We start from the raw sequence: 211,249 nt of genomic DNA on the forward strand, positions 1-211,249 counted from the left end.
TACATTCATACTATACTCAAGTTTCAAATGAATCTGAAAATGATCTACTTAGAATTTTATTATAAAAAGAGAGTAAATAGATGTGTCTTCCTGTTACACAAGGAAAATATATGCATGCGTTCAGGTTTTAGAGAAAGTTAGTTGTTTCTAAGAGAAAGAGAGATTAGCTTTAAATGTTTGTGAATGTATGTGTTTGAGAAATTAATAAACAAGTAGATTGGTTGACAGACATAAAATGTGATATAAAAAACAGACCAAGAAAGGGAAATAATTTTATGGAAAGAGAGAGAAAGGTACAAAGACAGACTAATAGGTTAGGAAATGGTGATATGAGATTGAACTTGCCTTCATGTTGAAGACAGGACCCAATATGGTGCTAGTATGTTTTTATGGAGAGGAGAAATAAGTAAATTAAATGCAGAGGAGAGCTAGAAGTGCAACTTTCATTTGCTCTTAACAGGAAGCTGATTCAATAAGGTGGGTGTTGTTAGGCATGGAAGTTTACCTGCAATCCATTTTATAATCCATGTGGTTTTGAGTAAAGTTGCGACTTTGCAATTGGCTGTGGCAGGTTTTTTTTGTATCAGCACTACATTTCTTGTTTACATTCTTGTCTTTGACAGCACTCAGAATTATAATAAAGTGTCTAGAAACACAGAATGCAATCATTATTCTTTACCACAAAATATCTGCTTTAAGATTAGTTGATTTTAAAATGTTCAAAGATATAAGCAAGATGTTAGGCTTAAGAACCATACCTTTTTGAATGATTTTTTTTTTCAGTCAATCAGCAATAGACTGAAATGATTGAGATTAAAAAAAAAAACACATCAACTACTCATTTCAAACAGACACCATAATGCAAATGCTTTTGCAAAAACTATTATGCATTTTATTACATTTAATGTCTCCTTCATTAGTCAATCCACATTTCTGCTCTTTCATGCTTTAATTATGAGATACTAAATTAACCGATGAGGACTGGCAGCTATAGAGTGTGTGTCTCTTTACATCATCTGCAGTAGAAACAAACCTGTGGGGAAAAACATGCAATACAATTTAGAACATAACTTAGAGGTGTAAAGAAAAAAAAGAAAGAAATTAACAAAATACTCAGATATGCACGCAACACCAGTTTCATGTTTTCCTGAAAATGTTCCATCAGAAGCTTGATGTCTTTGCGACCAGCCGTCCATCATGGTTTTTTTGTTTTCATTTGATCTGCTTCTTAAGTACTAAGTGAACATGAAACATTAAGTTAAATGAGGTGAAATGCCTAAAATCAGGTTTGCACTATTCAACAAATGAGTTGTATAACCTGTATACTCTGATAAATGTGTATTGTCTTTAGTCCAATTTAATATTTGTAATTGGATTTGCAACAGCTGTGGAAATGTACTGCCATGAGGAGATATGGATAACTTTGTGTTATAGACCCTTACAAAAATGTACCATAGTTTAACTATATTAATTTTGTAGTAACCATTTTTGGCGTAAACCATGGTTGATCGACCATGGTTTTACTTCAGCAATACTGTAGTATACATATAATATACTAAAGTCCAGCCCTGATTGAGGCCGATTTTATTCACTTAAGTACTTTGGAGCTTGACCATTCAAAGTTTTGTATGTAGTTAACAAATTTGTTTAATTAATATGAAATTTAACAGGTAGCCAATGTAACTGATAAAATGGGGCTAATATGATCATATTTCCGTTTTGCCGGACTTAAGTAGAAGGATATTTCTGGCCATCCAGTCTTTGATTTAATTAATACATTTTGCTAATTTGGAGAATTGTGAAATTTAGCTGGGTTTCGAAGAAATATCAAGTTTGGTATCGTTGGCATAACAGTGGAAACTTATTCCACGATTCCCGACAATGTCTCCCAGGGAAAGCATATATAAGGAGAAAAGCAGAGGCCCTAAAACTGATCCCTGTGGCACTCCATACTTAACTTTTATTTGATTTGACAATTCCTCATTGATTTATAAATTGCTCATTATAAAGTGGTAGCTTTTTAAGTCTGTGAAATAGGACCTAAATCATGTTAATGCAAGTCCACAAATGCCAAAATAATTCTCAAGCCTATTCAAGAGTATGTCTTGATCTGTGGTGACGATCAGATGACAAGAGCAAGTCATTTGTAACTCTGATAAGTGCAGTACTGTGATGGGACCTAAATCCTGACTGAAAATGTTCATATATACCATTTCTCTGTAGAAATTAAGATATTTTGGAGGACACTACCTTTTCTAGTATTTTCAACATAAATGGGAGATTTGAAATATGTCTATAATTAGCCAATGCTCCAGGATCAAGATGTGGCTTCTTAATAAGTGGTTTGATAACTGCTATTTTAAAGTTTCTTGGGACATGTCCTAAGGATATCGAGGAGTAAATAATATTATGAAGAGGTTCTGAGATTACAGGGACTACCTCTTTTAAAAGCTTAGTTGGTATTGGATCTAACATGTTGTATCTTTTGGTGTTTCAATAAGTTTTGTTAGCTCTTCATGTAATATGACTGTGAAGGATTGATGTTGCTGATGAGGAAATTTATGAGACACTGTTTTCTGAGGTACTGTGATTCATTAAGTCATTATTGTTGTGCTGCGACAGAATATCTGGTTCAGTCGAGGCTTTATTCTAACTAATTTAGCCATAATAATGAATAAACACCTAGGATTGATGAGGTTATTTTCTATGAGTTTGCTAAAATATGCTGACCTGGCAATAGTAGTGCCTGTCTGTAGCTACAGACACTATCCATCCATGCACCTCTAATTTTGAATGTATTTATATTTTCTGTTATTACTTTTTAAGTTCTTCTAGACTTTTTGGCTGAGTATGTGAATGTTATTAGTGAAGCTATCTTTAGTTGTCGAAAGAATAGTTCAACCTGAACAATAGTGTGGTGTAGACTGATTAACATTAGCTGATTGCAGCACACAAGAGACAAAGTAATGATCGGAGATGTCATCATTCTGCGGCAGAATTTCTATAGTATCAACATCAATTCCATATGACGGTATTAAATCTAGCGTATGATTATGGTGATGAGTTGGTCCTGTCACATTTGTCTTACTCCAAGAGAGTTGAGAATATCAATAAATGCTAATCCCAGTGTATCATTTTCATTATTTCTGTGAATGTTGAAATCACCAACAAATAAAGCTCTATCCACAGTAACTACTAGATCTGATAGAACATTTGCAAATTCACCAAGGACATTAGAATACGGCTTGGGTGATCAATATACTGTAGCAAGGGCAAAATGATTTTCTATTTGTATCTAGCTGTGTCACATTAAGCATTATTAGTTCAAAAGTCTTAAACATATGTCCTGTCCTCTGAGTAACACCAAAAACGTCACTGTAAATTGCAGCAACACCTCCTCAACCCTTCAGACGAGGCTCATGTTTAATAACCTTGGGGAGTAGATTCATTTAAACTAATATATTCATCTGGTTTAAGCCAGGTTTCAGTCAAACAGGGTGCATCCAAACTATGATCTGTAATAATTTAATTAAAAATGTGTGCTTTGGTTGAAAGAGATCTAATGTTTAGTAGCCCTACCTTTTATATGATGGTTTTTCAAGTTTTACCTTAATCAAATTTTTTCACAATTATTCAGCTTAAATATGGGACAAATCGCATACCGTTTTGATTTGATATGGGACACATAATTTTACTTTAAATACGGGATGGGTGGAAACCCTACTGTATGTCCTTACATAGTCCTCCCCCAGCATTTGACCTGTTTCTGCTGAACTGGAAAACTGTGGCATGAGGTTTCAGAGTTTGTCAAAGTATTTCTCTGTCGAATTTACTCACAGTGAAGGAGAAAGTGAGTCTCTGTCTCGACCTCACCAGTGTCACAGTGAGCACAGACTCGTTCTTCCTTTGGAAGTCATGTTTGCCTGAGTCTGCCATTTTCTATATATATCCTCTATATATAGCCTAGTCTATATTTCTATATATAGGCCCTACTCAATATATCCAAGAACAAAGTTATGCTGGGACGCTACAATACTCTTATTGTGGGTTCACTTTGGACACTACTGATGGTTCACTGGTTGTCACCGCACAGTTTACAGGAAGCCGTTGGGAAATTAAGGTAACTGCAATTATAACATGAAAGACCTCTGTCAGTGTTTCCAAAACGATTGCATGCAAACTACTGTGTGATCAATGGACGTCATGGGACGGTCATGACAGTGATAGCCAAATAACCACATAAGAATAAGATGAGTTCTAAAAAAAACTAATAAAAATAAGATGATTTCTGAATAACCACCAAACAAAAAATAACTAAAATTGACAACAAATACAAGAATAGCAGCATATATAAAATTGGCAAACAGTAATGCTATGTACATTTGATTTATTCATTATATTTAATGGATCAAAATAATACATTAATATAGTCGACCTACCATGCATGTATTATTATGAACATAAAACGCAACATTCAGTTTTATACAATATGTACCAGGGGGTCCCTGCTACGTCTCTCTACCAACCAAGGGGTCCTTGGCCTGAAAAAAAAGTTGAAAAACCCTGATCTGTGGTGTTTGTTTTAGTGTCCACTAGATGGTATTCACTAGCCAGAAACTCTAAAGGCGAATAACAGACGAATAGCGCCACCTCTGGGAATTTATCCAACATCCACAGTTGAAGTTGCATAATACGACATAAAGTTAATTTGTAAGCTTTGCTTTGTTTTCTGCTTCCTAAACCAGATGATCTGTCATTGCGTTTCTGAAAGCAGTACGTGCGAGAGCGTGAACAACTAAGAGCGTATTTGACTTAGCAATTTAGCTTGCATCAGGCTACAGCTGTTCTTAGAGGTACCGTAGCATTAAGGTAACGTTGGTGAGTAAAGCTGTTATTCTATGAAGTATGGATTATTTTCAGCTTGGCATTACATGCGAATGATTTCCTTTTAAATTCAATAAAAACCTCAAACTAAAGAATGCCTTCTAATCTTGTCAGTTCTCAAAGTATGGTCCGTTTCTCCATATGGTATTTTGTGGACGCATAAAAAAAATGTCCTCCCCATATCAGTGTAGCTTAAACATATGGAATCTCCTGGGGAATAATCGGTGAATAAAACACCGAATATTGTTAAATTCTGCACTGAAGATTATTTAAGTGGAATAAGCTATACTTTTAAAAAGTTGTATTCACAGTGGCCCTCTCTTCAGACATGAAAGTGTGCATCATTGGAGCGGGGGTCATCGGGCTGTCCACTGCTCAGAGCATCTACCAACACTTCCATGACAGGGTCTCCCATCTTACCATAGAGGTGTATGCTGATGTCTTCACTCCACTTACCACCAGTGATGGGGCAGCTGGACTCTGGCAACCCTATCTCTACGACAAAGGGAACATCCAAGAAACGTGTGGCTTGAATTTGTTTAAAGTATATGAATCTGAATTTGTATGTGGCAGTGCAGTGTCGTAAAGTCAATATTTACTCACCATTATGTTGTTCCAAACCCATATACTGTTATTTTTTTCCCAAGGAGCACAACATTTACTGAATAAATGCTGTACTTTTATGGTGCTTTTATAATGTTTTGTGTACTTTTTGTAGCTTGACAGCCCGTGGTCACAAAAAAAGTTGTATTGAAAATTGAAATTGTCCTTTTGTGTTCCATGGAAAGACAGTTACAGCAGGCTTGTGACAACATGAGAGTAAGTAAATAATGGCTGAAGTATTTTTAAGAGCCACAAAGCCCTAATGTTTACACTGACACATGGCTTTCTTATAGTTTTATGTAGCAGAGAGTAGTCTCTGCATCATCCATTAAGTTGGGATAGAAGTTATTTAAATGTTGAAAAAAATGCAAGTTTCCTCTTGTGTTTCAGTGACAGTATACACAAACTAAGACGCCATGTGCAATTGTGTGACAAAGCAACAGAAAACATATTTGTTTAAAATGGATGCTTCTTTCATTTCTCAGTAAATGGAACAAAGAGACGTTTGATTATCTACTAAGTTGCCTCAGCACTCCAGAGTCAGTAAAAATGGGAATCTTCCTCCAGTCCGGCTACAACCTGTGCCTGAAACCTGCACCGGTGAGAGCATTGTCCTGTCCCTCCTTAAGAATGCTTGTGTTATATAGTGTGATATCCAATACACTGCAAGGTTCACATTTCATAAGGCTTATGGATAAAACATTAGGGTACTATATTGTCACCTAATTGATTTCACTGATTGCCCACTATATTGTTCTCTGTTATTGGCACATTAAGCATGAAAATATTACATAAAATGTTATTCTTGCACTGTACCAGTCGAGTGCAATACATGTTTGAATTTGCAGAATGGAGCAGGTTAGAAACAAAAGAACTGACCTGAACACTTTAAACTGATGAGCCCCTTCTCTCTATGGTACGGGTTAAAAGTAGTTTAAAATTAAACAGGAAAAAATGGACCTATCTTATTGACCCATGAGAGATAATTATGAAAATGAGTTGAATCACTCTACTCTCCTCAAGCAGGACCCCTCATTTAAAGATTCTGTGTTGGGCTTTCGCCAGCTGACTAAGCGTGAACTAGAGATGTTCCCTGGATACAGGTACTAATCATCAGTATCTCAGTTTATTACTTTGATTTGCTATTGATCAAACAGGTTGAAAAATCAGAGTCCTGAAAAATGCATACATTATTTAAGGATCTGACTCCTGTGCAAAACATAACTTGTTTTTGTAAATGTTGGTTCAGCACAATACATATTAGGGATTGTTTTCTTTAGATCAGTTAAGTGCCTAAATTGGAAGAATTGAAGTGGAAATGATTAAGGGTGGGGAATATATATACATATATTATGTGTGTATCTTTAATTTTTTCACCCTTTTCCTTTAGCTTTGGGTGGTTTAATACTGCCCTCATGATTGAAGGAAAATCTTACCTACCCTGGCTTATGGACTGGTAATAAATGACTGTTATCTTATCAGTAAACAGTTATCAGGATGTACTGTACATATGTGTGTTTATGTGTTATAAACTGTGTGTGTGTTTGTGTATATATATGTGTGTGTGTGTGTGTGTGTGTGTGTGTGTGTGTGTGTGGAGATTCTCTGAAAAAAATAAATGCTAGGAATATGTTAATGTGTGTGTGTGATTGTCCCATATTGATATAGAAATAATTTTAGCCTTGATGCCTTTATTATATAAGTTACTTATTTCTAGTGTGATTTTGTCAGGTCTAACAATGATTAACACAATGGTACTTTAATACAATTTTTTTTTTTTTTCAGGTTAAGACAAAGAAACATCAAGTTTTATCAGAGGAAAATTGGCTCATTTAAAGAGGTTCAAAGGCTTCCCTTTTTGAAGTGAAAGCGATTTAAACCTTTTAATTTAAATGTCAATTTCAGGAAATTATAAAACAGTGATGAGCCTTACTTTGAGGCCTCATTAAAGAAAGAAAACCATATTTCTTAATTATTAAATGTAATTCATTTATTCTAAAATATCAAGCCATAATGTTTATCCACAAACAAGGAATAGTTCACCCAAAAATAAAAGTTCTCTAATCATTTACTCACCCTCGTGCCATCCCTGATGTGTATGACGTTCTTTCTTCTGCTGAACACAAACGAAGATTTTTATAAGAATATCTCCCCTCTGTGGGTCCTTACAATGCAAGTGAATTGGTACCAAAATGTTGAAGCTCCTAAAAGCACATAAAAGCATCAAAAAAGTAATCCATACAACTCCAGTGGATAAATCCATTTGTTTAGAATCCATTTGTTTTTTTACTGTCAATCTCCACTTTCTCATTCTTCTTTTGCTTTTAGTGATTCACATTCTTCGTGCATATCACCACCTACTGGGCAGGAAGGAGAATTTATAGGGAAAAAGCGCTTAAATATTGATCTGTTTCTCACCCGTATGTTATATCGATTTAGAAGATATGAAGCAACTGACCATTGGAGTCATATGGATTACTTTTAATGCTGCCTTTATGTGCTGTTTGGAGCTTTAAAATGTTGGTAACCATTCACTTCCATTGTGAGGACCTACAGAGCCACGATACAGTATTCTTCTAAAAAATCTTTGTTTGGGTTTCTGCAGAAGAATGATAGTCATACACATCTGGGATGGAATGAGGGTGAGTAATTGATGAGAGAAATTACATTTTTGGTGAACTATCCATTTAAGCATTATGGTAGTTTTTGCGGTGTGATGATCCATTATGGTGTGATGATCTATTCTTGCTCATATGCCAAAATGCTTCACTGTTTAGATTAGTGCAAACTATATTTGTTTTTACCAAATGTATGTTGAGTTACTAAATACCTCATCTTTGCTGTTGTAAAGTTATTGTGGAGTTAGAATGTGTGTATTTGTAATTACCTCAAAAATGGGCTCCAGTTGGCAGATAGTGGTGCTGATGTTGTCATCAACTGCTCCGGTGTCCGATCCGGAGATCTGCAGCCTGACCCTGATCTTAAGCCAGCCAGAGGGCAGATCATTAAGGTGAGGTTTAAAAAAATAAAAGGAAAATCAGGTTCAGAGTTTTTAGACAGAACTGTTTGATCTCATGCTTTGTGGGGTTTATCTTTACAGGTAGATGCTCCCTGGTTAAAGCACTGGATCCTCACACACGATTCCTCATTAGGTGTCTATAATTCACCGTACATCATACCAGGGTAAACTTCTTAATGCTCACGTTATATATATAGGCCAGCATCCTATATATGACCTACGGTCCTCTGTTTCATGCAGGAGTCGTGTAGTCACTGTGGGTGGAGTGTTTCAAGTAGGAAACTGGAATCTGCACAACACTTCAGCTGACCATAAAGGAATCTGGGAAGCAGCCTGCAAGCTTGAGCCCAGTCTGCAGGTAGTAGGAGCTAAATCTGTTGTTTCATTAAATGTGCCATGAATAAAAAAATGTATTAAAGCAGTTTTCACTAAATTGTTGTATTATGTTTGCCGCTAAACAAATGGATCCCCTTTCTCTCTAGCATGCACGGATAGTTGAGGACTGGACTGGTCTCCGGCCTGCACGCAGCAAAGTTAGACTGGAGAGAGAGACCATACAATCTGGTTCAAATTTGTTTGAGGTGAGCTCAACTATTTGCACTGACTATTCTGATCTGATGCCATCCTCCAATGAAGAAGGACATCCAAAATGATGTTGGACTCAGGAGTCGTTGTTTGCAGTTTTCCTGAAGTTGTCCTCTTGTCACTTATCGTAAGGTTTTTTATTTGTGTCAGGTGATTCATAACTACGGACATGGAGGTTTTGGACTGACCATCCATCGTGGGTGTGCAGAGGAAGCTGCTCGGCTCTTTGGGGAGATCTTAGAGCAGAAAGGCTGGCAAGCACACTCCAAATCACGCCTGTAGAGTTTATGAATGGCAGTACAGGCTTATCCATGATCGAAATAGATGTTAGCAGTATTATCACTAATCAGATAACAATTCTCATAATGATTCTAAGAGATATTGGATTCCATAAATCAAAGAATGTATCCTATACGACCGTGATGTAAATTTTCATGTATTAACCCTTAAATGCATGGGTGTTTCGCCAAATAGTATTACATACTCTGGTCTTTAGTGACCCGGCACATATATCTATCACAAATGGATCTACAAAATACTTAGATAGTGTCACATTTTCAAAACAATTTCAAGGCAATTAGAAAATATTAGAATAGAATATATTCTGATATATTATGGAGTTTTATTTTTCATACATCAAAGAGATGATGCATCCAATATATAAAAGGATTCATTAATTCCACACTGAAATTTCATGAGACGCAACTGGCTGTCAAACACATATTGAGCTACACATTACCCATAATCTACACAAAAGCTACACTTATGTATTTTGTCAGGCATTTTTTGAGTCTTAAGAAACACTCAACTAACAAAAACCAACTCATACTGTTCATGTGTTACACTTGCTATAGTTTACTTGCACATTGCTTCTTTGTCAATTAGCAACGTCAAATCTAAAGTAAGTCAATCAATCAAACAACAGCGCCATCTTGAGTAAGAAATGGCATTTATAAAATGTAGGAGTACGTGCATATGGAATACCGATTATTCATCGTTGTCACACAGAAAATCAACGTTATATAGTAGTCATTTGTATGAATATAGCTCTCATTTGCATTGTAATAAACAAATAAATATATATCCTGTAATAATAAACTTATATTAAATCATCTTAAAAATATGATTTATGGAAGTGCAAAAGAAAAAGTGACACTATTACATGTCACGGGTCTTTAATGACCCTATACACTTTTGGTAATTAAGTAGTTATAAAAAATTTTTTTTTATTGATTTAATTTTGTTGTTGTTAAACTATTCAGAAGTGAAAGGTTGAGTAAAACTAAAGAGGTGTGGGCATAACTCCAAAAAAGATTTGAGGTATGCGTTAGGAGTTAAATTTGTATGGTGCTGTAGAATTACAATGATTGTCGGAACTGAATTGCTTACATTTATATGCACTAATCTACAATAAAGAGTCATACGCTTTCTTTTTTTGTTTGACGCATCATTTATTGTTATCATACACATGTACATCCAGTGCAGTGGCAAGAGATCAGTGCACACAGACACAAAACGCAGCACTAAATCGCAAAGGGCATAGGAGAAACAGCTCTCTGAACACACAGGAACAACTGCACACTTTACAATCTGACCTCCCTATCATCCTGCCACCTCAACCCACTGGACGGAAAAAGATTCTTACTAAACGTTTATGTTGAGCATTTAAATGCGAGTCATGGGTTGACAAATCTGCTTGGATGCTGAGATAATGGAATAGACTGTAACAAAAATATACCTGGTTTGCCACAGACCTGTTCTTATGAAAGCCACTCGCTACTGTTTTATTGTGTTGACTTATTGATTTATTGTCATGTGACATCTTGTTAAATGAAACAGGATATTAAATGAGAAATTGAATCATTGGATGGATCATTGCAAATTGTCTCGGGTTCCTTGAAGGAAGGAGTTAAATGTTTTCACAACATCAGTTGAAAGAAAAATCCTTGCACAGGTGGAGAAATGCATTTATTCTTTGGAATTAAGTGCATCAGCAAATTGCACACAATAAGATCAGGAACGTCTATTACGAAAGTAAATTCAAATTTTATGTTGACTTTAAGATTTACAGTATTTCAACAGCTTTTGATGTGCCTTATTATAATGGAAAAGTTAGAGTTTATACACCTTACACAATCGATTCGCAATTGACAGCCAGTTGAGGTCAGTGAGAGGTGCACTCCATTGCCGTGTAGTAAAGAAGCAATTGGTGTCCACTAGATACGTAACTGTGTGCCTCATGGTGTCAACGACAGCAGGATGAAACGGTAAATGGCTAACTGTTAACCAGCATAAATAATGCTCTGGTAAATGTTTCTTTAAAAGAAGCAAGATAACAAAGACTAAAAACCAGTGCAATGTGGGATAATTTCAATTTTTCTTCAATGAGTTAAAAGTTGGCAAGCTCCCCCAAAAGGAATGTTGGGAGTGGAGTGTAAGGCCCCCTTAAAAAGATAAATAATAAAAAAAACTTTCTACTCCCTGTTATACTAAACTAGTCACACACACTCACACACACACTCTTGTGCTATCTTTCAACTTCAAGGCTGCAGGACGTTGAAGGCTTTTGTTCTCTTCTTAAACACCCCAAAATACTCTTAGAATTCTTTGACTGTAAATGACTGCTTTGAATGTTAAACTGCATAATGCAATTCTCATGTTTTAGTTACAATACTCAACCCATTTCCTGTTGAATTCGCTCGGAGAGTTGCATTTGGCAGAGGGAGGTATTACGTCATGGGAATATATGCCCTTCCATTTCTCTGGTCCAGAGGATGGAGGTGATTAACCACTCAACCTTTGGTGAGGGAACTTGTTTATAATAGGCTGATAAAAAATCAAGACCAAGCAACTCTTAAAACCATTGAATCGGGTGTTCCATTGTGGACACATTGTTTTTTGTTGTTGTTGTTTTTTAGTTTTTTTTACAGAGAACTTTGCCCATGTCTATCTATGTCCAACATTGCCCACTTCCATCTATGTCCTAAAAATCCTTGTGTCCTTCAGTCTTGTGATCCAGAGATGGAATGTGCAATCCCCTCAGGGCTGTGGTCTGAGGCCCGCCCCATCATCTCCTGACCCCACTCTCTGTGACTGGACTCCTGCAGGCCTCGTCCTGTGGTCTCTATGGGCAGGGCACAGGAAGCAATAGCAGCCAGCAAACAGCAGCAACAGTACACTGACAGAGTCAAGTACACAGATGATTCAAGCATCACCTGGGGGAAGGAGCAGAGAAGGATGGAATGTGTTGAATTTATCTTGGTTCCATTGTCTTCTTTTTCTTTTTCATACTTTCATTATTGCTTGATATTTACTTTTTTTTGTTCAATGTTTTAAACCTTTGTTATTTTTACTTAATCAATATGACACAAGCAAGAATGCTGTTGAACTGAATATCAGCATGGTTACATTCTCAGTTCGAGTACAGGCCCAGTACAACAGCAAGACTGACATTACTTTAATACAACAGTTCTAGAAACAAGAAGTTAATATAGATTAACTGACATTTCAGACACAATTTGGCTGCCATCAACCAACAAATTGAATTGACAGTAAGACACAATGCTGCATGAGGGATACAGCTCAACATGTGTAATATGCACAATAATCACTAGGCTGTAGCTCCAACACTTTTGTTTGATTTTTTACTATAAAAGTAAAAAAGTAAACTTTTTTTTTTAATTTCCCAAGAAATTAAATGGTCTGCACTTATATAGCGCCTTTTTTAACCTTAGAGGTTACCAAAGCGGTTTACACTATTTCCCAATCACCCATTCACACTCACATTCACACACCAGTGGTGGCAGAGCTGCCATGCAAGGCGCTAGCCTGCCATTGGGAGCAACTTGGGGTTCAGTGTCTTGCGCAACGACACTTCAGCATGTGCAGTCATGTGGGCCGGGAATCGAACTGCTAACCCTGCCAGTAGTGGCCGACCCGCTCTACCACCTGAGTCACAGCCGCCCCAAAGTAAAGTGATAGTTAACCCAAAATTAAAATTCTTTCATCATTTATCCACCCTTATGTCATTCCAAACCCATATGAATGTCCTTCTTCAGTGGAACATACAATATTTTTACAGAAGATTTTCCTGATGATTATCGATATATATATATATACAGTTATCAGTCTATAATTTAAATGGTAGGTTGAGACAGAATAACAACAAAACAATCCAGAAAAAAGCATGTCAAAAATGTTATAAATTTAATTGCATTTTAATGAGGGAAATAAGTATTCGACCCCCTTTCAATCAGAGATTTCTGGCTCCCAGGTGTCTTTTATACAGGTAACGAGCTGAGATTAGGTGCACACTCTTAAAGGGAGTGCTCCTAATCTCAGTTTATTACCTGTATAAAAGACACTTGTTCACAGAAGCAATCAATCAATCAGATTCCAAACTCTCCACCATGGCCAAGAACAAAGAGATGTCCAAGGATGTCAGGGACAAGATTGTAGATCTACACATGGCTGGAATGGTCTACAAGACCATCGCCAAGCAGCTTGGTGAGAAGGTGACAACAGTTGGTGCGATTATCCGCAAATGGAAGAAACACAACAGAACAGTCAATCTCCCTCAGTCTGGGGCTCCATGCAAGATCTCTCCACGTGGAGTTGCAATGATCAACGAGAAGGAATCGGTGAATGAGAACAGTGAGGAATCAGCCCAGAACTACACAGGAGGATCTTGTCAATGATCTCAAGGCAGTTGGGACCATAGTCACCAAGAAAACAATTGGTAACGCACTACGCCGTGAAGGACTGAAATCCTGCAGTGCACGCAAGGTCCCCCTGCTCAAGAAATCACATGTACAAGCCCATCAGAAGTTTGCCAATGAACATCTGAATGATTCAGAGGAGAACTGGGTGAAAGTGTTGTGGTCAGATGAGACCAAATTCAAGCTCTTTGGCATCAACTCAACTCGCCGTGTTTGGAGGAGGAGGAGGAGGAATGCTGCCTATGACCCCAAGAACACCAAACATGGAGGTGACAGGACAATTCACCGCATCAAAGGGATGATGGATGGAGCCATGTACCGTCAAATCTTGGGTGAGAACCTCCTTTCCTCCTCCAGGGCATTGAAAATGGGTCGTGGATGGGTATTCCAGCATGACAATGACCCAAAACACATGGCCAAGTCAACAAAGGGGTGGCTCAAGAAGAAGCACATTAAGGTCCTGGAGTGGCCAAGCCAGTCTCCAGACCTTAATCCCATAGAAAATCTGTGGAGGGAGCTGAAGGTTCGAGTTGCTAAACGTCAGCCTCGAAACCTTAATAACTTAGAGAAGATCTGCAAAGAGGAGTGGGACAAAATCCCTCCTGAGATGTGAGCAAACCTGGTGCCCAACTACAAGAAACATCTGACTTCTGTGATTGCCAACAAGGGTTTTGCCACCAAGTACTAAGTCATGTTTTGCAGAGGGGTCAAATACTTATTTACCTCATTAAAATGCAATTCAGTTTATAAAATTCTTTACATGCGTTTTTCTGGATTATTTTGTTGTTATTCTGTCTCTCACTGTTCAAATTAACCTACCATTAAAATTATAGACTGATCATTTGTTTGTCAATGGGCAAACATACAATATCAGCAGGGGATCAAATACTTTTTTCCTCACTGTATTCAAGGCTACATACAGAGAAATTGCATAATAAATGTCTCTATTTCTAATTGTTCAGTTTCCTATGAACTCATCAACTTCACTTTGTTCATTCATGAAGAAGTAAAAACCTTTGTAATTTTGAACTGCGCCACTTCAGTGTGTTTCCAGTGCCTTTCCTTCCCGCAACAGTAACGTCGGACTGTTAAACGGAATGCCAGATGAGTGAATTGGAAAGCATGCAAATTAGGCTAATTTTAATATATCTATAAAATAATGCGCTGATCAATATCTCGACATTTTATGACATCCCTAGAGAATAAGGCTCCTAACGTTGTGTTAATCTTCTTTTTGTGTTTCACAGGAGAAAGAAAGTCATACAGGTTTGAAAAAATATGAGGGTGAGTAAATGATTACAGAATTTTTTATTTTTGAGTGAACTATCCCGTTAAGGCAAATTAAGTATTAGAAGTATTAGATTTAAATCTCTGTCTCAAAAATATCTATAATATTTATTGTTATTTGCTCATTATGTCATTGATGTTGTGTTTCCACACCTGTGCAACAAACGGTGTAATGAATGCTCCAACCCGAGCCATCCCACTACTGGTGCCCAAACCCAGAGCCCTCGTCGCTGTGGGATACACCTGCAGAAAGACACAGACACTACGTGACTTGTAACAGTTTAATTTTTATTATACTGTGGAATTGCACTTTGAACTTTTGGTTTAACCACTGAGCAGTTAGTGAAGGAACTTCCACGACCTACTTGTGTGAATTACTTTATTATTTAACAAAAGTTTCCCAATCACACTTTTGTATCGTAAGCATCACAATTCCATTGATCAGTTTCCTTAAACTTTAAAAGTCACTTAAATAATGCAGAAAAAGATTATTTTAGTATTGTTAGGAAACTAAAACTTTTGTTAGGAAAATGACCTTTCTCCTATAGAAAATGTGTGGTGATTTTTTACACAAAGGATTCCTAAAGGGGTAGTTCACCCAAAAATGAAGAATTCTGTTTATTTACGTATTCATATTGTTCCAAAACAGAATGCTTTTCTTTCTTCCTTGAAACTTAACATGTGATGTTAGGGAGAATGTTAGCCTCAGCGACCATTCACTTTGATTGCATCTGTTTTCATTACAGTGAAAGTGAATGGTGAGTGATGGGAACATTCTGCCTAACATTTATTTTTGTTTTCGACGACATGAGGGCGAGTAAATTAAGACAGAATTGTTCTTTTTGGATGAACTATCCATTTTAGTTGTTGTGCAATAAAATACCTCAAAAACATTTACATCAGAGGTAACTTGCAGAAAGCATATGTAATATTCAACTTTCTTGTACTTAAGCTGCGGACAAACTCCAGTCATATATCATGAGGAAAAAAGTAGGATGGCAAAGTGGCCTGTTTTATTTCAGGTGAATTACTGAAATGACTGCCAAGTGTGGGGAGTGAGCCAAGAACTGGAAAGTTCCCAAGGTCAAAATCCTCCTGTAGCACAGTTGTTGCCTTGAGCTGAACATTTCACAGTACACTGACAATGTACAAGTTGACTCTCCTTTCAATTTATTTGCCAAGAGTTTAAAAATAATTTTTGGAAAATTGCTTCCAATGCATCTGTCCATTACCTCTGTTGCATTCTGCTGGCTTACAGGTTATTCAGACCTAATGTCATGCAGAGCTGTGACAAATACAACTGTGAAAAGTTTTATTTATATAATTGAAATAATTTTTTAATAATTCTCACCTCAGGAGTGTACACATATGCAGCCTGGAAACCTCCAGCAATGAAGGCTCTCGCAATGAATATGAATACTGTCAAAAAGGTCCTGCAGCAATACAGACAATATATGGAAGAACATATTTTCAAAAATGACATTAAATTAGTAAAACACAGTTTCCCTGGTGAGCACTGTTTATACGGTAATCTGTTATACAATGGTATATTTATTTCTGCCACCTAAAATGTAACAGCTTGTTGTTTTTATTTAGTTATATAGGGCTATATTAAATTCAGTTATAGATTAACACAAGCTTCTGACCTTCCCATACAGCCGTAGAGTGGCACGAGGCAAACAGAGAAGACGAAGAAACACAATGCCATAGTCTTTCTCCTCCCCAACCGATCAATTGCCCACAGGGTTACCAGCAGGCCTGTGATGCATCAATCAATATGTAAAACCTATCACACTTCAAAACACTGTGGCATTACATGTTTTCTATTTTACAGTGCAATACTTTACTGTGTCTAGAAATTAGTTTATATATGAGTGTATAAATGAGTATTTATAGTGGTATAAAGTGCATACCTGGAAACTCAGAGAGTGTGGTCCATAAAAGGTCTTTGTAATCATCTGAGTTTAAATATTTGCACTCCAAACTACAGCCTGGCTCCATTTTACTGCCATTCACCTCTAGGGGGAGACACAGGATCAATTTATTTAAAATCTATAAAAAATACTCATTAGATTTCTGCAAAATACAATATGTTTCCTTTACTTAGCTGGCAAATTATATGTATTTGTGGAATACCTGGATGACCCTATATCGTTTTCCAAAATGTTCACTACACAAACCGAGCACACTGTGTGAAATACTATATAACACAATGCAAAGTATTTGACCTTGATGTTAACTGGATGTCACTATCTGAATTGTGATAATTGTATACATGCTGAAACATGCTGATTACACTGTTTGAAAAATTGTGCAGTTTGCCTTTTGTTTTAAAGGGGTCATGTCATGAGAAGTAAAATATTCCTTACTCAAGGTGTTAAGTTACACCCCGTTATCTTGCATTTGCACTCTGTATGGACAAAGGTGTCCAGAATGTCTAATTTTGACATTTATTTAAATGTTGCCTCAAGCATATTGCTGAACCCTAAATTATGTATTAATAAGTCCCTTTTCTGCTGGACAGAGTGGATTGTGAGGGATTTTAATTCGCTCGGTGACCTATATGGGAGTGGAGTGTTGAGATCTTTTGAAAATTTGGTTCAGCATTTTGGGATTCCTAGATCTCAGTTCTATAGGTGTTTACAGCTGCGCCACCTGCACTGTATTGTTATTGGGAGTAGCATACTCCCCCCTAAAGCGGCAGATACTCTGGGAGAGGTGATTACTGCTTTTGGAAAAGGCCATGAGGCATCAGTGTATTACTCCCTGCAAATTCATAGTCTGGGGGATGGAGCTTTAACTTCTATCAAGAGATTATGGGAGCAAGATTTAAACTTGGTTTTGGAGGAAGGAGTGTGGGCTAGGATTAAAACAAATGTGAAGTCTGGAGGGGTGGTAGTGGGGGTTAAATGTTAAATGCTGATTCAATGTATATACAGTATATGTTGTGTTTTTTAATTTGTTATAATATATGAATCAATAAAATGTTAGTTGAAAAAAAAAGGAGGCACTTAGACCAAAACCAAGCATTTCAGACTGAAGGCAGGGTGGAAAATGATCATATATTGATAAATTATGACTGTTTTGTTGCAAAACAATCAAATAAAAAAAACTTACATTATCAGTGGACTTCAGGGAAGATAATGAAATTATAAAAATAAAAAAATAAAAAAGAGTATGTCATGACTGCTTTAATTGTAGGCAGTGTACGGTTTATGCTGTGCAGTATGCAGTAAACCGTAAGCTAGTAAGCAGTGTGTTCTAGTTGTGCTTTGGTTGCTAGTATTACAAACATGGTCACTCCATTATAACTAGGCTCCAGTCTTATTTTTACCATCTTTATTATTTGTTAAACATACAGTAGCTTTCACTCACCAACACAGGCCCCACCCTCCTGGAAAAGCTCAGTGGTCAGCAAAACCACACCATAATAAGAGAATGCATTAGAGAACCTACAACAGACAACATATTAGAATGGATAATATAGAAAATGAATGAGTGCACCTACAACAGAATATTGTGAAACATGGAAAACATTGAACTACAGCATATGCTGTAAGACTCTGGGAACAAAATATATTTTTAAGCATTTTGATGTGATGTAAAGGTTTGTTAAAACTGTACAGATTTACAAACATCTGATTGAATGAGTGTTTACACAGTTATTTCAAGGTATTTCGCATTGTTTGTTTCTTTTACCATATGAACCAAAGCAGAAGTGTTGTCCAGCGGAAGTGTGGTGAGAAAAGATCCTGAATTTTCCCCCTGTCCTCCTGAAAACAGAAAACAACAATTACACCCATAAATATGAGATAGTTTAGAGAAAATTAACATTTCTTGATAAGATTCCATACAGGAAAAAGTATGTTTTTTTTTCTATGCCAGGTTTTATGGACTGATCCATAAAACTGAATGAATCTATCTATCTATCTATCTATCTATCTGTCTATCTGTCTATCTGTCTGTCTGTCTGTCTGTCTGTCTGTCTGTCTGTAATATATTTAAAATATTTTATTTAATAATATTTAATAAATATTTAGTTCTAAATGTGGTTAATGTTAAGATCTAATATATCTTTTAAATCTAGCATTTTTATTTAATTTTATTGGGGGTTTCTTGATTGCCTGACACTCTGTGTGGGGGATTCCTGGATTTCAATCCCTGATATAAAGTAATATACACAAGGATACTGTATGCAAGTACCTGTCTGGCCACTATGAGTTTTCCCAATGGCATGGGGACCTTGTTCTCTGTAGCAATTCGTTTGAGTGTGCGCAAAGCCTTCTCCTGATTTCCTGTCAGGACGTCGTAACGAGCACTCTCTGGCAGCCACTGTCAATGTAACATTTTGCTTACAAACTTGTTCAGACAATATGGTAAATGGTCTGCACTTATATAGCACCTTTTTTAAACTTAGCGGTTCCAAAGCGCTTTACACTGTGACTCAGTTACCCATTCTCACACACACACACACACACACACACACCAATGACAGCAGAGCTGCCATGCAAGGCACAACTTAGTGTTCAGTCTCTTGCCCAAGGACACTTCGGCATGTGGAATCATGTGGGCCATGAATCGAACCACTAATCCTGCGATTAGTGGCCAACCCGCTCTACCACCTGAGCCACAGCCACCCCTATATATTATAATATAATGTACACACTGCACAAAAAAAATCCTGCTTTGCACTATTCAGATCTAGCAGAAAGAGCAAACTGATATGTGATCATTCATACTTACAAAGCAAAGAATAACAAAAATAAAGAGTGGAATGGTGGAGAGGGCCAGCAGCCAGCGCCAGCCCAAAGTTGGCATCACCAAGATAGCTAGCAGAACTTCAAACACTGTACCCAAAGCCCAGAAGATCTACAACAAAAAATGAAACAGATTTTGAAGAGAATTAGACAAAATTCACAAGCTGATTAAAAACATAATGACTATGACGTCTTTGTGTCAAGGTCAACTCATAATTGATACAGTTTTATCAAGGCTATGATATTTGAAGCACAACAGAACAGAATACCTCTATCAACAGAATGCAAGTGGCTCGGGACCGCATGGGGAGAAACTCAGCATACAGTGTTACTCTGTGGGAAGACACCAAATGTTTCTGTAACCATTCAATCATGTTGTAGTATGAGAGTGCCAAATGATAACTAATGTAAAACCTATAGGTTAAAAGAAGTTAAGATGCTAGGTTAACATCTTCCAAATCTCCTTATCATAACTCACTAAATGATTATGTGTCTAGATCACTGTGCCACTCACGATTGTGGAGCCCCTCCAATACCGAAGCCCACCAGAGCTCGGAGAAAAAGGATCCATCCATATAAGGGTGCAAATGCACTGAGGAGGCCATAGAACAGTGTCCACAATACACTCATCTTCAAACCCTATAATAAATACACACAAATAGCTCTAATCATTCCTCAGTGTTATTGTAAAAGAAAATTTGTGCTGCTATAATATCTGTCATGTTATAATTCAGCTTTCTTAAATTATATACAACTCTACTTTTAATCTTTAACTATACTTACTGTTTTTCTCCCATATTTGTCAGAAATGTTTCCCCATAATGAAGAACTGACCATCATTCCAATAAATACCACCTGTTTTAGAAAGATATGTGGTAATAACACTTCAATTATTAGTGCAGGTAAACAAAATGAAAGCTAGGCTTAAAGGGATAGTTCAACCAGAAATGAAAATTGTCTAATCATTTACTCATCCTCATGCCATCCCAGATGTGTATGACTTTCTATCTTCTACAGAACACAAACAAAGATTTTTAGAAGAATATCTCTGATGTGTGAATGGTGAGCTCTGCGCACTTTGCTAGTTTTTATACTTTTTATGTCATAATCCAGTGAGATTCAATACAACCTGATCCTTGACAGTTCTAGGAAGACAATATGTCATAGAATTCAAAATCCTCAGGCTCTGGAGACACTTACATGCTCAAGCTGATGCCGCCGAGCAGGCCACAACCCAGGGAGCCAATTTGGTTGGGGAAGATTTTTAATTGTTGAACTTGTAGGCAATGATGACGAAGGTCGTTGCTGATTTGTATGATCTTGCTGTTATACGTCGATCAATCACTGCCAAAATTCACTAAGGTGGTTACAAGAGTTGGGGATGTTGAGAAACGAATCGATTATCTTGAGTTGTCGGAGAGGGAATTAGCTGCTAATCCGCTAGCATCCAAGATGGATTTGGAGCATGTCTGGGAGAAGTTGGTGGATTTGGAGAACCGTAACCAGCAGAATAACATCTGAATTAATGGAATTCCTGTGGACGAAGTAGGTTCGAGATATGGTGAAATTCCTGGATGGGCTCTTTCAGAGTCTGCTCAAAATAATAGGCCATAAACTGGAAATCAAACAAGCTCACAGGTTTCTCTGCCATCTCACTTGGTAGAATGGGATTATCTTTTTTAAGATTATGGAAATATATGAGTTTGGGAATACTTTTATTCCCAACACCGGTAGCGGTGGTACAAACAAATTGATTCATTTCAGACTATTTTACTCTGGATAGGGGCACCCGGAAGGGTTGCCCTCTTTCCCCATTATCGTTCTGTCTTGCCCTGGAACCATTAGCAGCCGTGATAAGAAAGAAAGCTGATTTTCTAGGGGTGGTGGCAACCCCTAGAAAATAATTCCTGCCACCACCCCTAGAAAATCATATTTTTTTCTTATCACTGCTGTTAATGGTTCCAGGGCAAGAAAAGATATGCTTTTGCTTTACGCAGATGATATTTTATTATTCGTCTCCAACCCACACTAGATCTATGCCTTGCCTCCACAGAATTATTAATTCCTTTACTAAATTCTCAGGATACAGAGTCAATTGGTCTAAATCCGAAGCTTTGGCTCTGACAGCGTACTGCCCAGTAACAGCTTTTCAGCCAGGTGCCTTCCATTTTATTCCCAGTTAATTTGTGTGATTTAAGAGTTAATTTTGACCCCTTAATAAAAAGTTTTGAGCGATGTGGGCAGGTGGGCTTCATTACATTTATCTATGATTGGGAAGGTTAATGATATTAAAATGAATTGTATACCAAAATTCAACCACCTGCTACAATCTCTCCCTGAAGATGTCCCCCTCTCTGATTTCAAGCAATTTGATAGCATAGCGAGATCCTTCATTTGGAATAATAAGCGTCCCAGATTACATTTCAATAAATTACATAGGCTGATTGACAAAGGTGGGCTAGGCCTATCCAAGATTTTGTTTTATTATTATGTTATTATTATTATTCGGTCTCAGACATTTGGCTCATTGGTCACTACCACCTGAGAGAGCCCCTCCCTGGTTTTGTATTGAACAGGAAGCTCTTGCCCATATTTTGCCAAAGATTTAAACTTGGTATTGGAGGAGGGAGTGTGGGCTAGGATTCTAAAAAACATCAAGTCTACATCTAGAGATGCAAGGGTGTGATTCTATTGGACCCCCTCTAGATTGTTAAGAGGTAAGGTGAATGCAGCAAGCTCTAGGAAGTGTAATCAAGCTGGAAATCACGATTGCCAAGGAGACTGCAGTTAAGATATACAGTGAAAAGGGTTACATTTAAGTATTTTCTCACCCAAACCAACTGGATCACTTCAGAAGACATTGATTAAACCACTGGAGTCCTATGGATAGCTTTTATGCTGACTTTATGTCCTTTTTGGAGCTTCAATGGCCTGATCACCATTCACTTGCATTGAAAGGACCTACAGAGCTACAGAATATTCTTCAAAAATCTTTGCTTGTGTTCTGCACAAGAATGAACGTCATACACATCTGGGATGAAAGCGAGTAAATTATGAGAGAATTAATATTTTTGGGTGAGCAATTCCTTTAACTACAAAACTACAAAAACATGCCAACTGCCAAGCCAAACTCAAGATACAAAAGGGGAGTCATTATGACTTTGAGGGTATCATACAGTACCGAGGTTAGCAGTGCCACCTCCCAGCTGGACAGTGCCCACTCACAGTGCAGTTGAGGGGCCAAAATACTGAGAATCATCATCTCCATGGCATCAGCCATCTGCACACAAATACACTCATCAGGACAATATGAAAAACAAATATATACATTAACAATACTAAAACAACTTCCCAATACCTTATTTATCAGATTACAGAGGGCAAGCATTTGACCAAAAGATGAGCTGAAGTTTTATAGCTTATTAAAAATATATAGTTTTCGCATTATTCAAGGTTATGAAGTGACAAAAATTATCCCTTCTCTACATTCTGTTTCATTAAGACTTTTTACCCAAGAAAGTCCAGTCAGAATGGATAGCTTCCACTGGAATGTCCCAAAGCCAATGGCTTCCACTGCATCTTCGACCATAAAGGTATCTGTTGAGAGAGAGAGTAAGATGTACGTGGAGAGTAGTTTAGTCTTCAAGGGTTACTTCACCCACAAATAAAATGTTTTAAAAAGGAAGAATGTTGGGGACTGACGGCCTTCACTGTACGGAAAACAAGAGCAGCAACTACCTTCTTCAAAATTTCTCCTCTTGTGTTCCACAGAAGAAGGAATATAAAAATATTTGTGTGTGTTCAGCAGAACTAAGAAAATCATACACATTTGGGATGGTATGAGGGAACTATGCCTTTAATGTCTTGAATTTGCACACTGTTGTCAGAACATAAAAAATCATACTATATTTCTGAAAAACATAAGAAAAAAACCCCTACTTTATCAATCATGTCTGCAACAAAAATGTATCCAAAGAATTAATGAGTGCAAATAAACAGCAATGATCAATATTCCTTGAATAATCCTACCATCAGTGGGGTTAGCAAACTCCCGAGGCACTGGAGCACCATCGGCCAGGGAAACATTCTCCATATCCGTCCACCCTCCCTCTGCCTCCATAGTTTCGTCCTTCCCTCCAAACTCATCCTCTGAGCGAGTGCTTTCACCTGTACGCCGAAATTTCACAACTCTGTCAAGAAGATAAACAGACAGTAAATAATCAATAATCACATAGTTCCAAGAACACATTTCTAAAACATTTCAGAATTGTATTCAAAAATATGACATCAGCATACTCATAAATATCATTCATTAAAGTATCACTGATGTCAGTACCCTCCTATACCCAATTAAACACACAGCCAACATTTCACAGAACACAAACATGTATGTGGAATATAACTGCATTATGCTGGACAGAATGATACACATTATAGGCTGTTGCCAAGGTGATGCTAGAGCTTCCTGTCTATGTTGTCCCTGTTCTGGTGTTCTGGAAAGAAATCAAGAGACAAAGAGGGAGAGACTTGTCTGTGGACACAATGTGTAAAGAGACAGTGGAGTAATATATGAAACTATGACTCACAACAAATGTATGATCTCAATTAATAAACACCACAGTCTATAGACAACAATAACAGATTATCTAGCAGTGGTTAGGGTCTGTTACTGTTACAGCATAATTTCTACAAATACACTACGTGTCCAAAAGTATGTAGACACCCAAACATCATGTGCTTGTTAAAAATTTCATTTCAAAACCATGGGCAGGCTAGTAAAGTTATTCAACACCAGACTCAGTAAACCTTTTATTGCTCACTTTGTGCACAGGGTCCACCGCATCTCCAAAAATGGCTAGAAATGGAGATTGCAAGGCTCTAAGCATGATTTATGCACCTGTTAGTAATGGGTGAAGCTGCAATAATCAATTATAAGGGGTTTCCACAAACTTTTGGATATGCAGTGAATCTTTCCATTTCTGGGGACAGATTGGATCAGGCAGCAGTAAATGAGAGGAGCACACAGATATCCAATGGTTTAATTACTGTAATCACAGTGCTCACAGCGTCAGTCCTGGCAATAAAGCCTTTATGTGCAGACAGGCAGTGTAATTAAACAGAAGCCTTCAATTGACCTCTCCCAGCTCAGCAGAGACAAACCGACAAACAGAACAATCCTGAGATCCTCAGTTAGACATTACCGGTGGCAAATGTAGATGGAAAAAATGAAGGGTGTTTGTGACATTGATATACACTGTATTCTTTCTATCAAGTAAGGAAAAGACCTTAGCCTAACTAAGACATGCTCTATATCAACAATATAAGAGCGCTGCCATCATTACTTCTCCACACCATCTGAAATCATGGCAACCAGGTCTAGAGACAAGTATTGGCAGCAGAGGAATAACATTAGCATAAGCAGGCTTTTTATGCAACATTATTACATGCATCAGTGGGAAGACCTTTACTGCAACACTGCAACACAAGAGTTGAACACAAAGAGTTGGACATTTATTTATAACTTGCACTGATTTTTTAAATGTTACTAATAAACTTATGAGTGTCCAATCATCAAGACGGATATGATTTTTTAACCCTGACCACTTTTAACCCTAACAGGTTTCACACTTGTAATTATGAAAGAAAATGTTCTCGGGGTTATGAAGCCCTTTTCCAGAGCAGGGTTAGCGTTAGAATTGTGCCGTTAAAGCTACACTCTAAAATGGATGCTTAAAAAAAGTAACCCAGATGCAACCCTGCATTGGGCCAATATTGGACAGAACACATATTACTAACCCAATAAAATCTGATGGATGATGGATGGATAGATCTTGAAATGTAATATGAATTTGAACTTAAATAAAGAACAATAAACTGTTGAAAAAGAACAATGAATCAATGAAGGTGAATTATTATTTATTACTGTTTTTGTATATGCTTAGTTTTATGCATCTAGAAACAAATGCAGTCAAATGTGGCCTATCAGTGTGAAGGATGAGCTTGCATTGTTCTGCAAAGCAGCTCAATCTGTGGTTCAATATTGGTCAGGGACAGCCTGAGATCATCTTTGACTTGTACAGGAATGCTGTATTTATTCTTCTGTACCATCAACATTGAAAACCATGCTTCACAAATACGTGGAGGCGAAAGGCAGAAGCAATTTTATAGCTGCATCAGACAGCTGAGGATACGCGCCCATTATGATGCAAGGAAGCAAGTGGCAAACAGATGTTTTAACCTGCTGTCACTCACTGATTCTACAAGTTGTTCTTACAGTTTCCGATTAACATATTTTCTTTATTCATACAGATAACAAAGAAAAACAAAACATATATATACACTGAATCAACATTTAACCCCCATTATATATATATATGGTGGTGGCTGTAGGGATCAAACCAGCAACCTTCTGATTACCAGTTATGTGCTTTATCCCACTATGCCACCACCACTCCATATATATATATATATTAAATAATCATACACATTTAAAACTATGCTTCTCTCTCCACAGTCCCTCCCAGAGAGTCCCCCAAAAACGCAAAATACACTAATACACTAATTCTGAACCTTCAAAAAAAATTACACAGAGTATCTGCCGCTTTAGGGGGGTGTATGCTACTCCTAAATATGGTAAACAGCAGATGGCACAGCTGTAAATACCTAAAGAACTTAGATCTGGAAATCCCAAAATGTTAAAACAAATTTTCAAAGGATCTCAACACTCCACTCTCATATATGTCACAGAGTGTATTAACCTCCCTCACAATCCACTCTGACCAGCAGAAAGGGAACTTATTAACACATAATTTCAGCCATATGCTTGAGGCAACATTTAAATAAATGTAGGAATTAAACACTCTGGACACCTTTGTCCATACCGAGTTAAATGCGATATAACGGGATGTAACTTTACGTCTCCGATTAGTTTGATAGAAAGGCTTTGCAATGGCAAAATATGGGCAAGAATTTCCTGTTAAATGCAAAACCAGGGAGGGGCCAAATGTCTGAGACTGAATGCATAATAATAAAACAAAATCTTCTGTAGGCCTAGCCCACCTTTGTCAATCGGCCAATGCAACTAACTGAAATGTAATCTGGGATGTTTACCATTCCAAATGAAGGACTTTGCTATACTATCAAATTGCTTGAAATAAGAAAGGGGGACATCTGTTGATGTCAGGAAATATCACCAGGAGTGTAGAATGCAAGTGCAGTAGGGCAGTTTTAATGAAGCTTAGGCAACAATACAATTCAGACATCAGGCAAAATCCAATAGAGGGTACAGGCAGAAGGTCAGGTGATCGGTGAACAGAGGTAAACAGACTTGAGACAATCTCATGGTCAATAAACAGGCAAAGGATATATATCAGAGAATCATTCAGGCAGAAAGTAAAAGGCTTGGTAACATCAAACATTAGGGAAATGAGCGTTTACTTCGCAATGATTGAATGTGACAGAGTCTCTTATAAAGGGTGCATGATAGCAATAGTGATGATGTGCCGGTGAGGCTGATCAGAACTCAGGTGATTGGAATCGAGGTGGTGTATGGGAATTTGAGTCTGGGGTGGCCATATTTAGATGCTGCTTTGACTGCTGGGAATCTGAGTTCATGACAATAGGAAGAGACTAGCGGGTTGTTGAATTTTGGAATACAATTCATTTAAATAACCTTACCCTTCCCAATCATAGCTAATCATTCCCAACCTGCCCACATCGCTCGAAAACCTTTTTATTAAAGTGTCAGAATAAACTAACTAAATCACCCAAATTTGCTGGGAATAAAATGGCCAAAAATTCCCTGTTTGGGCCACTGGAAGGCACCCGACTGAAATGCCGTTAACGGGCAGTATGCTGTTAGAGCCAAAGCTTCGGATTTACACCAATTAACTCTGTATTCTAAGTACTTAGAAAAGGAATTAATCATTCTGTGGAGGCACGGCATAGATCTAGTAGGGTCGGAGATGAACAATAAAATATAATCTGCGTAAAGCAAAAGCTTATGCGCCACACCTCCTGCCACTACCCATGGAAAATCATACTCCTTTCTTATCTCGGCTGCTCTAATTATTGTTCCAGGGCAAGACAGAACAATAATTTGGAAAGAGGGCAGCCCTGCCGAGTGCCCCAATCAAGAGTAAAATTATCTGAAATGAATCCATTCGTTTATACTGCCTCTGCCGGGTGTCTATAAAGTAACTTAATCCAACCAATAAAAGTATTCCCAAACCCGTACATTTCCAAATCTTAAAAAGATAATCCCATTCTACCGTATCAAATGCCTTTTCAGCATCAAGTAAGATGGTAGCAACTGGAGTCTGATCATTCGCCACTGACCACATGAAATTTTTTATTTTTTTATCACCTTTTCTCACAATTTGTTATACCCAATTCCCACTACTTAGTAGGTCCTTGTGGTGGCGTGGTTACTCGCCTAAATCCGGGTGGCTGGGGACAAGTCTCCATTTCCTCCGCTTCTGAGACTGTCAATCTGCGGATCTTATCATGTGGCTCGTTGTGCATGACACTGCATAGACTCTGCATGTGGAGGCTCATGCTATTCTCCGCAATCCACGCACAACTAGGCACATGCACCATCAAGAGCGAGAACCACTAATCGCGATCACGAGGAGGTTACCCTGTGTGACTCTACCCTCCCAAGCAACCAGGCCAATTTGGTTGCTTAGGTGACCTGGCTGGTGTCACTCAGCACAATCTGGATTTGAACGCTCGACTCCAGTGGTGGTAGTCAGCGTCAATACTCGCTGAGCTACCCAAGCATCTACCACATGATATTGATGAAATGGCTAATGTTATCAGTAGAGGTACGGCCCTGAATAAACCCCTCCTGATCAATATGTATAAGAGATGTCATAACTTTACTTAATCGGCTAGTACATTTTTTTTATATATATTTTAAAGTCAAGTCAAGTAAAGTGGTTTTTATTGTCGTTCAACCATATAAAGTTAGTACAGTACACAATGAAATGAGACAATGTTCCTCCAGGACCATGGTGCTACATAAAACAACATAGGACAAACACAGAATCACATGAGACTACACAGACTAAATAACATACCTATATAAAGTGCACGTGCAAATGTGTGCAAAATGTATGGGACAGTACAATAAATTGCTAAAAATTAACAGGTCAATGGGCACAGTGAGAGACAGTGCAGTGCCGACCAGTACACAGCAGTGCAAAAAGATGACAGTTTCGAAAAATGCCAAATGTAAACATACTATGAGATAGTGTTCTATGCACATAGCAGTTATTGAGGAAGCAGCCAGGTATAAAGTGACAATAATTAAAGTGCAACTCAGGACACGTGTGTGTCAGTCCAGTCTCTGAGTATTGAGGAGTCTGATGGCTTGGGGGAAGAAGCTGTTACACAGGCCGTGAGGGGGGGTCGTGAGGGCCCGAATGCTTCGGTACCTTTTGCCAGATGGTAGGAGGGTGAAGAGTTTGTGTGAGGGTGTGTGGGGTCATCCACAATGCTGGTTTCTTTGAGGATGCAGTGTTTTTTGTAAATGTCTTTGATGGAGGGAACAGAGACCCTGATGATCTTCTCAGTTGTCCTCACTATCCTCTGCAGGGCTTTGCGGTCCGAAACGTTGCAAGTCCCAAACCAGGCAGTGATGCAGCTGCTCAGGATGCTCTCAATAGTCCCTCTATAGAATGTAGTGAGGATGGGGGGTGGGAGATGTGCTTTCCTCAGCCTTCGAAGAAAGTAGAGATGCTGCTGGGCTTTCTTGGTTATAGAGCTGGTGTTGAGGGACCAGTTGAGGTTCTCCACCAGGTTAACACCAAGGAATTTGGTGCTCCTGACGATCTCCACAGAGGAGCTGTCGATGTTCAGTGGAGAGCGGTCACTCTGTGCTCTCCTAAAGTCAACAACCATCTCTTTTGTTTTGTCCACATTCAGAGACAGGTTGTTGGCTCTACACCAGTCAGTTAGCCGCTGCACCTCCTCTCTGTATCTCTGTATGTCTAGCTTGATCGAGTAAATTGAACAATAAGTCTTATACGCGCTTTTTAAAAATCGTGACAAAATAGTATTATATCTGTATTTCAATCGGGTCAATTCTCTGAGGCCATCAGACGACATTCGGCACTTCAGCTCTGCCTCAGCACTTTTAATATTCCTTTCCAACTCCACAAGTTCTTGTGCTTTTTATTTTTTGGTGAATGAGGCATACTGTATGATCCAGCCCTTAAGAATCCCCTTTTAACATTTATTGGAATTCAGGATTTTGTAAAAGGGATATATTAAAGTGCAAACTATATTTTTTTCATTTTCTCCATATGTGGTAACCCCTCTAAATTAACAAGGGGTGTGATCTGTGACTAAAATGTTTCCAATTGAGCAATCAACAACAGATGAAATGAGGTACTTAGATATACAAAAAATCTGTTCTAGAATAAATCTTATGGGTACACCAACTATCTGCATGTGTTGCCTTCCTAACAGAAGACTAGATCGGCAATATAGACCCAGCGATATAGACCTCACTTGTTATGGAGATGCAACCTTTTGGCATTGTCAATTGTCTTATTCAACCCGCGCTGGACCCCATAGTGAGAGTTCCTGTAATCACCTCTCCATCATCGGTCAGTGATACAAGTACTACAGTGGCTTTCTCTGTTAACTCCTCTCCTGACCCTCTGGTTCAACTCCTTCACAATCCACTCTGACTTACTTTTCCGGTTCCGCCATGGATTCCTCCTTTAATATTTACTCCTGTTCCAGAGTTCTCCACACAGTTTTCCCACCGAGTGAGCGATGATCACCTATATCATATCATGTTTGACCAACAAAGCTGTAAGGGGATTCAGATGGGCAAGGATTAGGCGAGAACCGGCTTGTCAATATAAATAATGCTTAATTCAACTCAAAACAAAAAGCACAACCATAAACACACACACACATGACAGACATGCCCGTAAATCTCTCTCTCTCCAACCGTCGTCACCGGCCACCTTTATCCCTTGCGCGTCCCATCAGGCCGATTGGGGACCGGGCGTGCGACATTCCAGCCCGGCCCCGCCCCCCTCCGCTCCACAGAAGCCTTAAAGTGGGGGTCCGCAATCTGGTGGCAAGGAGATAAAGTAACTCAATCTTTTGATGCCTTCATCATCCACTTCATCACTGGAGGTCTTTGAGCTACCAATGTGGTCCTATTTTGCTGCAGTTCCCTTGGAGGAGTTCTATGAGCCAATGCCCACACCTGCCACAGTCAACGAGACAATGCCCACACCTACCATGGTCAATGAGCCAACGGCTACATCTACCACCACAGTCCACGAGCCAACAGCCACGCCTGCCACGGTCAACAAGCCACGCCCACGCCTGCCAAGGTCAATGAGCTAGTTCTTGAAGCCTTGTCCGTCCCAGAGCTAGTGTTGCAAGACTTGTCCTTCCCAGAACCAGCATTCATGCATGCTCCAGCCCTAGAGGAATTTAAGGGGGGTCCTGGAGATCTCCTTCATCAACCTCCCACGGCTCCGCCTTCTCCGCACTGTCTGTGCTTATGACCACGGACGTCGTTCCCCTGTCACTGCCAGTGCTGAAGGCCACAGAGGCCATTCCCATCATTGCCCGTGTTTACGACCAGAGAGATCGTTTCCCTCTCACTGCCAGTACCCACAGCCACGAAGGCCATTTCCCAGTCACTGACCATGTTTACAACCACAGAGGTCATTTCCCTGCCACTGACAGTGCGACTCCACCCTCTGAGTCTTCCACGACTTCCAGACAATTTTCCTCCAGCGGTCCCACCTGCTCTCCCAGAGACTCCTTCTCCAGTGGCTCTGCCTGCTTCGTTTGATACTCCTCCTCCAGTGTCTCCTGAGCAACTTACTGCTCCAAGCCCTGCAGCTCAGCCTCCAGAGGTTCACTTCCCTGAGCCTTCTGCGGCTCCACCCACACCCTCCCCCAGAGACTTGATTCCCTAAACCTCCTTCGGCTCCACCCGCTCTGGCTTCTCTTCCTGGAACTCAAATCCTCGCTCCTCCTGCGGCTCTGCCCACTCCACCTCAGGCTCCACCTCCTGAGTCACAAGTCCCTGCCCTTACTACAGCTCCACCCGCTCCACCTCCTGAGACTCAACTCAAGTGCGTTTGCAAGCTGTGAAATGACATTAATTAAAAACTATTTCACTTCTTCATGAAGTCCATAAAGATTGGTCCATGTAACACTTTACTGTTCAGTTTTCAGACCATACAATCCAAATACAAATACAAAAATATGGTTTACCACCTATACCCCATGTTATTTGTATAGTCCAGGCTTTCTCAAACTTTTTTCAGTCAGGGCACCTTTCAAAAGTGCATAAAATCTCAAGGCACCCCAGTGTAAAATATAATTTAAAAACACTGCATAATCCAAATGTAAATGCAAATGTCCTGTTTATTTAGACAGAACAGTAATGAACAGAGCATAATACGAACTGTAAATAACAATAACAATAATAATAACAACTTTATAGCACCTTTAAAAACACAGGTTTGCAAAGTAATTCACAAAATAATTAATCAGAGACACAAATGCCATAAAACCGTAAGAGGTGGACCGCCCAATACAAGAACCCAACAACAAATCCAGACCAGGAGAACTAAAATGAAGTGCAGGATGCAGTTAAAATAAAATAAAAAGGGGCAGACATGAAAAAAATATATATACAATACGATAAGAAAAAGATGCATGTTAAAAAATGCACCAGTGATACTAAAAGTGGCCTAAATTCACGTTTATTTTTACGTTTCTGTCAGTCTGAGGTGTTGTTGCTATAACGCGTTGCTATGGGTTGCGTCACTTGCGTCAAGTTGTGTGTGTGTCTTGCTTCGGTCTTGTGAGACGGATTTTTATGGTTAATTTTATATATATATATCTAAAATGAATTTACAATTTTATTAATACGTTCATATATTTAAAAAGAAGAAGAATGTATTTATGTAAATTCAAATATATTTATATATGAAATGTCAGATTTGTTTTTTATTTTTTTTTTTAGCCTACGTAATTTTTTGGCGGCACCCCTGACACAGTCAGGGGGCACCCCAGTGTGCCGCGGCACCCAATTTGAGAAAGGCTGGTATAGTCCACAGCGCTAATTGCAAACAAAAATGGAAAAATAAAAAATTGGTGATAAGTAATTTACTCAAAAAATAATTTCTGAAGTCACAATTTAGAAAAACAAAAACTGAATAAAAGGAGAGAAAGACAATTATCCATTCATGAAGTAACTGGAAAAAAATGATAATAAAATTTTCAAACCATTAGATACTGTAAAGTTTGGAATAATGAACAGATTTCGCTCTTATGGAGAGGAATTGGTACTTTTACTCACCAAAGTGGCATTCAACTGATCACAATGTATAGTCAGGACATTAATAACATGAAAAATTACTATTACAGTTTGAAAAAAAAAAAAAAAAAAAATCCTCCACATGCAGCAATGACAGCTTTGCAGATCCTTGGCATTCTAGCAGTCAGTTTGTCCAGATACTCAGGTGACATTTCACTCCACACTTCCTTTAGCACTTGCCATTGATGTGGTTGTCTTGTCGGGCACTTCTCACACACCTTACAGTCTAGCTGATCCCACAAAAGCTCAATGGTGTTAAGATCCATAACACTTGTTTCCAATTATCTGTTGTCCAATGTCTGTGTTTCTTTGCCCACTCTAACCTCTCTTTCTGTCCTTGTTAGAGCCAGATGTCCTTTGTCTTTGGCTAATTTCAGACTGCAGGCAAATCAGATTTTTTCTCAAATCAGAGCTTTTCAGGCAGACTGCACGTTCAGTCATAACCAACCTATCTTCATGATTTGATTTGGTAATGACTTATGCGTACCCACGTGACGATACTTTCAAAACAGATGTAAGCACCCTGTCAAGTCGCAGTGCAGAACTCCTCCGTCGATCAAGAAAAAATCAGCGATGGAGGAGACTGGTAAATATTGTGATGTTCTGTGCTGCAGTCACCGATTTTTGACATCATCATTGCGTGTCGCGTTAAGAGTGACGTTTGAAATCTGAATTGAGCAGCCAGAGCATCCGGACTGAGCAAACCTCCCAATGTGGTTTGAATGTGTTTTTTGCTGTCCAGACTGTCAAAAACTCATATGGATACAATCTGGATATGTATGAAATCTTCATTTTTTTGGCAATCAATGATTGACTGGCGTGTTTCTAGAGCAAGCTGTTTCTTTTTTGCCATTTTTTACCTAATATTAACCTTAATACATGCCAATTTGATACACTATTGCAACTACATGCCAGTCATACAATAATGCAAACTGTGGTAACTCCAAAATAAACACAAATGCAATGTTAAGCTTCATTTAACAAACCAAATAGCTTTCAGCTACGTCTGATATAATGGCAAGTGATTTTCTATTACCAAATTAGCAATTTAGCATGATTACTCAAGGATAAGGTGTTGGAGTGATTGCTGCTGGAAATGGGGCCTGTCTAGATTTGATTAAAAATGACTTTTTCAAACAGTGATGGTGCTGTTTTTTTACATCAATAATATCCTGACTATACTTTGTGATTAGTTGATGCCACTTTGGTGAATTAAAGTACCAATTTCCTTCCAAAACAACAAAATCTGTACATTATTCCAAACATTTGGCCTGCCAGCGTTACAGAAACCAGGACGCTGCAGCATTTTCCCTCTTGAGAGCTTACAGTTCTCCGTGTGCATGAGAAGCTGCTCATGTTCAGACCCCATTTTCTGGCACATTAAAGAAAACAAGTGTGAGTTCAGTGGTCATGCCCTGATAATATTAATTACATGTACGCCTTGCTGCAGAACAGACTCCAGTGGTTTGGGCATTTTTTTGGCCACCAGTGATTCGCTGTGAATCATGCAATGGGTCCATTTTGCCAAATTAGCTACCTGCTGAGCATACATTACAAACCCACTCAAACTTCCTGTCATTGAACAGGCCCCAACAGTGCATAGCCCGACACATTTCTCCAGGACACTTTTGCATCTTGAATGAAATTATCTACCTGCAATACCTGCAGATTTTTTCTTTGTATAATTAGAATAATTAATAACACACTTAAATATAATAAAAATTATGATTTTTTATTACTTGCTAAAACATACATAGAACATAGACAACGACATATCAGAACTTACAGCAGACTATCCTGATTCCAACGAGCCCAAACACAATGTAATATGATAAGTAGATCTTGAAATATTCCACAAAGAGTGTACATGGAAAGACAATGCACAAAAGGGCATGCAACATGCGTGTGTTTGCACATGTCCGAGGACATATGTGGTCATCTAAAGGATTGGGATGCTTCTGAACACTTAATATTTCTGTGTTTTGTATTAATTCATTAATTTCCTATAACCAGTCATTTTTGACTGGGAACACATAAGGTGTGTGTTGCCTATTTAGAAGAAGAAGAAAAAAAATCAGTTAAAAAATCAAAATCATTTCAGAGAGAAAAAAAAATCAGAGAAAAAAACTCCAGAGAAAAAACATTTAATTCATAAATTTTATAATTTAATACAAATCAGATAATTTTATTTTTTTTTTAGAGAGAGAGAGAGAGAAAATCTTAGGTTTTTTTTTTTTTTTTGGCCAAGAAAATAAATTTAAGGACATAAAAGACCTAAAAAAAATACATTAAAAAAATTTCAGTTATCTTTTTTTTTTTTTTTCCACCTTGTGATTAAGGGCATCCTTAGGATCCCTATAATAATTTTGTAAATATATATTTAGGATTCCAGAACACATTTTATGATATGTTGCTTAAATATTTATGGTCGCTTTTTCAACGATTTAAAACAATCCATTATAAATAAACAATTCTATATACTATAGCCTACTACAGCTCCCCCCAGTTTGAGAACCACTGTGATAGGCCAATCCAATTGGTTTTACGTAACAATATGAATTGCGAAGATTCAAAGTGATCTTGGCAGGGATTGTGATCTGTGAGCAAAATTTATATCTATAACGTAAACACAACGTCAACATACACATATAAAACCACGACCGCAGTGTTTTCGAATGGAATGCCAATGAGATGAACAAGAAAAACAATAATTATGAATGGCTGTGCAGTTCTGCTCAACATTACGTTTCTGTTATCAACTGAAAGCTGTTAGTTTAATCTACCTGAGCTGTTTACCAAACAGAGCACCTCTCCCAATCCATATACAACACAAGTGTTTATCTCCTCAAACAAAGCCGTTTTTTTAAATCATTATGCGATCAATCTTTCTTAAATAAACTGTTTAAATATCAATGTCATATTTTCTAAGAGACGTTCTGAGTCGCTGCTACGGTTCTGCAAATCACTATAAAGGGCAAAACGACGATATATCAGGCTGAACAAAAAAGGATGAAATTCACACTCACGGGAGCTGTCTTAACTGAAACAAATCATCGTCCATTCTCGGTCTGTTGGTCGGGCTCCCGTGTCTTTATCTCATTGCCGTTACAGCGCTGATTTCAGCACCACGGGTGTGAGGACAGCTAAGAGCTCTGATAGGGGCGGTGTTGTGCTGGCATGATTTCTGCTTCTTCTGTCGTGTCGCTGGTGGCGTTGCTCGGTCGTTCTGCTGGATCTATGCAAAAACTGGAACGCCTATGTAATACCAAAGTAAGGCTAATGAGGGAACTGTGATTGGAACAGGTGAAGTGGAATCAAGGAAACAAATGACATTCAGTAATCTTTTTCCTATTTGTGAATTTCTTTATTCATTCATTTTTATTGTATTTAGTTTCATGGCCTAAAAGGAATGGAAATCATCAAATGTGCAGAAGAATCGAAGGCATGTTATTTCAAAGTGCAACAAAGTTATACTAAACTTATTTGGTGTAGCCTATTGGAAGCTGAGTTATCGATAATTGTATCTTTATAAACAATTTAAAACAATGTGCTTTAAGTGAAAATCGAAACTTATAAAGTGTGAAAATAAGCTTTAAAATGGGTATGATAAAACATGACAGGTTGTAGTATTAGCCTTCCTGGGAGGCTGTCGAATCTTAGTCTCTGTGTTGACATACTCTTATATATATATATATATATAATTTTATTATCTTCCCTGAGGTCCACTGATAATGTTAGTAACTTGTTTTGCCTTTTTTATTTTTTGCACCAAAAAGGTCATAATTTAGTAATATATGATAATTTTCCACCCTGTCTCATGCCCTCTTTCTGATATGCTCTGTTTTTGCCTAAGCATTTATTTTACACTTCAAGGTAAATGGCCACTGTTATGACTGGCTAACATCATGCAGCCCCTCAAATACAGCCATATTTGAAACTCAATCGGAAGAGAATTAACAAGCTCCACAACATTATAAAACTAAATTTCAGGGTTTACACAATGCACATCCAACTAATTACATCTGAATAATTAAACTGTTCACTTACTGTAAGCACAGCAGCACCATTAACTATCAAACAGTCATAACATTTGAAATATTCATGAATTTACTCATGGTTTTGTGATCGGGTCCAAGTGTTTTCAACTGCCCCATCCTTTAATAACAGTTCCTTTGCAAAGCTCGTATATTGACTGGTTCACAAGCAATCAATGCTGATATGAGCTGAACAAAACGGATATAGTTCAAAGCAGGGTGAACAAGATGCGCACACATACAGGCGAACATCGCTGGAAATGCATCAAAATGGTCAAAGATGTCCATCTAGTGCATGTTTACCTATACCAACATAAGAAAATGGCACAGATGGACACATTTGTACTCACAACAACGAGATGCAGAGGCTGATTGAAACAGGGTCTCTTTTTCAGAGTTGTAACTTGACAATGCATCTTTTAAAAGCAGTGCAATATTCATGACAACGATCAAAGATGTCTGTCTAGTGCATGTTTATATACAAATATTATAAAAAAAATAGTCCAGATAGGTCCTCTTTGGTGTTCAGGAATAGTTAGTAGGCCACACCAGGCCTGTCTGTCCTACACTCTCTCTGTTTACAAACAGAGTGCCAGTGGGCACTTGATGTTTTTGCTGTAGAGGCAGTTTTTGAAGCATTTTGGTTTCAATAAAGGCATTTATTGCATTGGGAATTAAGTTTTGAGTTCTTAAATTTACAGTATGTTTTTATATTAGAAAGACCTCTTATATGTCAAACTATAAGGAAAAATATGACCACTTTAAGTAATTTTTTATGTCTTCATTTAACTTTTAAATAAAATACTAGTGACAACCTAATTTAAAAATATTTTGACCTGAAGTGGGAGACTCACATAGACTCAATTTTGAAAAAGACCCAGAGGAGGTTATACTGCCAGTTGAGAAAATTCAACCAGCCACAGGCATTGCTAATACAGTTCTACTCAGTCTGTCCTCTGCACTTCTATAACTGTCTGTTTTGCTTCAGCTATATATATATATATATATATATATATATGATAGTTCAGTCAGCTGAGAGGATTATCGGCGCTCCTCTACCCACCCTGCTAGAACTGTACACATCCAGATTGACAAAAAGAGCTGGTAAAATCACTCTTGGCCCCATTCACCCACCACACTTCCTCTTCAAACTGTTGCCCTCTGGCCGGCGCAACAGAGCACTAAGCATCAGAACACCCAGGCATAGGAACAGTTTTATCCCTCAGGCCATCCACCAGATGAACAGTTAAAACAGGCCCCAAATACTTTCCTTTGGTCAATACAACCATGTGCAATATTCAATACATCCATTCCTACTTATATCCATATTTCATTTATATTCTTTAACATATTCTACCTCTTCTACAATACATTAAATCACCTGCACATAACTGTATATAAAATATTCGTACACTATTGTATATTTGCGCTATTGTATATTTCTCTTCTTTTTTATGTTATATATTATTTTATTTGTATATGTCACTATATGTATATATGTTTAAATGTATATGTTTGTATTTATGTATATACGTTGCATACTCTTGCACTTGAAACTTCTGTCACCATGACAAATTCCTTGTGTGTGTAAGCATACTTGGCAATAAAGCTCATTCTGATATTGCCGGAGCACATTCTCTAACTGAAAGAGAATTATGTCAATCAATCGGTCCATCCATCCATCCACTGTTAAATTTCACTTAAGCTTGAAAGTTTATGGGTCATTCTGAGTACACAGTATTTCACACCCTGAATACACATCTTTGTTCTGTCCCTCTTGTCATGTTAACCCCTTGCACAATGCTGAGAAAACTTCCTTCAAATACTAATATTAAATATAAGGAAAATATCAAATATAAAGTAAACTGGGGTGACAGTTGGGTAAGGCCTCATTTTCCTCATTACTTTATAAATTGATGTGACCTTATAATATGACACTGTATAACTTGGTATTATTATAAATGATAAACTTATCATTCTATTATTAATATTGTTACTATTATTAATAATCCTTATAAACTATATACTAATGCCAATACTAATGATAGAACAGCTATGTTTTGTTAGAGGGCATAATCAAAAGTCCTGCTAACACTTATCAAATGTAAATGTAACGGTATCTTCGTTGCACATATCGTGGCTTGTACAATAAAGCCAAAGATTTCCTTTATTTATTAACATATGAGAGAGCGTAACGGTCAACTAGCATGTTACGACGGTAAGTCACCGTTAGCGGATACCATACAAATGAATGGGGAGAGCCGTAAACTGAAACCTACCTGTCGCAAATTTCTCAGCGCCTTCTCTCATAAAAACAGATATTTTATCGTAATTAACTCCACACAGAGTAAATTACAAAAACATTTGTGTAAAAGATGTTGACGATTAGCGAACAAGCGCTCAATTGAACAGGTGATGAGCTGTTTCCTCAAAAGTTGTTTATTCAGCACACTGAAGCATCTCCATAGACATCCATTCAACAACAAAAAACGGCATCTTGTCACCTCACCAGAGGACCGTCCCCCGCCGCTTTATGCTATTTACACAAAACTTTAGAATATTGGTAGAAGGGCTCTGGTAAAGCCTTCTGCCTTTCATCATTTCCGCTTACGTAATTTCACACGTCCGCCTCCGAGCAAAGTCCGTTGGACAACAATGCGCAATGTTTAGTTCCGCACATTCAGGAGCTGTGAACTATGCCTTGGGGCAAACAAGGAACTACAGACAAGCTTGTCCGAGAGTTTCTACGCACTGGATCCGCTGCAAGGTTTTACTTTCTGTGGACACTTGTATCATGACAGCGGTATACTGCATCTGTGTAGCTCAGCTGGATGTTGGAAAGGACTGTCAAACATTGTGCAATCTGTTGCACTGAAGGCCAGGACACATTCCCTTTGATAATAGACCAGTATTGGGTCAGTCTGTAGTTCGTAATTCGTTGAGCATCATAGATGAAAGAACTAGCGATTCAGTTTAGGTCTTTAGTCGGCGTTTAGCTGTTTTTTTTCCTTCTTTTCTGTTCAAAGCGTGATAGCTGTTAACAGTATGGTATTAAAAAAAAACTAGTACAGCAACAACATACTTGAATGTTACTTACATGAATTTTCAACGGCTTTTTAAACGAAATAAAAAGGGTGGTGTTCATATCTGTCACAACAAAATATCTTATTTAGCCCTCACTAATATGTATCTAACGATTCAGGAAGGTTCAACCCAACATACAGCATGAATTGGATGAGAACCTGTCCTGATGTGTTTTGTACTTGTTGACAAAAGTCCGTTTTAAGTGCAATAATGGCTTGTGGGTTTGTCAGAGAGCAAAGCTTAATGTAAACACAGCTGTCGAGGTCTGCTGTCTGCCACAGGTGTCCCTTTGACATAAGAACAAATGCATGCTTGTGATCATTATACATGTGCTGTGATGTTTAAAAAAAAAAATACTTTTAAACTTTGTCATCATTACATTTCTCTTCTCTCATCTGTCCAACCCATTAAAGGAATTTTCCAGGTTCAATAAAAGCTGAGCTGAATAGACAGCATTTGTGGTATAATGTTGTATCCCCTTTTCTCCCAATTTGGAATGCCCAATTCCCACTGTGGTGGCATGGTTACTCACCTGAATCCGGGTGGCGGAGGACAAGTCTCAGTTGCCTCTGCTTCTGAGACAGTCTGTCTGCACATCTTGTCACGTGGCTCGCTGTGAATGACACTGCAAAGACTCACAGCATGTGGATGCTCATGCTACTCACCGTGATCCATGCACAACTTACCACATGCTCCATTGAGAGCGATTAACCAGGGACAAGTCAGAATACATTTTTGTGGTAATCAATATATGCCACAAATGCTTTCGGTTAAGCTTCATTTGTAATGAACTCAGAATATTCCTTTATATATATATATATATATATATATATATATATATATATATATATATATATATATATATATATATATATATTTTTTTTTTTTTTTTTTTTGCAGGTTTAAAACAAAGAACAGTTGCATGATCAACCCAAACTTTTCTTTCTGTTTCAGGAACAAGATGATTAAAAACTGGGGTGTTATTGGTGGAATAACTGCTGCTATGGTGGCTGGAGTTTATGTTTTATGGGGGCCAATTTCAGAGAGGAAGAAGAAGAGAAAAGGTGAATACTGTAGTTTAATTTTGCTGATTATTTCTGTAGATCTAAACCCCATACAATCTGTGCAAGGAGTTTCTTTTTCACCTATCATTTCTCTCACAGGCATGGTTCCTGGTCTACTTAATCTGGGGAACACATGTTTTATGAACTCACTACTCCAGGGCCTGGCAGCATGCCCTTCCTTCATCAGATGGCTTGAAGACTTAACAAGTGAAAGCAGCATCCATCCAGAGAGAGCAGAGAGAGACACTCAACTGGCCAGATCTTTGATGCAGTTACTTAAAGGTTATCTCCCTTCCAATAATAACAAACACAATCACATACAATATGAATGAACACTAACAGGTCTATATTACCTTTATTCTACAGCCCTATCGTGTCATGGTCATGGAGAAGAGGAGGTTTTAGATGCAGGATGCCTGTTAGAAGCTCTCAGACTTTACAGATGGCACATCCGCTCATTTGAGGAACAGGTAGGGTATTTCATTGTGTTTTTTTTTTTAAAGATTTCAAATCATCTGTAATGTTTGTACACCCTTAGCTCTAATTGTGGATCTTGATATAGAAACATACCAATATTTATCGTGCTATCTATCATGTTTTATCCTCAGGATGCTCATGAGCTCTTCCATGTTCTCACATCCTCGCTGGAGGAAGAAAGGGAACTCAAACCCAGAGTCACTCACTTATTTGACATGCAAACACTGGAGGTAAACAAGTGCTGTTACCTTTAATGCAATATTAGGGGACACAAAAAGTTAATGGAGTTACATAGACATACTTATATTCCTCCTGTTAATGATTTCAGAAGTCTGTGGAGTCCAAGGGAAAAAACATAAGCTGTAGAAGTGGAGGTAAATAAGGATTATATTCTTCTTCTTTAAAAAAAGGCATTAAGATTGTATGCATATTCGCTGAATTTAGTTAATTTGACTCTTTTATCTCCAGGTCCGTCGCATCCTATTCCGAGTTTATGGAGGACTCGGCACCCTTTCCATGGGCGGTTAACAAGCTATATGGCTTGCAAGCGCTGTGAACAGCAGGTGATCTAATTCAGGCTTTCCATGGATTTTAAACCTTTATGCTCGGATGGGATTTAATATTTTTTTGGTCCAAAATATGAATAACTACTGTCTTGACCAACACAAAATAGGTATCGTTTGAAAGCTCAAATGCTTTACTTTACAATGCATGTAGGCATTATGACCAAAACTGAAAAAGTGCCTTGAAATTTGCAGACAAATCGGAAGTGTTCCGTTTTTATATTTTATGAAAAATTTGCACGTTACATATTTTTGCAATCAGTAAAAATATCAAACTCATCAAATAGCCACGTGTCATATGTTGTTGGAAAGCTCAAAGAACAGAAAACAACCAGCCTTGTTTTACTCAGATAAAAATATAGCAAGTAATAGCTAAGTATATATCTTTGACATTTATGTTGCTTATATGCCGCGTTATCGCTGATAACTTTACGAAAAATAAACAGAACAAAATATCACATATTATTACTTAGGAGGCAATTATCTTTCATACAAGCCCACACATCCCTGCGATGGACTGGCGACCTGTCCAGGGTGTCCCCCGCCTTTCGCCCAATGTTAGCTGGGATAGGCTCCAGCCCCCCGCGACCCTGTACACAGGATAAGCGGTTGACGATGGATGGATGGATGGATGGACAAGCCCACACATATTGTAGTTGGATCCAAAGGTCATTAGATAGCCCACATGAAGCACAATGTTACATATGGTCACCAGGAGATGGTGCCAGGTAAATGACACAGACTCATTGAGCCAAATGGCATGCATTCTGTGAAACCTCATTACTAAAATCATGTTTGCATGCTATGCAAACCTTTAGTCATTGTTGTGTTTGCATGTGTAATTAGTTCTTATGTTAAATCATTATGTTTTTTATTTTATTTGTTTGGAGAGGCTTTTGTAGACTAAGATAAATTATTTTTGTAATGCTATAACCTTTGATTGCTTTGTCGTATCTACACAAACATTTTCTACATTACAGTTTACATGATTTAGAAGGCTTTTTTAAAAGCCACCTTATTTACACCCAGAGATATATAATGTAAAATCAGAAAAATTATTTAAAAAGTAAATCGTTGGCTTAAGTTTTTTTTTGTAATTTTTCAGAAGTTTATTAGGCTGAGTCTCAGAATTTATCAATTAATCTATATCATTAAAAAACTGAAATGTTTTCTTTAAAATGACACCAAACACTTGATCCTCCTTGTTTTTTTGTTGTTGTTTTTTTTCGAGTTATAAGCCTTTCATATTGGGTATGCCACTGAAAAAGGAAATCTTTTAAAACAGCCTCCGAGTCGTGCTGAGTGTCTCCAGTCAGGCTTCCTAAGTAACCAATTGGCCCGGTTGCAAGGATGGGTAGTGTCACGTTGGTTTAATCACCTCATGGTTGCTATAATGTAGTTCTCGCTCTTGGTGGGGGGCGTGGTGAGTTGTGCGTGGATGCCACGGAGAATAGCGTGAAGCCTCCACATGCACTAGGTCTCCACGGTAATGTGCTCAACAAGCCATGTGATAAGATGTGTGGATTGCGGTCTCAGATGCGGAGGCAACTGAGATTCGTCCTCCACCACCCGGATTGAGGTGAGTCACTACGGCATCTTGAGGAATTAGAGTGCATTGGGAATTGGGCATTCAAATTGGGGAGAAAGGGGGAGAAGAAATAACACCCACACTGCTTAAAGGGTCAAATAATCATCTATAAGTTTTAATAAGCATTTCATTTGTTAGTTGAATAGAATCTCTGACCTATTTTTGAAACAGTACATTTGTTGGGAATGTTCTGATAGCCTTCTCCTCATTATATGTCATTCTTGATTTCAGAATCCGGTGCACTATGATTCTTTTGACAGCCTTTCTCTTTCTATTCCTTCAGTTCAGTGGGTGAGTAAATTTGTTCTAATGATACACCGTTGCAAACCTCAAATAATTTGTGATAGAAAAATATGAACCTTTGTCAAGCACATTTAGAGACTTTATGAGTGTTTGTCATCAATGTCATTCTATTGTTCCTTTAGGGCCGACCTGTTACTCTGGACCAATGTCTTCAGCATTTCATCTCCTCTGAAACCATCAAAGAGGTGGTATGTGGAAACTGTACCAAGGTATGATATTGTGTATGGTTTGGAAGGCAATGAATAATAACTGAATGTTTAAAAAAATATATATAATCTGTGATGTTAATTGAGTATTACTCCTTTACCGCATCAGTTCCAGTAAATCTGACAGTACTTTGTTAAAATTCTTAAACTTTTCATTATTCTTTACCTTAAAAGCAACAGGCTGGAGAGCTTGTGAACGAACAAGACCTTGAGAGTCAGAGGACAACATTTGTTAAGCAGCTGAAACTTGGAAAGGTAGATGGAACTGTAATTCTTTTTGAGATCAACAACCTTTCCCAAACTCTGACCACTACCCTGTAGCAGAGTAGGCACTCTTAAATAACCTCCTGTTTGTTTTTGTGTTTCTTTTTGCATTTAGTTGCCTCGGTGCCTCTGCATACATTTGCAGAGGCTGACGTGGTCTAAAGAGGGTACTCCTATAAAGAGACAAGAGCATGTTCAATTTACAGAGTATTTGTCTATGGATCGATACAAACACTGTACTGCTGGCCGGAACCTGCAGAGGACCTGTAGAACAAATAAGACGGTGTCTGTGAAAGCTGTCGGGGAACAAAAAGACAAACCCGTTGCCAATGGTGCTGGTAAGAGAAGCTGTGAACTCTTTTGCATTGTTGTACATTTTTATCAGTATCACAAAGTGGTGCTGTTATCTATGAAAATGTATTTATTCACAGATCTATAAACCTTAAAATATCCTTGTGACTGTTGTTTTGTTATCTTTGAGTGTCTCATTACGTCTTCATTTGCAGATCCAGAACACTGTAACAACAACAAGACACAGTCTAATGGAACCTTTCCCTCTGTCTTTCTACATTCACCAGGACTGAGCTCAAAGTTTAACCTCACTTACAGGTACATGTATATTAATGCAAGGAATATAGAGAATTTTTGAAAAAACAAAAAATACATTTGCGAACAGCGACAACATTAAAACCACCTGCCTAATATTGTTACCACAAATGTACAAAGCGGTTATCTGAGTCACCATAGACTTTGTCAGTTCGTACCAGTCTGGCCATTCTCTGTTGACCTCTCATCAACAAGTCATTTCTGTCCACTGAACTGCCACTCACTGGATGTTTTCTGTTTGAATTTCCCATTCATAGTAAATTCTAGAAATTCTGAAAATCCCAGGAGATCAGCAGTTACAGAAATAATCAAACCAGCCCATCTGGCACCAAAATCATGTTCTGCTGGCTGATATATATAAATATAACAGTGACAGGAAGGCACTTACAATGTAAGTGAATGGGGCCAGTCCATAAATGCAAGATTTTTACACAAGTCAAGATTTAAGTGTTAAAATTGCTTACTAACCTTATCTGTGTAAAGTTATATCCCATACTGGATTACAGGATTTCATTGTCATGATTTAAAATGTGTTAAATGGGAAAAATGACTTTGCCTTTAGAGTGTGCCTTTAAAGGAATATTCTTGGTTCAATACAAATTCAATCGAAAGCATTTGTGGCACAATGTTGATTAGCAAAAAAATGAATTTTGACTTGACCCTCATTTTCTTTTAAAAGAACAAAAAGACAAAATCTGGATTACAGTGAGGCATTTACAATGGAAGTGAATGGGGCCAATCCATAAACGTTAAAATAATTACTGTTTCAAAAGTATTGCCACAAAATATAAGCGATTATGCGTTTTATCGTTTGCTTGACTTTTCTGTATAAAGTTATATCCAATTTTACTACTACGTTGCCATGACAATATAACGGCATAAACAACAAACCCTTTAACGACCATAAAAACAATGAATTAAACAACTTTACAACTTAAATAATACACAAGTTTTAACAGAAAAATGAATGTAAGTGCTTTTATAAAATTAAAAGCTTCACATTTCTGTTTAAACTCTCCACAAATTGGCCTCATTCACTTCAAATGTAAATGCCTCACTGTAACCTTGATTTTCTTTTAAAAAATGTATAAAGAAAATGAGAACAGAGTCGAAATAAATGTTTGTGGTAATCAGCATTATGCCACAAATTCTGTCAATTGCGATGAACCCGGAATATCCTTTTAAGGATTTTTATGCCTCAAGGAATAGTTCTATCCTGAAGGATGTAAGGGAAATGTGACCAATTTGAAATTGGTTTCTATATTAACATAATAACTTTCTCTCCTGACTCCAGCCCTTCAGAGTATCTCTTCCGGTTAACAGCTGTGCTGGTTCACCATGGTGATATGCACTCGGGACATTTCATCACTTACCGCCGCTGCCCTGCTGCCCCCCATGGAACCTCTCCTTTCAGCTCCCAGTGGCTCTGGGTGTCAGATGATTCTGTGAGGAAAGCAAGCCTGCAGGAGGCGCTCTCCTCCAGTGCATATTTGCTCTTTTATGAGCGAGTGCAAAGGCCTGGTCTGAGGGTAGAAGAGTCGGGCTAGGACGGGTTAGTTATTCTTCCTTTACGTTCTGTAATAGCCTCATGTGTCATTCTAAGCTAGAGCGTTAATCCTCGCTCCTCCCCGTGCCAGGCCAAACTGCTATTGCCAAGGGCAATCGTGCATCCCTGTGCATTCAGTTTGGCGTGTTTCAGTGCATGTTGTTGGAGAGAATGAGAGAGGAAATAGGAGGCTGCTGCTCATCCTAGTTTCCTCCTTAATCTTGATTAACATCAGTGACTATGGCTTTTGTTTTTTGTTCTTTTAAACTTCTCTTGCTATTTGTAGCAGCCAGGTGCATAGGAATGATGCCAGTCAGAATTTCTCTCTAACAATGATGTGGCGTGAGCACAGATGTATAATCCTGGTTTTTAGCCAGCAAAAACTCTACATTATATAATGTTATTTAGAGGCAAATTGGCCCTGGTTTGTTGCCTTGAGCATGATGTCATAATTTGCTGAGAAGAAAGACTTTGATTCTCATGCAGTTTACAAACATGCACATCTAATTATCAGTCCTTAATTATGTATTACCCAACATAATTAATTAGTTTACATATGTCCTTTAATAATTAGCACATGTAACGGTCCTTTGGATAATTTAAAATCCACTAAGTTTTTTTTGTCACACATGTGTAAATTAATCAAGAGAAAACAAACTCACAAGATGTATCTATATGTGTAAATCCTGTGTCCTTATGAACATTTTTGCAGTTTTTTGTATGCTTGACATACGCCGTGTCATTTTAACTTAATGCAAACCTTGCCGGAAAATGGGAATTCAACTTTGTCCAGATGTTGCCAGCTTGCATTAATCTAAAGATCCGGAGGATTTACCAATTAGATTTTGTGCAGACAAAACATTTTCTTGTATGTAATTTCAAGTGTTATTCTGTAAATGGATTGTTATAAGTTAATTGTACATGATGCTATTTGCACTACAGTATATTTTTATGATATTGGTGTGCATGGATGAATGTTTTTAATGTGTAAATTAAATAAAATCTGCAACTGTAATATTTATTTTCTCTTTCTCATCTCGAATGGTTTTCCAAATCACAGGCTACAACCTTTTGTTGTTTTTTATGTCTATTCGTATTGACGTGCAATTTTTTAACTTAAGCCTATGAGAGCTATGGTGTGTTTCAGCAAATGCCAGTTAAAATATTTGCCTATTCCACATACAGCCGTGGCCAAAAGTATTGGCAGTGACATACATTTTGTGTTTTGCAAAGTTTGCTGCTTCAGTATTTGTAGATTATTTTTCACATGTTTCTATGGTATACTGGAATACAATGATAAGCGTTTCTTAAGTTTGAAAGGATTTTATTGGCAAAAACACACAGAGTCAATATTTACAGTGTTGATCCTTGTTCATTATAACCTCTGCAATACGCTCTGGCATGCTGGATATTAACTTCTGGGCCAAATCCTGACTGATGGTGATCCATTCTTGACTTATTAGTGCTCTGATTTGATAACAATTTGTTGGCTTCTGTTTGTCCACTCACCTTTTGAGGATTGACCACAGGTTTTCTATGGGATTAAGATCCAGGGAGTTGCCTGGCCACGGATCCAAAATGTAAATATTATGATCCCCGAGCCACTTCATTATCGCTCTTGGCTTGTGACATGGTGCTCCGACATGCTGGAAAATGAACAGATCATCACCAAATTGCTCCTGGATCGTTGGGAGAAGTTGCTCTTGCTGGACGTTTTTATACCATTCTTTATTCATGGCAGTGTTTTTGGGCAGAATTGTGAGAGAGCCCACTCCCTTGGATGAAAAGCAACCCCACACATGGATGGTCTCAGGATGCTTCACTGTTGGCATGACACTGGACTCATGGTAGTGTTCACCTTTTCTTCTCCAGACTTTGATTTTCTATATGTCCCAAACAGTCGGAAGGGGGCTTCATCAGAGAAAATATCTTTGCACCAGTCATCTGGACAGACAGAATTTCAGTCTGCTCTTGATGTTTTTCTTGGAGAGAAGTGGCTTCTTTGTTGCCCTTCTTGACACCAGGCCATTGTCCAAAAGTCTTCGCCTCACTGTGCGTGCAGATGCACTCACACCAAGCTCTGCACTGGTGACACGATTCCTTAGCTGACTCCTCAGGAGGAGATGGTGCTGGCGCTTGCTGGACACTCTGGGACATCCTGAAGCCTTCTTCTCTGCAGTTGTACCTCTCTCCTTGAAGCTCTTGATGATCCGGTAAATGGTTATTTCAGGTGCAGTATTCTTTGCAGCAATTTCCTTGCATGTGAGGCCATTTTGATGCAAAGCAATGATGTCTGCACGTCTTTCTTTAGAGAACACAACAAGAACACAAGAACACAATGATTGGAAGCACTTTTCCCTCCTTTCATAACAAACTCGTTCACACTTTCCCAGGTGCTGCTGATATGATTAGTGAAATTATGTTGGCTTGTCATTTTGTGCCAGGACCAAAAAACTGTGAAATTTTGGTTTTGTGCTAAAGTTTTTTTTGACAATTAAGCTTTTTGCAATTATTTAGAATGCATCTGATCACTCTGCACAATAATCTAGAAACAATGTGAATCAACACCGCAACAACTGAAGCAGAAAAATTTGAGAAACACAAAATGTATGTCACTGCCAATACTTTTGGCCACGGCTGTACAAAGCTATCAAATAATATTTAGAAAACTTGGAATATAGCATACAAATTGTATGGACTACATTTATGATGCTTTTTTGTCTTTTTGGAACTTGACCGCCTCTGTTGGCCTGTCCTCATTTACTTTCATTTTATGGATAAGAGCAACCAGAACATTCTGCAAAAATATTGACTTTTGAAAAAAAAAAAAAAAAGTCATATGGTTTGGAGAGTTTACCAGAACACCAAAAACTCCACAAAACACGAGTTGTAAAAATTAGATGTGATCTAGAACATTATACAGAGTATGCCAAGCACTTCTTGGCCAGTATAATAGTACGTTCTAGGCATATGCAGGTGAGTAGTATCAATAGATGTGGGCACTGTCCTGTGACCTGAATATGATGTAATAACAACCTTAAAATAATTTACTCTGATTTTGTTAAACAAGTACCATTAAAGCACAATAAACAATATCCTTAGTATATATTAGCTCTATTTAGCTATCAACTCACAGTTCCACCATTTCTTTAAATGCAGTTTTTTGAACTTGACGTTACTTCTACTCCAGTGGGATTAAGGGACAGTAAAGTATCCAGTCGATCGGCACTTCAGAATCTTGCCAGAAATAGTATGTAATCCGGGTAAACTGAGGATTTGAACATACTATATTGGTATACTGTTTTTGCCATAATAGGGAAGCATGATATTTGTATGCAGCATAAATCAATCTCTCACAGCCTCGTTTTCATTCCCGTCAAAAATCAAATATGGCATTTCTCTGAATAAGAGGTGTCCCAAATCGCACACTTCTGCACTATTCTATACCATTTTGTAGTGCAAGTAGTGCAAGTTCATTTACACTGAAAACACAGCGAAAAGAAGTGTACTTTAAGTACCAGGATAATGCACTTTTTCAACCATCAAAACAGAGTGTAGAATGTGGATACTTCATGCACTTCGTGCACGCGGCTTGCCGTAGCTAGTGGAGCAGGTGGAGTTATCAGGCTAAACTAAGTTTTTGGAAAGATAATTGCATTAAACTAAGTTAGGCTTATATTATAACGGTTCATCTTTTCACAACAATTTATTGATTGTGTTGTGTGTTTTGTTCAGAATGATTACAGCAGTGGCAATTTCTCAGGGCCAGTAAAGCCTTCTCTGCTGGCCTAACATGCCAATTAAATAAATAAATAATTTTGATCCTTTCATTCTCAATCACCTTTTTATGTATTTTTAATCGCTTTTGACTCTTAATTAATCTACAAACAAATAGAGAAAAACAAAAAGTTTATCCAGTCAGAATTTATTCTTTGATGTTTACAAGCAAATTGTGAAAACTGTTTGTTATTAAGTAATATCGATAAAGGAGTTTGTTTCCACATTACATGATATTGAAGCTTGTTTAACAAATTCCTGCAGAAACAGGTGTCTAAAACATTATAATCGTTTTTGATAATCGTACACCTGAAGCACAAATTCTAGCACTGCAGCCTCTTTAAACAGTTGGGTTGCTAGGAGACATCTCTAATGAGAATCAAATCCCTGCTAAGCTAACGGGAGCGTTGCAGTTCCGAATATCAGGGAATGGAATGCATTTATGGTCAGAGATATCAAGTAGGAATATCCCACATCCAACTTGAATGGAACACAGCATAACCGTGTACCCTGACGAAACAAAATGTATTAAAAGCAGCATTTAAATCGCAAATATTATAGAATTTCCAGGTATTATAGACCTCCTTGGTAGTTCATATGAAATATTCTTATTTTTGAATGCTGCAATTAAAATTAGGCTTGCTTGAGCATTGGTGTCGTTTCAGGTTCTGGCTTTCGTGTGTGGACATGTTTTTAAAATGTCAGTTGTTATAATGACATGAATCACACTGAAGGCTTAGACTTTAAATGCATGGCCCACCACTGATTTGCCTCTGGTATGGAAAGGATACCATTCTAAGTAAATAAATGGACCAACAGCCATTATGTATTTTTGCTATATTCTTCTGTTTTCCATTGTAAAGCTTTAAAACTGTGTCGTTGGATAATTGTTTGATAATTTGTCACAAATGTATTTGAGGTGGCATAATATAGTTTAGATCAGGGCTTCACAACGGGGGCATTCAATGGACGCCAGGGGGCACTGAGAGCAAATTAGTAGAGAGGGGAGCATTAATCAGTCATAATAATCAAATATATCCTCAAGTTCCTCTTTGCATTAAAACGTTTATCTAGATTTGGAGTATATCAGTTGGTTCTCAAAAATCGCATTTGTACCGCGGTTCATCTGATTTTGAAGTCTAGAGACACATCTGAAGTATCTGGTTTAGCAGCGCCAAATACACAGGCAGAGGCACAAGCTCGGCTAATGCACCTGCATGGCTCTGTAGATGGATACATCAGTGGACAGAGCAGTGCGAGCGCAAATCTCTTAAAGCTCGAGCTCTTAAACTCGCAGCTTTGCAAGAATCAGTGAGAGGCAAGGCAAGAGAAGCGGAAACCATTTGAATTCGCCGCAGAATTCTAAATCACCACTCTTGAATTTACCAGAGACGTCGCTTGGCCTATTTTAAGGGGGCTTTAGCATAATTTTAATAGTTACTAGTATAGTATATTTTTCAATATTATAGTATGTTTTTATCAAAGTACTTATGAGTTTCCTGGCCTTTGTGTGACCCAGGAGAGAGATATGAGGTTACTAAAAGTGTTGATACTGCAAAAACCACAAAGAGCACCCAGCTGTAACAAAATAATGAGGCTATGGGCCTTGAAACACAGCTGAAGATAAAGAGTAAAAACAACCAGTGGTCAAAGTAATTAAAAAGATAGACTAAAGCCAAGTTTCTACCAATAAAAAGATATCAAAAGGCTCTGTGAGATAATGGTGGCGAATAGTATCCATTGGTTACAAAAATAACGAAGGGGAGTAGAAATGAGGTAATGCCAGAAAACAAACTGTATAGAAGATGAGGTTTTGGACTAAGACAGTCAGAATGGACAGCTGGCCTTTCTCAAGTTTGTTGGTGATTCAATAAACTTTAACTTTGACTCCGAGTGTTTCCTTGCATCCTAGAGAGATTCTTCAAAGATTTTCCACGACACTATTTTCCACGACACTCCTGGCAGGTAGACCCATCTTTCGCCTCACGCTTGCAAAACTCTTCTCAGTGAGAAATTCAAGCCAAAGGTTTGAGAGCAACAAATGGAAGATTGAACAATCGGCACTTTTCCACTGCACATTACTGTTTGACTCGACTCTACTTGCTTCACTTTTCTGAGCTTGCTTTCCACTGCTGCTTAGTGCCACCTCAACGTGGGTGGGATTATAGGCTGATCGTCATAGTTGCCCCGCCTCTACTGCTGTGACATCATCTTAAAAGCAACACAAAACAATAACACGACCACTAGCTGTTAGCTACTAGCTTGTTGTGCTGCATAAAGCAGTTGTTGTATGGTGATTTTACACAAGTGTAATAGTTAAATTGGCCTGGTTGTTTTAGAATCAAGCTTTCCAGTAGCCAGTCAACTAAATAAACTGAAGCTTTCAAGCGGAGTATAGAGTTAACGTACCATCCTCCATCGTGGACTCCAGCCGTGGTTGAGTCCAGTGCACTCTCCCTCCCATTTCTCGTCAGTCTAGATAGCATCCATTTGGTCGAACCACTTCCACTTTTCCTTGATGGTTCTGTAGTCACTTTTAAGTTTTTGTTTTTTACTTTTCCCTACACTGTTGGTAGGTCCGGTGGTAACCATGTCTCAGCTGTGCGGCCAACAGCTGAGAGACTTCCTGAAATACTTTTTTGTTTCGTTCGTCGCTAACGAGAGGAACATCTGCACCTCATTTATTGACCACAGTGTGGTTTTGCGCACAACCATTTCTTTTTACAATTTGAAAGTTGCCTGAACAAATGAAACTGCTATCGCTGTAGCCAACTTGAAAACTAGCAAGTTGATGTCCCATGTTGCAAATCCAGTGACAATGACTCTGGTAGTGACGATTCTCTCTGACAAATCAGTTTTACATCACATTTAGTATCGGCTCAGCTTGCTTGGAATCTCGACCGAGGTGGTACTAAAAAGGTATCAGGTGCACAGGTACTATCTACAGTGGAAAACACCCAAAAAGCGAGCAGAGTCGAGTCGAGTCGAGTGCAGTGGAAAAGCCCCAAATTTAGCCTATATTGGATTATTACTGGAAAATATTTATGCTACAAACACAAGTCATTTACACGTTTGCAGTAGTTTATTTACACATACAGACTGATTCTATGCAGTAAATCCGTTTTGCTGTTCATGACACCCTTTCTTTGCTTCCATATCTCTGATTGCAGGTTTGCAATGTTTTTTGCCATGTTTATGCACAAAAAACATTGTCAAAAATGTAAGCTGAAAAAAGGAAGTCAGGAAAAATACACACCAAAGTTACTTTGGGTCATGCTGAAAGAGAGGTTGTATTTGTTTAGGAACTTATTTTTTTATCAGATTTTATTTCTAATTATTTTCTTTCTTTTTTTCTTTTTATTTAGCTTTGAATTTAGTTTTACTTCGTTTTTTCTAATGATATAATATTACCTGCTTCTGTCTGGCTACATAGTATAGCCATTTGGTGCCTTTTGTTGGTGTTGGATGGATAGGGACAGAGTGGACTTTAATTTCTTTATTTGGATAGAATTTAAGTAAGTGACATTAGATCAGTGTCTAACACAAACTATGACACAGGTATACATTTAGCCAATCTTGACCAATAATAAGCTTATTTAGATTGATTTTTACACTCATTGTTATGCTAAAAATACATGATGAAAGACGTAATATTTACACTTATGTATAAAAAATTTGGCAAGAAAAATAAACAGATTAATCAGAAAATACTCACTTTTTAAGTTACCAAAACTGTGGAAACCAAATAAAACGTCTTTATAAAGCAAAGAAAACTAGTTAATATATAGAGGTATGTATAAACAAACAAAATGTTCTCCAAAATACTACAGCATGGACACATTCCCAAAAAAGGTAAGGGGCAGATTAAGCATTACAGAAGGAGTAAAGTGGATCCATTTCAGGGAGCATGTTTCTTAAATAAAGATTGACTTGTGTAAAAACGGTGTAACAGTTTAAAGTACACCTCCTTAACCTTGTTGGTAATTCAATATTTGTGAGGTAAAGACCATACGTTCTTCCAGGGAATATCTTCATAATACCTACTCCAATAAAAATGAACGAGGGGACAGTAGGCCTACATCTGTCTTTCTGAAAAAGTTCTTTAATCTTTCTATTTTTTAGAGCTGGAATCTCGCTTTAATACGAAACAGGAAACTCATGAATATTCATGTACCCTCTGCCCAGTGCAACCGAAAATGTCAGAAACCAACATTTTCATTGAGATAACAACCTCCGCCCCACAACAGCACAGAGGGGGCGAAACGTTCAACTAGCGGGTTACGACAGTAAGACACCGTTTGCGGATACCATGCAAATTAACGGAGAAAGCCGTAAACAGACACAAACCTGTCGCACAATCGTCCGTGACTTCTATTATAAACCAGACATTTTATCGTAGTAAACTCCACACATAGTTTATTCCAAAACGATTGTTTAGTGTAAAACATGTTGAAGATTAGCGGAAAGGTGGTAAATTAATTAAGTGATGAGCGGTTTCCTCACAAAAGCATCACCACAATATACATCCATTAAAAAACGCTATTTCGTCTTCTCGACAGTGTACTACCGCCATAGAATTTTCGCCATGTTATGCTATTTTATGCTAAGCTTGTAGCTCCCGAAAGCAGAAACAGGGTGCTGTTTATAAGCATTCAGGCCACGCGCATAGTGCGTCAGGTCGACCCTCCCCATGTCAGTTTGTGTACTCTGTTAAAACTCTGTAGGCTACTACTCTCATATGTTACAAGATCACACACAGTAACCTAAACTGACGATGCCAACGCAAAGTGTACTTATCCGAGATCCCGGTTTTCCGGCGAGGGCATTGCAGCAATATTTGATTTTGTTAAAGAAATATCCAATCATCACCAAATCAGTTACGAGGTTAGTTTACATCTTTGTTTGCACCTTAACTTTTGCTTATTTAAACCATTAACTAAGTAATGACGAAAACAATCCAACATTGCACAATTATATGTAACATAACAATACTCGATTATACACTCCCGAAATATTCTTACAGTGATTTTAACCGTGTATAAATGAATCCCTTATCCATAACGGTTTTTGTAAACATGTCATAAAATGGGGACATTGCAAAGTCACTTGTTTCTTTGGTCGGTTGTTTTTAGAGGAATCAGGGGGCAATCAAGCACTGTCAAGATTAGCTAACATTCATTCTTGCACCAAACACAAAAGACAAGTGTTCGCTTCTTCAGAAACATTATATCCAAGGCCATGTGGGTACAATAATACAATGACAGTTTTGTTTCTCTCTCTCTCTCTCTCTCTCTCTCTCTCTCTCTCTCTCTCTCTCTCTCTCTCTCTCCCTCCAGTGGTATACTCTCTGCTTTGGGAAATCTTCTGTCTCAAGCTTTGGAGTCCAGTAAAAACAACAAAGAGAATAGCCCAAGAAAGAAAGTCAATGTTTTGGGACCTGTACACTTTGCAATTTATGGGTAGAGTGATCAGTTCAGTCAATACATTTTGATTACTTAGACATTTTGTATTCAAATAAAGTAATTCTACTGTTTTCAAGTGTCTCTTTGTTTGTTTCAGACTTGTTATAACTGGTCCAGTCAGTCATTACTTTTACCAGCTCCTGGAGGTTCTGATGCCGTCCACTGTCCCATACTCCCTGATCAAGCGCCTTCTCTTAGAACGTCTGATATTCGCCCCTGCTTTCCTCTTGCTGTTTTATGTGGTTATGAATGCTTTGGAGGTAATGTTCCACAACTGGGCTCGTTTGGGGCACTAATTATCAGAGAACTGTTTAATTTGTTTAACATCAATAATTTGTTGTGAAAGCTTAACACTAGGTTTAAACAATGCAACAAAGTTTTTGAATTACATTATTCCTGCATTTGTTGACTCTTACACTGTTTTGGGCATTCCTCTGAGAGTATACACTTTACATAAAATTTTAAAACTCTTATGTTGACATTACATTTATTTCCTTGGCAGTGACTGGACTTGTTATCATACAGCCTGCAATTTTATACATCTGGTCACTCTCTAATGCAGGAAGTAATCTTTTGCTGTGAAACAGAAGTTATGTTTGAAATAGCATAGTACTCTTTCTATTTCTGCAGTATAAAGATATTGCAGAAATGGTTAGAGTAATATGGTTGTATGCTATTACATAGAGAGAGTTTGTGAAAGACTGGAAGTGGGTTGTGATGATGCTCAACTTTGACCAGAATCCTTCTGGTCAATGAACTTCTCCTGTTTATCTACAGCTGTCAGTGTCCCAGCTCATGTGGTTATTCTGATAATTGTGTTGTTGACTGAGGCCTGCATTTCTCTATAAATCAAAATGTTTCTCTTTAAAAAAAAAATGGAATCAGATGTTCCGTGCTGTGCTATTTGAGTTTAAAAGCTGAAGTGTTATTTATGTGCAACTAGCATAACCAAACAGATTTTTCAAAAATAATCACTGTTTTAAAACAAGGTCTGTTTTGTCCAGCCCCAAACTATTGCTACTGTTTTATACTTTTAGGTGAAATCAACCTAGAAATGGCTTACTTAATTGTGGTATCTTCATGTTAATATAGAAATACATTTATAAAAGCAAAAGTTACAGTTTCAGCTTTAAAGTAGTTTAAGTTTTGAAAGTGCCTGGCCCTACTGTTAATGTCACACTACCCAGATGTATCTGTGCTAATTACAATTGAGCCTTTTCTAGCTACATGTGGTTTAAGTGGCTGCTTAGGGCCCTGGGCCACCAGGGGGCCCTGCAAAGCAATGTCAGTTAAAAAAAACATGTATTTAAATTTTTTGTATATATTTATTTATCGTTATATAGAGTAATTTACTTAAAATTTATATAGTTATTTATTGGTAATTTATTGTTATGTTTTGGTTAATTTATTGTTATTATTTTGTGTTTTATGTTATAAATACAGTCACTGACCACTTTATTAGGGACAGCTGCTTATTCAAACAATTATCTAATCAGTTATTTGTGTGGCAGCAGTGCAGTGAATAAAATTATGCAGATATGGGTCAAGAGCTTTAGTTAATGTTCACATCAACCATCAGAATAGGGAAAAATGTGATCTCCGTTATTTCGACCTTGGCATGATTTTTGGTGCCAGACGGGCTGGTTTGAGTATTTCTGTAACTGCTGATCTCCTGGGAGTTTTGCGCACAGCAGTCTCTAGAATTTAATTAGAATAGTACCAAAAACCAAAAACATCCATTGAGCGGCAGTTCTGCAGACGGAAATGCCTTGTTGATGAGAGAGGTCAACGGAGAATGGCCAGACTGGTTCGAGCTAAAAGAAAGGGACACAAAGAGAAATTATAATAATATATTATAAAGCATACACAGTTGAACTTAAAGAAATTAATATGGAGATAAACTCCAATTAACATATACAGGGTTATACTCCGCTTCCTGTGATTTGCTTTATATTGATGTTTACAACTTTTTATGGTATTTCAGATTTAAAATTTATGATGCATGCTGCCAATATACAGTAAGGCTGCACTGATATCATGTAAATTTGGTCTTTGCAGGGCAAGAAACTGGCAGAACTTCAAAAGAAGCTTAAAACAAGTTACTGGCCTGCAATGAAGATGAACTGGAAGGTTTGGACGCCATTTCAATTTATCAACATCAACTACATACCTGTACAGGTAAATATAAGGCACATACTTGACATACACTAATTCCATCCTTTGGATTGCATAACATGCACACTCTGATCCAGTATTATCCAGTAAAATACTTTCTCTTCTGACTCATTACGTAGTTTCGAGTGCTGTTTGCCAACCTGTTTGCCTTATTCTGGTATGCCTACCTAGCCTCTGTCAGGAAATGAAACCAAATCTGATCAACACTGACATGAAACCAACTACAATGGGTGTAAGATGAATCCAGTTTGTGCCTTTAAAGAACTGTTGTGGATCACAAATGCACAAATATATTTTTCTGTTTTAAATGTCTTCCGGAACCACTTGTAGGAAATATTTTTCAGTTGCTTGTGGAGGTACTGAAAATTATGTCAGTATATTGATTGTGTTTTATTCAGTTAAAGAACATTGATTACAGAGACACATGTAGACATACTGTATTCATTCTACCAATAAATATTTTTGCCTGTGAACTACATATTCTAAGATCTACAAGCTTGACCTTGCTAATATACTGTTTATACATGAGTCGCCTGATGCTACGGACAGTATTATTTAGTATATTTAATTTGATTTAAAAATGATTTGCAGCACACAATAATAAATCATGTTTTGAATTCATTAACATACAGTTAACTAACAAATCTGGGGTGCATCCAGCGGAAAGTTTTTGGGAAGGTCCATTTTATGTGCAAATTACTCCCAGTTTACTCATATATTGTACTTTAAAAGAGCAGCGAGGAAACAAAATTATCTTTAAAATTGTTACAGATTGAAAATGTGTCACTGTGCAACACTACACTGAGTTCATTGAGGTGAAGGATTGTATGCAACAAATGAGGCAGAAAAAGGAAAACGGACCATAAACAGTATACACAAGTAAAATGGAATGGATGAATTCTCAACTGTCTGTGATTGTATTGAATGAATGTTACACTTTTCTGACACTACACTCAAAGCATTTTACTTTACACAGTGAACAGCTGACCACCACCAGTGTGCAGCATCCACCCGGACAATAGCCATAGTGTGCCAGCACACTCACCACACACACCAGCTATTGGTGGAGTGGAGAGAAATAGCCAATTAATGGCTGGGGATTAGTAGGAAGCCATGATTGATAAGGGTTAATGGGGGGGGGGAATTTGGCCAGGACACCAGGGTTACAACCCCCTACTGTTTTTCTAGAGGTGTTCAAGGATTCAGAATGATAATAGAGAGTCAGGACCATAGTTTAACATCTCATCTGAAGGGCAGTGTCTCTTTACAGGGAAGTTTACCCATCACTATACTGGGGCATTAGGACATTCACAGTGCATAGGGTGAACACCTCATGCTTGGCTCCCTAATACAGCTTCCAGCAGCAATTTTAGTTTTCCCAAGAGGTCTCCCATCCAGGTACTGACCAGGCTCAGCACTGCTTAGCTTCAGTAGTCAACCAGTCTTGAGATACAGGGTGATATGGCTGCTGGCTGCAGTTCAGAATATAACAGGTGTGTTTGCACTTCACTGTACCTGTGTTTCCCTAATCACATGATCATGGGAAATACCCTCTCACTGACTTGCGTCAAGTGCAGAATGGAAAACTGTCTATTTTTAAAGTCGATTATTTAAATCTCTTTGTTCCTGCATGACTGTTCAGTTAAAGGACATAGTCTAAACCATATAGAAGCTTATGTAGAATACACATTTTAATCCATTATAGGATATTATATACATACTGCAATAAACATCATGTAATTGTATACTAAAATGCACTTAGGCTTCATCACTTTAACGTATTCAACAACACAAATTTGAAATATCAATATTGAGTATTGGGTAGCTTTAATATTTTCTATGAATGAACAGAATACAGTATTATATTTTGTACATTCTGTCTTTGTAGCATGAATGAATCCTGGTTGCACTGCCTTGCTCCTATAACTTTTTTCTGGACTAATTGTCAGGATAAGAAAATGTATATCCTAAAAACAATGTTTTGTTGACAGCTACTTACACAATAATTTTCATTTTGCATCTCTTGCGACTTGCTCTACTCAAATGAAGAAGAACAAGGAAAAATAAATAAGAAGGAAGAAAAAGAAGAACGGAAACCTAAAGTCGATGAATAATGCAAAGGAATGCTGATTTTGTGGTGATTCAAAACAATGAATCAAAATATTTAGAACTTATTTTGAGAGGAAGGTGATGAAAATAGTATGTAGCCCTAAATATTGTTTAGGTCATCGAACAGTTATTGTTGTAGATTCTGTCAACAAACAGAATATAACACAAATAATAATGTTATAAACATATATTTTAAATCATCACATACAAAGGTTTACGCTGATAAATAAGGCGGAAACGAGTCATCACAGTCTGTGGAAAAAGGTAGGCCTATTGTTTTTCCAGAATGGAAAATGAAAGCTATTGTGTGAGGAATTGTAAACAAAACACTTTTTTGAGGCGGGGCACAAGATAATGCCATTTATTTAATTGTCTTTGTGCAGAGTAAGAGGCTATTGGGTTTCAGATTGTGAATACATACCAGACTTAAGAAAAGTCGGCTAGTGACCTATATTCAGCGGAAGATTTGTACAGCTTGGTACGCTTAGGCAGGACCCCTTGGCGTCACTTATTGACGCGCTGGGTGTACCTTTGGCGTCATTTTACGACGTGTCCGGTTTTTAAACATAAAAAAACAGTTGGAGGGCCATTGTAGCCTATTCCTTTTTATTTTTATTTATTGCAGTCTCGACTCTCGACCCATTCGCAGCGTGAGCTACCCAAGACGTGAAATTTCAACGCTATGCTCCGGTTCAGAGATAGGCCTATATAGAATGGCGACATTTTACAACGTGTCCGGGTTTTTAAACATAAAAAAACAGTTGGAGGGCCATTGTAGCCTATTCCTTTTTATTTATTGCAGTCTCGACTCTCGACCCATTCGCAGCGTGAGCTTACCCAAGACGTGAAGTCTATCGGACTACCCTGCGCGTTGAAAAATTACGCCAAAGGTATACCCAGCGCGTCAATAAGTGACGCAACTGCCCAAGTGTCCATATGTGACGAGTTGGGGTGAGAATGTGTTGCAACTAACAGTTGCGGGCCAAAGTGCATGGTACGAATGGGCTTTGGTTTTCATCCATGCTTGTCTACTTCGCTTTATATCATTGGTGGGGTATCGGATCGTGTTACTGTGACTGTTATCCTGTTCACGGGAGCTGAGGGATACGGGATTGTACAAGTTCGCCGCTGGATTGGACCGGCAGATCAGAACTATTAATTCGCCTGTGGCAAAGGGTGGCAGCTCATGTGTCGTTGTACGGTGCTTGTTCGTTCTCTGTAACTGTTTATTTTCGTAGCGGTTGACACTCGCAGGATCAGCTGGACTGCTGGTTTGGGCCTGTGTTGTGATGCCTTCACTTTGATTGCAAATGTGCCATTAACAAGCCTCAAGGGGCATGCAGTAGATGGTCAGCCACCTACAGCTGTCACCAGTCGTTTTTGTTCTTTGCTTATTTGGTTTTCAAGTGAATTGATTTTGTTTTATATATTCCTTTCTTATGTTGGTTTGTGTGTGTGTGTGTGTGTGTGTTTTCTAATTTGTGATTTTGATGAGTTTTTTTTGTCTGTGAAATATAGATTTGCTCTCTGTTTCAGGCCTACTCTTTCATTTTGGGCCTCCATTGTCACTAGTCTTTACTGACACAGCACTTGTTTTTGTGTTCCTTCTGCTCTCCTTATCTGAAGCTCAAGGATTTCTTAAGCTCGTCCTTTAGTATAAACTGTTATTCGGAATGCACTGGTATTCTGAGAGCGCTGTAGGACTGGCACACATATAGAGATGTCTGTTATCCTTGACGCATGGTATAAATATGTTTGACTGTCAAACCTTTGAAGACGCTCTGATATAAGTTTTGTGTCAGAATCTCTTCCCTTGCAAGCATATTCCTGAGCGAGAGGACAACGGAGAGTGCTGGGGTGAAAACTACATAAATGTTGGTGTGAGTGCATCTGCACACACAGTGAGGCGAAGACTTTTGGACAATGGTCTGGTGTCAAAAAGGGCAACAAAGAAGCCACTTCTCTCCAAGAAAAACATCAAGGACAGACTGAAATTCAGCAGGAAGTACAATTATTGGACAGCACAAAACTGGTGCAAAGTTATTTTCTCTGATGAAGCCCCCTTCCGACTGTTTGGGACATCTGAATTTGATAGTCCGGACAGGAAAAGGTGAAATCTACCATGAGTCCTGTGTCGTGTCAACAGTGAAGCATCCTGAGACCATCCATGTGTGGGGTTGCTTTTAATCCAAGGGAGTGGGCTCTCTCACAATTCTGCCCCAAAACACTGCCATGAATTAAGAATGGTATCAACATGTCCTGCATGAGCAACTTCTCCCAACGATCCAGGAGCAATTTGGTGATGATTTGTGCATTTTCCGGCATGATGGAGCACCATGTCACAAGGCAAGAGTAATAATGAAGTGGCTCTGGGATCATTATATTAACATTTTGGATCCAGGGCTATAGGCAACTCCCTGGATCTTAATCCCATAGAAAACCTGTGGTCAATCCTCAAAAGGCGAGTGGACAGGCAGAAGCCCACAAATTGTGATCAACTGCGAGCACTAATAAGTCAAGAATGGATCGCCATCAGTCAGGATTTGGCCCAGAAATTGATATCCAGCATGCCAGAGCAAATTGCAGAGGATCTGAAGAACAAGGGCCAACACTGTAAATATCGACTCTTTGCATATATTTAATGGTTTTTGCCAATAAAAGCCTTTAAAACGTATCATTGTTTTCCAGTATTCCATAGAAACATGTGAAAACATTATCTACAAATACTGAAGCAGCAAACATTGCAAAACAAAAAATGTGTGTCACTGCCAATACTTTTGGCCATATGCAGTCAGATAATTCTACTTTATGACAAGTGTTTGTGTATGTGTGTGTGTGTGTGTGTTATCATTCAATGCATTATTTCGGCCAATGCTGGTGGCTTTGCTGCGGATTCATTATCAAGTGTCAACATTATTGCTATATGACAAAGTTAATAAATGTCATTTATTCTTATACATATAGATCTGGTGGGGTTTATTTGGGGCCGCAGCTCTTCTGATAACATAGTCTCTTCAAAATCATGTGGTCAGTGGCGAAGGATCAGACTCTCAGTTGACTCCGAAACGGCATTTGATATGTTAGAATGGGATTATCTTTTTAAGATTCTGGAAATGTACAGGTTCGGGTATACTTTTATTGGTTGGATATATAAAGTTACTTTATAGACCGCATGTAGCGGCGGTACAAACAAATGGAATTATTTCAGATTATTTTACTCTGGATAGGGGCAACCGGCAGGGTTGCCCTCTCTCCCCATTTTTGTTCTGTCTTGCCCTGGAACCATTAGTGTCGCGATAAGCAAGGAGGAAGATTTTCCACACGGTTTCTCCTACAAAGCTTCTTATCTTATTGGAACTTAAACATTGAATTGTACATTAAATTATTTAAATAAATAAATAATAATAATTGTACTTTCTCTCAGGAGAGCTGAAGTTGTATTCTTGTTAACTTTGCAGAAACGTTCATAATTAATTGTTGTGGGGTCATGAAGACTAAGCGGCTTACATGACCTAGGACTCTTTTTCTGAAGCTTGTATGAGCATGTTACATCCCAATCCCAGTCTAAGGTTGATGAGGTGTAACAAAATTAAAAACATATAGCCCAATTCTATAAATTATTGTTTAGCTTACTTTTGAAAAAATGCCGGAAAAATTCCATGTATTTATTTAAATAAATTACCAAACGAAAAAATAATATTGGTAGGGTTATATAATTTCCTTTTCTTCACACAAACTTAAAGTACCCTTACCATGTTCTGTAGCCGGACAAAATTCGACTGAATGACATTCTCAGAATGTTCTACACTTTTTTCAAGACTAGCCTATAAACTCAGAATAATTCGTCTTCACTTTCAGAAAACGAGCTTTTGAACATTTTAAAACTTTTAAATATTTTCAATCTAACCCTCTATTCCCCGGATCGCATCTGCTGAGCTTCTTTCGAAAATGTCAATGTTTTACGACGCTAAAATTAATTTTAGATGAGTTAGCAATATTTGAAAAAAGCACAGTGTAAAATGTGTCAGCATATTTCACTTAAGACATAATGCCTTATTTAGGACATTAAAAACGAGTGTTACAACAGTAGCTAAGCACCACGTGAGGGGAAAGTTGTAATAAATGCGCTTTGTCTTCACACACTAATTGTGAAAAAATAGGAACAACGCATACAGGCTTTTGACATTTATTTTGTCAGTACACCGATAAAGGTATCTCATGTGAAAAAAGGCAATTTTTATTCTGATAAAAATTGATTTGTGCTGTAACAAAAAGCAAAAAGTGTTTCAACTGTTTTCGGTCTACTGTGTATTCTGAGTTGTATCTACAGACACAAAATACAAAATGTATTGTAAAAAATGGAGCACAATACATTGTAATGGTTCAAATATATGATTTTATTTACAATACAAAATATAGAACATTTGTAAAATACATGTAAAGTGCATACAATGGAATTACATAAAGGCTTAAGGCATAATGTGATGTTCTACATCAAGGCCACAGCTACATTAACAGAAAATATATATTTAAAATCAATATTCTGATTGTGATATTATAACATTCATGACATCTTACAGACGTTTTTATCTAGAACGGCTTACAAGTACATTTTAATTTTTTTGATTTGTTTTTAAATTAAGAATAATCAGGTCTATTTCAGAATAGTTATGTTTTTAACGTTTAATTCTTGTAGCCAAGTAATTCCTGGTCACATTTCTCCATTAACCTCCTCGGAGCCGCAGAGTCATGTGGATAGTGCTCTCAGATGTGATGTCGTACTCTTGCAACATCTTTCCAGACTCCAGTTGTCTACCGTTATAAATCAGTCTCTGTTGATCCACAGGGACTCTTTCTTTGTTGAAGACCTTACATTTGAGCTGCTCGACGGTCTCATCAATGGCAACCTCGTAAGTTCCCGTGGAGCCTTTCTCGTTCTTGACGAACACCTGGAAAGGTCTAGGGTTCGTGATGATCAGCATCACTGTGGATCCCGGGTGCAAACCGTAACTACTGAGGGTTTTGGAATCGTCTTCAAGGTCGATTCGGTGACCGTTATTCGCAGAAAGTTTCTGCTGAGGAGGTGACACGCTGAAGTCCCGCGAAATGAGCTGCTTCAGTTCACCAACTGTGGCGTTGTAGCCCACAGTCAGAGATTTCGAAGCTCCATTAAGTCCCTTTATTATTAGATCCATCACGAGCCTGTCAAATTGAGATAAAAGCAAAAGACATTAAAAAAACAAACAAACATTAGTGTTCAACAGTATGTATAATGATTAATGTGCAATATTTCCCCTATGTATTATGCGACCTACCGAACTGTTCAGATCTTTCGCAGATTGCCGCGTTCAACACCGCTTTTCTGTCTTGATTTGAATACGTCTGGCACGTTGCACCAACTATTGTGGTAAGTGGTGGAGGCATTATTATAAGGCATGAACATGCCCCTCCTGTTTCGTTTCCGAAGCTCGTTTACTTTCGGTTTCCATACTGCACTTAATCTCTGATGAATGTCCAGGGTATCGATCAACAGGATGCTATAGCAAGTATTTCAACCCACAATAGCCAACATATTTCGACAAAACATTCAGTTCATAACAGTAAATGTTTGTTTATCAAATGATTTTATATGGGCTATGTAGGCTGTTTGTTTTCGGTAATCAGCATTAAATATTCATTTATATTTTATCCATATTGACCTCATAAAGCTTAAAGGTCCTATCACATCTAATTCTCGCAACTCAGGTTTTTTCTACTGACATTTTTTGGAAAGGTGTTTCTCAATGTTTCGTCAGCTGAACAATCAACAACGATTTCATCAAGTGACGAGACTGCATGTTATATTCCTTCACACTGCCTCGTTTTCATTCCCATCAAAATTCAAACTTGTTTCATACGAAATCTGAAATGTTTTCATTAGTTGTAAACAATTATCTTTATCACAGTTTCATGCAGGCACGTAATAAAAGAAAGAGCAGTATATCAAAGATAATTTGGAATGCGAAGGGACTTCATCACGTGACTGATTGGGAAAACCCAGGTAAAGCGCTGAACGTCACAGAGAGGGGTAACCACACCGGCTCCATTCTGACTTTTCGACTTTCTAAACGGGACAGTGCGTGATAATATGGACCTTAATTGGAGTGGCGGAGCCAGGAAGTTTATACTGGGGTGTCAGGGCAGGAACCAGAAACAAAAAATACTGGGCTATTTTAAGTGCCCATGACTAAACAATATTATATAATACATTTTATTTGTTTATACTTATATAATTAAAATGTTAAGCAGAATGTTAGCCTCTTTCACCAGTCATTTTCATTGTATAGAAGAAAAAAAAAAGATGCAGTTAGGCCATTTGGTTGAATTATTTCCCCTCATTGAGCAATCATTAGGAATACCTGTACACCTAATGTGATTAGATAATCAGCCAATCGTGTGGCAAGAGTGAAATGCAAAAACATCATGCAGATACAGGCCAAGAGCTTCAGTTATTGTTCACATCAACCATCAGAATGCAGAAAAATTTGATCTCAGTGATTTTCGACTGTGGCATGATTGTTGGTGCCAGTATGAGTGTTTCTGTAACTGCTGATCTCCTGAGATTTTCACACACAACACTCTCTATAGAGTTTACTCAGAATGGTGCCAAAAACAAAATCAACCAGTGAGTGGCAGTTCTGTGGACGGAAACGACTTGTTGATGATATAGGTCAACGGAGAATGGACAGACTGGTTCGAGCTGACAGAATGGCTACGGTAACTTAGATAACTACTCTGTACAATTGTAGTGAGCAGAATAGTATCTAAAAACACACAACACGCCGAACTTTGTGGTGGATGGGCTACAACAGTAGAAGATCACTTTGGGCACTTTATTAGGGCCATAGTGTTCCTTATAAAGTGCTCAGTGAGTTTAAATGTTTTAATCAGATTTAATAAAAATACCTAATTCATTTTCTTTGATTAAAGTTTTTTAATGAGGTGCCCTACATCAGATAAACATCTCCAATTCATCACAGTGGGCAAAAGGATGTATTACACTTACAGGTATAATGAAGATCTTTGAAAGGTTATTTACCCTCATGTAGCCCAGGCTTAATAATGGAAAAAAACTATTTAGCTGTCTGACAAAGTCACTAAGGGTTAATTACATTTTTCTCATCTTTGATGGATTTGTTAGTGAGCAAATGGGTGAACTCTATGAGGCTGCGAGCTGACCAATCAGCTGTCAGCTAAGCTCCGTTACAGTTACGCCTCTAGGTTTGCGTCTCTGCATGTTCTTTTTGGCGCTGCATCTGAGCATAGGAGGCTGCGTTATTTATTTGGTAAGACAGAAAAAAAACGACAGAGTGAATGAAATATATTCTAAAAATTAGTATTACATATACTGACTATACCTTGTTGTACAGTAGAGATTAAAAGAGAGCTGTGCCTGAATCCACAGTTGTCAAGGAGTTAAAAGCAGTGAATTCCACTAAAATGGTGAGTTGGTTACCTGGTTACCCAACTGTGAGTTCGCTAGCATTTATGCTAATCGGCGCTAATGGGTAAAGCAATGCAAAGGTGCTAACTGTGTAAAGCTAATGTGAGCCTACTGTAGTCATATGCTAATAGGGTAATTAGGCACAATAGGCTAGCGGAATACTAGTTACAACCTGTGAAAGGGACTAATGTTTTTGGTTGTGTGTTATAAAAAGAAATGGTACCTTTCCATACTGTGCTTAGTGTTAAATAATAATGTTAAAAACATAATTGTGGTTATTGGAGTTACAGAGGTAAATTTTTAGTGCATTCTTTCCACTGTTACCTGTGCAGAGGGGGATAAATAAGCATGCTAATGTCTTAATGCCTCTAATTTTCAATATTGTAGTTTAAGTGTAAGGGTATTAATACCAGTTGATGAATGTTTACATGCAATTGCAGTTTTATTCCTTATACTGCTAAAGTTACTAAGGTTCCATATAACTTTTATTAGAAATGTGTGTTTTTAGGAAGGATGTCATTTTTGATGTAAATGTACTTTTGATATTTGAGAGAAATGTATATATACTTTGATACCTGAGAAGAAACAAAAGAGCTGTTGTACAATGAGGGAGATATTTTGATATTGCATTATAGGTGTACTGAAATATGATTTCATTTCATTTTATAGTAGCCTGTAGTAGTCCATTTAAACACTGAATGGTAATTGAGAGAAATGATCTGGCCTTATTTTTAGGTCAGGTTTTGGTAAAGAGTTGGAAACATCCTGTATCTGAGATCCTTTCCACGGAGTGATACAGATCCAGACGATCTCCCAGAGATTCCTAGATTCCCAGTCCAGGTGGCTGGGTGGCGAGCCAACTGTGTTTGATTCTGACTTTAGACGGATTGTCAGGATCTCCTTCTTCATCCTTATGGTGGTAGGACAAACACTGACATAAACTCAAAAGGCCCCCAACGTTGATTACTGAACTCTTGTCAACAAAGGCAAGTGGAACTGAGCTCAAAGAAATTTAAAGACAAGGGATTTATTTATGTGCGCACTTTATTATTTTAGTTTGTTATTTTTCATAATTGTTTTCTTATATGTATGTACCAGCCATATGTAATTAATACACTTGTTACAAACTGTCATTCTGGTGTGGTATTCTTTTTTATTGACATTCAATTCTCAGGCTCTCAACAATTTGGCATCTTCTGATTCTGGTCCAAGTTCACATTAATGATAACCTCTAAGACTACTTTAGACTACTACACCTATGTACATTATTACTACCTCGTAATAAGGGTTACATAAAGTGGCGAGCCAGCCAGGAGCCAGAGACATTGAGTATCAATATTGAAAGAATATGGAACATGGACTTTATACAGAAGTCAGGTGTTAAAATTCCCAATTCAGTGATCGTTAGTGGGGTAACCCAGGTAGCAGATCAGGATGAGCAAGTTCTTGACTTCCTTAAGAAGTATGGTTCCATCGAAAGAGCCCTTTTTGTTGATGATTCTAAATCAGAATTTTACCAAAACCTGATCATTGAGTTTTCGAGCGGTTCAGATTTAGAGAACTTAGAGCCACTTTTGCCATACACATACACCGTGCAGGGTGATCCATGTGCTATTTATGGTGTAAAAGCATTAAGCAGTGTGTACACTACTCAGATTGGCAGTAATGTTACAAAAACATGCCTAGCTGAGTTAAAGGGCTTAGCCAAGCTAAGTGGCAAAGATTATGGGGAGCTGTTGAAAGAGATGATGTCTCAGATTGGTGAAGATATTGAAGCTATGAGACCCGTAATTACAGAAATCTCCCCTTCACAAGTTGAGACCCCAGTTGTAACACTTCAACCTCCTACCCCTGAAGGTCAACAGCCCCTTTTATCACTCTTGGATGTCCCTCTAGAAGGCAATTGCGTAGGTGCCACTGATTCAGTCCTGTTCACTAAAGGAGGGAAAGCTCCATCCCTTTCAGTAAGTGACATAAACCCATCAGAAGTACAGAAGGTGGTGGTTGAACATATTGTAAGAAGGGAAAATGTAAGCTCACACTTGCAATCTCCGGTAAGGCTTCGTTCCTTCTCTGGAAAGATTCCCAGACCCTATAATGAAGCTGATTACGACACTTGGCACTCACACATCGAACTGCTTTTAAATGATCACAGCATGTCCCATCTCCAGATCTCAAGAAGAATTCTTGAAAGTCTACTTTCGCCTGCGGCCAATGTGGTCAAAGGGCTAAGGCCAGGATCACCCCCCACCGCTTACCTGCAGCTCTTGGACTCAGCCTTTGGTACTGTTGAGGATGGGGAGGAACTGTTTGCCCAGTTTATGAACACACTTCAAGATCCGGGTTAGAAGCCCTCCACTTATCTTCATAGATTGCAATTAGCATTAAACTTAGCCGTAAAAAGGGGTGGGGTGTCACCTGAAGAAGTAGATAAACACCTACTCAAACAGTTCTATAGGGGGTGCTGGGACAATTCTTTGCTCTCTGGCCTGCAACTTGAGCAGAAGAAAAGTAACCCCCCGTCATTTGCCGACCTCTTGCTGTTACTCAGAACAGAAGAAGACAGACAGTTAGCAAAAGCTAGTCACATGAAAAAACACATTGGCACCACCAGGCAACGTGGCCAACTTCAACTTCAAAGCATTTGGACCTGTGCAGAGTCGAAAGAGAAGTCAGAGGTCAATATCAGTGTTATTGAGGATCTTGGGAGGCAAGTAGCCAGTCTCCAAAGCCAATTAACCTCTTTTATGGCACAGAAAAAGACAAAGGGGCTGATAACAAGGGAGCAGCAGGGAAAAGTCCGGGAAAAGTACCGAAACTAGACAGTGCTAACATAGACATGCTAAAACAGACAAAGAAAAAACATACTAACAGACCCAGGCCTTGGTACTGCTTTAACTGTGGGGAGGATGGGCATATTGCTTCATTTTGCACAGACAGGGCAAACCCTGCTTTAGTAGCTGAAAAGAGAAAACAGTTAGAGGAGAAGCAGCACATGTGGGAAACACAAAACAGTCTCAACTCACCTTTAAACGACTAGCAGTTCCTGTTGTGGGACAAACAGGGGCTGAAGAGAGTCGACAACGTCCCCCAGACGTAAACAGTAAAGGCGATGCTCAAGTATGTGCCAGTCTAGATCATTCAAGTAAGAATCACCCTTTTAAACTTCCTAAAGGGTTGGTTGGCACCAAGAGTACAGCTAGAGTCAATATAAAAGGTGAAGAATTCAACTGCCTACTTGATACAGGTTCACAAGTAACAACAATTCCCCGGTCATTTTATGAACAGAACTTTTCAGAGCAGGAGATTAAGCCACTGCATGATCTCTTGGAGGTGGAGGGAGCGAAAGGACAGTCCGTACCCTACTTAGGTTACATAGAAATGACTGTAACCTTTCCAAAAGAGTTATTGGAGCATCAATGGATGTAAATACACTCGCTTTGGTTGTTCCTGACATTCGAGCCACCTCACAGTCTCTCGTGCTTATAGGCACCAATACCCTTGATGTGTTGTATGACATGTACTCCGAAGCCAGATTGACACACCATCAACCCATCCCAAATGGCTATAGAGCAGTTCTTAAATGGCTTGAGCTCAGACAAAAGCAGACCAACAACAGTCACCACGGTGTAGTGATATTGCAAGGCAAAAACTCTAAAGTCATTCCAGCTGGTGAAACCGTAGTAGTTGAGGGGGTTGCTGTAGCTAATTGCTTTCAGAGTGTGAAGTCTGTAGTTATTGAGCAGCCATCTTCACCCACCTTGCCGGGTGGCTTGCTGGTAACAGCTAGCCTAGTCAGTATTCCCCAGCAGCGGTCCTGTAAGCTACCAGTTGTCATCAGTAATGAGTCTGACCATGATATAGTCATTCCCGCAAAATGTGAAATTGCAGAAATAAGTGCTTACCAGACCATCTTGTTACAGGAGCACAGTGTAGTGAAACCATCAGAACCCCTCCAAAAGTCGCCAGAGGCTCAGTTTAACAAAAAGCACAACCTAAATTTAAATTTCGGTGAGTCCCCAATTTCATCTGAATGGAAGGAATGCATCACTCAGCAGCTCAACAACATGCCCGACGTGTTTGCGCAACATGACCTGGATTTTGGCCGAACAGATAAGGTAGCACACAACATAAAACTCTCAGATGAAACTCCTTTTAAACAGCGTGCTCGACCAATACACCCACAAGACATTGAAGCTGTTCGAAAACACATTCAGGAGCTTCTTGATGCAGGAGTCATCAGAGAGTCAGAGTCACCGTACTCGTCACCGATGGTGGTGGTCAGAAAAAAGAATGGCCAGGTTCGGTTGTGTATAGACTACAGACGTCTGAACCTTCAGACCATAAAGGATGCATATTCTCTTCCAAAGCTGGAAGACACATTCTCAGCGCTCAGCGGTTCCCAGTGGTTCTCTGTCCTTGATTTAAAGTCTGGTTATTACCAAATCAAAGTGGAGGAAGCAGACAAACCAAAGACCGCTTTCGTGTGTCCTCTTGGGTTCTGGGAATTTAACCGAATGCCTCAGGGAGTGACGAATGCGCCGAGTACATTTCAAAGATTAATGGAAAAGTGCATGGGGATATGCATTTAAAGGATGTGCTAGTCTTTATTGATGATTTGATTGTGTTCTCAAAGACTCTAGAGGAGCATGAAGCAAGGCTGATGATGGTGCTCACACGCCTTAGAGAGTTCGGGTTGAAATTATCTCCTGAAAAATGTGTCTTCTTCCAGACGTCAGTCCGCTATCTTGGGCATGTGGTTTCCAGGAATGGAGTCGAGACTGATCCGGAGAAGATCACTGCTCTTAAGACTTGGCCAGTCCCTCACAACTTACGAGAGTTGAGATCTTTTCTTGGGTTCGCTGGGTACTACAGGAGGTTTGTTAAGGGCTACTCTAACATTGTGAAGCCCCTCCACAATCTAACCTCTGGTTACCCACCTTCTCACAAGAAATTAAAGTCAAGAGAGAAAGCAGGTCAGTACCACAACCCAAAGGAGCTCTTTGGGAGTCGCTGGACACATGCTTGCCAGCAAGCATTTGACATGGTTGTTGAGAACCTTACCACCGCCCCTGTGTTGGGGTTTGCTGATCCCCAGAAGCCCTATGTACTCCACACTGATGCAAGCACCACTGGGCTCGGTGCTGTTTTGTATCAGGAACAGGAGGGCCAGCTTCGAGTCATAGGCTATGCAAGTAGAGGGTTGTCAAGGAGTGAAAGTCGCTATCCAGCACACATGTTGGAATTTTTGGCACTCAAGTGGTCAGTGACAGAAAACTTCAGTGATTATCTTTACGGCAACCACTTCACTGTTGTTACTGATAGCAATCCGCTGACATACATACTGACCTCGGCAAAACTTGACGCGACAAGCTATAGGTGGCTGGCAGCACTTTCCATGTTCTCATTCAAACTCCTCTATCGTCCAGGGAAGCAAAACGGAGATGCGGATGGATTGTCCCGCAGGCCTCATGGAAAGCTGGCTGATGATCTTAAATCTCAAAAAGAAAGAGAGCGCATAAGACAGTTCACTCAAAGTCACCTCTCTGATCCAGAAAACATAGATGCAGTAGATCAGGCTGTTGTGCAAGCAATCTGTGAGAGACAGCTCATCTACAGTGTCAGTCAAGATGACCAAGATTTTACAGATGGTGTTGCCTTAGTTGAAACACTTGCCATCTCACCTACTGCTGTGCCTGACAGTTATGGGCAAGAAGGTCACCTTGGTGGATTGCCAGTAGTCCCCCACTTAACTGAGGCAGAACTTGTGAGTAAACAAAGAGCTGATCAGAGTATACAGCATGTCATTTCCCAGATCAAGCAGGGAGATAAACCACCCCCAACTTTGCGACATGAACTCCCTGAGCTTCCACTCTTGTTGAGGGAGCTAAATCGCCTTGAACTCCTCAATAACATCTTGTACCGGAGACGTCAATAGGCTCTCAGACCTTTTATCAGCTGGTGCTCCCAGCTGAACTTCGTGACACAGTTTTGACCAGCCTACACAATCACATGGGTCATATGGGGGTTGACCGCACACTGGATCTTGTAAGGACCACATTCTTTTGGCCAAAGATGGCTTTGGATGTTGAGAGAAAGGTCAAAACATGTGGCAGGTGCGTACGGAGGAAGGCGCTACCTGAGAGAGCTGCGCCTTTGGTCAACATTAACACCACTAGGCCCCTTGAGCTCCTCTGTATGGACTTCCTCTCTCTTGAACCTGACAAAAGTGGGACCAAAGACATACTAGTGATTACAGATCACTTTACCAAGTTTGCTATTGCCATGCCAACACCTAACCAAAAGGCCCGCACAGTGGCAAAGTGTCTGTGGGAGAACTTTATGGTGCACTACGGAATCCCAGAAAAGCTACACAGTGATCAAGGACCCGATTTCGAGTCCCTGACGATAAAGGAACTCTGTCGAGTGGCCGGCATACATAAAGTAAGAACAACCCCATACCACCCTAGGGGCAACCCTGTTGAGCGATTTAATCGCACCTTACTAGACATGTTAGGTACTCTTCAAGGCCCAGAGAAGTCTCGTTGGCGTGATTTTGTAAAACCCCTGGTCCACGCCTATAATTGCACCAGGAATGATGTGACAGGATTCACACCATATGAACTGATGTTTGGACGTCAGCCTCGTCTGCCGGTTGATCTGGCGTTTGGATTGCCAGTGCAAGGGGGTCAGCATATATCACACTCAGAGTATGTGCAAAACCTCAAGTCACGACTTGAAGACAGCTACAAGATAGCAACTGATAATGCTGCAAAAATAGCACACAAGAACAAAACGAGGTATGACAGGCATGTGACTGCTTCAGACTTGGAAACTGGAGACAGAGTACTGGTCAGAAATGTTCGTATTCGGGGGAAACATAAGATTTCAGACAAGTGGGAGTCAACTGTCCATGTAGTGGTGAGGAGAGCAGGTACTCTACCTGTCTACACAGTCAAACCTGAAAACCAGGACGGTCCTTTAAGAACACTGCATAGGGACTTACTACTTCCATGTGGATACTTGTCTACAGAGGTCAACCAGGAGCCTGACCAGCAGCCCAAAAGGCAAAGGCCAGCAACTCGTGCAAATCCCACTGTAGAGGAAAATCACTTCTCAGAAGAGGAGGATGAAATCATTCCTGTTTACTGGTTAAGAGAACCTCCAAATGCTGAGTTTCCTACAGGCCGTGACAACCTGGTGCAGTTTGATTCAACTATGTCTTCTTTGCAGGATACACAGCATACTGAACCTCCAGGCGGTTGTCCCATTGGGGGTCCTTTAAATGCTCAAAATGTTGATTGCACTCCTGAAATTGACAAACCACCTGATATGTCTGAAGGTACCTCAGACAGTCCCCTCACTTTGAGTGAGCCTAACTGCCATCACTATGACACTGAGTACCTACCTAATGAAAAAGTAATGCCTGCTGAACGAGTGGATGAAATAGTTATGACTGAAAGTAGCTTACTTGATAATGACCAACCTGTGGGAGAACAAAACTTACCTGAAGAAGACATCCGGAATGAGCAGCTTCCAGTGTTCCCGGACATGTCAGAGAGTGAAGAAGAGAAGAGCTGCGCTGGAAGTGGAGAACTAGAAGAGGAAAGAAATGATGAGACAGTCGAAATGGAGACAGCAAGTCAAGAGGAGACACAGGAGCAAACAGGCACAGAAATCCCTGTCAGAAGATCAGAGAGAAATCGACAGCCGTCAAAAAGACTTGACTATACTGAACTTGGAAACCCCTTTGTCACAGTTGTTAAATCATTCTTTCATGGGTTAACCACAGTTGTTGCTGACATTTTAAGTGAGGGTGAAAACTCCTTATATCCCCCTGTCCTGTCCCCTCAGATAATAGCAGTTCAGCCATTGCCATGTACAGGGACGTACATGAGTTCAAGGGGGGAGAGTGTAGCCCAGGCTTAATAATGGAAAAAACTATTTAGCTGTCTGACAAAGTCACTAAGGGTTAATTACATTTTTCTCATCTTTGATGGATTTGTTAGTGAGCAAATGGGTGAACTCTATGAGGCTGTGAGCTGACCAATCAGCTGTCAGCTAAGCTCCGTTACAGTTACGCCTCTAGGTTTGCGTCTCTGCACGTTCTTTTTGGCGCTGCATCTGAGCATAGGAGGCTGCGTTATTTATTTGGTAAGACAGAAAAAAAACGACAGAGTGAATGAAATATATTCTAAAAATTAGTATTAAATATACTGACTATACCTTGTTGTACAGTAGAGATTAAAAGAGAGCTGTGCCTGAATCCACAGTTGTCAAGGAGTTAAAAGCAGTGAATTCCACTAAAATGGTGAGTTGGTTACCTGGTTACCCAACTGTGAGTTCGCTAGCATTTATGCTAATCGGCGCTAATGGGTAAAGCAATGCAAAGGTGCTAACTGTGTAAAGCTAATGTGAGCCTACTGTAGTCATATGCTAATAGGGTAATTAGGCACAATAGGCTAGCGGAATACTAGTTACTACCTGTGAAAGGGACTAATGTTTTTGGTTGTGTGTTATAAAAAGAAATGGTACCTTTCCATACTGTGCTTAGTGTTAAATAATAATGTTAAAAACTTAATTGTGGTTATTGGAGTTACAGAGGTAAATTTTTAGTGCATTCTTTCCACTGTTACCGGTGCAGAGGGGGATAAATAAGCACGCTAATGTCTTAATGCCTCTAATTTTCAATATTGTAGTTTAAGTGTAAGGGTATTAATACCAGTTGATGAATGTTTACATGCAATTGCAGTTTTATTCCTTATACTGCTAAAGTTACTAAGGTTCCATAAAACTTTTATTAGAAATGTGTGTTTTTAGGAAGGATGTCATTTTTGATGTAAATGTACTTTTGATATTTGAGAGAAATGTATATATACTTTGATACCTGAGAAGAAACAAAAGAGCTGTTGTACAATGAGGGAGATATTTTGATATTGCATTATAGGTGTACTGAAATATGATTTCATTTCATTTTATAGTAGCCTGTAGTAGTCCATTTAAACACTGAATGGTAATTGAGAGAAATGATCTGGCCTTATTTTTAGGTCAGGTTTTGGTAAAGAGTTGGAAACATCCTGTATCTGAGATCCTTTCCACGGAGTGATACAGATCCAGACGATCTCCCAGAGATTCCTAGATTCCCAGTCCACGTGGCTGGGTGGCGAGCCAACTGTGTTTGATTCTGACTTTAGACGGATTGTCAGGATCTCCTTCTTCATCCTTATGGTGGTAGGACAAACACTGACATAAACTCAAAAGGGCCCCAACGTTGATTACTGAACTCTTGTCAACAAAGGCAAGTGGAACTGAGCTCAAAGAAATTTAAAGACAAGGGATTTATTTATGTGCGCACTTTATTATTTTAGTTTGTTATTTTTCATAATTGTTTTCTTATATGTATGTACCAGCCATATGTAATTAATACACTTGTTACAAACTGTCATTCTGGTGTGGTATTCTTTTTTATTGACATTCAATTCTCAGGCTCTCAACAATTTAGCATCTTCTGATTCTGGTCCATGTTCACATTAATGATAACCTCTAAGACTACTTTAGACTACTACACCTATGTACATTATTACTACCTCGTAATAAGGGTTACACTCAGATCATACTGCCTGTAATTCTCACATCAGATTCTTCTTGCTACTCTTAATGAAAAGAATACTACATCTATCTGCTATCTTTTCTTTATTTTGGTGTCTCTTAATGACATACATACACCTACTATCTGCTGTTTCTCTTTATTTTGATGTATCTTAATTAAATACACCAAAGCAAAAACAAAACATATTAGCCTTACTTCAATAACCAGTTTTAAAGGGATAGTTCACCCAAAAATGAAAATTCTCTCATCATCTACCAACCCTCATGACTTTCTTCTGCAGAACTCAAACAAAAGATTTTTAGAAGAATATCTCTGCTCTGTAGCTCCATAAAATGCAAGTGAATGGTGGCCAGAAATCTGAAGTTTCAAAAAGCTGATAAAAGCAGCATAAAAGACTCATAAATATGAAAGTCATGCACTTAAAAAAAGGTTTAAGGACTTAAATATGTATCGGTTTCATACCTACACTTTTCATATCGCTTTTGAAGATATGGATTTAACCACTGGAGTCTTATGTTTTACTTTTATGCTGCTTTTTGGATCTTCAGATTTCTGATCACCATGCCAATCTCATTGAAAGGACCAACAGAGCGGAGATATTCTTCTAAAAAAATGTGTTTGTGTTCTGCAGAAGAAAGAAAGTCATGCAGAACTGGGTTGGCATGAGGGTGAGTAAATGAGGGAATTTTCATTTTGGGGCAAACTATCCCTTGTTTATATGTTTATATGAATAAATGTAGGCCTACACTTCAGCATGTTACAACTTGTTTGCTATGTCCAGGTTTATCTCAAATTAACCAAAAGAGAAAATCATATTAATTTAAGTTGGCATGTAACATTTTAAAACCCTGTATCATATATATTTCATAATTACAAAAATATAGTTAAATACTTAATTTTCGCCACACTCAAAATAAACGGCTTTAAGTTTCCAAGCTACTGTCTGTGTGCAGTTATAGGGAACTCCATTTTGGAAGCATAAAAGTTATTAAAACAATATGTTGTTTGAGTTGATACAGTCCAGAACAGAGGAGGCATATGAATCAATGCCCGTGTGGGAGTTGCGAACACTCTCCAGTCAGTGTTTCCAAAATGCTGCTGAAGTGCCGAGTCAGCTCCCTCTGGCCACACTTTGACTGTCCTTACTGTTGGTTTCACACGTTTGATGAGTGCTAAATACTTGGGCAGTAGAAACAAAGAGAGGTGATCTGAGTGTCCTAGATGGGGGAGGGAGCAGCTTTGTATGCATCAGCTATATTTGTGTAGACTTGGTCTAAAATCTTTCCTTCTCTTGTGGGGCATGATACATTTTGATGGAATTTAGGCAGTCTTTAAATTCGAGTGGTTGAAGTCACCCGCGACAACGTAGAAAAAAGTTGGCTTAACGGCGGAATACCCAATAGCGCTATCGGGCTAGCTGGACGCTGCCTCCTCCGTGCAGACAGAATAGCTGATGACAGCAGTAAGAACCGAGGTCGGGGTTTGTGCATTTATGTTAACAAAACGTGGTGCACGGATACCAGCATCACCGAGAGTCACTGCTCAGCTAACCTTGAGTATCTCATGGTTAAGTGTACTCCGTTTGTTGTTTACTGATAGCAGAATGCAGTTCTTTCATGGCAATCTTAGCATTAGCATCCGGTGGTATGTATGTAGGCTGCCGTTACAGTTGATGTAAACTGTCTGGGCAAATAGAAAGGTCTACACTTAACCATGAGATATGCAGCTGTATGTACAGCTCTTTAGTCTCTCTTAGTTTGATTTCCAAGTAGCCTACTCTGGCTCAAATAAGACTGGGCATAGAAATTGACCTCTTTTCGACTACTCTTCAGATATGTTTTGTAAGTTTGATTCTCTGGTTTGAGTTCACTGTTTTAGATCAAGAAAATGAGGTTTCGCTTGAACGCCCCATCTTGCGAAGGGGATTGCGTTACTGGTGCACTCTCATAAACACGCACAGGACAGCAACAGTTGTTCAAGATTTTCTCTAAATAATATGTCAGATGTCAGTTTGTTTCTCACCAAACCCTTTTCTTATATTTCAGAACAAGGCACAATTCCCATTGGATAATTTATTAGACTCCCGAATTATACTTTTGCGTCCCTTTTGATTGTTTATTGATGGATGCTGATACATTGTTGGGGAGACTATAACAGTTTCTACACTGGGTTGTCTCTATATATCAATAGCTAACACCTACTGTATTAATGAATGAATGAATGAATGTCACACTTACTGTATATAGTTATTTTCTGACACGTACACTCAAAGCGCTATACAAAGTGAACAGGGGGTTCTCCTCAACCACCACCAGTGTGTCCACTTAACATGATGCCAGCCATATAGTGTGCTCCAGTATGCTCATCTCACACCAGTGTAGATGGAATAGTAGATTGATAGAACCAGTTCACAGTATAATGTTATAAGTCAATAGTCCAGCATAACTTGCATCAATACATTCTGATACATTGCATCCAAATGTAGGGTATATAAAAATATTTGTTGGGAAATGTTGCCGGGTTTCATTTGGCATAGTGTTGTTCTTTGTTTACCAGGCATTAGACATCAAGTGACAAAGCGTATGGTATAGTTCATGTAATTTATCATTTTATTTACAAGTCAAAATATGATAAAACATAATTCATAAAAAGTACAAATATATAGAATCCATGAAGGCATAATAGTTTTTATTCTATGTATTAATGCTGTACGTTGTTGCATCACCACAATTCACAAAACAGATTTTAACTCAACACTATACTACTACTTATAAATGATAAGTATATAAATTAAAATTAATTACACTCCATTTACATTTACAGCAAATACTCTTACCCAGACCGACTAACAAAGTGCTTTAGTTTTTTCATCTATAATTGAACAGACACATTTCATAGGACTATTTTAATTACATTGACAAGTTTAATCATTGTAACAGTAGCCTACCAATCAAAATAACAACAACAAAAAATCCTCTCGCGTTGATTTTCTCCATTAACCTCCTCGGAGCCGCAGAGCCATGTGGATAGTGCTCTCAGATGTGATGTCGTACTCTTGCAACTTCTTTCCAGACTCCAGTTGTCTACCGTTATAAATCAGTCTCTGTTGATCCACAGGGACTCTTTCTTTGTTGAAGACCTTACATTTGAGCTGATCGACGGTCTCATCAATGGCAACCTCGTAAGTTCCCGTGGAGCCTTTCTCGTTCTTGACGAACACCTGGAAAGGTCTAGGGTTCGTGATGATCAGCATCACTGTGGATCCCGGATGCAAACCGTAACTACTGAGGGTTTTGGAATCGTCTTCAAGGTCGATTCGGTGACCGTTATTCGCAGAAAGTTTCTGCTGAGGAGGTGACACCCTGAAGTCCCGCGAAATGAGCTGCTTCAGTTCACCAACTGTGGCGTTGTAGCCCACAGTCAGAGATTTCGAAGCTCCATTAAGTCCCTTTATTATTAGATCCATCACGAGCCTGTCAAATTGAGATAAAAAAAAAAAAAACATTAGTGTACAATTTCAGCTACTGCAGCATCCTTTCATTAATTAAAAGTTTGATTTTACTTTCATAATGTGCAATATTGTCCTCTGCGTCTTACCGAGATGTTCAAATTTTCAGTTGATTTCTGCTTTTCGGTCTTGAATAGTCTGGTACATCAACATTCAATGATGTGGTTCGTGGCGGAGGCATTATTATAAGGCATGAACATGCCCCTCCTGTTTCGTTTCCGAAAACTTGCTCTGTTACTTTCGGTTTCCATACTGCACTTAATCGCTGACGTATTTGTTGAGAAATCATCGATCAACAGGGTGCACGTAGCATATACATTGTCATCCAAAAATATGCTTCATATTTTTGAGAACCTGATTCAGTTGTTCATCATCATCAACATAAAAAAAGTTTATGTTTATAAATTGTGTCCTGTAGCCTATGCATTCATATTGGATATGCATATGTTTGTTTTCGGTAATAAACATTAAAAGCAACTTTATTATTGGTATTTTATCCATATAGACCTGTTTTTTTTTTGCACTGTATAAACTTATAATATGAACGAAACCAAGTCATCCTGTCAAATTTATTTACCTATTTTCATAAATGACATGCTGTTCAAAAGTTTTGAAACACTTACTCATTCTTTATAATCTTCAAAGTAGTCACCATTTGCAGACATTTGCATGTATGTGTGTGTGTTTGTGTGTGTGTAATCAACTAGCTGCTACTCAGAAAAACATCCATAGTAGTTTCAAATCAATTAAATATAAAATGGTTTTATTAGTTGTAAACAATTATCTATATCAGTTTCATGCAGGCACAAATATAATTTGGAATGTGAAGGTATTCCCCATGATCACGTGACTGATTGGGGAAACCCAGGTGAAGCTGTCACAGAGAGAGGCAACCACACCTTCTCCATTGAAGATCAGAGCAGGGGACGGTTGTGAGACTGGGCTTTTCAAACCTGCAGTAAAACACATTTAGTTCATCAGCCATTTGTTGATTCTTTACAGAGTGAGGGGGAGTTGTCTTATACTTGTTAATGATTTTCTGGCCTTTCCACACAGGTGCAGGATCGTTGGATGAAAACTGTTTTTTCAACTTTTCAGGGTAGCTTCTTTTAGTCTCTGATTTCCTTTGGCAGTGTGTTGCTGGCCTGGTTGTGCAATATTTTATCCCTACTTCTGTAAGCATGACAAAGCTGTCTGTGTTTTCCTGTAAACAATGCTTTATCATTATTGAAATAGAAATAGAAATGTCCTAGTAGGGATGCACATATTCTCACAGAAACTGATATATGATGTCAAAGTATCTGTAAGCTCGTTCAGGTCTGCATGCCTGCAGCTTCAAAAACACTCCAATCAGTGCATTCAAAGCAGGCTTGTAGTTCCAGCTCAGTCTTAGTCCAACTCTTTACAGTCCTTACTACAGGCTTAGCTGATTTTAGTTTCTGCTTATAGGTCAGGAGAAGATGAACCAGACAGTGATTAGAGAGTGTTAAACTGCATGTGGAAAAGAGCTATGCATCCTTACAGTGGTGTAGAAGTGGTCCAGTATATTTCTATCTCTGTTGGGGCATCTGATGTGTTGCTTGAATTTTGGCAGTTAACGGGTGAGGTTAGCTTTATTAAAATCTCCCAGAATAATGATTAGATTGTCCGGCTGTTGTTGCTCCATAACTGTATCATCTTCAATGCTGTTATATCTGTACACCAACATTTGTTGGTGTAAAAGTATGTTCCACCGCCTCTCGTTTCCCCCCAAAGATTCCGCAATGCAATCTGCTCTGAACAGCTGGAAGCCTGGCGGATGTAACGCGGTGTCTGGATTGGCATCATTCATCCAGGTTTCCGTGAAACACAGAGCAGCAGAGTTAGATAAGTCCTTATTTGTTTGAGTGACTAGAAGCAGTTCATCCATTTTGTCGGCGAGGGAGTGAACATTCACCTGTCCTAAAGCCACGTTGACGAAGCTTCACAAGCGTGCATACTCTGGAAACCCTGGTAAAGCGCTGCACGTCACAGAGAGGGGCAACCACACCTGCTCCATTCTGGACTTTTCGACATTCTACACTGGACAATACGTTATATATATTGACCTTAAAGGAATATACCGGGTTTAAAACTTGTTCAGCTCAATTGACACCAACTGTGGCATAAAATGTATTACAACAAAAATGTATCTTTACTCATCCCTTCTTTTCTTTGAAAAAGCAAAAATCTTGGTTACAGTGAGGCACTTTCGATGGAAGTGAATGGGGCCAATTTTTGGAGGGTTTAAAGACAGAAATGTGAAACTTGTAATTTTATAAACATTCTTATATTAATTCTTCTGTTAAAATTTGAGTATTATTTGAGCTGTAAAGTTGTTCAAATCCCCGTTTGTTGGACGTTTACGGTGTCACATCGCCAGACGTAAAGGGAAAGATGTGGCACGACATGTGGTAAGTCGTCTTGCCCCAGATAGGAGGTTATTGTATCAAATTTTCACAGGCATCTAGAAAATTCTGACACTAAAGTGGCAATTATCAAACTCAGACAGGCTTTGTAATGACTCTAACAGTAAACTCAACAGACATAACATATTGTATTAAGATAGAGAAATATGGCTTGTTTATTGATAGATTTTGACTAGGACAGTTGCTACAGTGGGCGGTCTTTGGATCTCTATATCAATGGCCAGCATCTACAGTATAAAGCTATGAGTCAATAGTCCAGCATAACCCTGATAGCACATGTTCATCAACAGACATCTATTTGATGTGTTTTCTCATCTGCAATACGTCTAAAAGACGTTTCCTCTCAGAAGGCAATAAGACATTCAGCAGATTGAAACGTTGTTTTAGAATGTTTGTAAATCTGATCTTTTTAAGATGCTTAAGTTGTTAATTAGATTGTGTTGCATTCCAGATGAAAAGATCTAAAACATTAATCTCGCATATATATATATATATATGTGTGCTATCTGGGAATGCTTGTATTGATGCATTCTGATACATAACATCCAAATGTAGTCTACACAAAAATATTTGTTTAAAACTGTCAGTCAGTATGATATGTGGCATTTTGTTGCATTCCTGATAGTACACGTACGTCACCTATACAGTAGACGTCTATTTGATGTGTGTTTACATCTGGAAGATGTATTTTTTAAGGTTGTTTACTCATCTGCAATACGTCTAAAAGACGTTTCCTCTCGTATGTCAATAAGACATTGAATAGATGTCTTTGAGATGTTTATGATTAAGAATGTTTGTAAATCTGATCTTTTTAAAGGTGCACTCAGTAATTGTAATCCAGTACACTTTTTGTCAAATTCTGCCAAATATCTCCTCACAGTCTGCTAGCTGCAACAGGGTGTGGTTATTGAGCGTGCACAGGACAGGGGGTGGGGGCAGAGCAAGAGGGAAATAATTAGAAGGCCTAAACATACTTCAGCCAAGTACACAAACGCAGATGCACCTTGCTACGCAAGCTTGATTGAACACGTCATTGCGTAGTGAAATGTTTCAGTGCTCAATTCATAACTCATCGTAAGCATGCGCTGCATTCTCTGTGTTGCTGCAAGTGGCGCTAGAGCAGATTTTCTGTTTTCAGTCAACAACTGTCATGGTGGAGCAGCAATTTGAGGAGTCTTGCCAAACAATTTATACAAAAATATTTAGGACCCCTCATCCCCTCTCCATTCAAATAAAAACAGCAATTGAAAATGCTTGGCAAGAAATTGCAGCTTCCCTAAATTCTGATAACGACACTGTAAAGAGAAAATGGAAACAACTTTGAGACTGACTTGTCCGAGAAATGGAAAGGCATCCACAGCGGAGATGCCGCAACTAGCTGTGGATATTCATTGAAGTTCACTGCCTTTTAACAGTTCTGTGTATAAATATGAAGGTTGTTTAATTGGATAAATACAGGTAAAGGTCATAATATGTGACTACGCATTAATTTACGAAGAGCTTACGACCTAGTTAAGTCTTGCCTTAAGAACGGGTGGTGTAACTAAATTAATCACTGGCTTATTTACAAACTAACTAGTAGTTACTAGGCCCTTAGTGTGAACTTTACGTCCTCTAACGTGAGAACGTATGCACAGCTGATGCAACCCTACCCAGGAAAGCAACACAGCCCCCTCTTCCGAGATGGGGCATTCAAGTGAAAACCTATTTTGTTGATCTAAAAAGAGGCCCACCACAGCGGCGGTAACAACAGTTGCACACAAACCCCAGAACAAAATTACAAAACATGTCTGAAGAGTTTGAGGTCGAAGAATTCTATGACCAGACATTGTTTGAACCAGAGTAGGGCCTACTCGGAAATCAAACTGAGAGAGATGGCAGAACCTAAAGGCAACCTCAGTCACACCATGTCCTAACCAGATGCCAAATGTAATACAATTAAATGTATCGTTTCCATGTTAATCAGACGTTTTGTACTAACCAGCCGGAAAGAGCGACGGGTTGAGTGACGCGTTGATAGCTTGGTTTCTATTAACAGCGTTTCGCCATACAGCCCCACCCATTATGAACTGACACCGGTCCAAAATCTTTGTTATAACAGTATAGTGAAGTTAGCATCTCACTACTCGGCTAAAATCAACTTGATTATTGTTGAGAATGTCACAACGACTGTTCCTGATGTCTCACTATTTTTCGTCAGACTTTTGTCACACATTCCGGTTCAGAATGGAAAAGACGGGACACACACCACCTTCAACCTTTCTCTCAGATTCTTTCAGTTTACTTTCAGTTAAACAATTCAGAAACATTAAAAACCTAAAAAATTATTATACTTTTGCGTCCCTTTTGATTGTTTATTGATAGATGCTGATACATTGTTGGGGAGACTATAACAGTTTCTACACTGGGTTGTCTATATCAATAGCTAACACCTACTGTATTAATGAATCAATGAATGAATGACACACTTACTGTATATAGTTCTTTTCTGACACTACACTCAAAGCGCTATACAAAGTGAACAGGGGGTTCTCTTCAACCACCACCAGTGTGCAGCATCCACTTAACGTGATGCCAGCCATATAGTGCTCCAGTATGCTCATCTCACACCAGTGTAGATGGAAGAGTAGATTGATAGAACCAGTTCACAGTATAATGTTATGAGTCAATAGTCCAGCATAACTTGCATCGATACATTCTGATACATCGCATCCAAATGTAGGGTATATAAAAATATTTGTTGGGAAATGTTGCCGGGTTTCATTTGGCATAGTGTTGTTCTTTGTTTACCAGGCGTTAGACATCAAGTTGACAAAGCGTATTGGTATAGTTCATGTAATTTATCATTTTATTTACAAGTCAAAATATGATAAAACATAATTCATAAAAAGTACAAATATATAGAATCCATGAAGACATAATAGTTTTTATTCTATGCATTAATGCTGTACGTTGTTGCATCACCACAATTCACAAAACAGATTTTAACTCAACACTCTGCTACTACTTATAAATGATATAAATTAAAATGAATTACACTACATTTACATTTACAGCAAATACTCTTACCCAGACCGACTAACAAAGTGCTTGAGTTTTTTCATCTATAATTGAACAGACACATTTCATAGGACTATTTTAATTACATTGACAAGTTTAATCATTGTAACAGTAGCCTACCAATCAAAATAACAACAACAAAAAATCCTCTCGCGTTGATTTTCTCCATTAACCTCCTCGGAGCCGCAGAGTCATGTGGATAGTGCTCTCAGATGTGATGTCATACTCTTGCAACATCTTTCCAGACTCCAGTTGTCTACCGTTATAAATCAGTCTCTGTTGATCCACAGGGACTCTTTCTTTGTTGAAGACCTTACATTTGAGCTGATCGACGGTCTCATCAATGGCAACCTCGTAAGTTCCCGTGGAGCCTTTCTCGTTCTTGACGAACACCTGGAAAGGTCTAGGGTTCGTGATGATCAGCATCACTGTGGATCCCGGGTGCAAACCGTAACTACTGAGGGTTTTGGAATCGTCTTCAAGGTCGATTCGGTGACCGTTATTCGCAGAAAGTTTCTGCTGAGGAGGTGACACGCTGAAGTCCCGCGAAATGAGCTGCTTCAGTTCACCAACTGTGGCGTTGTAGCCCACAGTCAGAGATTTCGAAGCTCCATTAAGTCCCTTTATTATTAGATCCATCACGAGCCTGTCAAATTGAGATAAAAAAAAACCCATTAGTGTTAAATTTCAGCTACTGCAAAAAAAGTTCGATTTTACTTTCATAATGTGCAATATTGTCCTCTTCGTCTTACCGAGATGTTCAAATTTTCAGTTGATTTCTGCTTTTCGGTCTTGAATAGTCTGGTACACCAACATTCAATGATGTGGTTCGTGGCGGAGGCATTATTATAAGGCATGAACATGCCCCTCCTGTTTCGTTTCCGAAAACTTGCTGTGTTACTTTCGGTTTCCATACTGCACTAAATCGCTGACGTATTTGTTGAGAAATCATCGATCAACAGGGTGCACGTAGCATATACATTGTCATCCAAAAATATGCTTCATATTTTTGAGAACGTGATTCAGTTGTTCATCATCATCTACATAAAAAAAGTTTATGTTTATAAATTGTGTCCTGTAGCCTAAGCTATCCCATATATTGGATATGCATATGTTTGTTTTCGGTAATAAACATTAAAAGCAACTTTATTATTGGTATTTTATCCATATAGACCTGTTTTTTTTTGCACTGTATAAACTTATAATATGAACGAAACCAAGTCATCCTGTCAAATTTATTTACCTATTTTCATAAATGACATGCTGTTCAAAAGTTTTGAAACACTTACTCATTCTTTATAATCTTCAAAATAGTCACCATTTGCAGACATTTGCATGTATGTGTGTGTGTGTGTGTGTGTGTAATCAACTAGCTGCTACTCAGAAAAACATCCATAGTAGTTTCAAATCAATTAAATATAAAATGGTTTTATTAGTTGTAAACAATTATCTATATCAGTTTCATGCAGGCTCAAATATAATTTGGAATGTGAAGGTATTCCCCATGATCACGTGACTGATTGGGGAAACCCAGGTGAAGCTGTCACAGAGAGAGGCAACCACACCTTCTCCATTGAAGATCAGAGCAGGGGAGGGTTGTGAGACTGGGCTTTTCAAACCTGCAGTAAAACACATTTAGTTCATCAGCCATTTGTTGATTCTTTACAGAGTGAGGGGGAGTTGTCTTATACTTGTTAATGATTTTCTGGCCTTTCCACACAGGTGCAGGATCGTTGGATGAAAACTGTTTTTTCAACTTTTCAGAGTAGCTTCTTTTAGTCTCTGATTTCCTTTGGCAGTGTGTTGCTGGCCTGGTTGTGCAATATTTTATCCCTACTTCTGTAAGCATGACAAAGCTGTCTGTGTTTTCCTGTAAACAATGCTTTATCATTATTGAAGTATAAATAGAAATGTCCTAGTAGGGATGCACATATTCTCACAGAAACTGATATATGATGTCAAAGTATCTGTAAGCTCGTTCAGGTCTGCATGCCTGCAGCTTCAAAAACACTCCAATCAGTGCATTCAAAGCAGGCTTGTAGTTCCAGCTCAGTCTTAGTCCAACTCTTTACAGTCCTTACTACAGGCTTAGCTGATTTTAGTTTCTGCTTATAGGTCAGGAGAAGATGAACCAGACAGTGATTAGAGAGTGTTAAACTGCATGTGGAAAAGAGCTATGCATCCTTACAGTGGTGTAGAAGTGGTCCAGTATATTTCTATCTCTGTTGGGGCATCTGATGTGTTGCTTGAATTTTGGCAGTTAACGGGTGAGGTTAGCTTTATTAAAATCTCCCAGAATAATGATAAGATTGTCCGGCTGTTGTTGCTCCGTAACTGTATCATCTTCAATGCTGTTATATCTGTACACCAACATTTGTTGATGTAAAAGTATGTTCCACCGCCTCTCGTTTCCCCCCAAAGATTCCGCAATGCAATCTGCTCTGAACAGCTGGAAGCCTGGCGGATGTAACGCGGTGTCTGGATTGGCATCATTCATCCAGGTTTCCGTGAAACACAGAGCAGCAGAGTTAGATAAGTCCTTATTTGTTTGAGTGACTAGAAGCAGTTCATCCATTTTGTCGGCGAGGGAGTGAACATTCACCTGTCCTAAAGCCACGTTGACGAAGCTTCACAAGCGTGCATACTCTGGAAACCCAGGTAAAGCGCTGCACGTCACAGAGAGGGGCAACCACACCTGCTCCATTCTGGACTTTTCGACATTCTACACTGGACAATACGTTATATATATTGACCTTAAAGGAATATACCGGGTTTAAAACTTGTTCAGCTCAATTGACACCAACTGTGGCATAAAATGTATTACAACAAAAATGTATCTTTACTCATCCCTTCTTTTCTTTGAAAAAGCAAAAATCTTGGTTACAGTGAGGCACTTTCGATGGAAGTGAATGGGGCCAATTTTTGGAGGGTTTAAAGACAGAAATGTGAAACTTGTAATTTTATAAACATTCTTATATTAATTCTTCTGTTAAAATTTGAGTATTATTTGAGCTGTAAAGTTGTTCAAATCCCCGCTTGTTGGACGCTTACGGTGTCACATCGCCAGACGTAAAGGGAAAGATGTGGCACGACATGTGGTAAGTCGTCTTGCCCCAGATAGGAGGTTATTGTATCAAATTTTCACAGGCATCTAGAAAATTCTGACACTAATGTGGCAATTATCAAACTCAGACAGGCTTTGTAATGACTCTAACAGTAAACTCAACAGACATAACATATTGTATTAAGATAGAGAAATATGGCTTGTTTATTGATAGATTTTGACTAGGACAGTTGCTACAGTGGGCGGTCTTTGGATCTCTATATCAATGGCCAGCATCTACAGTATGAAGTTATGAGTCAATAGTCCAGCATAACCCTGATAGCACATGTTCATCAACAGACGTCTATTTGATGTGTTTTCTCATCTGCAATACGTCTAAAAGACGTTTCCTCTCAGAAGGCAATAAGACATTCAGCAGATTGAAACGTTGTTTTAGAATGTTTGTAAATCTGATCTTTTTAAGATGCTTAAGATGTTAATTAGATTGTGTTGCATTCCAGATGAAAAGATCTAAAACATTAATCTCGCATATATATATATATATACGTGTGCTATCTGGGAATGCTTGTATTGATGCATTCTGATACATAACATCCAAATGTAGACTACACAAAAATATTTGTTTAAAACTGTCAGTCAGTATGATATGTGGCATTTTGTTGCATTCCTGATAGTACACGTACGTCACCTATACAGTAGACGTCTATTTGATGTGTGTTTACATCTGGAAGATGTATTTTTTAAGGTTGTTTACTCATCTGCAATACGCCTAAAAGACGCTTCCTCTCAGATGTCAGTAAGACATTGAATAGATGTCTTTGAGATGTTTATGATTAAGAATGTTTGTAAATCTGATCTTTTTAAAGGTGCACTCAGTAATTGTAATCCAGAACACTTTTTGTCAAATTCTGCCAAATATCTCCTCACAGTCTGCTAGCTGCAACAGGGTGTGGTTATTGAGCGTGCACAGGACAGGGGGTGGGGGCAGAGCAAGAGGGAAATAATTAGAAGGCCTAAACATACTTCAGCCAAGTACACAAACGCAGATGCACCTTGCTACGCAAGCTTGATTGAACACGTCATTGCGTAGTGAAATGTTTCAGTGCTCAATTCATAACTCATCGTAAGCATGCACTGCATTCTCTGTGTTGCTGCAAGTGGCGCTAGAGCAGATTTTCTGTTTTCAGTCAACAACTGTCATGGTGGAGCAGCAGTTTGAGGAGTCTTGCCAAACAATTTATACAAAAATATTTAGGACCCCTCGTCCCCTCTCCATTCAAATAAAAACAGCAATTGAAAATGCTTGGCAAGAAATTGCAGCTTCCCTAAATTCTGATAACGACACTGTAAAGAGAAAATGGAAACAACTTTGAGACTGATTTGTCCGAGAAATGGAAAGGCATCCACAGCGGAGATGCCGCAACTAGCTGTGGATATTCATTGAAGTTCACTGCCTTTTAACAGTTCTGTGTATAAATATGAAGGTTGTTTAATTGGATAAATACAGGTAAAGGTCATAATATGTGACTACGCATTAATTTACGTAAGAGCTTACTGACCTAGTTAAGTCTTGCCTTAAGAACGGGTGGTGTAACTAAATTAATCACTGGCTTATTTACAAACTAACTAGTATTTACTAGGCCCTTAGTGTGAACTTTACGTCCTCTAACGTGAGAACGTATGCACAGCTGATGCAACCCTACCCAGGAAAGCAACACAGCCCCCTCTTCCGAGATGGGGCATTCAAGTGAAAACCTATTTTGTTGATCTAAAAAGAGGCCCACCACAGCGGCGGTAACAACAGTTGCACACAAACCCCAGAACAAAATTACAAAACATGTCTGAAGAGTTTGAGGTCGAAGAATTCTATGACCAGACATTGTTTGAACCAGAGTAGGGCCTACTCGGAAATCAAACTGAGAGAGATGGCAGAACCTAAAGGCAACCTCAGTCACACCATGTCCTAACCAGATGCCAAATGTAATACAATTAAATGTATCGTTTCCATGTTAATCAGACGTTTTGTACTAACCAGCCGGAAAGAGCGACGCGTTGATAGCTTGGTTTCTATTAACAGCGTTTCGCCATACAGCCCCACCCATTATGAACTGACACCGGTCCAAAATCTTTGTTATAACAGTATAGTGAAGTTAGCATCTCACTACTCGGCTAAAATCAACTTGATTATTGTTGAGAATGTCACAACGACTGTTCCTGATGTCTCACTATTTTTCGTCAGACTTTTGTCACACATTCCGGTTCAGAATGGAAAAGACGGGACACACACCACCTTCAACCTTTCTCTCAGATTCTTTCAGTTTACTTTCAGTTAAACAATTCAGAAACATTAAAAACCTAAAAAATTATTATACTTTTGCGTCCCTTTTGATTGTTTATTGATAGATGCTGATACATTGTTGTGGAGACCTGTTTCTACACTGGGTTGACTATATCAATAGCTAACACCTACTGTATTAATGAATCAATGAATGAATGACACACTTACTGTATATAGTTCTTTTCTGACACTACACTCAAAGCGCTATACAAAGTGAACAGGGGGTTCTCTTCAACCACCACCAGTGTGCAGCATCCACTTAACGTGATGCCAGCCATATAGTGCTCCAGTATGCTCATCTCACACCAGTGTAGATGGAAGAGTAGATTGATAGAACCAGTTCACAGGATAATGTTATGAGTCAATAGTCCAGCATAACTTGCATCGATACATTCTGATACATCGCATCCAAATGTAGGGTATATAAAAATATTTGTTGGGAAATGTTGCCGGGTTTCATTTGGCATAGTGTTGTTCTTTGTTTACCAGGCATTAGACATCAAGTTGACAAAGCGTATTGGTATAGTTCATGTAATTTATCATTTTATTTACAAGTCAATATATGATAAAACATAATTCATAAAAAGTACAAATATATAGAATCCATGAAGATATAATAGTTTTTATTCTATGTATTAATGCTGTACGTTGTTGCATCACCACAATTCACAAAACAGATTTTAACTCAACACTCTGCTACTACTTATAAATGATATAAATTAAAATTAATTACACTCCATTTACATTTACAGCAAATACTCTTACCCAGACCGACTAACAAAGTGCTTTAGTTTTTTCATCTATAATTGAACAGACACATTTCATAGGACTATTTTAATTACATTGACAAGTTTAATCATTGTAACAGTAGCCTACCAATCAAAATAACAACAACAAAAAATCCTCTCGCGTTGATTTTCTCCATTAACCTCCTCGGAGCCACAGAGTCATGTGGATAGTGCTCTCAGATGTGATGTCGTACTCTTGCAACATCTTTCCAGACTCCAGTTGTCTACCGTTATAAATCAGTCTCTGTTGATCCACAGGGACTCTTTCTTTGTTGAAGACCTTACATTTGAGCTGATCGACGGTCTCATCAATGGCAACCTCGTAAGTTCCCGTGGAGCCTTTCTCGTTCTTGACGAACACCTGGAAAGGTCTAGGGTTCGTGATGATCAGCATCACTGTGGATCCCGGGTGCAAACCGTAACTACTGAGGGTTTTGCAATCGTCTTCAAGGTCGATTCGGTGACCGTTATTCGCAGAAAGTTTCTGCTGAGGAGGTGACACGCTGAAGTCCCGCGAAATGAGCTGCTTCAGTTCACCAACTGTGGCGTTGTAGCCCACAGTCAGAGATTTCGACGTTCCATTAAGTCCCTTTATTATTAGATCCATCACGAGCCTGTCAAATTGAGATAAAAAAAAAACATTAGTGTACAATTTCAGCTACTGCAGCATCCTTTCATTAATTAAAAGTTTGATTTTACTTTCATAATGTGCAATATTGTCCTCTGCGTCTTACCGAGATGTTCAAATTTTCAGTTGATTTCTGCTTTTCGGTCTTGAATAGTCTGGTACATCAACATTCAATGATGTGGTTCGTGGCGGAGGCATTATTATAAGGCATGAACATGCCCCTCCTGTTTCGTTTCCGAAAACTTGCTGTGTTACTTTCGGTTTCCATACTGCACAAAATCGCTGACGTATTTGTTGAGAAATCATCGATCAACAGGGTGCACGTAGCATATACATTGTCATCCAAAAATATGCTTCATATTTTTGAGAACGTGATTCAGTTGTTCATCATCATCAACATAAAAAAAATTTATGTTTATAAATTGTGTCCTGTAGCCTATGCATTTATATTGGATATGCATATGTTTGTTTTCGGTAATAAACATTAAAAGCAACTTTATTATTGGTATTTTATCCATATAGACCTGTTTTTTTTTGCACTGTATAAACTTATAATATGAACGAAACCAAGTCATCCTGTCAAATTTATTGACCTATTTTCATAAATGACATGCTGTTCAAAAGTTTTGAAACACTTACTCATTCTTTATAATCTTCAAAGTAGTCACCATTTGCAGACATTTGCATGTATGTGTGTGTGTGTGTGTGTGTGTGTGTGTGTGTGTAATCAACTAGCTGCTACTCAGAAAAACATCCATAGTAGTTTCAAATCAATTAAATATAAAATGGTTTTATTAGTTGTAAACAATTATCTATATCAGTTTCATGCAGGCACAAATATAATTTGGAATGTGAAGGTATTCCCCATGATCACGTGACTGATTGGGGAAACCCAGGTGAAGCTGTCACAGAGAGAGGCAACCACACCTTCTCCATTGAAGATCAGAGCAGGGGAGGGTTGTGAGACTGGGCTTTTCAAACCTGCAGTAAAACACATTTAGTTCATCAGCCATTTGTTGATTCTTTACAGAGTGAGGGGGAGTTGTCTTATACTTGTTAATGATTTTCTGGCCTTTCCACACAGGTGCAGGATCGTTGGATGAAAACTGTTTTTTCAACTTTTCAGAGTAGCTTCTTTTAGTCTCTGATTTCCTTTGGCAGTGTGTTGCTGGCCTGGTTGTGCAATATTTTATCTCTACTTCTGTAAGCATGAAAAAGCTGTCTGTGTTTTCCTGTAAACAATGCTTTATCATTATTGAAGTATAAATAGAAATGTCCTAGTAGGGATGCACATATTCTCACAGAAACTGATATATGATGTCAAAGTATCTGTAAGCTCGTTCAGGTCTGCATGCCTGCAGCTTCAAAAACACTCCAATCAGTGCATTCAAAGCAGGCTTGTAGTTCCAGCTCAGTCTTAGTCCAACTCTTTACAGTCCTTACTACAGGCTTAGCTGATTTTAGTTTCTGCTTATAGGTCAGGAGAAGATGAACCAGACAGTGATTAGAGAGTCTTAAACTGCATGTGGAAAAGAGCTATGCATCCTTACAGTGGTGTAGAAGTGGTCCAGTATATTTCTATCTCTGTTGGGGCATCTGATGTGTTGCTTGAATTTTGGCAGTTAACGGGTGAGGTTAGCTTTATTAAAATCTCCCAGAATAATGATAAGATTGTCCGGCTGTTGTTGCTCTGTAACTGTATCATCTTCAATGCTGTTATATCTGTACACCAACATTTGTTGATGTAAAAGTATGTTCCACCGCCTCTCGTTTCCCCTGAAGATTCCGCAATGCAATCTGCTCTGAACAGCTGGAAGCCTGGCGGATGTAACGCGGTGTCTGGGATGGCATCATTCATCCAGGTTTCCGTGAAACACAGAGCAGCAGAGTTAGATAAGTCCTTATTTGTTTGAGTGACTAGAAGCAGTTCATCCATTTTGTTGGCGAGGGAGTGAACATTCACCTGTAGTAAAGCCACGCTGACGAAGCTTCACAAGAGTGCATACTCTGGAAACCCAGGTAAAGCGCTGCACGTCACAGAGAGGGGCAACCACACCTGCTCCATTCTGGACTTTTCGACATTTTACACTGGACAATACGTTATATATATTGACCTTAAAGGAATATTCCGGGTTTAAAACTTGTTCAGCTTAATTGACACCATCTGTGGCATAAAATGTATTACAACAAAAATGTATCTTTACTCATCCCTCCTTTTCTTTGAAAAAGCAAAAATCTTGGTTACAGTGAGGCACTTTCAATGGAAGTGAATGGGGCCAATATTTGGAGGGTTTAAAGACAGAAATGTGAAGCTTGTAATTTTATAAACATTCTTATATTAATTCTTCTGTTAAAATATGTGTATTATTTGAGCTGTAAAGTTGTTTTAATCCCCGTTTGTTGGACGTTTACGGTGTCACATCGCCAGACGTAAAGCGAAAGATGTGGCACGACGTCTTGCCCCAGATAGGCATCTAGAAAATTCTGACTCTAAAGTGGCAATTATCAAACTCAGACAGGCTTTGAAATTACTCTAACAGTAAACTCAACAGACACTACATCACATATTGTATTAAGATAGAGAAATATGGCTTGTTTATTGATAGATTTTGACTTGGACAGTTGCTACAGTGGACGGTCTTTGGATCTCTATATCAATGGCCAGCATCTACAGTATGAAGTTATGAGTCAATAGTCCAGCATAACCCTGATAGCACATGTCCATCAACAGACATCTATTTGATGTGTGTTTTCACCTGGAAGACGTATTTTTATTTTTTTTTACATTGTTTGCTCATCTGCAATACGTCTAAAAGACGTTTCCTCTCAGAAGGCAATAAGACATTCAGCAGATTGAAACGTTGTTTTAGAATGTTTGTAAATCTGATCTTTTTAAGATGCTTAAGATGTTAATTAGATTGTGTTGCTTTCCAGATGAAAAGATCTAAAACATTAATCTCGCATATATATATATATATATATATATATGTGCTATCTGGGAATGCTTGTATTGATGCATTCTGATACATAACATCCAAATGTAGACTACACAAAAATATTTGTTTAAAACTGTCAGTCAGTATGATATGTGGCATAGTGTTATTGTTCTTTGTTTATCAGGCATAAGACAATAAAGTTGACAAAGCACAATGCATGGTTTAGTTCAGACATTTTTATTTTTCAAGACAAAATATAATTCAACATCACTCATAAAAAGTGAACAAATATATTACATAAAGGCATAATTTAGCTTATTCCATGTATTAATACAATTGTTGCATTCCTGATAGTACACGTACGTCACAGTAGACGTCTATTTGATGTGTGTTTACATCTGGAAGATATATTTTTTACGGTTGTTTACTCATCTGCAATACGTCTAAAAGACGTTTCCTCTCGTATGTCAATAAGACATTCACTAGATGTCTTTGAGATGTTTATGATTAAGAATGTTTGTAAATCTGATCTTTTTAAAGGTGCACACACTAATTGTAATCCAGTACACTTTTTGTCAAATTCTGCCAAATATCTCCTCACAATCTGCTAGCTGTCCATTCTGTGGGTGGGCTGTAAGAAAAATATAGTATTTGTATACAGCCCTGGCTCTGTAAATGGAACAAAAACAAAGTGGATCGGACTCGATCCACACAACACTACTACAGCCATTCAGCAACAGGGGGTGGGGGGGGCAGAGCAAGAGGGAAATAATTAGAAGAGCGACGGCAAATCTGGCTGATGCGAACTTTTTAAACTCCAAGGAGGACAAATTAAAAACAGATCAAGATAAAAATGGTCAGATGAATGCAAGTTAAAAAAGAAGGATTATGATAAGTCGAGGGCTAGGAGCCGCGTCAACATCGGCGAGGCTTTTCACAGTGGAGGTAAATAAGTAAGAGGTAAAAGGCTTGAAGACGGATGCAGAAGTTGCTCTTTTTCTTCTCGATAGGTGGGTAACATAAATTTAGCAATGTTTCACAGAACCCATTTATGCTGTTGTTGTGATGTTATATTTAGTAGCAGGAGAGTTGTGAGTGGCTGGAGCTGGTGTGTAAAATTTTGGGGGTGAAGCTTCCAAAGGAGCACTGAAGGGAGGGGTGTGTTTGTTTTGGCAGATGTTATTTAGAATGTGATGATTTTCAGATGAAAATATCTAAAACAAACATATCAGAGGCATACGTGTATTATCTGGGTTAATCAAAATTCACAAAACAGATTTTAACTCAACATTCTGCTACTACTGAGTGAAATAGGCCTATAACTTACACTACATTTACATTTAAAGCAGACACTCTTATTAGAATCCTTCTAAAAACGGGACATTACAAGCTAAAGGCGCGGTCACTCATACCCTTTGCACAGCTAAATTCCACAGGCGAAGATGGCATGGCCGGATGTTGAGCGCGCTTGAATTCAGCCAAATGTAACTGCCAAACAGCTTCTTATTAATTCCGCATAACACACTCGTTTATCTGTGTCGAAGCACTGCCCACTCAGAGGTCACTACCAAACCAATCAACTTATTATTGGTCAACGCAGCGAAAGTTCGCTGCAAAGTTCACCTTCATGCGAACTCCGCAAAGGGAGATTTTTCGCCACCGGACATCCATCGAGCGAAATTCGCGATCACGCGGATTCCCATTAAGATGATTGTAATTTCGCCCGCGGAATTTTGATGATGCCGTGCTAAGGTATGTGTGACTGCGCCCTAGCTTATAATAGCATAAGTCGGTGATCTCATATACATTCTAGGGCGGTACACTGACCGGCCTTTTTTTTTTTTTTTTAATTTACTTTTATCTATGCATGTCTGGATACTTCATTACGCTGAATAAACTGCTTTTGTGTGGAAACAGCTAATCATTTAATGAAATGACCACCTGTCCGGTAATCTTCAACATGTTATACACTAAACAATATTTTTTGGAAATAATGTGTGGAGTTTACTAAGATAAATGCTGTATTATAAGAGGAAACAATTTTGCGACAGGTACGACTCTCCCCATTCATTTGTATGGTATCCGCAAACGGTGACTAATTGTCGTAACATGCTAGTTGACCGTTACACTCTCTCCTGTGGTAAAATCGCGGAGGTTGTTTTCTATATAGAGGATCCCCGCTATTATCTAGAGCAGAGTGATTATCTAGAGTGATGATCTACTTTTAAATGACCAACTCAGTAAGATCTACCAACTAAAAAAACACAGTTTCATTTCAAATAAGAAAATGCTTGTTGGGAATACTGCATGTATCCCTAAATGGAATTCATCTTCTAATTAATAAAAACATATATAATAATGTTAAATGTTGATATCATTCAGTTTTAAAACTAAACAAGTCCAAGGACTTCTGAGACCAGAGCGCGAAATTGCGATGCTACTGCCCGGATTAGGCAAAACTGTCTGATTCATTCAGTTTTGCCTAATCCGGGCAGTTGTAGGCTATCGCAATTTCGCGCTCTGTTCTCAGAAGTCATTTGAAGGCGAGTATGCGCAAACCTAGTTGTCATGGCAACTGAATAAACAAAACATAGCCTGGTCAATATTTACTCGTCAAGTGCAAGTCAGACAGAAACTAAAAGAAGGAAAGACATAAAATTTATTTGTATTAAAATTGTGTGCGATCTACCAGCATTGCCTTTGCGATCGACTGGTAGATTGCGATCGACGTATTGGGCACCCCTGATCTAGAGCGACAAACAAAAAGTGCTTTAGTCTTTACTTCTTAACCTTCTATGATTGAACAGATACATTTTAGGACTATTTTGCCTACTGTGGCACGTTTAATCAATACAACAACAACAAAAAAATGTGAGTTATTTTTCTTCATGAACCACCTCGGAGTCGCAGAGTCATTTGAATGGTGCTGCGAGGTTTGATGTCATAATCTTGCAACTTTTTTCCAGCCTCCAGGGGACAACTGTTGCAAGTCAGCATCTGCTGATCCACAGGGACTCTTTCTTTGTTGAAGATCTTTGCCTGAAGTTGATCTACGGTCTCATTGATGGAAACATCGTACGTTCCTATGAAGCCTTTCACGTTCTTCACGAACACCTGAAATGGTTTAGGGTCCGTGATGAACAGAGCTACAGTGGATCCTGAGGGTATCCCGTAACTACTGAGGGTTTTGGAATCGTCTTCAAGGTCGATTCGGTGACCGTTATTAGCAGAAAGTTTCTGCTCAGAAGGGTGATCTTTGAAGACCTCCGATATGCGCTGCTTGAGCTCACCAACTGTGGCGTTGCTGTCCACAGTCAGACAGCTCGTTTCTCCAGACATCCGTATTACTTCCAGCTCCATCATGATACTGACACAATTAGGTAAACAGAAGAAAAATCCCAACAACTTTAATGCAGGCAATACTCTACTCATTCAACTTCTCTGATGCATTATACAAGTCTGATCTTTCTTTTGCATACTTTTAATTATGATTCATGTAATATTAGTCAATAAATCATGTTTCAATGGAGTAAACGACTTACTGAGCTGTTGACGTCTTCCGCTGAATAGTAGCCTATTAGTTTGTTTATGGGAATCACACTGATTGAACTCGCATCTAAATAATTTGGCACCTGGCAGAGTTTATAAGGCATCAACTCGTGCCCCGCCTCTAAACTATGTTTCGTTTACGAAGACTTGCTCAGTAACTTTCGGTTTCCATTCTCCATCTAATCGCTGATGTAAGTTCTTAGAAATCATCGAACAACAAGTTGCACACAGAAAATTGGCATATCTGGTTAACCAAGAAAGTATTTTGCTTGAATATATTTATTAAAAAAAACACACACAAAAAAACACAAACTTGAATAAATAATAATTGTCATTAGTTACGTTAAATATAGTATTATAAGATACACTATATATAAAACAACTGGACCAATGGAACCAGGGACTTTCCCATGATCAAGTGATATAATAAACGCAGATGAAGTGACCCCAATTCATAAAGAATAACCAACATTTAAACAGTTTAAATTTACTCTCAACCTGAATCATTGGACCAACTACTAAGATGTGTTAGTAAAAAAAGAAAGTATGCATTTAAAGTTGCACTCATTAATATTTTTCATTATTAAAGAAGTTTAACTCCTAAAGACATGAAGTGAAATTTTGCAATATATGTAGGAAATCATGACTACTCACAATGAAATGAAGACTCCAGTCATATCAGTAACTTTATAAAAGCTGTTTTATTCTACATGGAGATAGCACACGGGGGCTGCCATGTTAGAATGACATGACCTGCTGAATACTACTCGCTTAACCTCAATAACCGTCCTGTTATTTGACACTTTCACTCATTGATTTAATTAATCATCATGGCTGACCATGAATAGTGAATTCCTACAATGGCATCTGACACTGAAAACTATTGATTTTAAATGATGCTGCATCCCAGCCGCTATATATCAGTGTAAGTCCAAGAACACACATAGACAAAAGTTACTGAGTGCACGTTTAATAATACATTTCCTTGTGCACATTTATCTTCGATATGCCTGTTTAAGACTGTTTCATCTGGAAAGCATCACATTGTAATTAACATCTTAAAAAGAACAGATTAACATACATTGTAAATAACATCTTAAAGGCAGCTGCTGAATGTCCTTTTGTCATCTGAGAAGAAACGTCTTATAGATGTATTGCAGATGAGCAAACCATCTTAATAATACGTCTTCCAGATGTAAACACACACATCAAATAGTCGTCTGGGTGATGTACTCTTATAACTTGATTTCACTGCAATCTATACATTTAAATTTGTAAATTGGAAGTTTACATAATCCATCTGAGTTGGGACTACATGAACACTTTTTGTGGAGTTAATGTAGCATTGATGAAACTAGGCAGGTGATTTCCATTTTCCAGCATACTTTGCATGGGACTCGGAAGGAAGAGCAAATGTGTTTCTTTGCAAGATGTAAATAAGAGGGATACTTGTTAGTGTTTATTGTTTTGTTAAATTGAGATTAACCATTACGGCAAAGAGTGAGATTACATATTATGTTGAGATTACATATTAATTTTAAATTAAGAAAACTCATTTCAAACATGTGGAACCACTGTCTATGATGGAATCAAGTTCAGCGTGTATGCGTGCTATCAGGATTAATACTTTTTTAAACGTATTAAATAAAATAATTAAAATAAATTAAACAGTCTAGCAGATCCAGATGCTGCAAGCAAAATAGCTCGCCTAATATGTTTGGAACAGTAGTAACACTCCAGGCATATCACAAAAGATGAAATGAATATTTATTATAACTTAAGTAACAGCCAGTATGATGTTTCAGTCAAAATTTAGAGTGCTTAAGCATTGCAGATCTCTCTTCTCTTTTGGCAGTGGTATGTTTCCTGTGTTAAAAAGAAAGAGGAATGGGTTATTCCTTAATGCAGAGATTGAGACAAATATTTTTAGTAATATTTAAAATGATTCAAATTGGATAGGCCTAATGCAGATGAATCTGGTTTAAAGAACATTACATCAATAAATCAAAATTGAAGCCTAATACAATTTCAGAAAGCCTATCTTCTATCTATGATTAAATCATACAAACCTCAATAATCAATGTTGTAAGTAAAGTATTTTTAGAAGAATATCTCAGCTCTGTAGGTCCATACAATGCAAGTGAATGGTGACCAGAACTTTCAAGCTCCAAAAATCACATAAAGACCAGAAAAAGTAAACCATATGACTCCAGTGGTTTAATATATGTCTTCTGAAGCGATGCAGTCACTTTGGTGATTCAAGTTCGTTTTTCCCCATAAATCTCCACTTTCACTTTTAAAATGTGAAAGAATGTCATAGTGGAAATTTATAGTAAAAAGGGACTTAAATATTCATCTGTTTTTCACCCACACTTAACACATTGCTTCTAAAGAGATGAATTTAACCACTGGAGTCTTATGGATTACTTATATGTTGCCTTTGTGATTTTTGGAGCTTCAAAGTTCTGGTCACCATTGCCTTGGATTGTAAGGACCAACAGGGCTGAGATATTCTTCTAAAAATTGTCACTAGTGTTCTGCAGAAGAATGAAAGAATGAGAGAATTTTCTTTTTTGGGTGAACTATTCCTTTAATACAATCGCTATTTGACCCCACTATTGATTGCAAGTCATAATTAGACCACCTAGCACACCACTACAAGGCGTACTTGGGTTTATCTGAGCAGAACTATTGAATTAAGGTTAAAAATACAGCAGTGGAAAGGTTCTGTCTCACCTGTCCTCTAGAACAGAGTCCATTGGCTCTACACCATTCGTATTAATGACATGAAGTTGATCAGCAAATCTAATGGCTTTCTCCAGACAGTCCACCCCTTCTTTACAGCCAAAGTCAACAAGGGCTAATCTCTCCAATTTGTCCACTAAATCAGGCGACACTTTTGTTGGCTACAAATAATAGATACAAAAAATTTCATTGTTACTCTGTTCAGAAAATCATGAACTCTTAACGGTGCAATACAGGACAATATTTAACTAAAAACATTGTCAGGACAATAATTAATAAAGCATTAATAATAATTCCTTCAAACAGTAAATAATAATAATAAAAACAAAATGACACTGTATTATAAGCAATACATGTTGTCAAGACTATGGCGATGCTTTGTTTACTTTACTGCATCTGAACGATGTGATTCTACTGACCCCTACTGCAAGGTTCAAGAAATGCTGTACAAAATACACTAATAAATAAAGCTTAACACATGTGGTGTAAATGCTATCATGCACTACAACTGAAACTCAGACACATAGGTGACGCTAGCTGTTACACTTTTTTACCTTTTATATTCTTAGGGTATGCTATATATATATATATATATATATATATATATATATATATATATATATATATATATATATATATATATATATATTTACCTATATTTAAATAGTGAACAATTATTACATTAGAAAATATATAAAAGTTAGCATAAAAAAAATCTAAATATGGGTTTGGCCAACAGAAATTCTAAATAATAAATTGTATAACATGAAAATACACAGCACAAGCGACTGCCCCGACCTGATATATGAAAAATACCCTTTTCCTGGTAACATCTACATTCATTATATAGTTGCCTTAACATGTAGCTAGTGTTTATTGTGTTTACTTGTTTACTCAACAGCTTTTACCGGTGGAAGTTGGCTTTCACCTATGGGCTCCCATGCAGGCACCTGAGAAACCTGAAATGTAACACAACGTGCTTTGTTCATATTAAGTGCATCCACACATTACTGAGACATTTCAATCTAACATCTGTACTTATTACACTAAAACGTCTGCGAATGAATCACAATTACTTTGGGGTCCCAAGCCGGGCAACTTGATTCCCTTTTAGATGTCCAGGGGCACCAAGATGTTCTGCTGGCCGATATGTGCGCGCCTAGTACGGGCAGCTCCAGTACTGTGCGCCGAGGATGCAGAAGCCGCAGCCCCCTTGAAGATAGTGCTGAACATTTACATAACGTCCACAGCATTTTACAGTGGCCTTCTAAAACCTGTCAAATTGTTGCACGCGCGGAGTGTTATGAACACGTTATTCAAAGAAAACTATTATGAGGTCATCTTTCTTGCCAAGGGCTCTACAGACTTCTGCACGGGAGAGATAGAAAGAAAAAAAAAATACATAAATAACAAACTTAGTCGTAAGAGCCCGGATAGCTCAGTCGGTAGAGCATCAGACTTTTAATCTGAGGGTCCAGGGTTCAAGTCCCTGTTCGGGCGAATTCTTTTCCCCCATTTCTTTCTTCTCACATGCAAATTTGGCCTTTCTGGCAAACTTGGTCCACCTTGAGAAACAGGTAGGCATGGAAAATTTATTGATGTATTGACCCATGTTTTCCATGAATGTGATGTTAGGATGAATACATGCAAGCAAGCAATTTCGCAGTCAATGGTCAACAGTACAATAAATTAAATAATATCGCAAAATATTATGCAATATATTTCAACAATAATAATAATAATAACAACAGTAAAACAATTAAACAATACTGTAATATTGTTTATGGTATGGCCAAAATTCCAAAATGTACAATTATTTTTAATCATTGAAGAATCACTACAGATGCAAGAAAATGATAGTTGTTGGATAATTAAGAATTCCATTTTATTAATTTTTTTAACAAGCACATTTACCATTTAATTTAGATTTTAATGTAACACTTTTTGTAGTAATTGACAACAGTGTAGCAAGAACTTTCACATAAAAAGCAAAGACAAAATGCATACATTCAGATTGAAATAAATATGTTTAAACAACACATACAAATTATAAATTATTTTTTTCTCTTTTTAAATCAAATTTCGCTCTCATGAATAAATCAACAAGATGCATTACAGGACAATGATTATTAAGCATTGCTAATATCTGGTCACATTAATTACTTAGAATCCTTAAATTAGCATTTAATCTGAGTTTTTATAGTTTCAAATGTATCTATCTAATGCCTCTCAGAGTCCAGAATACACTTCTGTACATTGTTTATTTAATTGCCTTTACAGTTCTTGCCTACATGGTCATTTTAGTCTTACGATGCTGATTAGACATGTGAAAATGATGCTTAAGATCTGATACACATTGTGATTGCACCTCATTGTGGTGATACCTGATCAGCTACAGGTTTCAATTCTGTAGTTTTACTAGTTTGATCATATGGTCAATTTATCATTGTGAGATAAAAGCTTACTAATGCAATAAATGTGGACAGAGCTATAGAAGAGGATAGTGTGGTTGGCGGATGAAGAAACACAATATGCGTGTTATTCAACTATTCATTCTATAATGTAAAAGTAACAAGAGCACTGATGATTTTAATTTGAGTGTAAATTTCCATTCTGAAAACCATGTAACTATTGACACCATAATAATATGGTGTCAATAATAATATGACATTAATAATATAGATTCTCTCTATATAATAAATATAGATTGTATTTTTTATACAGTTCACAAACAGCAGGAATACATAAAACAGACAAGGATTTGCAGTTGTGAACACTGGCAAAATAGACAATCAACTGAGTGTTCTTATTTTCATATTTCTATAGCGGTCCCGGTCCACACGTGCACACTTAGATGTAAACATCAAATCTGAAAAATAAATCTCAATGCTGGACTTTCATCAAGGTGATTGAAAGCAAGACACAATTTTACTGAAACAGTACTAAGTCAGAAACATTACAAAGCAGATGAAAAACCCAAATACATATGAATTACTTACTGACATTTTTTGTTCTTATTCTGATACATACAGGCATTTCTTGGTATTCTCCAATTACATACTGTGAGATACAATAACCTGATCAGATTTAGTGAAACAACTCACAGTAAAGACAGACTATGAAATAAGCAGGTTATAGAAACACATGTTGAAAGGCCTGAAGACTGAAAGCACAGTGAACCCTACAGCAATAGTTGTACACAGAAAAGTCTGGATAACTAATAAGCGGCACATCAGAATACAGAATACTACTTCAGTGTACAGGTCATACGTGGCCTAAAGGTATTATGCAGCCGCAATGAAATTCTGTGTCATCAATGCTCCGTAGCAGCATCTACTTATGCATAACATTTTATGTACCATGACTTACGTACAGTAAAACCTGATAAGAGAGCCAAATGACTTTATATATAAATAACTGCACACTGATTCCAGGTAGATTAGGATGTTAGCTTTGAAAATATTATGCTACCTCCCCATATACCTTTAGCTTATTATACTTGGCCAAATGTTCCCCATTGTTTTGTAGCAAGGGTTAATGGGATATGTTGTTGAACATGAGTAACAACAGAGATGAGTGGTTTTGGAGTTACTTGTTCTCTATAAGTGTCTGCACTTTGCACACCAGGTCTCGAGCCAGAGTCATAATCTGCTTGATATTGTGATGCTCAGCCATTTCTGGAAGACAGTGAAATAATAAAGGTCATTAGGATGCATTAAATTAACATTTGTACTCTACAGTAAGTCAGTGATTCGCAACTGGTAGTTCACAGTGCTGGGTAGATTCCTTCTGAAATGTAATCTGGTTACATCAGGTAACAAAATACAACATGTTTTAGATAACACTTTTCAGGTAATCTAATCTGGTTACTTTTTGATCACTTGTTGCTAGTCTAATTATGTTGGCCTGACAACTTTTCCAACTGATCAGACTTTATGTTTTCTTATATCTGATCTTTAAAGTGGCCAAAACTCCCACTGATGTACATGGATGTATCTATCCAACCTTTTCTGTTGTATCTATCCAACCTTCAAAATATGTATTTTTTAACTTTCAGACAAGGCCTTTTTCAAGCCAGCATCATAGTTTGTCTTGACAAACTTTATTTTTCTAGTTTTTATTATAATATATATTTTCATATTTCAGGTTCAACACAAGTTATGCTCAGTCGACAGCATTTGTGGCTAATGTTGATTACCACCAAATTTAAATTCGGGGCCAATTTTTGGAGGGTTTAAAGGCAGAAATGTGAAGCTTATAATTTTATAAAAGAACTTAAATTAATGTTGGTAATTCTGTTGTTAAAACCCATGTATTATTTGAGCTGTAAAGTTGTTTAACTCATAGTTTTTATGGTTGTTTTAGGGTTTACGGCAATACATCATCATGGCAACGAAGTTGCAAAATTTTTACAAGTTTACTCGGAAAATGTTGAGTGATTTTATCACACTAAAATCATGTCAACATGCATATTGTTTACGTTTTGTGGCTATACTTTTGAAACAGTGAGTATTTTAAAGTTTATGGATGGGCCCTGTTGACTTTCATTGTACAAGCGCCTCACTGTAACCCAGATTTTTGCTTTTTTTTTTTTAAAGGAAAAGAAGGATGAGTCGAAATACATTTTTGTGGTAATCAACAGTCACAAATGCTGTTTATTTTGCTTAACTTGAATTGAACCCAGAATATTCCTTTAAGTACCAATTTATACTCCTTTCATTAAACATTAGAACAAATTATTTGTCAGTCCATGAGTCCCCCTCAATTGATTTTTGTAACCTTATTAAGTAATCTGTATTACATGTAGTATATTACTACCCAAAACGGATGTGTCGCAACCTAAAAATGGGTTGCGGGTTTGTTCTTACTTGATTATGGACAGCTGTGATTAAACCATGATAAATGTTCAAATTAAAAAGAATTAGCCATATAATTTTGCATAGTTACAATTGTAACATGATTAGCCTTTTCAACTTTTAAAAGGAAGGATAAAATCCTTCCCTATAATTTGATGTTTGAGTCAAAGGCTGTTTGTCCAATTAAACTCTACAGTATTTTTGAGCAAATTCATTTGTCACTTGGGTAGAAGCTAGCCAAATTAGGAAGATGTCAAAATGGACTGGTTGTGTGGCATGCCCTAATCCTCAAAAACCTTAAAACTATGCAATGTAAAATAAATAAAATATGTGCTGCATCCATTATGTAGACTTTCTTTGGCTTTAGTTAGCTTCACAGATGAGAAGGAAAATAATTGGCTCTCAAGTTATTGGTCTATCTTAAGGGGTGAACCTGTGTAAATAATAGATAAATAGTTACCATTGAAAAACTTGATGATATCAGTGAAGTCCATGTTGTTCTCCAGAATGATGTCTCTGTATATCTCCACCAAAGCGAGAGCAATGAAGAGCACAAAATGGCTGGAGGAGACACACTTTGCAGCCCAGATGGCTTCCCAAACAGCAAACACATCATCATACACCAACTCTGAGGATTACAGCCATAGGTATGTTAGGGAAGAGGACAATACAATAAAATGGTATGCTTTTCTTTCCTATTGTTCAATTGTATTGATAAAGAGACCCAAAGCACGATTGGAGGGAATCATGTTTCAGAATACATAATAAAATTGGCTGCTGCAGCATCTCCGTGGAAAGCAGGTGGAGCTGTCATCACTGAATTGGTTTATTTCTGAGTACTGGTAATTTGGCCTTGGGCAGAATTGCATATTCAAGTTTTTAATATTATTGGGCTTAAATTTAATTGATTCTTACTCAGACAAAACATATAGCCATTAGAGTAGATACAGCCTTGTGTTTATAGCTTAATATGCATGTAATATATTTTAAATGAATGAGTCACAATCAGCATGAGGACATTGTATTTGCTAATTAGGAGACTGGATGTTTCTTTTATAAATGTTGAGCAAAACAAAGCTTAATCATTGAGAATTAATGGAAGACATTTCTTCAGAACGGTCACATCCATAATTTCATTATTTATCAAAGACAAAAAGAATATAGTTTTGTTTTATTTGGTCTGCCCATGTTTCTGTCAGAGCAACATTACCTCTTTTAAAGTCAAGGAGAAACCAGCGATAGCAGAAGTAGAAATGAGTGTAGTCTCCATTCTGATGCATCAACTCAAACAGCTCTGCGTCTAGAATCTAGATACACACAGAGAGGAAAAGAGGGAGAGATCTGTCACACATACATCAAGAGTTTTACATTAAAAGGCATGCTATGTACTGATATTTTGTAGTAGACTTTTACCTGGATGAGAGATCTCATGTTGGCAAAGTGGGTGTCCATGGCACCCCCATGAGGAAAATTTTGATTCATCCTTTTCATTAGTTCAGAGAAACAACTGAAAGCCATGGCCTCTGAAAGATTTATGGAAAAAAGAAATGAGAAAAACGTTTCAAAAATTGCATACTGGTGCTTGTCTGGTCAGTATAAAGAAGTGGAATACATTTTAAGATAAAGAGCTATCTTACACAAACCAACTTACCATCATCTAAAATAACAAGCAAGGGAGCAAGCAAGTCACACATGCCCTGGACATATCCAATTTCGAGGTGTTGCCAGATGTAACTACAAAAAGAGACAGGGATTTATATAAGATGCCCGCAGCAGCTACATTGGCAAGTCCTGGCAAATGTGAGTTACATCCACAGACTTTCCCTTTCTCATGACTTGGGTCTGGCTTATTTAGGAGAGGATAGAATGACATGTTTTCATTTTCATGAACCATTCAAACAATACAGAACTTTAGTATGAATTAATGAATATATCTTCAAAACCAATGTAATTTACCACTACATTCTACAGTAGGAAGTACCATGAAAGCACAGTGAGGGAAGGTTTTTGTTACCTGCACATGATATTGCGAAGTTTCTCTAGGTTAGGAGGTGTGAAGTACCAAAAATTTCTGTCGCAACGCTGAACATCTTTATCTATGCGATGCAGATTTAGAGTGTACATGTCCAAAAGCTCTTGCTGCAATTACATAGGTGAACAGGTATGGACCATGAGTGTCCCGTTCAACATATTACACCATAACATTTAAATAGAAACAAAAAAGTGACTTGCTCCATCATTTTGAGACATTTTGACTAGAAACACACTTTGAGTTTTATGCAGTAAAAACAAAACGGCACTGAAATGATTATGGGTCGTTGTCGCATAACATGAAGTTTTTTTTTATCGATATCAGGATTTTAAGTTACATTTATATGGATATATAAAGGAAAGTGTATATTTCAGGTGCAGAATTATTATTCTTTTTTTTAATAACCTTTAAGCCTTCACTTGTTCATTATAAAAGGGCCTGTGGTGTGACCAATTAATTTACCAATATTCCATGTACATTAGGGCTGGGCGATATGCAAGAATATTCACAATATTTCGATATCCGATTACATCATCAACAAAGGGATTGGTGAATATTCTTGCTTTCTTGATTTTGCTTTTAAAAAAATAATAATTTATTGAAACACTAAAAACTTAAACCAGAAATATTTTTAAATTCAAAATGCACTTCAAACGAAATGAAAAAGCAATTAAAATAACAAATTGGTAAAAAAAAATCATAACCACCACTCCATTTGCCATCACTCAAGTATCCATCTACAACTGGTGGAAAATTACTAATACAAATTAAGATCTAAAAACAATTATAAATGTAATCATAATAATAATAATAATTTAAATATAAATACATTTTAGGTTCAAGGTGAGCTTGTTTAGGTTGTATAAACATGTATAGGCTATAAAGTGAACCTACAGAGGTGTGTTCACAATGCATGTTAAGTGTGAACTGCTCTGTTGAAATAAAGTGAACTAAACTTCGAGCACCTCCCGAGATGGTCTGAGGTCATTTGCAGCATTCTTATAGATGACACTATTCTTGCAAACAGTTTTCAGACACCTGAAACAGAAAAGAAAGAGCGAGAACTCTTTACATGCACGTGTTCCACGAGACACGCTCCCACTGCACTCCTCTGAACAAACAGCTAATCAGCATTGATGGATTCTTTTTTTGTGTGTTTAAAAACATGTATTGTCATATGTCAAGAGACATCTTACAGTTAGCCCGCCACAGTTACTATTAAATATACTTGCCGACTTCCCAGCTCCATGGTTTTGATATTTACCTATTTTTTTCCCGATCATCATCAGTCAATGAGTGTCGCAACCGTCATCAGGGTATTTGTCAGATGTACATTGTAAAAAGTTTTTTGCCAAATAACTTAAAATTGTGCTCCATAAGGTAACAAGTAAATTAACTTGTTTTATTTAAAAAACATTTTTTACTAAATCTACCTAATTACTTCAGGTTACACAATCAAAAGTCCTTTTTTTAGGTTTACATTAAGAAGAATTAGATCCTTAAAGGAATAGTACACCCAGAAATGCTAATTCATAATTTACTAACGCTTATGTGTCTCAAACTCTCACTGTACGCATGTTGTGCACATGCATTATTGGCGAGGAAGTACAATCGAGCTTTGCTCATGATTGTAGCTAGAAGATTTATTAAGAGTTGCATTTCTCATCCAAAACTGATCAAATCACTTCAGAAGACATAGATTAAACCATTCGGGTCGTATGGATTACATTTATGCTGCCTTTATGTCCTTTTTGAAGTTTGAAAGATTTAGACCCACTTGCCTTACATTTTATGAAGAAAAACACCTTGTAATGTACATCCTTCAAAAAATCTTTGTTTGTGTTCCTCAGAAGAAAGAAAGTCAAGTTCAAACAAGTTTGAGACTCAAAATTATGGAGCAAATAATATACTGAATAATATACTGAATATTAATATAACAATATCAGTAACATGTGCTTCATCAGCTTACAGAATAAGTGGTCCCAATTGATGAAGCTGGAGAGGTAGCTTCATTCTTCTCTCTGTTCACAGCCAGGGAATCAAACTGTGGGCAGAGACTCTCCATCTCTGGCATTTCAGACATGACCGAGTCAGTTCCTTTAGGGCTGGGCTTACATTGAGCTTCGTCCAGTCTGAGCTCCAGTGCAGGCACAGTAGCCTGCTCACTGATCATGCTCTTAGATGGAGTCTTCCTGTCCCAGGCCATTGAAACCTTGGCTGTAGGAATCTCCTCCATTTCAATGGCAGATGGAGACTCATCTGACTCGGTTCCAGCTCGTGCCTCACTCATCTCTCTTGTGCTGAATGCTTCATGCACCAGTGGGACCACCATCTCCTCAACCACAGGGGCAGTTCTCTGCATTTCCTTCTGTCTGGCCCTCTTTTTAACAACCTTCTCTTCTGTTTGCTCTGCAGCCAAGATTTTTGGACTTTCTGATACTTCTTTCCTCTTTCCTGTTGTTCCTGCCGATTTCAGTGTCTCATCCTTCAATCTCTCTGATGCCTCCTTGGTGCCCATAGTCTTTTCCTCTTTCTCATCACCTTGTTTTAATGCGCAATCTATTTTTGTTTCAGTAACATTGGCTATGTCATCAAACCATGTCTCTGAGTCCTTATCTTTGCTTGTTTCTTTGGTTTTCATTACAACACCCAGACTGATTTTCTCTATCTCATGTTCCTTTGAAACTGACACCAGTATTTCAGTTTCAACCTTCTCCTCAAGTGCATTTGGTTCAGTTTGTTGTGAATTTTCAGATGTCAAAGTTCTCTCTTGAAATTCACCCACTTTTATTTTGGCCATGCCACTGTGAGCTGTTTTCAACTCCTCTGTCTGAACTTCTGCTCTTTTAAAGGTATTCTGTGTGGCATTGTTCCTTTCCTCTGATATATCAGCTGTGCTTGTCACCACTGCATAGAAATGAGACCCTTATTTAAGCTCATTTTTATAATTATCTTTTAAAAATGTAAAGAAAATTAGTGCCCAACTAAAGGCCTATGCAGATCAGGTACACAAAATCTGTGCTGAATGCAATTTGCATGGCACAATTCTTTTATTGCAGGTGACTGAGGGGCGAATTCCCAAAAATGTGAGGCACTTTGCTCATTTGAATTGGTATTTCAATGCAAAAACCTTTACATTGTGCTATTAACGACAGTTGAATATCTAGCACACTGCAGTGGTCTGCTGCATCCTCCACTTTATAGCACTCAGCGAACAAGGTAGAGCAAGAGAGCAAATTGGGTTCAGCAGCGATTTTGTGGCCACATTTGTGCCGTTTCTTGATCTGCCATTCATTCTTAGTGAATTACCCCTGAATGCTTTATAGTGGAGAATGCCTGGACTCTGAACCATCACTCCACTACTGTGATCCAGACACCTGAATCATCTTTTTAACATGCCAAAAGTGTGCTGGACTACACATTGCATAGGGATATCTGCCAAATTATAACACTTCTCCATCATTTGATAATTATTTGATTAATTATTACTGCCATGATAGTTAGAAAATTACATTTACTGCCTGATTTCCTTGGGCAAATAGTTTTGTGAATTAAGCACAATGTACAGTACAATGAGCCTAATTTACAAAGAAAGGAGCATGTTTGCGTGGGAAGGAATGATAATGACTTTATTTAAATACTCATGACACAGCCCTTTTTTAGCTCTTATTACGCCTGCTTAAACTAGATTGTGATTGATTATTAAGATAGATACAGGCTTTTGTGCTGAAATACCACACTTGCAAAGGGCACAACTTTTTAGTGAATTCACTCTCTCAAAGTTTAATTTGATGCATACGCAATGGTACACGGGTACAAAGGTTGTGAAATGTTTTGTCTATCATGAGTTTGCATGTATATATATTAGAAAATTATAAAAAAAATTATATGATGAATAAGAGTTTAGATTAGAAGAAAAGAATATGCCTTAAAATAATGTACAGTGTTAATCTTAATCTCCAGTGTAGCAGCAGTATGCATATAATAGCGCAAGTTAGTATGCATATAAAACAGAAAGTGATACTGTATGTAATTGACCAAAGGCACATTGAATGTGCCAGAATTACTGCGTAAAATCAGCATTTTCACACCCTTTTTCTCCATTGGTTTGTTCTTACCTTTCTCAGATATTTTTCCTTCCTCTCCAACTGAAGTGTCTCTATTTGATTTATATGTATGAGTGGGTTTGGTTGGGCTCTGCGCTGTAGAGGGCTGCTGTGGTTGGGCTTTGAGGGTTGGCTCATGTATCCCACTATCCTCTGTGCTTAAGGAGTCTGACTGACCAGACGTAACTGAGAAGTTTCTGGAAGAAGGATGACCAGAATCTGGAGAACTGATGCCATTCTGCAGTGCTCCATTTGCGATTTTGGGAACCTGTTTAATATCGTCACACTTGGGCTCTGTTTCGATTTGGTCGACCTCTTCAACTGACCCAAAAACCTGAAAGAACAAGCCAAAGGGAAGCAGACTACTCCAGGGGAAGGGGTTTTGGGAAGTGACGAACTACCAGGAAAGAGTGTGAGGGTACGGACTATTAGTCAAGAGGCGGCACTATTTGTATCATATGTAATTTTACAATATTTGGAGGAAAACAAATAAATATATATATTTATTTGTTCACTGCCACAAAATTTGTCTGTGGTTTACCTGAGTGCTGCTACTGGAGTCACTCAGCAACCTGGAGTCTCTTTGTCTCCCTGAACTACAGCTCTGTGAGGACTGAAAGAAAAACACAACACACCTTTTGTTGTTAGTTCACCCAAAAATGAATATTCGGTAGTCATTTACTCACCCTCGAAAGAAGATGTTAGGCTGACTGACAGTCTCCATTACCATTTACTTTCTTTGGATAAAAGATGTAATGAAAGTGAATGGTGACTAAAGCTAACATTATGCCTAGCATCTCCTTTTGTGTTCCATGGAAAAAAGAAACTCCAGATTTGGAACAACGTGATATGGTGAGTAAATAATGAAATCATTTTCCTTTTTAGATGAACAATTCATTTAGTATTACATCAATTCAACAACAAAACTTGGGTCTGGTTACTTTCATGACATACTAGCTCTTTCAATGCCTGCCTAGCATAAAGCGTCCCTGGTTCTGGACTCACCTCATTACTAATGGTGGAGTCCCGGTGTATTATTCTCTGCATGGTGCTGTCCATACTAGCCCCAGATGAACACTTGGCTAAAGCCACAGCATGCTGTTCTTTCTCTCTCTGCCTGACAATGGCCTCACACCCCAGCCATTCGCTCATGGTCTGCTCATAGCACGCTCGCATCTGCTCATCCACCTGTAAAGTTCAGAGTTTCAGGGAAGCAAATACATAAAGATTAGGTTATTTTAAAATGAAAGCTATTCCATAATGGAAGAACAGCTTTGCATCACAAACCATCTGAAATCCAATTACCCTTGAATAATTGATTTGGAAGTTGTCACACATACTGTAAGACAAACCAACTGATTAGATGTTGTGTTTTCTATATTCCTTTGAGCCTTGTCAATCATTGAAAACCTAACAGAACAAATATCAAAATGAGGACTAACCTCTTTTCTCTCTGCCTCAGACATCTCAAATTGGTAATGGCCCAGTAGAAACGGCCAGACCTCCTTGCGCAATGAAGGCTCAACGCCACCAAAATAAACAAGCCGCAGCAACTCCTTCTCCTTATAGGTCTGCAAGAATCACAGTAGCTACACATTGACCTTAAAACCAACTACATTACATGTAAATTACACAAAGGTGCAAAAAAGTTGTTTTTGTGAATATGGTATCTTAAGGTATTAGCAGTCATTATCTACATTTTCAGTCATTTCACTACATTCATCAGCAAAACAAACCAAATAGTTGTATACAGACTATTTTGATTTGCCCGTGTGGATGTGTCAGTACATGCAAAAAGGCTTTACATGGCAAATAATAATTTTCTTACAGATATTTGATCTAGTCTTCAAGTAAAATATCTGAACGTCCTTATAACAAGATACATTTACTTGAGAAGCAAAATTACACAAGATATGAAATTGTATACAAATTTAGTGAGGCGTATGCTTAAAACTATTTTTCAATAGGGTACAACAAATAAACTTGCTTATTTCTTTTTTCTTTGCAGTGTAGAGCACACTGAAAGATTTTACAGACCCATTTAGTCAAATCAAGTGTTTTTGTATTGATTTTACATAGATTTTCACCCTTTAGAATGCTCTGTAAAATATGTTTCACATCAAGACATCACTCTGGGACTGAAGCTCTGAGCATTATAGTCATCCAAACATATTGTTTATGTAATGAGATTGAGAGAACTGTAATTAGGGAAAAATGTATATGAATGAGTGTCTGGCAGAGACACTTATTTAAATGTGGCTGTGCTGGGAGTCATGGCTGAGAACAAACTTGTGTGTGTGTGTGTGTGTGTGTGTGTGCTTACACTACAATCTTGAAGGAACTTGTGCCACACTTCTGCGGTGAGACCTCTGTAGGCATCACTGGGCACATCTGGTACCACAATAGTGTGATTGACAAGGCCAGACAGGTGAGTGCGTACCGTAGACAAGTGACGGCAATATGCCAGCCCTAAGAAAGCAATAGATGTGAGTGTGTTTGTTAGAGTAAGAGACACATTTGACTACATAAAGGTCACTATTTTATTGAAAAAGATTGTGCTGAAATTCTGATAATATTTTATGTATAAAAGTGTAAATACATACATCCATAGAAAGCCCGGGAGATGATCTGGTTCTTCATATTGTCACATAACAACTTCAGAGGGGCCCTGCAGATAATATAATATTTTATCCTTCAATATACTGTAAAATATGAAAGAATCTAGTAAAATTGTCTAGTAAAAATATTTGTAGTTTTTATTTAAATTCCATTGAACTCTGCAGTCGGTAACACTTTAGAATAAGGTTCACATTATTGTAAAGTGTTACCGGACAATCCACAAATAGTTTTTCTCTTGCCCAATAACTTTAATAACTACACCTGTAATAGCTACTTTATTGGTTGGGCAAGGTTATATTTTGTCAATGATTATACCTCTCATGGTTGCAGCCATTGGGTGGTCCTCCATCAGAGAAACTACTTTGTGAGCAGGAAGAGCAAGACGATTTCTTTGGTGTTGGGTGCCACATGTTTGCTCCCTGATCTATCAATTCTGGTGCCACTACAACACAAACATACAGAGAGAACATCATTATGCACTGAACATTCTGCTACAAGAGCAGCATATGTTACCACAAGCATGACAAAATACCCCATGATTAGACCCAACCTATAAAGATATATTTAATAATGATTGCATTTATACTCTAATTTAAATGTATCAGATTCTAGATCAGATTAAATAGCCACTATTACAGTTGTGAACAGCTGATCACCATATAGTAAACATACATTTCAAGGTCATAGGCTTCCTGATGACACTTAACCATTAGCCCACAATTAACCCAGGATCACTTAATTTCACTGGAGGATGAATCGTGAACAAAGCAGCAAACCTCACTAAGCAAGCATAAACCAGCATGAGGATGGCATGACAGACAGATATTTGACCACATGAATGAGAGGTGACAAGGAAAATTACAGCTGGGCTGTGTGGAGGATGGTGAATCTCCCGGGCAGCTGCAGTAGCGCTTTGGCATCACCAGGGTCTGGCATTTAGGAGGCCGCAGCCCCATCAATTTCAGAGAAAGTGAGCGTGCTAGGAGGGCAGTACCCAGGGTAAGGTGGGAGGAGTGGGAGACAGTCAATGTAACAAATAAGTCAGAATAGCAGGTAAAACCAAATCTGGACAACAATGGGTTGTTTTTGCTGGTACATATAAATTAATGTATAAAAATGATGGACACTTTTAAAAGTTCTCAATAATAATCATATTATGATGGGGAAACCATTTATTGGCTCAAGAGCCTGCCTGGTACTATGATTCAGTGTCTTACCAAATTCGGATTGGCTGTTTGGGAAAACAATGCGGAAGACATAATCTGTTGCCTCTTCCTCTTCTTTGTCAGACACAGATTCGGAGGATCCTTGTGTACTTCTCTTCTTCAGTTTAGGAAATACTTTACCCTGGAGAAAGACAAGCAGAACATTAGACCAGGGATGTGTCGCCCAAATTACACTATTAAATATTTAAATATAATTGTTAATATAACAACTTTTTTTGTTCCAGTTCGCCATCTTTCATCTCAGTTGTGCATCACAGACAGTTATTCAATTATTCGCTTTGGCACCATCCTTAGGTGTAAGCACTTTATTTTATGCTTTCTCTGATTCCATTGTTTACCACCCTTTCATTCAACACTGTACGTCCATTCAAATTTAATCACGCTCACTACTACAAATGGCCAAGTTAAGCATGCTTACTAAAATGAGTAAACCAATCAGAAGCATCTTCCTTCAATCACGCTGTCTGATAGGCTAGATTTTAGTTCCCTTGTGACTCAGTACACTTGACATTGCGTTTATTAATGCATATGGAGAGTGCCTTCTTACATGACCTAGTTGAAACCTCTCTACAATAACGGCAATATTCTAATATTGGCTATGGTGTTTGAGCCCCACCTGTTTTGGTGCAAAACTGTCTGCTATAAAAACAGTTGCACAAACACCATTTCCTCAGGATTACTTTCTTCAATACAGCGATCATCTCTTGTCTAGAAGCCCTCTACCTTCGCCGTCAATATACATGAGTCAGAGGGAGTAATCTTCACGGGTGCAGTGCTCTGGCGAACATCACACCACCTCGCCGATTGATGCTTCACTGGTGAACGGGCCTCAGCATCCTGATTCCCCACAGCGCTTCGGCAGGGTTTGTGTATCCTTACAAAGCAATTGTATATTGTGTATTGTACATTGTGTGATATAAATATATGTTAATTTATATATCTAAAAGAGGCACTTACGTGTTCGTGTCTTTTTAAAGATGTCGTTCCGAAAGTGTTCCTTGTGTGAGAGGCACATTCCGTCGTGAGATCAGCATGGGATCTGCGTTTACTGTCTGGGCTGCACCCACGCAGAGACAGTTCTCATAGAGACAGATTATCCTCACTGTAAGGGCATGAATCTCAAGAGGCTTCGCTCGTGAATCACCCTCGTTCTGAGGGACTATTCAGCCTTGCACCCTCCCTCCCACCTCTTCTTTGATACACGAGGATTCAAATGAGGAGGCACGGCGGGGCCAGGTATTTCAGAATGGGTGCAAAAAAACGATCAAACTTGGTTATACGATCCTGTTTGCGTGCCGGCCACCCCGCTTCAACGGCGTTCTGTCTTCCATGGATTCACCCGAAGACGCGTCATTACTACGAGCTGAAACACACAATCTCATCATGAAAATGCAATAGGGATTGTACCAAATTGTCTAGCACAAAAAGTGTTTTACAGCCATTATTTTCTTGTTCCAAAGAAAGACGGTGGACTTTGGCTGATCCTGGATCTGCAACATTTAAATCACGTACTCACAAAGCACCCATTCAAAATGATTACTCAGAAATGGATCTTATCGCATGTATTCCCACACGATTGGTTTGCATCGATAGATCTGAAGGATACATACTTTCATATCCATAATGTACGACATCACAGGATGTTTTTGAGATTGTGTATCAATTCAAAGTACTGCCCTTCGGACTGTCTCTAGCTCCTCGCACATTCACAAAGTGCATCGATGCGGTTCTCACCCCTTTGAAACTGAGCAGCGTGCGCATCTTGAACTACCTCAATGATTGGCTGTTCCTGGCGGAATCAGAGGCTCTGTTATGCCAGCTGAGAGACTTACTGCTTCAGCATCTAAACAGCTTGGGCCTCAATATGAACTGGGTGAAGAACATGCTCTCCCCCAGCCAAAAAAATAAATAAATCTTTTTGGGTGTCTGTCTTGACTCCACGAGTGGGCGCATGCACCCAACGACGCATCACTATATCCCACAGCTGTATAGCTGCTTTAGCACCATGGACAACTCCTGCGTTTTACCAGCGTGGTGTCACGCTGGGGCAAGTTGTCAAGCGGCGCCTAGAGCTATCGGCTGTATTTCTAGCCTTAAAGGCTTTTCAGTCAGAAATAGCAATATATCAACAGCCAAGAATTCAGGAGACTTCATCCTTACTGTATTAAGGATTTGGAAAATATTCTGTAAAAATCGATCAGTGAGAATTCCCACTGTCCCCTCTGGTACTCGAAGTCCCAAGCCCCACTGGGAGCAGGCGCAATGGCACACAAATGGCCAGCGAAATGCAAATATGGCATTCCGGCATCCCCAGCCTCAGATGTGGAACCTGGGACCTAAATTTAGTCCTAAAAGCTATCGCAGGGCCCACCTTCGAACCTTTGGACTTGATTTGCACATGCTCTCCATTAACCTGTTGATACTCACCCCCTTTTTGAGCACAAGCCATGAAAATGACATACCTGAACTTAAATGGTTGTATTTACTGGACCCTTTGGAGTATGGACACAGTTGTAGTATCTTTTGAAAGAAGACACTTTGGGCTTTATTTCAAAACTTTCAGAAATAATATATGTTGTTATTTTTAAAGTTAGAGAAGCTGAAGTTTATAGTAATGGAAATATTTTGTGCTGAACATGTTTTTATAATCTAAAAAATCAATAATAAAAGTGCCAAAACAACCCAGTTATACAATGTTCTCAAAGCCACAAGTCTAAAGAAGCTACATACCGAGGTTATATACGCAACGAGACGTTTTTTGTCAACACTTTCAAGTTCACGTAACTAATTAATTATTAAGCACTAAAATGGATATCTGCAGTGTAACCATCAAAGACCTATGTAGATTTGGCAAAGTTAATTTCAATAAAAAATCAAGAAAGAGAGGCTATCGAAACTTCAAAAACCAGGCAACTTTTACAACAAAGTGATGAGATGTTCATTTTCATGGAGAGATGGAATTTGTGTTCAAATTAAGGTAAGTTCATGTATTTTTTAAAAATCTGTGTTATTGATACTAGGTCATAGATACTAGGTCATTGTTTCTGGCTAGTCTGAGGCTATGAAGTGTTGATCTGGCAATTATGTCCTTCTTGTGTTATGTCTGTTTTATAGTTCTAACATTAGGGCGCAGTGATTTAAAAAAAAAAAATGTTTCTATTAAGGAATGTAGACTGCCGTGTTTATGTTACATTTGCCAGGTTAGGATTGTTGTCTAAAGTGGCCAGATTAGTTAATTGCTGCTGTCCATTCCAGTGGTTTGGAACAGTGGAAAGAGTAAAGTGTGAGGCCTATGATGTTGAAACTAGTAACTGGCATTCTTTCTTTTTCTTTTATCTGTCAAAACAAGCTTTTCTGGCACTATGGTTCATTGTATGATTTAATGGACATAAACATATAATATATGACAATCTTTAATTTGTGTGATATGAGCAATATTACTGTCCTGAATTTAAAACAATTTGGTCATGAAGTTCACAACTGTGACATAATTGTTTCCATTGACTCTAAGGCAACAATTTATGTCTATAACATTTACGTGACAATACGCTCACCCGTATAGCATGCTTTGAGCACAACATTTAATAATTTGTATAAAAAATCTTTGATGCGTGCCCAGTCTAAAAGCCCATGGCATGTGCCTGATAAGATCGTAATACCATGACTGCGCTAATGAGTCTACTGCAGCAGTCTACAGCATAATTAGGTGCTATTAATTGCCAATTATTTACTTTGCTCAGAATTTTTCTAGTAACACAAAACTAATTGAAAGATTGACCAATCATGAAATACAAATTACAGGGCAGTGAGAGATTGTAATTGAACTAAATTATATGGCAAGAATTTCCACAACATCTTATATGAAGTTTAATTGGATGAGCAAATTAAAAAAACAGGAACATCAAAGTAATCAAGTTAATCAAAATAATCGATCAACTAATTGTAGTAAATCAAAGTAATTGGATTCAATGAACTGTTTTCTTTGTTTTAGAGACATATCAGGCAAAGTTGTCTTAGTACGAAATAGCAAAATACTCAATGTTCTGTGTGTAATAACATAGAGCTCCAAAAAAAAAAAATTATATATAATATACTATATAATACTATATAATAAAATGTTCAATAACTTCCAGATCAGATCTTCTTATTATAAGTGAATATTGGATCTAGTATATTAGAATAATATTCCAGGATTGAAACATTTGTGGCATAATGTTGATTACCAAAAAATTTTATTTAGACTCGTCCCTCCTTTTTCTTTAAACAAAGCAAAACTCAAAGTTAAATTGAGGCACTTACAATGGACGTGAATGGGGCCAGTGTTTGGAGGCTTTTTGTTCTCTCTCATTTACTAATCCAATTTTCTTCACTTTAGCAAATTTCTTGTTTGTCTTTCTGTATGTATATACGCAATAAAATAAAAGAGGCAGAAATGTGAAGCTAATAAAAATTTAAAAAAAGCACTTCTTTAAAAACTTGTGTATTTTTTGAGCTGTAAAGTTGTTTAAATCTCTGTTTTTATGGTCGTTTTAGGGTTTACAGTGTTTTGTTGTCAAGGCAAGTTGTAAAATTTGATATGACTTCACAGAGCATAGCTTAGTAAGCCATTTTAACACACTAAAATCATGTTAACATACATAATGTTTACATATTGTGACTACTTTGGAAACAGTGAGTATTTAACATTTTGGTCCAATTGAATTCCATTGTAATCATCTTTCAGTAACCCAGATTTTGCTTAATGAAAAGGAGCTACAATCAACATTGTGCCACAAATGCTGTCGACTTATATTGAAGCCGGAATATTCCTTTAAGTGTTGTACTGTTCAATACCTTTCCTCTCTGTGACCAAAGAGGTGGGTCTAACTGGCCGTGAGGCAGCAGACCGTTTTCCAAACAGGAGAGAAACTGAAGGAGGTGACCACCACGAGGGAAACGAAGTGGTGGCCTTTGGATCCCATCCTGACTAACCAGAATCACTGTTCCACCACAGTCCACTTCAGAGGAAAACATACACAGTGGAATTATTTGATATTACGATATACATCTTCATTGAAAATAAAGGTCACTTTCTATTTTTCCTAGTAGGGTAAATACTTAATGTTTTGTACATAGTGAACTCTGCTTTTTATTCTGAACCAATCAAAAGCTTCATTACAAAAATTGTTCTTAGCTCAGCTCCACCTAAAACATGAATCATCCAGATATTCTTAATATTGAAAGCCATGACACAGCGTGTACAATAAGGATTTGATGATTTCCATTATTAGCTGAATTGCTTTGTCTCATAATCTCGGTACAGCTCTACTTTAAATTTCCATCTTGCTCCAAAATAAATTATGTTCTGATTAATTTTGTACACTCTCTATGGTCTGCTGATCTTGTGTTTGGATGACTATGAAAAAGGCAAGTAGAGTTGAGTATACTGGCTAAAAATATAAGTGCATCCAAGCGTATTTACATCACACAATTCTGATTCATTTTTTTATTAGATTTTACCTTCAGCAACTCAGTATATTATTTGAATGTTGTATAATCTCTTATATGGTTATGACTTTAGTTATTCAAACTGAATTTTAAGAATTATGTACCACTAATAAATTAAAGCCTCACAGGATCTGTGCCATGTCTCATACTGGCACAATAAAGGTTTAGTCCTGAATGTGACCTACCCTGCTGATGACAGTGAAGGTATACGATCTCCTCCAGGTGGATTGTCATGGCATAGTCCCAATAAACACTGCAGGTAACCAGATTAGACATTTAGTGGCACATGACCAGCAAAACTAGATGAATATTACAAACCTTTACATGTCAATGATTTTATTTTAACCTTTTATTTATAAAATAACCCCACATTCATTTTCTTTTCAGTTTCCACAGTGTAACCTGATAGGGGAATTATAAAGTTACACCCTACCAAGTCCTGTCATTCTGCATAAAAATATAAAATTTGTGAACATTGAGTCCCACCTCTTTTCATAATCGAGATCTCCCTCAGAGCCATTCATTAGCTGATTTGGCGTCCATTTCAGAGTCATGAAGTTAGCTGTCTGGTGCAGGGAGAGGTATCCTGGAATTGCTTCCATATCATCCCTCTGACATTACCACAACAGTAGCCAATGTTATGAAACAACAACATTTAATCAATTTTAAATTGTCTATATATTTTCAGCTACAAAGTTTACACTTTACTTTCAGCACTTTAATTATATTTCCAAGAAAGTCATACATATACAGTATAATGTTCCAAAGATTAGTTGTCATAAACTCTTTTATTTACCGGCTGCACCAGTACGTTATTCTTGCCGAACAGGAGTGTCGCTCTGGAATTCTGATGAAGAGACTCAACATAGTCCCTGGCAGAGAGGGAAGGAGAGGGTCTTTCATCCATACTACTACTGGAGAGTATTTTCTGTATCTGAAAATACACAGGAACACACACACACACATACCCTGTTTAGAACTATATGCCAGTAATAACTCAGTTTGTTCACTTTAGTGACTAATGTCATCATCCAGTACAAAACTGTAAAAGTGATGCAAATGCAAAACAAAATGATATGGTAGGTATTCATATTGGCTTCAGAATACTAATGTGTATAAATTAGCTTAATACCAGCTATCTCTCTAATGTGCAAAAATGTGTCGCCACAGGGTGAGTCATTAGATGTGTACTGTGCATAGTACGTCTCAACCTTCATCTATCAAAAAGGCATTGAGCACCACAAACCCGGCACCACAAACACCGGCTCAGTAGCAGAGATTTGTAATAACGATACATCAGAAAACAAGCCTGGAGTGCAGTCAGATCTGTTTGAGATGAAAACAAGCACTATGTGGCCTGCTGTTGTGTGGGTGTTGGAGATGGCCAGAGAGGGTGAACAGTCAGGAATCTGATGGCTGTGTTTGGAAATGGAGCTGGGTAATAATGTGAAACGTGTTTCAAATTGAAGGTTAATTCCCTCCACAGAAACAGCAGCCAAACTTTAATTCACGAGAGCATGACTCTCATGGACCATAACCCTCTTCAAAGAGTAATAGAGGGGGTTAAGTATTGATTCTGTTAGTATATGTTCTTGCTTTTATGTGTTGATATAGGAATCAATACATTAAAAAAAAAAAAAGTAATCTGAAATCTATAAATATGGAGTCTTGCCTTATCTACAAATAAAGTCTGGTTTTGAAAAAAAAAAGAGTCTTGAAATCTGAATGACTTTGTTACATTTAAAAAGGAACAAACAATTCTAAATAGTGAAAAAACATTTAATAAATTTTTAATTGACCTTATTTGTCTATTTACTTCATGTCCTACAGCCTAAACAAGCTCAATTGTCATGTCTTCTAAACCACTAACCAATTAATTAACTGTTTTTAAAGTAGGAGAGCATAATACATGAAAACAGTCCTTACTGGTTATGTATGTCACTACATATTGTGATCTCAATGTGACATGTAACTGACTGAGTACAAACTGCTCCTGAACCCTGACATTTTCTTGAGGCATGGTTTAAAAACATCATGGGCATTTTAAATGGCTTGAACTTCCCATTTGAAATGGCACTTCCATCTCGCTGAAAGTGAAAAAGAGTTTTCATTTTTTTTTATTTTGTAACATGCAAATGGATAGCAAAAATCAATGTTTTATAAGATGTGCATTTATTCTGGTCCTTTTTAAAAAACTGAACTTATACTATTTTCTGAATTTTTGGTGCAAAGTGCCATAGTTTGCAACCTAGATCTTTAAAGGTGAAGCATAATTTCTCCAGCATCGGCACTGAATTGCAAAACATTTAGTATTTTAACATTAGAAAAATGAATTACACACTTTGTCTTCAATGTTGTCATACATGTTTAGTTCAGAGTATTTGTATAGGTCATAGGTCACTCACACAGAGGGCAGGTCTTTTAGTAGGTGAGTCTTGTCTGCAATGGCCACTGTGAATACGATGCCTCTGCACCAGCTCATCGGCTGAAGGATTAGTCCAGAAATGATCTGCTGTCTTCATTTTAGTGTACTCCAATGCACACGGCCCCACTAAAGAAGCAAGTAAGAGAGACTTGAGAATGTATTACAACAGCAAAAAAATTTGTTAAAAATTTGTCTTAAAATCTGGTTTAATCGTCATCTAATTTACAATAATGAACAAACACAATCTGTTTCAACTAATAACACATAATTTATTGTATTGTTCTTGTACATATTGAATACATTATTCAAACATTCACAGAGTAGGTTGGAAAAAGTATGTGAACCCTCGACTAATGACATCAACAAAAGCTAATTACAGTCAGGAGATGGCAAACCTGGCCAATTAATGAAACAAGTTTGGACGTGTGGGTTAGACCTACTTTAACTTGAAAAAGCACTCAAACATTTTGAGTTTACTATTCACAAGAAGCATCTGCGGACGTGGACCATGCCTCGCAAAAAAAGAGATCTCAGAAGATCAGCCACCTCAGAACAATCAAAAATTGTTGCTTTGCAACCCTTTACAGCTTTATGCAAAGTTATCTCTAAGAGCTTAGATATTCATCTGTCAATAGTTAGACACATTTTCTATAAATGGAGACAATTTAGTACTGTGTTTACACTCCCTAGAATTTGAGTCTCCTAAGATGATTCAAAAGGCACACCGCAGAATGCTCAGTGAGGTAAAAAGGAACACTAGAGTGACAGCTAAAGACTTGAAGGAATCATTGGAACTTGTTAACATCTCTGTTCATGAGTCTACTATAAGGAATACTTTAGGTATATTGTCCATGGCAAGACACCACAAAGGAAGCCACTGCTTTACAAAAAAAACATTGCTGGTACCTGAAGTTTGCCAAAAACCACCTTGACAGTCCACAATGCTACTGGAAAAATATTTTGTAGACTGATGAAATTAAGGTTGAAATGTTTGGGAAGAACACACAGCACTATGTATGGCGTAAAAAGGGCACCACATACCAACATGAAAACATCACCCCAACGGTCAAGTACAGTGGAGGGAGCATCGTGATTTAGGGATTCTTTGCTGCTTCGGGGCCTGGACCGCTTGCCATCATCAAGGGAAACATTAATTCCCAAGTTTATCAAGACATCCAACAGGATAATGTCAGGGTGGCTGTGCAGCAGCTGAAGCTCAGTAGAAGTTGGGTGATGCAGCAGGACATTGACCCTTAACACTGAAGTAAATCCACTACAGAATGGCTTAAAAAAAGAAGATCCACCTTTTGAAATGGCCCAGTCAACGCCCAGACTTTAACCCAAGTGGAATGACCTCATGAGAGCCATTCACACCAGACACCCTAAGAGTATGGCTGAGCTGAAGAAGTTTTGTAAGGAAGAATGATCCATAGTTCTTTCTGAGAATATGTTGGTTGACTAAAAACCATGTACAGTGTACTTTTATACACTATTTTTACATCTTATTTTGTGTATATTGTATATTATTAGGTGTATATTGTATACTGTGTTGTGTAACAAGATGTGTAAACTGTGTTATATGTAAATCAGATGTTTATTGTAATTGTCATACTGCTATGTTGCTTGGATCTGCACCCAAGACTTGGTTGAGAGACAATAAAGGGATTTGATTGGATTTTTATTTTATTTGAATGTTGTGCAGGTCTAATCTGCAGCTACTGGAAATGCTTGGATCAGGTTATTGCTACAAAAGGAGAATCGACCAGTTATTAAATTCAAGAGTTCACTTACTTTTTCAACAGCACTGTGAATGTTAATGGGATGTGTTCAATAAAGACATTAAATATTATAATTGTTTGTGTGTTGTTAGCTTAAGCACATTATGTTTGTCTATACTTGTGTCTTTGATGAAGATGAGTTAACATTTTATGACCAATTAAAGCAGAAAACCAGCTAATTCCAAATGGTCCAATGATTCTGCACGGGGCCATTACTTATAAGAGACCATGAGAGTATGACACCAAATGACCTGAACCATTCAGAATTAGACTGGTTTTTAAAAAGCGGGTTTACCTAACAAAGAGGCGAGGATAGGGCCATCCACTGGATCCATTAGGAAAGCTTCTTTCTCATAAAACTTACTGAAACAACAGCATTGCAAGTAGCTTCAACTTAACATAATGCAAGTGGGTACATTTAGTTGTAGGGTATGTGAAAGAAACTGAACAAGCTTGCTTTCTCTGTATTGCTCTCTCCCACCTCTCACCTGCTGTTTTCCACCAGGTACAGGACGATCCTGTCCAACACTTTCTCAATAAGAGCAGTGTGGATCCACAAGTGTCTAGTGGCATGAGGGGAGACGTTTGGGACCTTGGGCATCTTACGAGTGCTCTCGCTGTATGATAAAGACTGGCTTCGTCTGAGGCAAAGGTCAAGGCAAAGTTTAAATGGAGTACCCATGTGCATACTGAACTATTGCCCATTCATTTATGCAATTGGGAGTCTCTATTATCCAAAAACCAACTCAAGGTACACATTTTATCAGTATTATGTGTTTCTTGGAACACACTAGATGGTATGCATAAAGCATAACATGCATTGTCATTTTAAAAACAGTATGTGCTGGCACTTTGCCTGTAGTATACATATGTGGGCATATTTGATATTTAGAAATCTAATAATATGCTGTAGATAGAAAATTCATCGCATTTCAGGTTGTGTACACATTATTACTCCAGATCTATTGAATATTCTAGATGCAAGGCCAGATGCTTTAATTTGTTCTAGAACTATAATGTACAGTATGTTTGCATGTGTCTTAGTTGTGTGTTGTATTGGAGATATGGTCTCACTTGCTCTCAATGATCAGCTCCAGCTCCTGGGCTTTTCTGCACAGCTCCAAAGCTGGAGGGAAACTCTTGCCCACTTTGGTGAAGAGTGCCACTATCTTGTTGCTTCGTAGGAAACCAGCAGCTCTCCGCTTTAACCCATGAAGCACACAGGCTTCTACAGCAGCTATACAAACACATTAACACACAATAGTCCATTAATGAATAATTTTCTGTGAAAAGTTATGTAAAGCGAGTCCATTAAAAGCTTTTGGAGAATCTAAGCAACAAGGAATAGGGACACGATCACAAAAACGTTAAATGTGTCTGTGCTGTGAAAATGTAAGAATCACACTTTATGAATTTTTAAACGAGTTGAGGTTTTTTAACATTCAATAAATTTTTAATTAATATTTCAAATTACATACTGTATACTATGAAAGTGTAACCTGCAATAGTTACTTTAATTATCTATTTCTACTTGATCTAATCCATAAAATTAGTTTTGTTGGTGTAACCTTAAGTACTCTGGTTGTTTCAGACATGTTAAATAATATTTTTGACTTGAACCAATCATCTAGATCAGGGGCTTTCAAATTGGGTTAAAGTGAGCCTCCCCCTAGAGAACTAATGTTATCTCAACTGAATGAGCTATTTTTGAGATTTTAGGCTACTTAAGCCAATTCAACTTTGAAAACATCAGATTGCTGTTTTGTCAGAGAATCAAATGCGTAAAAATCACTTCCATATAGGCCTACGTTAAGAAAAAGAAAAAAATCTGATTGCCGATTTTGCCTCTTCATTTTCATCGTCCCTACATCAGTGGGAACAATGAGTTTGGCTTTTTGATGCGCACAGGTGATCGATGCCGGGCTGCACGGTAGAAAGGAATAAACGTAAATCGTCCTCCACCTGCAGCCTTGATTGGTAATTTTTTTTAAGCAGGGTCAAAGCGGAAAACCCGCACTCACATAAGTAAGTGGAGGTGAAGGGGGATGAGAACTTTCAGAACACACACTTTAACACGCTAGCTAGAAGAACAGATGTGTACAGACGGGAACCATTATCAGGGTTCATACACATTTTTACCAATCATTTTCCATGACTTTGAGGCGAATTTTCATGACCATACATTTCCTAAAACATCTATGTACACATGCCAAATAAGAAAAATACATGCCAACATGTACCACAGCATATCTTAACTAAAATGAATGACAAATGACAAGCTATGTGTTTACAAGCTACTAGAAAATAAACATGTATTTAAACAACACCATTATGACACCAGTATAAGTTAAATAATATGATGCGTCAAACCCTGAGAAATCCATTGTGTAGCCTTCATAAACATAAATGACTCAGAGGGACAAGAATGTTTGAAAAAAAAAGAGAAAAAAGAAATAATAGTGTCCAGTAACACTGACATTAACTTAATTAAGGTTAAAACAGCAGACTTTAACACTGTGGAGGCGCGTTAGGTCCCAATGCAAGATAACTCTAATAAAAAAAAAATGCTTTTAGGATAAATGAGAAACGCGTGTTTGTTTTTGTGCAACTGATGATGTCATCATGCTTAAATAGGCAAAAACGCATGCGTACGTCATTTTCGTGTTCTGTACTGCGGTCTGCAAAACAGTTTTCACATTAACATGAGAACCGTGCTCTGTTTCGGACTAAACTGTCAGCGTGAAACCCCCTGCTTTTGCTCCGGTACACTGATGCGATTCTTGACAAAAAGATCAAGGGACATCAGTGACAAGTCAGCGCAGGTCTTCCACTAAAAACAGGAGAATGTAGGTGATACTGAGACTTTTAATGATTGCTCCTCAAGAAGTGAATAATAACACTGCTCAGACTCACAAGCATCCCCATAAGCTTAATTAACATGGTAGCTAATTATTACATACAAACATTTAAAGCAAAAAAAAAAAGCATTAAAAAATATATTCAAACAGTAATGTAAATATGAAATGTACTAATTCCTTGTGTCCATATGAACTTGAGCAATCGTGAGCCAACTTTTCTGCCATTAATGAGGTGCCAAATGCGACACCGCATGGCGCTACGCATATTCACAATCTACTAAATTTACGCAGCAATGCATTTTGCATACTGCTGCTTCGCGCGGGATCTGAGTAGGGCTTATTCACGTATCTCCGAGACCGCGCCAAACTTTAAGAATTATTAGCGCACACTTGTACTGCTGAAAATATTTTTTTGAAAATTACATGACTTTTCCAAAACATTCAGAGTTAACTTGTTTTTCCATGACTTTTCCTTGCCTGGAAAACATAATTTTCATGACGGTACGAACCTGCGCTGCATTTAAAGCCCCCTGGGGCTCTCTGGCGCCCCCCAGGGGAGGCGCGCCTCACCAATTGAAAACCTCTGATCTAGATGTTACCACATAAAGCACAGTTTTTAGATTAACGTTTGTATTCAGTGTATGCTGGTATATTGAAGTGTTTTCGCAAAATCTGTATGAGATAATGTTCAGTCACCTGGTCATTATAGCAAAAAAATTGTATCAAAGTTTTTAGGTTAACATTTGTTTTCAGTGTATGCAGGTATATTGAAGTTTTTTCACAAAATCTGTCAGAGATAATGTTCAGTCACCTTGTAATTATCGCAAAATAGCCTCCGAAAGTATGATCACTGACACTGATTATCACGGGTTATTTTGTGATAATGACTGACTGACTGTGTGGATGACTGTACATTATCCCACTTACTACAAAGCTACCACTACCAAATAAATAAATAAATGGACATTAGTGATAGCAGAGACATGAAACTAATACAGACCTTTAGAAATAGGTTGCCTGGGACAACAGTTTGGTGGTCATAATACAAACATATTTGTGTATGTTTGACTGCAGAATGCTGCGTTTGACCAATTCGAATGAAGTATTCCAGAGAGATAAGTCATTTTAAAAGTAAACACAGATACGTGGCAAGAGAAAGATGCACACACACACACACACACACACTGAGTCACACTGATATACGTGGCAGTGCCTGCAGAGTCAACACCGAGAGGCTCTCTCAGGACTAATCTTGTGAATCTGCTCAGATGGGGTCGGGGGAAAGCCTGTGTCGCCATGGAAACCCTCACCGATGGATCACTTGTGCTCATTGAGTGCTGGGCTGGGCTCTGAAACAACATCAGCTGTCTCTTCTCTCTACCTCTTTCTGCATGGTGTCCTTTTACTTCTGTACATCTTATACATGTGCCAATTTCACTTTCCATCTTTATCACTTTTATTTCCTCTTTTATTGCTGTTCTCTTTGACCATCTAAATTTTTTGTCTTTCTCACCAGTCACCATATCCCAGTCTCCACCACTTTATGACTCTCACTACCTCTCTTCTCCTCTGCGGTTTTATAATTGCTTCTTCAATATCTGTACCAGCACTACAGAGTCACTTATTTACCTATTCCTCTTGCACATTATTTGTCTCTATTACAGTCTCTCAAGTAGCAGACTTAAACGTGTGTGTATGTTTGTGTACTTAGCTTTAGTTAAGTAAACAAAAATGTCCCCTAAAAGTAACAAAAGCCAATTTTGGATTAATTTGCAGACATCCTCAATTGGTAAATCAATTCTTAAACCTGTCTTTAAACATTCTAAAAGTGAGTAAACAACACAGAGAAAAAATAAATGGCCAATGACATGCTCTCCGTTTAAAGCTCAAGTTAAAATCTCTTTGCAGAGAGAAGCACATCCATACAAACACACGAGCTGCTTTCATCTGATGTTGTATTCACCAATTCTCTTTGACCAAATGACCCGAAATAGATTCATGCAGAAGAGAGAACACAGATAAAATGAGAGAGATCAGTGAAATTAATGAAAGCAGAGGATGCACACACCATCAAACAGGCTTAAATGTTTCACACATTATATGCAACAAAAGACAGAACAACTAATTGGAAAGAGGTCTTTACTTTAAAGGAAATGGTTCAACCAGTACTGTAGTTCATTCTCTCACCCATGTTGTTTCAAACCCATATTACTTTTTTCTTCAGTGGTACACAGAAGGATAAGTTTTGCAGAATGTTCATGCTGCTCATTTCCATACAGTTACAGTAAATGAGGATTGGAAGATCCAAAAAGGACCAAAAAAGCACTATAGTCCATGCGGCATGTGTGCTTGATTCCAAGTCCTTCGATAGCTTAATATGAGGAACAGGCCAAAATGTTTCCTCTCTGGTTTAGCTCTCAAATCTATTTTCTCTCAAAAATGTTTCTGCACATTACAACATGGTGCCACATGACCTGGCATACAAGGTTTGACATCATGTGTCTATCCAATTTGCAAATGTATTTTATGTGAAAATCGGAATTAAAAACAATTAGCGAATAAAGCAGCATTTCCATCCTATGTGTTTAAGAGATCAAAATTGTAACTTCTGGGGAAATTGGGGCAAATGTGAAATGAAAATGGAAGTTGATGCCACTGTGGCTCTTTTATAAATGAAATAAATTATTTGCATTTTAGAGCATGCAGCCAAAACGTTCAGCAAATAATTTCCTCATACTAATTCAATGTATTGCTTCAGAAGTCTTTCAAAATAGAGTCACCTGGGCTACTTTTATTCAATTCAATTCAATTTTATTTGTATAGCGCCTTTCACAACACACATCGTTTCAAAGCAGCTTCACAGAACATCAGCATTAACAGACGACAAAAACTGCAACGTCCATAAAGTCGATTAATCATCATTGTGTAATTTAGACAAAATTTGATTTTAATGGTTTAAAAATAATTAAATGATAATTATATTAACTCTTTCCCTTCCAAACACGGAATTTTCCGGGTTTTATGAAAAAAAGCTTCCCGCCAAACACGGAATTTTCCTGGTATCCGTGTTTTAGGTGGAATACGGTAAGAAAGACCCGCACGCATGTTTTGAAAGAGTACGCAACTCTTTGATCAAAGAAACAGACTGCGATCGTCTTAAACGTAAAGTGGAGTTTTGACAATGTAGCTCAAAATGTAGATAGAAATGCCTTTTTCTCAGCTTTTTGTCCGAAATGTTGTTTTTGACAAAGCCTACCTTTAATGCCTTAATGGCATTAAAAATAACAAATGAAGATAAAATAAAATCGTTTTTTATTTGCCTAAAAGCAGAGGCTCAGATCTTTATTTTGATATATAGCATCTTCATATATTCATGGAATTAAATATTCTGCGGGCCATTAAAGTTTTGCGAAAATCGTCAAAAACCCTATCGGTGGCTGGCAAATTTTTTTATTTTTTATTTTTTTTTAACATTTTTTATGGTGGTTTATATCTTTTGTGTAGCTTGAAAGTCCCAGTAACATTCACTTTCATTATTTTTTCAGTTCCACAGAAGAATGTCATATGGGTGAGTAAATGATGACTGATTTTTATATTCCTCAAAGTTAGTTTGTATTGTCTTTCTGTTTTTTTTTTACCTTCTACATATGACTAAAGCCAAGTTGCATGAAGGTCTGGGTGCTGTGTAGGCCTAAATATAATTATAATTATTTATTCTCAGTTTAATAATTCATGTTTAATCCTAAACATTTTTCAGAAGTTATTAAACTACTTCAAAGAGTTCTCATCAAAAAATATTCCACATGCACCAATGACAGCTTTGCAGATCCTTGGCATTCTAGCTGTCAGTTTGTCCAGAAACTCAGGTGACATTTCACCCCATGCTTCCAGTAGCATGTGGCTGTCTTGTCGGGCACTTCTCATGCACCTTACAGTCTAGCTGATCCCACAAAAGCTCAATGGGGTTATGATCCAGAACACTCTTTTCCAATTATCTGTTGTCCAATGTCTGTGTTTCTTTGCCCACTATAACCCTTTCTTTTTGTTTTTCTGTTTCTTTGCAATTCTTCCCACAAGGTCTGCACCCCTGAGACTTCTCTATATGTTGTACATGAAACTGGTGTTGAGCGGGTAGAATTCAATGAACCTGTCAGGTGAGGACATGTGAGGAGTCTATTTCTCAAACTAAAGACTCTGATGTACTTGATGTACAATCCTCGTTTAGTTTACATCTGGCCTTATACATCTCTTTCTGTCCTTGTTAGAGCCAGTTGTCCTTTGTCTTTAAAGACTGTAGTGAACACCTTTGTATGAAATCTTAAATTTTTTTGGCAATTTCAAGCATTGTATAGCCTTCATTCCTCAAAACAATGATTGACTGACGAGTTTCTAGAGAAAGCGGTTTCTTTTTTTTTGCCATTATTGAACTTAAGACATGCCAGTCTATTGCATACTGTGTCAACTCAGAAACAAACACAAAGACAATGTAAAGCTTCATTTAATGAACCAAATAGTTTTCAGCTGTGTTTGATATAATGGGAAGGGATTTTGTAGTACCAAATTATCAATTTAGCATGATTAGTCAAGGATAAGGTGTTGGAGTGATTGCTGCTGGAAATAGGGCCTGTCTAGATTTGATCAAAAATTACTTTTTTCAAATAGTGATGGTAATGTTTTTTTTACATCAGTAATGTCCTGATTATACTTTGTGATCAGATGAATGCCACTTTGGTGAATTAAAGTACCAATTTTCTTGTGAAACAGCAAAATCTGTACATTATTCCAAACTTTATGTGTATAAAATTTTGAAATGACAAATCATTACACAAAGGAAATAAAATCAATTTGATCTAATTCTCAAAAAAACTAAATTGAGACTATGAAAGGGAAGAAAGGAAGTGAAGGAGTGAGAAAGATAAAATTACATTTCAGCCAACAAAGTTTCCAAGGCAATATCCACAGCAACACATGCCACATGATTCAAGCTGTCACAGGAAATGGCAAAGGGAACAGGTGGCCACCCTGGACCCTGATCTCTATCGCTCATTAAAAATGTAATCATACTGCCTGCACTAATGGCACCTAATCATACAGTCAATGTGAGAACAGAGCAAAACCTGGAGAGCTGCTCTACACTTCCACTGACCAGCAATTTACCATGCATTTACCATCCAGTGTTTTGGGGTGGGTTCTGGTAGCGTGCGTAGCCAGAACTTGCTTTGTGACCGGTTGTACCATGTTCCAAAATAGAGAGAGAGATGAGTGCAATTGTGTGCTAAAATGTCTTTTTTATGTTGTGTTTGTTTGTATTATGATTTTGTGGGTAAGAAATTATTTTGTGAACATGTATTTATTGTATTCAGGTGACAATGGTTTGCTGTTGATTTTCATTTTCAAACTTTATATTCTATAAAGCCCGTCTGCTCATTGCCAAGGGCATCCCCCTGAGGAGACGACACCGACTGTCAGGCCCAGACGTAGAGTGCCCTGCAGGAAGCTGACCCCAGTACAAGGTCCTCCCCTTTGGTCTGTCACCAATCTTTCGCATCTTTACGAAAGTCGCATAGGCAGCCCTTGCCCCGCTAAGAGAAGTGTGCATTTGTGTCCTCAATTATCTCGATGACTGGCTGATTCTAGCTCACTCTCGAGACCTCTTGTGTGCACAAGCACCTCAGCCGGTTGGGGATTCAGGTCAACTGGGAAAAAAGTAAGCTCTCCCCAGTTCAGAGCATCTCTTTTCTCGGGATGGAGTTAGACTCAGTCTCTATAATAGCGCACCTCATGAAGGAGTGCACGCAGTCAGTGCTGAACTGCCTGAAGTAGTTCAGGCAGAGAACGGCGGTCCCACTGAAACAGTTTCAGAGGCTCCTGGGGCATATGATATCCTCGGCCGCAGTCATGCCGGTTGGGTTGATGCATATGAGACCGTTCCAGCACTGGATTCAGACTCAAGTCCCACTGGAGGGGAAGATGTGCACTTCTTCCATCATGCAAGTTCATGAGATGGTGAACACTGGTTATCTTTCCTCCTCCACCTGTGGCAGGTGAATTCGGCTGAGAAATTTTAAATTCGCCCTGCACTGGGGTATGTGTTCCACATGTGCTGGTTGCCTGTGGATAACCTGTGTGATTGTATTTTCCGCAGTACGGTTTCCCTGTTGATAAATCTGCATCTTCCTTGGGCAGAATTCCCTCTGCCAGCGGTCGCCGTGTTTGTAGAGCTCCTCCCCTACGGGTAGGACCTACCTCGGGACTTCTTCCACATGCAATACCACTGGTCGGTGAGTCCATGTGACATATTCTCCACATGTTACCTCCCCTTTGGGCAGGGTGTGGTCTCCGTGGTGCCTTTCCCCTTGGGCAGGGACACAACACCCCAACGTGGATGCATATGGCCCCAGCTGAATGATTTTCCATTTTTGTGGGAGAAAAACTAGAGAAGAGGCTGGAGCATCCTGTCCCCACTATGAGTTTGTCTTGTCCCCAGGGTGCGAGGGGCCGTACGACACTCGTTGGGCATTTGCTACGAGGCACACAGTGATCTGCCTGCACCGCCAGTCCATGTAACACAGCTCAGCTGGTTGTGGCGTTTTGTAAAGGGACCCCTAGTTTCACTACATCAACACAACATTGAGTTATTGACAGAGAGTGTACATCTTGGTTACTGTCGTAACCTCCATTCCCTGATGGAGGGAACGACACGTTGTGTCCCTCTCGCCAGAATGCTGAGCTACCTGCTGAATGCCAGCTCCTTTTATACCTGTATGTCCGGGGGAGTGGCAGGCAAATTCCACTCACCAATTCCCATTGGCCTTTTCTCAAAGATCAGAGGTATTTGGGGCTCCCAAGAGCAACCCCTTGTGTCACTACATCAACACAACGTATTGTTCCCTCCATCAGGGAACGGAGGTTACGACAGTAACCAAGACGATTACATTAACGTATAAACTACTGAATTGCCCATAGTTGTCATTTTATGTAAATGTTATTTTTATTCCAGCAAATGCCACCAGAGACCCCAATTCTTTACATATGTTGATGTTTTGAAAATCTTTCAATTTTCTGAGATGAAGAATTTTAATAACGTGAAGATAAAGAGATTATTTATAAACACGAAAGGAGAAATTTTTATATTTATAGGTATATCGATCACGGCAGTAGGATTTCATCAAATTATGATGATCAAATGATGGAGTATAACCTGGCATATATCCAGACATACAGTGTAGTCAAGTGTACCTTAGGCATGTGCTCCTATAAGTAGTGGAGTGATTCTGTACAGTCCAAGAAGAGTGTCAAATTATGGTGGTATGCAGCATCCTCTGCAATAAATTATTCAGACTCGGCCCAGAAAATCAGCGATTGCTCATGCAAATTTCGTTTAGCACCGATTTTGAGGCCGCATTTGCGACGTTGCCTGATCTGCATAATTTCATTAGTGAATCGGGTGCATCGCAAACAGTATGTGCAATTAACTGGGGAAAAGTTTTTCAGTTCTTATTGAATTGACCCCTCAGGGTTTTGTTTGAAGCAAAATATTCACATGAAGCTTTGTTTATTGTGCTTTGTTTCTGAGTTATGTCTATGAAATAATCAGTACTTATTCAGTAGATATGCTGATTACAAAGTCTACACACACTTCCGGTAATGTTTTCAGTGTTTCTGTACAGCCAGTCACAGGCAGACACTGTTCTGCAATTATTTGAATTGATGCTTTCCACACCGGTCTATCATTGTGGTATCAACTACTTAATATAAACTAGCCCCTAAACAACACATACTGTTAAAACCCAGTAGTAACAACCCAATACCAAATTTGTATGCTGATACTGATATCCAATTATGTAGAACCACATCTGCCAATAATGATAGTTTGGTTGTTCTGCTTTTTCATGCTACCTTGTTTCAAATCACCAACAATTAATTACATGATGAAAGAAACTTTCGGGGGGAAAATTACTTCATTCTTTATGTCTCTACATGTCTTCCATGTTTTCAGAAAAACTGGTCTAATTTATTAACAAAACACTGTAACAAATTCACATTATTAACTCACATTACCATACAAAATTTACTAAATTCTGAATATCCTCTTGTTAGGCTCACATTAAAATGGTGCGATTTCTTAATTTTTTGTTCTAAACTCACATTAACTGAATTCTGACAGATGAAGCTTGCAGACTCAATTGCAGCTTTAACAAAATCATCATATTCCTTGCTGTGTCGATCTTTAAGGTGAGTAATCAGATTAGTTGTGTTAAAAATGTTTTTGGTAGTTCCACCTTATGAAATTCTAGCAGTGCAAAGCTTACAAATTTCAACTCTGCTGTCATTGTCACCCAAATGAAAGTTATTTATTCACACAGAATTTCACACAAGGCTACATGAGACTACGCTTTTAATATGTACTGTTTTGTTCTGATTCTCCAAAAAAGTGCCTCTTCTATGGCCTATTTGTGTTATATAATAATTGTCAGTGACCTGGCAGGAGTCATGCAACAGTTGAATGGACATGAGATGGAGATAAGAGCAGGACAGTGGAAAAACCTTGATAAATCAGAACTCGATTTCTGGCTGGCTTAAGACAGCAATCTACACTGCATGTATGACTTATAATCTTTCCATTAATCCTGTGCTGTTATAGGCATGACTAAAATGTGTTGACTAAACAATTTCAAGATATTTTTCATAGAAGGTATATGAATGTTGTTATTAATAAACACCTCAGTGGGGCTAAAGGAAGTGAGTACATTAGCTGTTTCTGTGAGCATGAAATGCAAGGTTTTTGTGCTTTTTGCTACCCCCGATGAGACATTTTTTGAGAACAATAATAGCTGGGATGTAGGGAAGGAAAACACTTAAATTTACCGTGACATCAACCCTGCCAGCAGCACTTAAATTTCAGGGGAGGTGAAAAGATTGCCAGCATCCTGGAGTTATAAAAGCTGTTAAATACGGATAAAGCGGGACATGACTAACACTTAACCTAACAGGGCAAATATAACCTGGCAGCAGTTGCATTATAGTTAGATTTTCAGCACAATGGCTGATAGTAATTACTACAGCATCGATTACAACATTTGCAAACACATCTAAATTATCACTTGATTTTTTTTTTATCATGGAACTCCTCATTCTTCCCTTCACTGACATTTGTACACTTTCATGCTCTCAAGGCTTGCCAAATGTTTGCTCCGATGCTTCCCCGAGCATTAGCATTTTAATGTTCCACAGACATTTACATTTTTTATTTTTAGGGCACTTAAATATATTTTACCCCCAGTTCTCTTTATTGTAATGTGTCCAGACTTTTTACTTGTCCTATTCCCATTGTTTTTAATAATGATCCTCATTATCGTAACACAGTCCATTTTGTTTTACTGTATTACACTAAAAGAGATGCAGTTCTAAAATTATTTTTACATTAAAATGAATGAAAATGAAAGGAACTACTTAGGGAGGAGTACTATTATGATGGATAAACAAAAATTTTTATAAAATAAAAATTCCTGGTCCCTGCCTTTCGCCCAAAGTTAGCTGGGATAGGCTCCAGCCCCCCGCGACCCTGTACACAGGATAAGCGGTTGACGATGGATGGATGGATGGATGGATGAAAAATTCCTGGTGCAGTAAAGAAAACATCAAAATGATCATCCTTTTTCACACTGTGGTAATTAGAATTGAGGAGTGAAATGTGCACAACTGTCCTGAAAATAATGTCGTTGACATTGTCTTGAGAGGTTTCATGAGAATCATCCCAATATAACTTTTAAAAGATTTTCTGTACAAATGCTCTATACAACAGTAATATCTAGCCAGTGAAATATACAGAGTAGAGCATAACTAAAAAAAGTATTCACTATAGAAATGTCCTTGGTTTTTAAGATATTATTAATTTCCATGACTTTCCAGGCCTTGCAAAACACTATTTTAAAACAGGGATGCAAACTCATGAGAGGTGAAAAAGGTGAGAAGGTCATAGCAGGTGTTCCAGATACTGTATATTTTCAGTTGATTCGTATGTTGGATTTAAAACTTTTTGTTTTATTGAAAGTTTTTTGTAATCTTAAAGTAACCCTTTCAAGTGATTTTAATAAGAAAAATTAGCTTCAGAGAAAGTAACTTTAGCTGAAAGGTGAGTAGTTTGCATCCCTGTTAAAATTTCCTGATATTTCCAGGCTTTCCATGACTGTGGAAACCCTGGGTTCTATGCTGTTTTGACTTACCACAGAATGAGACAATATGGCTGCTGTCTTCATGGACAAACTTCCTTGTGACTGCTTCCTCCATGATCTGCTTGACCTGGGGTGGACAGGGAGATTAACAAAGAAGCAAATTAAGGTATAGGAGTGGAAAAAGGGAGACAATTGAGTTGGCTGAATGGCTAGAGGATGAAAAAACTTTAGCAAACATCCATAGCTTATTTTGTGCTTTGTGGATAATCAGATGGGCATCTGTCAAACACTGCAATTCTTATGAATGCAAATGCAATTCCACTCACAAGCACTCTCATTAGTAGCATCAAACACTCAAAGTTGTAATAGAAACAGAAAAAAATCAAGTAAACGGCAAAAAAATCAAAAACAAAAAAACAGGAAGGAGAGTCAATACAGGGTGAGTACTGTAGGAAGTAGGCATATGCGAACCATTCTAGATGGATGACTCACCTCCCTAGACTATGAATAGGAAAAGAAGAAATTGAGAGTTCATATGCATGATTTCTATAAAGCGTTTCCTCATCTTGACTGTGGATGGCAGTTCTACAGTAGCCCTGCTCTGAAATTATTCATGTTCAAATGCCACTATCTTTATAATGTCTTTCCAAGTCTGAACACATACATAATACACACACACACACACAGCAATTTGCATACAAAGAAATACATATTCTAAAAAATTATTGGTTCAGGTTTTTTGTCAGTGTTTGAGCAAGTTTAAAAGGTGAAGGTAAACTAAAATCATGTTGAGAATGTAGAATTTGCCTGAACTGCAATATACAGTAGCACACACATAAAGACATTCCTGAACACTGCTAGGCTCTCTGTATTCACCTATAGGAATAGGTGTTTATTCTTCAAGATAGCAATGAGATTAAATGGAGATCAAATGCAGACTTTTGCTTAGATCTCTTGCTTCTCAGATGTTTCTCCCGATAAACAGACCCTAATAATCTTACATGTGTCTCTAGTTTCAGAAGAGATCTCAACAATTTCTCAAAACTGACCAAAGACTGCATTCAAAAGTCAGACGATTTCAATTTTATCTTTGTTATTTCCAAGACCATATTATCTGCTCAGTGCTATCCACATCAATTGTATGTCAACAATTGTCTTGTTTATGTATATATACACCAACCAGCCACAACATTAAAACCACCTGCCTAATATTGTGTAGGTCCTCCTCGTGCCGCCAAAACAGTGCCAACCACAATTGTACAGAGCGGTTATCTGAGTTACAGTAGACTTTGTCAGTTCAAACCAGTCTGGCCATTCTCTGTTGACCTCTCTCTTCAACAAGGCATTTCCGTCCACAGAACTGCCCCTTATTGGATGTTTTTTTTTTTTTTTTGGGCACTTTTATGAGTAAATTCCAGAGGTGCTATTCTGAGATACGGGTTAGCACTGTTTTGGCAGCGCGAAGGGGACCTACACAATATTAGGCAGGTAGTTTTAATGTTGTGGCTGATCGGTGTATATACACTTTTCCCAATTCATTTTAGGAGAAATATATGAGACAGACTATACACTTAAATTAAACATAATTGAGAACTCAATTAAATAATTTCCTGAGCAGTGAAAGAGCAACCTCTGAGCAATATATTTTTTTTTCCTCTGGGTAGTAGATGAGTCTGGCTGAGAGTGATAGCCTGCAGTAATTTTATTTTGAGCATGTTTAATCAGTGGCTACCTTATACACACAATACACAAAGTGACTGTATGGCCTGAAAAGGGTTCACACCAGATTGTATATGGATTTACTCTTAATACAGGTCTTATATTCATGAGTGTACCCAGTCTTACCCAGTCTTTGACCTTGAGTTGTCCATTATTCTTAATTGTTCTACTGGATAATGTCTGCTCACTTGATTCTGAACCAATAACACTTTCATATACAGTACTTCCTAGAAAATTCCCAACATCCTCGACATCAATTACTGTAAGCATCCTGCCTTAGCGATCAGACTGTGGGTGTACTCTGATTTTGATATTTATTCTCCATTTCCCAAAAACGTTCTAATGGTCTTATATTCATGAGTGTACCCAGTCTTACCCAGTCTTTGACCTTGAGTTGTCCATTATTCTTAATTGTTCTACTGGATAATGTCTGCTCACTTGATTCTGAACCAATAACACTTTCATATACAGTACTTCCTAGAAAATTCCCAACATCCTCGACATCAATTACTGTAAGCATCCTGCCTTAGCGATCAGACTGTGGGTGTACTCTGATTTTGATATTTACTCTCCATTTCCCAAAAACGTTCTAATGCAGCAGGAACATAAGCTCTTCAGAGCATATTATGTTGACATGATATGTCCTAAAAGATTTTCAAGGCTACACAAACTCATTCTTTCTCAGAATCCCAAGATTGTGAACACACTACTTTTTAAATGTAGTCAAAATTAACATGAACAGCAATCCATTTAGTTTCCATAATGAAATGGGATATTCAGTGAAAATAAAGGGCAATGGTATTGTTATTTGCTATTATTTCCGTAACCTTTTTTTACATTAAAGTTAGTAGGGATTAACCGTTTAAGCTCAGAGGGGCCTGCTATTTTATTTTTTTTTTTGTCAAAATATTAATAACTACAGTCTTGATCAACACAAGGATCAACACATAGGTAACTGAGGTATTTGAAAGCTTAAGCTTTTTTATAATTTTAGAAAATATTTGCACTGTACATATTATTGTAATCAGTAAAAAGATCAAACTCATCAAAAAGCCATGTGCCATATGTTGTTGGAAAGCTCAGAGTAGAATACAACAATATTTGTATTTTACTAAAAAAAAAAATATAGCCAATAATAGTTAAGTATACATTGTCTTTGACATTTATGTTTCATGTGAACATGTGTTGCTTATATGCAGCATTTTTGCTTGTAACTTCATAAAAAATTAACAGAGCATGACATATAATATACCATTACTTAGAGGGGGTGATTATCTTTCAAACGAGCCCACACACAATGTAATCAGATGCACAGATCATTAGATAATTGACACAAAGCACAATGTGCACACAGCATCTGGCATTTTGCAGTCTGGCCGAAAACAGGTTAGCTTTTCTGGATCGGATGACGTCATAGGAAATTATGTAGATTCATGTAACGCTAAACGCTAGAGACATGTTATTGGTGAAACTCTTACATATGGCCACCAGGAGATGGCACCAAGTACATGACACAGACTTAATGTTGGCTCAGATGATACAGAATTAAACTCATCTTGTTACTAAAATCATGTCTGCATGCTATGCAAACATTTACTCATTGTAGTGTTTGCATGTGTAATTAGTTCTTATGTACAATTATTATGTTTTATTTGTTTGTAGACATTATTGTACACTAGGATAAATAATTTTTGTAATGCTATAACTTGATTGCTTTGTTGAGTCAACATAAAATTGTACATGATTGGGAATAAAACAAAAGCAGTTTTTAGGAGCCACCTTATTTACACCCAGAGATATATAATGTCAAAGAAGAAAAAAAGAAAATGTTTTCTTTGAGTGTTTTGGTGATGTTTCAGCAGTTTCTTAGGCTGACAGTCTCAGAATTGATCATAATCTGTATCATTAAAAAATGTGCATGCGTCAAGTGTCAGGAAGTGTAACCATATGGTCTTAAATCGCATAGATTACCTATTTGCTACCTTCATTTCATTTTTGACGCTTAAAAAATTAACTTGCATTGTACGGATGTTACACCGGCAGCCCCTGCTATCTCCCCTGTACACCGCCAGAGGTCGCCGATCTACATTTCCCATAATCCTCTAATCAGACTGATTATTCTCACACCTGTTCCACATTTACTCTGGCTATTTAAGATCCCTGGTTTCTCGCATTCATTGCGAAGTCTTGCTTGCCTAGTCAACATTTCTGAGTGACCATTACCATTACCATTACCATTACCATTACCATTACCATTACCATTACCATTACCATTACCATTACCATTACCATTACCATTACCATTACCATTACTGTTTACCGTTTACCCTGTGTTTTGATTCCTGCCTGTTTTCTCATATTTCCCAGCCTGCTTGTGAGTTTTTGGATTTTAGGCCTGTTTAACGGATTACCCCTCTGCCTCTCGGATTTACTTGGTTTGCCATTCTGGACTGTCTGCCTGTGTAACGAAACTTCGCTTTCCTTTTTTTTTTTTTTTATTTGCTACATTGTTTTACTATGTATACTATTATTATCGATGTGCATGGCTCTTAACACAGCTGCCCTGGCGCCTTTACCACAGAAGACTTCGCCCAACTTAGATCCCACAGCATTCCAACAGTTACACAAGCTTGTTTCAGCACAAGTAGCCACTCTTACTAGTCACCATCAACAGCTGTGCAAGCTCACCTCAATCACGGAAGAGCTCTTCAAATCCGTGCAGCCAAACCCAAATGTATCTTAGGAGGGGGTTTCAACAACTCATCCTGCAGCACAACGCCCTCTACTGCTGTTGTTAATCCTCTACTCTTGCTTCCAGAGAAATTTGACGTATCACCCAGTAAGTGTCAAGGATTTATTTTTCCTGTCTCAACTACCTCACATGTATCCCAATGATGAAGCTTGTGTTCCCTTCATTGTATCACTGCTGTCATGAAAAGAACTAGACTGTGCTACGGCAGTTTGGAGTCATGAGAACATCTTAAAGTGTTACTTGTCTTACTTCCTAGCTCATTTACGGGACGTCTTTGTGCACTTTGAGGGTGGTAAGGACCCGGGAGAACTTCTTTTGAGTTTAAAACATGGTAATAAGTCTGCTGCTGTATTCGCCTTATCCTTCCACATGCTAGCAGTACAAACTGGGTGGGTGGAGGACCCTTTGAAGCTATTGTTCTGTCAGGGGTTAAATCCTGATCTTCAAATGGAACTAGCATGTCGTGATGAGGGGAGATCTCTGGATGAATTCATCAAACTTGCCATTCGCCTGGATAACCTGAAAGCCTGTCGTCCAGTCAGCTCTCTACAGTCAATTCCCCTCAATTAAACCTAAGCGCTTAAATCCTCATCAGGCTCGATGGTTCCTCTTCTCCAGGTTCGATTTCACCATCACCTTTCGACCTGGTTCCAAGAACACCAAAGCTGATGCCCTGTCCCGCAATTATGACCCCTCTACTGGCAACAACATGACTTGCATCATCCCAGACATCACCCAAGCTCCGAACCAAGAACCCACTCCCGCTGACTGCCCTCCAGATAAAGTCTTTGTTCCCAGCTCCTTATGCAACAGAGTTCTTCAGTAGGTTAATGACTCTGCCTGCTCGGGACATCCAGGCGCACAAGCTACTTGCAGGTTAGTGCAAAACCGATTTTGGTGGGAGAACCTAGCAACTGAGGTCGCTGACTATGTAAAAAAGATTATCTACAATGTGTGTGTGCCACCTCTAAATCTATTCAGCTATATCTATAACAGCTCCCGTCTGGTCTCCTTCAGCCTCTATCTGCCCCTCGATGTCCTTTGTCCCATTTCGCATGGATCTACCCAACCCTCAGGGTTTCACTACCATTTTAACCGTGGTGGACCGATTCTCTAAGTCTTGTAGATTCATCCCTCTTCCCAAGCTCCCCTCGTCTATGGAATGTGCTGAGAACCTGTTCCAATATGTCTTCTGTTTTTATGGCCTACCTGAAGACATTGTCTCTGACCATGGGCCCCAATTCACCTTCCCAGTCTGGTCAGCATTCTTCAGATTGCTCAACGTCAATGTAAGCCTAACCTCTGGTTATCACCCCCAATCCGAAAAGTCAAGCGGAATGTCTAAATCAGGAGCTTGGTAAATTCCTCCGGGCGTACTGTCAAGTCAATCAGCAAGACTAGAGCCGTTTCCTTCCCTGTGCAGAGTATGCGCAAAATTCACTGTGCAAACCAGCCTTCGGAACCACTCCCTTCAAGTGCATCCTAGGTTTTCAACCTCCACTTTTCCCTGGTCTGGGGAGAAGTTTGATGGACATGTAGTCGATGACTGGATGCAGCAAGGCTATCTGGGATCAAGCTCATGTCCACTTACAGCATGCCATTCACTGACAGAGTGGCCAATTGGCCAACAGGCCAATCTCCATCTTTACTTTGTTTTACTATTTATACTGTTATTAAAGCTGCACATGGATCTTAACACAACTGCCCCAGCTTCTTCGCTACAATGGACAAACAGACATTATATCTCCATTAAAATATGTTTGTTTGTGTTCTGCAGAAGAGAGAAAGAGTTTGAGACAACATAAGAGTGAGTAAATGATGAGAGAATTCATTTATGGGTGAACCACTCCTTTAATATATAGTTAATGTATATTACTGGATTGCATCTATGTAAATACATATTTAAAGAGAATTGTATTATCAAATCAAATCACTTTATTGTCACACTACCATGTACACAAGTGCAACAGTAGGTGAAATTCTTGTGTGCAGTTCCGAGCAACATAGCAGTTATGACAGTGACGAGACATATACCAATTACAGTAAACAACATGCTTACACAACACAATTTACATATCAAATGTACACATACTTACACAACACAATAATTATATACAATGTACAGTAGACAATACACACAATATAGAATACACAATATACAATAAGTAAGAGTATATGAAATATATATAGTAGTTGTATTGAGGAGAATATGTTGATAGTCCAGTGTGAGATTATAGATGAATAAAATGCAGTGCTAAGTATTGATCCTGATAGATCAAGTGTTCAACAGTCGGATTGCTTGGGGGAAGAAGCTGTCATGTAGTCGGCTGGTGCAGGTCCTGATGCTGCGATACCGCCTGTCTGATGGTAGCAGTGAGAATAGACCATGACTCGGGTGGCTGGAGTCTCTGATGATCCTCACACAGCTTTTTTCACACACCGCCTTGTATATATGTCCTGGAGGGAGGGAAGCTCACCTCCGATGATGTTTCTGGCAGTTTGCACCACCCTTTGCAGGGCTTTGCAGTTGTGGGCAGTGCTATTGCCGTACCAGGCGGTGATGCAGCCAGTCAGGATGCTCTCTACGGTACTAGTGTAGAACCGTGTGAGGATGTGTTGGTTCATTCCAAACTTCCTCAGCCGTCTCAGGAAAAAGAGGCGCTGGTGAGCCTTCTTCACAACGGCCTCAGTGTGGACGGACCATGTGAGTTCCTCAGTAATGTGGACACCGAGGAACTTGAAACTGCTGACTCTCTCTACCGATGCTCCGTTAATGGAAATGGTAAACGAATACCTTATATGTATTCGTTTAAAAAATGATTATATCTGCTCTGTCAAAATCTGAAATGATCTCATCATTTGGCAGCAGAATGCTGGAGGCATTAAATGCAATAAGAATTACATTTCTTATTTCAAAATATTTATTCTTTAAAAATACAAGAAGAATCATTAAAGAAATCGGAATTGGAATCATTAAATTCTTCACGATTCCCATCCATAGTCATTGTAAATTTGGAGCAAGTAATCACATCTTGATGAAAGATAACAAAGACAATTATTATAAAATAACATGCTGATGAATCGTGCACAAAAAGGCATGGCACATGTAAGAAAGTAAATAGGGTCAATTTTGATTTCATGTTTGATCATATGATTTTTTAATATCTTGAATCACACCTTTACATACCTCCAGGGAGTAAGATTTTCTGGCTTTGCTGAGAAACCGAATGATTGCAAATCAATGAAATATTAAACTTTTTAATAATTTATACTCTAATACAAATTTTCTTCTCTAAACAAATAGTTGTTGGCAAGACTGGTTTGTCACTTTGACATCACTGTAGGGTCCTTGAATCATACATTTATCATAGTTTAATTTCAGATTAAAATTAATAATATAATATATTTTAAATTTGTAATACGATTATTTTGTTTTTATCATCTTTGAAAAGCACGAGGTATTCAAAGCCAACATAATTTTATCATCCTGATACCAGAGTGTGAATGCTGTGAGGTTTTTCCAGTTCACTTTTTGATTTGTAACAACAGCACCAAATAAATGTGCAAATAAATAAATTCTAGAGCAAATATTTTCTTAAAAGTTTATGGCAACATGTGGACAGCAGGACTAAGTTCTGAAATTTTAAATATTACCAAGCTTTTTTAATCAAATTGTTTATTATTTCTCCAGGACTGTTATTAATTCTGATTCAAAGTAATGGTCAGCACCATCCAATCACTGCGAACAATTTATTTTATTTATACATTTTTTTGGGGGTTCTCCCCTTTTTCTCCCGGCATCCACATACAACTCACCGTGCACCCCATCAAGAGCGAAAACCACACATTATAGCAACCACAAGGAGGTTAACCCAACTTGACTCTACCCACCCTAGCAACTGGGCCAATTGGTTGCTTAAGAAGCCTGACTGGATCACTCAACACGCCCTTGATTCCAACTTGCGACTCAAGGTGACACTGCCAACTGTTAAAATAAAATGATACATTATGAATTCTGAATTTAACTTCAATATGAATTTAAGAATATTCATTCTGATTACCACTGCATTGTGTATAGCGAAGCCGAAATACAATGTCCACACATGTGTATGCTGAGTCACACGAGGTTAAGCTGGATCCATTATATGATATTTGTGATGAGGATGAGGCCGGGCAGTGAAGACACAGGGCCATCCCTGAATCAGGCTAATCAGCCAGGAGGGGGACAAAGACGAGATGGAGGCAAAAGTTAGAGAGAGAGTGACGCACACGGCCGCACAGCACGTTTGTTTATGTTGGTTTTATGTTTACCATTAAAATGCTTACTTATTAGTATGCTTACTGTTACCACCTCCTCCTTGCCCATCTTTTAATTACAGTGGTCACTCAGACCTGAATCAGGTCAGCAGATGTAAACTAGCTATTAGCTAATTCTGGTGCAATTACTTTTAATTGTGCATTGTCCCTGTAAAAATAAACAATAAAAAAGGTGATGGAGGAGTGTGATGTGGAGGAGGGCGGGGCCAGGCCGTGAAGACAGGTGAAGAATCGGGCTTATCAGCCGGAAGGGGGATAAAGACGAGACTCAGTTAGAGAGAGAGAGACGCACGCGGCCACGCTACACATTTGTTTATGTTGGTTTTAAGTTTACCATTAAACTTTATGTTTACTGTTCAGCTGGTTCCAGCCTGCTCCTTGCCCATCTTTTAACTGTTAAAATATTATTTGTATTTTTCCAATTAATTGTCTATGCTTTGTTATTTTCTTTTTAGAAACATAAAGTCCCACTTCATGCATATTAGCAAAATACATCAACCAAAGCAGCCAATCAGCTTCTGCATGTAAACCATATTAAATTAGATTCATTGAGGAAGAAATAATTCCCAGGACTCAGCTACAGTACGGCATGCCATCCCAGGACTCAGCTACAGTACGGCATACTCATGAATCTTTCATGAGGTTATAAGTTCATGAAAGCTTTTCCTCTGGTCCTGACTCAACACACAGATAAACTAATGAGATGTTTTGCTCTCTCATTCACATTTGTCCATTTCTTCAGCAGAGATAATTTCAAGAAGAGTTGCGAGCCAAAAGCCAGATAGACTGCTTGAAAACAAACAAAATATCTTGTCTAATTGCAAAACATCAGTGTGAACATCAGCGTATTGCCACGCCTGAATTAAACAGCACTGATGCAGTATGTGCAAAGACATCTATCAATAAATAGTTATTAATGGTGTCCAAAGCTGTAATTATTATTGATGAGGCTTTGGACTGTAGTGTACATTGATAGGTAGAGACTCTGTCACACATGTGAAAGTGTATGCATGAGAGAGAGAGAGAGAGAGAGAGAGAGAGAGACTGTGGGGGTCTATTTGGAGAATGGCTATCCCTGATGTCTCAGCAGCATGACAATGGTTTCCATGGAGATAGCATGGAAAGTCTCACAGCTTGGGTTGCCAAGTTACTCCCCAAATGTGTTGGCACCACATTGAAGTATCGCTTAAACTCTGAACAAAAACTCAATGAAGAGTACAGGCTGTGAAATGAAATTACATTGGTCACGAATTCTACCACCAGTGCAAAAATGATTTGTTGCACATAACTACGCTTTATCACACTGAGTGGGCATGTGTGTGAATTGAAAGGGTAAAAGGTTGAGTGGTTTATTAGATTACTCAGTAAGAACAAGCAAATTCACACAATGAAAGCAATTACAGCCACAATCCCTCTTCAGGGAGGTTAGAAGTTTACAATGGACATCAAAACCACAGGACTGTCATTCTGTGTTATATAATATTAGAAACAGCTGCCATTTAGTGCTGACACACTTTATAATATACAACAAAATAACACCTCATAGACCGGAGCCTCAAAGGGTAGTGTTGTGGCCAGTAACGTGTTAAGTCATATGAATGTCAATACTGCTATACATCCATTACCACTACTTCAACCTCAGCCGGAGTCTAGAAAGAGTGCCAGCACTCTGGAAGACATTCTGGTACCATTACCAAGAAATGTGCACCCAAAGACCCTGCATCCCTCCAGCTCCGTTAGATTGCACACCAGCTGTCTTCAAGATGGACTTCAGTTGTTTTAAAGGTATATTTCACTGAAAATTCTCTCATTATTCACTTACCCTGATGCCATCCAAGATTTGTCTTCTGAATGAATGTCTTCTGAAGCAAATCAATAGATAATTAAAATGTTATTAACTTTTAAAAAGCGCTTCCTGCCAGCAGCTGACGTGAAGCGTGACATAAGCGCATCGGTGGATTCACACGAGAATTCGGAAGCGCCGCTTATTTTCAACAGACAAACGAATATCATGTGAGAGTTTGAACATGTCAAACAGCATCGTGAATGTTTTAATTATCATCTTGTTTCTTACATAAACCTATTGATTCGCTTCAGAAGACATTTATTGGTTCATTGATCGACTGGAGTATTGTGGATTACTTTAGTGCTGCCTAAATGTGACTTTTGGACTGCCAAAGAACTGGCACCCATGTAATTCCATTATAAAGATCTGAAAAAGCTCTATCTTCTTAAAATCTTCATTTGTATTCTGCTGAAGAAAGACAGTCATACACATCTGGTATGCCATCATGTTAAGTGAATAATGAGAGAATTTAAATTTTTGGGTGAACTATTCCTTTAAGGTGGACTCATTTGGATTACAATTGAATCATTATCTTACACTATATTACATAATTATTTAACATTTTAATAATTTTGATATTGTATTAAATAAACATATGACTAGTAGTACTGGATAGGGTCCTCGAGCCCCCAAAGTCTGAAAACTCTAGAAGTTATCTTCCCTCATCTTCTCAAGCATCTTGGGGAGTTCATTCCTTGTTACTGTCACCCTGAGCTTGCTCATTAGGGGGATTTGTAAGGCACTATTTTCTGTTCAGCTGCTTTGAAACAATATGTATTGTCAAAAGCACGATTCAATTAAAACTGACGTGCATTTACTGATTCTCATTATCTGTGCTATCAAGCTAGAGCTGCTTCAGTTTCCCTCCTGGGATCAATAAAGTCTTAACTTATTGTAAAGAAAAGATCCTGTCACACGCTGCTCTATTAAATCATTTTTAGGCATACAAATTATTTTGTATACAAAAGACATTATATGAAAAGGTTTGTATTTGCATGGAATATATAAAATATGAAATATCACACCATTATAGAAACTCTGTGGGTGGAGCTGATCTAAATCTGTCCACAGTCCATATGGCTCTACAGGAAGGGATTTCATGTTCCTTGGGCAACACATTTCCCATGACATCACAAACATGCATGGTGCTAACATGAAGCTGAACATATTTTGGTATGTTAACAGATAAATGTCTACAAAATGGCCCAAAGAATAAACACTTTCTGATACTCGAAGCTGGATTAACCCTTAAATGTATGAGAATTCCACCAAACACTCATACATATTCAGGTCTTTATTTTATTATATATTCGAAAATGAGGTCCCGGGTCAATTAAGACCCAAGGTATGCGTATAAGGGTTAAAGGGACTGCCTTTTACTACTGTCTATCTTCTAGATCACGCCACACATTAAGTAAGTTCACGTTGATCTATTCTGTTATCTGTTAAAACAAAAATTAACAACATTATCATAACTAAAATCACTACCAATCCTAACCCTAATTTGTCCCTTTCTCTCTTCCACATCCATTTATTTATTTTATACAGTATTTCTCTCTTCTTTTCCTAACACCTTACTTTCCTTTTCCTTTAAAGAATCCTACACTACCCTGTTTTTGCTAATTATGATATAATGTATTATTTGATGTTCGCTTTTGAACACTTACCTCATTGAACAGTTCTATGTTAACACATTACTGTTTAAAAAAATCTAATAATGCAACTGATCATTTCTGAATAATATGAATGTATTATTGTATTAATTTAATTTATAATAAAAATATATTAAGAGGACGTTTCTGTCAGCAGAAGTATGACTCATCTCATATCACCTCATCAGTCAGCCTGATAAGGGTGAAACATTTCATCACCTTCAGTTTGTGTGTTGCTACCAGACAACTTGACCTAAATTCTAAACCCCCAACATTACATTTATGCCCTTTTCAGCTGTCCATTATTAATACTACAGTTAAAATAAAAGAGTCAGTCTAAACAAATAAAACATTCCATAACTTAAATCAATAAATTAAATCTTTAAAAATGGTATTCGCTTGTGTTTGATTAAATTAATGCATATCATTTTGGTATAGTGTAGGATGCTGTTTTCTTCATTGTATATGGATATATCTATTATCTAAAATAACATTTGGCTTAGTTTGGATGGTTTTCAGATATGCTGGACCTGGCAGAATTTATACCAATTGTTCAAATACATCACATTTATAAATAGTTCACAACCACATCAGCATAATGTGTCATCTGTTTAGTCAGATACAAATTCATTAGGAGTAAATTATTCTCAGTGGCTGGAAGTTTATCATGTTCTGCTGCCAGTGTCTTAAGTGTACTGCTTTTTGGCATGAGGATTCTTACACACAAATTTTTATAACACATTCAAATAAATTTCTTTATTCCTGGCCAAAAGCATAAATTACATTGTATTAATCGTACATCACTGAAAAAATTATGTGAAAATAAATGCTGCCATGAAATTGTTTTTTTAAAAAAGACAGTATTACCAGGTTAAAAGCAGGATGGTTTGACCTTCTCTACTATCTATATTTGAGATGTTTGAGAAGATGCTGTCTTTTTGCCTTACTGGAAAAAAATGATTTGATTATGTCACAGTTTGTCTCCACGGTGTTCAAGGACTCTTATTTTGAAGCTTTCTCCTGCACTACATTTCCCATTATCCACTGCCCTAATCACTTGTTATCCCCACCTGTATGCCATTCCCTCATTAAGTTTCGAAGTGTATATATACCCGCTAGTTTTGTTTAGTTGTTGTCAGTCCTTGAACGGTAATGTTTGATGTTAGGATTTAGTGTTTGTTTCCACTCCAGTGTATATGATTAACGGATTTAAAGTTCCTACTCCTGCGACTCCTTGGGCACCAAGCGTTACAGATTAAGGCTGAAATGGAGCATAAACTTTAATGATCCCTTAGTAATAGCACTGTGACTACTAGGGATGTCATAAATCAATATAGTGATTATTGATCAGCACTATATTTGATCAATATACTGTATTTTTGAGGCATTGACATATTAAAATTAGCCGACATTTAAATTACAAACCTAATTTGCGTGCTTTCCAATTCACTCAAATGGCCTTCCATTTAAATGTGTGATGTAATAGGAGACCACAAGGGTGTGATTTAACATTTACTGAAGCTGGGTCGCGGGTAGTAAAAGCACAGGTATCACAAACAGAAAACGAGCTGATGCAGCGAAGTAGAAGGCAGTCCAAAGTTATGAAGGCTTTTGTACTTCAAGAATGACCAAAGTGACTATTCAATTTCTTTGTATATTGCCTTAAATATGTCTCATTCAAGCTGTCAAACAACAAAACCACATACATTGTAACTAAAAATACATTGTGTTGGCTTAATGAAACAAGAATGAGACAAGTTCACAAAAGATTATCCAGTGATGGCTAGAGTAAATAATCTTTGTCCTTTGATAAAGATTTGGGTCAAATTTAATAGAAAACTATGTGAGTTGCACTCCGTGGCACTGCAAAATATTAACGCTGAGCCAGGGGCATAGATTCCAGGAGTGATGGGGAGGATGTTGAAGCCAAATCTACACCCTTGCGCTGAGCGGTGGTGGTGTCAGGGTTTAAGATGAACTTTTTGGCTCACCAGCCACTGTGGCATTCCAAAGTCAATAGGCACAAAGCATTTCACTAGCCAAAATCCCCTGCCCCAAAAAAGGGATAAAACCAACTGAAGACTGTAACTGCATACATTTATTTTGGACATTATTTGAACAAGAATGATGAGTTCAGCAGGAAACAAGCCTAATGATTTAAGTAATCTCTTAGAACACAGGTGTCAAACTCAAGGCCCGTGGGCCAAAACCGGCCCACCACCTTATTTCACGTGGCCCACTAGCTGATTTCTAAAATGTATGATGGACGGTAAATGGAACGTCTCACTGACCAATCAGTTAGCCCTTTCCACATGAATATTAATGAGCCTTCCCCTGGAGCGCATTTTACGCTCTCCAAACGTGAAACAAAACGTCTAGGTTACGTATGTAACCTCAGTTCCCCGATGGAGGGAACGAGACGTTGTGTCAGAGAACGACACTAGGGGTCTCTCTTGAGCGCCGATATTCACCTCTGTACTATGAAAAAAGGCCAATGAGAGTTGGCAGCCAGTATTTGCATGTCCCGCCCCTGGACATACGGGTATTTAAGCGGCGCAAATACGGGAGTTCATTCAGGATTTTTCTGAGGATCCGGAAATGGTCCGGCCACAACAGGGGCTCGGCTCAGCGACGTGGCAAGGGGGACACAACGTCTCGTTCCCTCCATCGGGGAACTGAGGTTACATACGTAACCTAGACGTTCCCCTTCTGTCGCTCTCTTACGTTGTGTCAGAGAACGACACTAGGGGTCCACTTAAAAAGCGCCATGCGCTGAGCCGTGTACGTGATCCGCTGATACAGGAGCGAGCAGGTATTCCTACGTGCAGAACGACCAACTGTATCAGCCGCACGTACCCTTCCCCAATGCCCCATTTAAGCCATCAGGACTCCTTATCGTTTCCCGGAGGGGGAACAAGGTGACGGCCGCCAACATGGGAACGGGCCAGCCTGGCTGGGCCTCTTTTCTCTCTATGTTTCTCGCATAGAGCAACTACGGCCGGGGCCCTTACACGCATTGAGGGAAGGGGGTCTTAGCCCTTGGTAGGGCGGGGAAGACCCTGCGGAGGCCACACCTACCCGGAGGGGAGGCAAATTTGAGTGGCACATACATCGCATGGCCTATACCTAGGCCTTATGCGGAACAGTAGTGCGGTGGTAGCACCAGCCTCAAAGAGGGGGGAGCATACAGCACAGCACCTGGGGCAGCTGTGACTGCCTAAGGGAAACACGGCGTCAACTCACGTGAGGGGACAGAACCGTGGTTTTACACACAGGGGGAGTCCGAGCAGGAGGCCTTACCTGTGGGGCCCCTATACCAGTACAGGGTAGCTAGCGGTACCCGCAGTGGTTTGGGTCGGCGAGTCCCTCCGCAGAACTGCGACCCGCAAGGGCTAGGGGAGGAGCCAACCAGTGTCCCAAGCCTGGGATCTCCTGGGAAGAAGGCGCACTGTTTCCCCTGGTTAGGGGGAAGGGCGCTGGGTGCAAGCGATCCACCCGGTCAGATCGTCGGCGTGTCACCGAGTTCTACGGGCTCGGTACCTGAGAGAACACGGGACGAAACTGACTCAACTCGGAGATTGTAGAATCTCGCAAAAGTGTTAGGTGTTGCCCAGCCCGCAGCTCTACAAATGTCTGCTAGGGCAGTGCCCCTAGCCAGTGCCCATGAGGACGCCACACTCCTGGTGGAGTGGGCTCGGACCCGCAAAGGGGGGCACAGCCTGGGTGTGATAAGCCAGGGAAATGGCATCGACAACCCAGTGGGCGAGTCTCTGCTTGGAGACAGCGTTCCCTTTCTGCTGTCCCCCAAAGCAGACGAAGAGCTGCTCAGAGCGTCTGGTGCTCTGTGTGCGGTCCAGGTAAATACGTAAGGCACGTACCGGACACAGCAGTGAGAGGGCTGGGTCTGCCTCCTCCCGGGGCAGCGCTTGCAGGTTCACCACTTGATCCCTGAAGGGTGTGGTAGGAACCTTGGGCACGTAGCCCGGTCGCGGTATTAGGATCACGAAAGTGTCTGCCGGACCGAACTCCAGGCAGGCGTCGCTAACAGAGAACGCATGCAGGTCCCCGACCCTCTTGATGGAGGCGAGCGCGATCAGCAGGGCCGTCTTGAGAGAGAGGGCCCTGAGTCCAACTGAGTCAAGCGGCTCGAAGGGGGGTCTCCGGAGTCCCATCAGGACGACCGAGAGATCCCAGGAGGGAAATAGGTTAGGCCGGGAGGGAATCATCCTCCGGGCACCTTTTAGGAACCTGACGATTAAGTCGTGCTTGCCAAGAGACTTGCCGTCTACCGTGTCATGGTGGGCCGCGATAGCAGCAACATACACCTTGAGGGTGGAGGGGGACAGCCTCCTCTCCAGCCTCTCCTGAAGAAACACGAGCACTGACCTAACTGCGCACTTCTGCGGGTCTTCGGCTCGGGAAGAACACCAGTTCGCGAACAGACGCCACTTCAGGGCGTAAAGATGCCTGGTCGAAGGGGCTCTGGCTTGGTTAATAGTGTCTATGACGGCTAAAGGTAGGCCGGCTAGACCCTCCGCGTCCCGTACAGGGACCAAACGTGGAGTTTCCAGAGGTCTGGGCGCGGGTGCCAGAGCGTGCCCCGTCCCTGAGAAAGAAGGTCCTTCCTCAGGGGAATTCGCCAGGGAGGGGCTGTCATAAGGAGCGTGAGGTCCGAAAACCACGTCCGGTTGGGCCAGTAGGGGGCCACCAGAGTGACTTGCTCCTTGTCCTCCCTGACCTTGCATAGCACCTGTGCAAGAAGGCTCACTGGGGGAAAAGCGTACTTGCGCAGCCCCACGGGCCAGCTGTGTGCCAGAGCATCTGTCCCCAGGGGAGCCTCTGTGAGGGCATACCAGAGCGGACAGTGGGAGGTTTCCTGGGAGGCAAACAGGTCTACCTGGGCCTTGCCGAACCTGTCCCAAATCAGCTGGACCGATTGGGGGTGGAGCCTCCACTCTCCGCCAGGCAAGGTTTGTCTTGACAGCGCGTCCGCTATCACATTGAGTTTGCCGGGGATGTGAGTGGCGCGCAGCGACTCCAGTCGCTGCTGACTCCAAAGGAGGAGACGACGGGCGAGCTGTGACATGTGGGGAGCGTACTCCGCCTTGGCGGTTTATGTAAGCCACCACCGTGGTGCTGTCTGTCCTGACCAGGACATGTTTGCCACGAATCATCGGAAGAAATTTCTTCAGGGCAAGACGAACGGCCAGCAGCTCTAGGCAGTTGATGTGCCAGCGCAGCGGGCCTTGGTTCCACCGGCCTGCGGCTGCGCGCCCGTTGCACACGGCGCCCCAACCCAATTTGGAGGCGTCGGTTGTAACCAGAACGCGACGGGACACCTGCTGCAAGGGTACCCCTGCCCGAAGAAAGCAGAGGTCTATCCAGGGTTTGAAGGTTTGGAGGCAGGCAGTGGTAATTTCCACGCCGTGCGTGCCGTGGCGCCATGCTCGTCTCGGGACTCGAGTCTGGAGCCAATGCTGAAGTGGTCTCATATGCATCAACCCTAGTGGCGCGACCGCCGCGGAGGATGCCATATGCCCCAGGAGCTGTTGGAAACGCTTCAACGGGACCACGGTGCCTGGCTTGAAGGAAGCGAGGCATTCCAGCACTGACTGAGCACGTTCGTTGGAGAGACGTGCTGTCATTGAGACTGAGTCTAACTCCAAACCGAGAAAAGAGATGCTCTGGACTGGGGTGAGCTTGCTCTTCTCCCAGTTGACCTGAAGCCCCAAGCGGCGGAGGTGCTCGAGCACCTGGTCTCTGTGTGCGCATAGTAATTCCTGCGAGGGGGCCAGAATAAGCCAATCGTCGAGGTAATTGAGTATGCGTATGCCCGCTCCTCGTAGCGGGGCAAGAGCCGCCTCTGCGACCTTCGTGAAGACGCGAGGGGACAGAGACAGGCCGAAGGGGAGGACCTTGTACTGATACGCCTGGCCGTCGAATGCGAACCGTAGAAAGGGTCGGTGTCGAGGGCGAATTGAGACGTGAAAGTACGCGTCCTTCAGGTCTACCGCTGCGAACCAATCTAGATGCCGAACGCCAGATAGAATTTGTTTCTGGGTGAGCATTTTGAACGGGAGTTTGGACAGGGTCCGATTGAAAACTCGCAGGTCCAAGATCGGTCGTATGCCACCGCCTTTCTTGGGTACAACGAAGTAAGGGCTGTAGAAACCCTTCTTCGTTTCGGTTGGAGGGACAGGCTCTATCGCGTCCTTGATTAGAAGGGAGGCGATTTCCTCGCGCAGGGAGAGGGCATGTTCGCCGTGCACTGCGGAGGAACGAACGCCCAGGAAGGGGGGCGGAGACCTGGCAAACTGAATTGCGTAACCGAGTCGAATGGTCCGGTGCAGCCAGCGTGACGAGCTGGGCAGAGAAAGCCATGCCTCTGCGCTCTGTGCTAGGGGCACCAAGGGGACAAGTATTTTGGATGTACCCGGCGGGGCTTCGCAGCGGTGCGGAACAGGTAACGCAGCGTCGGGAGGCTCTGTGGCGTCCCGAGGCTCTGGTGCTGAGAATAAGCTCAAAGCACTTACCTTGTTCCGCGCGCCCGGCAGGGGCGGGTTCGTGACAGAGGAGGAGGTCTGATGTCGGCGTCCTCTGGGCTCGTCTGAACCGGCCGGCCGGGGAACAGTCGTGGAGCTGAGGGCGGGAGCACCGCATCCTGGGCGCCGGGACTGTTGAGGCCTGAAACAAAAGTGCCGTGAGAACGGCATTTGCGGGCCATGTGACCCAGAGGTAAAGGAAATAGCTCTTTTATTGAGAATTTGGGTACCGCAGCCCCCGTCAGAGGTGCGGCAAATGAAAAAACACAGGATTCTCCTCCCGGCCCTCCACCGGGGGACGGAGCGGTCTCACCATCTCCGGAGCTAACTTCTCGTCCTCTGGGTCCGCTGTCTCAGGGACGTTTGGGAGCCTTCCGGGTCCTCGACGGGGTCCGTGAGGCAGGGGGCGTACGCTTCCTGCGGTTTGCTCGACGCTGGGGCTGAGAGCTGGGCCCAGGTTGGGGCGGAGCAGAAGATCTTCTGGCTGCAGGAGGACGCCCTCGGCGAGCAGATGGGGCCTGGGCCGTGGCGGCAGGCTTGCGGCGCGGCATGATGTGAGAAATGGCCTCCGTCTGCTTCTTCACCAGGGAGAACTGCTGGGCAAAGTCCTCCACGGTGTCGCCGAAGAGGCCGAACTGGGAGACAGGGGCGTTGAGGAAGCGAGTCTTGTCGGCTTCACGCATCTCGACCAAGTCCAGCCACTGCTGACGTTCCTGGACCACCAGAGTGGCCATCGCCTGCCCGAGTGCCCGCGCTGTGACCTTCGTCGCTCTCAGGGCGAGGTCGGTCGCTGAGCGCAGTTCCTGCAGCGTGTCGGGATCAGGGCCACCCCGTGCATGTTGCGGAGTGCCTTGGCTTGGTGGACCTGCAGGAGAGCCATGGCATGCAGGGCGGAAGCGGCGCGTCCGGTAGCGCTGTAGGCCTTCGCGGTGAGCGAGGATGTTGCTCTACAGGACCGGGAAGGGAGTACAGGGCGGCCCCGCCAGGTGGTAGTGCTTCCGGGGCATAGATGGATCGCAACAGCTCTATCCACCTGGGGGATCTCCGTGTACCCATGGCGCGCTCCGCCGTCGAGGGTGGCGAGGGCGGATGAGCAGGTGGCACGACGAGTGGAGAGGGTGCTCTCCACGAAGACGTCAGCTCATCATGCACCTCCGGGAAGAAAGGTACTGGGGGGGGCGAGGCTGTGAGCGGCGCCCCACGCCCAAAAACCAATCATCTAGCCGTGATGGCTGCGGGGAGGATGGAGGGTTCCAATCCAGGCCCACGCTATTGGCTGCCCGGGAAAGCATATCGGACATCTGCGCGTCGGCCTCCTGCTGGGCGTGCAAGCCCGAAGGCGGCAGCCCAGAGGAGCCCTCAGCGTCAGAGCCCACGCCCTCCGATGTCGCGGCGAACTCATCTGCTTCCATCGCCTGAGGGTAGGCAGACTGGCTGTGAGGCGAGTCGCCGCCACCTCGAGCGAAGACGGGAGTCAACGAGCGTGCCGGGGCGCGGGTGGTCCGAGGGGCGTACCGGCGGAGCTGCACCCGCTGCCATCCCCAAATCGCCTCCATCGCCAGCCGCATCGTCCTCAATCCCGTGGGAAGAAGGAGCGACACGGGGCGGCTGGAGTGGCTTGCTTACGATTGTAAGCAAGCCGCGACCGCAACGTTGTCATGGTCATGTTCTCGCAGTGAGAGCATGAACCATCCACAAACGCAGCCTCGGTGTGATCACTGCCCAGACACACGAGACAACGCCTGTGGCCGTCGGAAGCGGAGAGTACTCTACCGCATCCAGGAACAACACAGGGGCGGAAGGGCATCTTTAAAAAGACGCGTCCTTAAAAGGACGTTCACGCCGCTGTGTTTTGCTCTTTTAGAGGAAATTACTCTTTTAAATAAAATCACTCTTTTATGAATGAAAGACTCGTGAGAGATCTTTCTATCTGCAACTGTCGATGCGCTCAGGGGCAGGAAGTGCACAGCCGTGCAACCAGGAGAAAGCCGCTGTTGTGCGCCGTAGAATCCAACAGCATGCAGCAGAGGATAGCAGGAACTCGGTGTGTAGTCACGCAGCAAACTGCAAACACGACCATCGGCTCCGAAGAAATTTTCTGAATGAACTCCCGTATTTGCGCCGCTTAAATACCCGTATGTCCGGGGGCGTGACATGCAAATACTGGCTGCCAACTCTCATTGGCCTTTTTTCATAGTACAGAGGTGAATATCGGCGCTCAAGAGAGACCCCTAGTGTCGTTCTCTGACACAACGTAAGAGAGCGACAGAAGGGGAACAGTGCTACCCAGAACAACTATCAGCTCCGGTCAAGACCATTATAAACTGAGCTTGTGTCAAGCGTGTTAAGGATCACAAACCACATTTGAATTCTAATGCAAAACTTCAAATGTATCATTGATTAAACAACTTTAAATCCATGTTAAACAGCCCAGCCATTATAAACAGCAAAGACAGAGATATAATAATAAAAGAAAAAAACAGAGCACACGTGAATCAGAAGAATTTTCACTCCACATACACATCATATACCTTACAAACATTTACCATGGATTTACTGTAAAAACACTAACTGTATTAATTATGGTATTTTTCCAGTAATAGTTTCTAAATGTATTTAAATTGCTGTTCTTCTTTACTGTTCTCGCATAATTTTAATAATTATTATGAACCAAGATATCAGTTTTCCTTCTGTGTAAAATCTGGTCTCTATAATAATGCTGTATGATTTTAGGAAAATGTAACTGGGTTTGTTTGCTTTCATAAATTCTAAGAGATGACTTTCAAGGTGGAGGGGGACAGCCGCCCCTCCAGCCTCTCCTGCAGTAAGGAAAGCACTGATCCGACTGCACATCTCTGGGGGTCTTCATCTTGAGAAGAACACCAACTTGTGAACAAACTCGACTTCAAGGCATATGGCTGCCTCCTAGAGGGAGCACTGGACTGAGTGACTATGTCTACCACCACAAGTGGTAGGCCACTTAGATCTTCCGCATCCTATCCCGTCCAAGACATGGAGATACCAGAGGTCTGGTCATGGGTGCCAGATGTTGCCCCGTCCCTGAGAAAGGAGGTCCTGCCTCAGGGAAACTTGCCAGGGAAGGGCTGTCATGAGGAGCATGAGATCCGAGAACCAATTCTGAGTGTGACAGTATGGCACCACAAGGGTGACCTGTTCCTTGTCTTCATTGACCTTGCACAAATTGTGCAAGACGGCTAATTGTGAGGAACGCACATTTGCGCAGCCCCTGGGGTCAGCTCTGTGCCAACGCATCTGTGCCGAGGGGAGCCCCCATCAAAGAATTCCAGACCGGGCAGGGGAGGATTCCAGGGAAGCAAACTGGTCTACCTGTGCTTCGCAGACTCAGCTTCAAATCAGCTGGACCACCTAGGGGTCCGCTGTAAGGCTGGGATGTTGCCTGAGTCACCACAGACTCCAGAGGAGGTGATGTGCATGTGACACGGATTTAAGCTGCCTTGGTGGTTTATGGTGGCTGCCTTGGTGGTTTAAGGACTTGGCTCGTGCTGCGGCGGAAGTATGGGATCTTGAGTCAGGCCGGGGCAAGATGTGCTGCATGGCTTCGGTCTGCTACTTCACCGCCGAGAACTGCTGGGCAAAGTCCCCGACAGGGTCACTGAAAAGGCCGATTTGGAAGATGGCCACATTCAGCAAACGAAATTTATCGGAGTCCTTCATCTCGACCAGATTCAGCCATATGTGGCGCTGCTGGACCACCAAGGTGGACATCGCCTGCCCGAGTGCTCGTGCCATGACCTTTGTCACCCAGAGGGCGAGGGCGGTCGCTGGGTACAGCTCCTGCATCAAGTCGGGATCAGGGCTACCCTCATGCAGCTCTTTCAGTGCCTTGGCCTGGTGTACTTGCAGGAGTGCCATGGCATGCAGGGCGGAGGCAGCCAGACCAGCAGCACTGTAGTCTTTGGCCGCCAGAGATGACGTAGTCCTACAGGCCCTGGAGGGAGTGGGGGGGGGGGGGTGAGCAGCGCCCCGAACCCAGGAACCAATCGTCAAGCTGCGAGGGCTCAGGGATGGGTGGAGGGTTCCACTCCAACCTGACACTCACGGCAGCCCGGGCAAGCATGGCAGTCAGCTCCGCATTGGCCTCAGACTAGGCAGGCGCACCCAAAGGTGGCAGCCCAGTTGAGACCTCAGAGTTCCAACATCACCAACGTGCTCTCCGATGCTGTTATCGAAACCTCATCCATCTCCTTAGTACCGAAAGAGACTGGCACTGTGGCGAGCTGCCTGACTCATCCTAGAACTGTGCAAACGAGCATGCTGGGGAATCGGCGGCCCAAGGGGGATTACCTGATGGAACCGTACCCATTGGAGCCCCCAAATTGCCTCCAGCATCAACCGACCTGGCCTCGTACCCATAGGTAGAAGGCCTGTGTAACACAGTTAAAGGATGGGCAAGGAGGAGGCGAGAACCGGATTTTCAATATAAATAATAGGTTTAATGATAAACTTAAAAGACAACACAAACACACACGACGGACATGTCCGCTAACGATCTCTCTCTCCCGCACGGCCCTCTGCAGTCAGCCTTTAAACCTCACGGAGGCATAATTAGCCTAATACGGGACCAGGTGTGTAGTATCACGACCCGGCCCGCCCTCCGCCCTGCCACATTCCTCCCTCGTTCTCTCAGGCTGGGGAGCCCCGGCCTGGCGTACATCCCCTCTTTCCCTGGGGGAGGCGCCCTCCAGCTGTCTGCCGGCAGGTCATCCCCATCTACCTGGGCGAGGGAGGGGACAAGGGAGGGAAACAGAAATAATTAAAATGGGGGTACTTCCTGTAACAGTGTAGTACCCCCCAAAAAACTGTAAAATTTAAAAGAGGATAAAGGCCAACGCAGAGCGACAGTGAGAGAGAGAGAGGAGAGAGAGATGAAAAAAAAAACTTCTTACTCGCCAGTTCTCCGAAACGCCGCAGCTTGTTCCTCGGCCAATCCTCCACCCTTTATCAGATGACAGCCGCGCCTCTCCGGGCGGATCCGAGGCAGTCCTCCAGCCCCTGGCAGACGGAACACGCCGCCACGTTCTCGGGGAACAGAAGGGGTCTCCCCCGCCCCTGGCAGCGGTCCTCTCGCTCCAGGCGGTCGCCAGTGAGCCCCTCCCCGCTCGCGGTCGCCGGTCTTAAACCCTGATGTGTTTCAGCGGCCGGTATGCGACTCCTGCGCCCCTGGCAGCGGCCCTGACCGCTCCAGGCGGTCGGCTAGGAGCCCCTTCTCCCCTCGCGGTCGGCGGCCATCGTCCTCATTCAGGCGGCTGGGCTCCTCGTCCCACGGCAGATGGCCGCGGCTGCTCCGTTGGGGTGGACGTTAGTGGCGAGAACTCTACTACGGCGTATCCCTCCTCCTTCCCGGGCTTCGGCACCAGTGTAACACAGTTAAAGGATGGACAAGGAGGAGGCAAGAACCGGCTTTTCAATATAAATAATAGGTTTAATGATAAACTTAAAAGACAACACAAACACACACGACGGACATGTCCGCTAACGATCTCTCTCTCCCGCACGGCCCTCTGCAGTCAGCCTTTAAACCTCACGGAGGCATAATTAGCCTAATACAGGACCAGGTGTGTAGTATCACGACCTGGCCCCGCCCTCCACCCTGCCACAGCCTGGCATGGGGGGCGGCTGCAGTGGCTTTCCCCGGGAAGAAGGAAAGCCACAACTGTAATGTTGCTCGGGTCATGTTCTCCCAATGGGAACATGAACAATCCACGAATGCTGCCTCAACGTGATTAGGGCCCAGGCATGTGAGGCAGTGACCATGGCGTCGGAGGTGGAGAGATAACGGCCGCACCCAGGAATAACACAGAGATGGAAAGGCATCGTTAAAAAGACCCTGTCTGTCAATGCATGCTCTTTTAGAGGAAAATATACTCTTTGCTCAAAATATATACTCTTTTAGCGCTGTCAAAGCACCCAGGGCAATACTCTGCCCTGATCATCCAGAGGGAGAGAAAGCCACTGAAATGCACCGTATATCCAACAGCATACACTTCTTAAAGATGTGAATGGACTGGCAGTGAAATTCAGCGCACTGCGAATCAACCGCTCAGCTCTGAAGAACAAATCTGAATGAGTGGTTGCGAGCCAGCTCCTTTTATACCCGTATGTTCGGGGGAGTGGCATGCAAATTCCACTCGCCAATTCTCATTGGCCTTTTGTCAAAGATATAAGTGTTTGGGGCTCCCAAGGGCAACCCCTAGTGTCACTATATCAACACAATGCTGAGTGAGTGACAGATAGGGAACTGATGTTTTTTAAGCTATTGATTGTATTTTTCTTTATTTTATGTGTTCATTTCTAGAATTTGTTGACAATATATAAAAATAATAATAATGTCAAATATTCTTTGATAAAAAAATATATGTTTAAGAAAGCAGCCTTCTGAGTACCTTTGCATAGTCATATCAGTGCAAATCAGTGAACAATCCACAGAGGTCTGTTTTCATTCCAGCTCAAAAATTTACTATATAGGCCACCATATCGGTAATCAGTGACTTTTCCCCTTCTAAAATCGGTATCGGTCTCCAAAATCCCATATCGGTTGGGCTTTATTTAATATCAAGCCAATCAATGTGTGTGTACCTTTGTAGAAAATTATTGTTTCAAATTTTAGAACGTGCTATGTCATCAGCCAGACGTGTCTGGTGCGCGACCCCCTTTAATTTACCCTTCTGCTCACACTTTACCAAAGTTGTGTTAAGAAATGTTTGAAAAGACAAAAAATATCATGCAACGAGCAGCCCTATTTATTTAAAAAAATCCCAAAATACGTATATTGATAATCATCGGGGAAATCTTCCGATTATCAATGTGTGAAAAAGCATCCAATCCAAGTGACTACTATTCAACTGAACCATTAAGCCATCTTGGAAATGGTTAAAATCTTTTGCAACAGTTTATGAAATAGCCCCAGGGAAAAAAAAGATCTGTATTTTAATCAATGTTAATAAGACACAAAAACAACATTGACTGGGTGTGGGACATTGCCTCTTTCAGCACCAGATTCCATATCAATTGATAATAATCATAGAGATAAGGACCTTTATATCTACATTATATAATCTAAGGTGGAAAAAACAGCCATAGTTCAATTTAAGATGCAGAAAGAGGCTCTTTAAGGACACACCGACATGCAATGAATCAAACTAGCTGAGCTAAACGAAGCTGGGAGGGAAAGATAAACAAATGGTGGGCTTCTGGGTAGAGTATGGAAAGGTTGTCTGTGCATGCCCCTGTCCTTTTGTCAATACAGGTGTGAGCCAGACAGAGAGAGAGAGAACACAAACAGATAGTGGACAGACACAGAATTAGCTTTTTTGCAGCTTTGTCTGTGTTCCTTGTAAAAGCAATGTGAAATCAGTAATAACTATCTGTAATATTTGTTGTTATAAAGGGTAATGCAGCCAAATATGTACTGCAAATGGCAAACGAATATGGACGTGGCAAGTTTCAAGCAGATATGCTGTAACTATGGCATGGATCAAAGATACACAATCATTATGAGCATCATAATGCATATTCCTAATTAGCTGTTCCTGCAATCGTAATAATGCATTTCTAGCACTGAAATATCCAATTTCATGTGTCTGTTGGGATACACTGATGCATTAGACACTGAGTAGTGCATTTACATTTGAAACCAGTAATATTCCATACAACTAAACTCACTGTATACAGTCCATTGTGGAAGAACTGCTGGTAAGTACATCAACAGCTGCAATCACAACTCATAAAAGGAAACCATAAACCATCCAATCACATTGGATGATTTACATCTTACCCTGTAATCACTGAGTACAGGGTAAGAGCGAATACAAGCTAACTGTAGCCTAGTTTCCATCCACTTTTCGCACTATTTTGTTATCTACAAAGTGAAAATGCATAAACAAATTTTGAGAAATTTGCCGTCTTCTGCTTGTTTCCATTGAAATGGCCTATGTTTTGGTAAAATGGGGAGAGTATTGAGACAATTCATTGAAATTAGCCAGCTTACTGTCATTTGAATGTCACAAATAAAAGCAATCAGATGAGGAGGAATTGCAATCAAAAGGGAGCAGTTGTCCGAACACTCACGGAGGCATAATTAGCCTAATACGGGACCGGCTGTGTAGGATCATGACCCGGCCCCGCCCTCCGCCCTGCCACACAGCCATTTTCTATACTAGGACATAACACGTACTACCCAGGAACAAACATTGTGTTACATAGTGTACTCAACAGGCTATGTTGAACAATCATCTAATCTAAAGCATCGCCATCACAACTGCATTATGTCCCGCATATTTGTCGAGTAACTTTTAATGACCAACTGAACTTGATTTTCATCTAAAATTTATTTTAGTGTCATAATGCAATTTACATTTTCTGAAGAAGCTAAGCAAATGCTCCTCGTGGTAAAGATTTAAAATATTTAAACATTTTAAAATGTTCAAAAGCTCGTTTTCTGAAAGTGAACTCAGCATTGGACAAATAGTTCTGATAGATTATTGTCTTGAAAAAAGTGTAAAACATTCTAAGAATGTCATTCTGCCGACTTTTTTTTTATATACGTTTGTGTAAAGAAAAGGCTATATAGGTCTTTACAAAAAAAAAAATCATTTGTAAACTTATTTTTTTAATGTAGTGCTTTTTTCTTTTGGTAATTTGTTTAATTTCATACAGGGAATTTTGCCAAAAAAAATTCAAAAGTAGACTAAACAATAATTGATGTTTTTCTCCTAGAATTGTGTATATATTTTTTTTATTTAAAACATATTTTTGCACAGAAATTATATGTTTATTTTATTGTGGGCTAATTCCGTGGCTGCCGTCTATTATTTTGAATGGTGTGCAAAAGCAACTTTAATAAATATATGGTTGGTTACCATGATTAAATTTATCGCAAAGAGTGGCCATTCATTTGTTCTCGTGCACTCGTCGATGTGCATGATACGAGATATTTGTGTTGGCACTCCTGGAAGTGTCATGTTTGCAGATCGGATATCCTGTTAAGATCAATCCATAATCACGTAACTTCCAATAAATTAGCTTTCAAGGATGTATAGGCTACTGTCATCATGATTAACACAGGCTAATGATTGGGGTAAACTCTGTCAAGTGACATTACATTTTTTTGTTAATGCCAATTTTCTCGACAGAGAAAGCTGCGTCCTCCGGAGGTCGCATTTGTTGGCCGCATAAGTCATCGAGGATGTCTCGTTTCATTTAAAAAAAATTTTAAAAAATGTGTCTTTCTTTTTCAAATTTATTTTCTATTGTCAATGCATTTTATGTATATGAACTTACATTTATTCAAATGTTAAACTTTTTTGCATTTCCAATAAAAAAAAAATAAAAAAATGAGACAGCCTCGATGACGTATGCGGCCGACAAACGAGAGACAGACTGTGTTTCTAACCAGTTTTTTCGCGACATTTGATGTATCCACATAGAGTTTATGCACTACAGTTAAACGGAAAACTATTATGTCGACTTTTTTGCTATAATTTGTGTTTCCATCAGCTTTATGTTGATTTTTTCACAAACAAATCCTTGGATGGAAACGTAGTTTGTGAGAGAAGTGATGAAATCATCTACAAATTCACACGCCTATTTACAGTCAGTCCAAATCTATTGAGCAAATGCTTAAACATACAGACAAATCCAACCTGCACTGCTTTTAACCTCAAAGGATTACTGAAGCAAACCGCAAACCTATTAATCAGATGAAATGACTGAAAGTCATCGACCATACAATACAATGCATTTTCATTGCCTAAAGAGATAGGATTGTCCTTCAATCAATAGCAACAATAAATCAGCAAGTTTTGTTGCTGTACTTTACATTCCCAAAAAAGAAAATCTATGAACAAACAGTTTTTCGAAGACTAGCATGTTATACTGGAAGTTGGGAGGTGAGAAGGGTAGTAAGTAGTACGTGCTTGTGGATGCAAAAAAGCTGCCGAAAGCTCACAAAACCACATTTATATTGATGATTTGACCTGTGAGTGGTAAATTTATAAAATAATAAATTGTATAGGCCTACTACATACTGCATATCTGTATATGAGAATGCATTTGAATCTGTAGTGAGATTTGTAAATGTAATAAGATGTTTTCATTATAGGCTATTAGAGCATAACAGAAAACAGTAAATTACTGTAACTTTATCCCCCTGAATAAAATGCTCTTCTAAATGCCATACTCCTTAATGGCACCCATTATTTTATTACTAGAGCCATGAAAATACTTTAAAAAGAAAGGGTGCTTTATGTAAAAGAAAATTAGGGTGCTGTAGTCTACTGCAGAGAAAAACAGATATGCGACAACAAATGAATTCACAATATACTGTAGAATGAGATATATTGCCAAATTCTTGATTTTACCAACATATAACAATATGCAGACAATTATATGTAATAATATATATTTTTTTTATGTTTTCCTTCTGATTAAGGTTAGGTATGAACGCGTTTGTGTTATTTGGTTAATTTTTACCAATGCATTTTGACAGTCTGTTTTTAGCCTTGTATTCACTTGGCTTTATTTGTTTTTACTATCACCCACCTCCTTCTTCACGTTTCGCAGCAGTCTCTGACGGGTCTCGGCTTCTAGAAAAGCAAGAATTGTGGAAAAACATGTTAAACATTCAGTACAACGTGTGATATTGTGTTTTTTGTGTGTTCGGAAAAATGAAAAGAGAATTTTGCCTCACCTGCTGCTGCGGTTGCCATGACTCTGTCTCTCGCGCTCACCAATCGACTGGATGAAACAGCTCATCGAGCGCGCACTTCTATCTTTCGCCGGCTGACAGAACTGCGCGATCACGTGATCTTCCAATAAGCATGATTGTGCCAGCAAGGGAAAGATTTAACCGCTTGATCGCCTGACTAGCTCTAGCGGATTGAGCCAGGCTTTCAAGCGACACATGCCCTTAAAGCTGCTCTCAGTAATTTTCACCTTATTAAAATAGTTTAATAGTTTATAGTTTAACTCCTAAAGACATTAATTATCATGACTACTCAATAATCAATTATCATGACTGGAGTCTTAATTATCAAGACTCCAGTCATATCAGTAACCTTATATAAACGGATTTATTCTACATGGAGAGGGCGGGCACATGGGGGCTACCTTAGAATCACATGACATGTCGAATCGCTTAACCGCAGTAACTTGACATTTTTTGACATTTTCACTCATTGATTTAAGTAATCTTGGCTGACTGTGAATACCACATATCTACAGTGGCATCTGACACTTAAAACTATTGGTTTAAATGATGCTGCATCCCAGCCGCTAGGTGTCAATGTAAATCCAAGATGACACAAAGACAAAAGATACTTAGAACCTTTAACATAACCTGTAAACTCAGATTAAAAGGATTTCACTAAATTAATATCACAAGACATTCTGTTATATAAATAAAGTGTATAAGCATTAATAAATTGCACTGTGTCAATTCAAGGTAAATTCATATCCTCCATTTTAACATATGCTGAAATATAATGCCTTCAGAAACAGGTTTGACAGTTTTAAAGAAACAGTTCACCCAAACATTTTAAATTCTCTCATCATTTACTCACCCTCGTGCCATCCCAGCTGAACACAAAGATTTTTGGAAGAATATATCAGCTCTATAGGTCTCCACAATGCAAGTTTGAAACTTTGAAAGAAATTTTGAAGATTCATAAAGCATATAAAGGCAGCATAAAAGTAATCCATATGTCTCCAGTTGTTAAATCCACATCTTCAGAAGTGATGATAGGTGTGGGTGAGAAACCGATCAATATTTAAGTATAATATAGCAAGGAGAAATTGGAACCACAGAGATGGGGTTAAAAATTGTATTAAGTTGGACTGCAAATATATACAGTTTTAACATACAAGCTAGGAAAAGTTGCTGTCTATATATGTTATACTACATATATGTTATACTATACATGCACATATATACAATATTGTAGAATGACCCACATTCATTTTCCATTGGCTCTTTTAGAACAGAAAAAGAGCAAGAATGTTTTTTATGCTCCATGAAATTGCTTCTAATATTTTTAATTTCCAAGATACTCTTGGTGCACATTTGACCAAATGTGACAATATCATATAGGGTAAAAATAAACCCTAGTATTCCAAACTCTAATGTCATTTTCATACTAGTTTTCTTTGATTAGTTGCAGTATTGACATGTATGATTTAATTTAAATTTTTCACAACGGCAGTAAATGCTACTGATATTACTTCACTAGATATTAGAAAGGCTACAGTTAAAAAAAGAAAAAAAGGCATATTTGCAATTTAAATTCATTTTGAAAGTGCATCCTGCTCCCTAGTGTTTCTTCATATGAAATTAAAAAGTCAATTTTTTTCTCTTGCTGCACAAAGACACAATGTTCCCACTTCAGAATCACACTCAATAGGAAACCATGTCGGACAAAAAAATTGAACAAGCTTATAAGACCAAACCTTCAGCTGCTAGATATGTTGCTAAGCAACACTGTAGGGCCACATTAACAGTGCTAATTGAGTAAAGTCTGGGGAAACTGTGTTCCTGATCTTTTCATCATCTCTGTGGAGGAAATGCCACCTCATTTTTGAAAGAAGACTTTTGTATAATTTCAGAGAGACGATTCATACACAGTGCAGGGTAAATCAAAAGCTGCCAATAAATCGAAAAGAATAGTGCAGAAACAGTTTCACTTTGGCAAGACAAACCTTTTATTATCATTGACAAAAGCAGGCTAAAAGCAAGCTTATCCAACGCTTTGTGTAAATAATGAAAGTATGGTAAAGTCTTATAAACTAAACAGTTGATTATAACTAGTGACTATGATATGAAACAGAGAAGATAGAGGTAAAGAATGGCATCAAACATGCTTCAATAAACAGCAGGCAGTTTTAAGAAAAGCATGAGAGAACAATTGGAAAAGCATGAAATAATAAGAAAATGTATGTATGAAGAGGACATAAAATGGATGATGAAATGATCGGATAAAAGATAGACAATACAAACAGGAGAGGGCATGGAAACCGAAATGAGCAAACAGTATCTGATTATGTATAATCTGAGACTTGCCTTGGTAACAGCCTTGCTAACTGTAGAAAAAACAGACATTCATTACCAAAAAGCCTGATATTGGTCAACATTTAGCCATTGAATCTGTAATTAATTAATTTATGGCTCATGTGCTTGAAATGACTTATGCAGATTAAGTGAGCTTTTTGAAGGGAACCCCAAATTTTCCCCCCAACTTTGCTTGATTATCATTTTCTGGAAACCATTTAAACAGCAATAAACAAATACCTCTCCCAAATATGATCAATAGCTTAACAAATATCTCTGTGCAAATTCTTTGCAAATATGCAAATACATATGTCAAACTAGTGGTAGATTTGTTTGCAGGTGCCTGGGCAAATTAACACTGACAAGACTGCTGACTGAAGTTTAGCTGCACCCTGAACTGTAAAAAGGCATTCTAAAAGCTTCACTTCTATAGAGGAGTATGGACACATGTATTGGTACAGAAGATGTTAATACACATTTGATTTACCAGAGAGATAGGCAAAAGGCTAAAAAACCATTAGTGATCCAGATTTACTGTAAATAACAGGGGTTTGTTGAATAAGCCAGTTAACAAAAACGTAGATCAAGGTTGCCTGTCAGAGGCCATTCTGCAAAAATAATTTACATAGAATTTTGACTATTTTCAGCTAAGCTGTCTGGTCACGTGACTATAGCTTTAGCTGATCAAACTGAATATTTAATCATTAATGTCTGTGGGATTTAGAATCTTTAAGGTCTGGAACTCAAAAACAGGCATTCGGTTTTAATATACCTATAATACAGAGTCTGTATTATAATTAACACTTGACAAATATTGAAATTAATGAAATCAACATGCCAATCAAGGAGCAAAAACACAGATGTTCACTCAAAGAGACAGATTGTTGGAATCATTGCTGCTATCCATTTATGTATCCGTATTATTAAAAATTGTTGGTAACTGTAACCAGGACACACACACATAAGACGAGACAGTCACAATGGAAGTCAAAATACTGCTTTTTATTAGTTAAAAAGCAGGCGAAGGTACAGTAGGGAAAATCCAGAGGGAGAATGGTCGAGGAATGCGTAGGGTCAAAGCCGGGGTAAACAGGATGTATACAAGAGGGGACTAGAGGGAGCAAAAGACAGGGGAACAAGAGGAATAGGGGGCTGGCAAGCTAAGAGGGAATCAAAGAGGAGTACAAAACTAGGCGAGACTAGCGAGGGGCAAAACACGGGAATCTACATACATTAACCAACCCCCAACAAACGAAAGGATAGTGAGTTATATAGGGGCGAGTGCAGGTGTGAACAATGACAGGTGATGAGAGGAGTGCAGGTGAAACTAATGTGTGGAGATAGGAAGCGCGTGAGTGCAAGTGGTCATAATGTTCAGGCTGATGAGCGGGAAGCGAGCACGCTCGCGGAGTGCATGTGTGTCAGAGGGGAGATAGTTTACGAGCGAGAGCTCGTAATAGAAAACCGGGCGTGGAAGCCTGAGGGAGGAAAAAGAGCGTACGAGCTCAAGGGGGCGGAGCGAGGGAGCGGGAAGCGAGCACGCTCGCGGAGTGTATGTGTGCGTGCTCGAGCAAGCGGAGATGGGGCAGAGGAAAGGGGTTCGTGACAGTAGCACTTTACAATTAGGTTCCATTAGTTGACAACATTAGTTAACATAACAATGAACAATACTTTTACAGCATTTATTAATCTTGGTCAATACAAAAGTTGTATATGATAACATTAGATAATGCACTCTGAATTAGCATGAACTAACAATGAACAAATGTATTTTAATTAACTAATGTTAACAAAGATGATAAATGCTGTAAGAAAATATATTGTTCATTGTTAGTTCATGATATCTAATGCATTAACTAATGTTAACGAATGGAACCTAATTGTAGAGTGTTTTAAAAATATTTGAGACTGTATTATGACTGCACTGAACATTTTAAGATCAAATGAAAGGGATAGTTTGCCCAAAAATTTCAAAACTGCATGACTGTGAACACACAATTAAGGAGATGTTAAGTAGAGCAATAGTCTTGGTCACCATTCACTCTCACTCTCACTGGTGACTGAGACTGTCATTCTACCTTACATATCCTTTTGTAACAGAACTATAAAAGTAGTTTGGTTGGAACAACACAAAGGTGAAACAATTATGACAGAATTGACATTTTTGGGTGGACAATTCCTTTAAAGGGATAGTTCACACAAAAATGTAAATGATCTTATCATTTACTTACCCTCATGACATCCCAGATGTGTATGACTTTCTTTCTTCTGAACACAAATAAAGATTTTTGAAGAATATTTCAGCTCTGTAGGTCCATACAATGTAAGTGAATGGTGACCAGACCTTTCAAGCTACAAAAATCACATAAAGGCAGCATAAAAGTAATCCATATGACTCCAGTGATTAAATCTATGTTTTTAACAGTGATGTGATAGGTGTGGGTGAGAAACAGATCAATATATATATATCATCTTTTTTTTACTATGAATCTCCACTTTTCCTTCCACTTTTACATTCTGAAAGTGGAAGTGAAAGTGGAGATTTATAGTAAAAAAGTATTTAAATATTGATGTTTCTCACCCAAAATAATTTTTCAGAAGACATTTTAAACCAGTGGAGTTGTTTTTATTACTTTAATGCTGCCATTAAGTGATTTTTGGAGCTTCAAAGTACACTTGCATTTAAAGGACATGCAGAGCTGAAATACAAAAAAAAATAAAAAATCGTCTGTGTTCTGCAGAAGAAATAAAGTCATATGCAAAGATAATTTTTAAACCGTTATCTTCGCGATATCTTGAAGTGAAGACGTCTTCATGATTCATTGCAATATATGGCAGTGTCCACTAGGTGGCGACTTTACAACACCAAAAGGTGAGCAGATATACTGTATAATACACATACCAATTTGCTGATGAATGTAAGGTTGCTGATGAATATAAATTACAAAATCTAGAGGAAAAAAGGTATAGTACCCCTTCAATTTATAAAAACAGAAACTACCACTTTCCATGAGATTACACAATTCTTCTGACCAAGATAAAATCAGCACATTAAAAAAGTAACATTGGCTCATTCAACACAGGGCAAAGTTGCTACTGCTAGGAAAGAAGAAAGAAGTGAGACAGGATGGGAGAAAGAAAAGAAGAACACTCTGCGGTATGTCCTCATGCTCATTTATCAGATAGGTTGATTGACACAGTGATGATCAGACTTAGTTGATCGGGCAGGTAAGGGCAGACCTAAAGGAGAAAGCTGTCATCTGGATGAACTAGCGAGAGGGTAGACAGTCGATTCATGTGGACAGGAGGCCAGATGATGCCGACCACCATGCAAATCCTGCATTCAGTCCAATGCACATGACTTATAGAGTGGAAGAGCATAATCAACAGGTACTGTCTCTGTCCCTCTCTAGAAGTCCTTTTACATATTTAAAACATTTTATACACTTTTTTTTTTGCCACAGTACCCTTCCTGAACTTCCTGAAAGTAAGATATATGGGTAACATTTGCATTTGGTAACAGATGCATTAGGCATCACAAATTAACAACGAACAATACATATTTTACAGCATTTATTAATCTTTGTTAATGCTAGTTAATAAAAAATAAAATTGTTAATTGTTAGATCATGTTAGATCAAATTATTTGAATAATGTACAGATTTTGCTCTTATGGAAAGAAATTGGTACTTTTATTCAGCAAAGTGGTATTCAACTGATCACAATGTATAGTCAGGACATTAATAATGGGAAATGTATTATTACGATTTGAGAAAAATGTTCAGAACTTCTTAAACTACTTCAAAGTATTCTCATCAAAAAATCCTCCACATACAGCAATGACAGCTTTTAAGATCCTTGGCATTCTAGCTGTCAGTTTATCCAAAAACTCAGGTGACATTTCACCCCACACTTCCTGTAGCACTTGCCATAGATGTGTCTGTCTTGTCGGGCACTTCTCACACACTTACAGTCTAGCTGACCCACAAATGCTCAATGGTGTTAAGATCCATAACACTTGTTTCCAATTATCTGTTGTCAAATGTCTGTGTTCTTTGCCCACTCTAACATTTTCTTTTTGTATTTCTGTTTCAAAAGTGGCTTTTTCTTTGCAATTCTTCCCATAAGAGTCTTCTCTTTACTGTTGTACATGAAACTTATGTTGAGCGGGTAGAATTCAATGAAGCTGTCAGCTGAGGACATGTGAGGAGTCTATTTCTCAAACGAGAGACTATGATGTACTTATCCTCTTGTTTAGATCTGACCTTCCATGTCTCTTTCTGTCCTTGTTAGAGCCAGCAGTCCTTTATCTTTGTTTATCTAGACTGTAGTGAACACCTTTGTATGAAATCTTCAGTTTTCTTTGGCAATGTCAAGCATTATAAAGCCTTCATTCATCAAAACAATGATTGACTGATGAGTTTCTCGAGAATGCTGTTTCTTTTTTGCCATTTTTGACCTAATATTGATGTTAAGACATGCCAGCCTATTGCATACTGTGGCAACCCAAAAACAAACACAAAGACAATGTTAAGCTTCATTTAACAAACCAAATAGCTTTCAACTGTGTTTGATATAATGGCAAGTGATTATCTAGTACCAAATTAACCAAGGATAAGGTGTTGGAGTGATGACTGTTCAAGTGTTCTAGTGTATGAAATGTTTTTTCTTGTTGAAGAAAATCTGTAGAAATTTTTTTCTAATGTCAGCATTACTTAAGAACTAGAAAAATGTTTCTCAATTACATCAGCAATATTTAAAATGATACATTACATCCTTCAAATTACTGGTTACTTGTCTTTTTTACATGGAAAACACTTTCAACCACTGATTTGTGTCATATGTATTTTCCAAATGAGTGAACTAACATGACATTACAAAAACTGACAGCTGGCAACCTAAAGCTGCAAAAGAGCATATGAGAAATGGCACATCAAACTTAGTCAGCAATCCTGATTAGAAGATAGCAAATGTACAGTAAGAGTAACTTTTGCCTGCACATTTGTCTGTAATGTATGAACGAAATAACCTACATTAAGTCATGTGCACATAAAAGAATAGCTTATTCTAGCAACACAGTTGCTACTCAGTTGCCTAAGGAACATCAGTTGCGTTGTCATCCTTGTTTTGATCCCATGCATAAATTATTTAACTTAGTAATATCAAGAGTCAATTCAGATAGATATAGTCAGACAGAGACACAGACAAATACTGTAGATAGATAAATTTAGAAGCTTTTCTCATGGAACTGTGTCGTGGAATATTGCGATGAATCTCTCTAAGTTGTAAGAAAACTCTCGGAGTCTTGAGTTCCAGATGCCAAAGTTGTAGTTTATTGAACACCAACAAACATGAGACCGGCCAGCTGTCCGTTCTGACTCATTTTCTAAGTTCTCAGTTATATACCTTTTTGTTATCTTGTTACCCACTGTCTCTGACCCATGAGATCACTGCCTTGTCTCTTTCCCACCAATATGTTCTACATTCTTTGTTAATTAAATATTGGTGGGAGATCCCTCATCTATCTATTAAAAAGAAAAAGAAACATATATCTTTGGTAGCCTCTCATAACTTGACCTCATGTTACAGTTCATGGACAGAGTACATCAACTCCTAGAAACATCTGCGTAAACAGCCATGTCTCCATCAAATACTTTTTATCTTTTTCCTGCATTTTCAGCACATTCCCTCAATGGGCAGCCTTGTTTGTTCATACACATTATTATTTGAAAGAGAACACCAGCTGCAAAATTATAATACATTTAGCTTATTAAAACAAGACACCATTCATATAATAACTGATTAAAAGTATCTTTGAAAAGATACATGCCAGCACACCAAGGACTCTCATCAGTGTACTATTGATTAACAGAAACACTTTTTGTTTTTGAAGAAATACACTTGTTTTTCAAGGTTATATACCATTCTTTGTGTTCTCTGCAGTATCAACACTCATATAAGTATTTTGATATATAAAAACATACTAGAATATTGAAAATATACTATATACTCCCACCTCTGAGACTTAAAAAGTCTCACACTCTATATCCCTCAAACCAGAGTGCAGTCACACAAGCCAGCCTGTCCCAGTTCATCATATAGCCAAAGTAGGCCACTCAGTCCACTATCCAATGCCATCTTTATGGGGCTGCACTCTGCAGGACTTGGGACCAAACATCTCCCTCCACACTTAGCTAGGAAAGAGTAAAAGATCCCAGTCCTCTAGCTATCACTGTTCCTGGGGGTGGGAAACAGAAATCAACTCATTTGTAATAAGCATGTGCATGCAAATGTGAAGCCTTACGTGATGTACAGTACAATTGATTATCCATTATGTAGAAGATATATATATATATATATATATATATATATATATATATATATATATATATATATATGCTTAACAAAACACTAGTAAAAGTAACATAGTAATATTCATCCTTCGTTGCCAGAGGAACTCACAGACAATTCCGGTAGCCTGGAGCGCTATCTGGTGATGTGTTGGAGCAGACAGCGGGTTTTTAAACCACCAGTTGAGTCTATTTGCTCTTGCAGCCAAGCACTGAGGTGCTCGTCGCTCCTTTCTTCACATATGTTCCTCACATGTCTTCTTTTGGCAAATACTTCACATCCATTATTTTGCTTTAACATAATCATCATCAATACTACTTCTATTTGATTAGATACATTGTAATAAAGATATACTTCATTAATCATTATAAGTAATTGGTTACATTGAGAGTAATAGGGGAATATGTCAAAAATAACAAACAAAACACCTTCTAACTCCTTTCTTGAGTTGCTACCTATTTTGTTATGTAAAATGAAAGTACAATAGTCTTGCTGTCTCCCTTACTATCAGAAACATGAGGAAAGTGTTCAAAAATAAAATTCCCCTTACATTGTTATTTTCTTGATTGCTTCTCAGTAAATCTCATCAAGTTCATCCAATCCTGGCCCAATGGTACAATATCTAGATTCTAGCCCTGTCCCCGGTGGTAGCATTGAAACAGTTACCATTTGTTTAGCCACGGTTCTAGCTACGGTTCTAGTCATTATTGATCTCAGAATGGGTATAATACAACAAAACAATAAAGCAAATAGGGTCAAGCCTATTACTAACATTATACCTATTTTCATTAGCCCAATCTTCCATGACCCAAAAAAGGTCATCAAACCATTGTTCAAACAGCTGATCTCTCCCTGCATTAGATTTAACTTCCTTTCTCAGGTCATGCAATTTCTTCATTGCCTGGGTAAAAGCTCCTTCTGGGGATGTATTATTTGGTATGTATGTACAGCAATCTAAATCTAAACCTAATCGCATTATTATTAAAAAAACATTTCATCATCTATATGCCATATTACTGCACAATTACCCTTAAATTGTCCTACATTCTTTAGTTTTGTTAAAGCATTCATACTCCAGTTGACGATAATGGGCTTTCTTTTTTCTCATTATCCACACGTATTTGTCTAATTTTCTGCCTTCATCTCCCCACCATATCATCTTATTATATTTATCATATTCCGGATGACCCAATAATGCTAAACATTCTGCTGGGCAGAACACTGTTCTCCCTGTTTTACCACAATTTGTGGCATAACTGGCCCATTTATACCAGTCATTTTGATTTGCATATTGTAATAGTTTCTCTGTTCCTGCTGACTCTATGGGTTCCATATCATTTTCTAAATTTATTGGCTTTTTCAGTCTTTGGGTGATTATTTTGACAGGTGTCTTTTGAGGCAGATTCTTCGGTTTGTTCTGCTTAGCCAAATTGCTTATCCAGATTATTTGTTTTTCGGGTTCACCTTTGTTTAGTGATCCAGGCGTTCAGCTTCTTTCTGATTTCTCGTGCTATGTTATCTAGTCTCTGCTCATTCGGGAATAATATTGAAGGTCTGAGATGTCAATTGTAGGAAATTCATCATACCATGGTCGTTGTGATGGTCCCTCGCCTGGGGAGTCTGGGCCTTCCTGTATTTCCTCTCCGGCAGGCCCTGTATGGGAGGCAATACCTGTCCCAAATATGTTAGTAACATCATCATCCACACTAGTACCTCCTTGAGCTTCCATTCCTTTCTCCATGTCCCACAACTCTTCATTGAATGACTGCGCTTGTTGGCCTGCTTCATGTCCTTCAGTTGTTTCTGTATCTGTTTCAGCAGGATGATAACTTTCTTCTTGTCTTTCTCCTTCTTCACCTTCTTGGTTCCGTTCCTCTGTGACATGTCCTTCCGTCTCACTTTCTATGCTTTCCTGCTCTACTGCGGCACTTCAATCCCTTTTTCTGCCGCAGCGTGCTCTTCCCCTACTTTCGCTTGTCCTTCTACTTCCTCTTCTCTTTCCTCAGATTCTGTAGCCGGTTCCTGCTGATCTTCTTCTTCCTCTGGTTCTTAGTTTTTGTGCTTGCTGCTCTTCTTTGTCTGAATCTTGCCTCGTATTCATCGTTGGGAAGTCCATATTCATAGTTTCTTCAATACAGTCCGTCAAGTGCTCTGTACTTTCTGAATTCACTTTCTGGATTATTTAGTTTCAGGTCAGCTTGATTGGAAAGGTCAACCAAGATCTCCAAGGCTGATTGTAGGGAACCCATTCGGCAGTATGCTTTCTTATAATTGTTCATCTGGTGATCCTGGTCCTTCTTGGGACGTTTCTCTGGTAGGCCCCGTCATTGGGGGCAACACTTGTCCCAAGTATGTCAGTAATAACATCCATATTAATATGTCTTTCTTATTCATTGGTATTGTAGGCCGCAATTGTTTTCCACCTTCTCTCCTTCAGCTGGTCATCCTGTCCTAACTTGCTTCAATGATGGCAACAGCATGACTATTTCATTTTATATGCATAAAGAACACTGTAATCACCTCATATGGTTACATGTTTTATATTAACTAACAATCATTACTTTCTGCATTCATTTGATTAATATATTAAATGATTTCCTTATTAGAGTCATTTGCTACACACACATTTGTTGCATCTCATTTCTAGCACTAAATAACACATGGGTCCTCTGCCTCCTCCAGGCAGGAGCCAGGCATAGCCTGACTTTGTTCCAATAAAAACATTAGATCATCCCTTTAGTATCTATACACAACATTTTTCATGGTCATTCACAGAAAGGGTAATTCACAAAAGGCTATAATTCTCCACAGAGGAGGTAAACTACCACAGGTGTTCCTTATCTTAAAACTCCCTACTCATTCACTTATCACATACATTTCATTTCCTCCTGTTTCCCAAGGACTCTCAATGTCTGTATCACATTAATTAATTGTCCCTGCAAGCTAAGCTGTTTTTCATAGTTTCAGACTATATCAGAGTAATTCAGAGTATTAAATCAATAAAAGAATGATCAAATATATAACATATCATTGGAGGAATCAATTTCCTCCCAGTTTGGTCTTTCTGTTGCATTGGGCCATTTACATTGATCAGTACTTCATCTGTTTTTTTTACATAATTATTTAATCAATGGTAACACACAATATAATATTATTCCCCTCTCAAGAATTGTTGTTTCAATTATTATACCAATTGTAGCCAACCCTGCACCCTATTTCTTAATTAATTCCATTTATATTGTTACAAACAAACAAGACAAGCAATCTTAATCTTTAGTCACCACCATATATCTTTTCCATACTTCATTACTTTTACAATGTACATGAGTTCAATTAAAGCATAAGTAAAAGTAATAAATCATCTTCCAGTGTAAATTCATTATCATACAAACATTCACATGTTTGTTTAATACTTCTATAAAAAGTCAAGCACTCCTTTGTCTGCAACGGTTCTCAAAACTTTACCCCCAAAACCAATCTATAATAATCCTCTACACAGGGTATGATCCCCTGATAACACAGTGACAGAATGCTTGGTATTTAACACTGTGATAAGTTATTTTAGTAAAGTGGTTATTAAAATGCTGTCGAGTTCAGTGGAACTTTCAATTTTTGGGCAGGTCTCTTCTAGACCTCCCTTTTGATGCTTCTGATCTAAGAGCATTCATCCACTTCCTTAAAACCCTTTCAAAGCTTCTTGGGCGGTGACGCCATTGTCAAGTCTTACCCGTCATTGGGTCGTCATCTCTTGCCATTGGTCTTGATCCTGCTCAGTCCTCAATCCTTAATAATTTGGTATCAGTAAACAGATATTTTCTTTTTCAGGGAGTATCACCAGAGAACCGACACAGCCAATGGAACATCTACAAATGCTTAAATATGGAGACAATTCAAAACATGGTTAAATTCAAAAAAGCATTATTAAAAATTCATCAATCTATTAAAATTGTCCAAAGTAAAAGTAAAATATGCTAAAATTGAACTCCTTTATAGATAATTAATTTCCATTCAGATTTTATTTCTGCTACTTTAGCAAATGTTACACAAATCTATGTATGTATCATGGTGGGGACTAACATCAGATCAAAGCCCTGTCAAGCTTCTAGGAAGCTTAATTAAAAACATCACCTTAATTCAATAATAGTCTCTAGATAGTTTTTGAACCTACATTTATTCATTTAGATGAATTTTCAGCTTAATCTGTTGTCTTCAGTATAAACCCTTAACTTTAGATTGCCCTCTGAATATATAACATCTTTAATCATTGATGAGGAGAGCTGATTGAACTCCTTCATATCACTCTATCTAACATTATTGTCAAGACACATCATTTTACATATAAAAATCAAATCAAATCAAAATAAAATGAAATAAAACAACTTATGGATATTTCTTCAAAATCTGCTCTTGTGTTTCTGTTTCAAGCAGACACTTATCAATTTTAGACTGAGAGTGAGAAGGGGGCATTCCTCTCCCTCACACTGTTTCTAATCTCATTACAGCTATTTCTTATTTTTTTTTTTTCATTTTACAATCTCACAATAATATATTTAATTTAGTCTTCAACAGTAAAAATAGTGATATTTATAATAACTGATTATATTAACTGCTTTCAAACTTTCTCATCTCACACCATTTAAAAACAAACAAAAAAAATAAAAAATACTCTCAATTTACTTTCTTCATTCAAACAACATACAAATAACCTTCTAAGATTTAATAAAACAGAACACAATGTCTTTTTCGACATTCTCTATATAATAAATTCAACTTATTTCTAGCCTTCTTATTCATGCAGAGCTTTACATTTACAACACCTATATTATTATTAATATATTATAATCCCTTTTTTATTATTAAGTAATAATTTATTATTACTACTTTCTCCATTTCTTACACTTTCTCAGGTGAAGGAACTTCCATTCTATCTAATAAAATAATATAAATCAAGTTTTTAAACTAACAGAAAAGTAAAAGATTAAACAGAATAAAGTCTTAAAGACAAACATATCTAAAAACATATCTCTTTTCTTGTGTTTTGAAATAATTACTCAGTAAGATACACTACGTACTTTTAATTTCTCATGACTCTTACATTATTTATTTATTTATTTATTTATTTTATTTTATTTTATTTTATTTATTTTTTTTCCAGATGTTTCATCATCTTTTAACAGTTATCACTATTATACCTCTAAAATTACACTTTCATGTATTAACTATGGCAAACTAAAATAGTAGTAATAGAAATAGACACTCAATCAGCACTTTGTAACACCCACTAAGCTCCTTTTTTTATTTTTTATTTCTTTATTATGAGGGTACTCTCTGGAAAATTTGGGGGAGTAACCAATCCAATAGGTAACTCTATAACTTTGCCACATGTTTGTAATATTTACTCTTCAAATCAATAAATCAGTGGTTAGCTGCTGGATTTAAATTTAGACCCTCAGAACAATTTAGACACCGGCATTGAACCCCATTGATGGCATTCTGGAAAATCATAAAGTGATCGTATAGGACTGAAATAAACTTTTCCAGAGAAATTTTAATCCACATTATAAATAGCAAATCAATAATAATTACCAGCAGCAATGAGCGCAGGAGGATATATCAGATCAGTCACATCATTTTCAGTCTTCTTTGTGTCCTGATTTCCTCCAGCAGCATTAGTAACTTCTATAAAATCATCTTTCTCAGCCGTCTGCAATGGGGAGAAACTAGTTCCATAATGAGTTAGTGAAACAACATACACATAATGATGACAAAAGAAACACAGAATAGACACATGAATATGAACTTATTAACATTCATATATGATGAAGTTATGATGTTCAATTTAATCTTAACCTTTCTCCATGGGCTTCACCCGCCCCCAAGACCAATGTTTAAATGATCCAAATCATTCTTAAATTTATTTTCCTTTTGTCTCAAATGCAGCTCCTCAGTGTATCCATGATCAACCAAGACCTATTCTGTGTATACCAAACAAAAAATAAATAAAATAAAAATAAAATAGCTATCTATCTGCTATCTATCTTTTTCTAAAGTCGGGGCCCCTTTCTGTCTGTCTGAAGACATCAAGAGAGGCCTGTTTCCCCTCAAAGCCATCCTCAATGTCTTCATCAGACAGTCCCTAACAAAAATAAAAAATCTCTGCCTATCTTTTGTTGGTTGATCAAGTTTACACCGACAACGCTGCACTCACATTTAAATTGTTCTCCAGACATTTTTTTTAAATCATAGAAAAATCAAAAACAACTTTCTAGTGTTTAATTTAATAATGTTAAAATAGTATTCTCTCAAAAACTGGACCAGACAGAACATAAAACAGACACATGAATGTGAAGTTTTCACATTTAAGGTTTAACTGCATAAGATACAAAACATAATTTTCTTATTAGCTATTTTATCATATCATTTGCGCTCTTTTGCCATTTGCTTAAATATAACAACACTTATCTTAAATACAACCTTGGTTTAAAATTCAATAACTTATTTGACTTTAGTTTAACGCAATACACTACACTCAAATCTTTATTGTTTGTCCAGATAATGTGATTTCCCAAATACAATTCAATCGCTTTAAAGTGATCACTTTTTTATAATCTAAATATTCTTACTCATCACTTTGACATAAAAGGAGTTATGATCTGACACATGTCCATTCAACAGCTGCTCCATCTCAGTTTAGTTAATCTTACATCAGGCTTCATTCATGGCATGAAAAGAACAGCCCAATAATAAACATTGTCCACTCCACTAAGAGTTAACTTTTGATTTCATGCACATTTTTGTTTTACAGCTATTTGTTTGTTTATGCTGTATTATATTTATCCTTATACATACACACACACACACACACACACATTTACACAGACATACACATATATTTTTATCATTGGTTTTCATTCTACAATCATAATATTTATTAAGTGCCCTCTTTGTTTTTAATCATCAGATCTCTTCTGCCTCTTATATTGATGAAAATAGTCTAAATAGATTTTCTTTTATGTAAATTGCATACATACTCCTCATTAGTTATGCAGCAAATGATCAACCTCTCTATCTGGATGGATATTTATAGGGCTCATACAACATACACTCTGTGTCCCTTTATTGATAGGGCTCATATACACATTCATACGCAATCACTCTTCAGTGATACTTCCCATAATTTCAAACACAGATACTCTCACAAACACAGAAACTTTCACAATTTTACAAACATAAGGCCTTTATACACACAGAGCTCTCAAAACATATTATACTAAAACAAACCTATTACTTCTGCCCCTCCTTTTGCTTTCCTCTTTTTATCCTTCTCTCTCTCCTTTATTTCCATAAAAAACACTAATTATTTACAGTGGTTGATTGCTATATCTGTTAATTATTTTTATATTAAAACTCATGTACTTCCACCCACGGTGGTCACATCCATTTTGGGTCTCTGTTCAAGACAGTTTCTACATTGGTGCTAATTCTCCTTTATTTAAAAATCACTTGAACATTTTTGACTTTATTTAATTTGTTCATAACTCCAGAAATCACAAATTCCCTGTGTTTCTATTATTAATCTTTTTAATTCTATTTATTTACTCCTCTCAGTTAGTCTCCTCTCAAATTCAGTAACAGCTTATTTCCACATTATGGTTTCTGTTTCATGAGGAAAACTGAGACAAGGAAAAAAGTCTCTGTTACTGTGCATGCTCACAGCCCTCCCCTTACAGCTCCCATTTCTCGCTCTAGCAGCCCCTCCCCTACAGCTCTTAACAGCACTCAGTCTCTAGCGTACTGTATGAGAGAGAAATGTTACCTGCTGCAATTTCTTTCCATTCAACAAACAGCCATTCTTGTAAGGTCTCCGCTAAGTTTACTATTTAATCAGACCCTTCACCAGTTCCTTTTTTTTTTTTTTTTTTCTTAGTTAACTTCCTCCTCTGCCCTGTATAATATATATACTCTGATTCTTTCCAAAAATGATCACTGATCCCCTTTGACTCTATCAGTGTATTCTCCAATTCTCTCTCCCACTCTTCAGATCTGCGTTGATCTCCAGACTTTACAAAACTCGCTTGTCTCTGCATTTTTCTCTAGTCTTGTTCACTGCAATGGAAAACATTTTGCCTTTTCTTTATCTTTTTCCCAATTATTCTATTTTTTGTCTTCTTAATCTCCCCTTCCCCTCACTCACAGAGCTGTCCGTTCAGCTGACCAGTGAGCGAGAGCAAGGCAAGGAGATGTCAGAGAAGCAGGTGCCATTTTGCATCTTTATACTTTTTCAACAATTGTTTTATTCAATTGACTGTTTCAGTTCATTTTCCACTTTTGCTCTCATTTAGCATCTCCTCATTGCACCTGATTCTCTGTATTATTCTGCCTTTGCACACAATACATCATCAACACTGCAATCATGCATTTGAATAAACACAAAAACAGCGCATTTAGTACCGCAAGCACACATGCACCAACAACATAGTTAGTCATGCACATTATTCATTATCTCAAACATGCACATAGTTCAACATTTCCCCGTTTTCTACACAGTCCGGGTTCCGTCAAACACGTCAATAATGATTATTCTCGACTCACCTCCAGGCCTAGAGTTGCTTCTCAACTCTCTTTAGTTGCTTCTCGACTCTTTATATTTTAGTCGCTTCTCGACTTTTTAAATAACCTTCAGTCGTTTCTCGACTTTTTAATTAACCTTCAGTCGCTTCTCGACTTTTTAAATAACCTTCAGTCGCTTCTCGACTTTTTAATTAACCTTCAGTCGCTTCTCGACTTTTTAAATAACATTCAGTCGCTTCTCGACTTCTTTAAATAATATTTCTTAAATAATCCCACCCCAAATTCTTTGAAATCTGGAACTCATCTCTATTTTAGCCAATTAGTTCGAATTATTCTATGTCTGGACTGGCAAAAGTCTTAGGGAAACCACTTACTGGGACTCGCCACCACAGATCACACAAAAACACCTTAAGCAAAGATGCTTACCTCAGTTTCTGGCGCCGGTGTTTCTGTGCGATTCGTGCAAGCCGTCCCACCAGCGACCTCTACCCCCTTGACCTCAATGCCAGCCCCACGAGTTGGGCGCCAAAGATATGTAGTGGAATATCGCGATTAATCTCTCTAAGTTGTAAGAAAACTCTCGGAGTCTTGAGTTCCAGATGCCAAAGTTGTAGTTTATTGAACACCAACAAACATGAGACCGGCCAGCTGTCCGTTCTGACTCATTTTTCTAAGTTCTCAGTTATATACGTTTTTGTTATCTTGTTACCCACTATCTCTGACCCATGAGATCACTGCCTTGTCTCTTTCCCACCAATATGTTCTACGTTCTTTGTTAATTAAATATTGGTGGGAGATCCCTCATCTATCTATTAAAAAGAAAAAGAAACATATATCTTTGGTAGCCTCTCATAACTTGACCTCATGTTACAGTTCATGGACAGAGTACATCAACTCCTAGAAACATCTGTAAACAGCCATGTTCCATCAAATACTTTTAGCCTTTTCCTGCATTTTCAGCACATTCCCTCAATGGGCAGCCTTGTTTGTTCATACACATTATTATTTGAAAGAGAACACCAGCTGCAAAATTATAATACATTTAGCTTATTAAAACAAGACACCATTCATATAATAACTGATTAAAAGTATCTTTGAAAAGATACATGCCAGCACACCAAGGACTCTCATCAGTGTACTATTGATTAACAGAAACACTTTTTGTGTTTGAAGAAATACACTTGTTTTTCAAGGTTATATACCATTCTTTGTGTTCTCTGCAGTATCAACACTTTTAGTAACCTCATATGCTCTCTCCTGGCTCACACAAAAGCCTGGAAACTCATATAAGTATTTTGATATATAAAAACATACTAGAATATTGAAAATATACTATAACTGATGCAAACAAGAAAATGAAAAAACCCAAAATCAAACTGTAATTAAAACCATTGACAGTTCTACCGACACTAATGCATTCACTTTAAAACATTCATATACTCTTATGTCACATTATGGAGCACAGCTTATTTCCTGATGTTGGGTCACATTATGTCAGAGGTGGCCATGAATAATCCTGCCTTGGGGCAATGCAAAAAAAAAAACACATGAAAGGTTGTACCCTTTAGAATGTTTTGAGTTATTAGCTGCCCTTCTATGTGTGTAAGTGTAAGCAAAGAAAGGATTAAACTCTTACAGTGGGCTTAAAGTACTGGGTGGATAGTACTTCAGTAATGGTAATGTTCTTTCATGAGAGTAGTAAAGCCAATGACAAGAATGCCTTGGCAAGGACTTCGGCATGTCTAAGCATTTCATAATCATATTTGGTAATCACTGAGAAAAGGCCTTGTTACCTCATCAGAATAATCATAATTTGCTTTGAGCAGAGATTCTTTGCAAAATAAAGGCAGCAAAGTTTGTTTGTTCCGATTTTTTTTATTTATCTGTGAAATACTGAATAATTTTTTTCTGGTTTGGAGGTGCAGGGTTTAAAAGAGGACACCAGCATTATCAGTACTAATGTTCTTGAATGCAAGCTTGGCTCGATCAATGAAAGGATGTGCACTTGCATGTTTATAATTAACTTAGGTGATTTCATACCTGATAATGAAATCAAGGCAAATACAAAATGGATGGAGTTAATCACTGACACACACACACACAGACACACACACACACACACACCTAAGATGACCTCAAAATTGTGACTTAAAACACATGGCTGACAATTGAAAAGTGTAATCAGCGAAAAGTTATAATAATATTATATTATATTATATTATATTATATTATATTATATTGTGACAGGGTGGAGGGCGGGGCCGGGTCGTGATTATACACACCCGGTCCCTCATCAGGCTAATTAAGCATCCGAGAGGGATAAAGGCTTATTGCGAACGGTAGTGGTGAGAACTCTAATATGGCGTATCCCTCCTTCTTCACGGGTTTCAGCACCAGTGTAAAGCAGTTCAATGGAAAGGAGGAGGCGAGAACTGCCTTCTCAATATAAATATTATTTTAATGATTAAACTTAAACAAAAGACAAACACACACACAAATGACGGACATGTCCGTAAACGATCTCTCTCTCGTTGCACCACCGTCCGCAATCGGCCTTTATCCCTCTTGGAAGATTAATTAGCCTGATAAGGGACCGAGTGTGTATCATCACGACCCGGCCCCGCCCTCCGCCCTCCGCATATATTACATATATTAACCAACTATACTTAAAATATATTAAATATATTATGGATGTTTTTATTTTTGGCACCATTTGGAGTAAATTCAAGAGACTGTTGTTTGTGAAAATCCCAGGAGATCTGCAGTTACAGAAATACTCAAACTAGCCAATCTCTAGATTTTACTCTGAATGGTGCCAAAAACAAAAAACATCCAGTGAGCTATTTTTCTATATATAAAAAAATAGATATAATAATAATAATTATATATATATATATATATATATATATATATATATATATATATATATATATATATATATATATATATATATATATATAATTTTTTTTTTATTATTCATTAATAATATAAATAATTTTTTATGTTTTTTAAATATGTTCAAAAAGAAGTACAGAACTTGTCATAATTACTAAAAAAGGGGTTGACAAAAGATCTAATGATTAGGATAATATATGCAATATGAGAGATTTATCAACAATCTTAGTGGGCAGGTCATTTTTTACAAGTAACACAAACAATGTCAGCACAAATGAACACAACACAATGGTTAACTGTATGCTGACTTGATGATTATGATTATAATTGTGAGTGTGATGGTGATGATGACAATAATGTTGGTGGTGATGGTGATGATAATGATGATGCAAAGATGATGATGACAATGAAGATGCAACTATAAAAACAGGAATTGTTACCTTGAGGATACATGTCTATTCCCTTACAAATTAGTAGTAACCTTATGCTGTCTGGTTGAGTTAGTTAAAACCAATTAATTTAGCTATAACCACATGGTGCATTTTGTTTTTTACAGTGTGATGACTGCTAGAGTGGTTTTCCACACACACACACACACACACACACACACACACACACACACACACAAACAATCATAATCTGAGTCAGAGCAAATACAAGTAATAGATCTCAAATGTATCTTGTGTTTCCACTTATTAATGAGTAACAATAATGTTTAGTATTATGCAGGTAGATTGTAGGTCACATCAGTCATGCTAATTTATGACATGCAGCAACAAGCAACAGCTTGTTTAGGACTGCAGCTGTGTATTAACACAATGAAGCAGCTGTCAGTTTAACATTCACCTGCACTGCTTACAGCCCTGTGTGATCTGAGTAGACATTCACTGATGGGAAGAAAGGCATGTTGGGGGGATTCTCTGTCAGCCTGATGTTCTTTTAACCGCACACAAAACTCACCCTGACAGCACAAACTGTATGTCAAGGACTGCCTTGGCTTCATTGTAGGGTGTCTTTTGCGCTCCGGGACGAAGCTGCCCTTTTCACCTGATCTAAAGCAAGCTTGCCTTTCTCACATATTACCTTTACTAATTACAGGAGTAACATGTATACTTTTTCAAATCAGTACCCTGGGGCAACTTCTATCAACAATGTTCTTAATGTTTTGGCACTTGAACTAGACTTCGCTCTTGCTCCCGGCTGGCTGTGGAGATTGAGGGCCTCACAAGAGCGGAGGTCGAGTAAGGGATTTGTTGAAAGTTTGAGTGTGTAAGCTTATGCTTAGTATGAATTCTGGAGCAGCTGAGAATCTGTAATAATTTGTATGATTGCTTTGATGCACCTCTAACACGACTTAACAATAGATCAATTTGTCCATTTAACATTACATAATTATTTGGAAGTCTCTGGAGAAAGCGCTTGTATATCGACCATGAATAAATCTGACTAGACTGGCAAACTGGCAAGCCACACCCAAAGGCACTGGTTTATTTTATCTATCAGAGATGTACTGTAGTATGGACTGTAAAAGCCCATGCACAGTGATGAAGTAACTTCTCCCTATTACACTGGCATAATGCAGTTAGTTGCCTTTTAGCAGATACTTTATATCCAAAGCAGCTTCTATCATGCAATCCATTACCAGTGCAGAATGCAGCTTTGCACAGGTATCATTTTGTTTTGAACATGACCCAAACATGACTCAAACCATTAATACTCTGTTTAGAAATGTCATGTTGTATCCATTAGCCCACTAAGCCAACATCTACTTGGCCAGTAGCCCAGTCCACACACTCTTTGGCTATAAAATCTTGCATGTATGGGTTACAGACACATCTCTCATGTTAATAACGGAGTAAATGAGAAACAGAGTGAAAATGATTAAAGGGAAAGTTCAACCAAACATTCTTTCATTTATTCACCCTTATGTTGTTCCAAATCTGTATTACTTTCTTTCTTATGTGGAACATGAAAGGAGATGTTAGAATGTTTCCCCAGTCACAATTCACTTTTATTGCTTCTTTTTGTCCTTATAATAAAAAAAGTGAATGAAGAACGAAACAGGGATGAGTTTCATTTTTGGGTGAACTATCCCTTTAAGGAGGGGCATCAGTACTAGGGATTTATGAGGGATAATTCAACCCTCTCATGCTGTGTCCACTTAAGTGGGCAGATATGTAAAAGCCATTTTTAACCATTCAGAGAGTGATGTTACATCAATACCACCATGGGTGATAACCTTTGACCCTTACTCATAGTTACTGTATATATTACTGTCCTCATTATTTGTGCATGGATTTTTTTTATTTATTTATGAAAGCACAAATTCAAAATGGCTATTAAAAGTTTGTGAAGCACCAGGTATTTCTGGAATATCCTCCAATTTTTTTTATTTTCCAATATATATAGAAAGGTAAATAATAATAATAATAATAATAATAATAATAATAATAATAATCAACAGAATGAGATCTAAGGAAATTTTTTTTATCAGGTATTAGTAATGTATCTGTTGTAGTTTACTTTCTGAAAATACATCTTTTCACTATTGGACACCAAGCATTAAAGGGTATATAATAAAATTATAATATTTAATGATAAATAAAAAGTATGCATCATTTATAATAAATACAATAGTAAATTTAACATAATAATAACACAATTGAAAAACTTGCAGTCTTTTCTTTAGTCTTTTTAAACCCGAGATACAATCTGTAATATTTTCTACACCGAGAAAGATCATTATTTATTAGTATGTTATTTGACAAGTTTATAACAATTGGTGCAAGTTAAGGGTTTAAAAAGGGCATGTTCCTTAGCTACAAATTGTCTTTGGCTTTGATGCAAGGTACCCAGATGTGTAACTCTCTCAAAATGCATGATATTGGAATGATTATATACTTGATTTCAAGTAAAAAGGAACATTAAGTTATTTTTTTCCTCATGATTTAATCATTTACACATCAGAGGGTTCAAAATAGAAGGGCCAAGAATAAAAAAGCCATTGTCGGATTTTGTTACAGGACTTCAGGCAAATAGCATCTCTATTGCAATGACAAGTTCAAGTTACAGCCGTGTAACCACTCAGGTGGGAGAAAATATTTATTTGTCAAAGATCACAGGAAATGGTTTGAAACTAGACAAAGCAGAATCCCTGAATATTATTCTAATGCTAAAAGCTCTTGGCTCTGTCTATGACGTCCTTCTAGATAATCTTGTGTATGATATTTGCGATTCATATGAGTTTGCATGCCATTGGTGTTCGTCATTGCCTTTGATAGAACTCTATCCTACCAGCAGATTGAGAGGGATGGTAAAATACTTTCAACCAAGATATCAGAAATGTATGCACCAGAATTGAAAGCAATAGTTGTCTCACGCAGTTAGACTTTATGAATGTATTTCAATCTATCAGCACTGAAAAAAATGACTAGTAAGATTTTAGTTTTATTTTGCAAGTTTTTGCACAGTTTTTCTAAGTAAATTTTAATGGTAAAAACCTTCATAACATAATATTGATTAAAGTGATTCAGTATATTTTACATTTCAGTTAATACAGTTACTTTTACATACAAATCTGATTTAAATTAACATTTTATTTGAAAATTTCACACTTTGAACTTTCCTCATGTAATCTGTCCTGATCGACCCGCTCCAAGCGGGATTTGAACCGGGGTTAGCTGGCATGGGAAGTAAGCGCTAACGAGGATGCTAAAGGTTACATCCTCTAACGTCACTTGCTTATGCACCTCTTGAGGCCAGAGGAATGTGATTTTCACATACTGCACAGCTATCATGTACCAGCTGTCTCCCGTTACACTTTCAAACACAAGTTTAATCATGTACCACATGGCATACGGAAGCCTTCCACAGGGAAGCTTGTTGCATGATATGTAGTCTGTTAGACAACATCACCTTGCATTACTGGCAATAGAAATAAATGTAAAGCTGCACACGCACACATCAAAACTTGGTAGTAACATCAACAGATCATTTTCATGAACTGTTCATTTTGAGTAGAAAATGAACTTCACACTTCACAAAACAAAAAGTTACCAAACATAATAAAATCAACAATAAAAACTGTGCAAATATACTTGCATAGAGTGAAACAATTCAAGGGAATTAAGTATACAAGCCCGTTGCATTCTGGGAACATCAGCTTTGAAAAAGTTAAGAAAACTTCTTATTTTATTTACCAGAGAAATGTACTCAAATAAGAGAATAAATATGACAATTGATACATGATGACGCTTTGTAAATATAAAAATCATAAATAATATTTAATTATGAGCCAGAACATTCATTTTTACATGTTTAAATTAAGTACAAATGTAGAAGTTAATAGTTTATTTAATGTAGAAAGAACTTAAATCTTATCTGCTGTACTTCAAAAACTTCACAAAATGTATATATTTATTTTAAATGTGCTTATATTTTAATGTACGTCAATCAGCAGTGCAATGGCACCCGTCATAACCTAAATTAATTTGATTGAACTTTAGTACTCGTCTATTTCACTTGGGCACGAACCAGGTCACATGGAGGCTACTTTACCAGTCTAACTTTATTTGCTGCACTCTCTGGCCCATTGGCTTACGTGACTACTGCAGTCTCTCTCTATCTAGTTAGGACTTTTTCGATTAGCCCGTGCTAAAAGCGGTGGATTTGATTTCATACTCTTTTTATTAGGTTTACCTAACGAGGACAGTTAGACCACAAAGATACACTCTACTGGAGCTCCAGTAAATAATATTACATCTGCCTGCTCATGAAGCCAGGGAAACTCAAAATGCCATTCACACTGCTCTGCTTTCAAAATAACATGGACTTAAAACCTCATGATCTGTTTTTCATCTAATACAATGGCCTAATGCAAGACTATGGGAGAAAGGTCAAGAAAGTAAACAAGCTGGTCAAACAAAAACACATCTCAAATCCCTCAGTTTCAACATTAAATGATATGTTACTGAAGTACCCATTTTCATATTATCATAATAAGCACACTTTTCTTGATTCTGGTTGACCACATTGTCCTTGATACTGTCAAAAAGAGCAATATTTCTTGAGGACTTGGAAAAGTCCATCTGAACGGCGCGAGATGTCAGGGGTGAGTAATGGTGTCGCGAGCATCTCCCACATGTAATCTCATTCGATCTCAGCTCTCGCGCTCAGGTGGGGGGACTGTTGGTTTATCCTCAAGGTTTTACTCCCACCAGAAGGGAAATCGACCTCAGCAGCATGCTGCGGTCCCCAGCACAACCTCTTTTGACCGCACGTCGAGCATAATCCCACAAATATTGTTCCTACTTTTTACATTTAAAAAAAATCACAAAAGCCATTTCATACATAATTAATTCTGCAGTTTGCCAAGTCACTAGTCCACCGATGATGCCCCACCAAGAACAAGTGATGGCACACGGGAACCTCCGTGCCCCAGGTCCTCCAAACAACGGCGGGTACAACAGCAACCCGGTGCCAGTCATCGTTCAGACAGAATCCCGGGACAAATGGACGAAAAAAATGGATTTCCTTTTATCCGTCATTGGGTTCGCGGTAGACCTCGGGAATGTGTGGAGATTCCCATATATCTGTTATCAAAACGGGGGCGGTAAGAGGATTTTCTTAGCTTTAAAACAGCTTTTATTCATTAATATTGATTAATCACAAACGCATGGTTGATTTTTATTTGATAAAAGTTAAGTGGGAAATAACTTGTCAAGTGTAATTCTCATTGGGCGCGTGAGCGGTCCAAGGTGTTTTTATTTTTTTACTTTTAATAATTTAAATATTATAATAATAATAAAAAACGTCATAACCAGTGAATAAGCAACATAGCAATTTTACTGAGAATTATGGAAAATAATGACTATTTCAGAGGGTTTTGTTGGTTTTACTACCTTCTAAAAAGCACACAAATGGAATAGCATATAAGATTCATATTTGTCATAAATTAAAAAGAAAAGAAAAGCAGGAACAAGCCTAAAGTAAAAGTTACTGAACTCTGTGGATAAATACAATTTTCATATATATTTTTTATTAATTCATTAATTAATAAATATGATTATTTCTTCTTTTTTTTTTCTTTATTATTCTATTCAAACTTAAAGCGTACATGTGAAGAACGAGGCAGAATCGGACATATTCAATCGTCAATCATATATTCTACTCCTGATTAAAACTGCAGACATTGAGATCAACAAGTGTCAGACTACAAATATATGACTAAATCAATTTATTTTTCTTCCTTTATAAAGCTTTTTGGTTTGCATGATTAGTTAATATACATGAGGTGGAATAGGCTGTGTGGACATGGTTCATTTTGTTTTCAATTCAACTTGATTATTTATTGCTTATTTTACCCCTGCAAATTCCCTCTTAAATGAACCTTATATATCCCTGACATTGCTGAATATATTCCATGACTCCCCATCTTCAGGGGCATTCCTTATTCCCTATGTCCTGATGGCTATATTTGGCGGAGTGCCACTTTTCTACATGGAGTTAGCTCTGGGACAGTTCCACAGAACAGGTGCCATATCCATATGGAAACATATTTGCCCTATTTTTAAAGGTAAGCAAAATGTTAGATGATTCTGTCTCAAGAATAATGTATTTTATTGCAACATAGCTCTCAACAAGATATTCTGACTTTCAAATGTCTGGCGCAAAGAGAGCAATAGAAAGAGAAAAAGACGGACTCATGCATCAGGTTTTCATGAGGAACTACTGACCATTTCCCCTTCCCTATCAGGCATTGGTTTCGCCATCTGCATCATTGCACTGTATGTGTCCTTCTACTATAACACCATCATCGCCTGGGCTCTGTTCTACTTCTACTCCTCATTCAGTAGCACTCTGCCCTGGACCAACTGTGATAATGACTGGAACACAGAAAACTGCACTAACTACTTCGGAAAAGACAACGTGACTTGGACAAACTATTCACGCTCACCAGCCGAGGAGTTTTACACGTAAGTGCATGTAAGTGGCTGAACTGCAGGGGCAAAAATATGGCAAAGAAAGAAAGACAGAGAAATGAAAGGGTAGAGGAAGAGGGAAACAAAATGAGTGATACATTTGGGGAAATAAATAATAAGGGGGAGAAAGAGCTAACTGTGGATAGATATGTTGTAAATGTGTAAAATTCACTTTATTTAAGCAATTTCACCCAAGCAGTATTGCTATGGTAATCAGGGTCTGAAAACATTCCAAAGAACGAAAACCATAAACAATTTTTTTTTTTTCAGAACGTAACCAAAAATGGGAACGAAATTGCTTTTTTTTTTATATTCTCCCCTTTTCCTCCCTAATTTGGAATGCCCAATTCCCAATACGCTCTAGGTCCTCATGGTGGCATAGTGACTCACCTCAGTCTGGGTGGCGGAGGACGAATCTCAGTTGCCTCCGCGTCTGAGACTGTCAATCCCTGCATCTTATCACGTGGCTTGTTGAGCGTGTTACCGCGGAGACATAGCGCTTGTGGAGACTTCATGTTATTGTTCCGACATCCACACACAACTCAACACGCACCCCACAGAGAGCAAGAACCTCATTATAGCGACCATGAGGAGGTTACACCATGTGACTGGGCCAATTTGGTTGCTTAGGAGACCTGGCTGGAGTCACTCAGCACACCCTGGATTCAAACTCGCGACTACAGGTGTTTTAGTCAGCATCTTTACTCGCTGAGCTACTCAGGCCCTCAATGCAGTCCCTTTTAATAGTTATGGAGTTAAAACATTATTTTTAAATGTTGGTAACCGGTTAATTTCATTCTGATAATGTTTTCATGAAACCAAAGTCTAAATGGTTTATTACAGTACATTTTGGTAATTACACCACGTCCTGTTGCCCAAAATATTTGGCTTCTCTCTTTGTAGTTGAACATGATATGCATGTGCTTTGATTCTGAAGGAAACTGCTACATCACACATTTCTTTGGCTAATGCATTTTGTCTTGTAGCCTTCTGTGATATTATTAAATAATTATTGCATGTTGAAAATAAAATTATTTGGCCCGCATAAGATGATGTTTAGTCCAAACAAGCCCAAGCAGAGTGTGCGTGCATGCAGGAGACAGACATTGTGGCTATTAATTGATTTTAGATGGCCAGATATATTTTTGAAATATTTTTAATATATTTGATGGACATATTTAATATGAGGAATGCATTTATAAAAAATATGTTATTTTATATAGGCTTCTGCACTCAAAAAAGTAATTGCTACTTCACTCAAACTATTTGGTTTAACTTGATTAAATTATGGACAGTGGTTCCACATGTTTGAAATTATTTTTCTTAAATTAATATGACCATGTAATTTCAACAAATACTTCAGGTAGAGAGAACCTAAACCATCATCTTTCACAAAGACACATAAAATACCAGTTAATTTTTACATTTACTCTCCCTGTCGAGTTCCATGCAAAGCATAGTGGGAACTAGAAAGCCAGTTTCATTTAACCAAACAAAACATATTCATGTTGTCCCAATGCACATGGAGCTGACAAGACTCTTTTTAAGTTAAATCTGCTCAGTTAATTTAAGTTCCCTTGGTTACATGCATTTTTGTGTAAGATTAACATGGGAGAATTGAGTAAAAGTGACGATAGGCAAGGTACATTTTTTAAGTACCATTCTTTTTATGACTTCTATGCTGATAATTCTCCCACATGGGAATTTTTTTTTTATTGCTTATTATCATTTATTTTGATTAAGGCAAGTCCTTGTTTTGAGTGTGTTTTGAGTGTGTTTTTTCCAGACCAGGTCCCTTTTTTTAATTTAGATATCTGGTAAAACTGCAACTTGTACATCACACACTCTTAGCACAGAGTACTGTCATTTTAAAAAGAACGTTATTAACCGTTCTTTAATATAGTTCTAACCGGTTACCAATTGGAAAGGCGACAGCTGGACAACTGGAACCGGAAACAAAAAAATACAGTTTCTGCTCAGAAAGAACTGAAATAAAAACATTATGGTAATCACAGCCTTGCTTATATATTATACAAGAGCATGACTGCATGTTATTTAGTCGCAATGTGGTAGGTTATTTTGTCTATTTTACCTCTGCTAACAAAAAAAAATCCAAACGAAGCCTAAGTAGGAACAACCATTACATCAATATGAATATAAAGAGTCTGCTGTTTTATTAAATAATCAAAAAAAAAAGATCATACATATTTTCAGAATTCACATTTGAGAAATCTCTATTCAAACAGGAGGAATGTTCTGGCAGTACATGAATCATCTGGGCTTGGGGATGTGGGTTACATTCGCTGGCAACTCTGCCTCTGCCTCTTCCTCATCTTCACCATTGTCTACTTTAGCCTTTGGAAAGGAGTCAAGACTTCAGGGAAGGTTTCTGAGACATAAAAACCTCTGTAACTAAATTAAGCATGTTTTATTGTTCCAATCTAAGCAAAAGTCATCTCATTCTCAATTTTCCTTTCAGGTTGTATGGGTGACTGCCACGCTGCCGTACGTGGTGCTGTTGATTCTGATGGTCCGCGGTGCCACTCTGCCCGGAGCGTGGAAAGGAGTTGTGTTCTACCTCAACCCCAAATGGGAGAAACTGAAGGAGACCGGTGTGAGTGCTTCTCTCTTTCTGCCTCTGCTACCTTTTCCATTGAGTCTAACACAGATTTAGTGTTAGATTAGATTATGTTTTTGGTACTTATCCTTTTTAAATGTAATTACTGAATGTGTGCTATAATTCTTAAATGGCAGAATACATGTTTGTGGGAGGGCATTTTTATTTCATGCAGTAATGAAAAGGATATCACTTGAGGCACTTGGACATAGCTTAAGAGCTCAATTTGTGAAAATATGGACTTCATAAAGGGCTCCATTTTCAATAAATTTTTAAAAGAATGGTTTTGGTTCTACATAAGCAGTCGATGAAGTTAATATTCAAACTGCATCTCTGTATCCCTTGTCTTGTGATCTTCACTTTATGAGCTTGGTTTTGTGATTAGCTGTTTGCTGTGTGATGCAGCAACCATGATGAGAAGCAAAAATAAAGCACTAGGGGCTAATGAGATGCGTAATTGGTTTAGAAATTTTTTCCATCATGAAAGGCCCTCATATTCATTGACACACTCATGAACACACACACATGCTTCTCTTGCCACACAATTTTTCAGATCTGAGCAAGCACTGCCTTTTCCATGTTCCCAATATTCTGTGATGTCTTTGCCTTTTCCCAACCCAATCCAAATTTCTTTCCGAAATATAGTGAATTTTCAAATAATACGATTTAAAGAGTTCCACATGATCCTTATTCTACACTTATGTTTTTTTTAGCCTCACACATTTATTTTTTCCAGTTGTATCTAATGGTTTGCAGGTATGGGTAGATGCAGCAGCACAGATCTTCTTCTCTCTGGGTCCCGGGTTTGGGGTGCTGCTTGCCCTGTCCAGCTACAACCCCTTCAACAATAACTGTTACAGGTATAGACAAAACATGCTTTTTCATTAATTCTTCTCTCATAAGTAGCTTCTAAAAGTTTCTGTTAACCCTTTAAGCTATAAGGGTGTTTTTAAAGATTTCCAGTTTCAGTGGCATACTTAAAATTAAAAGCTTATAACTCATAAAACAAGAAAAAAACAAAACAAAAACAAGATAATTTCTAACAAAATTATGATCACTGCTGTGATTATGAATAAAAATTTACACAAATGTATTTAATTTTTTTCTCGATTTGACATTATATACCTAAGGGTGTAGCTAAGGTGGCTCAGGAAAAATTATTTCCATTTGTTCCCAATCATGCCCCAGTAACATTTAACAAAGTGTTGATGCAGCAAAGCAATTAAATGACACATATACTTAGCTATTACTCACTATATTTTTATCTGTAAATAAAACAAATAGGCTGGTTGTATTCTCTCTTTGAGAGCTTTCTAACAACATATGACACATGGTTATTTGATGAGTTAGATGTTTTTACCGATTACCAAAAATATGTACAGTGCAATTTTGTTTTATAAATTATCAGAATGGAACACTTCTAATTTGTCTGCCAATTTCAAAGCATGTGTTCAGTTTTGGTCATAATGCCTACATGCATTGTAAAATAGAGCTTATATGCTTTAAAACAATACCTATTTTATGTTGGTAAAGATTGTAGTTTATAGGTAAAGATTTTGGTAAAGATTGTAAGAGAAGTGGCTGTCAGAATTTTCCATCAGTTCTTTATTGTTACATATCTTGCTATACAAATCCAATAGAATATATAATTATACATGAATAAATAATTACAGTTCTAGCAAGACTGCACTGTATTGATATTCTTTAAACATTCTTGTTAGGGTTTATTTTAAATCCCTAACCTAAGTATTAAACTTCCACAAATATTTCAACCTGAACCTCTAAATGTACAGATTCCATTTAAACTTTATTTTATAGATAATTTCAGCTTTATTTGTGCCATTTTCTTTTGATTTTTTTAATGTAATATCAAAACTCCTAACCAAAACTATCACGCCATTGTAAAACTATCACGCCATTGTAAAATTTGCATACTGAATTACGATTGCTCTTGTCTTCCTTGCATACAAAATGCAACCTTTACTCTGCACAGTGACTGATATGTTGATCCATGTGTGCAGCCGACTGAAAACAAGACGTGTGCTGAGTGTCATGACAACAGCAAATTATCTCTGATGTAGCATTTGATTTGCCCAGAATCAAAGCCCCAAACCGGAACTTACTAACATTGTTTTTTGGTTTGCTACTTTGCTTCCAAGTAAATGCAAATCTAGTTATATTTGAGGTTTCATTTGAGACCTCTATAAATGCAACAAACTCTATAATCTGCTCCTAGATACATGGTGGTGGTTTACAGGAACAAAATGGATCTGCAATGACTGTCCAATATGATTCCCACTCACTCTTAATTTTGGTTCTATCTATAGCTTAGATATTTATTTACATTTGGCTCTGTGTCCGCTAACCAAGGGGGAAATGCCATCAAAATGACCTGGGCTCTAATAAGTTGCATGACTGAATGATGTGAAAACAAGTTTAAAACAGAGAATTACGGCCAGGGTTTGAAAAGACGAATGGGCAGCATATTATGTATGGGGGGAATTTAATTGGATACTACTATAAGACTGTGAAGAGGCACATGGCCAATCTAAATGGATGAATTGTTTCACTAGTGGTCGAATTTGAAGTGTATTAAAGAAAAAGTGATGCTAGTTCATTTTTTGTAAACAGATATAGAACAGCTTGTGATAAGTGAAAGATAAACTTTACACCACAACACTCTTTGATTGCATGTAGTCCACACATTTCGATTACAGCCTCATTCATTCAAGATGTTATTAAAGAAATCTAAAATATTACTTTGAAAAAGTAACCCGATGCAGTAACTTACAGTAACTACTTTTTGTTTCTGTTTTGTGCAGAGATGCCATTGTAACCAGTCTGGTGAACTGCCTGACGAGTTTTGTGTCAGGATTTGTTATTTTCACAGTCCTAGGATATATGGCTGAACAGAGAAATGTAAATGTTGAAGATGTAGCCAGGGACAAAGGTGAGCTTTGCTTTTAGACCTTTTTGCTGTTCATAAGCCTAATAGTTAAGTTATTTTGTGTTGTAGGTGGGGTGCATTAAATACAAATACAGTATGAATGGTTGGCATCCAAGAAAAATTCCATTGTGTGACTTTCAGCCCATAAATAAAGGATCTCTAATATTACCTGAAGTTTGTCTTTTGGGTACTCTCCCCACCTCTAGGACCCAGTCTACTCTTCATCACATATCCAGAAGCTATTGCAAACATGGTTGGGTCAACCTTCTTTGCCATCATCTTCTTTGTGATGATGATTACTCTAGGACTGGACAGCACTGTATGTATACACTTATAATGCAAACTAACTTAAATAGTTCACCCAAAAAATAAAATTCTGTCAATTTACTTACCCTCATGTAATTCCAAACCCTTAGGACTTTCTTTCTACTATGGAACACAAATTAAGATTTTTAGAAGAATATCAGCTCTGTTGGTCCTTGCAATGCAAGTGAATGTTGCCAGACCTTTGAAGATCCAAAATTCACATAAAGGCATAAAAGTAATCTACACAACTCTAGTGGTTTAAGGGATGTAGTCACTTTGGGTGAAAAACAGATTCATATTTTAATCCTTTTTTACTACAAATCTCCACTTTCACTCCCAGAATTTGAAAGAATATGAAAGTGAAAAGGGAGATTTATAGTAAAAAAATACTTAAATATTGATCTGTTTCTCATCCAGAACTTTCATATTGCTTCTGAAGATATACTGTAGATTTAACCACAGGAGATGTATTAATTACTTTCATGCAGCCTTTATGTACATTTTGGAGCTTCAAAGGTCTGGTCACCATTCACTTGCATTGTATGGGATGGTATGAGGGTCAGTAAATGATTAGAGAATTAACATTTTTGGGTGAACTATCAATTTATGCACAAACATTTTGCAAAAGTGTTCTGAAGACATACGGTAGGACATGCAATGGACATCAATATTTTCACTGAAATATTACTTACATATTTCATGTTGTTTCTGTATGCCTTCAGAAGACTTGGAATATGATGCGCGACACTTGGGAAATTAAGTGTTCCACCATAAATGTAATCTTACTTGTCATTGTACATGTTATTTATATATCAATTAAATAAAAGTTTCAAAGTTTCTTTTTGACTATTATTAATATAATGTAATGTTTCTGGAAATGCTCCATATATTATGTATGTTATATTATATAATGCTTATTATACACAATATATGGGGTTAAATCCCTGCCAGTGTAAAAGGCACTTTTTACTTTATTCTCTCCTAAAACACTAAATACCAAAAAAAAAAAAAAAAAAAAGAAGAAGAAGAAAAAAGCTACCACAGCACTTTCTAAACACCGGTTTGTCACAAAATGTTGCAAATTTAGAGTAGCTAATGAGAATTTCTCAAATCATCACATTTCTTTTGAGACAAAACAATTATTATTTTTAAGTTTGTTCAGGGTGATTTAATCAAAAGATGTCAAACTGTCAAATAAGTGAAAGGATAGTGTTTGGCTAAAAAGCCCCCTTATTGTAGGTGCTTTGTTGAAGGCCCCACATAAAACAAAGGTGTGGTGACTAGATTTCTAATGAAGAATTTTCAACGTGGGCTCACAATGGAGATTAATTTCTTTATAGAGTACTTGAGATGTTATGAAATGTAAAATGGGATTGAAATTAATTATAATTTGTTTCTAGTCTTGATACACTTGATACCAGAAAAAGCTAACTTTTCTTAAGGGATGCTTATAGCCCCATTGCACCCTAATATATATAAACCATATATCTATAACATGTTTATATGTAATTCATACTGAAAATGAAATGCATTATTACAAATTACTGTACCTTCTTTACATTTCATTCCATTATAATTTAACCTCCTTAAACTCAAATTACAATTCTGCATCCTGTTTACTACCTCAATTAAAATCAATTTAATTCTTCATGGTGCACAACTAATGAATTCTTTAGCAAAAGTAAATAATTTGATTTGTACATAAAAAGTGAATGACAAACAGAAATACATGATCTAACTCAATAGGCTTTCTTTCTGTCTGTATGCTCTTTCTTGTCTCATTATGTCCTATGTACATCAGTTTGGTGGGCTAGAGGCCATAATTACCGCTGTAATGGATGAGTACCCAGATACCCTCTCCCATCGGAGAGAGCTGTTTGTTCTTGGACTGGTGGTTGTTTGTTTTCTGGGTTCTCTCAGCACCCTTACTAAAGTGAGTGCCAGTAAACTTCTGTGTCTCTGTTTGTTTACATTTATTAAAATTTACCAGATGTTTGCAACATCTAATGAAAAAAAAAACAAAAAAAAGCTGGACAGAGTTGATAGAATTTGATTATAGATTTTGTTGATTAGAAGTGTGGGTTAAAGCAAAATAATAATAAATAAAATATAAAAGTGCTTATCAAATGAACATAAAAAAATTGCTATAATTTCAAATAGGGTTGTATGGGTGTGTGGATTTCAAATAGGTTTCAAAGGATGTTAGATTTTTAACTGAACATAGTTGTTTTTATTATTATTATTTTTTTGCCAGGGTGGTGCATATGTGGTGAAGTTACTAGAAGAATTTGGAGTTGGTTCTTCTATTATAGCTATTGTCTTTCTAGAGGCCACTGCAGTCTCCTGGTTTTATGGTAAGATTTTACATTTTTTATTAAACAATGGAACTTTCTAGCTTTAGTATTATGGTGGTCCTTAATATATCGCAATACAAATCCCTGCCAAACTTAATCTAAGCGTATATGAACAAATTTCAATATTGAACCATGTACATACAGTATGTATTTGAAATGGCTTTTTCATGCTTTTTCTCCAGGTATAAACAGATTCAGCAATGACGTTAAATCAATGTTGGGCTATACTCCAGGACTGTTTTGGAGAGTGTGTTGGGTTGCCATCAGCCCGGCATTTCTGGCTGTAAGTTCAGAGAAATATTTTCTTTCTTACACTGAGTTTTGTTCAAGACAATATGCAGCATGTTTTACCACTGGTTAGAGTGTGGTGACAGGGGAAATCATTTTTTATCCTCTACAAACTGCACAAAATCCACAATTTCTTCCTCCAACCTCTCTTATTACCTTTATAATCTCATTATATCACCTGTCCACACTGTCACAATTCCCAGTCTGAAAATGTCAAAATACCCTCAAAGCTTAATATTCCTCTGAAACTTCTGCATACATCACAGCTAATCTCAACAGGCCTGCACTGGTGCACACAGTTGACATTTCTGCAATAATTTTATCAAAATTTTGCCATTCTTCTTTTTTTCATTCTTTAAAAGACATGATAAACTGCTCCTCTCTCATCTCCAGAGACAGTGTGAGATTATTTGTAATACTGGAGAGAAGACATGACTGTAATTTCAAAACACAAAAGGCCACCGCTCTGCAATTTTCTTATCCCTGTAGTTGTGTTTTTTCTATATCATCATAGCCTCACTGTAAGGAGGTTTTAAACATATCAAGCCATGTGTAGGGCCCTTTGAAATCAGTTTTATTTTTTCACAAATTCTGTGATTTAAAGTGTAAAACAATTTTTTTCATAGAACTTACAAATGAAAACAGAAGAAATACTTTTAAACATACAATTGCATTATTTTTATAAAGTGAAATGCTTCTATACAGATCCTAAAAGCACAATCCAAAATATACTCAGAAATATATTTTAGCCTATTTATGGGGGCCTGGTAGCTCAGGGAGTACTGATGCTGACTACCACCAATGGAGTCGCGATATCGAATCCAGGGCATGCTTAGTGAATCCAGCCAGATCTCCTAAGCAACCAAATTGGCCCGGTTACTAGGGAGGGTAGTCACATGGGGTAACCTCCTCGTGATCGATATAATGTGTGGTTCTCGCTCGAGTTCGTGTGTAGATGCTGCGTAGAATAGCGTGGGCCTCCACACACACTATGTCTCCACTGTAACGCGCTCAACAAGCCACATGATAAGATGCATGGATTGACAGTCTCAGACGCGGAGGCAACTGAAATTCATCCTCCACCACCTGGATTGAGGCGAGTCATTATGCCACCATGAGGATTTAGAGCGCATTGGGAATTGGGCATTCCAAATTGGGGAGAAAGAAGAAAAAAATATATTTTTATTACTATAGTATGGACAAAAAAAGCTGAAATGTGCTTCTAAAAATCTTCACTTCGGTTCTGCTGAAAAAGGAAAGTCATACACATCTGGGATGGCTTAAACCAAATTAAATCATGAGAGGATTTTCATTTTTGGGTGAACTAACCCTTTAATGAAAGCATTAATGAAAACCTTTATTCAGTACAACAGCACTTTTGCTCGTGAAATATTGCTTTAGTATAATTATTATTGATCTATTATTATTTGTTTAATATTAAAGCAACATTGATTATTACATTGTTACAAATAAAATTTTTGTCGCAATGTCTTTAATATTATGCGTCTAGTTAAATTGTCTTTTATTTTGGTGCAAAACCCAAGGAAGCACTTTCCGTTTGTTTGTTTTTGATGACAGTCTTACGCATTCACATTGCAGATTGTATATTTATTTAATTAAATCTCTGGTTTTTGTGGTTTAATCTCCATACTAGGACATATTACAATTTTAATTTGAATAATTGTGTATTTATACAGAACATTCATTTCATCCCAAATACACTGATGAGCAAAAACAATATGACTACTCACAGGTGAAATGAATAACATTGATCATCTCCTAACAAGGCCACATGTCAAGGTCTGGGTAGATTAGATGGTAAGCAAACAATCAGTTCTTGTAGTCAATGTGTTGAATGCAGGACAAATGGGCAAGAGTAAAGACACGAGCGACTTTTACAAGGACTTAATTGTTATGGCCAGACTACTGGGTCAGAGCATCTCTGAAATGTCAAGGCTTGTGGGTTGCTCCCAGTCACCGGTATTCAGTACCCACCAAGAGAAAGGAGGGTGTTCCGAGAAGGGACAAACCATAAACCCGTCACGGTGTTGGGCGCCCAAGGCTCATCGATGCGCGAGGGCAATGAAGGCAATCCTGTCTGCTCTGAACAAACAGAAGGTCACAGAAAATTGTAATGATGGTTACAGGAGGAATGTGTCACAACACACAGTGCATCACACCCTGCTGTGTATAGGGCTGCAGAGCATGATGTATATGTGTATGACTTTCCTTTTTCCGCAGAACCGAAGTAAAGATTTTTATAAGCACATGTCAGTTCTTTTTTCAGCCCACGATGACCCCGTCCAGTGTCAAAAGTGCCTACAATGGGTACGCGAGTGTAGGAACTGGATCTTGGAGCAGTGGAAGAAGGTTGCCTGGTCCAATAAGTCCCATTTTCTTTTACATCACGTGGATGGCCGTGTATGTGTGCACTGTTTACCTGGGGAAGTGATGGCACCAGGATGCACTGTGGAAAGATGACAAGCCAGCGGAGGGAGTGTGATGCTCTGGGCAATGTTCTGCTGGGAAACTCTGGGTCCGACCATTCTTGTGGATGTCAATTTGACATGTGCCACCTACCTAAACATCGTTGCAGACCAGGTAAACCCCTTCATGGCAATGGGATTCCTTGATGGCTGTGGCATCTTTCAGCAGGGTAATGTGCCTTGCCACATGGCACAAATTGTTTTGGAATGGTTTGAGGAACATGATGAAGAGTTCAAGGTGTTACCATGGCCTCCAAATTTCCCAGATCTCAATCCGATTGAGCATCTGTGTGATGTGCTGGACCAACAAGTCCGGTCCATGGTCCAATACATCATAATGTTTTGGCTCATAAGTGTATGTAAAATTCTATGTCATTCTACATTTTATAGTTTATTTTTATTCTGGATTCTGAGATTCTGTTCGTATCTTCCATATCAAGGAAATCATAGGGCCCTACATGTGAACTCATACCATGGCTACAGTGACTTTTAAGTGAAGCTGTAAATTATTTTGTCAAAGGATCCCATAATGTTAAGTAAAACCTAGTGTAAATCAGTTTAAGTGTAAAGAACCCTAGATAAGTTGATTCCCTCTTCATTTTCTGATTTGACAGTACCTCAAAAGATAACCCTGAACTTGAGATAGGCCATAAAATTATAAATGGGATCTTTGGGGGAAGTCATTTAAATAGAACAAAGACAGACTTTTGTAATTCTTAAAGAATTAACATTATGTATCCAGTTTTTCCCAATGAAAGATGACCATTTCATGAACAACCCAGGGGGAAATGTAGAACAGCATGAAATTGCACATGCATTTTTAACAACACAATCCATCCTGCAGCATGTAATATCCCTGAACGTATACCATTTTATAAATTTTTTCCACATATGAAGTGCCACCTCAAGTCACTGAATCTGTTTTTTCCTTTATGTACGCTTTCAGTACATTATTATTAGCTCGCTGTTGAACCCCCAGCCCCTCTCGCTTTTCGACTATGAGTTCCCAGACTGGAGCATCACAGTGGGTTACATCATCGGAGCTTCCTCCTTCATATGGATCCCCATATATATGGTGTACAAGTTCTTGTGGACCCCAGGCTCTCTTAAGCAGGTGAGGGAACTCTTAACATACATGTGCAAGGCTCAGTGAATTGACCATTACTAGTGCTATCCGTTGAATAAAATATTTAATTGCATATTTTTCCATCGTTAAGGCATTAACGCATTCAGTTCTAAGAAGAAGAAAAAAAGCCCTATGAAATATAACTAATTTTGTATGAGACAAGTAAAATAACATTTGTTACTATTTGTAACTCAGCTCTGCCTTAAGGTAAGTCCTCTTAAAAAATAGTTAATTGAACTCAACAAAACTTTCTTGAAAGTGTATGCGAACAGACTTGTATGGCTTCTTATGATTTCGCAATCTTGTACTATTATTACGACTTGTCATGAGACATGATTGTTTGTAACTTATTTGTCGCCTTTGCCTCAGAGTAAGTCCCCTTGAAAAAACATTTCTTAAAACTTAATTGAAACATTCTGGAAAAGTGTATGTTAAATTAATTTAAGGCAAAATAACTTTTTAATCTTTTGTAACATATTTTGTGCGATTGAGACAAATAAAATACAATTATTTCAATAATTTACACTTCTGTATTTGTCAACTTTGCCTTAAGGTAAGCCCCATTGAAAGAATTTTTATAGAGCTCAACAAGACTTTCTGGAAAATATATTTGCACCTGAAGTTGCTGACCTGCTTTTATTTTTTTTAATTCAAGCGCCTTGCTGTTTGTCTGCGACCAGAGAGAACACTACTAGACATCCACCCTGACAGTATGGGTTTAAGTCCTGTACCCTAGAACCGATCCGAGCCACCTAGACCAAAACAACTAAACACAAAGGGGGCATACATCTGCCATCTGCTATATTTGTCAAAAGCAAACTAGTAATTTATTTTAAGGGTAAAGAGCAGCTTTCACATAGTTTCAGGGATTTTTCCAATTGACATTTTAATAAGACCCTCCTGAAAGGGATAGTTCACCCAAAAATTTTAATTGTCTCTTCATTTACTCACCCTTATGCCATCCCAGATGTGTATGACTTTCTTTCTTCTGCAGAACACAAATTAAGATTTTTCACCATTTCAGATTAAGAATATTTTAGCTCTGTAGGTCCATACAATGTAAGTGAATGGTAACCAGACTTTTCGAGCTTCAAAAATCACATAAAGGCAGCAGTGAAATCTATATCTTCAAAAGCAATATGATAGGTGTGGGCGAGAAACAGATAAATATTTAAGGATTAAAACATTGATCTGTTTCTCACTCAAAGTGATTGCATCGCTTCAGAAGACATTCATGCACTCAACACTTTATTAGGAACACTATGGTCCTCATAAATTTCCCGATGAGTTCTTCTGCTGTTGTAGCCTATCCGTCTCAAGGTGTTTGATGTGACTATGAAGGACATCGCTTTCTGGGGACATATATATGTTTTATGGCCATCCTTAGCATCCATTCTTAACTTGGCCGGGATCATCAGTACAAAAAAGACCTTCCATTGATGTGAGAGTTTCTTGCATTCCTTGAATCGATCATGTTTCTCTCATGTTGAATTCGCAAAGTCTGGGAACAAGACAATGCTGTGGTTCTTCCAAGAATGCCTTTCTTTACTCCTTGCTTTACGTAACACAAGATCTTTATCGTATGATCTCAGAAGTTTTGCCAGAATTTTTCGGGGCCTGTCTCCCTCAGCAGATTGCCGAGCCGTAACCCTGTGAGCACACTCAATTTCCAGCTTATGGCCTGTTATGTTGAGCAGACAATACGGACATTATTCTGCCGGCTACGGTTCTCCATGTCCTCCAACTTCTCCCAGATATGCTCCAAATCCACTTTGGATTTGATAATTTCAATAGTCACAGATAATTCCCTCACTGATGACTCATTATAATCAATCCGTTTCTTGACATCCCCTACTCTTGTAACCACTTCAGTGAATTTCGTCTCCATGGCAGTGATCGATTGATGTATTACAGCAGGATCCTCCATTTCAGCAAAGACCTTCGTCAGCATTGCTGGCATGTTCAACATATCTCGCCATATTTCCCTAATTTCTCCAACCTAATCGACTCCCGGGCTCGGGGCCTCCACGGGGTTGTCAGCTTGAGCACGTAAGTGTCTCGTAATGTCTCCAGAGCCTGAGGATTTTGAATTCTCTGACATATTGTCCTCCTAGAACAGTTATGGAATAAAGTGTATAGAATCTCACCAGATTATGACATTAATAGAGTTAAATCTAGCGAAGTGCGCAGAGCCTGCCGTTCACACGTCAGAACCTCGGAT

At 38.5% G+C, this 211,249-nt stretch overlaps 11 protein-coding genes and 1 non-coding gene across 18 annotated transcripts; 5 read left to right on the forward strand and 7 right to left on the reverse strand.

The window, feature by feature from the left end:
- The first annotated feature begins 4,640 nt into the window (after positions 1–4,640).
- Positions 4,641–10,512, forward strand: dao.2 (D-amino-acid oxidase, tandem duplicate 2). 2 transcript variants are annotated; one of them, XM_052105123.1, is made up of 11 exons: positions 4,641–4,869; positions 5,211–5,406; positions 5,973–6,087; positions 6,514–6,590; positions 6,878–6,943; positions 7,273–7,327; positions 8,393–8,497; positions 8,588–8,670; positions 8,747–8,864; positions 8,989–9,087; positions 9,242–10,512. In XM_052105123.1, the coding sequence occupies exons 2-11, from the start codon at positions 5,213–5,215 to the stop codon at positions 9,371–9,373; spliced, it is 1,044 nt and encodes a 347-aa protein (XP_051961083.1). In that variant the 5' UTR covers positions 4,641–4,869; positions 5,211–5,212; the 3' UTR covers positions 9,374–10,512. The 2 variants fall into 2 exon arrangements, with proteins under 2 accessions (XP_051961083.1, XP_051961076.1); XM_052105116.1 differs by having other exon boundaries at positions 4,643–4,878; positions 9,242–10,510.
- A 204-nt stretch (positions 10,513–10,716) lies between these two features.
- Positions 10,717–39,798, reverse strand: svopa (SV2 related protein a). Of its 2 annotated transcripts, XM_052105097.1 has the most exons (17): positions 39,536–39,798; positions 36,249–36,477; positions 23,883–24,043; positions 23,365–23,450; positions 23,035–23,133; positions 20,637–20,708; positions 20,368–20,492; positions 20,123–20,186; positions 19,840–19,965; positions 19,300–19,428; positions 18,796–18,869; positions 18,472–18,548; positions 17,010–17,114; positions 16,743–16,854; positions 16,448–16,529; positions 15,250–15,339; positions 10,717–12,306 (listed from the first exon to the last, which is right to left on the reverse strand). In XM_052105097.1, exons 2-17 carry the CDS (start codon positions 36,281–36,283, stop codon positions 12,094–12,096), a joined length of 1,650 nt encoding a protein of 549 aa, XP_051961057.1. In that variant the 5' UTR covers positions 36,284–36,477; positions 39,536–39,798; the 3' UTR covers positions 10,717–12,093. The 2 variants fall into 2 exon arrangements, with proteins under 2 accessions (XP_051961057.1, XP_051961066.1); XM_052105106.1 differs by lacking the exon at positions 36,249–36,477.
- Positions 39,799–39,906: 108 nt separating this feature from the next.
- On the forward strand, positions 39,907–47,959 carry LOC127629222 (ubiquitin carboxyl-terminal hydrolase 30). Of its 2 annotated transcripts, none has more exons than XM_052106354.1 (13): positions 39,907–40,023; positions 41,295–41,404; positions 41,504–41,686; positions 41,771–41,874; positions 42,013–42,111; positions 42,210–42,255; positions 42,350–42,444; positions 44,264–44,323; positions 44,458–44,544; positions 44,716–44,796; positions 44,921–45,143; positions 45,312–45,414; positions 46,706–47,959. In XM_052106354.1, exons 1-13 carry the CDS (start codon positions 39,953–39,955, stop codon positions 46,956–46,958), a joined length of 1,515 nt encoding a protein of 504 aa, XP_051962314.1. In that variant the 5' UTR covers positions 39,907–39,952; the 3' UTR covers positions 46,959–47,959. The 2 variants fall into 2 exon arrangements, with proteins under 2 accessions (XP_051962314.1, XP_051962323.1); XM_052106363.1 differs by having other exon boundaries at positions 39,946–40,171.
- Positions 47,960–55,178: 7,219 nt separating this feature from the next.
- On the forward strand, positions 55,179–59,255 carry pxmp2 (peroxisomal membrane protein 2). Its single transcript, XM_052108773.1, has 5 exons — positions 55,179–55,618; positions 56,071–56,193; positions 56,294–56,456; positions 58,255–58,374; positions 58,491–59,255. Exons 1-5 carry the CDS (start codon positions 55,509–55,511, stop codon positions 58,557–58,559), a joined length of 585 nt encoding a protein of 194 aa, XP_051964733.1. The 5' UTR covers positions 55,179–55,508; the 3' UTR covers positions 58,560–59,255.
- A 5,612-nt stretch (positions 59,256–64,867) lies between these two features.
- Positions 64,868–81,226, reverse strand: LOC127627559 (polyubiquitin-like). Of its 2 annotated transcripts, none has more exons than XM_052104005.1 (2): positions 81,171–81,226; positions 64,868–65,682 (listed from the first exon to the last, which is right to left on the reverse strand). In XM_052104005.1, exon 2 carries the CDS (start codon positions 65,673–65,675, stop codon positions 65,205–65,207), a length of 471 nt encoding a protein of 156 aa, XP_051959965.1. In that variant the 5' UTR covers positions 65,676–65,682; positions 81,171–81,226; the 3' UTR covers positions 64,868–65,204. The 2 variants fall into 2 exon arrangements, with proteins under 2 accessions (XP_051959965.1, XP_051959971.1); XM_052104011.1 differs by lacking the exon at positions 81,171–81,226 and adding an exon at positions 65,796–65,873.
- Positions 80,247–87,396, reverse strand: LOC127627548 (polyubiquitin-like). Its single transcript, XM_052103999.1, has 2 exons — positions 87,341–87,396; positions 80,247–81,046 (listed from the first exon to the last, which is right to left on the reverse strand). Exon 2 carries the CDS (start codon positions 81,037–81,039, stop codon positions 80,569–80,571), a length of 471 nt encoding a protein of 156 aa, XP_051959959.1. The 5' UTR covers positions 81,040–81,046; positions 87,341–87,396; the 3' UTR covers positions 80,247–80,568.
- On the reverse strand, positions 86,368–93,606 carry LOC127627536 (polyubiquitin-like). 2 transcript variants are annotated; one of them, XM_052103980.1, is made up of 2 exons: positions 93,513–93,606; positions 86,368–87,234 (listed from the first exon to the last, which is right to left on the reverse strand). In XM_052103980.1, the coding sequence occupies exon 2, from the start codon at positions 87,225–87,227 to the stop codon at positions 86,757–86,759; it is 471 nt and encodes a 156-aa protein (XP_051959940.1). In that variant the 5' UTR covers positions 87,228–87,234; positions 93,513–93,606; the 3' UTR covers positions 86,368–86,756. The 2 variants fall into 2 exon arrangements, with proteins under 2 accessions (XP_051959940.1, XP_051959949.1); XM_052103989.1 differs by lacking the exon at positions 86,368–87,234 and adding an exon at positions 92,522–93,392 and having other exon boundaries at positions 93,513–93,571.
- A 2,967-nt stretch (positions 93,607–96,573) lies between these two features.
- LOC127629205 (uncharacterized) lies at positions 96,574–99,989 on the reverse strand. Its single transcript, XM_052106329.1, has 2 exons — positions 99,885–99,989; positions 96,574–99,709 (listed from the first exon to the last, which is right to left on the reverse strand). Exon 2 carries the CDS (start codon positions 99,703–99,705, stop codon positions 99,229–99,231), a length of 477 nt encoding a protein of 158 aa, XP_051962289.1. The 5' UTR covers positions 99,706–99,709; positions 99,885–99,989; the 3' UTR covers positions 96,574–99,228.
- A 665-nt stretch (positions 99,990–100,654) lies between these two features.
- On the reverse strand, positions 100,655–104,007 carry LOC127632133 (glutamyl-tRNA(Gln) amidotransferase subunit C, mitochondrial-like). The gene is made up of 4 exons (XM_052110658.1): positions 103,713–104,007; positions 103,545–103,595; positions 102,628–102,797; positions 100,655–101,757 (listed from the first exon to the last, which is right to left on the reverse strand). Exons 1-4 carry the CDS (start codon positions 103,887–103,889, stop codon positions 101,697–101,699), a joined length of 459 nt encoding a protein of 152 aa, XP_051966618.1. The 5' UTR covers positions 103,890–104,007; the 3' UTR covers positions 100,655–101,696.
- A 56-nt stretch (positions 104,008–104,063) lies between these two features.
- On the forward strand, positions 104,064–104,136 carry trnak-uuu (transfer RNA lysine (anticodon UUU)). Its single transcript has one exon. It is a non-coding gene; the product is annotated as a tRNA-Lys (tRNA).
- Positions 104,137–104,580: 444 nt separating this feature from the next.
- Positions 104,581–169,815, reverse strand: LOC127633557 (small G protein signaling modulator 1-like). Of its 2 annotated transcripts, none has more exons than XM_052112751.1 (26): positions 169,756–169,815; positions 169,608–169,651; positions 140,250–140,325; positions 128,240–128,402; positions 127,654–127,806; positions 127,461–127,528; positions 125,368–125,513; positions 123,759–123,896; positions 123,449–123,573; positions 123,148–123,215; positions 122,309–122,472; positions 117,467–117,596; positions 116,565–116,691; positions 116,234–116,298; positions 115,954–116,099; positions 115,073–115,201; positions 114,636–114,818; positions 114,172–114,243; positions 113,643–113,964; positions 111,494–112,431; positions 109,507–109,631; positions 109,144–109,226; positions 108,906–109,015; positions 108,703–108,799; positions 107,953–108,120; positions 104,581–106,313 (listed from the first exon to the last, which is right to left on the reverse strand). In XM_052112751.1, the coding sequence occupies exons 1-26, from the start codon at positions 169,772–169,774 to the stop codon at positions 106,225–106,227; spliced, it is 3,948 nt and encodes a 1,315-aa protein (XP_051968711.1). In that variant the 5' UTR covers positions 169,775–169,815; the 3' UTR covers positions 104,581–106,224. The 2 variants fall into 2 exon arrangements, with proteins under 2 accessions (XP_051968711.1, XP_051968703.1); XM_052112743.1 differs by having other exon boundaries at positions 113,643–114,027.
- Positions 169,816–195,315: 25,500 nt separating this feature from the next.
- On the forward strand, positions 195,316–209,764 carry LOC127630829 (sodium-dependent serotonin transporter-like). The gene is made up of 13 exons (XM_052108642.1): positions 195,316–195,535; positions 196,364–196,498; positions 196,679–196,898; positions 199,151–199,289; positions 199,384–199,518; positions 200,278–200,381; positions 202,344–202,471; positions 202,675–202,787; positions 204,576–204,707; positions 205,029–205,128; positions 205,311–205,411; positions 208,849–209,016; positions 209,684–209,764. Exons 1-13 carry the CDS (start codon positions 195,316–195,318, stop codon positions 209,762–209,764), a joined length of 1,776 nt encoding a protein of 591 aa, XP_051964602.1.
- The last annotated feature ends 1,485 nt before the right edge of the window (positions 209,765–211,249 follow it).

Source organism: Xyrauchen texanus, chromosome 3 (assembly GCF_025860055.1).
Source record: "Xyrauchen texanus isolate HMW12.3.18 chromosome 3, RBS_HiC_50CHRs, whole genome shotgun sequence".
NCBI classification, from domain to species: Eukaryota; Metazoa; Chordata; class Actinopteri; order Cypriniformes; family Catostomidae; genus Xyrauchen; species Xyrauchen texanus.

Bases quoted from the DNA above. Each gene is read 5' to 3' on its own strand.
- LOC127632133 (XM_052110658.1), bottom strand. From the start codon at position 103,889: ATGCTGTGGACGTTATGTAAATGTTCAGCACTATCTTCAAGGGGGCTG. The intron at 103,596-103,712 runs GTAATTGTGATT...GTTACATTTCAG, and splicing joins GCCCGGCTTGGGACCCCAAA to GTTTCTCAGGTGCCTGCATG. The intron at 101,758-102,627 runs GTGAGACAGAAC...TTTTTAACACAG, and splicing joins GACTCTGTTCTAGAGGACAG to GAAACATACCACTGCCAAAA.
- dao.2 (XM_052105123.1), top strand. From the start codon at position 5,213: ATGAAAGTGTGCATCATTGGAGCGGGGGTCATCGGGCTGTCCACTGCT. The intron at 6,088-6,513 runs GTGAGAGCATTG...CTCCTCAAGCAG, and splicing joins TGTGCCTGAAACCTGCACCG to GACCCCTCATTTAAAGATTC. The intron at 8,498-8,587 runs GTGAGGTTTAAA...TTATCTTTACAG, and splicing joins CCAGAGGGCAGATCATTAAG to GTAGATGCTCCCTGGTTAAA.
- LOC127629205 (XM_052106329.1), bottom strand. From the start codon at position 99,705: ATGATGGAGCTGGAAGTAATACGGATGTCTGGAGAAACGAGCTGTCTG.
- LOC127627548 (XM_052103999.1), bottom strand. From the start codon at position 81,039: ATGGATCTAATAATAAAGGGACTTAATGGAGCTTCGAAATCTCTGACT.
- LOC127629222 (XM_052106354.1), top strand. From the start codon at position 39,953: ATGCCTTGGGGCAAACAAGGAACTACAGACAAGCTTGTCCGAGAGTTT. The intron at 40,024-41,294 runs GTTTTACTTTCT...TTTCTGTTTCAG, and splicing joins CGCACTGGATCCGCTGCAAG to GAACAAGATGATTAAAAACT. The intron at 42,256-42,349 runs GTAAATAAGGAT...TTTTATCTCCAG, and splicing joins CATAAGCTGTAGAAGTGGAG to GTCCGTCGCATCCTATTCCG.
- svopa (XM_052105097.1), bottom strand. From the start codon at position 36,283: ATGGACGATGATTTGTTTCAGTTAAGACAGCTCCC. The intron at 20,493-20,636 runs GTAAGTATAGTT...TATTTATTATAG, and splicing joins ACAAATATGGGAGAAAAACA to GGTTTGAAGATGAGTGTATT. The intron at 20,187-20,367 runs GTGAGTGGCACA...GTCTTCCCACAG, and splicing joins ATTGGAGGGGCTCCACAATC to AGTAACACTGTATGCTGAGT.
- pxmp2 (XM_052108773.1), top strand. From the start codon at position 55,509: ATGCCAACGCAAAGTGTACTTATCCGAGATCCCGGTTTTCCGGCGAGG. The intron at 55,619-56,070 runs GTTAGTTTACAT...CTCTCCCTCCAG, and splicing joins ATCACCAAATCAGTTACGAG to TGGTATACTCTCTGCTTTGG. The intron at 56,457-58,254 runs GTAATGTTCCAC...TGGTCTTTGCAG, and splicing joins TGGTTATGAATGCTTTGGAG to GGCAAGAAACTGGCAGAACT.
- LOC127627536 (XM_052103980.1), bottom strand. From the start codon at position 87,227: ATGGATCTAATAATAAAGGGACTTAATGGAGCTTCGAAATCTCTGACT.
- LOC127630829 (XM_052108642.1), top strand. From the start codon at position 195,316: ATGCCCCACCAAGAACAAGTGATGGCACACGGGAACCTCCGTGCCCCA. The intron at 196,499-196,678 runs GTAAGCAAAATG...CTTCCCTATCAG, and splicing joins TATTTGCCCTATTTTTAAAG to GCATTGGTTTCGCCATCTGC. The intron at 209,017-209,683 runs GTGAGGGAACTC...TTTTAATTCAAG, and splicing joins CCCCAGGCTCTCTTAAGCAG to CGCCTTGCTGTTTGTCTGCG.
- LOC127633557 (XM_052112743.1), bottom strand. The intron at 127,807-128,239 runs GTGAGACCATAT...CCTTTGCCTCAG, and splicing joins GAGCTGATCATTGAGAGCAA to ACGAAGCCAGTCTTTATCAT. The intron at 116,692-117,466 runs GTAAGACACTGA...TTTGTGTTGTAG, and splicing joins AAACAGCCAATCCGAATTTG to TGGCACCAGAATTGATAGAT.
- LOC127627559 (XM_052104005.1), bottom strand. From the start codon at position 65,675: ATGGATCTAATAATAAAGGGACTTAATGGAGCTTCGAAATCTCTGACT.